This window comes from Vulpes vulpes, chromosome 4 (genome assembly GCF_048418805.1).
Source record: "Vulpes vulpes isolate BD-2025 chromosome 4, VulVul3, whole genome shotgun sequence".
NCBI classification, from domain to species: domain Eukaryota; kingdom Metazoa; phylum Chordata; class Mammalia; order Carnivora; family Canidae; genus Vulpes; species Vulpes vulpes.
In genome coordinates, this window is record NC_132783.1 from 48,463,394 (window position 1) to 48,751,751 (window position 288,358).

The window sequence follows — 288,358 nt, forward strand, 5'->3', positions numbered from 1 at the left end:
GCGGGTGGCTCAGCGGTTTAGTGCCGCCTTCAGCCCAGGGCCTGATCCTGGAGACCTGGGATCGAGTCCCACGTTGGGCTCCCTGCATGGAGCTTGCTTCTCCCTCCGCCTGTGTCTCTGCCTCCCTCTCTTTCTTTCCCTCTCTCTGTCTCTCATGAGTAAATAAATAAAATCTTTAAAAAAAAAAAAAAAAGAAAGAACAAAAAAGAAAGAAGTAGGGCTTGGTAAGACTGACTCACATTGTTCAGTTGAATTTGTATTTCTAAATTTAATTTTGTGCATTTGAAGCTTTAGGGAAAACAATGTTTGAGAGTATATATACTAGCCTCTGGATTTCAAGCTAATCAGTCTAGTTAAACAATGAAGTAATTAGAGAAGTTCTAAGCTTGTAGGGAATGTTCCTTAACACTTCTTTCCTCATCCCGAAGAATCTTCCCTCTGTGTCGAGTGATTATAAACCAAAACTCTGTCAAGCATTTTGGGGTGGTTGTAAAAGTATAGGCTTGTAATTAATCAACAGAATTGAGTTTGAGCACTCATACTGCAACCTAATTGCTGTATGAGGTTGGGTAAACTTACTTAATCACTCTAAACCATAATTTTCTCATCTGTACAGTGTGTCTAATTATATATGCATTACAAACTTGCCATATGCATCGAACAGCTCCCCAACTATCATTATTGTGAAATAAGCATACCAAATATTTGAGTTGACTGTATTTTCACACTTTAAACTTTCATGGAAATTATTTTCAAAACTACACATCTGTAAGAAAGGTATCCGATTTGATATCCCATACTCTACACGGTTTCTGTTTTCCCAAGATTCTCCTCCTTCCTTCTCTTTTTGAGGGGTTGATAGGCGGGAGGAGGTGGGGAGGTTGAGAAGAGGTAGGGCCACCAGGGGTCTAAGACTTTCTCCTCTGACTTTTAGATAATTCCCTTGTTTTCAGTCCTGAATCTCAAGTCCACTTTTATGGGTCTTTTTGCCCTGGTGTCTCCTGGGTTCTTCAGGGTTGTTGAGATGGCGTCTCCTTAGTGTATGTTCTCCTCTCCACCGTTAGAGAAACTTGGTCATAACTTTGACTCCATGGGTTTGATCAAGCATCACCCCTCCATTTGCTCCCTGTCTGCCAAAATGCTTTTTGAAATGTGTCCCATACTCTTTACTTCTCCTCTTTCTCTTTGTCCTTGATGCCTATACCTTTTACATACTTCTACTGTCCTCTCAATGTGGTTTGGCATATTAACACGTGCTGTTAATATGTCATGCTTAACCAGCTGCTTTGGAAACAAGTTGGGAAACTTAAACAATAGGATTTAAAACTAGATATGAATAATAAAAAGGAGCAATTTCTAAAACTTCAAGTATAGGAAGTGTAAGAATTACAACTTTTCAGTTTCTGGAGATCACTCCGTACATATAATTTGAGCACTTCCATGATCTAACTCTGAAGATGATGCAGAAAGAAGATTGAACACTTAAAAAAAAAAAAAAAAGCGGGCAGCCGGGGTGGCTCAGCGGTTTAGGGCCGCCTTCAGCCCAGGGCCTGATCCTGGAGACCTGGGATTGAGTCCCACATCGGGCTCCCTGCATGGAGCCTGCTTCTCCCTCTGCCTGTGTCTCTGCCTCTCTCTCTCCCTCTCTCTCTGTCTCTGTCTCTGATAAGTAAATTTTTAAAAATCTAAAAAAAAAGCACATTTTTCAGGAATTTTGCTCTCCTTACTCTTTGAATTTGTAAACAGGGCTTAATAAACAGGATCCAAAGAATGAGAACTAAATCTAAACACTCAACGGGCCCAAGTTCAAACTTTACTTTTTGAAATTTGAAGGGTGCTAGAAGATGTCTTTGACTTTGATAAAAGATGCCTTTGGTTTTTTTTTGAAAAGAATGTAATACTTTGCATTTGCTAGAACTGAAAAAAATGAACCATGAACAGCAACTTAATCTGGGTGGCTAGCATGTGTCGGAACAGCATTTTGCTTGAACCGTGTAACTGAAGAGGCTTTGCTGTAGTCCAGAGTGTACTTATCTCTCCTCGGCTGTCCTAAAACAGGAAACAAGTAGAAATTTACAGTTGATGGATGACTACCACTACATCCAAAGAAATAAAAGGCAGAGATATGATTTTTTTTTAAAGATCTTATTTATTTGAGAGAGAGAGCATGAGTGAGTATGAGGCGAGGGGGAAGGGAAGGAGAGGGGAGAGGGTGAGGGAGGAGCAGACTACCTGCTCATCTTTATAGCAGACATCTTAGAGTGCTGGTACCAGTGCTCATTCCATGTTGGTTACATGAATGTTAATTGAGTGACAATTCATGTAAAAGGAGTAAGTGCATAATTACCCCTTTATATGCATATTTTTCATTTCTTGATTTAACAGAAATTTTTAGCTGGCTCAGGTTGCTCTCTTTGAAAGAACATAGCACTTTCAGAGGAAATCAAAAGGATTTTGAGGAAGGAAGGGACTAGCCAAATGGTCGAAACACCCTGGCAAGCAATTAGAGAAAGATGCTGTGATCACAGCACTATTGTACCTGACATTTATTACATAAGCCATTGGGACTGTATTAATATTTAGGAAGAAATTATTTTCAGAATCACATGTACACATCTTCTTTCAGTCGGTGTCCACAGATGACAAGCTAAGCATTTATATAAATTCCTTCAACCCCCAGACTGATGCTGATAATTCTGGATCTTTTCCCTAGACTGTGGTGGTTCATTCCTAATTGAGGCTCACAGCTTCACATGAGCTACTGAAACTGCTACCTCAACAAAATGTCCATATTGCCAGAAAACATACCATTCCCAGCCTTCATGGATTAGGTCCCAGCATTTTGAAAACAGCTGATATTTTCTCTCCATATGGCTCAGACTCATGAAGAACCAAAGTAATCATATAGCAAAATTGTATCTTGAAGGCCAGAAAAATATGCCAGCATAACTTTGTTTATTGTTTTTTGGACCTTTCTGTCACTTTGTTGTAGATAAAAACTGCTTCGCCTTGGCTTATAAAAACTGGGAGATTTTTTGTATTCTTGTATAAGTCTGTGCTCTAAGGTTTGAAGCTTCATCAATTTCTGTAGTCATTGCTTAGAATTTTCTTCCCATTAGAGCTCTGCTCCCCTTACAGACACAGGGCCGCCAGTGTTAGTTGTATTAGCAGAACCAAGATTTCTTGATTTTCCTTGTTCTAAGCGATTTCCCCTCTGCATTACAGGCCAGTAGGAAAGAATTCTGCCAGAAATCTTACATGTTTGATATGAAGGCATGCAAAATCAATTTCTAGAATGAAATGGTGAAAAAACCTGCTTAGGAGAAAAAATTTAGATCAGAAATTTACTTGATATGTACAGTCAGGCTAAAGAAGTGGAATAATTCCAAAAAATGATGTCAGCAAATGATAGAAGTTGGATAGACTGAGAAATATATGTAAATAAATATGTATCACTAAAGTTATATACATTTATGAGATAATCTAATGCTGTGATTAATAGCAAAGACTCTGAAAGTATATGAGCTGGCTCAGATATTGGCTCTTCTTCCTGGATCTGAGACTTTGGCAAATTACAAAGTGAGTACCAGGTACATGGTAGGCATAGATATCAGAGTTTGATATTATTATTAGTCCCCTATAGAGTCCTGGAAATTTTCTGACACATTCTTATTCTCCAAAATCTCCTTTTACTAGGAGTACACTCATTGTGATAAGCACTAGGTGACGTATGGAAGTGCTGAATCACTATATTGTATACCTGAAACTAATATTACACTGTATGTTAACTGGAATTTTTTTTTTTTTTTATGATAGTCACAGAGAGAGAGAGAGAGGCAGAGACATAGGCAGAGGGAGAAGCAGGCTCCATGCACCGGGAGCCTGATGTGGGATTCGATCCTGGGTCTCCAGGATCGCGCCCTGGGCCAAAGGCAAGCGCCAAACCACTGCGCCACCCAGGGATCCTGTTAACTGGAATTTTAATTAAAACTTAAACACACCAAAATCTCTTTTTTTCTAGATTTCACGAAGAAAACACACCTCTTTAGTTTAATATATTTTCAGAATATATGAAAAATCCAAATAGACAAATTATTTTAATGAATACATTTTTGTTGCCTGCTTCTTGATAAATTCCAGGAAAATGGTTTAATCTTACTCCCCAAAATTCTCTAAATTACACTTTGGCCTGCATCACTTTAGAACCTGTAAATAGTGAATCCCTGTGAACTGGGATTATCAGGGAAGGTGGCCTTCCTCTGATTTGAGCATTTTTTTCTTTGTTGCTAAATTTGGGGACAGAGATAGTTTGTGTCCCTATAACTTTCAGTCCAAGAACTCTGTGTCCCTTTGGTCCTAGTTTTCATGTAAGAAAAGTGTTCAGGGAGAAAATTATGTCATTGAATAATTAATAGAGCAGAAAGGGACTTCAGAGGTCACTAGGCCAATTCTTTTATTTTCTATGAATTGGGGTTTTGAGAGGAGATGAGATGTTTTTGGGTAACATGACAGGGTAAAGGCAGAGGAGAATGTAAGTCATGCCGTCCTCCCACAGTGTATGTTGTAATGATACAAAGAGGGCAGTAATTGATTCTGGAAAAGTCTTGAAGAGCAAGTCAACTTACTCTGGTCTAATGGTTATTTCCCCCACTCTTGACAGAAGAATAAACACGAAAACTCATGAATGAGATGAAAATATTTGAGGAACTTTCCATCTAGAAATGCTTTCAAGACATGCCCTAGGCAGTTACGTAACCATACTCAAGGATATGAACACCAATTGTGATGTTATTTGAGAGGCATTAAATGAGATAATACATGCCAAGCATTTTGCCTGGCTCACAGGAATCGGTTAAAAAATATTGGTTATTTATATGACTATTATTTACTTATCTCTGGGAATCCTCTTTCAGCCACAAGGCTAGGCAGTAAAATATTTACTGACTATCTTGCAGGTAATTATTGTATTATTCTTCACAGAATCTGAAAAGTCAGGTAAGAATAGTGTTATCCCTGTTGCAATGTGGGAAACACAGACACTAAAGATTTAAAAGCACATTTCAATTACCCAAATAGGTTAGAAGCAGAAAGAGAAACATATTCTTCACTTTTCGACTACTCCATCCCGGGTTTAAATAGTTTCTATTGTTTTTAGTTTCTCAAATAACTTTCTCAAATAACTGTGAAAGAGAAGTCAGGAAGCTGAGTAAAGGAAGCTCTGTGGGCTTCTCCTGGAGACTTCCTTCTTTCTCCATCAACAGAGCAGCTGGAAAAGTAGAAATGGGTGTGTTTGAACACTTCCTCTTTGCTAAAATTTAAAAAAAAAAAAGAGGAACTGATATGTGGGCTATTTCTTAAATATTATATTTATTTTTCCATTTTTTAAAAAGATTTTATTTATTTGAGAGAGAGAGAGCACAGAGAGAGTGAGAAAGAGAAGCTGACTCCCTGCTGAGCAGGGAGTCCAACCTGGGGCTCAATCCCAGGACCAGCTCAATCCCAGGAGCTGAAGGCAGATGCTTCACCAAAGGAGCCCCCAGGCACCTCTATTTTTCCATTATTAAAGAAATATAGAATAATTTGATACTCATCAAGCAGCGACTACATGCCGTGATACACTGAATGATTTAAATTTATTAACTTGTTTAATTCTTTCAATTCTGAGAAATCAGAATTACTTTTATCATTTGCATTTTACAGATGAGGGTGTTGGTCTGCTTAAAGTTCCAGAGCTCAAAGTGGAAGGGTTGAGATTCCAGTGTCAGGGAAGCAGTCAGTCCAGGCTGGAAGTCTTCATCCGGACCTTGAATGACCGCATGACTACTACACTGGTTGCAAAATAAGAAAAAAAAACAAGAACAAATTGGGACTCTGGGAACTGTTTTATCTCGAACAGCAGTGAGGAACTCGCTAATTAAATATCACAGGGTGTAAGAGTGCTCCAAGTCTGGAGCTGCCAGAGAAGATGATATCCAGTTATCATAGTCCTTCACATGCTTGTGGGGACATTATCATACAGATCGTCACATTTATTCAGAGTTCTTTCTCGCACAGTCCAATCTGATGCACAGACTGTCCGTGAAGGGCATGGGGCATGCAGAAGACCGCTAGCCAGGACGGAATTGACAAAATCCATGAGGGGTGTTCACCCTGCGTTTCTTCATTTACCTTCCCCACATTCAAGCAGATCATTGACACAGCTCATTTCCTCAGGAGATGATGAAGCAGGGTAAAAAGTAAAATTTGTTTGGTCACAGCTTCTCTTTATGGCTTTTACTCCAAGGCCTACCACAGAGAGAGCAAGAACTCTTCAGCAGACACTGGTGCAGGGAAACAATCCTCCCCACGGATGGACCGCCAACAGTGTTGACCAACACTAACACTCATCACCTCTGTGTAAGCAGGGAGGTGATGCACACATTTTTTTTTAAATATTTTATTTATTTATTCATGAGAGACACAGAGACAGAGGTAGAGGGACAAGCAGGTTCCCTGCAGAGAGTCTGATGTGGGACTTGATCCCAGGACCTCAGGATCACGACTTGAGCTGAAGGCAGACGCTCAACCATGAGCCCCCCAGGTGCCCCACACACATCTTTTTAAACACACAGCTATGCACTCATCTAATGCTCTCAAAACCTTATAAGGTTTTTGTTACTAATATGGTTAAGAATGCTCCCAGAGAGCAAAGAATTTTATGTGTTTATTTACTGCTTTGCCTCTATTATCCAGAATGGTACCTAGCAAAGATCAAGTAGTCACTAAATATTGATTGTAGAATAAATTCCCATGTAAAGATGGAGGAACTGAGGCACAGAGAAGTTAATAACCTGCCCAAAGTCTGAAAGCTGGTCAGACTTGGAGAGTTCAAGGCCTCCCCACCTGGGCCAGGGATGGGAGAAGCAAGAGGAGGGGTAATGTGTGGTTCCTGAGAACCAAGGGCCCTGGGACCATCCTGTGCTGCCAGGGGAGTGGCAAGACCACTTTGAAGAAATGGCTGTGTTGGGTGGTGTGCAGCATTATAAATGACTAACGTGCCATATTTGGGCAAGAGAGTGGTAGAGAGAGGATACTGCAGAAGGGGCAGAGAGCTGCTGGTATGACGGCCATGCACACAAGGGCAGTGGGCCACCTCCAGGGCACCTAGTGTTGACCAATGACCAAGAATTGAAGGGCCACTCCTCCCCTAATCGATGATTGGTTACTTTGTCTTCCTCCAACCAAGAAAAGTTGGTTGTAAATCAGAGCCTTGTTATAGGAAAGAAGGAAAGTGCTACTTCATGCCTATTTGATTTTTTTTAAACCAAAGCATATTTAATATAGGGAGAGAATATTAAATGTGTCATCAGAAGGCATAAGCATTGATCCTAGCTTGTCTCATCCCAAATTCCTAGGCAATTTATCTAATTTCCCTATGTCTGTTTCCTCATCTATAAAATGAGGATTGAATGTGGTTGAGGTAGGACAAAAGGATTTTTTTCCTTTTAGATTTTATTTATTTGACTGAGAGAGAGAGAGAGAGAGAGAGAAAGCGCATGCATAAGCAGGGGGAGTGGCAGGCAGAGGGAGAGGGAGAACAAGACTCAGGGAGCCTGATGTGGGGCTCGATCCCAAGGTCCCAGGATCGCTACCTGAGCTGAAGGCAGACACTTCACCACTTAACCACTACCCAGGTACTCCCCCCAAAAGATTTTTTTAAGAATTTTTTTAAATTTTTATTTATTTATGATAGGCACACAGTGAGAGAGAGAGAGAGAGGCAGAGACACAGGCAGAGGGAGAAGCAGGCTCCATGCACCGGGAGCCCGACGTGGGATTCGATCCCTGGTCTCCAGGATCGCGCCCTGGGCCAAAGGCAGGTAATAAACCACTGAGCCACCCAGGGATTCCCCCCCCCCCAAAAGATTTTTTTAAATGTAAGTTAAAACTCAGTGAAAGATAATAAATACAATATGCTAATTTTGTATAGTTCCTATTTTTTTTTGCACTTAATTTTGACTTACATACCTTTTTTTTTTGTTTGTTTTGGTGACTAAGGAGCTGTATTTGTAGCCTAATTAAACTTTTCACAGACCAAAAAAATATTTATATAGTTTTTCATTTCTTATGCTTACAATCAATGGATGTAAACATATTTTTGAAAGTTTAAAGCATTTATAAATGGGAACTATTACATGATTGATAGGTTTCTATAACTGCCTGTGAGTGTAATTGTCTGGAAGTTGAAAGCCAGCCTGTCATTAAAATGTTTTAGTGATCTGTAGGTCCAGTAATGCACAAGCAGGTATTTCGCTGGATCGTTTCACTGAACTGTCCCAATATTATAGCTGGAATTAATTGGAGTGAAAAAAAAATAAATTTCTAAAACAATTAGGCATTTGTTACTAATCTATGAAAGAATTATCAACAAGGGATGTTAGAACCTTCCACTCCAGGTTTACTTTATTTTTTTAAAATTTATTTTAAATTTAATTATTTTTTTAATTTAACTTTTTGATTTATTCATTTGATAGAGAACGCGTGTGCACACAAGCAGGGAGGGGGCAGACGGAGAAGAAGAAGCAGACTCCTCACTGAGCACAGTGCCTGACGCACAGTGCCTGATGCCTTCAGCTCAGGATCCCGGACCCTGGGATCACGACCCGAGCCAAAGGTAGACGCTTCACTGACTGAGCCACCCAGGCAACCCTCCTCCCAGGTTTACTTTCAACAGTATGGCTCTTCTGAGAAAAAGAAGGTAAGTGAAATATACTAGCAGCAATGAGAACTTAAGAAGTCCTCGTAAAAATGTGATTTGTGGGGAAATCTAAATTGAGATCATTCATTCAGCAACAATACTATTAGCGCTTACGACGTACCTGGCTGGCATTCCTTCCCATAATGAGGGCACCAGGGTAAACTGAATAATGAAGTACCTGCCCGGACAGAGCTCACCTTCTGCTGGGGGAGGGTGAAAACAAACCAAGAATATACACTATGCTGTCAGACACGATAATGAAGAAACACACAGCAGGTGAAGGAGATTGGAGGAGGGTTCCAGTGAGAACATGGTCAGCCAAACATCCTCCAAGGAGACCTAATGAATTGAGGAAGCCAGCCACGTGCATATCTGAAAACAAGGCTTGTTTGTGTTCAGGCTCTTTCATTCCCCAGGAGCCTATGGTGTAAGGTTTTAAACAGAAATGAGTACGTAGCAATAGGCACACATCAGCACCTGTAACTTTGATTTTACTAACTGAATGCAAATATGTTAGGTTATTTACACACAGAGATCCTATAAAATGTCAAGAATAACCAGAAGTCTCTGCAGGATTGGACTGTTTGGCAGGCATATTTCATCTAAGAAATGAAGAAAGAGCCTTAGGTGGAAGTAAGTCACTTCATCTCTCATTGGCTTGTGGCGGTCACTTACTCATCATATAAACCCAAGATGTAGTCACTTCTGAGAGCATAGAAGATACTAGAGACTCCACGGAGACAGCACAAGTAAGTGAAAAGACTTTACAAAGATAAGAAATGAGATAGTGTTCTTTCTTCATCTTAGTGTTTATTTTTATTACTGTCATATTTTACATGTGACTGAGCAACTGATGACCTAATTTCACCATGCCACTCATTCAGGTCTCATTCAGAGCCTCTTTGTTAGTGGCCAAGTAGAAATCATACAATAGTTTTTCTTTCTTTCTTTCTTTCTTTCTTTCTTTCTTTCTTTCTTTCTTTCTTTTCTTTCTTTCTTTCTTTCTTTCTTTTCTTCTTTCTTTTTCTTTCTTTCTTCTTTCTTTCTTTCTTTCTTTCTTTCTTTCTTTCTTTCTTTCCTTCCTTCCTTCCTTCCTTCCTTCCTTCCTTCCTTCCTTCCTCCCTTCCTTTTCCTCTTTCCTTTCTTTCTCTTTTTCTGCTAAGGAATTTTCTTTGTAATATTTTCTACCACTTTAAGGCTCATTTTGTTGAAGCGTCTCCATGTTTTGCCAAGAATTGTATTCTATCATCATTTGGTTTCAAAGGTAATTGGAGGCATTTACCACAGGCTAAGAATTTGAGCTCACAGCTCCCAAAGGATATTTCTGTTATTCCTCTTTGAGGCAAGCATTTAAAATGATATTTAGTTGGTTTTTGATGGGAAAAGAGAGATCCTGGCTTGCCAATGTAAAATGAAACATTCAGGGTTTGACTGAAATCAATATTTTACTCAGGTAACAAAAATGCTTATGTTTCTTTATTGTCCACAACTTAACTCCAACCTGGCAACTTTTCCAGAACCAAACTAGACATGCTCAGGGACTCTGTGAAGGAGGGAAATCAACATTCTTTACCACCAACTGTTAGCGAGTAATGCAATGCTGTCGTTTAATGTCATAATGTCATAAGAACTTCTTATGTAGACAATAGCATCTTGTGTGATTGCTCTTTAAATCCAATTTTTACATTTCAAAACACTACAGTCTATATAATGGGAGTGTACAAACATTATACTCTGCTGGTACATTTTGTATAGTTTAAATACTGGTTAAGTTGAGATATAGCAAAGTGCTACCAGCAAATTCACAAGTAATCTTTGTTTTTATACTTCAAACCCACAGGTTACTGTATTACTACTAGGCATATATGAAACTGTATCTGAAATTCTCGAGTATGTTTGACGTTCCTTTAATATAAGAGTAAGGGCTCACATAGATGAACATTTTTAGGAGTAAAATAAAGATAGTGTTAGGGTTTTTAAGCAAATTGTAAAATGGTTAATATTTAATTCCTTATTTGAACATTTTTCTATCCATCAAAATTACTCCCAAAATGCAATTCCTTTTTCAGTTATCTGTTGAAATTTTGAAGGTGTATAACATAGTAAATGAATATTAGCCTCCTTTGCCAGGATTGAGTTTGGATGGTTAGCTCCTTTCTGGCATAGACACGAGCATTTTTTTTGACACTAGCATTTTTGATATTATGTTTTACTGTGCTCTTACAGCAACATACAGATTAGAATATTAGCTCAACTAAAATGAAATGGTTTTATTATAGCTTTTTTTTTTATCAATGACTGTATTAAAATTGCCTCTGGGATTGAATGCTCCTGTGTTTTGTGGTTGTTAATCAGTTGAGAAGTACCAGGGTTACATAAAATAAAAAGAGCTACAAATCAGGAGAAAGGAGGCCCCCAAGACAGAACTCTTCAAACCTATTATTTCCCATGTAAAAGATTTACTTTATTTTATTTTTAAGATTTTACTTATTTATTCATGAGAGACACACAGTGAGAGGTAGAGACATAGGCAGAGGGAGAAGCAGGCTCCCTGTGGGGAGCTTGAAGAGGGACTTGATCCCAGGACCCTGAGATCACAACCTGAACCAAAGGCAGATGCTCAACCACTGAGCCACCCAGGCATTCCGAAAGATTTACTTTCTAAATAAGGTTAGCATATAGTAAAAGCTAAATCATCTTTTGTATTTAATGGCTCCATCCATCTGAGTTCAGAGATGAAAGCGTCTATCCAAGGGTTTTATGAATCCTCATTTGTATGTTCTTTGGGAAACTGTGTATCTTATTTTTCAAACACAATTCTCAGCGGGTTTTTTTATTTAGCTGGTGAATCAGGAACCTTATTTTTTTTAAAGATTTTTAATTTATTTGAGAGAGACAGAGAGAGAGACAGAGAGAGAGAGTGCATGATGAGGAGGGAGGGGCAGAGGGAGAAGGAGAAAGGAAGCAGGAAGCAGGAAGGAGCAGGCCCTGGGGTTTGATCCCATAATCCTGAAATCATGACCTGAGCCAAAGGCAGACGCTTTTTTTTTTTTTTTTAAGATTTTATTTATTTTTTTGAGAGAAAGAGAGAGAGTACATACATGAGAGACTCTCCGCTGAGCAGGAGGTGGAAGTGAATCCCGGGACCCTGCCAAAATGACCCAAGCTGAAAGTAGATGTCTAACCGACTGAGCCACCCTGGTGCCCTTTGAATGAGAAACTTTAAATTACTTTCTTCAGAGTGGAAGGAAGCCAGTCCTTAGTTTTCGTTGTAAAGGAAAGCGTTAAGCATGATCAGCTTCCCTTTTGACTTCTTGTTCTGTATCATTTAGGGAAATATTTTGCAGTGTTCCCAAATGGGATTCCTAACACTGAGTGACAGTGGAAGGGCTTAGAAAAGAAGCTCCCAGGGAACAGCATGACACTGGAATTTGCCCAGGCCAGTCGAAGCATACTTAGGTCTATCATGCAGCTGGGTGCTATTTCTTGTATTACGTGGAGTTGGGATCTAATTCTGTATAGTTTTCATCTTTGTCTCACTCTGGTCCCATTATGTCCCCACAGTAATGCTATGTCTGTCCTACATCTGAGGTTCTGTTCTGAGATACCATGCACCCCTGTATGTCTGGTCCTGAACAAAGATCACATTAGCCTAATTACAAGTTTGTTTTTGGTTTTTTGTTTTTAATATAAGTCTTGCAATCTGGTAGGTCAAGTCCTCTCCTTCTGTTTATTAATTTGTCTTGGCTATTTCAGTCCTTAGCATTTCCATTTGAAATTTAGGCTCAGGTTTATCCCCAGACTCTCTTGAATTTTAAATATAAATGATAATTTTGATGGCAAATAAGGACATTTTTGTCTCTTCCTTTCCATTCCTTATGCAGATTGTTTATTGTCTCAAATTACTGAGTTAGCTAGGCCATCCAGGACTATGCTGAATGGTAAGGATAATAGTGGGGTTCTCATTCCTGATGTTAAAGAATGGCTCCCCATTTTGTGTGATGTTTGCTCTAAGTTTCTTTGTAGACTCTATTTTCTTTTGTGCCTTGTATCTTTCATGAATGTAACTAATTACCAATTCAATTTCTTTACTGGTTAGTATTAAAAGCAGGCTTTCAGGGTTTTTTTTTAAATTATTATTTGATTGTGTTAGTTTACATACATACTTCTCAAAATTTTCCCATTTAAAAATGGGTTCAGATCCAAGGACATAAAGTTATTTGCCATGTTAGCTTATGATTTTTAATCATCTGTTTCATCTGCTGTTATGAACCCTTTTGTGTATAATATTAATTTTTGTGACCTTTCATACATTTTCTTTGTTCCCAGTTTTACTAGAGGTTTACAATTTGACCTTTTATAAAAGCCTGCCAGGCCCTAGTTTCAAGCAGTGCATGCCTACACAGCCTCCCATTTGTGTGGGAGATTTTATTCTCTTATCTTTTCTGAAGGAGCTACCCTCTTGAATGGCCACTGGCTCTCAGAATTTGGGGTCCTGCATGCTTACTGCATTTGGTTTCTGTTCACTTTGGTCCTGGCAAAATTTGTCTTGCTTTTAATCCTCACCATTTATTTTTCTTTTTATATTTGATTTTTTTATTTTTATGTGCTTTCAGGAGGATGGGTTTATCAAAGGACACATGCTTGAGAATTTAAGTCCCATCAACTTACAGAGAGCTGGACTTTAACCTTGACTGCAGTGGGAACCGTCTTTCCCTGTCTTTGTCTCTCCTTCTCTCCCTTTTTATTCTTCTTGCATTTCTTTCTGAACATATACTATGTGAAATGCACTGCATTGGTACTTTACATACAATATCTTCATTACCATCTTACAGGTGAGGAAACTAAAGTGAGGGATGGGTAACTTGCCCAAGGCCATTTAGATAGTAAGTGGTAGGAGTGACCCCACAATCACACATTCCTTTCACCACTGACCTGCTTTGCCCTTGAACTTGTTCCTCACTGCATCTCTCAGTGGGAGTGGGATATGTCTTACTTTCATCCTTTTAACTCTTCATCTTCATGAAATAAAAGCTTTAACAAAGTAAGGTTATTGGATCAGAAATACACCATTAATGCATGAAGAAGAAAAAAAAAAGTACTGTCCTCTATAGTTATCATTAGCTTATATTGTAAACTTATCAGTTTTCACCATACAAACATTTACATGGAATTTCTTCTGTTAGTTTTTATACAAAAGCTTTATAAAATATAGAAAAGATTTTAATAATCTGTAAACGTTTCCAATTGAATTTACGTTTACTTATTTTTCACATCACACAAATGTGCACATACACCCTGAAATACAAAAGTCTTTGAATTTAGAATTTTGTAGCCATAAAAATCAAGAAACTAGACTTTTTTGACCAGTAGAAAATATAATTATGCAAGTAACTACAGGAATGTGTGGTGCAAGTACAGCTTCATTAATGAGTTAAGACTGTTGAAAGGATGTTCTAAAAGGAAAGATAAGCATTTGTCAGATGTTCATGGACCTGTGCCAAATCTTAGATTTAAAGACATATTTGCAGAGAACTATAGATAGCTGCCAACTTATGCTAAAGATTTTTTAACGTCTTCTTTACTTGAGTTAAATACAACATAAAATAGCATGTTTTTGCAAATGAACAACAAATAATCCTTGTGTTTTCGTGCAGAATTAGGAGGTGGACATTGATCTTTACATGGCATTTGACCAAATGAGAAAAGGTTATATGTTTAATTTTTAATATTGATCATAATGGATGTATATGACTCTATATAATTCATATAATGTTTGTAAGGAAAATACATATATCTTTGTTGCTGAGGAAAAATTGACCTATGACAGCAAAAATCAATAAAAACAAGCGTATAAAATATTCTCCAAATAAAAACTGCAACCAAGAATGACACTTTTTCCACTCTGAAGGCTTTTTTTGTTCTTTTGAAATTTAAAACAGATAGATCAAGTAATTGTAATAATCATGCTTTTTATTTCCTAGATAAGAACATTCCCTTTATTATTCATATTAAATAATCAAAAAGAATATTTCCTTTTTTCAGAAGGAAGCTTGCTACTTTACATTTTTTATTGACTATTTACGTACTCTCAGATTTTTCTCACTATTTATTTCTAAGTTCAACATTAAGCTTCATGTAGTCCTAACCCCAAATTTGAACTCCTTCTATTCATATTTCTCCCCCAAAGAATTGAGGGCTATAAATCTTGGAATTTTCATTAGTTCCCTCTAGTAAATTCTTCCCTCTACAGAAAGCACTCCCTCACATATTGATGTGTGTGGCATGTGGCATGTTTCATGTGGGTGCAGAGTGGTCTTGCTAACAAGAGTGAAACGGGGCATGGAATGCTTAGGGTGACTCTGTTTCTAGCGAGGAGTCCCACCTCCACCCACAACATCTGGATGCGGGAAAACTAAGGCCCAGAGAAATGGATTCACCAGAAATCACCATCATCATAATTTTCTGGATCTTTAGGGGGTCTAGATAGGCAATCAGAGAGTTCTTTGCGATGATCTATAGAGAGACACTGTGAATGCATGAACTTGGCAATGTAGATATTTATGGTTTGTGCATGACCTTTTTTTATGTTATATGATTTCAGGTAGAATTTTGTTTTGAGACTTCAGCCCAAATTTTCTTTCTGTATAATATTCTATTAATATCCTTGAAAGACTTCCTTAGCAGAGAATGAACTATTTAAGCTTACCACTTAAAATAAATACTATTTATGACTTCTATTCATGTAATTGCTATGATTATTATTTATTTTTAGTGTACTGTATCCACAGTGTTTATTCTTGACCATAGAATGAATTCAAAGTTATTACTGTCAATAGCTAATGATTATTAAGTGCTTAGCATTGTGTTAAATGCTTTACATGTATTACCTCATGAAATCTACAAATCCATATGAGTATTTCTATTTACAAAATGTGGACTTCGAAATTCAGAGAGATATTGTTCACTAGTCCAGAGGTACATAGCAAGTAGAAGAGCTGAATTTCAAATGAATGTGTTTCTTTCTCAGTTGCCTGATCATTATAAAATTACAATATATTCCACTAGTAGTGCTTAAGATCATTGTTTATAAACAATGAAAATGAGAGGATACAAATCACAGAAAACCCAAAAAATTATAAAGACCTGACCTACATCTAGCCAGTAGTCAGAGCAAACTCTCTGAAATGCAAGGAGAGTTGCTTGCTTTCTTCCTTGTTCCTCTACAGAAGGAATGGAGAAAGAGGCTTACCATTGTCGCCTCCCAACTACGGCCACCAAGATGGGGTATGTTTGTATGGTGCTAGCAAACTCATGAAACCCGGCAACATGGAAAAGAAAGCAATGTTTCCCTAAGCCTTTGATTCCTAGAGGGAAATGCCACGGGTGACAGAGGGGAGGGTGTGGCCAGCTCAGGTTGGCAAAGCTGGCTCACATTCCTCTTGCACATACCCTGTTCTTGAAATCCTTATCCAGCTGTCCTCACAAACTCAGCTGTGTCACCAAAGCAAACAACAAACCAAATGTCAAATAACAAGTGAGTAAAGGCAGGACAGAAACAGCTTCAAATGGAAAGTTTTGGACTCTATCCTCTGATGGTTGGTGTATAGATATCCTCTCACTCTGAATTTTTTTATAAATAGAATTTGAGTTTGGTTATTTCATTGGAATGTTCCAGTTCATTCTTAAAGAGAGAGCCATGATCTTATGTCTGTCAAGTCTTTCTCATATATTATTAGGATAGTAATTTATAATTCAGGTTTTGAAATATCCTCTATTTCCAGTTATCTCAAAAGATGCCATAAAGTTTTCAAAAAGTCCCCAAAGAAAAATGTCAAAACATCTCTAGAGGGCTGTTAAAATAATCTTTCAATTTTTCTTTTTCCAGAATCACATCATGCCAAAATATAAACTCATTTATTTTAATATGAGGGGGAGAGCAGAAATTATTCGTTACATATTTGCTTATTTGGACATAAAGTATGAAGACCACAGAATAGAACAAACTGATTGGCCTGAAGTCAAATCAAGTAAGTGGCACAAATAATAGTTTGTGAAAATGTAGGGGAAATACGTCTTTAAAACTTTCTGTCTTTCCTCAGGGAAATGAAAAAAAGAGAAGTTTTTAAATATTTTTTTTTTATTTTTTTTATTTATTTATGATAGTCACACAGAGAGAGAGAGGCAGAGACACAGGCAGAGGGAGAAGCAGGCTCCATGCACCGGGAGCCTGACGTGGGATTCGATCCCGGGTCTCCAGGATCGCGCCCTGGGTCAAAGGCAGGCGCCAAACCGCTGCGCCACCCAGGGATCCCAAAAGAGAAGTTTTTAAATCTCATGTAGCTTTGCATTGAGAAGCAGCAGTTCAGGCAAGTTAAATAAATGCTCCATGGCCCAGAAATGTTCATATCCAAGGCGAAAACACAAACTTCGCAGAAAGAGTATATAAAAGCTATGAAGCTTTGCCAGAAGAGCTGAAATAGGGAATACCGAAGTCTGTATTCTTGACAACTCAAATTGGATGGGCTTACTACAGACACTACAGTCTTCTCACAAGGGGTCAGATATGCTGCTCTAACAGAAAACCAAACTCAAGATGGCTTAAATTACACAGAAATTATATCACATAATATAACATATATAATATAATGAAAATCCAGAAATAGGACAGCTTTTAAGAGATGACTTTATTCATTTTTCTTCCTCTGTTGGCGGTATCATGAGGTTAGTAGCAATAGGTTTGCTGCAGTTCCAGCCCCATAGCCTTGAACAGTCATATCGAGAGGCATATGAGAAAGAAAGGGCACTGCTTCTTTAAGCATTCCCAGAAGAATGAAGAAAAATTTCCAGAAGACCTTGGCAAACTTGGCATGTCTCACTGGCTCAGACTGGGTCGTATGTCCATTTCTGAACCAGTCACTAACCAAGCAGATGGGAAGAACCTTGAACCATCTAGTCTACCTCGGAAGTTGGGGTCAGAATCAATTTTCATGAAGTATGTGACTATTCAAAAGAAGGGCGAATACATGAACAAAACTGTGTTGTTCAATCAGAGAGAAGAGCAAATTGACAAGCTGGGCAGGCAATCCAATGAAAACATGCTAGTTAGCATTCAGGACAAAGGGGAAGAATTAGAAATACTACATTAAAAAGTGTGTGGCTCTCAGTAAGTTGTAAGTCATCATGTAGGTGTTATTAGTTTTTTTACTTTTTTATTTTTTTTAAATCTTTTTTTAAAGATTTATTTATTTATTTATTTATTTATTTATTTATTTATTTATGATAGGCAGAGAGAGAGAGAAAGAGGCAGAGACACAGGAGGAGGGAGAAGCAGGCTCCATGCCGGTAGCCTGACGTGGGACTCGATCCCGGGACTCCAGGATCACGCCCTGGGCCAAAGGCGGGTGCTAAACCGCTGAGCCACCCAGAGATCCCCTTATTATTTTTTTAGAATGAAAAAAGGATAGATGAGCCAATTCTTTTGTCCATCAGGTCTGCCTAGAAAAACTATTAATAATACGTCTAAAATTCACATTTTTGTGTTAGGATTGTTACAAATTTGCATAAAATGAAGTTGAAGCAAACAACTATTGAGTATCTGAAGACTTTTGGACACCTGATAGATTTCATTTAATTTATTTAGCATGCTCTCATGGGATGTGATACTGTTTCTATTTTATAGCTGGGATAACTATTGCACGCGGAATTTATGTAATTTTTCCAGGTTCACAGTCCTAGCAAGGTGGAACTGTTTTTCAAACACAGGTCAATTTCATGTTATTTGCCCTAGATAATGCCAATAACAATAACACCATGATAACTGGTATATTAACAATACATATCTCCAAATGCGTTTTGGAAACATGAGTTCCTTAAAAATCATTACCCCTGTAGCCGCTCTTTTTCTTACTAGAGAACTCTTCCCTGCTGGGGTTGAACATCTTATTTCCTGTTCTCATGGAACTTTCTCAGTAATATCCTAACTTTTCCCTGGCTGTCAGAATTTGTACCTGGGATTTTTAATTCTGTGGACATAAAATAGGTGAAATTTAATTTTATCCATCAATTGTTAAGATGGATAGCAAGCTGCAGAGATATCACATAACAAATTCTGCCTTTTAGTTTTTAGATGTAAGTTCTTTGAGTGCCTCATACCCTATTCTATCTTTGACTTTTCATTATGTTATTGAAAAATGGAATTGCTGTATTTTCTTAATATTTTCAATAGATTTCTAGAGTAGAAAGGGATCTTAAAGTTCATGATAGGAAAACCATCATATAGGAGAAACTATTTGTATATAGTTTTAAGTGCTTTAATAGACACCAACACAAGTGGAATTTAAACAAAATGGATGGACATTTGAGAGGGGAAAAAGAGAGAGAGGGAAGCAAATCATGAGAGACTCTTAACGATAGGGAAGAAACTGAAGGTTGATGAAGGGCCATGGGTAGAGAATGAGCTAGATGAGTGCTAGGTATTAAGGAGGTCACTTGTTGTAATGGGCACTGGTGTTGTATGTAAATGATCAACCACTGAACTCTACTTCTGAACGAATATTGAACTGTATGTCAGCTAAGTAGAATTTAAATTAAAAACAATACAGACACCCAACACAAAAATGGACTAAAGAGGATAGAAATGTATTTCTTTTGCATAAAAGCCCACGCTGATGTGGAGGTTCTGCTCCATGAAGTTGTCAAAGATACGGCTCCTTCTTTTCTGTTGATCTGCCATCCCTAGTTAGTTGTCTTATTTATATAGCATGAGCCAGTCCTGTCTCCCTCTACATTCCAGCTCATCGAAAGTGTGAGAGGAAGGCACATCTCTTTCTTTCAACTGCATGACCAGAAGGTTTTACACTTCACTTCTGCTTATAGCCTTTTGGCAAGAACGTATTCATATGGTCACACATATCCTGCAAGGGAAGCCAGGAAATGCTGACTTTAATGCTTTGAGAAAAAAGGAAAGAATAGAAGTTGAAAAGCAGTTTATTACAGATTTTAGCTGGCTTCATCTCCTATCTGACTTAGAAATGTTCTCTGGTGTTTGAGACCCTCTATGACCTTCCCTCTGTGATAACTTCGAATATCACTGGATATTTCTATTAAAAAGTTCTTCCAGGTCAAACCTGGTAGACCCTGCACAGGTGTGGACATTTTTTTCCCTTTTCAAATAACATTAAATACTTTTTAAAAAGGCAAAGCCCTCTAAGGACAAGGAAATAAAGCTTGAATGAGATAGCACAAAATTTTCAAAGCTGGAAAACAGGTCAAAGAATGGTAAGGTGATTTAGTAGGTCAGTGATGCCCAAATATAAGCCTGGTAGAGGAGAATACAAGCTGAATCACATCAGGCACTTCCCAAAAGACTCAGGAATTGGTAGCAACAGAGAACTCTAAAAGCTGAACTGACAGAAGGTTGACTGGAAGATTGTGAAGCAGCCACATGACCATGAGATCCCATCCCCACCCTGGAAGAAGCATAGAAATTACTCTCAAGGGAGGATGGACCAGAGGACTGTAGGGCAGCAGACATTTCTGCAGACACAATATAGGTAGGATTCAGGGGAAGTCTAGAAACTAAATCGTGAGACCCAAAGCCCTTATCCCCTGCTCCACAATCAGAATACTGCAACCAGACAAGTATACCTCTGGCAGGAAGAGTTCTCTCTGGGGAAGATGATCAGCCCAAGAGAAATGTTTAACAGACACTGAACAGGTGGGAGTCTCAGTGACATGGCCCAGCCCAATCTGTTTGCAGGCCTTTCCCATATACATTGAGATTGCAATTAGCTTTTATTCCTTTCACTTATTTAAAACAGGAATGGCAAACCAGAAATTATTAGATATTTGTGAGAAGGCCTCCAGGGTAAAACAGACATAAACAAAGAAACAGAAGGGGGGAAAAATCACCTGAAGGCATCAGGATGATGTAGCAAGAAAAAATTTCAAAAATATAAAACCTTCAGAGACAAAAATATCTATATATTCTGAACAACTATGATATAAAAAGGAATATTCAGAGACAAAAAGGGTTTTAAAATTAAAAATATGATATAGACAAAATAAATCAATTTTTAAAGAATGATAAAAAAATAAAGAACTCCTCCACAAAGTACAATAGGAAAAAGAAAGAAAAAAATAAGAGAAAAAAGATCAGAAAAATTGAGACTCAGTAAGCTTAGGATATCCAATGTCTCAGTAAAATTCTTGGAAGAAAGGAGGAAAACTTTTAGAAGAATCTTCATTACTTCAAAATTAAAATCTTCAAAATTAAAATCTATCTCCTCATGGCTTTCATACATTGGTCTTGGACTTATTTTAATCTGTAGAAAACAAATTATTCCTTCTTTCACATCCAATTATTTGAAGAAATTCTGTATCTTTAAAATATCATGGAGAAAAAGCCACTGCTGTGTAGACAGTTCAATGATAATACTCTGAGTGAAGATAAAGGTCACTGGCTAAATACAGAACTGAGTTCCGTTAACTCATGCGTCCATCCCTCTAGCTATCAACTTTTGAACTTCCCTGATTGTTTCTCTGATCATCGTTGTGAATATCAGTTCAAACTTCCCAGCCTTGACTCTGCCTTTTGATTTAGATACTGTTTCCCACGGACTATATGGGACCTGCAAGATATAGGTCCAAGGGACAACTCTCTTCTCTTCCTTGAATGATCCATTTATATCCATTGGTTTGGATTTCCTCCCCCCCTGCCCCCAAGAAGGACAAGTTTCTGTTAAGACATATGTCTGTCATTTAATATGTGGTATCTGTGGGGAAACACAATGTCCCAGGCATGGGAATAGTGCAGAGCACAGTGGACCTCCGTTCCCAGCATAGGTCCAGATACTACCTAAAGACATTTTACCAAGATCACAGGGGTTATTTTGGCAGCTGGATCACACAGCCTTGTATTCAGCATCACTAAATTCCTTAAAGGCGTTTGACAGGTGCTCCTGTCCAGTTACATCTCCAATGACCCCGAGGTTATTGATTTTTTTCTGGAACCAAATGAAGGACTTGGCATTTGTCTTCTTAAATTTCTTCTTGTTATATGCAGCCCAATATTCTAACTGTTGGCAATTATCCTAAGCCTGGCTCAAATGCTGCCAGTAAGCTGAAAGCTTACCATCTCACAGGAAAACACATTCAATCGTTCCAATGCTAAAAAATTATTCTTCCTCTTGAATTAATATCTACCCCCTTTAAAAGTACCTTGTAGGGATCCCTGGGTGGCGCAGCGGTTTGGCGCCTGCCTTAGGCCCAGGGCGTGATCCTGGAGACCCGGGATCGAATCCCACGTCAGGCTCCCGGTGCATGGAGCCTGCTTCTCCCTCCGCCTGTGTCTCTGCCTCTCTCTCTCTCTCTCTCTCTGTGACTATCATAAATAAATAAATAAAAAATTAAAAAAATTTTTTTAAAAATAAAATAAAATAAAAGTACCTTGTAGTTGTAGTTCTGCATTTTAGAGATAATCAGAAGAAGTAAAATTGTTCATCCATTTGATAGCTGTACCATATTTGAAGATGGCTATTAGATTTGTTTTGTCTTTGTTTGGTCTCCCCCAGGAAAGAGTGCCAAGTTCTTCAGTGAATCTTCATAAAATGTGGTTTTCAGACCCTTCTCTAACTTGGATACTATCCTCTGGGTTTGCTCTGATTTTTAATGTATTCTCAACACATGGCTCTTAGATCTAGCAAAACAGCTGAGCAAAGATCCCAATTGAACTCAGTTTGAATTTCGCCTCTACCAGCTATGCGACCTGGGCTATTTACATAACTTCTCTTCACCTCACTTCCTCATTTATAAAATGAGATAATAGTTAATACTTACTTCATAGGGTAGTTGTAAGTATTAGAAAACCTAATGGGTATGTTAAATATTCAGTACACTGCCTAGCATAAAGGAGGCATCCCTCAAAATGTTAGGCATGTTAATTCCCAGTCCCATACTTTGCTTCAAATAAAGCATCGTACTTTGTGTCGACTTTATTTGGGACTCTGTTTTGCTCACTGCAGTATCTCCGGTGCATAGAATATCTCTCTTGTGAATAAATAAATAAAATCTTTTTTAAAAAGAAAGAAAACAAAGTAGGATCGACAGATAAAATATTAATACATCTGCTATGAGTCTGCCCTGTATTTGCACAAGTTGCTTGCTGCCTTACCATATACCTCATATAGTCCCTCATCAAAATAAGAATTTGACTAAATTCCTTACATAACTCAATATTTAAATCAAACTTTCCATTTCCTCAGACTATGTTTTTAAGTATTTACTTATTTTTAAAAAATGTTTATTTGAGAATCAGAGAACACAAGCAGGGGAGAGGAGCAGAGGGAGAGGGAGAAGCAAACTCCCTGCTGAGCAGGAAGCCCAATGTGGGGCTTGATTCCAGGACCCAGAGATCATGACCTGAGCTGAAGGCAGATGCTTAACCAACTGAACCACCCAGGTGCCCCAGACTATGGTTTTAAAGAATAATTAATGTTATTGCTGATCAAAGGTACAAAAATTAATGAAGCTTTAAAAGAAAGGTTTTTTAAAAGGTTAAGTAGTAAGTATATGTAAATCTATGATACTAAACACAGTTTAATATGTAGTATCACTATAAGCCTGCGTTTCAGACCTGGTGCTGCCACTAACTCTGTAGCAGGTCTTCTAACACTTTTTAAAAAAATTTATAAAGATTCCACTAGAGGGTGCCTACTGTCCCTTTTAGAACAAATATTCAAGAATTCTGTAACTTTATAATCATGATTTGTTTCCATAATTATCAGTAAAAATGGAAGTAGTATTACTTGATTTTGTTATAGAGGTTGATTTTTTGCTTATTTTATTTTAAGCTCTTCCATTTGGTAAAATCCCCATTTTGGAAGTCGATGGACTTAACCTTCACCAGAGCCTAGCAATAGCAAGATACATGACCAAAAACACAGGTAATATGTTTATTGTGTTAAAGAGTTTTGATAACTGAAGAAAACACATGACATATATTCACTGTTCATTAAACAACTTTATTGCCAAACACTACAGCATAAAGAATGAAACAAAAGACACAAAAGTTTGTTACATGGATTACACACGGATTGTGGCACTTCTACTTACAGGAATCTCATGTAGCTGAACAAGGAGCAACAAAGCCCTTAACAAACTTGCAGGGAAAGATCTGTAGGATATGTGGGGGTGTGTATATTGAGTGGGATATGTAGTTAATAATTTTCATAAAGAAATAATGGAAGAATACAAAAAACCCTAGTAGAATGGTTACTAATATGGTAAAGGAGCACAATGAGATGGGTGGGGGCAGGGATGGAAGTTAGTCTTCATTGGATACAGTTTTACATTGTTTTGAATTTTTGAACCATACGAATATTTGCCTATTAAATAATTAACATTTTAATATAGTCACTTAAATTCAGTGTCTTTCTGGGCATAAAATGGTCTCTATTTTATAGATCTGGCTGGAAAAACAGAATTGGAACAATGTCAAGTTGATGCGATTGTGGACACATTGGATGATTTCATGTCACGTTTTCCTTGGGCAGAGAAAAATCAAGATATAAAAGTAATGTGATCAGTTTGTCATTACTGCTATTAACCGTATCTACTTGCCAGACATTATGTGGGGTGCTTTAAAAAGTTCCTTTTTATATAAGTAAAACAGTTTTAAAATATCAAATTATATTTAAAAATTTATTTTTTTTAATTTATTTATTTATGATAGTCACAGAGAGAGAGAGAGAGGCAGAGACACAGGCAGAGGGAGAAGCAGGCTCCATGCACCGGGAGCCCGACGTGGGATTCGATCCCGGGTCTCCAGGATCACGCCCTGGGCCAAAGGCAGGCGCCAAACCTCTGCGCCACCCAGGGATCCCTATATTTAAAAATTTAAAACAAAATTCCCTGCTCTTCCTCTTCATATTAACCCCTCCTCAGACATAACCCTCTTTTGAACACTTTTAGCTATTCCTTACAACATGTAAACGTGGCTATCTTTGATTCACTAATTTTAGATAGTTTCTCTGGGCTTCTTATTATAGTAATAAGAGATAGTAATAAGAGATAAATATCTCTTCTGTAATCATTGTCTCTGCTTCCCTTCTTCCAAACTCCCAATATAATGATATTACAATGTTTTGGCCAAATCAATATTCACTTGTTACTTTAGTATGCATAGGCAAATCTCGTACAGAACTGTCAATTGTAGTATACTTTGATTTTCATTTCCTTGCTCAATTTACCTCCTCAAAATCAGTAATTCCCTTTCCTTCATTTGCTTACTTGTTTTTACATTTATTGCTGGACCTTCCCACACCACCCAGGAGGCTGCCAATACAATTTTCCATAAGATCAATGATGTCAGATTATCTATCACGTCCACTATTTTCTTGGAGCTCTCTGGCTGAGATCCCTCTCTTGCAGACGTGTCTAGGCCTCCTGCAATCTGCCCTCACTGGACTTCCCTTCACTGCCATCCCAGGGATGCCTTTCTCTTAGGTTGGAGTCCTATTTCCTAGATGCCATCCTCTGTCTTTACTTACTTCTTTGCTTATTTGGGGCACATCCTCCAGGATTCCCAAACTTAAAATGAATGCTGGATGACAAGAGGTGTAATGAAGATAGCATGGGTATGTCTGTCTCATGCGTCACACTGCCTCAGTCTGGTCTGGCTACCCTAAAAATCTAGTGCACAGTTATCATCCTGTAATCTTTATTATCATATTTTTCCTCTTTGTTTTGGTCTCCATCTTTCCCCAAGAGTCCGACCATGCTTTATAATCCACAATAAAGAACAGGAAAATTAAAAAGTTTACTCAGATCTCTGGGCATGTGGACAGGATTTGTGGATTTTGAGCATCACTAGGCCACTTGTGGAGTATTTCCCAATATTACTATCTCTAGGGACTACAAAGAGTCCCTAGACAAGACTTCTGATCTTTTGCCTGGAAATAAAGGTGTGGCTGCCAGTGTTTTGGGAAGTAATCAGTGAGGACAGGGCTAAGAGTCTCAAAAGTTATGCATATATTCATTTAATCACCTATTTTGAAGACATTATGGATGACAGCTCCCAATGCTCAGACCATCTATGTCCCCCTCTGTAGTCTGCCCAAGATGGGGAAGAGGCATGTGTCCAGCAGTGTAAACTGAAGAGGGAACTCTTAGGCTAAAATGACTTCTTTCACAGCTTTCCGGGGGTCCTCACATTATCCTCTCCCTTACCTCCTTACTCCCAATTCTAGATATATCCTGCCTTTTCCTAAACCATCTGAGGGTTTTCTGGGGGTGATGTTGGTTTTCCCTCTGCAGATACCTTATCCCCTTGCTTTTATAGCTTCAAATTTTGCTTTTTCTTGTCTCCTTTCCTGTTTTCCACCTCTTTGTGGGTTCCATCTTTTCCAAAGTATATATTTACTGTGGTTTGGGGATGAAAAAAATTATATATGTGTGTCAAATCCATCTTCTTTATCCAGAATTCTAAATAGACCTTGTTGGTTATGCTCCACTACAGCCCCCTAGTGGTTTTCTGTAGGGCACTCATCACAATCTGTATTTTAAAATATATTTGTCTTCTCCAGTAGAATGGGTCATGAGGGTAGTAATTACGTCCTACTACTCACTCATGTCCCCACACCTACCACTGTGCCTTTCACTTAGCAGGCGCTAAGTACTTGTTGAATGAGAGACAGCAAGAGCTGATTTTCCAAACACCGTGAGCAGGTGCTGCTCCAGCCCCTTTACACAGGTGGTGTCGGCCAGTCCTCCCAATCCTCTCATGAGATAAGTGCTTTCTTCCATCATGCTTGCTTTGCCGATGAAAAAACTGAGAATCGGAGTGGCGATGGAGTTGCCCAGATTCATGACCTCATCGCCAAAGCATACTTTTAAATTAGTGACTAATACACAGAACATCCCTTAGGGAGAGACTCATCATTTTTCCAGATGGAGAAATTGAAGTTTACATAGTATAAGTAACTTTCATAAGGTTATTTAGCTACTAAGTGGTACACAAGGGATTCAAAGCCAAGCCACTCTGACTCAGACTCTGTGTTCTTAACCACTGGTTGTAACACCATAGTACCAGAGGCTGGTTGATTTTTTTTTTTCTTAAGATTTTATTTATTTATTCATGAGAGACAGAGAGAGAGAGAGGGAGAGAGAGAGAGGCAGAGACACAGGCAGAGGGAGAAGCAGGCTCCATGCAGGGAGCCTGACGTGGGACTCGATCCTGGGTCTCCAGGATCACGCCCTGGGCCAAAAGCGGAGCCAAACCGCTGAGCCACCCGGGCTGCCCTGGTTGATATTTGTGTATGTGCTATAGCTTATATAGCAAGTTCCAGCACAGAACAAATGGCAGTCTTATCAATTTACTTAAACATATTTATGCTAAATACTACTTATTTAATTAGGAACTTCTGATGTCAGTAGATATTTGGAACATAAAAGTATCCACATTTACTAATTTCTTGATATAAATGTTAAGATGTGTCACACACACACACACACACACACACACACACACATATAAATGACTAACCGGGACAAGTCTAAAAATAAAAGCTCAGCTGTGCTATAGCATTATATTTGCGCTCTGGAGTCAAGCTACCAGGCTTGAATTTTGATTTCCTTCTTACTAGTTGTCACATGACTATCCATCAACAATTCAAATTCTTTGCAAACTGTGAAGTAGGGATATGATGGAATCTACTTTGAAGTATGTTGGGAGGATTAAATGTTAGAATGAGTCCCTATGATTAGGTAGAAAGTGTTCAATAAATATAATTATATAGTATATTAATAACCATTATAACTATTTTTTTAAATTTATTTTATTTTTTTATTTTATGATAGTCACAGAGAGAGAGAGAGAGAGAGAGAGAGGCAGAGACATAGGCAGAGGGAGAAGCAGGCTCCATGCACCAGGAGCCCGATGTGGGATTCGATCCCGGGTCTCCAGGATCGCGCCCTGGGCCAAAGGCAGGCACCAAACCGCTGCGCCACCCAGGGATCCCCCATTATAACTATTAATATAATAGTTATATAGTTCACTGTTCATTGTTTTTCCTTTTGTCAGACATGGCATCTATGTTTTACACATCGTTATAAAGGCAGAAACAAGTAGATACACAATGTCCAATTTAAAGCCTTTTGTTTCATAAGCCAAACACCCTACTGATTGGCAATCTATCAACTTATGGGCTTCCCCTTCTCTATTTTGTACCTTTCTGTGGCTGAGGCTCCATAATAGAAGCTACTTCCCAGAGGAAAATATTCTTTGAATGTTTATGATATGAGTAACATTCTCCCTTTGTATTAGAATAACAATACTCTTTCATACCACCTACCTCAAAAATTCACAGGACATAATCCAAGCTTATAAATAAATCACATGAAGGGAAGACACGTTGCAGAAATCCTGCGCTTAGCTACATATTGATTAATAAGCAGGACCTGGCTGTTACACAAGGAAAACCCCTCATAGTTCTAGTACATTTCAATGCCCAGGCTCCCCGTCGTAGGTCACCCTACTGCCACCTTGTGGTCTGGTAAAATTTTCAAAAGCAGAATATTGATACAGTGAAGATGGGTGGAGAGTGAAAATAATCCTCTTATTGTATGTGCCCTAAAAATCTATCAAACACATATAATTATAAATGTTTTGGTATTGGTTGCTAAAAATTCTACTTCCAATTAAAAAATAAAGTTTAATTTAGAAGGCAAAATACGTTTGTGGACATTGGTCACCTTGATAATCCTTGAATTTATCACTAGTGTTTTTCTGTTTTTTCAAAGTATCTGTTTCAGTTTCCTCATTTAAAGAATGAGGAGGGGGATCCCTGGGTGGCGCAGCGGTTTGGCGCCTGCCTTTGGCCCAGGGCGCGATCCTGGAGACCCGGGATCGAATCCCACGTCGGGCTCCCGGTGCATGGAGCCTGCTTCTCCCTCTGCCTGTGTCTCTGCCTCTCTCTCTCTCTCTCTCTCTCTGTGACTATCATAAATAAATAAAAATTAAAAAAATAAAAAATAAAAAAAATAAAGAATGAGGAGGGGAGGATAAAGGATGAGCAGGATCGAATAAATGTCATGGCTCATTTCCAATACTAAATGATTTTGGTAGTGTGGATTTAAAAATGGTGCTTTGGAGAAATACAATTCCTCTAAAAGTCATTTGATAGAATACTATAGCAATGATTTCTCAGGTTGAAAAAACCTCTTGACTCATAACTCTCTGGAGGAAAGGGAAGAAAATTTCTGAGTCTACCAAGTATAAGAGTGGCTGCCTAAGATTTATCAGGAAATGCATTTTAAATAGTACACATCTAGGAAAAAGTATATATAATTACATTTCATCATCTTTATGTTATTTTGGTGAGTATTCTTTCCAATGACTCTTACATACTAATACTTATGTTGGTTACTAATTTACATATCATTAGATGAGGTGAATCACTGAGATGGTTCACCAAACATATTGAGAACCTAGGCTAAAGGAGAAATCAATACAGAGAAAATGTTTTTATTTGGCATCGCGTATGCATAAGCATCTGTGTCCTTGTACCTTAAATTGTGAAAAACTGTCTAGCAGCTATATCCTGTTCCATTCAATTCCATTCCACTCCTAGCTATTCTAGGAGAACCAAGTTGGCCATTACCTTTTCAAGGTATGCTGAGCTGGCTTTGGGAAGTGCCACATGATCTGGGCCCATTGACTCTCAGCTCACAAATTATGTCTAAGAGCCAGAAGAACTCACAGTTTTATTTTAGACTATGAGCATATTAACCATAGAGAAAGAACCTTATGAATTTAAGTGGAAAAAATATAAAGTCAAAATAATGACAAGCTTCCCAAATTTCAGTTTGTAAAACCTGACAAATGTATGTAAATATGTAATGATGCTTTTACAAACTGTCCTCTACAAACCTAAGGAATTATGTTGCAGTAATCTCTATTATGTAGCTAAGTTATAGTAATAGCAGAAAGTAAACCAGCAAGTTGGTGAGGCAGTTATCCGCTATCTGACCTGCCCTAATAAAGGCTATATTTTATTACAGGTCATTATCATTATTAATAAATTATATGCACATATTTTCTACTATTTTGGCTTACATTTCATATCGAAGATACACACCAGCCAGAATTTTCACATATAAACAAACACTTCTTACCAAGAAAGAGGCCATGAGTAAATTATTTGGTCTTCAGAGATTCAGGGGAAAACATAGACAATTTTAAAAAATGGACATATCTGTTAATTTTTCTCTTCTAAAGATACTTGGTTTATTGTTACCTTATAATGCATCAAAAGGGGGCACCTAGATGATGGTTTTGTAGATGATCCTCAAGGTAGACAAAGCCCATACTAAGGCACAATGTCAAGCCCATAAGAAAATATCCGTAAGGCCTGAGCGCATAAGGATTCATTACAGATGACTTCTGTTAAGTGTAATGGTGAAGTAAAAGACTGCCAAACTGAAGGAACCCGGCTTACAAAGTAAAAGTAATTTCTTCACCCTCAGTTATTTCACTTCAGACAGAGGATAATTTTTAAATGTAAAAATATAATGGAATCATTTTTTTCTTAATAAAAATTAAGATAAAAATCATAAAAAATTTTGTGGGTGAAATAGTCATTATATACAAAGAAACTGTAAGAAGTGATGACAGAAGTATTTATTTTTTAACCCATGAGTAACAAAGGGATGACTAAGTATAAAGAATCAGACCTCAATCTCCATAATGTCATTTGAAAAACAAACAAACAAACAAACACTAAAAACAAAAGAACAACCAAGAACACATAGCTACTTCTCTTTCTGAATTCATATGGGAGAATAAAGTAGTAAAAATCTTCAAATCATGTAATTAATTTTTTTTCCCCTGTTATCCTTAAAGTGATCTTTTTCTCCCTCTCCTAGGATCAGATGTTTAATGAGCTACTTACATATGATGGACCTCATCTTCTACAAGATTTGGACACATACTTAGGGGAAAAGGAGTGGCTTATTGGTGACTCTGTGAGTATGTTTTACATTATAAAAAAAAATACAAGTATACACACATAGACATAAACACACATAGCCAAAACTCACAAAGACTCATTGAGGAAAAAAAGTTACCCATTGAGAAGGAATAGATTAGATAGCAGGGATAAAAGCTAAACTTCTGTGAATAAACCTGTTTTGGTAGGCTTAACTTTGGAACTATGAATTAAAATATTTTATACGATTATATAAAAACAAAAATATTTATAAAGCTAACACTGCAAAGCAAAAGCAAAGCAAACAAACCTATGTTAAACTGATGCATAAAGTGTGTAGAAAAGTACCTCTGTACTCTTAATTAGTGAGAGGAACCATTTTAAAAAATATCATTTAAAAAAATCATCATTTGTAAAACACAGTAATTTGACTATACATCTTACTATAAATATTCTCTCAAAAAAATAGAAATCTTATACCATTTTTAGTAGAGACATATATTGGAGATATTGTGGGTTCAGTTCCAGGCCACTGCAATATAGTAAATACCACATCAAATGATTTTTTTTTTGTTTCTCAGTATATATAATAGTTATATGCACACTATACTGTAATCTGTTAAGCGCGCAATGGTATTATGTCTAAAAAAACCCAATGTACATATCTTAATTAAAAAATACTTTCTCGCTAAAAATGTTAACCATCATCTGAGCTTTCAGAGGGTTGTAATCACTGATCACAGATCACCATAATAATGAAAAAGTTTGAAATATTGCAAGAATTACAATAATGTGATACAGAGACACAAAGTAAGCAAATGCTGTTGGAAAAATAGTGCAGGTAGATTTGCTCAACAAAGCGTTGCTACAAGCATTTGTAAAAAGTGCGGCATCTGCGATGTGTGATAAAGCAAAACATGACAAAACTAGTGCTTCTGTAATTAGATTGTTGTGGTACTGGGTATAGTCGTATTGTTTTATTAGTATTTCTGATATTAGTATATCTCTACTGTGGGGTAAAGCAATAAGAAAATGTGTAGAGGTCACTGAAGACCAGGATCTTCAGTGTGGGAGAAGGAAGCTAGAAAAAGAAGTTCAGTGAAACTAAGTAAACTTCCTATTCCTGAATGTGCACTATATAAAAGATAAGGTCATGATATACTGTGTCTTAGGATAATGAAAAAAACATGTTGTATCTCTTTTTCTTGAAACATTGACCAACCCCAATGTCCTGGACACCCCTAGGACCCAGATTCTGGTCTCTAAATATTAAAAGTTATCAGGGCTTCTTGGAGAAATGGCTCATTCTCAACTTGGGACATGAAATCTAAGAAATGAGCTGGAAATACGTTGTCATATCAGAAGCAAATAAATTATCAAAGACAACTGAACTGGGATTGTGTCAAAAAGGACTGAAGAGGCTTCCACTGGCCAATTCAAGCTTCACTGAGAATATTAACAGCAGTGGATTGAAACAAATAAAAATGAGTGAATCCATGAGTTTATGATGACCACCACCACCAAACACAAACACATACATGCAAATCCTTAAACCAAATAGAGCTTCATTGGTTACTTTTAGAAGATGATATAGAACCAAATTATTACACTGAAAACTGTTTTTAAAAATGTTGGGAGGTTTGAGTAAAGAATTTACCTTGCCTTTCCTATCTATGCCAATTGTATGTCAAGATAACAAAAAACTGACGTGCAAAGTGTCTTCATAAAAGTACTCCAGTTAGTAAGTAAAAAGGGGAGATTAAAATTAACTATCACCATTTTCCAACACTTAATGGTTGAAATGGATCTAGGCACTAACAATAACTGTTAATATCACCAAAAAAAAAGTGAGACGACCAGATAGTACAGCCCTCCTGATAGAGGAGCACACTGCCACCTATAAAGTACTACTGACAAAAACTCAAATCTAAACATGATTCAATGCTGTGGTAGGTCGGAGTCTGCGCCTTCAAGGAGAGAAGACACAGACTGCTTTTGGCTGCACTCATTCTGTTCATGGTCTGTTGAATCCTTCTGGGTGATACTTGCCACATCTTTATTCTCAATTTACAATCTCACCACATAACCCTGCATTTCTTCCCATTGATTCCCCAATAGACTTTCCTAAAATATTCTTCTCTCTGCCCTATGAAATGAACAATTTCTAAGGACTTAAACTCCCCCCACTCCTTGTTTTCTATTAAGATTCTTCTACAAACTACCTCCTGATGCCATCTCTTAGCACTCTCTTCCTTCCCCAGGGTTCCACACACACTGGTATTTTGTTTGTTCCTCACACACACATCTCACTCCCACTGAAGAGCCTTTATACTTGCTGTTCCCACTGCCTAGAATGCTTCATATGCAGGCCACTGCCTGTCTGGATCCTGTTCTCATTTAAGCCTTGGTTTAAATGTCACCTGTTAAAGGTCTTCCCTCCATGACCATATGAGAGTCCTTCTCCTCACTTAGCTTTTTCTTCATCATCCCTATCCGTTTACAAATGTTTGTCTTCCTGTTTCAAAATTAAAAGCCGTATCCGGAAAAAAATAAAAATAAAAATAAAAGCTGTACCCGGGAAAGGGCTCGTATTACATGTTGCTATCAGTCCATCCCAGCACCCAGACCTGCATGTCGTGCACAGTAGGTACACCGTAAATATCTGTTGACCGAACTCTGAATCCTCTAACCCATAAACCCTCCTGGTTGACAGGCGTTTAGTATGCAGGTTCATATAATGCTAGCACTTAGTATTAAATTCCATACAAAAAGAAAACTAAGAAGAGTCCACATTTAATCTCACTCTCTGATGGATATTCATCTAGAGCCAAAGTAACATTAGGTACATTAGTTTCTAGTCATAAAGGAAAAAAAGTGTACAAAGAAAATGTGTACAAGGGTAGGACAAGGCTGTCATCATCGTTGTGGTTCCACTAATGCTCAGACACCCATATGTCTTCTGAGGTGATGCAATATAATGTGTTAGTCAAAAATATTTAACTGGCAACTATGACCACTCTTTGGATAACTTGCACTCTAACCTTTTATACTCTGCAGAAGAAAGGAACAAGGTAAACAAGATGAAATAATCACACAAATCCTGAAGAGAGGACACTCTTCAGGAGTAGTGTGAAATCTTCAGTAAAAGGGAGTTAAAGGGCATAATGAGATGAGATGCATGCCCTGGAATGGATTCTGCTAAAGATTTTTGGAACTGATGAAAAAGTATTGATTGGGTTATTAGATAAAAATGTATTGTCACAAGAGACGTGGAGATTGAATCAAGTTACAAGAGTATGTACTGTTAAGATCTCATTTTAGAATAAACATACCATTATACACAGAGGTGTTAATGACAGCAACCTCTGGGTGTTGGGAGTATGGTGTTATCTGTACTTTTCTATCATATACTCATTTCACTTCTGTAGTAAGATAAGTTTGAATTAAGAAGAAACTTTTTGATAATAATAACTTATGCCTTCTATATTCAAATGGAAATTTTTGTTTCCTTTAAACTAGGTAACTTGGGCAGATTTCTACTGGGAAATTTGCAGTACCACACTTTTGGTCTTTAAACCTGACTTGCTGGACATCCATCCCAGGTTGGTAACATTACGGAAAAAAGTTCAAGCCATCCCTGCCATTGCTGACTGGATACAACGAAGGCCCCAAACCAAACTCTAAGTAATGCCGGCTTGCAGCTTTATTGTTCTTCACAGCATCGCTTACATCAGATAAGAAGCTACAAAGCCTGCTCTGTAATCCACACACTGCCTTCCCTAGGCTCCATCTAGTGTTTCACTTTTGCCATATTCTGCTTAAAAAAAAAAACAAAAAAATAGGGGGAAAAATGGGAAAAAAAGAGCATTTAGTTTCCAGTATCTTCCCCCCGTCCCCCTTTGCCTTAGAATAATTTCACATCATTTACAACTGAGAAAAAAGTTTACAATATAGGCAGGGCTTACTTTTCATCCATTTCAACATGCACGGATGTCAGTCATAATGGTTAAGGAACACATTTCCCCCCAAAATGCTCTGGACTTCAGCTCTTATTACATAAAATACTGATTTTGCTGCTAGCTCTGCAGTCCACAAATCAGTGTGTAAATAACAGATGCACATCATGACCAACAACCAATCACACCAGTTCTTTCAAAGTCTGTTAGTGATTGGTCACAACACATCTGTTATTCATGCACAGACAGCAAAATGTGTAGTTGCATTGCCTGCTTGTTTCTCAGTGATAAATCCACTCAAGATTTCTAAAAAGTGGATAATTGAAAAGGGGAACTCATCAACAAAGACGAAAGTCCAATAAAGAAATGAAAAGTAACAATGCTGGAGCCCAATTCAAATTGCACATAAATGGTAAGAACGGACTATGGGAACATTAACACGCCTGCAGTTCAAGGGGCTCCAGATAAGTAGCCAGAAGAACTTGGCAAAGACAAACTTACTGACAGAAATGAGGAAAATAGTTGTCACAAAGATGATGTCCCAGAGGAAGCAAGACTGGTAAAAGTCTCAGGTTAAAAGAACAGATATCAAAAGAATGAGAAGACAAGCCATAGACTAGGAGAAGTTATTTGCAAAAGACCTGATACAGGACTATACCCAAAATACACAAAGAACTCTTAAAACCCAACAAAAGGAACCCAATTACAAAATGGACCAAAGACCTGAACAGACACCTCATTGAAGATATACATATGGTAAATAAGCATGTGAAAAAAAAAAAAGCAAAACATGATGTCACTAGGGAAATGCAAATAAAAACAGTGAGATACCATTACGTACCTATTAGAATGGCAAAATTTCAAAACACTGACAATGCCAAATGCTGGTAAGGAAACAAAATGAATTTTTTTTTTCACTGATAGGAATGGTAGCTGGTAGGTAAAGATGCCTTGGGAGAGAGTTTGGCAGTTTCTTACAAAATTAAACCTACTCTTACCATATGTTCCAGCAATTATGCTTTTGGTACTTACCCAAAGTAGTTGAGAACTTAGATCCACACAAAAACCTATACATGGATGTTTGTGGCAGCCTTACTGATAATCACCAAAACTTGGAAGCAACCAAGATGCCCTTCAGTAGCAAGTGGTTAAGTAACTGTGGTACATCTATACAAAGGAATATTACTCAGCACTAAGAAAGAAATGAATTATCAAGCCATGAAAAGACATGGAAGAAACAAGTGCAGATTACTAAATGAAAGAAGGCAACCTGAAAAGGCTTTATACTCTGATTTCAGCTATGGAACATTCTGGAAAAGGCAAAGCTATGGAGACAGTAAGAACAGTGGTTGTGAGGGGTGAAGGGGGAAGGAGTGTTGAACCGGTGGAGTATAGAGAATTTTTAGGCAGTAAAACTATTCCGTATACTACTTTTTAAAAAAGATTTTATTTATTTATTTATTCATGAGAGACAGAGAGAGGCAGAGGCCTAGCAAACTCCATGCAGGGAGCCTGATGTGGGACTCGATCCTGGGACTTTGGAATCACACCCTGCACAGAAGGCAGATGCTCAACCACTGAGCCACCCAGGCGTCCCCCTATTCTGTATAATGGGTTTGTTAAACTCAGAACCTTGGGTGACTATGTGTCAATATAAGTTCACTGATTGTAATAAATAGGTAACTCTGGAATGGGGGTGTTTATAAGTGAGCGAGGGGGGTGTTTATAGTGAGGGAGGCTACACTTGTGTGGTGGCAGGGGTATATGGGAATTCTTTACTTTCTGCTCAATTTTGCTGTGAACTTAAAACTCCTCTAAGAAAGTCTATTAAAAAAGAAAAAAGCAGGGGTATTTCGTGACACTGGAAATGCAAGGAAATGTTGGAAGGTGATCCAAACTTAGAATTATGATAATTTGCCAAGGTATAAAAAGAATGCTTACTTATATATGAAGGCATTATTAAAATTAATACTTTTTTTTTTTACAAAAGTAATATACCCTATCAGTTTCTTTTACTACTAAAATTAGTTTTCCTACTTTTTTCATTTACCTATACATTTATAACCAACAATGTTTTTAATATGTTGAAAAAAATTTACAAGTCATGGAACAATCATTTTCTCCAATGAATAAGATTATTTTCCACAGTTTCAACCTGCAGTCATTTTTAAGGTCCCACACTACCATGGAAAGCAAGCTGCCCGTATAATGGCTTTAAACAGCCATTTAAATAGAAATCGCCCAAATAAGTGTGGGTTATCCCTCAACCCATTTTAAACTATAATTATAGCATTGGAATATATTTTAGTTCAATTTGCATGTTCCTATTATTAATGTCTAATCTTAGTATGTCATGTTCTATATAGAAATAGTATAATGAAATAGATGAATATACTTGAAATGCAGAATAGAGAAAGGAGAACATGGTTGAGAGAAGCTAGAAATGCGGAGAGGATATAGGGGAATAAAGAAAAAGAAAAGTAAAATTCAGCTGTGTATGATTTTAAGGTGCTTCTTTCATCACAACAATGTTCTATAAAATGGAAAAGATGTTAAGTACTTTATACGTTATTAAGGATTATACATAAAAACAGTGTACTTCCCAAATAACTTGCTTCTCTGGTTCACATTTTCTTATCGCTAATGGCTGTTAATAATGATAATAGGTTATAAGTGAATTTCACTGCAACGTACTGTATAATGTTATCAAAGCAATTTAAAGAAAAAAATTATCTTTCATAAAAGAAACTCAAATAAAACTCTAGATAGTGAAGGTAGTAACTTTTCTCTTATGCATGTTCATACTCACAAGCTTTAATGAAAATAGAATTTAGTGAGAACTACAATGCTTACCTAACATGAATATTCACAGTAAGATCAGTCCCACTTGTTTTCATAAATCACAATTCAAATATAAAATGCAACCACAGCAGGTTTCATAAGGAAATACTTCATTTCACTCACAGCATCATCATTAACCTTTAAATCATCTTTTTTTCACTGAAGGGGCAACACATCCCATTATCCCATCCTGTACCCAAGTTAAATGGCTCCTTGCTGAGTGACTGAGTATAAGAGAATTTAAATGAATCAGAGCTGCAGATTGTAATCCGAAAAAAACATATTTGGGGAAGAAAAGACTTAAAAGAATCAGTTCTTTAATTTTTATGGATGTTTAAGTGTCTTGCTTAGGGTCATGCAAATGGAAACCAAATCTCTGAATACTCCTCTCTAACCTCAATACAGTAACACCAAGAATTAGAAACAACAGTAGTTAATGCTGCAATATAAATATCTGTTGGTATAAAATTATCTTTGTGTGCATATATAAATGTATGTATGTATGTATGTATGCGTATGTGTATGTGTATACATGTATATAGTCTATGGGATCAGGAATAGAGCTACAAAAACACATAAAGCATATGTCTTCTGCTGTTGCATTAAAAAATAAAAGTTGTCAGGGCACCGGGTGGCACAGTGGCTGAGCGTCTGCTTCGGCTCAGGGTGTGATCCCGGGACCCTGGGATCGAGTCCCTCATCAAGCTCCCTGGAGGGAGCTTGCTTCTGTCTCTGCCTCTCTCTGTCTCTCGTGATTAAGTAAATAAAAATCTTAAAAAATAAAAAATAAAAAATAAAAGTTGCTTCAGTTGGTCAAGATGATATTCCAACAACTATGGCTTTGCATGTTCTTTACTGGTAATGGATTATAATGTTCACATGGACATCAGTCCAATGAATGAACTAGTAGGAATACATCCTAAGTAATAAATTCCAGTTTATTGAGAAATAGGCAATACTAAGCACAAATAATCTCATTTGTGGTCAATATTATATTTTTAAGGATAAAGGGAAGTGTTAGAAACTATTAAAAAGGGTGTGAGGATACCATTTATGATCACAAATATTTTTATTAAGCCCAAGACATAATAGAGCATTACAGGGAGAACCCAACTACATCTCATCAAAGATATTATGGACTTAATAACAACAAAAGAAATAGCCTACCACCGAAGACATTCACACAGAAAAGTTATGAGAAATCCATTATGAGATTTTAAAAGGTAGTATTTCCAACAACCTAAGTGATTTGGGTCCTGTGACGTAGGAGGAGGTAGTAATATTTGCAGATTCCTTCCAGCCCTGTTATACTAAAATATATCGATTATATTCACTATACCTTCAAGATTGGCTAAATCTACTGAATCATGAGTTTTCAAGTCTATACCTGAAAATTGCTTTGCGAACTTCATTACCCTTCTAACTCCAGAGGATTCTATTACGTTAGCATCTTAGCAAATCAAGATGCCTGGAAAGTACAATCTCCAAAATTAACAAGTCTGTGATTTATAAATAAGTTTATTTATAATGATATTTACATAATAGAAACAAAACACATGAAACTCACAAGTTATACAAAGAAACTGATGTATAATAAAAACAGCAAGATAGACTGACAGGCAAAAATTTAAAGAAAGATTTATAAAGAGTTAAATATCAAATAGACAACTTTACTTCTTCTAAATTTCACTTTGTTACCCACACTGAATTGGAATTGAACAATGGCTCTCTCTTCAGGAGGTCCCATACTGGAAATTCTGGAAACTGATAAATTAGATTTTGAGAAGTGTTTAATGACCTATTTCCATGCAGTATCTAATGCTGCCTTAATATGAAGTCACATTCAGTCAGCTTTGAAGTGAAATAGCCTGTTAATCTCTTCTGCCAGGGTAGACAAATGTCACCCACGCTTTGCTGATATGTGGAGACATGGCAGGAATAAACTACTATTTAAAGAGTAAAGAGAAATGGAGCAGAAGTGACTGGGCAACAGTTTCAAGAGAAGCAAAAGCCAGGAGAGGGAAATCAATGAAAACATGCACAACAATAGGCAGAGTAATAAGCACAATTAGTGCAGTTGGGAAATGAACAGAAGGAATTAACCCATGGAGCAAGATAAGGGCTTCTTTGTTACTATTCACTGGAAAACAACTTAGTGCCTAGCCAAACAAATTTGTTTTAACAGAAATACTTGGAAGGACCTGGGGGTGTTAGTATATGGAATGCCACCTTTAAATTCAGGTTGAGTTCTTGTTGACAGTGGTGAACATCTGCTTCAAATAGCAATAAAATGAAAGCTATATAATCTATACAGCTGCATCCTTTAAACGAACAAAAAAAGAACTTCAAATGAGACAAGGAAAAACAAGACATAAGCATTGTCAAATAAGGCACATGTAAAAATCTACACACATTATCCAGTGAAAGACAATATATATATATTTGGAGGTAGAAATAATTACAAAAATACTGACATTTCTAAAGCATTAGCATATTTGTTACAAACAATCACCAACTAATCCCCATTCAGAAAACTGTTTTGTAAAATGATTATTCAACATCTTCAGGACTACATATTTGTGGATTTTTTTTTTTTTTTTTTTGAAATTTCACATGTAAGCATCTGGAGAATTCAGTTAGTGGCAAAAAAGTTGTCCATACTATGAGAAATGTAATATGGAAATTATAAAAAGTTATAAATGTTCGTAAACCCCATGGTCATCATAATGTAAATGTCCTTGAGTGCACCAAGTTGATATTTCCTCATCAATTAGGAATTCACAATTCTTAATTTCACAGGCCCATTGACGTTTTTAGTAACGTGGCTATATCTGCTGGCATAGTCCCTTCGTCACCTGCAGGTCAGAAAGGGGCATTAAAAGTTTAACACAAATATTTTACGAAATATATTTTCTCTCCCTTTGGCGAATTTCTAATCATCTTTCAAGGCTCAGTTTGCTGCAGTGTCACTCATTGTTAAAAATGTTCAAGGGGCACCTGGGTGGTGCATGGTGCAGTTGGTTAAAGCAGTTGACTCTGGCTGCTGGGTCAGGTCAAATCTCAGGGTCCTGAGATTGAACCCTGAGTGGGACTCCACCACTTAGTGCAGAATCTACTTAAGTCTCTCTCTCCCTCTTCCTCTGCTCCCTCCACCCACCGTGCATGCTCTCTAAAATAAATAAATAAATAAATAAATAAATAAATAAATAAATAAATAAATAAATAAATAAATCCCACCCCAAAACAAATAAAAACCCTTCACAAACCCCTACATATATTTAGGGATACTTCCTCTACTATGTTCATGTTCATATTGACAGCACAGTAATCTAGAGGCTAGGTTTCTGAGCTGACATACATACAGATACCCATATTAATTTGGATCATATTCTATTCATATAGCACACAGTATTTACTACTCAGGTTTACCTGATACGAACAGTTAATGTAACAAACTGAATACTGAAAACAAATCATTCTCTACACCCTTATTTTTAATCCAAAGATGCAAGCACTGATTTAGACTTGATTAGCACATCTAAACAAAACTGGGACAATGGAATACTGGTTGAAGATTAAACTGCCCACTGCAAATAAACTTCTCCAATGCTTCCCTCATATTTCAATTAAATGAGACTCTAGTATCTAGACACTTATGCAGGAAGCATCTGGCTTTTTTTTTTTTTTTAAGATTTGAGAGCAAGAAAGAATGAAAGAAAGAGTGTGTGCATGCCCAAGTAAGGGGAGGTAGAGAGAGAATCTCAAATAGACTCCCCACTGCACATGGAACCTGACATAGGGCTTGATATCACAACCCATGAGATCATGACCTGAGCTAAAATCAAGAGCCAGACACTCAACCAAATGAGCGACCCAGGCACTCCCAGGATTTTCTAAATTGGGAAAACAACTTTTATCAAAGTGATGTAGAATCTAGGTATCCTTGATTAATTCAATTAATCACTTACACGGTTTTTAGACAAACTGATTTATTAGTTTATAGTGACAATGATATAGTTGGCAATTCATAAGTATTTGTACATTGATAGCAATGAATAATTTTATAAGTTAGATGTGGCTAAAATATAGTCAAATTAATCACTTTTCTCTGTCACCCATACATACCCATTATAATCTAAAATTAGGAGTACTTTTATTTACTCTTCTCCTTTCAGTAAAAAGCATATGCACAGAAACAGACTATTCCATAAACTTATAAACTCTCAAGGAGTTTGCTGCCATCTTTGCCTTGAGGTTCATCCATAGACTTAATAGCCAATGAAATCTAAATTGAAACTCGTCCTAAATTAACTGACCGAATAACCAGACAGATCCAGAAGACAACAAGAATGCCAAAGTACAAGACAAAAAAAGACTGTACAAAATTTAGTATTCTGGGAATGAAGGGAGAGGTGGAAAGAAGGAATAGGGATGAGGAGACTCTTCTAAGTTTGAAGATACCAAAGATATAATGCAATAAGATGCAATGTGTGAACTCTGGACCTTGTCTTTTTTTTTTTAAGATATAAAAGACATGGCATAATTGGGAAAAATATATGACAATATTTTGAAATTACTGTTAATTTTCTTGGATATAATAGTGGTATTGTGACAACTTAGAGAGAATGCTGAAATATTCAGAATGACCTGCCATGTCTACAACTCACTGAAATGGTTCATGAGGGAAAAAAGGTAGATGACGCAAAATGTTTGTAACTGCTAAACTCACATTTTCAACATTTTTGCATGAAAATTTCCATATTAAAAGTTTTAAAAGGGGCAGCCCCGGTGGCGCAGCGGTTTAGCGCCGCCTGCAGCCTGGGTTGTGATCTGGAGACCTGGGATCGAGTCCCACATCGGCTTCCTGCATGGAGCCTGCTTCTTCCTCTGCCTGTGTCTCTGCCCCTCTCTCTCTCTCTCTCTGAATAAAGAAATAAATAAATCTTAAAAAAAAAAAAGACAAAAAAAAAGTAAAAGTTTTAAAAGGTAGAAAATTTATTAAGAGATTAAAGAAAAATAACACACCCAAACCAGAATCCTTATTCTAAAGCAATGGTTCTCTGGCTAAATTTAGCATGTATCAGAACGCCAAGCAGATTACTGAAATCCATTCACAATTTCTGACTCAGTAGGGATGGAAGTGGGCTTGGAATTTGCATTTCAAGGCAATTTCCCAGGTGATATTGTTGCTATTGGTCCAGAGACTGCACTCTGAAAACCACTAAGGAAAATTCTAGAGACACAAAAGTCTGACAAGCATTTGAGAGGAATCATGGTATTTATCTTTCATAGTTTCGTGGAAATGGGGGCATACAGATTGTTAACAAGAAAGCACAGAGACACTCAATTACAAATATACTTTTTGTTTACAGTGGTAAAGAACCTCACCATGAGAGATGAAAAGGGTACATGTACTTTCATTAGGTCAGTGTCAAATTATTTAAATGAAACCAGAAGCAAAGATGACAAAATCATTATAGTTAAGAAAATAACAACATCACTGTACCCTTAGCCTACCAAGTAAAACACATACTGGAAAAAACTGATATACAAATAGCTATAACAAGAGGAAAATTTCCTACAGAAAGAGTGATAAATGGGGGAACGATTCTTTATAATTAAACACTTTAAAGGTTACAGCCTAAAAGCATAGTTGAAATAAGCTGCCAATTTAAGAAACACTTGATGTGAACAGGTAAAATTTTAGACTAAACAAATTTATAGAAGTACAAATAATTTACATGAAGTATGACTAGACATGACTGGATATACACCGGTCTCATCTGAAATACCATTAAAATGCCATGGAAAAAAGAAATCAGGGGCACTATACAGAAGAAAAAGAGAACAGAAAGAGAAAAAAGAGAAAAAACAGAAGAAAAAGACAACAGTGAAGAAAGCTGTCAACAAATTTTGGAAGATGAAAAGCAAATGGAAGAATGGAGGCTGACTTTAGCAGAATGGACAAAGCAAAAACTTAAGTGTGCACAGGTAGAAAACGCAAGGTACTTCACACTTAGAATCTCACTATTCTTCCCCCCAGCCTGTGCCCCCACCCCCAAACTCAACACACGGAGGTAATGCATGGTTCCTAAAGGATAGGAAACATACAGAGCTAAAACAGGTTGAAGAATAGAACATCTAAAGCCTGCCCAACAGAGCCAGCCATTTACCCCAGATACACAAATGAAGGTTTATTCTTTGAAAAGTTTGAATCAGAAGAATGCTAGATATGGGGCTAGTAGAAGACAATAAAGCTATACTGGAATAGGAGAATAGGAGAGTTAACTATGTAAATATGGCAACAGCCCTCCCTCCTCTGCTTCTCCTTAGCTCTAAGAATGGAGTCAGTAGTCATATACTGTATCTCCCACAATCCGTATTTCACAGAAGATTGACAAATTTGTTTCGGAGGAAATGAACCAGTCCATGAAAAGCAACCTATATAGTTAAAGATGGGAGGGGGTCCAACAATTAAACTGCTGAAACCCCAATTAACTATGATAGTTCTATCTAAAGACTTACTGTTGGAATAAAATCTATATATCTGGATAGGTGGCAGCTGCTAAATGAGAATAGGTATATAATTGTTTTAACTAAATTTGAAAAGATGCCCTAACAAAACACTGAGGAAAATGTGCTGTGTTGTGGAATAGGCCTTATGCATTCACGCTATTGCTTTTGCTAGATAATGTGAAATTGGCAAGTTGCCACCTCCACACAAAGCCTACTATTTAAGTTATAATCATGCAGTTGCTTCTTACTCAAACCTTCTCTATTGTCTGCCTACCCAACCTGAAGCACTCTGAAATAAATGCTATACAGAAGGACATGTACTAATTTTACCAAACATCTCTCTCTCTCCTCAAAGACATTAAAAATATACCAAACTCTTTATAGTACAGAGTGCCCAGCAAAATACTGGGACATAGTAAATATTCAGTGGAAGTTTGGTGAGTTGAAATGAACCATGACCAACATTAGTAATATCCTTATTAGAATAATGATAAAACAGCTTGTATCCAATTAAATTTAACATTAAATAAGAAAAGCAAGATGTAAAAGACTGCATGATAACTTGTGTAAAAGGGCGAAAGAATACATATACTTATTTACTTCTATCTGCAAAAACTAAATGGTCATATGCTAATAAAAGTCAATGTGTCACCATTTTTATGGGGAAATTGGATGATAGGGTGAGAAGGAGGCTTTTGTTTGCTTTTTATATCTTTTGAATCTTGAATTATGTGAATGTATTATCTTTTTAAAAATATAAAACTTTAAAAATTATACCTTTCAAAAAGATGGAATGAAGAGGGTTCTCTTTAGTACCCAGTCTACTTCAATCTGAAATTACTAAATTTTTTAGTAAGAAAATGCATTTATTGCACTCTAGTGCATTAAGTATTTGCTGGTCAAATGAGATTAATATCAATGTTGCAGTTCTTAATAAATTAATACTATGCCATGTATTTAAATCCTTTGGATTCATATATATTACTTATATACTAAGTAAATCATAACATTGTGTATAAAATTATAGACCTAATTTTATTTGGGGGATGTTTTGGTGTCAAGAGATAAGGGATGGAAGAGACAGAATTTTCCAAAATCAAGTGTTTATATCAATTCTAGCAAAATAATGTTAATTATTATAATACTTATTGGGTACGCTTATCGTCTACCATGACATTCCTATACCGTATGGCAGTAAGGATCTGGCCCATTTTTGCTAAACTTTTGCTACTGCTAATTTGATGCTTTTTCATCAATAAATATTGAAGTTTCTGCTTACAAACAACTTACCTTCATCTACTGTGGTCATATCTTGTTCTAGTTTCAATTTCTGTTGGTTAATTTTTAGCATGGATTCTTCAATTGTCCCTTGGCTTATCAGTTTTATAACTAGTACTTCTCTAAAGAAAAAAGAAGATATGTCTGTTGGTTACTTAATATAAAATTATTTAGATACATATAAACTACATAAAACACCTTAGAGTTCAGTAAGAATAATCTGGATTATATAACAAATATATCCATAACTATAAATTGCTTTTTATTCAAACTACTTAGGATTGACATATTCTGAGCATATGTAACTTTTAAATGACCTTTCTTACTAATCTAAGATACCTATACTCCAAAAATTACTGGTAAAATTTACTACAACAAACAGTCTGGGTTCAGATAGGTATTCCATTTTTAAAAGGAACATGCTAAACAAAAACACTAAAAATAAAAATATAAATAAAAAGGAAGATGCTTTGCTTGCCAGGTTCCACTAAATTAGTACGAGAAGAAAGAAAGTGTGATGAACCACAAAGAATACACAGGAAGTTTTAGTGCCATACTAGGTACAGATAAATCTTTGGTTCTTATTAATTTCTTTTAGAAATACAGTAATATATTCCACAGAGAAGACACTGATTATTGGCTACTTACATGGATAGCAGAGTTGAGTTTATAGGTATTTGCACCTCTTTTTGGTCCAATGTCAAAATGAACCTTCATCTAAAATACCTACAACTCAAATACTGTATTTCCTAAAGGATAATAGGGTAGCAATAGTATACATATTATTAAGTCTATCTGGCACTTAAATGGTCTAACAAACAAGCCTTTTCAACTAATTTTTTCCAAAGGGGCTGAACCATTGATAATATTTTGTTTCCATCAGCTGCAGAACTATTTGGGGGGTGGTGGGTGGTTATTTTGCTTTAACTAAAAGACAGACAATATTCTACTATTCTGTACAAATTAAATTAGCATTTAGTTAAAAATAAATTTCAATTCAAAACACTTACTTAGTCTGGCCTACTCTGTGGCATCTATCTTCTGCTTGTTTGTCATTGTAAGGGTTACAGTCAATATCATGAAGTATAACAACATTTGCTGAAGTTAGGTTTATTCCCAGTCCACCAGCTTTTGTTGACAGTAGAAACACAAAGATATCCATGTCGGTGTTAAACTCGTCAATTAGGTGAATCCTATAAAATGAATATATTAGGTTAAATTTCACTAAAATGTGTATAACTAAAACTAAAAACAATCACACTACTTGGAAAAAACCCCTGATGATGTAAATGGCAATATAGTTACTTTTCCTGCAGTTATTTTATTGATAGACCTTCCCAATTAACAAACTTCTTTTCTATACCATTTCTCTTTCTCCTAATTCTTACTTTAATTCAACTATTCAGGTTTGAGTAGTCCTAAAGAGTTATTTTCTCCTTTGTTGAATGACTTCTAGCTTAATTTAGCATATGGCTTTTCAATCTTCAGCCTTCTGAGAAATCTGTTAGTGGCTGCTCTTGCTACCAGATGAACTAAAGATCTCAAGATCAAACTAGTGCAGTGTATTCTCTTTTAGCATGACTTCTATCTTTAATGTAGGAAAAAAGATTCATTTTGGCTGATAAAAAATAAACTAAAAGATATAATGCAGTTTAAACATACTAGAAAAAGTATTCCCCCCTTTTTTGAAGACAATCTTTTACTCTTTGGGAATTAAAAAAAATAAAAAAACTAAACTCATTCGATTACTATTAAAATATGAAAAGCCCCAAATTTTAAAACAAGTTTCAAGGTAAGGTGCTTCGAGGCTCTGAATGAATTTTAAAGGAGAAAAACATTATAAATTCTAATCAGATATCAAAATAGATTTCTATACAATTCAGATCAGAAATTTAGAAAATTTTCCTTAAAGCAATGATTTGAAATAACCATACAAAAGACTCAAAGCAATAGAATTCAATCAAATTTTTTACATATATTTAAAATTCTAACATTTACTCTTACTCTTTGAAAGGGAGGTGGAGATTTTCTGAAACTAAAGTGAAGTATACCAACCTTTCAGAAATCTGAGTCTTCCCATCTAATCTGAGGTATCTATGCTGATGATGTTTTAAGAGAACCTCTAGAATATCCAGCATCATGGTAAATTGGCTAAATAATACAACTCTATCACCCTGTGAAAAAATATATATGATTAGATACATGGAAAAATAAAATTATAAGTATCTAATGATCAACTGCTTCTTTAATAAAAATCAAATCATCATAGCAAAGGTAAATTTCTTGTTATACATAAGTAACTTCTAACTTCAGACCTAAAATTTAATTCTCAGTTTTGGTTTTTAAAGACAGTTAATGAAAACTACAGAAGTACTATTTAAATTATGATCCTAACAAATTTAAGCGATTTCATATATAAATGGGTAGTAGTACTTAAATAACATGGTATATTCAAAATACTAATTTTAAGGCAATCTTACAGATTGTCACTTATGAAATAATGACATTTAACATTATTTTTTAAAAATCATCAATCCTGGGGAGAGAACCTGAGTGGCTCAGTTAGTTAAGCGTCTGCCTTGCCTAAGGTCATTTCTTCAGGGTCCTGGGATTGAGCCCCTCGTCAGGCTCCTCGCTCAGCAAGGAGTTTCCTTTTCCCCCACCCTCTCCCTCTGCCTCTCTCCCCAGTTTGTGCTCTCTCCCTCTCTCTCTCAAATAAATAAAATTTAAAATAAAATAAAATAAAATAAAATAAAAAATCAATACATATGTATTCTACTAACTTCTATCTTTCTTAATCAGGAAAACATATCCCCAAATATATCCCCTAAATGCTCAAATCACTAATTTCTAGAAACATGCATAACAGACATAGGCTAAAACTTCAAGAAAGTCAAATCATGCCAGAATTATTTTAAAGAAGTTTAACTGCACAAACACAAGAGGAGTGGCATTCTTCATTACCTTCTGTTTCAATTCAGATAAGATGCATCCTAAAACTCGGAATTTTCCAGAATCTAAAATCAAGTCCATATCTAACTGGAAATTATTAATATGTCGATACTGTTTACAAAGTACATGTAATTCAAAGTCTGTCATAACTTCCATATCCTCAAAGATCAAGTCAGGGTTAGCCTCACAATGTGTAGGTTCCTTAAAACAAAACAGAACAGTACACACTTCAAAATGAAGATATAATATTTATTTTCTAGGTACAATAAAGGGGTAAAAGTCTTTATTGTTTTAGGGATAACATCCTAAAATATTTAGAGATGAAATAATGTCTAGAATTTGGGTCACAATAATCCTGGGGAAGAGTCTAGATGTAATGAGAGTAATGCCATTCCAGATAACTGTAAAAAAATGGGTGACTATTAAATGGGCAGAGGATTTCATTATACAATTCTCTCCACTTGCAGCACGTTTGAAAATTTTCCATAATAAATTTAAAATAATATAAAAACATTTAAAAAAGAAAATAGTTGCTTGTAACACAAAGACTATAAAGGAGAACTACAGGTGAGTGCTAAGGGAGAATGAGTTTAACCTTATGTTTAACAGTGTTAATAAAGCTTAGTGTTAATATACTACAAAATCCTTACCTTTAGCATAAGCTGAGACATTTCCTTGAGCTTTTCAGCTGTGTAATATTGGCGATGTAATAAAGGATGATTGGCCATTTTTCTCAACTGCATCATGACATTGCACATTTCTGTGCTTTTTTCTGTGATTCCAAGGGCACACATTAGAAACAAAACACAAACAAAACCCAAATTGACAGCTGTTTGCTGAAATAGATCTCAATGCAAATAGTTTAAAATTATTTCTTCAAATTCTAAGTAATTTTTTAAATTGAGCAAATCCCACTATAACATGATTAAACAAAATGTAGCTCCAGTACAGGATTATTTTTCACATGAAATTGTAAAAATCAGATTATACCCATGTTATTGATAGATTTTTTCAATCTGTTGAAAAGACCCAAATAGAGTTGCTCCTGTTTCTCTGACATTGCACACAATTCAATTTGGTCTTTCTTGGGGGGTAGCTGCTTGAGAACCTGAGAAAGGAAAACAGTTCAAGCAGATCATTTAAATAAAGAAAACAGTTCTTTAAAAAAAAATCATAATAAATATGCAGATAAGTTACCTCTTCTTTTACCCTTCTGAGAATAAATGGTTTTATAATTTGTTTTGCGTGTGCTATTCTCTCCTTTTCATATATACTTTGCTCATCTGCTGATTTCTAAGTAAATAAAAGAACATATCCTTTTAGAAATTACTCATTTAATGATCACAGTAACAATATTATATAACATGAAAGTCATCCTCAATACAATGAGTTATTTTCCACAGAAACTCACTTCATTCTGGATAGAATTTCACATTTCAACTGTGGACTATAATCTACTTCTTCAACCTCCATATATATTTTGAAGTTTCATGTATTCTGCTGAGCTAATAAAGCTGAATGTTCTAGGATGGTGTTCAGAAGTTTAAGTCATAACTAATGAAATATAACTAATTACCAGACAAGCTCTCACGAAAGTGTATGTGTACTTTGTATGTTTAAGGGGGGGGTGGGGGGGAGGAGAAGGGGAAGAGAAAGAAAGTTAAGTAGAAAACTTATTTGTAGAAAATGACCCCAAAAGAAAGCTGGTGCAGGTGATATAAAATATGTGATCTAAAAGACAGGGATAGTTCCTAGTCAAGACTTGTTAACTTTGGAGAATTAAAGACATGAAATTTCATTCTAAGATGTGAAGAAGTCCTCCATATTCTATAATTTACTAGGCCATCAAGTGGGAGTGAATTCATCAGTGGAAGTTTAAAAGGCAGTTAATTTGCAGTGGAAGAATATCATAAAGAATTTTTGCAAAATATACGTGACTTGAAAGAGAGTCACGAATCTATATAAACATTGCTTTACTGGAAAATTTAGAAGTGCCTGAAGGCTATACTGTCCTTTTTCTTTTTAATGCTTATTTTTTAAAAGCCTTATTTATTCATGAGAGAGGAGGGAGTGGCAAGAGAGGGAGAGTGGGAGTCTCGAGTGGACTCCCTGCTGAGCTGGGAGCCCGACATGGGGCTCGATCCCAGGACCCCAAGATCATGACCTGAGCTGAAATCAAGAGTCAGATGCGTAACCACTAAGCCAACCAGGTACCCTGTACTGTACCTTTTCTAAGCAACATGCAGAAAATTACTCAGATTTTCTTCGAAATAGGATTTCTTGAGTGTAACTGTAAGAAACTGTTAGTTTGGGGTACCTGGGGTGGCAGAGTAGGTTGAGGGTCTGCCTCTAGGCTGTGGCTCAGGTACTGGCCTGCAGGTCGAGGGCTCAGCCAGGAGCCTGCCTGAGATTCTCCCTCTCCCCACCACATTTGCACGCTCTCAAATCAATCAATAAAACTTAAAAAATTGTTACCTTTGAATTTATGGATTTTTATTTCAAAACATATTTCCCAGTACAGGAATTTTCTAGATATTCTACCTATGTCCAGTTCTATAGTATACCTATAAAGAAATGCTACTAATTTACCTAATTTTTGTAAGGTAAATGCAATAACCAAACTTTCCCCATTTATTACAGATCTGAGCTCTCCACTAATTTAAAATTGTCATTTCAGAAATTTAGGATATTAAAACCAAAACTTCTGGATACTAATTACAGAAGTCATCAATTTATCTCCCATTGTATTTTAGCTGACTCCCCAGTTCATCCAAGTATAGGGATCTCAATTACTTAAATTTATTTGATAATGCATATACACTATGAAAAGAAAAAAAGACAAAAGGCAAAAGAGAAGAATGGCCTATATAAACCACAAAGTAACATATTTGGAAGAAAATACAAATTTATGCTTACTGTCTTAGAAGAAAACATTCTTCGTATTTCACTGGTGCTACTACTAAACATGTGTGGCATAACAAAATTCAACAGTGACATGAGTTCTAAGAGATTATTCTGTACAGGTGTGCCTGTGAGCAGCAATCGGTTATTTGCCTGTGAAAGTAAAATTTAGATTAGCTTTTTTTTTTTTTTAAAGAGCCAAGTCCTTCTTGTCTATATTCTTCAGTAGGAAAGAAAAAATTAAAACCATTATTAATAATGTAACATTCTGTGATGAAAGACTAGTAATTTAGAAAAATTATCATCTATTTTATTTTAAGGTACAATGTATAAAACTAATTAATGGTTTCATTTTGTAAGTGGGTACCTAGATTGTACTTGATATTCATAAAGTTTATCATATAGAGCAGGGGTTGGTAATTTGAAGCTCATGACCTAATGGTTTTTACACACTTCTTTAAAGGGTTATAAAACAAAACAACAAAAGCAAAAAACAAGTAGCAGAGGATGGCTCATGAAGCATAAAATATTTATTTTCTGGACCTTTACAGAAAAGTCCACTGACCCCAGAAAAAAAGTACTAATACATTAAAACATAACTAAAACTTCATTATAATTGGAAATATTCACAAAGTACTCTCTTACATTAATTGTCATTAGGTGCTGGTAGCGGATGGAGCCCATATTCTTCAGCATATGGCCCTCATCAAAAATCGCGTAATTAAGTTTTAGCCGTCGAAACAGACTACGATCATCAGAACTGCTGATTGCACAATTATACCTGTCACCAAAAAAAGAAAAAAAAAAATTCTCTAAGGCTATCCCTTTAGGAGCCTGGACCACAGTGAGCCTTCATGTTTTGCAAAATTATTTTTATTTATACATTTCTAATAGCCAGTACCTGAAAGATACTAGACATAGTAGGTGTTCAAAAAATTCTGATGCACTTGTATACAATCATTATTTAGTCACATGTAACCAAGTTATAAAAGCTGCAACGGGTAGGTAAAGGAAAATTTTAATGTTATAATTAGACAACTTCTACACAATGAGGAAGAAGCCAATTTGTGTAATCCACAATTGTTAAACACTTTGCTTCATTAACTGTTCTATTTTCAGAACAAAAGCAAGAAAAAGAAGGCATGAAATGAAGATATTTGTTAAAAACATAATTCTACTGTATTAAACTAGCAGAGTACAACATCCAAGAAAAAAAGTTAATAGTAGCTAGCAGTACTACACTATATATGAAAATGAAGTCCATTTTATGTTGAAAAGATGAATTTTGGATTCATCTTTTAATCATAGCCTCCTACAGAAGTCAGCAGAAGGAAATAATAACTAAATACTGTCAGTTAATATGAAGCTTGAAATAACCTACATTTAAAAATGCAACATGAAAGCATTAGATTCTCTGCTAGATATTTACACTAAATGGTTACTACCAAGTAATGACTAACTTATTCAAAGTTTTATTTTCTATCCTATTTTAACTACGTTTTTTTCATTTAGAGTGAGATTCTGCTATATTTAATACTAATTATTAATATTAATAATTAACACTTATGAGTTAAAATATTACAAATCTTTTTGATGGGATATCTTAAATTTTACTTTAATACAAAGAGTCCTCTCTTTGGACTATGCTATTGATAGCATAGTCCAAACTATGCTATCAATCAAGTGGACAAAACCTTTTTATAAGCGCTACCAGCCACCTGTTATACTAATAAAAAACTGAAAAATGCCTGAATTCTTAACCTAAGTCATTCCATTAATTTGTTGCATAGTTCTTAGCACCAACTTCATATTACTAATACATTACAAATATATTTTTTTAATTTGATAACTATGCAATATCTCCCCTCCAACATTTTTTTTCTCAATACTTACGTGGTCACAATTACATTATATTCTTCATATTTACTATGGATGTTATATCTAATTTGTTTACGTTCTTCTTGAGAGCCTACAATTTAAAAACAACACACCCATACTGGTTACATTTACTGTACTTTACTGTATTAGGATTTTAAAAATATTTCCAATTAAAGCAAAATGACATTCTTACCATAGTAACAGAGCACCTTTAAAGTGGGGCACCATAAATTAACTTCCCTTAACCAGTTATCTAGGAAACAAGAGAGGCATTACTTGCATCTTCTGTAAAAGGTTAGATGTATGCAGTGAAATGAGTTCTAAACAGAAATCATTCTTTTGCAAAATAATACAAGATTAAAAAAAAAAATCACATTTTTACTCCTAATGTTTAAAATAATTTTGAAGAGGCAGAAAATGAAAGGTAGAGAACTAACCATTATATTTACAGGTGATGATTAAATTCCAATTTAAAGAGTTTTTTTGGATTATGTCCACACATATATTCACTTACACTAGTCTACATCTAATCAATTAATAAAGGAGCAATTTCAGTGGGAATGAACTGTATAGTTTCTGATTCAATAAATGTTTAATTAACAATTTAAAAGCACTTGTTTCTCTTAAATTACTCAAATTTTTTTTTCATTAAAACAACTGGTTAAAAGTATTAGAAAAACAAATTATCTTATCGATGGTCCTTGATCCATAATAATTTAAAAGCTGAATAACTGACTTGTATTTAAGTTATTTTCTTTTAAAAGATGTCTGGTACAATCAAACACACATACATACACATACTAAAAGGGGGAAAAAGTGTTAAGGACCACAGAATTAATATTCACCTTCACAAACTAAGAAATCACACATAACAGTTTTCCTTCTCCCTATATAAAACACTATACAGTCAAGTATGGTTGTTCACAGTATTACAAACCTATAGTTGATGCGGGAACAACGATCAAATGAGGACCTTTATTACCCTCCTGAAAGAGGTATGCCAGGAATGCAATGGCTTGAATAGTTTTTCCTAGGCCCTAAAATTAAATGTTTAAAAGACAATATATGAAATTTAAAAACAAACAAAAAATACTGGAAAACACAAAAGGAAAAATAGTATTTCTGATTTTATTTTTGATTCCCCATAATGCAATCCTGTAAGAACTCTACTATGTTCTTAGTTCTCAGTGACAGATAAAACAGATCATAACCTCCAAATGATACTATGACTTAGTTTAACGAGCAGGTTGTATTCTAAGTGCTAGTTAAAAAGTGACACACATGAACATGGAAGAGCTTTGCAATGCATTTAAAGGACATAATTTTGGTAGTTTGGTAGTTAAAACAAATTTTAATACATACTGGGTAGATTAAGAACAATGTTCTAGTGACTAATTGGATTTGAACATATGCCCATCCTATTACCCACTAATTTCACTTCTAAGAGTATATTCAAGAGATAGGAGAACATAAGTCCACAAAGAGACCGGAGAAAGAATGTTGACAGTAGTTTTATCATGATAGCCAAACACTGGAATTGACTTAAATGTCCTTCCACAGAAGAATGATAAACAAGTTGTAGCATATTTATACTAGGGACTACTTCATGCCAATAAAACACCAAACTACTGACACATATGATTCTCAGTAACTTTATCATGCACCAAATGAACCAGAAACAAAAGGTATATAGTATATGGCTCTATTTATATAAAATTCAAAATTCAAAAAAAAAAAAAAAAAAGCTATGGTTTAGGCATCCAAATAACGGTGGTGGTAACAACTGAAAAGGAGCATGAGGGAATTTTCTGGGATGATGGGAATGTTGATCTGGGGAGGTAGTCACATGGGTGCACAGATACATTAAAAAAAAAAATCACGAAGCTGAACATTTATGCATTTTACTACAAATAAATTATACATCAATGAAGGTTTTTTTTGTTTTGTTTTGTTTTTTGTTTCTAAAGGCTATTAGGGAGGAGCTAAACATTACCAACTGTTAAGACCTGAATTGCCCTCACTGCCAAATTTATGTGTTGAAAGCCCTATCCCCCCGATGTGACTATATTTGGAGAGAGGGCCTTTAAGGAGGTAATTAAGGTTGTGAGATCACAAGGATGGGAACCCAATCCTCATCTTAAGAAAATGAGACATCAGGGATGGGTGCATACAGAGAAAAAGGACACAGTAAGGACACAATGAAAAGTGTCCACCTGCAAATGAAGGAGAGAGGCCTCAGGAGAAACCAAACTGGCCAACACTTTGATCTTAGGTTTCCAGCCTCCACAGCTTTGAGAAATAAATTTGTTGTTTAAGCCACCCAGTCTTTATTATGGGATACTAACATAAAGATACTAACCAAGCAAGATACTAACATAAATATAGTGCTTTACAGGTCACAAAAAGTTTTACAAATTATACCTCATTTGATGCCAAATAATACCACATTTTTCTAATATTGGCTGAGATTAGATCATTTGGTAAGGATCAGCCCATGAAAGGCAAAGCTGGGGCCCCACACCCAGATTTGATTCTCATGTCCAGCTTTACACAACTGTAATGTTCTATATTTTATATCTAATTCTATAACTATTTTGAAATTCTGCATATATTATTTAATTTTCTATCAGATAAACAGCATCTTTGTTATAAGGATAGTATGATGTACATGTGGGAAGTCTTAAAATACAAAAGATCACTAGAAGCAAACTACAGACTAGGATAACTATGTTAATTTTTATTTTGATAATACATACAATGTATTACATACAATGTAATTTATGTGTACTTAATAAACATTTTCTTCAATGAACACGACCAATTTTTATTAAATCTTTTAAAGGAGGAAGGACATTAAGGTTAGATTAAAGGTTAAGTTTCTATGTGACAATACCTGAACTACTGGCTGTAATGAACTTCCTTAGTTTAGCTTCAAGCAAATGTGATATGGAGAAAAAGAAAAAACACCTCAGGGGCATCTAACAAAAGTAAAATGGCTGAAATGATGTTGCTGATAAATGTGTAGATTTATTTAAAAGTATCTACAAATTTCAAAAGAAGCTATAGAAAAGCACACATAACAAAATCTCATTTAGTATTTTATACATATGTATATATATGTATGTGTACATGTGCACACACACACCTGCAGAAGAAAATAATATGAAAAGAGACACATCAAAATAATACTTATTTGAAGGAGGTAGGTAGTGATCTTGATTTTTATTGTATTTCCTATAGTCTAATTTTTAAAATGCCTATTTATTAACTTGATAATCAAAGAAAGTAAGCCCATTTTTCATTCTGGGAGGCAATGAGGAGGCTAAAGCTAAGAGAAACAATAGAAAATTAGAAGGGGTGATTGGGGTACTAAAATACTGAAATGAGAACAGTAAACTACAGGGGCCAAGGGAAAATTTCTATTTTTAAATGACAGAAAGAACGCCTTTTAACGACAAATCAGAAATAGAGTACCACTTACCATTTCATCTGCCAAAATGCCATTAAGTCCATGTTTATGTACCAATGCCAGCCAATTCAAACCAACCTTCTGATAGGGCTTGAGTGACAAACTGGTAGAGAGAGTGACCAAATATTATGGATTTGTACTTCTTTAGTTTTCTGATGTGACGTTTAAGTTTATAATCACACAAAAGCTGAAATACCTATGCCTAGTCTTTCTTACCTTTAACCTGTTATAGAAGCTATTTATATTTAATTAAGAAATTGAGCCTAAAACACAATACTTTTTTTCTATTTTATCAAATTTTATTTTGTATTTATTTTTCTTCTGGCTATAAGAATTATAAAAAAATTTCCATATTCAGTCATAATGTAATGCCACCAAATTCCATAAATGATCAGAATATTAACTGTAACATGTTACTAACCTAATATTTATACTTGAAAATGGTATTGCATGGATTTGAATTTTAACCACATCGAGGAACCTGAAGTATTAGGACAACTCAAGCTTAATTTGCTTCTTTGCCGGGATGACTGAATAAACACTTTCTGAATAAATGTCAATCACCTCTAGTATCAATAGTATATGTAATTCAGGAAGGTATATGTATGTGTGTATTTGTCTTTGAACTATGTAGGAATGTAAATTTGCTAGACATCAATGAGTGTCCATGAGTGGAAAGTAGCAGGCAAGTGTCAAAATCTCATTTAATTTGTAAACACAAAATTTGGAAATAACTTGTTTGGAAGGTATTATGGAAGGTTATAATGGATGAAAACAGTACTTTTTCCCCTGAAAGTTCAAGTGGTTAAAAACTAATAGCAGTTATTACCAAACACCTATTACATACACACACAAATGTCATTTTCAAGCACCATCTCATTTAATCTTTCAACATCCTATAAAGACTGACTTTTATCATTAAGTAGATGAAAAGCTGAAGGCTAATTTGCCTGAGGCTGCACAGCTACAGTGTTTTATGGAAGGCTAAGACTAAAGTCTATCTCACTTGGAATTTTATTCTCATACTCACTAGGTCAGCATATATCCCATATTAAGATGGGAAGCCAGGATAAGGCCATGCACCTCTTGTTCTCCAGCTTTTATCCCATCCCCTTAATTTCCTATTACTCACATCCTATCTGCACACAGGGAAGGGGTCTGTACATAGATATGATATAATAAAATGGTTAAAGGGCCAAATTCTAAAATCAGTACCTTATTTAGAACAGCTGTAAAAGAGCTGGGTAGAAAGCCATCTTAAATCAGAATCTGTGTTTCAACTATGGGGTAATGCAATCTATACATTTCTCATTACAAATAATTAAAAGTATTGGTAGGAAAAAAGATTAGCACTCTTACTGAAGTCTCTGCAGTTCATTTTAAAAATATCTTTGCCTTCTTGGCCAATGTAATTTCTACTGCTGCTAAAAAAGTAATAATAAATAAAACATATCATATATATTTTAATTTCCAGATCCAAATGAATTCTTTCTACTACAATAATGGTGAAAATAAATGCTAATATTGGAATGTTTACTCTATTCCAGATATAATGCTATGGGCTACATATGGATTATTCACTTAATCTACATTATAAAGTAAATAATACCATTATCCCCATTTTTACAGATGGGATCCTCTCTGAGCCTCAGAGAAGGTAAGTAACTTGCCCAAGGTCATATAATGATTCAAACCCATGTCTGCAGTGGCAGTATTCAAACCAGGTCTGATCCAGATGTTACACAGGAGAAACATGAAAAAGTTCTCTCCCTCTGACCTAACCATTCTATGGTCAAAACGGAGTTATTTTTGAGTCCCTCCCAAACTTAGTCATACCACAGATAAAGTTCCCATTTCATGAAAATAACGTAGACACAGCACATTTACTAATGCATTAAAGAGCCAGCATGCTATCCCAGTGTCAATCACGAATAGCCAAGAAATATTGAGAAACTAGTATAACCGTTAAAATATTCTTCACTATGCATAAAACTTTAAAAAGTGGTTTAGAAATTTTGAGAAGCATCTACTATACAGAATTTTTCAATCAAATAAAATGGTTTCATCCACAATCATAAAGCAGCTCTGGTGGCTGTTTATGATAAGGACATTAAATAGCTTTGTGATATTGAAATATTTTTTTAAAAAATACAAGTATCTCTGTGTGTGTGCTTGTGTGTGTGTGTGTGTGTGTGTGTGTGTGTGTGTACTCTCTACTGGATTTATCTAAGCTACAAGTAACTTTTTGTTGCTTAGTATCCCAAAGGTGCTGCCCATCAACAGATCCTTTCTTCAGAATGCAAAAAGATCAATGAAAATGCAACTTTGACAAAGACGTTTTAAATCCAATTCACTTATTAGAACAAAGTTTTAAAACAGGGCAGCTATATTCTTTCTCTAGCAGGGTCTAATATTTAGATGCTGTACAACCATACCTTCCATTTATTACATTTATTTTGACTTTCTATAATTTTCTAAGAATTTTCATGACCGCATATGCACTCCACCAGTTCACAGATCAGGGTTACCCAAATGACAAGAACTACAGTCCAGGCCTTCTAAATTAGTTAAGTGCTCTCTTCTCATTAGCAGACTATAAATATCTTTAAACTGAAAGGTTTTCTTTCATACTACTAAGGAAAAAAATGATTTTAAGTTTTCTGGGATCATGAAAGAAAATGAGGCTGAACGTTATTTTGGTTGTTTTGTGAGGAAAAAAAAAATCCTTCCAGACAGAGTTCTGGTTTCTTTTCAGAGTGAAAATTAAATTGGGTTTAAATCTCCTGCCAAAGAACCTAGTATCAAAATTATTTTGAAAGGTGAGAAAAGCCTGAGATGGAAACAACAGGAGTCCATAAAATATGCTAACTTTCAGTTTAAAATGCAGAAATAGTCTAGCGAGACTTGCTGCAAGTTGTTCATTAGGGACAGATAGTTGCTGAAAATAGTACCACATTAGCTTGTACTAACAGTAGTATCCAAACCACTAAAATATTTCTTTCCATTATAATACTTTGAGTTGGTCAAATCACATCTGCAGTACTGTTCTGCATTCACATCACTGTCAAATGGCTTCATAGAAACTGTTTAGAGCAGGATAAAAAACTATCAAGTTGAGGACAAACAAAATAAGAATATCCTTGGGCAGAGTTAGCCCAGAAAAGACAGGGCACATATAATGAAATATATTTTATATTGAACACCTGAGAAATCTCTTCAGTTAAAATAATTTAAAGCCAATAAATTTTAGATAAATAGCTAAATTTTAAGAGATAGATATATTAACAGCAGGAATAATTTTTTTCTCTTTTCTCTCACTGTATTATTTTAACTTTGGGCCATCTTTAGTTCTGACATTTTAAAATAAAAATTATGAATGCAATGGCTTTGAGATACATGCAAGACATTTTATTTTCCTCTGCAAATACTTTATTAAGGATTTGGGTATGTCTGTATGTCCTTTATTTCTAAGAGGCAATTTTTGTCTAATTCATATAAATTTGTAAGAAGAAAACAGTTAACAATTTTCCTACAAAGAGTTGGTTCTGTTAAGAAAAGTAGGATAGTTTAGTCATCAGGAGGATAGTTTAACATTTTCCTCTGTGCTAATAAATCCTTTCCCAAGGCAAGGAAACTACTTTGTATGTTTCTATGCTAAGTAGTGATGATGCCTGGCCAGTACACCAAGTGACACTGCTTGTGTAACTCTTACACCTTGGCTAAAAGAAAAAAACCAGACAACAAATTTCACCCCCTAAAAGTGGATTTAAATAAAGTCTAAAGAAACTATCTACACAGATGTTTAATAGTTATATTTTGGGCTAGAGCCAATAAGCACTTTTTAAAAAAAAGTTATTTTTCTCATCTATTAAATATTTCATCAAAAAATTCCTCAGCCTAATGGAAAGGATAGTTTAATACCTGATCATACTATTTACAAGTAACAGGACTCTGGTTGTGGGTTTAAGAGAAATTTTTTAAGTAATGCAATAAAGCACTTGATTTTTTAAAATCCAAATTATGATAAAGTAGACTCAACTGGGTAAGTCTTGTAGAGTGAAGAACTCCCCATATCCAATGCTGTAGAACGAGGAGCAGCTCCAACTACACTTTTAGGAGATGAATTTGCTGACATGGCCATAGTTCTTTCTATGCAACAGAGAAAAGAGCTTCTTTGTGGGAACTGCATCACGTTTCCCTACACCATCCCATAGCACCCTAGAAGGGCACAGAAAAGATTGTAGCTTACTATTAAAGGCCAGTAATTGTATCTTGCTTTTAATTAACCAATGATCAGCAAATATGCTTTGATCATTAACTAGAAAAATACTAGAAATAAATAAAACCAAGGTAATTAATTTTAATAAGACCCTAGTGCTAACCTTATTAAATATCTATCAGAAATATTCTGAACAGATGTAATCATTTTTAATGTTGCATAACACTGCATAGCATGGATATACCATATAATCCATTCTAACTATTCATACCATAATTCATCCTAACTATGCTCTGACTTTGGGAATCAGATTGCTTCCATGTTTTTGTCACTATATTATCACAGTAAACAATTTTATACATTTCTTAAGAAGGAAGTATTCTGAATAGTTCTGAGTCCCCAAACCACTTAAAAATAAACTTTTATAAGAAGTTCAAAATAATCTCCCCATCCCAATATCCCAACACCATGCAAAATGGGGGTGTTCATAATAATAAAATGCCATTTTAATATGCACTGGTTGTTGCAGGAATTTTTTGTTGAAAATAATTTAGTGTCTATTTTTTGTAAGAAGTCTTTTTTTTTTTTTTTTTTTTAATTTTTTGTAAGAATTCCGACAAGACATTTTACTGACAGTAGCAGTTTTGGGGGTAATATACTTACAATCTTTTCTTAATATAATCTATTTAGTAAGTGTCCTTTTCATTTTTGATGTGTTTCTACTCCAAAAAGAGATTTAAAAATATGGGCTTTTTAAAGCATTTAAAACATTAAATCACAGATAAAGGATATTTTAATCATTTCATTTTATTCACAACTAAAAAGAAACTGAGCTAAGACAAATTTTTCATTGATGCAATTAAGCAGCTGACTTTCTGAAGCACCATACTGTCCACCTTTTCAGTTTTTGTGATCATACAGTAACTTGTGTTACCAAATAAGGAAAATATAGGTTATATAAGACCATAACATTTGCTCCCCCTAAATTAAAATGATATAATGGAGTAAGATACCCTTCGTGGGGTAGGGGGGTATGATAAAAAAACAATTCCTATATCACTTATGTGTCATTACAGGAAACCCTGGGCTTCCCTTCTAACCTTAGTTTTCATACAACTTACACACTTAAGTTCCCTAGGCACAATAAGAAAATAAGTTCAGAATTTTTAGACAGCTGAGAAATATAAGAAATAGGTAAATACAACATGTATTACCTCTGGTTTAGAATGGAAGGTTGTTCTATGTTCCATCCACCTCCATTTCCAGTGAGCATGGTAACTTGTTTTGTCAATTTATTTGAAATGTCTTCACATTTGTTCATAAGCCTTATAACTACATCCCTTTCTTGGATCAATGTTTTACAATGCCATATCAAATCTTCTGATAAGCCATTAGTTTTGGACATCTTTGTGAACTATGGCATAAGAAGAAAAATAATTTAATAGTTTAGATCTAGTAAGTAAAAATCCAGTATCAATCTCTTTATGAGGGAAACATTTTTAATTTTTACTAATGACCTTAATCAAGTGCTAACAGAATTTGTTTCTTCATGTCTACATTTGAATTCCCAAGTTTCTCTTTGATGAATCAAACTCACCATATTAAAGTAAGATGTATCCTTCTCCCCAAATGCACAATCTCAAGCTACTTTGCCCCTACTAGCTGTTCTCTTATAGGAGAAACTCTCAAGTAAACATTAATATCTCCTATGAAGTTTTCTTTTTAAAATCTCACATTTGTCTTTATCACCAAAGGAATGGCACCAAATATAATAACTGTATACCTGATTATCTTGCCTCCATTTGTTACTTCCCATAAATATTACCATATGATTAATCTTCCTGAAACATACTTTTTCTCTATTTATTATCAAAGTACCACCTCTTGAGCTTTTAAAACCCCAATTATTATTTGCCACTTAAATTCTGCTCCTAAACTGAGACTATTACTTGGAAAGATACAGCATAAATCAAAAGTTAACTATGCCCAATTCAATAATCTGGTAAAACTTTTTTAAAAACTCAATTTCAATACAACACTTGTATAAATGGTTTTTGTGAAAGCTCAAAGAATTTCTTTCAAAAATGTATTTGTATTTATTTTTCTAAAGGAGACACTGAGGGGCAACTGAGTGGTTCAATTTGTTTAAGCATCCAGCTCTTGGTTTTGGCTTGGGTTATGATCTCAGGGCCCTGTGATGGAGCCGTGCTTTGTTCCACGTTCAGTGGGGAGTCTCATTGAGCTTTTCTCTCCCTCTCTGCCCCTCCCCTGACTCTCACATGTGCTCTCCAAAATAAATAAATCTTCAAAAAAAAAACACTGAATATTTCATCATGTAAAAGCTATTAACAGAATTAGAATTTTAACATATAAGTAGCCGAAAAGATATATCCTGAAGAACATCATAAAAAAATACTTTTAGTGAGTGAAAAGAAGAGAAAGCCCACAGCTATCTGAAAACACCCTTGTTGGACAAAAAAATAATTCCACAATCCAGAAATGAATAAAAGAAACCAGAGTAAAAGCAACTTTTAAAATAAATCTACATGATTTTGATTCATGTCATCTTATTTAACATATTCTTTCAAGTTATAAGAATCACATTAACAACTCTAGTTGTTGTGATCACAGTATATCTAAGTTCCCAGAGAAGCTTCAATTAATACAAATTCCATACAAATTCAACACTTATAGGATATACTAAGATAATTTCATCCAAAATGCAATTATAATAACATACATTTTTTATATATAATCTAGAAAAGTTGGAAAGAAATAAAATTTCCAATCTATTCCAAAGTCATGGTATTATTATATTGCAGGGTTAAAAACAAAACAAAAACTTAACATTTCACAAATGACACCATGAAATACAAAGTTATTTGCACACTACTTTACATTTTCACAAGAACAACAATATTCACAATGTGACCTTCCACCTTGTGCTTTCCAGGGAAGAGATTTATATATAAACAACAGGATATATAAATCAGTAGAGCCTTGAAAATTTTAAGGAGGTTCTATTAGAACTTTTCATTAAAATATTTTTAGGAGCTTCTGGGTAGCCCAGTTGGTCAAGAGCCTGCTCTTGAATTTTGGCTCAGGTCATAATCTCGGGGTCCTGGGATTGAGCCCTGTGTCGGGGTCTGCACTTAGTGGGGAGTCTGCTTGAGGATTCTCTTTCCCTTTCCCTCTTTCCCTCCCAGCCTCCCAGCCTCTTGTGGTCTCGCCAAGAAGAAAAATAAATAGAATTTTATTTTATTTTTTTTTAATAAATAGAATTTTAAATGGAACTCCAAAATTATAGACCAAAAAATTGATCTCATGCCTGTTGTAGTATATGTGTGAGAGAACAATAACCAAAAAATAAAGAAGAAATATATATTGTGTGCCTTATATAACTACTAGATGCCTTTTATTCACTAACTCATTAAATCTTCACAATAACCGCAGATCAATCCACCAATTCTGGATGAATAAACCAAGGTTCAATTTCCAAGGTCACGAAGTAGGCTAAGATTCCAGTCTGTACGGTTTTCTTTTCACTAGTACCTATCCCCACCTTAAAAGTTTAAAAAAAACCAAAAGTTTTTTTCTGTAAACTACCACTTACTATACTCTAATTTTTTGGCATACTACTGTAGCTGGTGAAGACACCTCATAGGAGGACACAGTCCTTGTTCTCATATGGCTTACAGTAATTGGGAAAGACATGCAACAAATAATTTTAAGTGTAACAACTTGTATTACAAGTTTACAAGGGAAAGGACAAAATTTCATGGGCACTTTTCCCAAAGAAACTATTGTAATTTAGGATCTAGAAAGTTCTTTCAGAGTAGTAAGGCCAGAAATAAGAAATACTTTGGCCCCAAGAAGATCAATTCAATCATGTCAGAATCTAGAGAAGAAAGAAACTTACATTACAAAAAAGAAATGAAACCCAACTCTCCTGATGAAAGAACACATCAACAGTCATGTAATGGTACTGGCGGGAGTATTTAACCTTCTAACTGTAATTTTACAGAAGATACTGATCCAGAGGAATGTGTTAAACTATATCAGGGAGGTATAAGCAAAAAAATCCAGATAGGGAAACAGTAGAACAAATGATCCAGTTCCTTCACCAAAGATATTAGAGGAAAGAGAGAGAGAGAGAGAGAGAGAGAGAGATGGGAGAGAGAGAGAGAGAGATGGATGGGGGAACCTACAGTTATAAAAGAGAGTTAAAAGACTGATATAAATTTTAGTATGTGCACCTTATTTAATGGATTCTAATTCAAACCTTAGAAAAAAATGTATGGTATTTATGAGGAACACAATTTGAACACTGAATGGATATTTTCTAATATTAAGGAATTACTGATGATTTTTATTAGGTGTGACAAAGTAGTTATGTTTAGCGAAAATTTTTTTGAGATATGTATTTAAATTTTTATGGATAAAGTGAACTCTAAGATTTGCTTCAAAATATGAGACAGAGGAAGAGGATGAGGATATAGGTGAAACAAGACCAGACATCAGCCAGGATCTGAAGCTGCTGATGAGGACATGGGGGTTTCACCACACTATTCTAATTTTTAGGTTTGAAATTCTTGCAGAGGAAGTAACAAAGAGCACAAAAGATAACTCTTATTTCAAGATAATGCATCATCTGAATTGGTTACTAAGATTTTTTAAATGAACTTAACAGGTGCCTGGGTGGTTTAGTTGGTTAAGTGTCTGCCTTCAACTCAGGTCATGGTCCTAGGGTCTTGGATTGAGCCTCACATTGAGCTCCCTGCTCAGTGGGCAGTCTACTTCTCCCTCTTCCCCCTGCTTGTGCTTTCTCTTGTTATCGCTCATAAATAAATAAATAAATAAATAAATAAATAAATAAATAAATAAATAAATAAATAAATAAAATCTTTTTTTATTTTTTTAAGTGCAGTTGACATTTGGTTATTTTTGAGGTCAAAATTTGACTCCCTGGGGCTTCCTACTGTCCCTACCCTGCTTCCCATATAAGTTCAACCAACATTAGAGATGTTCCAAATTACTGTTTGTAGTTTAGAATTTAAATCTATCTAATACTGATACACTCCCTGAATGTAAAACATCAGATTTTTTGAGGAAAAAGTTTAACTGAAAGATGAAGCTGTTAGGATTAGGTTAGTTATGAGAAACAGTAAACCCAAAACATCAGGGGTTTACATAAAATTTAAGTGTATTTCTCTCCCATGTAAATGATGACTTGTAGAAGCACTTCTGGTACTTGGTATGATAGTTCCCCAGTCAAGGATTTTTCTACTTTGTTGCTTTGTATTCTCATTACATGGGGGTTCCCATCACCATACTGACATCTCAATCAACAGGAAAAAGGAATCCTATTAAGGACATTTTCCAAAAGTCTAATATACTTCTGCTTACATCCCACTGGACAGAAATTTGTCAAATTACCACAAGGCTGCAAAATGTCGTCATAATATGTGGCTAATGTAACTAGCCATAAATCTGTTTAAAGGCCAGAAGGAGTTTTAAAATGAAAAACTGATCCAAAGAAGTTCTATTTAATATGGCTATCACTGATATGGGGGATATGCAGAAAACAAGTTTCTTAGCATTTCACTAGTAATACATAGAACATTTGCAATGCAAAATATTGTGGATATCTGCAGCTAACAGTTTCTAAGAAACAGACAACTGAATGGGCATTTATTTTATTTAACCCTAGAAGTCCCATAGGAGAGTACATAATTATACCCCACTTACAGATGAAAAAATGGAGAATAAGAACCTGCTGAAGGTCAGATAAATTACTGAAAATGTCAGAAATGGGATTCAAAACCAGGCCATCTAGCTCTGCTATATTATCTACCCACCTCTACCCTAGTGTGTACTCACAGAACCAAGGGGATAAAGGGGCATGCATAAAATTCAGGAAGAAGAGATACAACACAAGAGAGACAACAAGCATTACTCAGGATGTCAGGGATATGAGAGCCCCAGGCCACAGCTAAATAGTAGGCCAATAACCCAAACAATGTAAACCAAGAGCAGATCATTAAGATCCCAGAAAAGACTTTCTTAAGGAAGATGAAACTGACGGAATATCTGAAGTGCCTAAAAGCTGAGGGGAAATTTAGACAACTACAGAAAATTTTAGAGTCGAAATAAAAAAAATACATAGAAACTAAGCAAACAGAAAAACCAAAAAAACTAATATGCAGAGAAAACAAAATTCTAAGCATGGGAAAAAAAGTAACCATGCATCATACTACATGGTGAAGCTAAGAAAAGCATTTATATAGTCCTAACAATGTAGATAACTAAAAAGTAATCTTCAAAATTATCATAGTTATCAACTTCTATTAGTAGGACTGGGGAATAGGAAATGGGCATGTAAAGTGAGACTGGCAGTGAGATTTAATCTCACCATAGCGTTATATAATGACGTATCAACAGATAAGACCTAAAACAAAAATAAAAAATAGCAATGTACTTATATTACCTAGAGAAATGGAAGTGGTAAGAATTAGACAATAGAAGTGAGAACAGTTATTTGCAGCATGAGAAACAGGCTGGAGAAGGAGATGGATATGGATTTCTGGAGGGAGTAAGCGTGTAGAATTCTTTACCTTGTTAATCTAAATACATGAATAATAAAAATTAAAACAGACAAATTTCAATATGTAATTCCACAGTATCTTCATTAGTGGTGTGTGTGTTTCTATGTGTGTTTGAGAGAAAGACAGGCCGGCACTTAAGGAAATATGTAAGAACACTCTACTGTTAACGGTTTTCAGAAGACAAAAAGCATGTAATAATCCTATAAATGACTTAGCCCCATCAAAAAAGGATTAAGAAATGCAAATATTCTATAAAATGCTGTATCTACTAGTAAATTTAAAGTTACTGATGAGCATAGAAAACATGGTCCTATTTACATAATATGATATATACATATAAAAATGGATGCCACAAATAGATTTTTTTTTTTTAAAGATATATTTATTTACTCATGAGAGACAGAGAGATAGATAGAGGCAGAAGGAGAAGTAGGCTCCTCACAGGGAGCTCAGACCCCGGGATCACGCACTGAGCCGAAGGCAGATGCTCAACTGCTGAACCACCCAGATATCCCTGTTCAATACAGTCTTAAGTATTGTATCTTTGGTAGAATTTTGGCTAACTTAACATTCTTCTTTGTTCTTGCAGGTACTATTTTATTTTAGACAAAGAAAAATCATTCCTCAAAAAATGATAAAGCTTTTTTTGTCTGAGTGGAAGGAAAAAAAAAAAACAATTCCTACTTGCTGGATAATTACATGGGGGGAAAAAAGAGTATCAATATGGTCTTGATTACTATCACTTTGATTAAAAACTCAAGTATCACTAAGGACTTTTTTCTTTTAAGTCACAAACTGAAGTACCTCTCTCCTGCCACAGTGTGTCACTCTTACAATACAAGTATTTGCGAATTTCTACAGGAAGGGGAGAATTGTTTAAAACCTGACTGAACTCCCCACCTAACAAGTTAACATTTTTGAGGACACAGTCCTAATCTTATTCACAGCTATAAAGACCTGGAAGCAGCTGACAAAGCAAATGCATTTCTAATTTTTTTATAAATGTTTATTAAACTTAAAATAAAGCCTGAATTTACTGAAAATTATCCTATCAGAAAGGAACACACATTGCAAACTTGTGCAGACATCTTACAATAACCTTAAGTGACAAACTTAAGCAGACGTTTTACAATAATCACTGGGAAAACAAAGCAAAAAAGATAATCTTGGTCTGAGTTACTAGTAGACACAATGAGCGTAAGTGTTTTGACATGAACGAAAACCTTGGCTGTGTGGTTAATGATCGAGGAAAACTGTATCTACAATGACCTAAATGTTAAGGAAGGAGATATACATATTGAGAAGTTTTTCGGTTGAGTTATTCATGAGTTACTCATGAATCTTGCTTTGGTCAGTATACATTATTACATCCTGGTAAAAGTATAAAGATGCAACACCGTAAGATTATCACAGATGTAACAGCATCCCTACACTACTTTACACAGGTTAGACAAAAACTCAGTAAGTGGTAGGTGAACTGATGCCATCAAATGTGTGAAATTTGACAATTAAAATCCCAATGATACCACATTAACAGATTTTAAACTGACATTATTGGCTTGCTGTATTTCTAAGGTCTACAGGATTTAATGATGTGGTTTCTTACAATAAACACATACTTTACTATTATTAAGCAGAAAAATAAGATGGAAAAATTGTGAAGAAAACTTGACAAACAATATTTAAATTCTGGTTCAAGGAAAATAGATGTAAAACTACAAATATAAACACTCATATACAATACACTTATTTATTTAAATAAACAAATTTTACTCATGTAAAGTAAGGGTCACAGAATATCTTACAGCATTTAATGTTTAAAAAGTGTAGTTCTCTGACTAGGATGAAATAACGATGTACTTTTCAAATTTTGTTTTATTTATTTATTTTTTCAAATTTTGTTTTAAAAGGCACTACTAACATAATTTTCACATTGTTTTTCTAAGAAAATTAAATACTAGTGATTACATTTAACCTACTAATGTTACAGACTTCAGTTTTAACAAAAACCATAATTAATCCATATTTGTTGGCTTGGTATGCATTTTTAAATGAAATATTAATGACTTAAAGTTCTGACAAATTCCCCAATCCTTAAGACTAAATAAGCTTCAACAATAATGTTAAGATTTTACTAGACATTTACATGCTGTTCTTAATATGCAATTTTCATTAGAGTGTAACTGAGTGTCAATTAAAATTTCAACTAATTCTCATAGGAATTTCTAAAAACAGTAGCTATGAAAACAAAAGTAAATGCTTTTTCTTTTGTTTCTTTCTGAAGTTGTTTCACTAGATACATTATCAAACCTTTCTGAATAGGAAAGGAGTATATCATATATACCTTTTCACTAGAATGCACATATTAACTTTATCGTGATGATTTTGTTATGAAATTGCTCTCTAAATCAAAAAAAAAATCAGTTACACTGAAAATTCTAAAGTGACTGAAAGTAAAAGCTTAAAGTTCTACACAAATGAAAATTCAAAGATTATATTCACAGATGTGCCAATGTTAACTGTTTGTTTCCAAACTCTTCATTTACTTACATTTTTCAGGACAGCAAAGCCCTGTTTTTTGATGAAGTAGCAAGTTTACTTTTTATTACATAAAATACCCAACATTTAAATAAATGGCTAGCAAAAAATATTTTTGTGTTCAATTTTTAGAGAGGGGGCAAGATGCAATAGGAGATTTACGTAGGTTGTGCATAATCCACAAAAAACCCATGTCGAGAACTAATTTAAACTATGCCAGTTAATTAGTAGGGGAAATATGCTTTCTACACATTAAGTTGAAGATTTTAAAGGTATCTGGCACATATAAGTCTGGTATAATTTACTTTTACTATGAGATATTTGGGCAAGTAGTTACAGTTACTAAACACAGTAGTGCAGGTAATTGCATTCCTTATTAAATAAATTAGAATCTCAACAAGCCCGAGCAACTGACTCTACAATAACAGAGGAGACCATTAAAGATTAAAAGAAAGAAGAAAAGGAAGAAAAGAAGAACAAGAAAGCCCTTCAGCAAATACTTTAACAAATAAATCACTCAGGCAAAGCCGAACAAGTTTTGAAAGGACTTGCTTTGACAGATGTTCTCTGGAAAAGTAAAGGCTTTAGGCAAAACGAATGGCTTTATTTATTTTATTTTTTTAAGCTACGAAATACTACTAATGGTGTTTCTTTATTCTTCAAATGTCTTAATTTTTTAAAAAATGCTTTTTAGAACCACTATTCAGGAACCCTCCCATCCTGCTACTTTAAAAATACTTATGAAGGGAACTTACGCTCTCACAGATTTGTCACAAGTATAAAATTAACCATAAAAGCAACTTTATTCCCTAAGGTAGGGAATAAAGCTTCCTTAAAATTTCTAAACCTTCAAGAGGTACTTCATCTTCTAAAGCTGTAAAAAATCATCCATATTGCTTTCACAGCAGGGCCTATATACAATTCATGCTATAAAAGTCCCCATTCTCACAAAAGTCAAGGCAAAAGTTAAAAGACAGAGTTCTTATATCTCTCTGTATGAATAAAATTTGCTGACTGCTGACACTTATAAAACTCAAAATGCAAGTATTTTGGATAACATTTGTTTATAGGAAATGGAATTCCATAAAATGATCATGCAAAGTGTACTTACCAATTGATTATGCCTTCCCTTCACCTAACGCTTAAATTCTAGGCTTCACACACTTTTCTATTTTTTCCAATTAAAAATGCTGCAGCCTGCTACACTCCATAAAATGGCCGTGTTGTTTAACCAAGAAAAACATGTTAGAGACTGAGCTGTCACTTTTAAAAGAAAAAGAAAATAAACACTTGCTTCTTTGTGGTGAAGCATAAAACACTTAGCCTGGCATTTTCAATCATGGAGCTCCCCTGGACGTTGCTATTGCTCTTCAAGTAGTTGTAGTAACATTTCTGCCACATTCTTGCCTTCTGCATGGTTTCTCAGCAGTAACAGATCAGAACAGGCTAGCAAACAACTCCTTCCTAAATGTAAGCTCTAATTTCTTCTTCTGCAGTGAAATGAACCAAGTTTCTATGCAAAAGAATGAGTGACAGTATGCCCAGCCAATCAGCTTGGGTTTTTTCAGGAAAATCACCCCTTAATTCATTCAAAATTAGGTCATATGACACTATTTGAAATACTATTGGCTTACAATGAAAGTAATGTTTGCCTCTACACAGGATAAGGCCACCCATCAATGCTTCCCTGGGCTGAAGGCACCTTGACTATAAACCGTACTGTGAATTAAACAAACACACACACACAGGGGAAAAAAAAAAATAATGTAGCCTTACCAGAGCTTCCCAACTATTAAAGGGCCGGAGTTCTGTTATCTTCTGAGCCTTTTTCTGAGAACACTGAGGAATCAAAGTAAGTTCACCAATTGAAGCATCTTGGAGAAAGTGAAGAATTTTACCCTTATAGCCATCCTCCATCACTTCTTCACCACTACTATAGTCCTCATCTAGTGAACTACCCACATCAGAGCCCGAATCATATTCAGAGTCTTCAATAACTCTTTTAGGATTAAATACATTTTTTTTACGTTTCTTGTTAAAACCATTTTGTGGTTTCATGGAACATTTCTGTTTCAGTTTTGTTTTAGCTGCATTTTTAGAATAATTCTGACTTCTTGAAGAAGCTTCTTTTCCATTTGGAAATTCACTTTGTGAAGCATATTGCATATCTGTGTAGAAAGAAAGACAAAAATAACTAAGTTCGAAAGACATAAATTAAATATAAAGATAAAAGGCTTCAAGTAAGATTTAAAAACTATCTAAATGTGTTATTTTCCTTTGGAATACAAAATTCAACTATAATTTGTTAAATCAATATGTTTTAAGAGAAATACTAAAGTAGAATTTGAAGCTGTACAATGAGTTGAAATAATTAGTTTCAAAAACAGGTGATAACTTTAAAAAACATTGAATAAACCCTCCATTTTCTAACAAACATCCTGAGAATATAAATGGCAGCTACATATCTGTAAGATATCCCAAACGCTACTCAGCAGCCCCATCTCTATGCCAACACTGAGAGGTATAGGAAAAACAATATTCACCCTAAATTAAAATAATTCCTATTAATATTCCATTGCCATCTCCTTCTATTGAAATACACTATTATTATATAACACTGCTACTTTATCACTGATTAATCATATTCCATAGATTTCTAAGATGCCTGTGATTGAAGATACTGTTATTTCTTACAGTCAATCTATAACACAGTAATTTACTGTTTACAATGCTTGTTTTACTTATTCAGAGTGCTTTAGAGTTACACACTATCATACATTCATTATTGTGCATATATAAAAGAGAGAAAAATAAATTGAACAAAGTAGTCCTCAAGTACTTCACATTCACAATCTACTTCTTTTGAATCACTTCTCCAGATTCAGAATTGGCAATATTGGTGGCTTTCTTTTTCCCACACAATATCATTCTGTGTGCCATCAAGAGCACTAGTACTAAGTATTTCGTAAAAGAATTAAAAAACAAAAGCATCTAAAGCCACTGTACTGGGCTTTATAAGCAGGCTTTGCAATTAAACAAGAATCAATTTGATCAGCTCTTCATAAGGATATGTGATTCAATTCTTCTTCAGTACTTTTTTCCTCTACCATTTGGTTCTAAAAGTTAAAAGTGCTCCAATACAGGTTTAGGGACTTTCTTCCAAGCCAGTGATACTCATCTTTTAGGTTTTTGATTCTGGTGCTTTTGATATTCATGTAAGAGCAGGCTAGAACACCTACATTACAGTGATTATAAACCACCAGCAATCATAAGATCTATCCTGTGAACTGCTAAAATATAAAAAAAGTTTCCTTTACATTCAATTAAAACATGGTAATTTAAAAGGAGCCTTAGCTATCAAAAAAAGTTAGCCAAATAGAAAAAGATATTAACTATTTCATTTTACACTGTCATTAAAGAACAGGCCAAAACATTTGAAACTGCTCATTTAAAAAATTTTCACATCATTATTTCCAAGATCTTTTGCAATACTGTTCTCTGTATTAGCTAATAGGTTTACATTTTTCTTATATACCAAAATACAGAACATAATGGGAAGTATGTTTTCTATGACAGAAAAGCTAATTACCTTGGTCTTCTGCAAACACTTTTAAAGATTCTAAAGCTTCTGTGTACATCCATTCATGTTCCTTGAGTACTTCTCTTAGTTCCTAGAAATAAGTCATTGATCCTTTGTTAAAAGTCTAAAATTAACAACTTGAATACTTTTATGCTCTTTTAAAAATAAATCACTTGAAAATTTGTATCAAATATTTCACATTTGTTTATATGCTGCTTTACAAATGCTTTCTGTGTATATAAAATTTCACCTCTGTGAATTTTTAAGTCTTCAAAGGAAAGGAAGCTAGACTTTTTTTGCATTTCAACTCTCCCAATGAAGTGCTCTGAACACCAGAATCAAAAATGTTTGTTCAATTAAATTTCAACATGCAGCTAGGCTTTTACAAAGTGTCAACTTCAAAACATACAGTTTCAACACATGTAAACACACAACATAACAAATTTTGCATTTAGCTCATCAGAATTTGGCTAATGCACTATGTGTGCATATACCTGAATAAATCAATGCAAGTGTAAAATGTATTCTAAATATTAAACAAATAATGGGCTTCAACATACAATCAGGTGATTCAACAGAGGCCCTTTTAGCAATGGCAAGCTTGGCATGAGTTCTCATACGGACTCTGAAAGTACTGCTACTATTTACCAGGTAGAACAAAGCTTATGGAATACTCAAGTACTGAAATGCAGTACTATATTTACAAAAAAAAAATTAAGGTTATCTTTTTTTTTAGTTATCTCTACACCCAGTGTGAGGCTTGAACCCACAATCAAGATTAAGAGTCATGCTTTTCCAATTGAGCCCCTAACACTTTAAAATTCTTTTTTTAAAAAAATTATTTATTTATTCATGAGAGAGAGAGAGAGAGAGGCAGAGATACAGGCAGAGGGAGAAGCAGGCTCCATGCAGGGAGCCCGATGTGGGACTCGATCCTGGGACTCCAGGATCACACCCTGAGCCAAAGGCAGACAGATACTCAACCGCTGAGCCACCCAGGCATCCCACACTTTAAAATTCTTAATGAGAAATTAAAAGGACAAGAATATGAAAAAAGCTAAAACAGCTGAGTTGGCTTACTACATATCCACATTTTATTCATGAGTTCCAATTGTTATGTTTGTTATGATTATGGTTATTATGCTGATACAGTTAGCAATTAAGGCAAATAATGTAAAGAACAAACAGTATAAAAGTATTTTATAATATTGATAAAAAGTATTTTATAATATTGATAAAGGAGTATATTTAATTAGAATAATGGAAAACATACCCTAAGCCTTTATACAGTTTATTTCAAATGCTATTTTGTTTCAAACATTTAGTACACACTGAGTAATTTCTGTTCATGACTACCTACCTGTTTATCAAAATTAGGAAATTCCTTTTGCAATTTCAATACAATACTTTCTTGCTTTTCCCAATTATTACTAGATTCTGCAGACTCATTTGATTCTTCTCCCTATTGGAAAGAAAAAAGAACCAATTAAGGAGATCATCTATAATGTTAAGTCTTAAGACAATTACATTTATATTTGACTTGATTTGGAACTTGCCACATTCAGTTAGAATCCAAAAATGTTTTTCTGTTTCTTGTGAAAAATGGACAAATATATATCTTAAAGGATAAAAAATATTGCTCCTTTAAGATTACAAAAAGACCTTCACCTCCTATTAAATAACTCAAACTTCATAAAGCAGTCAACATGAGATAAATCTGCTAAAAGACTAGAATGTTCCTCAAATTACTCCAAATAATTCAAGTATATTGAAGTCTTTCCAAGCTAACAGCAAATTAAAAAAAAAAAAAAGATTCAGATATCTATTACTCACAATTTAACACCTCCATACAAATTTCAAGTACTGAGAGAAAAAAGTTTACTTTCAGTTTGGTACTGATTCACAGAATGGCTTAAATATTAATTGTTCAGCCACAACATAAAAGTAGCACAATGATAAATTTATGTGAAACAAAAACATTAATCTGGTAATAATTATAGTTATTCATACAATCTCTTTCTTGTCACTTGACTAAAAAAGACTGTTTAAAATTCTACATTTAAAGAGTGCTTGAGTGGCTCAGTCAAGTGTTCTACTCTTGGTTTCAGCTCAGGTAATGATCTCACGGTCATGGGATGGAGCCATGAGACAGGCTCTGTGGGGAGACTGCTTGAGATTCTCTTTCTCCCTCTTTCTGCCCTTCCCTACCACACACTTTCTCTCTCAAAATAAATGAATAAGTCTTTTTTAAAAAATATTGTATTTATTCATGAGAGACACAGAGAGAGAGAGAGGCACAGACCCAGGCAGAGGGAGAAGCAGGCTCCATGCAGGGAGCCCAATGTGGGACTTGACTGCAGGACCCCATGATCACAACCTGAGCCTAAGACAGGCACTCCAACCACTGAGCCACCCAGGCTTCCCAAATGAATAAATCTTAAAAAAAGATTTTTGGGTTTATGCTTCAGAAAAATCCTGCATTTTGGTCAATCAAAAAAACATTTCTCTAACTCTGCTTAGAACTGTACCACATGCCATGTAAGCAAGGTATAGAAAAATACAACCTCATTTTTTTCTCTTCTACCTCCTTTCTTATCCAACAACTAAATGTTATTTTCCTTTCACTACCCATAAATTGTGAGTGGTACTTCTCTCCCGCACAAAGGTAAGATGGAGTTCTACAAGACAGACACAAATAAAATACTGTGGAAGTTTAGAGTAGGAAGAAGAAAACTGCATGAGTTTTTCTAATAGTAAATGGCCCTCTGGGTTGAAGAACAGAAACCATGGATAGGCTACAAGGCTGCAAAATTAAACCAGAGCTAGTACTACATTTGGCCTGGAGTGCTAAATTGAGGTCAGTCTTTATTATGAAAGCAAAGGATTTGGAGCTGGGGAATATAACACTAATGTGGAGAAAGCCTTTCAAAGCTCTCAAAAATTCATACTACTATCCTCACTTAACAGCTAAAGACACTGAAACTTTAAGAACTAACCTTTGAGAGGCCACAGATATAGATAAGAACCATCTGAGGCAGGAATAGAAACTTCGGTATCTAACTCTACACGGGTGTTTTTCCACCATGTAAATGTTTCCTAAACCTTAGTCATTCACACAGCACATTTCCTGGTTTTAATATCCAATGTCCATGAAAGAACAAATGGATAAACAAACTGTGGTATATACATAAAATGCTATATTATTCAGCCTTAAAAAAAAGAAGTACTTAAAAAAAAAGAGGTACTGATACTTGCTACAATGTGGATGAACCTCTGTAAATGCTGTGCTAAGTGAAAGCTAGACACAAAAGGTAACTTATTGTGTGCCTTCTCTACTCACATGAAATATTCAGGATAGATAAATCCATAGACAGAAAGAGGACTGGCTGCCAGGGGCGGGGCAAGGGGGGAAGGGGAGGGAAGAGAGACAGGAGAGCAACTCCTTAAAAGGTAGGACATGCTATTACGGGGTGATAAAAAGATCTTAGAACTAGACAGGGGTGGTAGTTGCATAGCACTGCAAATGTACAAACTGGTAATGAATCGTTCATTTGAAAATGTTAATTTTTTGAATTATTTTTTATTTTTAAAATATTTTATTCATTTATTCATGAGAGACACAGAGAGAGAGGCAGAGACACAGGCAGAGGGAGAAGCTGGCTCCATACAAGGAGCCCGATGTGGGACTTGATCCCAGGTCTCCAGGATCACGCCCTGGGCTAAAGGTGGCGCTAAACCGCCGAGCCACCTGGGCTGCCCTGTAAATGTTAATTTTATGCTATGTGAATTTCACCTCCATAAAAACAGTTTGCTATTTGGAAAACCGTAAATAACTTTTGGGAATCAAGTATATTACAACCCAAATTAAACATTCTCACTTGCTGTCTGGTCTCAGATCTGACACTCTGCCAGCTCTGCTAATCCCTGGTGACTTAAAACACCTCTGCAATCCAGTGGCTACGCTAGAGCTTTACAGATGCCAGGTGACACATGGACTTGGGCCTAAATCTGTCCCAGTGGGCTGCAGGGTTATGAACTGATCCTGTGGCTATTTTTCCCATTCCAGAATGCAGAGCTGGAACAGACAAAGTTAGGACTGGCAGCAATCTCATATTAGCTCATTGGCCCAGGGAGCAATTTGTTTTTAGGAAAAGAACAAATCCAAGTTCATAAAACTGAGGAGGGGACAGAGGGGGGTCAAGGAGGGGGAGAAAGAGAAGTACACACAGCAGCAGCAGCAGCACCATATTCCTGAAGGAACTGAGATGGATATCATATCCTATTCCAATGTCATGTGGTTCCTTGGCCTATACAAAAACTGGATGATGGCCTTTGGGGGATTATTTCAGGTTATCATAGACAAAGAAGTGATGACCCCAAATGTAACTACTATACCAGATGTGGAATTTTTACTAGAGCAAATCAATATAACTGTGCAGTTATAACAATCTGTTAGATTGTTAAGAGTTACTTTATAAACAGATTAAGCAACTCACACCATAGTGAAGTATACCTTGCCTCCAGTATCCACAGAGGCTGCCATTGCCCCTATTGTCCCCATCTCAATTAGAAGTACATGCCAAAGCAATTTGTTTTCATCTGGGTAGGGTCAGTGTCTTCACGGCTATGGTAACTCTCCTGTTCTTTCCTCATACAGCACTCTAGGACTGATAGTTTTGCACAGTCCACAGAATTCACTTTAATCATCTACACTGAAGACCTTACACTGACTGGATGCAGTAGGCAGGTAGTAGTGGGTACCTTAGTAAGATACATGTATGCCAAAGAGTGAGAAGTAACCCTCCTCAAATTCTGGGGACTACCACTTTCATGAATTTTACGGGGAGGGAGTCCAATCAGGAGCATGTTGCAAATGCCATTCAAAAGTAAATGGAAAGAAAGAAAGAAAAAAGAATGGAAAGAAAAAGGGTGCATATTGTTTAAGAAAGAGGCATAATACTTGGTCAGCCTCTGGATACCTGAGGCAAGGTATACTTCACTATGGTGTGTGCTTATTCTATTTACAAAGTAACTTTTATGACTGTGACAGTTATAAGTGGGGCCCACATTAAGAGAAGGCTCTGTAGCAGGTCCAGGATACAGTACAAGGTGCTCTACCACTTGGGCTTCATGAGCAACAAGCAGATGCAATGTTCCTGAAGCTCTGTGACTAATAAGGATGTTCTATGAAGTCTCTAGAAAGCCCTAATAGGAAAATCATAGCAGAGACCCATAAGCTTTTAAAGCAAGGTCAAATATCCTTCTGCTGAAAACTACAGTCTGTTCTGCTACAACATCAGATACACAATTCCAAAATTACTGCATTGTGCAAAATCATGAAAAAAAAAAAAAAACTACAGTTTAAGAAAAATCATGTTAGAGGTACAACATTCAAAAACTTCATCAGTAACACATTAAAAAGAGAAAGGATCCTAAAAACAGGGCAGCACAATTTCACATACATTAAATGGTTAAGAAATATGTAAATACTATAATAAATATGAACTGAGGTCTGTTTGGGGGTGTTAGCACTGGAAGGATTACAGCTTGTGAGTTACTGAGAAGTGGTAGAAGAGTTACTGAAAATGACCACATCTGTTAACACCAGCTATGGAATGCCATGGCTCACTGTTCTTGTGTTATCTCTGCTATAGTAGCTGAAGACATAAATAAGAAATTATAAAATAAATATATTTCTGCTCCTTTGCTAGACTCTCCTTTCATACTAATGCTATCTGTATGGTTCTTTTTGTAAAAATTTATTTGAGAGAGAATGAAGGAGGGAGAGGGAGAGAGATGGAGAGGCACATAATCGTAAGCGGACTCCACACTGAGCAGAGAGCCTAATATAGGGCTTGAACTCACAATCCTGAGATCATGGCCTGAGCCAAAATCTAGAGTCAGATGCTTAACTGACTGAGCCACCCAGGCAGTCTGTATGGTTCTAAATGCAGCTCGATGTAATGCAGGACTCTTACTACATTCAGCATTAAAGCCATGCTCGGGTGGCTCCACTCCAGGCATAGATGGGAGCTCGGAACTGTGTCGTGTTTCTTCAGTATCACGAATTTGAAATGGACTCCTCCTCGCTGTGAGCATCCATCCAGAGTCCCGTGAAGAGTCTGTGACCAGGAACCACTGGCAGCATCACCCCACAACTACAGTCAGCCTTATGCCCTGTCACCTCCAAGTGGAAGTTAAGTTTCAGAACAAGCAAAGAGCTCTATTTTTAGAAGAAATGTGTTACACTCAGAAATGATGAAAACAAATCTTATATTAAAAGGCAAAGATGCTGAATAAAAAAAAAACAAAAAAAAAAAACCAGTACATCTGTTTTCAATAACACTTAAAACCACCTTCTAAAACAGAGAGGAACAATCAAAGTCTGCACAGTTTTGCTGTGCTAAGTTGATGTATTAAGCTGTCATGGTGTAACCTTCTAGTCTTCCCATCAATATCATCATCACCTTCTGCATCCAGTAGCAGCAAATTATTGCAAGAGTTCTGTGATTAGATCACCAGAATAAGACCCTAGCTCTTCAACATTTCCAGTTTCTACTTCCTCAAATCCAACCTGCTTTCCTATATCAACATAGCTTGTTCTGAGTTTTAAGAACTACTCTAAAGAATCAAAAACCTTCAAAATTGCAAATCAAGTCAAGGAGGGCTTTCTATCCCACATAACACAAACTCTTTTATCACTCCAGGCTTTTACAATGGTAGAAATGAACAATCTGATGTTAAGTCCATTCCCAAATTCTATAACCACATCTATATTCTCACTTTCAGTAACAGCAATTAGCAAATTGAATGCTTACGCTAAATAGTAAGATAAATGCTATAATCACACTTTTATCACAGGGCTATCTCAGAGAGGCGGTTTTTTGAAGCAAAAAGAAGAAAAATAATGGGGTTGAGTTCGGTTTTTGTAAATAGGCAGGCCTGATGCATTATAAGAGTTTTTAAGCAATGTTCTCTCTCTCTCTTTTACAATAATGCTCTTACAACAGAGAAAAATTAAGTAAAAATATCAATGTAGATATGCACAACTCATCCACTTTTCCCATCCCTGTAGTGAACTCTAAGGCTGACTTTCTTTTTAAAAGCTCAACTCAGTTTGGTAACTAATGAACTACTATTGGTTTTAGCTCTAAATCTCTACTTGGCACTAGTGCTGAACATCACAGTAATGCTATCTTATAAAGCCTTAATTCCTGTTTTCTGTCTTTCAGATTTGGGATCTTTAAGGCATGCATTTGTCAGAGGTATCTGTTTCATTAAAATTGAGAGTTTAATTCAATGTATGGTTGTTCTTTCAGTTTACTTCTGTAACACAGTTGGAAAATTCTTTTGCAGCTTTCCTATCTGCACTCATCACTTTGTGTGTCAGCTGATGGCTTAGGAATTTGTAGCACTTACTTGAAAATATTAAATCAACCACTACTAGCACCAAAAGAAGCTACTTCTGCAGGATAATTATTTCCTTAAAAAAGCTTTGTATATAAAGATCCATATGGAAGAAGTTGTTCCTAATTTTTTCACTTTTCTAATTCAAACGCTCAACAATTTTTCCTTTTCTTCTATTTCTTTATGCCTATCCATACTGACTTCCCAGCAATTGATAACAGTCCAGCTGAATTATTTTTGGGGCTCTGTCTCTGATGTTCCACATTGTGGATTCCTTTATGCCTGTTGCTTGGGATATAGCACATATTCTTATTTCTTCCCAAACATTTGTTTCAAGTTTTTTTTCCAATACTTAACTTTCTTTTTGTACATACTGCCTGGTATTTTTTAAAATTTATTATTTTTAAAGATTTTATTTATTTATTCATGAGAGACACACGGGGGTGGGGTGGGGTGCAGAGACACAGGCAGAGGGAGAAGCAGGCTCCCTGCAGGGAGCCCAACGTGGGACTTGATCCCGGAACTCCAGGATCAGGCCCTGGGCTGAAGGCGGCGCTAAACTGCTGAGCCACCCAGGCTGCCCACTGCCTGGTATTTTTAAACGAGATTGCTTAAATATGTTTGGGATGTTGAATGGGTGCTTTTTTTTCCATATAGAAAAGTTCACAATGTGAAAGAATAGCTAAAACACAGCCTTGTGGGATAATAAACATGGTAAAATGAGGCAGCCAGTAGATGTCTGGGGTGTGTGTATTTTGTGTATTCCTATGTGGCCCAATGCAGCTGGGTCAGTGTTTTGTGTTCATCTAGTTCTTCTCATAAACAAAACTGTACATAAATAACACAAAATTTAAGTTATTCTAAAATTGTTGTTTAACATATTTATTGCACTGGAACAAATTCACATTTTAAAAAACAGAACAGATTGACGTCTTTTTGTGAAACAATTGCTGGCTTGATAGGGAGTCCTGACAGGAACAGAATGGTTGACCTTGGGACATCAAAGGACCATGAGACTTGAGCTATTATGTGATCTGATTATCTGATCATCAAGCCTAAAACTGAGCATGAACAGCAACAACCGACCAAGTGGAAATGGAAGATTTAAAACTGAACTTGAGGAGGTTCAGGAGGAACAAGCTGCATGTGCAACTGTCCCAGACTCCCATGGTACCTACTTCTGCTATACTGTGCCCCTCCTTCAACTAGTATCTATGGCTCTTTTAGGAATTCTTTATAATCAAATAAAGTGAGGGAAACTCTTGACCTTAGTTTTCAAAGGGCTTACATACCATTAAAAGAAGCCCAAAATGAAGTAAACAACTGCTATGATTTAACCTCATTTAAAAGAGTAGTCCTGTGCACAACTCTGGGCAGTACATCTTACTGTCCATTTTGTATAAAAAGAGATGACCAGGTGTACACAGCTATGATATATTATGGGCAGAGGCCAAAGTGGAGAGTAAAAGACTGGTGACCAGAAGTCTGGGAAAGAGATGCACTGTTGAATTTATCAGGAGTTTTTCTGAGAACAGAATGCAAAGGCAACAATTTTTCTTGAGAATGTTCAGCAAAGGGCATCTACTACAGAGGACATTTTTAGTAATCAGATGGACAAGATGATCTATTCTGTGAATACCAATACCACCACAGGCACTTGGCCTGTTCAATGGGTCTACATACAAATGGCCATGGCAACAGGAATTGAGGCTGTGCTGACAGATCAACAACACAGTCCCATACCAAGATTTATCTGACCATTGCTACCAACAAATACCTGACCTGCCAAGAGCAAAGGCCAACAATGAGTTTCCATAATACCACCACCATTCCTTGGGGGAGTAGTCAACTGTCTGGTGGCAGGCTGATTACACTGGACCCCTTTCCTCATTGAAGGGACAGTAAGAGAAACCTATCCTAAGCTGTCTTTCCTATCTACTTGCTTCTGGAAATACTAGTTATGGGTTGAATTGTGTACCTTCAATATTCATGTTATGAGTATCACCCAGTACCTCAGAATGTGACTGAGATAATCAAATTAAAATTAAGGTGAGCCCTAATCTAATGACTGGTGTCTTTATAAAAAGGAAAATTTGGAGACAGATATGCACGCAAGCAACATGCAATAGGACGATGAAGGCAAGGATCTACAAGCCAAGGAACACTAAAGTTGCCAGCAAACCACCAGAAACAAAGAGAGAATAATGGAAAACCTTCTTCAGAAAAAACCAACCCTTCTGATACACTAGCTTCAGAACTGTAAGACAATACGTTTCTGTTGTTTAAGACACCCAGTTTGTGTTACTTTATCATGGCAGCCCTAGGAAACTAATATATCATATACAGATATGCAGAAGACCTAATTCACATAGTACACTGTGACACCATAATGTTCCTGACCAGGGAGCTAAGAGAAGTGCATCAATGAATTTATGCCCAAGTTCAGTGATTTCATCATGTGCATCAAAACTTAGAAGCAGTGGGCTTAGATAACAGTGGTACCACTTAGTGAAAATTCAGCACATGAACTTACAGAGAACACACAAAACTAATGTATGAAAAAAGTAAATGCTTTGAATCAGCAATCAATATGATGCTTTCCCCAGAGTCATTATACATATATCTGTAAACTAAAATGTGGGCCTAGTCTCTTATACTACAGCTGTTCCTCATACCTAAAAAAAACCCATTCATAGAATTTCAACTTCCCATCAGTATTAGTTCTCAAAAAAAGAATGCTTCCATGTAGGGACATAACAATTGTCTCAGTAAATTAGGGTAGAGATTGCCATCTGGCTACTTTGGGCTTCTTATTCCATTAAATTACAGGTTAAAAAAAAAAAAGTTACTACACAAGTTGGGGTAACTGATTTTGATTACCAAGAAGAAATTGTGTTGTCTTGAATGCAGGCAGGGAGGACTATCTCTGGTCTCACTGGGAGGCCTCTCTGTAGTTCTATTCATAAAGTGAAAGTTAATGGAAAACTATAGAGTAACTCAATAAATGCATAACCATAATTATTTTTAGATAAGACATGAATATCAAAGACATCACCTAGAAGAATTATAAATAGCGATCTCTGAGGAGGAGGAAATGGTGCTGGTGGTGATAATAGCTGTCTTTCGTGAGTGTTAAACTATGGAATAAAAGTATTATTTTCCCAAAGTTACTTTATCATGCCACTAGAATATTCCTAATAATTACTTTTATAACTTAGAGATAAATAATTAATACGAAATAAATTAAAATGAAAGCAAAAAGTCATTGAAGAAATGTAAACTCTGATTTGGCTATGAAAGAGAAGGACTGATTCATTTAGGTCTAATATCCACAGATTCAAGATACTCTGTGCCTAACAGCTAAGTTTGATACTACAATTCAAATGTAACTTACATGATCCAGTCTTTTCTTTTTCATAGACTGATCATCATTAAATTCATCTTCCTCATATGGCTCTGAAGAAGAAGATAATTTTCTTTTCCTGGGTCCACCACCTTCTAAAACAGAGAGGAACAATCAAAGTCTGCACAGTTTTTATAAGTATTAATATAAAATAAAGGCAAAAATGTTATTATAACGTATCCATGTACAGATAGTTCTCTTGACATCAGGCCCAATGTTATTTCTTCTATATATCATGTATACTCAATGTCAACTGAGTTTAAAAGAAAAACAGAGACTCTTATCAGTCTTTCAAAAGTAGAAATGATGTTATTTATAAACCATCACTTTAACAATAATAACAACACTAAAATGACGAGTAATTCTACAGAGCAATATTGAAAGGAAAAGGTTCTCTCCAGTGACTGAGTATTCAGCAGTGAAAAAAAACTGAACCCTATCAGTGTAGCTTATTTGAATACCATCACTGATACCAATAATTGTTTACTATGTACCAGGCTTTGCAAAGGGCTTTTATTAACTGTTGTTTCATTTATCTTCAACAATAAACTTACAAAGTAGGTAATAGTCTCTCTCATTTAACAAATGGGGAGGAAGTGAAATACAGACAGCTCAAGCGATTAATGCTCTTAACCTAAAGCCAAGAGAGTGTAACATAGAGGCTGTAACAGTGATAGAAAATTTACATATTCTGTCATAACTGAAAGAAAAACTCAAACTACATGATCTCAAGAAGCTATATTATAGGGGTGCCTGGCTGGCTCAGTAGGTAGAGCATATGACTTTTGATATTGGGGTTGTGAGCTCAAGACCCACAATGGGTGTAGAAATTACTTAAAACTAAAATCTTAAAAAACAAAAAAAGAAAGCTATATTACATATTTATACTTTGAATACATTTCTCTATTTCTTACTTTTAGAGAGCAAATTCGACATACTGCTCTGCTAATATGACACAATCTGCTAAAGCTTACAAAACTGCAGTATTAAATCAGTACCCTAACTGCGGTTATAAAAAAAAACTGGTAGAAGTACAATATTCAAACTAAATGTAAACATGACAGCTTTTAAGTTCTAAGCCTGAAAATTTTGTAATATAGTTTTAACAAAGTAAATGTTATTAATGTTTTAAAGTATAATATCATGTAAGTGTGATGGTTAGATTTTTGTCTTCCAATTTTTTTCAAAAAGTTAATGTGCATTCTGCGGATACCAACTAATTCCCATTATCCACTTTAAAAAGAGATCATCACTTATATATTTGTTGGGGTACGGTAAGCACTGTTAGTAATATTCTAAGTCTGAAAAAAAGCTTCAAACTAGATGATTTATGCCATGTCACCTAGACATGTTTCTTCCCTAAAAGAACAAGAACTTTGCTTTGTCAATAAAAGATTCTTCAATCTTAATTATGTTTATGTATCATTCCTTTTTGAAAATATTATGACACCAAATATTTACATGTATTTAAAATGGCTAGAGGGAAAACACTTTTGCAAATAAATGTGGAAGAAAATGCAAATTTAAAATTTTAGTACAAAAATGTCACATAACACACAACACTGCCTACATTTAAATCTACTCTATTTATAATTTAAAATTTTGCATATATCTCTATCTATATGCTGTGCTCACCTCAAGTGTAGCTATCATCTGTCACCATACAATGCTATTACATACCACTGATAATATTCCCTATTCTGTGAGATGTGCTCACTTATGGTGAGTGCAGCAAGGTATAGTTGTTCAATCACTGTTATACACTTGAAATTAATGCAACATTGTGTTAGCTATGCTTCAACAAATATTTTTTTCTTGCATATACCTAAAGAAAAGTTCATATCTTACACTAAAGATCACTTCCAAATTGTGTTTCATAATTTCCATATTTTATTGGGAGCACCCATCAATTTCAGAAAAAAAGTTAAAATTGTACCTTATACCCCAGATGAAAATAAATTTCATCTAAGTTCAGTATTTAACAATAAAAAATAAAATGTGAAACTGTAAAAAAGAAAACAAGGAACATATAGGCAGTTCAACAGTAAAAAAATGAAAAGATGCTCAACTTCATTAATAATTAAAAACAGGTTAAATGAAGAAATAAAATACCATTATTTTTCATCCCTTAAAAAAACAGACAATCCTAGCAGACCACAGGCAAAAAGGCACTTTTAAACATTATGCATTGTTATGCCCTTTCTGGAAGGCAATCTAAATAATATATCTCAGAATTTTAGATGTCTTTTAGTCCAACAATTCTTTCTCTAGGAATTTATTCTACAGAATTATACATACAAGAATTCTGGCAAACTATCTAAATGCCCAAGATATTAAACAAATTAGAACATATACATAAATCGCACTGCTATAAATCAAGTAGACTTTTAAAAATAAACTTGGAAAGATGTCTAATAAATGAAAAGGTTACAAAACAGCAAATATAAAAAGATCACAATCACATAAAAATGTTTTGCTTATTTTTATACAAACAGAGAAGTGGAAGAAATAACTAGAGATTCCTAACAATATCAATAAATTCATATTATTACCTTTAAAAACAGTGTAAAAACCTTGGAGGCATTTATTATTGTTTATATAACCTAGTATTCATAAATGAAAACCTTCAGAAAGCAATGCATAATAGGTACCCCTATTGTTTAGTATGTGAAATATTATCTATAAAAGATTATAATCTGTGCTAAAGCCAATATCCAACATCACAATGTGTAGAACTGCCCATAATCTCTTAGTAGGTATTTAAAAAGGCCAGTTTTTGGAAAACTCCCAAAATATCCAAAATAGTTTCCTGTCTTACTGTATATTGAAGGCTATCTTATGTTGGCGAGGCAAAGCTGTCATTCTGTATATCACCACAGAAGTGTAATATACTAAAAAAGATGAAGAGGACTGATACGATGGTTCAATCCATTCCAAGATAAAGCATGGAAGTTTACTTAAAAAACAAAAAAGAACCCTAATTTATTCTTTCCTTATAACTTTCTACTTGAAATTATTTATTTTATTTTTATTATTATTATTACTATTATTATTAAGTAGGCTCCATGCCCAGCCTGGAGCCCAATTAGGCACTTGAACTTACCACTCTGCAATCAAAACTTGAGCTGAGATCAAGAGTCAGACACTTAACCAACTGAGCCATCCAGGCACCCCCAAAATATTTTTTTTTTCCAATAAGAAATAATATCAATGTACTGTGCAAGGAGAAGAAAAAAACTCAAATGAAATTCAAATTTAATGAGGATTGTAAACTCCATGAAGGCAAATGTTTTGTCCATTTTGTTTCCTTCCATATCCTCAATTCCTAAAATAGCATCTGGCACCTATGGTAGATGCTCAAAAATACTTGTTAAATTAATGATTAAGGTGAATGAAACGAGTTACTCAAGAGAAAAAAGATTAGACACTACTATGGAATAAAGCTTTTTTTAAAATTTGGAAAGATTATAGAATACTAAAATATTCTAACAAGAAAGTATATGTAAAATTTCCCAAACCATTCTGCAACTCAACAAATGTTCGTTGAGTCCATCATTTTTCAGGAAGTTTTACAATAAGTGCTAAGGGCTATGTACGGTAATGAGAGAGATACAGTCAACTTTCTCCTATACCATTTTCTATCATCAGATGACCATTAAGAACAAATGATACTAACATTTACTATGTTAACACAGTTACTTATTATGTGCCACACATAACTTTATCACTTCTTCACAACAACCTACGAGTTTGGTACTATTATTATGCTATTTTGCTGCTAAGGAAACAGATATGGAAGAGTTAGGCAACGCTGCCCAAGGTCACACAGCTAGTAAGTGGAAGAAAAGGAAGAATCTTAACATTCTGTGTAGGTAGCACCCACACAACACAATACTATTCCCTTGCTCAAATTGAAGAAAATGAAAGATTTAAAATATTTCATATGGATGAAACAATTTCATCTTTGGAATGCACTCCAATAAAATCTACTGGTTGGAAGTAAAAGTGAGGTAGACATTTGTTGAAGAGGGATGATAGGCCCACGGGAACACACTATGTTATCTTCTATTTTTGCATATGTATTTTAAAGTTCAAAAAAATTTTTAAAGCTAAAAAAATCCACTTAGGGAAATGGGCATTGATTTTCATCAACAATGCTGATGAAAAAATGAATTTTAACAACCCTTAAAAAAGTAACATAGAAGTACATATTAAACTTTTAAATGTGTATATCCTTTGATTCAGCATCCCAGTTTGAAATTTAGCCTACAGAAAGAGTAACATAAAGAATTTCTCTTTAAGGCTATTTAACTTAGTATTATAATAAAATAATGGAAACATAAATGCTAATTAACAGAGAAATAGTTAACAAACCAATGATATGGGTAGGTACAGAGGAATGTTATGGGGCCATATTTAAAAATTGGATAAATCTGATTGTTCTGAAGAGTAAACCATGATAAATCATCAAATGATATTTTTTTAAAAATGCAAACTAGTATTGTCACTGCATTTCCTAACTGAATGTGTGTGCATGTGTTGTAATGGTGGGTACAAGCATAGGAAAAGTTGAAAATGATACAAAGCAAATTTAAGAGTGGTTAACGAGTTTGGGTTTGCTTTCATTCCTTAAATGTTTTTTTGGTAGTGGGATTACAGATTATTTTTACTTGTTTGGAATATACAAGTTAGGAAGCAAAAAAGAAACCAAGACAGTATTTGCTAAGAAAAAAAAAAATTGGAGATGCTTTATATTGCAAGCTCCTTCAAATGCATTTATTTTTGTATCCCAAGCCTGGAACATAGCATAAATATTTACTAAATGAAGGAATGCTGATTACCAGCTAGGACTTTCCACAAGACATTATGTTCCTACTGACTCAGATTTGTAGACCTGTAAATAAAACCACAATGCAATTAGAAAGGATACTTAAGAAAGAAAGAAAATATACCTTCCAAAACTTCACTGTTAGGACATTTGATCTGTAGAAAACAAGCAAAATTACCAATGAAAACCTGCCCCCTCCCTAGGGGAAAAAAAAAAATCACCCTAGAAAATATGGTTCCCAAATAGCTGTATGACCTCAGGTAAGTCACTTAACCTTCTTAAGCTTCAGTTTCTTCATTTAAAAAAACTGAAGCTATTAATAACTCACAAGGTTCCTGTAAGAATTCATGAAGGTGCTTGGTATACTGTAGAGCAATTATTAAAAATGTGAAGATATTTATTACTATAAAACTAATAAATTTACATGGCTAGAAACTAAGTCAGGCATACCTGCATCACCAAACATCAGCAAGGCGGCAGCAATTGCTCCATCCATAGTGCTCGTTGATTCAATCAACTAACAGAGTAAGAAAAGATTGTTTTAATTTATTTCACATTAAAAAAAAAGAATTATTTCACATTAGTCTGTACAATGTGAGCGCATCTTAAAATGTTATTGGACTTACTCATCATCCCTGTGTAGTGAAATATATACAGTGTATTCAAGGTTTTGTTATTTTAATTTTTTAAATGCAAGGTTCTGCACTGACGCCTTAAAAACTCCCTACTTAAATGTCTAAGCAGTGAGAGAGAAGGAGAAGGAGGGAGAGGGAGAGAGGAAGGGACACTGGTAGACATTTGTATTACTCCTTTTTTATTTATGAAAAAAATAAACCACAATTCTGCAATTATTTCTTTTAATCTAAGACTTCTTAAGAATGAGTGGGATGAAAGGTTCTTTTTGATATTTCCTCTATTTCTGAATTGCCTGAATTTATTCAAGAACATATTCATATATTTATATAACTAATATCAATATATAATTTTTGTAGTAATCTACATTCTGTATTTGAGAAGAAACTAAATATCTCATATTTTTCTCTTGCTATAGTTCCCCTAATTTCCAATGAGCTAGTTGTTTTTAAAAAGACCTTACATTTTTTAATAAGCTATTTTTATATTAAACAGTCTCAAATCAAGTAAGAGTACTCTCTTCTACCAGTTTTCCTAATCTTGAATCCTTTAATATCCTGTAAGCCCCTCTTCATTTTCAAAATAGCCAAAGCATATTCTTAACATGTCTAGAACTAAATTTATATTTTTCAACTTCTTGGGTTTAAGAGCCTTTACAGAGTACTTTATAAATGTCACCTTTAAATCATTTCAGATAGAGATCAGTTGAATGCAGAGCAATTCAAGAGTGCTCTGCTTTGGAGTGATACACTAAATTCCCTAAATTTCATATACTAATTAATGAAACATGCATACAAATTCTGTGTATCAATCCTATTTTCCCACTGCAATTATACAATTAGAGATAAATATTCTTACAGATGAAAAATACCCTTCAACTACATGAACAATTAGCAATCAGGCTAAACTATTTTTCACCTGAAATTTACTCCTTTGAATACAGAATACTCCATCATGTTTATTCTGTTGGAAGCTATTTCCAACACTGTTAGCAGCCCCTGCAAGTACTCTTCGCTACATTCACTGTCTTCTTATTCTAGAAAAAAAAATCACACTGGGAGGAAAATAATACTGCTAGCAAGGTGCAGAGTCAAGATACCACCAAAGCTAACAGTAAGAAGGTATCAAAATGATTGGGGAGGGAGACTGTCATGCTAAAAATAACAGAGAATAATAATAATTTATTCTACAGAGTTTAAACTAGTAGGCCCAAGACCAGCTCAATTCAGACATGTTTTTGGCCTAAATAGTATTTATTTCTTTAAATTAGTTACTATAAAAAGTTAACGAAGTACTGATACAATATGGATGAACCTGACACCCTTTTGCTAAATGAAAGAAGCCAGTCACAAAAATAACATCTTAATATATAAATGGGATTATATATAATCCCATTTATATAAAATGTGAATAGACACATCTACAAAGACAGAGATTAGTGGTTGCCTAGAGCTAGAGGAGGGAACTGTGGAAGGACTGTTAATGAATAGTTTCTTTTTTGGAAAGATTAAAAGTCCTTAAGTTAGATTATGATGATAATTACACAAGTTTGTAAATATACTAAAAACCACTAAATTACACACTTTAAGTAGGTGATCTTCATGGCACTTAACTTATATCCTAAGAAAGTTACTAAATTGATCAACAGTAAATAACAGCTTTTTCACTTTATTTGGAAAATCTGAAACCTGATAAAAAAGGGCTATCATTGATGTCACATGGTCATATTCTGTTGGCACTATGGAGTAGCTACCCATTTCAGTAAGAGCATATACTATATGATATGCCAGTGTCCATCACTTCAAAGTTACCTGCCTACCCCATACAGATACGTTATCTCCTAAGGTTCATATTGGAGATGGTGGTGATCATGACAGATACAAAGGTGAAAAACATGTAAACCTGCAATTAAATGATCCCCCTAGGGTCATTCAACTAATAAGTGACAGAGTTAGAAATAACCTATTTACTAGTAATCTTCAGAGATTTATTCTCTACCTGAAATTTAATTGAATGGTCAGTTTTTATGTGCTCTTATAAGGAAGGATAACTATTACAGTCCAAATACAGCCACTTATTTTGTTTCTATATACAATCAATGTTTCTCCACAAGAGTGCTACTGACAGGATAACTCTTTTGTTATGCAGGAGGATCCTGGGTACTGCAGGGCATTTAGTGTCCCTGGCCCTTTGGTATTAAATACCAATAGCAACTCTCTGTCATTATGAAGATGTGGGGGGGCGGGGCTTCCTGACATTTCTGAGACTTTCTAATGGGAGATGAGGAAGGGGGAGTCTTTTACAACTATTTAAGCACACACACATACAAGCACACCGCCCCCCCCAGAAAAAAACCGCATAAGCTATGTGAACTATTCAGGGAAATATTACATACATTATATTATTTATACGTGAATAACATTACCTATTTAAACCTTTAAGACTTCCAACAAGTAAATCTCTGGCACTGACTTTTATTATTATGTAAAATAAAGTTAATTATCTCAAAACTTAAGATATATTTAGAAAAATGACTATCCACTAAATACAGTACTAGATACAAGAGAAATTTTAAACATCATTATAGCTCAATAACCAATTACTATAAAAGGGTATAACCTTAAGTAAATCATTATCACTTCTTTGTGGGAAAAGTTCCTTCAAGGTCTGAAGTTTAGCATCTTTAAGGTCTTCCAATTCCGAAAGGTCTTCCAATTCCGAAATATCATCATTATTTCTACCTGACATGGTAGGAAGGCCCTGGGACTCTTCATCTTCAGATGGCTCAGAACTAAAAATATTTTTAGAGGAAAAAAACCAGTATTTTAATATATTATTATTTCATTAGAATCATATATATATGTATATATTACATATATACATATGTAATACAGCAGTGCTTTTCAATATGAATGCAATCTATCCCTGTCAAAGATTAAAACAACTTTTTTTCATTTCAGCATCAGCATGGTTATATATATAAATCTAAATTCCCAGAGTTAGCATACTTTGAAAATATCTATTATCCAGGCTGGGATGGAAAAGAATAATAAATATCTGGATTAATTTTAAGATACACACCTGTACGGCATGCCCACATTCTCTTTCCTATTCTTTTTTCACCTATACTCTGTATACCAGACAAGCAATGTCAGGATGCTCTTGAGAAATAATAAAGCCTATACTAATACAAAGATAGAATTTTCATGGCCTACCTAGGTGATCCGAATCTATGTTACAATCAGAATGGTTCCATTCAGTACCAGAATCTCTGCCATGAAGAAAACATTTCTTCAGCAGACAAGAGCATTTACTCCATGTGAGGTTTTACTATACAACTAACTTTGATCTCATTCCACCTCAATATATTTGTTAATCCTATATAAAAGACATTTTGGGCCAAATTTTAATCATCTATCTCCCAAACAAAAATCTCATCTTGAAATTTTCTACCATGGTAGCCATTCTGGAGGTCAGAAAGTAGAAGTATAACAAATGGATACAAGTTATAAAGATCAGAGAAAGAAAGTGGGAACTTAATAAATACATTCCTAGTGTCAGAGAATGCAGACTTTGCTAAAAGCTAATTCTATTTTGGGAAACAAGAGTCTGTATTTTAATATCTTCACTATATCTATTCATGTTAGTTCAGTTGTACTGGTCAGGGCACTAGTTTTGCCTGAGAATTCCCCAAAACATTTAAAAGCAGACAGATCCACAAAGACCAGGAATATATATTTTATTAGACATCTAGAACCCTGCTCTGAGAAAATGCTCTAAAGTAATGAGGCAAAATAAATCACTTCCTTTGTCACTACACCTGTCCTTCAATATATATATTTCTTAAGATTTTATTTATTTATTCATGAGAGACACAGAAAGAGAGGCAGAGACACAGGCAGAGGGAGAAGCAGGCTCCCCATGGGGAGACCGATGTGGGACTCGGTCCCAGGACCCCAGGATCATGACTTGAGCCGGACACCCAACTACTGAGCCATCCAGGTGCCCTCGTATCCTTCAATATTTGAAGGTAATTACAAGCATCTACCTTTCCATTACACCCAGACCTCTCATTCTTTATGTACTCAACTCTGAATTCTCATTCTGCCTCACTATGATCACATTCCCTGATTTTGCCACCAAGTTCACTGAGAAAAATGAAAGCATTCAGGTTGAAATCTTCTCACAATTTCTGCCCTAGACAACCACTTTCAAAGGTTCTTACTCTGTTAGCCATCACCTTAACTTACTGATCAGATTCACAATCATTTGGTGGGACAAACTCATGTGCCTCTTGCTGTGCTAAGTATGTGGACTACCAATCTTATCTGGATTTAACATCCAGTTCTCAGGAAATACAAATGAGAGAGGAATAAATTCAATATCAGGAAAACAAGGAAACAATCAGAAACGAGGAAACAATCAGAAAAAACTATTTACACTAAGAAAAGACTCTACTTCCTCAGTAAGTTAAAATCCTTAAAAAAGAGGAGGGGAGAGGACTGTTTAAGATCAAAAGAAAGCCAGGAGTTATAACATGTGAATACAGTGAATGCTCCTTGTTTGGATCCTGGTTTGAAAAAGCAGCTATAAAACATATGAATATAGGGGCATGTGGGTGGCTCAAGTCTGTTAAATGTCTGACTCTTGGTTTCAGCTCAGATCGTGATCTCAGGCTCATGGGACTGAGCCCCAGGTCAGGCTCCCCACTGACTCCTCACTCAGTGTGGAGTCTGCTTGTCCCCCCTACTCCTCCCCTCACTTGTGCCCATTCTTTCTCTCTCTCTCTTAAATAAAAGCTTTATTTAAAAAAAAACACATCAATATAAAATGAGAATTAGATGATATTAGAGAATTGTTCATTGATTGCTATTGGGTTTTTGGCAGGAAGAAGATGCATCACCAAGTACTACGGGTAGAAATGTTGGGAATGTCCGTAATTTAAAATATTCTGGGATGATAAAAATAGTAGATGAAACATGAAACAAAAATTTTAAGTCTAGGTGGTAGGTACATGAATGTTCATTGTCTTATTATTTTATTTTCTTGTATGCCTGAAGATTTAAAAATGAAAAAACCTAAAAAAACAAGAGTTGACTACTCTATTTTCTTTTATCTGGACTCAGATAAAGTACTTCTCTTCTGGTGAAGGTAAAGTCCCTTCTCAGTGCTAAGGGATTTTATTTTGGCCCTTTCTACTTCTATAGGACCCTGTTTCAACTACCTACCATCTTCTCTACCCCAACTCCTCTCTCTCCCTAAGCTCTTCCTCCCAAGTCTACAATGAGCTCAAGACTTCATTAACTAATTCAATGAGCCAGGAGATCTAGGAACTGTGACGTAGCAGTGAAATAAGCAAATTCTCCTTTCCTTCACAAATTTTATCAAACTGATTTTCTACTTGCTCATTTCCTATAGAGTTCTCCTCTCAAGTTTTATTACCTTTTGCCCCACCATTTAGGTGAAATTGTTCTTTACCAGGGCAAGATGTCAAATGTAATAAAAACCTTTTATTGGTTATCTACTCCTCTGTAGTCCTATACACTGTTGACAAATCTCTGAAAATGTGGCCCCACACCCATCCTCGCCCCATGGGTTTTGCAACATTAGTTCTGACTTTCCTTTACCTCTCTACCTGACCTTAATCTCTAAAGAAGGCTTTTCTTCCTTTGTTGACATTTGTGAATTGCTGTATTACCTAGGATTCTATCTTCAGCTCCTTCTCGTCTATTAATTCTTGAGTGATTTCATCAACTGCCAGTTTCTCTTATCAACACCAGTGCTTATCAAAAGCAGGGTGATTTTGCCTCAAGAGAACACTTGGCAATGCCCAGGGACATTTTTGATTGTTTTGAGTAGGGAGGTGGTGGTAGCATCTAGTGAGTAGCATCTAGTGAATAGAGATCAGAGATTCTGCAAAACACTCTGCCAATACACAGGAAAGAAGCTCCTCAAAGAATTATTTGGCCCAAACTGTCAAAATCAAGGTTAAGAAATGCTGATATCTAAAATGGCCCATACACGGGTATTAATTATAACAACTGGAACATTCACACAGTACAGTACTATGGAGTATGAAAAAAGAATACAGATTTCTATAAACTGATATGATTTTTAGAATATACATCTAAGTGAATAAAACAAAGAACAAATGAGTATGTATACATGTATGCATTTATGTAATGTGCTGTCTTTTGTGTAAAAAAACAAGAAAAAAGAGGGGTGCCTGGGCAGCTCTTGGTTAAGCGTCCAATTCAGACTCTTGATTTCAGCTCAGGTCATGACCTCAGGGTCGTGAGATGAGCCCCAAGTCGGGCTCTGCACTGAGCGGGAAGCCTGCTGAGCATGGAGCCTGCTTAAGATTCTTTCTCTCTCCCTCTTCCCTTCCTCCACCCCACATAAATGTGCATTCTCTCTCTCTCAAAAAGAAAAAGAAACAAAGAAAAAAAGACACATGAAAGAAAAGTATGACAAGAAACTAAACTGGTTAGTTCCAAGGTGGGATAACAGTGGATGTTGCAAGAAAAAGGGAGAGGAAATAATACTTTTCTGAGCACATTCCATGTAGTTTTGATCTCTGGAACCTAGTTAATATTTTAAATATTCAAAAGTAAAATTTAAAAGACGGATAAGGCAAAAACCTTAAAAGGAATACAAACAGAAATTAATGAACTGAACTATACTTTAAATGAGTAACAGAGAAAATGTTAAATAATCCAAGTACTTTGACCATATACTTTCAAACTAAAGATCAAATAAAACTTAAAAACAAATTCTGAACACTATTTAGTAGGTTTACTGGTCAAGTGGTATGATTACAGCAATTCTTAAACTATTTTATGTATATTGGATGACTGAACAAGTTAAGAAATAAACTGATACTGCAAGAAGCCAGAATTCTCAATGTCAGAAAAGGAAATCTAGAAGGTGGGGCAAGGAAAGGTCTAATAGTAACAGATTAGAATTAAAGGTTATCATTAAAAATTCATGAATTAAAAACATTAAAACACAAGTCACACATTCCTCACATATTTCCTAATCTGTATAGCTGGAAAGGGCAATAACATAACCCCTTGCCTCGCACAATGGCAAAGAAAGAACACTCCCATTCTCCAGATTTCCAAATGCCATTCTCTATTAAAAGGAACTAGTGCTTTTTAGGGAAATGGCTAATTCTAAATTCAGGCCTAGGATAGGGATAGTATAATTTTGGACCATCTTTTGCCTGAAGGGAAAAGGCTCACAAAATCATAGGAACCTCTTGGGGTGCCTAAGTATCTGCCTTCGGCTCAGGTCATGATCCTGGGGGTCCTGGGAACCAGCCCCAGGTTGGGCTCCCCCTCTCCGTTGCTCATGCTCTCTCTCACTATCTCTCTCTCTCACACACACATAAATAAAATCTTAAAAAAATAAATAAATAAAAATGATAGGAACCTCTCAAAACCAGAGCCTGCCTAAAAGTTCCCTCACCTGACAAAACTTAGCAATTTGAGCACCAAAATGAATGATGGTAAATGAATTACAACCCACTGAACAACAAAAAAAAAATCTATGACTGCATTTTGATATTTATACAACATAAATACTATATAAATGAATGAATAGGGAGAAAATATAAAACCTTCTTTATATTAGAATACCAAATAAAGTATAAGATCTGAAATGCTAAGTTAAAATAGCACCAATTTGCAACCATCATTTAAACAACTGATTCAGTAAAGAATCATCAATGGATATTAAAACTACTGAGTGAATGTCTGCTAAGGAATAAGATCATTATCTGGTCTCAAAGTATCTGCCCATAGATTAATCACTAAAAAGTAGAAAGTGGTAACTTCACAGGAGAAATCTGGCAGGTTTCTGAGCGATCCAAGTGCACTTCACCAGTAAAGAGATAGATAAATTGCTATCAGTGTGCCTTGTGACACGATACACTGAGGACACAAAAATCATTTATGTAGCTTTCCTACCACATAACCTAAATTTAATCATGAAGAAAACCAGGTAAGTACAAATTGAGAAACAACCTTAAAAAAAAAAAAAAAAAAGGCCTCTTAACCTTCAAAGGCCAATGACACGAAAAACAAAAAACAAGGCTGAGAATCTGGGTTCAGATTAAATTAGACTAAAGATACATGATACTGGGACACCTGGGTGGCTCAGCATTTGAGCATCTGTCTTTGTCTCAGGGCATGATCCCGAAGTCCCAGGATCAAGTCCTGCTTCGGGCTCCCTGCATGGAGCCTGCTTCTCCCTCTGTCTGTTTCTGCCTCTGTCTCTCTCTCTCTCATGAATAAATAAATAAAATCTTAAAAAATAAAATAAAATAAAGACACACATGATACTGGGTTAAAAAAAATCCAACATGATACTGGAAAGCTATAAAGCTTATTTAAAATATGGTCCAAGGACTGACTGCTAGTTCTTAAACTCACACTGTTACCCATCAATGACAAGATAAGGAATTTATACAAGAAGGTAAAACAACTACATTACTAAGCATATCACTTAAGTCCAGCTGATTTTTCCTTATAATACTTTCCTAGTAAAGGAACTGGTACACGGATTCACATTTTAGAGCACATTTGTTATATACAAACCAGTACTTTTGAGTAGCACTATTATAAAGGATGTTATCAGAATTAACTGGTAAAATTTAAATATGCACCGTACATTAGATTAACTGTACTGTGCCAAAGTTAACTGGTATTTCTGAATCTGAAATGCTTCTTTTGTAATATAAGAGAATGACATTTTCTTAGCAGGTAAATGTGAATCTAACACATTTAATCATGCAAGATCCTTTTTTTTTTTTCCATGCAAGATCTTTACTATTTTTTATTGTAAAGTGAATTTCAGGAGAAAGGCATGTTCATTAATGAGTATATATAAAAAGTTCATTTAAGAGGAAATTCTCATCTTATCATTAGTGGACAGTCTCGTTCTGTTGGCTCCTTCTAGCAACATTTTCTTCCCTTACTTCTGATCATACAACCCTTTTGACTTTTCCCTTACCTCACAACTATTCCTTCTTACAACCTCTACAGACTTCTTACCTCAGTGACTATTCCTTCTTAGAATCTCTACAGATTCTTTCTCATCTCCCTATTCCTAAAATCCCAAGTTCCCCTAGCCTGAGTCCTTAAACCAGGAAAACCTTCTCTTTTCCAGCAATACCAGTATCTCTCTTGGTGATTTTACCTTATCATATGCCTTTAAATATCAAATCTATATTCTAACAATTCCTAAATTTAGATGTTACCCAGACCTCCCCCCCAGAACTCAAATGTCACAAATCCAATTGCCTAGCCTACTTGACCTCTCCCACCTAGGTATCTACGAGAGTCTTCTCAATCATAGCATGTTCAAGATTAAACTGCCAATCTTTCCTTCAAAAAGAGCTCCCCTACCACACCCAAAATAGTTTTCCTTATCAATTGCTCAGGCCAATCTTAGGGTCATCCTTGACGGCTTTCTCTCCCACCCAAAATTTAACAATAAAACCTCTCTGTTCTTCTAACTTCAAAGTATTTACAGAATCTAACCTCTTCTAATCATCTCCACAAGTAGTAGTCTTGCCTATGTGTCTATCATTTCTTGCCTGGGTTATTACAACAGCATCCATGCTCACCTATAGATCTTTTAAACATGTGAGTGAGATAATTTACTCTTCTGCTCAATACACTCCATTAGCTTCCTATCTCATTCATAGTAATAGGCAAATGGCCTATGGGCTTAACATAATTAAATCCCTTTTTCTACCCTGCTGCTTACTTGTGATCTTAGGTCTTTCTCCCTGTATCATTTGCCCCCGACTTTCCTTAGAAACATCAGGCATAAAAAAAATAATTAAATTATAATAAATTATAATAAAATTAAAAATTAAAAAAACAAAACAAAACATCAAGCATAATACCACTTCAGAGTCATTGAACAAGTTATTTCCAATGACCAGAATACTCTGCTCCTGGCCCCAGTCCTCATATCCATATGGTTCACACTTTCTTACTTTAGGTCCCTACTCAAGCATCATTTTCTCAAACAAGTTTTTTTTTCCAACTGTGCTCTTTAGAAACCATACCCCTACCCCTGAAATTCATTAATGATTTTCCTTCTCTTTTGGCCATAGTATTTATTATTTGTTATACTACATTGTTTATATGTTTATTGTCTTTCTACCTGACCATAATACAAGCTCCATGCTACTCCACAAAATGTGCCCCAAAAATGTTGAAACAATGTGACTCTGGGACTCCAGAACAGATCATAAAGAAATTACAGATGATCAAAGGTACATATTCAAATAATTTCCCTAACTATGGAGACTTAAAAAAGTTAAATTATTGGCTCTCACTAAACTTTTTATTGAGAATCATTGTTATCTGGAAAAGCATGCACACACATACATACACAAAATACCTCTCTAAAGTTCTGAGTTAGGGAAAAATAACGAAGATGCAATAGGGAAAGGCAAAAAAGAAAAAAAGAAAGAAGTCACCAAACGATATTTTCAAATTAAATAACTTTGGCTTGAAAACCCTCTTACATAGGCAAATATAATGAATGAATCTATTAAATTGCTTACACTATAATCACTGTGTCTTTGTTGAATTTCTTCTCTTGAACTGTACTGGAGCAATTTGGGGAAACGATATCTTCACTATCAGAAGACAAATCAATATACTGTATTCCTCTTTGATTCTTGAAATATGATATACTAGCTTTTCTTTCATTTTCTGTAGTTTCTGGAACACTAGAATCTTCTGCAAAAGAAAAAAGGAGAAAGGCATTTTGAGCAATTTGAAAATAAATTTATTTTTGATAATAATAATTGTGGGCTAAAAATTTCTAATTTGTTCACTGCTTCCATTCTAAAACCAAAAATTCCTATCAGTTTTAAAGAAAATGTTAACAGTCAAACCAGGGTTAATGTTAAATGATTTTCCATTTCACAGGTTAATTTACTTGTAGGACACTAATGCAAAATGCAAAAGAGAGGTTTGTGCTTGAGTGTCATCTTCCCTCGGTATTTTTATTTCCTAGTACTCAGTTCTCACCTAAATGAACACAGGCACTACGGCCCAAGACTGTATTTCAATCCTTTCTCTTAGTCAAGTTATGTAATCACTCCAAATCTCAGTGTCCTCACCTGTAAAATAGAAATGCTAATAATCACAGGGCTAATGTGAACAGAATATCAGAAGATACATATTAGGCATTTAGTTCAGTCATTAGCACATAGACAGTATTCACCATACATTACCTCTTACGTAAATGTTGGTGTTATGGGCTGAATTATGGGCCCCCCAAAATTCTTATGTTTAAGTTCCAACCACCAGTACCTCAGAACGTAACATATTTAGAAACAGGGTCTTCAAAGAGGAGATTAAGTTCAAATGAGGCTGTCTGGGTGGGGGCCTAATCCAGGATGAAGTCTTATAAAAAGACAGAGACACAAAAGATTCATACATGAAGGGAAGGCCATGTGAGGGCATAGTGAAAAGGCGGCCACCTGCAAGCCATGGAAAAAGTCCTCAGAAGAAAAAACCTTGATCCTGGGTTTCCAGCCTCCACATATGTAACAAAATAAATGAGTGCTGTTTAAGCCACCCAGTATGGTATTTTGTTATGGTAGACCTCACAAGCTAAAAAAAAGTTGACTCATTCAAAACAGGTGAATAGTAACAGGTGAATAATTTTTAAATATTTTAAAATATTTTACCAGTCTTCTCTTCAATAGCTGAATTCCAAAATTATTCTCCCTTCTCCCAGCAAAACCACCATTCTTCCTTACATATTTGAAAAGGAAAAGGTCAGACTTAAGGAATTCATATTAAAGTAGTCAATGCCTTGGTCTAGTGAATGTGTTTTAAAAAGCAGTGACCAAATGAATCTTTAGTTCAAAGGTGTCGATGTAAAAAACAATCACTGCGGTTAACTATTTTCGAAGTCAGTATCAAATCAAGTGATGCACATTTTTAACCCTTACAATAATCCTGAGGGTACACTTTGTATCGCCATTTTATAGACAAAATGAATTTAGGTAAAGCCACTTGTCCAAAGTCATATAAGAAAAGTAACAAATCTGAAATCCATGCGTAAATGTCCAAATCGTTACACTCTAAAAACTCTTAGGCCATCCCCAATATGTCACAAAATGATAGCAATCATTATACTGAAGCTCATGAGCCATATTTGTAAATAACATTAACCAAGGCCTACATGACTACTATTTACCTGGAGGGCACTAAAATGACATTTCTTTACTTCCTATAATGAAGTTCTATCAACACTACTGAAAAGCATATCACTTCCCCCCCCCCCCAAAGAATAATTTTATAAATGTTGAGCGAAGAACCTGGATGAGGAACACAATCAAACAACTGTGATTTGGAACAAATCACAGCTACATTTACTGCCATAAACATGAAGACACATATTCTGTTAGTTATGTGAATAAGATTGCAGCCCAACTCATATATTTTGCTTTTACAGTGTTCCTGATGCATCACAAATCATACATAAAATTAAAAACTAGATGTTCACTATATCAAAAATCTGACCTAAAGCTAATGCATATCAGCTACACATGTTAAGCAGTGTCCTTTCTTATATTTTCAAAGAGCTAAGACAAAGTGATTTGGATTGCCTGCTTTTCTTCAAAGTCTCTTTATTCAAAGCAAATGATAATCTTTTGAAAATTAGCTACTTAAATACCTAAATGCCTGGGGGGGTGGGGCCCTAAAAAAATCTGTTAATAAGTATTAGGAAAACTTGAGTTTCTTGAACTTGATTAAATATTCATCTTTGATTTTCTCTAATTTCTTTCCTCTTATTTTATAGATTATAATACAAAATATACAATGAAGCCATCAATTTTTAAAGCTAATGTTTAACGTGATTAGTTAATGAGACAGGAAAAAAAATAAAGAAGTTTGACCTACTCTCCATCATGTACTCAATTACTCAGAGCTTTTATTGGTAATGTAATATATACCATAATATACATATTATATATACACTTCATATACAAAATGTATTATATATGATGTACATTGTATAAAATATACATTATACACACCTATCTACCTAAAAATCTACCTTAAAAATGTATACAGCTCTGAACTAAGTGGCATCCCCATAGCCCAACTGGTAAATGACTACCAAGGAAGTAGTTTGATAATATGGAAGATAAGGGAAGATTACAATACAACAGCATTTCTCAAACACAGAACCCTTTTGCACTCTTAAAAACAAAGGGCCCTAAAGAGCTTTCGCTTACATTGGTTATGTTTATATTACCATATTAGAAAGCAGAAACTGAGAAACTTCTTTAAATTGTTTACATAATAACAAATATTTTTATGAAAACTGTATCTTCTCTTCCCATTCCCCTCCTCCCAATTTAATGAGAAGAGTGACACTGTTTTATATTTGCAAAAAATCTCTGGTTTAACAGAAGACAGATTCTATCTGCTTCTGCAATTCATCTCTTGTAATATACTGGTTCTGTTTCAGTTTATGAAGATTATGCCTTACACAGTTAGGAAAGGAATAGCATTTTCATAGTTCCTTTTAACAATACCGTGGATATTATTCTTTGATACAAAACCCAAATTTGACAGGTGGTACTTTTTATAAAAGTTGGTTGCAATGTGGAATCTGAAACCATACGAATAAATTTTTGCATTTTACTACGTTAAAAACCCATTGGTCTATCTTGCATTTTAATGGATCTTTTAAACCATGCATTATTTTGTAACACTGTGTGCAGTGGTCATTTGGAAAATACTGGCCCACTCACTGACTGATGGAGATCTTCCAAATGTTGACACATCTCATAATATTTTATCAAAAGGTTAGATTTATTAATATCACCATTGATCCTGAAATATCTAGAGACCGTCAAACTCCCTGTTCAAAATCCAAACTTTCCTTTGAAAACTGGAATTTTATCTCTAGCAATATATGCCGCCAGTTATTTCCTTAGTATCATTGTCCATTTTTAAATTTTTTTCATTGTCCATTTTTGAGAAAATGTCTGCTAAATATCTAAGTCTGCTTAACTACAGGTTGTCATTCTTTTAAGTAAAAATGGTGTTTGGTGAAAAAACTGGCAAGTTCAAATCAGAACTGAAAGCAATTGTTCAAGTGCTTTCCCTTGAGATAACCACTGTACGTACAAACTTCAGTATGCAGCAAAGGCTGGTTCACATTTTGTTTCATAAAGTATTAAAAAGCAACCCACTGCTTAGTTGAGATTTACCAAAATAAAGATTTTTTTTTTACTGCTTTATCAAAAAACATTCTTAAGTGAAAATGACATTTAAAAAATCTTAGGAATACAATAACTACTACAACAGTTTGAAGTCTTGGCACTGATTCATGCTAAGGCACCAGTAGTTTTACCTACCATTGCTTTTATACCAACAGCATAGTAAAAAGGCAAGTAATATCTTAGTATATTCTTTATTTTTTTTAAAGATTTTATTTATTTATTCATGAGAGAGAGAGAGGCAGAGAGAGAGACAAAGGGAGAAGCAGGCTCCTCACAGGGAGCCCGATGAGGGTGGGACTCGATTCTGGACCCAGGATCACTGGATCATGCTCTGAGCTGAAGGCAGCTCAACTGCTGAGCCACCCAGGCACCCCATATATTAGTATTATTATGAAAGGAGTTTGCCCTTAGGGATCCTAAAGGTTCACATACCACACTTTGAAAACTGATGTGACACAGTAAGAGCTTGTTTAAATAAAAAAATTAACTTTCCGGGCAGCCTCAGTGGCCTAGCGGTTTGGCGCTGCCTTCAGCCTGGGGTATGATCCTGGGGAACTGGGATCGAGTCCCTCATCGGGCTCCCTGCGTGGAGCCTGCTTCCCCCTCTGTCTGTGTCTCTGTCTCTCTCTCTCTGTGTCTGTCATGAATAAATGAATAAAATCTTTATATATACATCAACTCTTCAATATAGTCAATAATTTAGATCTAGATTTAGAATAGTGCTTAATACTTAGATTTGTTTAGACTATTTCCAGAAGTGAGCAACAGCAAAAACAGCTAAAAGGCAAAGGCCAAAATGATGCAGTGGTGGTTTTTGTCCCAAGGCAAACAAGCACTTTTAAGCAGCAGCACAAAAGAGGGAGCAAACAGAAAAATAACAAATTAAAGAATGGTGAAATGCTCAATTATGAAGGCTTTTAATTCTGACATTTGCTGACTGCCTTCTGTGTTTAAGGTACTGAACCAGTAGGTAGATTCGGAATATTAAAGAAAAAAAAAGTTCAACTTGCTCTAAAGAAACAAATATTAAGAACTAACAGACATGTACACAAGTAACTGTTATGAAATATGATTTGTGCCATGAGAAAGGAATAAACAAAATGCTACAGGGACATGAGGGAAAACAGCTTATCCTTTCATACAAAACCCACAAATAAACCTATCATATTTTAGAGACATTACCAAAAAGGTAATGGGAACCTACATCATTAGCATATGCAAGTAGACTCCAAGGTTCCAGGGAGTTTTTCCAAACTAAATATTCCCCATTAACGATATGCACAAGAGAAGACAATCTTATCCCAAATTTTTCCAGTACGCTTGTACCCATTCTCATATCTAAGTCTACCATAAAATAAAAGAAGCATTTAAGTCTGATACTGGTTTCACCTTTCCAAAGGGTCCAAAATCAAGGGCCACTCAAAAACAAAAAAAAAAAATCATTGCTAGGAGATTAATAGTTCACACTAAAGTATTCTAAATTAACTTGATAACCCATAAAGTTATGTCCCAAAGTAGAATGAAAACAGATAAACCTTTATATCTGTCTTGAAGACTTACAAAACTGTGCCATTTCTGCTATTCTAGTTGTGTTGCTCTACATGGCTCAATTTTCTAACATGGGAACTAACTTTCAAGGCAATTCCTTTGAATACTAAGTAACCCAACCCAAAATAGGGGAACCTGGATGGCTCAGGTCATGATCCCAAAGTCCCAGGATCCAGTCCCGCATCAGGCTTCCCCACAGGGAGTCTGCCTCTCCCGCTGAAGCCTGCCTCTCCTGCTGCCTATGTCTCTGCCTCTCTCTCTGTGTGTGTCTCAAATAAACAAACAAACAAATAAATAAATAAATTTTAAATATCTTTTAAAAAATCAAAATTAAAAGGTAACCAAAATAATAGTAAAATCTGGGCAATCTTAATTTGAATGTCACAGTAGAAACAGAAATACCTTTAGTATCTTCTAAAAGATAAATCAAATTCTTTCTCTGATGAAAGCTCTAAAAGACAAGAATACACTGAATACAAGATTAAAGAGTAGTCTCAAACATCACTCAAAGATGAAATGAGAAAGAAGAGACATCTTAGGTTTAAGCCAAAAAAAAAAAGGGGGTGAAAAATGTAAAGAAAAACACAGCCATGCTACTGTTACTGGACAAACTAAAAGTATTAAACTTGAGATACTTTTTAATAACAATCTAGATCTACAACAAAAATATGTATCTTAACTGCATAGTAAAGATAATAGACAAATACTGCAAAGACATGATAGAAACTCAGGAGGCAAATATGAGGCTTTAACTCTCTTCTCCAAGCTCTTAAGAGACGGCACAAAATAATTAAGATATAGAGTAGTGCTTTCCAAACATTTTTGATTGGGACCCACTGTAAAAGACACATTTTAGATTACGATCATAGGAATGGATGCCTGAGTGGCTCAGCGGTTTAGCACCTGCCTGAGTCCCAGGATCAAGTCCCACATTGGGCTTCCTGCATGGAACCTGCTTCTCCCTCTGCCTGTGTCTCTGCTTCTCTCTCTCTCCCTCTCTCTGTCTCTCATGAATAAATAAAATCTTTAAAAAAAAAAAAAGATTATGATCATAAACATATTATTAAACACATATAACTGAAATAAAAGTTTCAGACTATCAATAATACTTTGATAATTTTCTATTCAACCTATTCTATTAAAAAAACAGTTGTATACAATTAGTCAGAATCCAAGAAACTGACTTTATGACACAAGTGATTCAGTCTGAAAAAAATATACAAATAAAATACATCTGCTGTTTTGTATATAATTAAAACTATACATAGATTGTTATCTTTCCAAGCAGTCTTAGAATTTTTACAGAAATTAATGGTAAATTAGGCCACAAAGAAAATTTCAGGGACGCCTGGGTGGTTGAGCGTCTGACTTTGACCCAGGGCGTGATCCCCAAGTCCCTGGGATGGAGTCCTACATTAGGCTTCCTGCATGGAGACTGCTTCTCCCTCTGCCTCTGTCTTTGCCTCTCTCTGTGTCTGTCATGAATAAATAAATAAAATCTTAAAAAAAAAAAAAAAAAGAAAACTTCAGTAAATCAGCCACAGGAGAAACACTGTAGACTACATTCTCTAGTCATAAAACAATAAAATTAGAAGTAAATGTTATAAGAACACTGAAGCAAAATTTTAGCCACTTGGAAATTTAAAAAAGGAAAAAAAAAAGCTATAGAAACCACTTCTTTGAACTTTCAGGTAAAGAGGAAAAAAAAACAATAACACTTCAAAACCTAAGACCCATCATATATACACCTTAACATAACAAAAATTAAAATAATGGGGTAAACAAATATAAAACTAGAGAAATAGATTAATGGCCCATTAGATGCAAATATACATGAGAATTTAGACTATACTGATAATTCATATAGAAGAAAAAAGGTTTATCAAAAAACTATTCTGAAACAAATGACTAGTAAGCAACAACGAGCAAAGGAGAAAACTGTATCATCCTTTCTTTAGTCCTTACAAAGTCTAGGTAAGATTTAACATTAAAATAAAAATCAGGCAGCCCGGGTGGCTCAGCAGTTTAGTGCCACCTTCGGCCCAGGGCCTGATCCTGGAGACCTGGGATCAAGTCCCACGTCGAGCTCCCTGCATGGAGCCTGCTTCTTCTTCTGCCTCTCTCCCTCTCTGTATCTCTCATGAATAAATAAATTATTTTAAAAATATAAAAATTAAAAATAAAAAAATAAAAATCAACACAAAACCTGACTCATATCCATTAGTCTGGTTATCAAAACAAAACAAAAAAACAAAAAAGAAAGTAACAAGTGTTAGCAAGAATGTGGAGAAACCGGAACTCTTGAGTACTGCTGGTGGGAAAGTAAAATGGTGTACGTAATAATGGAAAACATTTCTTATATGATCTATCAACTCCATTTCCTTTTTTTTTTTTCAACTCCATTTCCAAGTAAATAACCTAAAGAAGTGACAGCAGTGTCCCAAAGAGATATTTGTGTATTTCACAGCAACAACAGTCACAATAATCAAAAGGTAAAAGCAACCCAAGTATCCGTCCACAGATGAATGGATAAACAAAATGCACTATGTACATAAAATAGAATGCTTTTCAGACTTAAAAAGAAAATTCTGATACATGCTACAAAATGAATGAACCTTAAAGACTTAATGCAAAGGGAAATAAGCCAGTCACAAAAAGACAAATCCTGTATGATTCCACTTCTAGGTATTATGTACCTAGAGTAGTCAAATTTAGACAGAAAGTACAATGGTGGTTGCCATAGGCTAGAGATAGGAGTTAAGTGTTTAATGGGCACACAGTTTCATTTCTGCAAGACGAAAAGTTCTGAAGATTAACTGAACAATAATGTGAATGCATCTAACACTCCTATGATCTGTATACTTAATAATTAAGATGGTAAATTTTATGTATATTTTACAATTAAAAATAAAATTAACACAGATGTGCTAGAATAAAATACTAATGAAAATATTTATAATGTGATAGTAAGGAATACCTGTCTGATCAGGACCTAACCCCTAGAAGCCATCAAACAAATTGACCTCATTAAAATGTAAAATTTCTCTATGGCAAACATCAAGCAAGGAATCAGAAAAATAAAAAACTTACAAATCATTTATCAGAAAAAAGAGAAAAACAAAGAAACACAGAAAGAAAAAGTCCAGAAGGCTAATATATTTATGACAATAACACTTAACTTCCAAAGTAAAGAATAAAAGTAAAACAATTTAATTCCCTGGTAAAGATAAAAAAGGTGTGCAGTATTTTGGGCTAGTATGAAAAAGCAGACATCTAAAAACCAAGCTGTAGTCTGGTGCAAAGTGGTAAAACTTCTGTGTATGGTAACTTAGCAATTACTAAAATATTACTAATATTTGCTCTAAACTGACAATTCCATTTCCAAGAATTTTTCTTTGGATTGTACACAAGCTAAGATATCCGTGAAAAGGATAGTCACTACAGCCTTCTTTTGATAGCAGGAAAAAAAAAAAAAAAAGGGATCCCTGGATGGCGCAGCGGTTTGGCGCCTGCCTTTGGCCCAGGGCGCGATCCTGGAGACCCGGGATCGAATCCCACGTCGGGCTCCCAGTGCATGGAGCCTGCTTCTCCCTCTGCCTGTGTCTCTGCCTCTCTCTCTCTCTCTCTCTCTGTGTGACTATCATAAATAAATAAAAATTAAAAAAAAAAAGAAGAAAAAACCCAACCAATGTCCATTAATAGGAAATTACATGAATTATTATATAAAAGACATTGTAGTCATTTAAAAAAATTAAGGTATAGCATAAATATAATGTAAATTAAAAAAAAAAACCTGGAATATATACAGACAGGAAAAAAAATGTGAAAACAAACACCAAAAGTAAAAGATTATAGAATATTCTTCATTATACAATATTGCATCTTTTTTTAATATACATTTTGAGAAAAAAAAATAGCTAAGCATGAAGAATAAAAAGGAAACACCGATGAAAGTATACACTTAAAATGTACTTAAGATTTTTACTTAAGTATGAGTACACATTGTACTGTCTTCTATTATAATAATTCAGCACTTAGCCTTCTACCAAGTACTGCATGTCAACTAACACATGCAGACATTAAGAAACCAAAATAACTAACTGAAGATGAAGTTATGATTCCCAATGGGCCACACACATCTTTAAAAAAACCTGGATATCACCCAATGGTTACAGAATCATGATGCTAAAATGATACATTCTGCTCCATTATTCAAAGGATCATACCTTTGATGTTTTTTACCTTTTCCTGCTTGCAGGGACTTCAGAGAACAGCTAGGCAAAGGAAGTCCAGTCCAAAAATGCTGATGTCTTACTCAAGATCATACAACCTGTATAACAGAGCAGCGCTCTCTGGAAATCTTTTGAAATCTTTTTGATTAAATGGAATAATTTTAAAATTTATTCTCACTTATCTAACTTATCTAACTGTTACTCTCAAAATTTATTCTAACTTATCTAACTTACCTAACTTATCTAACTTATCTAACTGTTACTCTCAATATGACCACCACACTGAAACAGCAATCATTTTAGAAGACTGAATCTATTTATTTATTTAAAGATTTTATTTACTTATTCATGAGAGACACAGAGAGAGAGGCAGAGACATAAGGAGAGGGAGACTTTGATGCGGAACTCAATCCCAGGACCCTGGGACCACCACCTGAGCCGAAGGCAGACACCCCATCCAAGCCAACCAGGTGCCCCGAGACTGAATCTATTTCATTCAGGAAAGAAATTAATCAAGCATTACTTTCCTCCATTCCAACCTCAAAATAAACTGATCATTTTTATTTTATCACTTTTTCTCCCCAGGTAAAACATGTCTCTATTCCTTTGCAAAAATCAATAGTCCAGCTTACTCCTGTTCTCACTGGCCTAAATGCCTGTCTTCAGATACCTCCCCTCCCTTCATCCTTTCCCTCTCCACTAGCTTCTTCCCTTTGGCCAAAAAATATGCTCACTTTTCAATAAGCCTGAAACATCATCTTTGATGCTGCTTTACTGTCAAGCTGTTTCTCTCTTTCCCTTCTTGAAAAACTAGTCTTCACTTCCTTATCTTTCTACTGAAACTGTTAAAGGTCAACAATAACGTGTAATTTCAAAGGAAAGTCATCTGGTAAGACTTCTCTATAGTATTTGATACTGTTCCCTATCGATAAAACTGGAACTGTCTTTCTTTAGCTTTCCGGATACTATCGTTTCCTATGACTATTCAAGTTATCCTTTATTATCTTTATTGGTTTGCTTTCATTTGTCCATCACCAAACACTGATATTTTTTTTTTTTTTTTTTTTTTACTATGTCTTTCTTGGGGATATTTGTTAACTGCCACGGTGATAACCCCCACAAAGTTGATTTCTCAGGTTCCAACCATCTCAGCTACAAACCTAATATTCAATCCTCTACTAGACCTCATTTCTGAAACAGAATTGAACTCAACATGTTTAAGTATCTTTCTCCAAAATGTACTTCAGTTGACAGTGCCACCCAGCTGTCTAAGCAATAAACATCTGAGTTATCTTTAAACCCTCCACTCACTAACTGATCACCAAATACCATAAAATACTGAAATATAAAACTTCACTAAAACGCCTCCTTTATTCTACTATGATTTTCCTATATTTAGGCTTCAACTAATTCAACAACTTCATCAACGGTCTTCCCATGCTAAAATTTTCTCTAGTTTGTGCCCCAAAAAAGGCCATCCTTCCTGGCATAGCATATAAAGGTCCATCACAGCCCAGCAGTTTACATTTCTATCTTCTCAGTTTCATCTAGGCTGCTTTAGAGCAGTCCTCTTTCACAGATAACCTCCCCTTCCCACAGACATACCTCTCCTTCAAGGCAATGTATATTTTCATCTCTTGTTCACCAAGTAAGCATTGGTTGTTTAGGGTCCACTCAAAGTCATCTCCTTGTGACTTTTCCTGATCCTTTCCAGGAAGAATAATCATTTCTAAATTGGACTGTGATTCTACACTGCTTAATATTTTCCCCCATGAATTATTACATTGTACTATTTTAACTATATATATTTACATGTCCCTTCTTCCTGGTGTTCCTTGAGAATCAAGCTTTGCTCTTTTTATCCTTTATGCATAAAGCAAATAAGCTCTGTCTTCTCTCACTCATCTGCTATTTTATTCCTTTGAAACCTGCTATGCTTTCAAAAAAGTAAAAAACAAACAAACAAAAAAAATCCATGTAAGCAAGCAATAAGCATTAATAACTCTGGACACCACCAGGGCAAAATAAGCCCAGGAAGGAGAGGTGCCCATAATTTAAATTATGCCCTCACATCCAAAGGCTGGATTAAGGAAGTTCATCCTACATCAAAAGTAGTTTCAAGCAACCATGGCTGAAGAATGCCTGATGGCTGTGAGATGGTTTCAAGATCCTAAAGAGGAAAGATATTTTTAAAAATTTGTACAAAGTTCTAGTATCACCCACTTATCACCCAACACTCCTTCAACACATTTTTACCTACTACATGCCAGTCACTGCTTTGAGCAATGGTGAATAGGAAAAAGTCTCTGTTCATGAGGGTCTTACCTAATAAGGCAGACACAAATATATATAACATCACATTAAATACTAATAAACACTATATAGAAAAATACAGAAAAGTAAAGCTGGTGGCGTGCGGGGGGGGGGGGGGGGGGGGCTGTTGCTATTCCAGAGAGTGTGATCAGGAGAAGGCCCTCTAAAGATAGTAAATATTTCACTAAGCTAAGAGTCATATGCACATGTCAGCAGGAAGGGTCTTGGAGGCAGAAGAAGAAAAGGGAAAGATTGCACTGTGCTTGGCATATTTAAGAAAAAGTGTGGTTGTGGCACAGTAATTGAGAGAGTAGCAGTAAATAAAATCTTAATTCATATTGGTAAAATGAAAAGGGTTAAGCTAAAAGAGTCATTACAAGTAATTTTTACAATTTCCATCCTATTTAAGAAATAGGTGATTTAGACCTGATTTAGACCCTAACACTCTATTGAGTGTTAGAGCATTATTACACAATGGCAGAAGTTGGCATACGATAATAAAGGAAGTAAGGTCAAAATCATATCCCACCAATGATTCCCTAATCTCTGTATCTAGTCTGGATCCTGAACCAGCTTCAGTTTCATACCCTGTATACAGGCCCAAGCTCTAACACTCAATTCAGAATTCCCCATCCCTATGTTAAGTTGCCTTAGGTCCTCTCTAACATGCTAAATTGGAGACAGGTCATTTAATTCTTATTTGAATTTTTAAAGGCATGCCCAATGGGTTAGGATGGGTACTTTATACCTATTCTGATGTACAAAACTACCACTTTTTTCAATTACCTAAATTAAAATTCTTATTTCTCTCATTCCTCCCACATTTCATTGTAAAACTCTGCCCTTTCTTTGAAATTTCTCATCTTTTTTCTCCACCTCTACCATTATTTCTACTTCCTAAGTGAATTCTCTCCCTTCAAAACTTACCCTCTAACAAAGTACAGTACTGAAGACTGCTAGACCGAGGTTTTTTTTTTTTTTAACAAAACTGTTTCATCATTTTACCCTTCTGAGAAGGCTTTAATGGATCTCCAGTAACTAAATGTAAAATCAAAACTTAGTCTTTGTTTTCAAGATTCTCCCAAATTCACAGTATCGTCTACAATCATCTTTTCTTACAGCATAGCTCTCTATTCCTAGTAGGATGAATTCTCACCACTTGTAGTCATATTTCCCAATGTTATTAAGACTAACCATGTGATTCCTAAAGACAATCTCAGTTTATAAGAGAAATTTACATAAAAGGAAAAAAAATCCCAGTAAAGATGAATAAAATCTCCTTAAATAGGAAAAAAAAAAAAAAAGGTACAGCAGGATCTTCTGATTGGAAGAGACAATTAAGAATTTCACATTACTGAGACTCCCTGGGTGGCTCAGCAGTTTAGCGCCTGCCCTGTGCCTTGGGCCCAGGGCGTGATCCTGGAGTCCCAGGATTGAGTCCCATGTCAGGCTCCCTGCATGGAGCCTGCTTTTTTCCCTCTACCTGTGTCTCTGCCTCTCTCTGTGTGTCTTTCATGAATAAATAAAATCTTAAAAAAAAAAAAAAAAAAAGAATTTCACATTACTAAAATTGACAAATATTCCATTGAGTTCCAGTTTACAAAGTGCTTTTTATTCTACATCTGAAAAAAATATTAATCTCAGATTTTAAGTAATGTGTCCAATGTTCCATTTAACTAAAATGATGCAGCAGACTCCTATGGACTTCACATCCCATGCCTACACATTGGCCTTGCCAGCCCTCTTTAACTACATAAGAAACAGATTCTTATATTTACTGTTAAAATATTAAAATACCTGGATGTCTGCACATTAACCACAGCATGTTATGCAAAGTAATCACCTATCAAAAGAATGAACAAAGAGCCATCAGTCCTAAGCTTCAGTGGTTCCCCACAGAATCTGGACAGGTTCAGAACCTTTCATACAAAGCCTTGCAAAATTATGACTCCTCATTACCACATAATTCAACCTATCAAATCAGTCCGTCATGTTCCAATTACCGCCAATGATTTTTTAAATGTTATTCAAATGACAGCATGTAGGGAGTCTGCCATCACTACTGCCGTTACAGTTAAATAGGAGACTAGCTAATAAGATGCCAAGGATAATGACATATGTATTACCAATCCTGTCAGGGCCACATCGATATAAAAGCTGCTTGGGATAAACTGAGTTTTGAAAAAAGAAAAAAGGTACCACTAAAATAAACATTAAAATAAAAGTTGTAATATTCCTTCCACCCTTTATTAGAAACTGCATAATATAAACAATTAAAAGTTTATACTCAGGAACTAGACTGCTTGGATTTGAGTTCCAGTTCTATCAGATTCCTCACAACTTAACCTCTCTGGGTCTCATTCTGCAAAATGTGGATGATAACTTACAGGACTGCTGTGCAAATTAAATGAGAGAACGTGAAGCACTCAAAACAGTGCCTAAAACATAAGAAGAGTTCAAATATATCCTGTTAACTGTTCAAAGAACATAGACTAAAATGGAAATGCTAATTTTTGGCTTCCTCTCAAATCTCATGGTCTGTGACAATCTGATGAAGAGGTAAAAATGGTTCATTCAACCTTGAAGAATACCAATTATTCATTTGCACACCGGTCTCCAGGAAGTCAAGTGCTAGCAAAATCTGAATGTGATCTGCTCTTCATTTGTTCAGAGGTTGTCTTCAGGCACCTTAAGTCTGGTTCATATTAAGTCAGTAATATTTTTTTTGGAAAAATACTGCAATGAATGTAAACACCTGGCCAAATAATAGACTCAAAGTCTACATCATTGGACTGAATCACCCAGTTTTTCTTTCAGTCGCAACTATTCTAACCTAAGGATGACCTAAATTCAGATATCACCTTCCATCACTGGGTCATATTCCAAGGACTCATTTAAAACTGGAGAAGCTGGGGATCCTTGGGTGGCTCAGCGGTTTAGCGCCTGCCTTAGGCCCAGGACCTGATCCTGGAGATCCGGGATCGAGTCCCGCGTCGGGCTCCCTGCATGGAGCCTGCTTCTCTCTCTCTGCCTGTGTCTCTGCCTCTCTGTGTGTGTGTGTGTCTATCATGAACAAATAAATAAGTAAATCTTTAAAAAAAAAAAAAAAACTGAAGAAGCTATAGATGCTCAGTTGATGGTACATGGTGCCTACGGCAGCCACAAAATGATATTTTAAAAGGTAAGGTGGAAGACACTGTATCAAAATGATATCGAGAGCAAATACTAGAATCTCTTCTGCCTTTCATCTTTTAAAAAAAATACCTCTTGGTGTTACATCAATCTGCAACATTGTAACTCACCTGTTTTTTCAGTAATATCTGAATCAGGTGTGCCTGCCCTGCTAACTTCAGCATTCTCCTCTTCGGCACTAAGAGAAATGGGTGAAGAAGGGCCAGGCTGGGAGGGCTGAGGGGCTGCTTCAGGCACTTCCTCAATCTTACTCCTTTTCTCAAAGCGAAAACGGTCCAAGTTGAAAAGATTCATATTGGTAGAAACCACCACCCTGTGGAATTAGGAGCTTTTAAGTGGACTATCTGCAGGAAAGACAAATAAACAAATAAAGAGAGGCCAAGAAGACGATACGAAATACAAAGCCTCAGCAGGTCATTCCCAAGGCAGTGAAGAGCACGCAAACATGCCAGCGGCTCAGAAGGGCTGTTATGGCTGCGCCTCATTGTTAGGCCACAGCAACCAGAAGGTGGACGGGGATATCTTTTTAAAAATTTCCATTGCTCTTCCTACTCCCCTCGGTCGCCCCGCTCCCCGCCCCGCCCCGCCTCCCTCGAACCACACGCTGACCCTCGTGCAACCTCCTCTTACCCCAGCACGCGCAGGCACGTTCCCCGCTCTAACCCCCCTGCGGGCCGCGCGCCCGCCCACAGCGAGAGGCTCCCGGCACTACGGCGCTCCCCGCCTCGCGAAAGGACGTGCCGGGGCCCGCGCCTCGATACTGCGGGGACACAAAGGGGCCAAAGGAGGGGAGCGGCGGAGGCCGAGCTGGCGGGCACCCGCCCGGAAGTTGACGCGGCGCGATCCCAGCTGAGAGGAAGCTGATAGGATCAGGAAAGCACGGGGAGGGCTCGGAGGTGGGGAGTGTGCGGCGGCATCTCTTTCCAAGCTCCCGCGCTCGCCCTCTCTGTCCTCAGTACTTACAGGCTTGCAGGCTCGATGCGATGTAACAAAGGTGGAAACAAAAAAAATAATTCCTGGCGAGGGGCGACGGTAGCCGGGCCGGGACCTCCCAAAACACCACGGAGAGCCCAAACGAGCGCGCGGTGATGACGCAACACGCAGCCTGGGCTTTTTTTTTTTTTTTTTTTTTCCTTCTTCCCCAGCGACGCGCGAGCGGAAGATGTCTCGGCGCGCGCTGTTGCCATGGTTACTCGTACCCGCCTCTACGCCTGGGAAGCGCGCTTAGGGCCTGTGTCTCCAGGTTGCCGAGACAGTGGTAACGTGGAACAATAATACAACGTAATAATAACAAATCGTACAACGTTCGACATACTGTAACATAATATTCTGTGTGATGTATAGAAGTGTGATGGTAACATTGTGCTACATGTTTTACGTGAATAATCTCAACCCTTACAAGAAGCCTGTTTTTTGTTTTTTTTTTTTTTTTTTACATAATTAGGAAACTGGGGCCTGCAGATCTTAAATAGTGAGGTAGATGCAAACTGTTGAGCTTCAGAGCGTATGAACTGCCTCCCCACTGTTGGCTGGATTGTTCTTACAGTGGAATGGGACAATTCACCTATCTTGATGGAAATACTTCCTTAAGAGCATTTTACCCTTTTTTGTCCTAGCATTAGGCTAAACAAGATTCTGTGTTTTGATTCGATTCTCTGGCTGGCGTTTCCTTTAAAGAGAAATGTCTGCAAATCGTCGTTCTACCACAAATACTGGTCACTGTAAACTTGAATTCGCTTTCTATCATATAGATCAGTGTTCTGGACCATATGATTGTATGAACCCACAGTGTTACCAAATGCGGGCACGTTAAAGAATTGAGCGTCTAGACCCATAAAATTCAGGATCAAAGCCTGAACAATTGTGATGTCGTTATACCTTTTTTTGATGTTCCTGTGAAATGCACCAGCTTTATGAATGCTTGTTACCTGATGGGATTAAAGAATGTATCAACATACATAGTAAATTATTTTTGGCGGCAGAGAATATTTGCTCTAAGAGCTGCTCTCGGCAACTTTCAAAGATGCAATACAGTATTCACTATAGTCACCCACCATTCGGTACGTGTAATTTTAAAAAAGAATATTTGCTTTATAGTCAGAGAGATCTAACATTGAAAATGGATTCCACTAGCTGAATGACTTTGGGCAAATTGTATTTAACCTCTATAAGCCTTAGTTTCCTTATCTTTTAAATGTGGTTGATGATACCATTGACCTCTTCAGGTAATTTTCTGCAACCCACTGTTAACCCCTTGACGTTTTACAGCTGGGGCAAGAATGAAAATGGAGACCCATGCATCATATGTATGAATATTGAAATGTAAATAGAGTTAACAAAAATGTAAAAATAAAATATATTTTATTGTACTATTTTGAAAATGACCTGGAAAGCCAGGTTGAATTTAGAATTCCTGTATTAGACAGAATGGGGATGGTTCGAGAAAAATTGGTTGGTGCCTGTATCCTGCCTTCCCTGTATCATGTTCTCCCATTCAGTTTGATACCATTGTGCTTGTGTATATGGACACCAGCTCAAATGCCTAACTATGACCCCACCTAGGGTTTCTATATTGTTAAAAAAAAAAAAGACTGTTTTGTTAAATATGGATTTTATATAAATAATACTTTTTTAGTGTAAATATGTACCATGCAATATTCAGAACCTGCTCATATTAAAATTTATTTATCTGTTTGAAATTCAAATTCAACGTGGTACCCTGTATTTTGTCCACTGCTTTGTCACCTCTTGGGCCTAGGAGCTTTTTTACTACTGTTGGGTCAAAGTATTTAGATACTGGAAGCACTGTTGGCCCTCACCAGAAGCACCTGGGTAAAGCCACTCAGCCTTCTTGGAGCTGTGTGAACAGATTTCAAAGACCAAGTACTCAAATGCATTGTCTAAAATTGAAGACAGATTCAAAATGAACCTGTCTTTTTGGCCCCACAGATTCCTTGCTCTTTGGGGTTTGGTATAGCAGGAAATAAGCCAGATTGTGTTCTGTAAAGCAGTAGGTGCAGTGCATGAACAACTCTTGCCCAGTTCAAAGGGTGGGATGGTTCTGTAGCATTCGCTGACCTGGGAGAATTAGAATTTTCCATGTTTGGGATTTTGTCTGATTGTGGATCAAAAGGTTAAGGGAGTATATAACAAAATATACAGATTGCCTTAACAAAGTACTATAGACTGGATGGGTTACACACAGAAATTTAATTTTCTCATAGCCCCGAAGGCTGGAAGTCTGATATCAAGGGGTTGGCAGCGTTGCCTTCTGAGGACCATGAGGGAAGGATCTGCTTTAAGCCTCTCTCGTTGGCTATATTCTCCCTGTGTCTTTGTGTAATTTTCCCTCTGTACTTGTGACTAAATTTTACAATTTAAAATGACCACATCTAAAAAAAAATAAAAATAAATTTTAAAAAATTACCACATTTTAACTTAATTACATCTTTAAAGCCCCTATTTCTAAGTATAGTCACATTTTGAGATACTGGAGGTTAAGACTTCAACATATGAAAGGGGGGGCATAATTCAGCATGTATCAGGGAATAAGAGGGTGGAAGAATTTTCTATATGAACCTAAAATCTTCTGGAATGATAGCAGGAATTGGGACTAAAACTAGTTCTCTGATTTTTCTTCCTTCTGACCCTCAGTATGGTCATTCTCCAAAAGTCAATCCTTAGTGTCCTGTTTGTCTCACTCTACTCTTTCCTGGAGTGCACTAATTATAGTGGTGACTAAATGTATTTGTCAAATCTTACTCAATTGTAGACTTAAAAAAGCTTAATTTTACTAAGTTATGACTCAATAAACCTAACAAATTTTTTTAAAGTGACTACAAACATTTAATTGTTGATAAGGAAGACATTTTGAAAACTGCTTCTCCCCCTAGAATGAAGAGGAAAAAGATGAAGAGATGCAATCAGTAAGATTTAAAGAAATGGTAAATATAGGATACAGAGGACTGAGGAGCAAACTTTGATGAATTTAGTCAAAGAACAAAATTCACACAAAATGGGCCGAATAAATAATGAAAATATATGATAGATAATGTTCATGAGCTCTCATTAGTCTACAAATGAAAATATTCATGAGATTCAAGACAAAAGCAATTGAAGAAGAGTAGACACTAGAAATGTCCTAAAGAATTTTTTTTTAATTTCAAGAATTAAAAAAAAGTCTTGCAAATATTTTTTCCCCCAGAAAGAACATACAGCCTACAAAGTGACAAAGAAAATCAGTAAAAAACTTGTTCAATAAACTAAATGCCAGAAGATAATGATGATACAACTACAAAGATCTGGAGAGAAAAGGCTATGACTCGGTAACTTTTTAGGTTATGTATGTTATTTATGGATTTTAAAAATTGCAAACTTTTAAATCCTTGAAAATATATCTTCATTAAAGTGTTCCTAAAAACATAAATCTAGGTGATAGGGTCAAGAATGAGAATTTCAAGAATGTGGAATTCATGGTATGAAAGTGTTCTGTTTAGACTAACACAATTAATAATTATAAGTATGATGTATTCATCGACATTTTGTTGCATAACAACCACAAAATTTTAGTTGCATAAAACAATAAACTTGATTGGCTAAGGTGGTTCAACTTTGGGCTACAATGTCTGTCTGAACGTAGTAGATGCTAAATAAATATGTTAATGAAAAAATACTAACAACTATATAAGATGCCTAGGTATACAGATAACCTCAAATTTTAAAATAAGCTTAGTGTCTTCACTAAGCATGGAAAAACAACATAAACTGCAATTAAATTTTTTTAAATTTTTTATGTAAGCTCTATATCCAGCATAATGCTTGAAATCACAAGATCAAGTTGCATGTTCCACCAATTGATTCACCCAGGTACCCCTTAAACCAGAGTTTAAAAAGAAAACCCTCAGGAAAGAGGTGATACAACTCAGGAAGGGAAGTAAAGGAAAGGGAAAAAAAATATTTAAGAGATGAAGATTAAACTAAATGTAACATGTTGATAAATAAACATAACAGATAATGCCTGAAGAAAAAAAGAAGTGAAATGGGAAAAAAATAAAACTTAAAAATAGGAATGTAAACAGATTTCAAGAGAAAATAATAAATGTTGACTATAAGCAAAGAAGATCCAACATAATTATAATAGGAATCACTACAGAAGAAAACCAAAACAAAATAAAAGTGTGGAAGAAATAACTAAAAACTATAATTCAGAAAACATTTCCTGAAAATTATGAAGATTTGAAACCATATATTGGAAGAGCACATCATTTACCTTAGAATATCAACCTAGATGGCCAACACCAAGACCTCTTCTAGTAGAATTTAGACTTAAAAAAACTTTTAATTCCTTGAACATTTAGACAAAAATAAGGGTCTATAAGGGAAAGAATATTATATCACCATCACAGTTTTAACAGCAAGTCTTTATTATGAAAGAAAATGGAATACTGTATATAGGAGGCTCAAAGAAATAAACTGTGATCCAAGGATTTTATATTGAGCAAAACTGCTTTTTCAAATATAAAGGCACAGATAGACTTTTAACATCATACAAGAACTCTGTGGATATTATTCTCATGAGCACTCCTACAGAATTTATTAGAGTATGAATTTAATAAAACCGGAATATCTACGGTACCAATGATGAAAGGATATTGAGCATTAGCTATATGGTTATTTGTAGAACAAAGACAATAAGAGGTTTAAAAGGAAAAGAGTAGCATATAATGGTTATATGACCTATCAGTGCACACCTCTTAAAATTGGAAGTGAATGGTAGGAAAATATGAAAAAGTATTTTTAAAATTTTCAGCAAATGTGTTGGAGTATGTATATTAGTATTGTTATTCTGAAACTTCTGTGTGTACATTTCTGGATAAAGCAAATAACTCTATTATATCCTGTTTCTTTGGAACACAGGATTTTCAAGTAAAAGAAAAGAGATACAGATGTATTAGAAAGAGATTAGAGTGCAAATCCTAGAATGCAGAGTGGTCTTTTATTTGAACTGGTAATATCTGTAGTAACCTATAAGGTTAGATACACACACATACATACACACACTTCTTGGAAAAAGAGCAGATGCTGTCCTAGGACAGGAAATGTACAGGATGAGCCTGGAATATCTTCCTATACCAAAAGCAAGAAAGTTATCAAAGACCACTAATATCATGTCAAAAAGATTCAGAAGCTAATTTAAGAAGTTCCTACTACTGGCCAAAGATGAACTAGTTTGAACTTGCATAATATTAAAAATTATAATTATTTGAAAGCCATCAACTATGTTTAAATACATGAGTTCTTTATGATATTTTTAAAAAAACTAGTTGTTTTTAGAAGGAAAAGATAATTCATTATTATGAAAACTGGTAAGTGTAGGAAAAGAATCAAGCTTTCACATTGCTTTTACTCTGGAGGGTTCTACTAGGTAACCAAACAAATGAAGGAAAGTTTGACTTTATAGAAGTATTCCAACTAATAAATGAAAAATAAATGATAAAACTTGAATCACTCAGCAAGCCTGGCCTAAATTACTGACCTACAAAATAATAAAAACAGCTACTATTTTGAATTAGTAAAATTGGGAATTAGTTGGTTATGCAGTAATAGATAATAATTGGAACATATCCAAATATTTTCCTACATATTTGTCTCAACTATACTGCTTCTTCCAGTTAGAAGTAAAATGTTACTCTTTTCCTGTCCCCAAATACCTAGACTCAGAAACTATCTGGAAATATTAGGCTCATTGCCTGTTCACTTCAAGTTTGGAGTAGCTGAGTCTAGAAATCAACATTTAATACCTTGTTTGTCCTCATACTTTCTCTCTGGCTTCTTTGCCAAAGGAATTATTTCCCACAATAGTATTTAATTTGTCTTTCTCAGTAGCAGAATTGAAATTAAAAGCACCTCTTTTTAGAAATATATGCTTAGTTACAGAAAAGCATTAACATTTCTAATTTGTATAAGGAGATTCAATGGGGTAATTAAGATAAAGTTCTTCGAATAATAGACTATAATGTAGAATTTTGTCAGCAGGACTTCTCAAATGTGACTAAGCTTTCAGAAATAAATGATTACTCCAAGCATCCCTATGAGGGTAGAATTAATCTTTTAAATTAAAATAAATATTGATGTATGAGTACTGTGATGGTTACTTTTATGTTTCGATTTGACTGGACTAAGGGATGCCTATTTAGCTGGTAAAACATATTTCTAAGTTTGTCTCTGAGAGTGTTTTTTGGAAGAGTTTAGCATTTGAATTGGTAGACTAAAGGAGATTGCCCTCACAAATGTGGGCAGACATCACCTAATTCTTTAAAGATGTGAATAGAGGGGAGAAAAAAAGGTAGAAGGGCAAATTCACCCTCTGATTGACCTGGGACATCCACCTTCTCTTGCCTTTGAGCTTATTCTCGAGTCTTGGGACTTAGGTCTCAGACTGGAAGTACACCACCAGCTTTCCTAGACCTCCACCTTGTAGAGAGACTTCTTAGCCTCTAAAGTTGAGTAAGCCAATCCCTCATAATACATCTCTTTCAGTATACGAATATATATCCTACCAATTGTTTCTCCATAGACCCCTGACTGATACAACTGTCAAAATGTTTTTAATTACTTGTTAGCTTTGAAATAGATCCAATGAAAATGTTTTATAGAAAGCCTCAAATTTCTTCATTCAATAGGAGGAAAGACTTTGTGGAAATTTTTTAATTTCTTTGTGTTTTATATTTACTAAAATAAAACCATGGAGCAATTCAAGGAAAGAGAAACTTCCAAATTTGAATTAAGTAAGAAACCGAACAAAATAATAAATAGCAACAGAGATTAAAAATAGGATTTGCAAGCCAGGATCCATTCTTAACTTGATTTTTAAAAAATGTAAACCACACCTAGCTGGTAATGGAAACTTGTGTAAACTAATCTTACCTCCTACACACAAATATGAAATGGAAAACGCAAGATACCAAGTCATAAAAGTAAGGAGATTTTCCTTCCTTGGTAACAATATTAAGATAAATTTTTTTTTCCAGTCTGTAAGAAAATGCTTCTTTTCCCAGAGTAATAATTCTTAATTTGGTGAGGTAGAGGGAGTAGTCATTAAACTCTTTTGAAAAATCTGCCTTTTAAAAAGTGATGGAGGGATGCCTGTGTGGCATAGTTGTTTAAGCATCTGACTCTTGATTTTGACAGGTCATGATCTCAGAGTCTTTAGAACAAGCCCTGTGTGGGGCTTCATACTGGGCAGGGAGCCTGCTTAAGATTCTCTCTCCACCTCTCCTTCTGCCCCAACCCCATCCTTGCACACACATGCTCACCTGGTGCTCGTCACAACAATTGTACTCCTTAATCCCCATCACCTATTTAACCCATTCACCCATCCACTTCCCCTTGTAACCATTAGCTTGTTCTCTATAGTTAAAAGTCTATTTCTTGGTCTTCCTCTCTCTCTTCCCTTTGTTTTGTTTCTTAAATTCCATGTATAAATGAAATCATATGGTATTTTTCTTTCTCTGACTGACTTACTTCACTTAAGATAATACTCTCTAGCTCTATCCATGCTGTTCCAAATGGCAAGATTTTGTTATTGTTTATGGCTGAGTAATATTCCATTGTGTGTGTGTGTGTGTGTGTGTGTGTGTGTAACCACCTCTTCTTTATTCATTCATCAGTCGATGGATACTTGGGCTCTTTCCATAATTTGGTTATTGTAAATAATGCTACCATAAACATTATACTCATCTATCCCTTTGAATTAGAATTTTTTGTATTCTTTGGGTAAATACCTAGTAGTGGATTGTAGGGTAGCTCTATTTTTAACTTTTTAAGGAACCTCCATACCGTTTTCCAGAATGATTGTACCTGTTTGCAATCCCACTAATACTGTAAGAGGGTTCCTTTTTCTCCACATCCTTGCCAATACTTGTTGTTTCTTGTGTTTTTTATTTTAGCTATTCTGACAGATGTGAAGTAATTCTCATTGTAGTTTTGATTTGTATTTCCCTGATGATCAGCGATGTTGAACAACTTTTCATATGCCTGTTGACTATCTGTATGTTTTCTTTGTGAACATGTCTATTCATGTCTTTTGCCATTTCTTAATTGAATTATTTAATTTTTGGTATTGAATTTTATAAGTTCTTTATATATTTTGGATACTAACCATTTATCAGATATGTCATTTGCAAATATCTTCCCCCATTCCAAAGATTACCTTTTAGTTTTGTTGATTGTTTCCTGTGCAGTTTTTTTATTTTGATGAAGTCCCAATGGTTTATTTTTCCTTTTGTTTTCCTTGCCTCAGAAGATATATCTAGAAAGAAGTTGTTATGGCTAATGTCAAAGAGGTTACTACTGTCTGTGTTCTTCCCTAGGATTTAAATTGTTTTGTGTCTCCAATTCACTCTTTAATTGAATTTGAATTTATTTTTGTGTATGTGAATTCACACACATGTGAATGTGTAAGGTGTATGAAAGTCCAGCTTCATTCTTTTGCATATTCTTGTCCAGTTTTCACAACACCATTTGTTGAAGACGTTGTCTTTTTTCCCTTTGGATATTCTTTCCTGCTTTGTTGAAGATTAATTGACCATATACATATGGGTCCATTTCTGGTTTTTCTATTGTTTTATTGATCTGTGTGTCTATTTTTGTGCCAGTACCATACTGCCTTGATCACTAGAGCTGTGTAATATAATTTGAAGTCTGAAATTGTGCTTCCAGCTTTGCTTTTTTTTTTTTTTCAAGACTAATTTGGGTATTCAGGGTTTTTTGTGGTGATAAAATACATAAGCCTTTATCAACAATAGCCAAACTATGGAAAGAGCTCAAGTGCCCATCAACTGATGAATGAATAAAGAAGATGGGATATATATACACACTGGAATATTACTCGGCCATCAATAAGAATGAAATCTTGCCATTTACAGCAATGTGGATGGAGCTGGAGTATATTATGCTAAGTGAAATAAGTCAGTTAGAGAGAGACAATAACCATTTGATTTCACTCATATGTAGAATTTAGGAAACAAAACAGAGAGGTGTATGGAAAGGGGGAAAAAAGAGAGAAAGTGAGGGGGAAGACAAACTAGAAGAGACTCTTAATGATAGAGAATAAACCATAGGTTGATGGAGGATGGTAGATGGGGAATGGGCTAGATGGGTGACGGGAATTAAGGAAGGCATTTGTTAGGATGAGCACTGTGAGTTATATATAAGTGATGAATCACTAAATTTTACTCCTAAAACCAATATTATACTGTATGTTAACTAAGTAGAATTAAAAAAAAATATTTGGAAGGAAAAAAAAGTTTGTGGAAAACTGATTAAACTCCCAAATATTAATTTTAAAATATATTTTTGGAATTAAAAAAGACTCTATTATCCTGAAGTAAATAAATAAATAGCTTTATGAAGTAAAGCTGAAGTAAATAAATAAATAGCTTTATGAAGTAAAGCTATTTCTGGAATAGTTTGGTCAGAAAATTTTTATTCTCCAATTTAGTATAGAGTTTTATTTTACTAAATATTAAAATTACTTTTATTAAAAAGACATAATGCTTGATTTTCAATAATTTCCCATTAAAGAAAAAAATCTTATGTTGTATCTTTTTTCTTGTTTGATTATTTTTATCCTATTTTTTTCTCTTCTTCTTTTTCTGGTTAATTATGTCTTAAAATTGTCAGGATACTCTTAACTAGAAACTTGAGTTCACACACACAAGCATACAACTTTACACAGTTTCCTCATGACATGATGTGGTCATCATTTTATCATTTTCTACACCTACAATATCAGGATGGTGCTTGATACTTTGAATCATTCAATTCAGACATCCAGTCCAAATTAACCAAATTTCTACTTGTGTCATCTCATTTTTTTGTAGTAATGCTTGCTTTGAAATTATTCTTTTATATCTGCCATTCTGCAAATATCATTTTTCACCATATGTTTAATTCAAGCTATATCATTATAATCAGTTCTTTATATAAATCTTTTCTTGAATTGGTCTTTACAAAGATTTTTCAAAAGAAAGTTACTCTTTTTCCTTCAGCCATTACAAATTCCACAAACACTTAACATAATTCAAAATTCCTACTTCCAGATCTACTTAGACTTAGTCAAAACACAATTCTGAGGATAAATTTCATTTTCACATTTTACATTGTTGTGCAATATTTGTTTCTGTGGACTATTCCTACTTAGTTATTTGATAATATTATAAATGCTTTACATTTTACATATCTGTATTCTTTTTTTTTTCATATCTGTATTCATGAAAGTAGAAGCATTACTGAACCAGAGACATAGACTTCAATAAATAATCATGGATGATATATTTATAGTCATCTATAAGTACAATGAATTCTTCATAAGAAAGCAATTTCAAAATTACAAAGTTATTATGAAATTAAAGACACCTGATCCCACCACTTCTGTTGATTAGTGGTGTGAAATTCTTTCAATTTTCTCATCTGTGATGTAGGGAAAATAGTAACCACACTAAAGTGTTTCTGTGAAATAAATTTGAAATAATTTATGCTTCGGCAGGGCCTGGCATATAGCTAATAGCAAGTATATATGGTTTTTAAAGTGAAATTCAACTCGTTTCGGCGTTAGACTTCCAGTAAACAAATTATGTGAAAAATCGTTTTTAATTAAAATTACCCTCATAAATTCAGTAAATCAATAATAAATTACAGAGTACATAGATTTATTATATTATGTAACTCTTATTTATTTAATTAATCATTAGTGTATACCTACATTGTGACAAAGATTATGAGAAGTGATGTGAGATATAAGAATGAACAAGTCTGATGTGATTCCTTTCCTCAGAGGGCTTAATTTCTGTCAGGAAGACAACCATTAATTACAAAATAGTACAAATTATTCTTTGATAGTGAAAGTATAGAGTGCTAGAGGGGCTTTTTATGATTTTGGTGGAGGAAGCCAGGGAGAAAGTGACAGCTAAGTCATGAAGGAGGAGTAGAAGTAAAGCAGCAAAGGAGATAAAGTTATGACAAGGATAGAAATGGCTGAAGTCCTATGAAGGTCATGTAAGGGAGTTTGTTTTTAATCTTCAGGGAAGAGGAAAGGATTAAAGGTTTTTAAGCAGTTATGGACTCTGGCGTTGTATAAAGACTGAATTGGAATACAATAAGACTAAAGTTTTATCTTTACAAAAGAATGACAGCTAAGGAATGCAGAGGAATGATGACATTAGAAAATCACTTCTGTACATTCTTCAAATAATAATTTAGGGAAGAATCATTAATGGATGATGGTAAAGTGAATGGGTGAAAGGACGGCAAGGAACAGGATAATCACAAGATATTCAAGTTTTTGTCCTACAGATGATTTAGTAATTACAAAGCAAAGTATGTAGCCTTACAATGGAGAGATTTTGTGAACTTGACATTATGTGCTTAAGGTAATGCAATAGGAAGTTGTTATGGGCTGAATTATATTTCCCCAAAATTCATATGTTGACATTCTAAGCCTCAGTATTTCAGATTGTGACTGTATTTGGAGATGGGGCCTCTAAAGAAGTAGTTAAGATAAAGTGAGGTCAGATGGGTGGACCTCATCAGTACAATACTTGTCCTTATAAGAAGTAGAGATGAGTGCACAGATTCACTCAGAGGAAAGAGCATGTAAAGACAGGAAAAAGATGGGATAAGCAACTCAAGGAAAGATGCCTGCAGAAGGAACCAACCTTGACGGACTAGGAAAACCCAAGGCCCACCTTGTCCTATGGACACAACTAGGTAACGCTCAAATCAGTGTAAATAACCCAGAAAATGACCAAAAGACTGGCAGAAGAACTAAATGCAAAGAAAAGATCACACTGAAGAGGATAGGAAGGGCAGAGGCATAGTTGGGAACTAAACAGAAAATGAAACTGTATGCTAGATGGAGGGACAAGAGCGTTGTACAGAGGAGAGAGAGAAACAGACCCTTACACCAGAGAGTCCACATGGGGAAGATGAATCCCCCTAACATTTGGCTTTGAAGACCAAAGGGGCTGGGACACCTGGGTGTCTCAGTGATTGAGCAATGGCCTTTGGCTCAGCACATGACCCTGGAGTCCCCGGGGTCAAGTCCCACATTGGGCTCCTTGTGGAGAGCTTGCTTCTCTCTCTGCCTATGTCTCTGTGTATCTCATGAATAAATAAATAAAATCTAAAACAAAAAAACAAAAAAACAAAAAAAACAAAGGGGCTGAATTTTGTGAGTTCACACAACCAGTGGGACTTACAACCTAAAACTTTAAAAAAAAATTTGCCCTGAGAGGCATAAAAAACAAACAAACAAACCAAAAAGAGCAGCAGGAACAACAAAATCAGAGGGCTTAGCTCTGGGAGAGCCAGAAAAGCAAGAGAAAACTGAGTCCTCACCTTTAACGGACAGCACAACTAAAAGCAAGCAGAGATATGGCATAGGAGCAGCAGTTTGAAAAACACCTGAAAAATATCAGAGGAGAATTCTTTATTAATCTCAGAAGATGTCTAAAAGGGCAGAAATTAATGGGAGACTTGTCCAGGAACAAAGGAGCTGGCAGGTGCCATTTCCCTTCCCCACTCCCCACCCCCCAGTGTAAACACACAGCCACCTGTGGGATCCAACAAGATGTTGACACTCACTACCTAACTTCCTTACACTGTACAAGCCACTCCCCACCCTCCACATTTCTGTGAATCTGCGCCTTCCAATCAAGATTGTCACAGTCCCCATGGATACAGATCCCCTCTTGCAGAGGATGGGCATGCAAACCTGGCTAACACTGCATATTCTACCCCTGTGCACTTTGCAGATCTGCTTCCTCCAATACACTTTTGGCCAGAGCCCATCCAAAGCAGTGCTTCAAGTCTGGCAATGTGCAGACAGCCCTGACAGAAGCCTGCACTACTCTAAAGTGACGCCTGTTTCAAGTAGAAGGAAAAATAACCACACTAGTCAGACTGTGCCCGCAGCAGTGGACTGAGGCAAACAGCTGGTTTGACTGCAGGCCCCACCCACTAATGAAAGCTTCTCCAGAGATAACACAGAGAAGTGCCCTGCATTTTGGTGTTATTGCATCTCTGGCAAATGCCTGGTCTAACTTAATTCAAGCCCCAGACTGGTCCATTAATACCACAGGGACCAAATACTGCCCACAACAGACAAAGAAAGCCACTGCAGATGACTAAACTAATGGAAAAAATGGCGAAGACACAACAATAGGGTAAGCAACTCATATAGGAGACACCCCTGAAGTACCAGGTTCTGGTGAAGAGGGGAGGCTGCACTGCATGACGCTAGAGGACCTCTTTTTCATAAGGCCACTACTTTCAAGAGTAGATGTAGCTTACTTTTCTAACACAGAAAACAGATGCAGAGAGTTAGACAAAATGCAGAGACAGAGGGATATGTCCCAATGAACAAACAGGACAAAAATCACAGCAAGAGATCTAAGTGAAACAGAGGTAAATAGTATGCCTGATAGAGAATTTGAAGTAATGATCATAAAAATATTCATTGGACTTTAGAAAAGAGTGGAAGACATCAGTGAGAGACTTCTAACAAATTGATAGAAACATAAAAAAAAAAAAACAGAGATGAAGAACTCAATAAATGAAAATAAATATACACTAAGTGGAATAAATAGTAGACTAGAGGAAGTAGAAGACTGGATCAGTGACCTGGAGGACAGAGCAATGGAAAGCAATCAATCTCAACAGGTGTGAGAAAAAAAATAATGTAAAATGAGAATAGCTTAAAGGAACTCAGTAAACCAGAGCATTATAACCTTCTCATTATAGTGAACTCATAAGGATAAGAAAGAGAAAAGGGGACAGATAATTTATTTGAAGAATTAAACGCTGAAAACATACTGAATCGACGGGATGGAAACAGAAATTTCAGATCTGCGAGGCAGAAGGATTCCTCAACAAAATCAACCTGAAGAGGACTATACCAAAACAGATAGTAACTAAAATGGCAAAAAGTAGTGATAAAAAGAGAATGTTAAAAGCAGCAAGGGAAAAGAATGTATTTACATACAAAGGCACAAACCCCCAAACTCCTGCATAAGACAGCTGATTTTTCAACAGAAACTTTGTAGGCCAAGTAAGAGTGGCACAATATATTCAAAGTGCTTAAAGGAAAAAAATCTGCAAGAATATTCTACCTAGCAGGATTATCATTCAAAATAGAGGGACAGATAAAGAGTTGCCCAAACAGAAGCTAAAGGAGTTCATGACCACTAAGTCAGCCCTATAAGAAATGTTAAAGGGGACTCTTTGAATGGAAAGTAAACACCATAAGTAAGAGTAAAAAAGTAGGAAGCACAAAAGCAGTAAAAGTAGGTATATTTATAAAAATCAGTCAGGGGAGTTATAAAATAAAAAGATATAAAGTATGACACCTTATACCTAAAATGTTGAGGAGCAAAGAATGGGTTCAAACTTACACAACCATCAACTTAACATGTACTGCTGTATGCAGAAGATGTTATATACAAATTGAATGGTAACACAAATCAAAAACCAGTAATAAATATGAAAAAAAGACAGGGAAAGGAATCCAAATATATCACCAAAGAAAGCCAACTAATTGTGACAGAAAAGAGCAAGGGAAGAAAGGAACAGAGATAAACTATAAAAGCAACCATTAAAATAAGCAACAAAATTGCAATGAGTACATACCTATCAATAATTACTTTGAATGTAAGTGGACTAAACACTCCTAACAAAAAACATAAGATGACAAAATAGATTAAAAGGAAAACAAGGCCCATCTAAATGCCACTTACAAGAGACTCATTTCAGACATAAAACTCATGCAGCTTGAAAGTAAAGCATGGAGAAGCATTTAGCATCCACACAAATGGATTTGAAAAAGAAAGCCAGGGCAGCAGTGTTATATTGGACAAAATAGACTTTATTTTACATATTTTTAATTTTTAAAATAATTTTTGAGGGGGTTCAGAAAGGACGAGGGAGAGAGAGAATCATAAGTAGGCTCCATGCCCAGTATGCAGTTGATCTCACAACCCTGAGATCATGACCTGAGCCAAAACCATGAATTAGACGCTTAACTGACTGAGCCCCCCAGGAACCCCAGACAAAATAGACTTTAAAATAAGACTGTCACAAGAGACAAGAAACTATATAAGCATAAAAGTGATAATCCAACAATAAGATATAATACTTATAAATATTTATGTACCTAGCATGGTAGTACCCAACTATATAAAGTGATTAATAACAAACATAAAGGAACTAATTGATAGTACAACAATAGTAGTGGACTTTAACACCCCACTTACATCAATGAACAGATCATCTATTTTTCACAGAACTAAAATAAATGTAAAATTTATACAGAACCACAGAAGACCCTGAATAGCCAAAACAATATTGAAAAAAGTAAAAACTGGAGATATCACTATTCCAAATTTCAAATTATACTATAAAGTTATAGTAATCAAAACAGTACAGTACTGGCACAAAGTAAACACATGGATAAATGGCACAGAATAGAAAGTCCTAGAAGAAACCCATGATTTAATTAATCATGAGGTCAATTAATCCTCATGAAAAGTAGCAAGAATGTGTAGTGTGGGGAAAAGTCTTCAGTAAATGGTGTTGGGAAAACTAGACAGCACGCAAAGGAATGAAACTGGATCACTTTCTTATACCATACAAAAAAATAAACTCAAAGTGGATTAAGAACCAAAATGTGAGACTTGAAACCAAAAAATTCTAGAAGAGAGCATCAGTAGTATGTATCAGTCATAGCAACATTTTTTAAGATATATCTCCTGAGACAAGGAAAACAAAAGCAAAAATCAACTATTGGGACTATATCAAAATAAAAACCTTCTGCAAGGCAAAGGGAACAATAAGAAAGGCAGCAAAAAGCCAAATAATCCAATTAAAAATGGCCAAAAGATAGAACAGACATTTCTCCAAAGAAGATATACAGATATCCAACAGACACATGAAAAGATGCTCAGCATCATTAATCATTGGGGAAATGCAAATCAAAACCATAATCAAAACCACATCACACATCACACTAAATCAAAAATACAAGAAAAAACAAGTGTTGGTAAGGATGTGGAGAAAAAGGAACCCTTGTGCCGATTAGCAGCCACTATGTAAAACAGTATGGAGTTTCCTCAAAAAAATAAAAATAGAAATTACCATATGATCTACTAATCTTAGTACCTTGTATTTACTCAAAGAATATGAAAGCACTAATTCCAAAGGATATATGCACCCCTATGTTTATTGCAGGATTATTGATAATAGCCAAATTTTGGAAGCAGCCCAAGTGTCCATCAACATATGAGCGGATAATGAGGATATATATGTGTGTGTATATGTGTGTATACATATATATATATAATGAAATATTATTCAGCCATAAAAAAGGTTGAAATCTTGCCCTTTGCAACAGCATGGATGAATCTAGGGAGTAAAATGCTAAGCAAAACAAGTCAGTCAAAGAAAGACAAATACCATATGATTTCACCCATACATAGAATTTAAGAAACAAAACAAAGGGAAAAAAGAGACAAAAAACCAGACTCTCAACTATAGAGAACAAACAGATGGAGATGGTTGCCGTGGGGAGGTGGGTGGGGGGATGGGGAACATAGGTGAAGGGGATGAAGAGCATATTTATCTTTATGAGCACTGAGTAATATACAGAATTGTTGAATCACTATATTGTACATGTGGAACTAATACAACACTGTATGTAAATTATACCAGAATTAAAAAAAAAAAAAATAAGCCACCTAGTCTGTGTACTTTGTTATGGCAGCCCTAGAAAACTAATACAGAACTAATTACAAACCTTTGTAAATATGCTTGGCAAAAAACCTTTAAAATAGTCTAGTTAGGTCTCTACCTTGCTTTCAATCTACAGGAAATACAGGAGCCATAAGATTAAGGAAACAATCAGAAAAATCAGGAGCAGGACATTTTATGACAACTGACCTGGACTGTCAAGTAGGCTTGTAAAACAAAACAAAACAATGTTGAGAGGGGGTATTCTAAATGAAAAAAATTAAAGAAATCTAATAACTAAATGCAATATGTAAATATTGATTGGATCCTAAATAGGAGAAGGAAGATATTTTCATATTGTTAACATATTTTTGGAACAATTAAGGGAATTTGAATATGAATTATTATATATTACATTACATAATATCATGGAATTATTAATTTTTTGTGTAATGATGATACTATGCTTATTAGGATAATATTATCAGGAAATTCATGTTGAGGGCAGCCCGGGTGGCTCAGCAGTTTAGCACCGCATTCAGCCCAGGGTGTGGATCCTGGAGACCTGGGATCGAGTCCCACGTCAGGCTCCCTGCATGGAGCCTGCTTCTCCCTCTTCCTGTGTCTGTGCCTCTCTCTCTCTGTGTCTCTCATAAATATATAAATAAAATCTTTTTAAAAAATCTTTAAAAAAAAAGGAAATTCATGCTGAAACATTTGGGGTAAAAATGTCTGCAAATTACTTTCAGAGTTCAGAGAGAAAAATTTACAAATGTGTAGAGAGGAAGAAAGACACAGAACAAATGTAGCAAAAATGTTAACTGGTGAATCTAAGTGAGATATATGTAGGAACTAAGTATATTATTTTTTATACATTTAGAGTAAGAATTTGGGCAGCCTGGGTGGCTCAGTGGTTTAGTGCTGCCTTCAGCCCAGGGCATGATCCTGGAGACCCAGAATCAGGTCCTACGTTGGGCTCCCTGCATGGAGTCTGCTTCTCCCTCTGCCAGTGTCTCTGCCTATCTTTCTCTCTGTGTCTCTCATGAATAAATAAATAAAATCTTTTAAAAAAATAAAAGAATTTGAAGAGAGAAGATAAAAGTCTGAAGGCCTACTGAACTTCAGGTAGGATGTTGTAATATTCCAAATGTGAAGTGACCATGATTTAGACCAGAGTTTTGATAGTGGAGACAGAGAAAAAAGAATAGATTTTGAAACAAAATTATGAAGTTGAATTGCCAGGATTTGTTGATAGCTTCACATGTGGTGAGGGGAGTTGACCAGAAGAGGGGAGAATTCTGGAATGGACAATGATATAAATGTTGGTTCCCTTGAGATAGGGAAGGAGGAGAAGGAGGAGGAGGAGGAAGTGTGGGGGAGAACCAGTCTGAGGAAGATGGTGAAAACAACGTTGGATAATAATAATCACTGGTCAGGATTTCTAGACCTATAAAGTTCTGATGATAACCACAACATAGTGAGGCCTGCATGAAAAGCCACCCATTGTTCCTTGGGTGACATTTCAGTGTAGTTGACAATTGTAAAACAAGAACTATCTTAGACACTCACAAATACATTACACATATAGTCTTTACGCAGTCCAATGAAATAATTATTTGGCATATTTTTTTTATCTGAGTCTTAGTTCCTCATTGTAAAACAGGGATAAGACTTAGTCATATTATAATAAACTTCAGAAAAGCAGGGATTGTATTGTGTCCCAGGTGCCTACTATAATATCTAGCTGTATAGTGAGTTCTTAATAAATGTATGTTTAATTAAATACATCTCTGAAATTTCCCCATGTTCACTTTTCATTCTACCAATAAACAAGCTTGTGCTATGACTAGTCACAAAAACAAAGTTATTGATTTGTCCATGCCCTAAGATAAGAATTCAGGATAAAAATAATAGAACATATTATGTTTATAAAAGACAGATATCATTTCACTTAATCTTAACTATACTCATGAAGATGTTATTTGTACATATTATAAATGAAAAAATTGACTCTTGGAAAGATTAAATGATAATAACTCAGCCCATGTTTTAGCTGATAAGCAGAACTGGAAAACAGACATGGGCCAAACCTGCCCTACAGGTGCTATAGAAAATGCTGACTTTAAAAAAATTGAGCAAGAAGAAATGAAACAACTGTGAACTTTATGTGATCTCAGACATTGCTCCAGGTAATGTACAATGATACTCTATACAGGTTTAAAGTTTCACTTTTAATTTTAGGATTGTGCCTTTTCTGAGCAGAGACTGAAATGCAAGAGGGGTGAGATGGGTGCTGTGTGTTCATACCTGCATAGGTATATATTGTCTTTCACTGGTAATTAGAAGTAGTAAACATTTATATTTATGTCTTAAGAGAAACCCAGTCTTTATGAAGCAAAGGTAAGTTAGTAATCTATCATAACTCTAACTCAACATCAGTTTAATTTATTGTAAGTTTACCATGATGTGGGATACCTGGGTTGCTCAGTGGTTTAGCGCCTGCCTTTGGCCCAGGGCATGATCCTGGGGTCCCAGGATCAAGTCCCACATTGGGCACCCTGCATAGCGCTTGCTTCTCCCTCTGCCTGTATCTCTGCCTCTCTGTGTGTGTGTGTGTCTCTCATGAATAAATGAATAAAATATTTTTTTAAAAAAAGATTACCATGATGTTAAAAGTGTGTAAAGTTAACTCTCTAGACAGATAATCTTAAAACATATGTAAGAAGATCAGAAATCTAATGTGATAAAATACAGTGTAGACAAAATATAAGTTTTACATACGCAGAGTTTGGCTTCATTTGAAATTTCTATAGTACCCTTGCTCTCTTCTCTTAATATCAACATAAGATATTTCCGAGACTGACTGCAAAGTACTTTTGAGTTAGAGTACTAGGAAGGATTACTTGATAGTATGTTAGAATCAATACTAAAGTTGTCACTGAAAAATAGATATTGAGCACTTTTCTACTTAGGTAGATGATAAAGAATAATTTCAGAATTCCTAGAAATATCTTTGTTCTAAAAATCTTACTGGCTTACCTAAAATGCCCAGCAATCAGGTTTTATTTGTGCTAAGCATTGCTTTGGTTTTAGATGGTGCTTAAAAAAACTAAGCATATAAAGAAAATTAAATCTCAGGTAAATATAGCAATGTGTCTTGCATTTATTCATGTCCAATTCCTTATTTTTTAAAAAGATTTTACTTATTTATTCATGACAGAGAGAGAGGCAGAGACAGAGGGAGAAGCAGGCTCCACGCAGGGAGCCTGATATGGGACTTGATCCTGGAACTCCAGGATCTTGGCCTAAGCTAAGGCAGATGCTCAACCGCTGAGCCACCCAGGTGTCCCACCATTTCCTTATTCTTATATAGTTTTTATAATACATGTTTATTTTGAGGTATAATTTATATACAGTATAAAATACCACTTTTAGGTGTATAGTTCAATGACTTTTGACAAATATATGTGGTCATTTTGTTTTGTTTTGTTTTGTTTTGTTTGGGCGGGGCCTGAGTGGGGGGCGGGGCCTGGGAGCGGGGGCATATGTGGTCATTTTAATACCACAACTAGATACAAAACATGTTTATCACCCTAAAAAGTTCCATCTTGTCTATTACCAGTTTTCTCCCCATTTCCCTAGTTCCTGTCAGCCAATGATTTGATTTCTGTCCCAATAATTTTATGTTTTATATGCTAGTTGCAATACTTGATGCTAGGGGTACATCTTATTATCAAATGATGGAGACAAACTTGTCAACAGAATATTACCACAGTGTTATTACAAAGATAAAAATGAACGGGCACTGAGGGGGGCACTTGGCTTGATGAGCACTGGGTGTTATATATTGGCAAATCAAACTCCAATAAAAAATATACCAAAAAAAGGATAAAAATGACATACTTTGGTGGCACAGAAAACATACAACTAACTTTGTGGATATTGGGAGATATCCTACATTAAGATTATGGTAATTGAGTTGGGACCTGAAAGGAGGAGTTGGAAGAAGACAAACAAAGAGATGATATAAGACTTTCAGTTATGAATGTTTCTGTGTCTTCTGAAAAAAGGTGTGAAAATAAGTGTGGATGAAATCTATCTGTTCAAGGTATATGTAATAAAGGTTCAACATTCCAGCTCTCCTGCATTTGCTCCCCAACTTTAGGCTCCCCAACTTTTAGTCCTAGAAGACTAATTTCCTGGGTGTATGAACTAATAATCTAGCACCACTGTCAATGGCTATTTCTGCCATGTATCTTTGCAGTTTAAATTTATCTTTAATTACATAATAAAAGGCTCTGGTTTGAATGACCAAACCAGCAAAGAAGTTAATTGAATTTTAAGTGTCAACAGATAGATGAGGAAACAGTTCTGGAAGTGGAGAACATTTCTTCACCCTATAGAAATCAAACATAGAAGTCTTAATTTGGTATCAGTTTATTCCTTCCTGTCTTCCTTTCCTCAACTAATTTTCTGTTTCAGTTTTCTATTTAGAAATGCTCTTCTGCAAAAAAGTAGAAAAACTAACAGTGGTTTAAACCATAAAACCATTTCTTGTTTTCTTTACAAGAAGACTACCAGCTGTTGGTCTCAGAATTGGTCAGAATAGCAGCAAGGACCTGAACTTCTCCAGTATCCTCCAGCATTTCATCTACATATTTTGGTCTTATATCATTTGCCAGAGGGCTGCACAATTCTAAACATCACATTCACATTCAAGGCAAAAAGAGAGAAGGGGCAGTGCGGGGAGCTCTCTTTTTCCATGCCTCTTATTAGAAAGCCACTCAGAAGATTACCCTATCAGTTCATCAGAACTGGGTCATGTATCTACCCCTGAGATCAAAGAGAGGCCAGGAAAATGAGAACTTGGCCTTCCTAGATTTACTGTGGAAGGTGCCAAAGAGAAAGAAGCATTAAGAATGTTTTTATGAAAAAAAAAAAAGTTTTTATGTGGGATGCCTGGGTGGCTCAGTGGTTAAAGCATCTGCCTTCAGCTCAGTGCGTGATCCTGGAATCCTGGGGTTGAGTCCCACATCGGGCTCCCTGCATGGAGCCTGCTTCTCCTTCTGCCTCTCTCTCTCTGTCTCTTTCTCTCTCTCTCATGAATAGGTAAATAAAATTTTAAAAAAAAAGAATGTTTTTATGTTGCAAATCAACAGTTTGCTACATATCCCAACAGTCTTTTGATTCCTATTTAGTAAAGGAAATTACTATTAGCCTTAAATTCAAGAATTCCACACATTCTCTCTGTCTGAAATATCTCTTCTACTTCCATATCTTCCTACCAAAATCATTAGACTTTTCAACACCATTCCAAATGCCACACATATTCTTCTCAATTGGATAATACCCATTATATATTCAACTCCTTTTTGGGTTTAACCTCCACAGCATGCTCTGCCAATCTCTAATCCATCCTGCAAAGATATCACATCAGCTTTACTCACTTATGTGACTCTCCATGGCTCTAAGATTAGTTTCAAAATCCTTAGCCTTGCTCATAGGATTCTAGGTGTACTGGCCCTTGATCTTTGGGTTCCTCTGCAGTCTCATCTTTAAGTTTGACCCTTCTAACCCTAATCCAGTCACATTGAACTTTCAGTTCCTCCAGTGCACTATTTTCTCTCTCCCTTCCTAGCCTTTACACAAACTGTCCTCTTGCCCTGAAAAATTGTTCCTTGCTTTCTGGTGATGTCTTAACCCACTTCATTTAGCTGACTGTCTTTCATGTCCTACTTCAATTATTCTCAGTGTTCTTAGATCATATAGGGTTTTCCTCTCAGATGTCATTATCACACTGTATTTAATTGTTTATGTAATCCTCTGTCACCCCTCATGGACTCTAAGTTACATGACAGAGCCTATTGAAGTGCTTTTTAAAATAGATGCTCTATAAATATTTTGGGAATGAAGGAATCAATGCCTTGAGCTCAGACTAAGACTCTGAAGTTTAACTGGATTTAAGAAATATATAAATATACTTTAACACTTTGGCATACAAACACTTTTGATATTTAGGGTTGAATTTTAAGATTAAACCATTGGGAAAAATTGATATCAAAATGTAGTTGGTTAAATGTGAGCTTGTAGTGAACACTATGGGAAAGGTGTGTTAACAGCATAATCCCAAATCTTGTTTTGCCATATCAGCCTACCTAAGTTAAACTATTTAAGGATACTTATTCATTTGATGTAGGATTTCAAAATGAGGAGAAAAAAATCATTATTCTAGCACTGATTTGTCATTACAGGTCTGAACTGCCAGAGGCATCAAGCCACCCAATGTCTATACACCGTGAGTCACAAACCAAACAGGTCTTTACTGTGCCTGAATTCCATTTCCTAATCACAAAGTTAACTATAGACGTGACAACATTTCAAGATGAAAGAACTGATACTGCAAGGGACATTTCATTACATACAGTTCTGTATACTTAGGAAAGAGAGTAATAGAATAAAAAATGTATTCAAGTAACAAAATAGTTCACAATATGCATTCATATTCTAAATAAGCTCTCAGACAATGAAAACTTAAAGAGTCACTTCTAAGGCATTTTTCTTCTAAAAAATAGTATATTCCCTATAAAATAAGGAGCAATTGGATTTGTTGGATGAATTCTGTTATGCATGATAGGCTCTTAAGTATTTGTTGACTAGATTGACTCAAATGAATATAAGGAAATCCAGATTTTTTTTTTTTTTTAGATCTTATTTTATTTATTCATGAGACACACACACACACAGAGAGAGAGAGAGAGAGAGGCAGAGACACAGGCAGAGGGAGAAGCAAGCTCCATGCAGGGAGCCTGACGTGGGACTTGATCCCATGTCTCCAGGATCAGGCCTTGGGCTGAAGGTGACACTAAACCGCTGAACCATCCAGGCTGGCCAGAAATCCAGATTCTAATCCCACCTCAAGCTGTATGAAAGTAGGTAAATCACTTAACCTGACACTAATCTAATAAATATGTAAATTATATGGTATATTAGAAAGTGATAATCGCTTTTGTAAAGAAAAGGGTAAAGTAAGATTGAGAAAATTAGAAATAGGGATGGGTGATCAGGTGAGTAGGTATGCTTGATATATATGAGCCTTCAGTAAAATATGATCTACCATTATTATTACTTGGGTTCACATCTGTAAATAAAAACTTTAGACTGAATGATTCCTAGTGTTTGAAAAATATCTGTGTTCCATTTTAGGATTTTTGAGGCTACTGAGCTCTCTTGTAAACCTCTTGTTCTTTGAGTTTCGTAGTTATTGTACTTCTATTTGTAACTCAAGAATTTTTTATGTTCCTTGTGATATCTACATGGTCTTTTAATAATGTAAGAATTACCAAATTAATTTTTAAAATATATTGATTTGTTTAAAACAACATAATCTCAAAATAAAATTTTAGCATATATAAGAAAAATATGTAATAATATGAGAGAGTAGTTTTCTGTCAGGCCAGTTTCCTTTAAATCTTATCTTTTTGGTCATTGATTCATGATTGTTTTAAGTTTTTCAACAAATACTGGCACACAGCCCCATTCTAACACATTCCTGTTTGAAATTGACATAGTTATCATTGTCTTGGAAACAAACATTCACAGCACATGTGCTAGGACCTGTCCCCAAAGATTGTTCAGCATCATTAAAAATAGGTATTCTGTATTGCTATAAATTGTAAACTAGAATCCAGATTGTCAGCCTCAGATGAGTTTCTACATGAATATTAATTTGGAAAAAATAAAAGAAGAAAGAAAAGAAGGTCTGAAATGTTTAAACCAGCATAATTATATTTGTTGAGGACATGAGAAAGGATGTATATAATGCAATGTTTCTAAAGCAATCTTATATTCTTTTGCCTGTACAGGTATCTAGATTCCAACAAAGTAAAACATACAGTATTTCTGAATGTTCTAATATTCTGATAACCTTCCACTCTTCATCTTCTTCTAATTATTGGTACAAATTATATTTTCTAAATCCCAGAAACTTTGGTACTGTAATCATTTTAAAAATGTGTGTATTAGTTATCTACTGCCACATAACAAACTATCCTCCAAAGCATAGTGGGTTAAAACAACAAACATTTATTATTTCACACCATTTATGAGGATTAGGAATCTAGGAGTGACTTAGCTGGGTGATTCTAGCATAGGGTTTCTTGTGAATAGCAATCAAGTTTTAGCTGAGGCTACAATTATCTCAAGACTCAAGTAGGACTGAAGAATCTACTTCCAAATTCACTCATCTGGTTATATACAGGCTTTAGTTCCTCACTGGTGAGCCTGGCCAATGGCAGCTAGCATCCCCCCGAGTAAGTGATCTAAAAGAGAGAGTGGTGGAAGTATCCTTTATAATCTCATCTCATCACTGACATGCCATCACTTCTGCTGTATTCCATTGACACAAACTTATCCTAGTACTATGTGGGAAGGAACTATACATGAATATGTGAACCAGGGGCAGAGATCATTGGAGACCATCTTGGACAATTGGCTACCACAATATATATTTAACTACTAGTCACCAATATTCCTACTGACTACCAGATTTGAGTCTAATGACCTTATACCAAATGATTTTTTGTGTGTTTAGGCAAATAATTATTTCTATTTTTACCAAGAGACTATCTGTGAATTTGCTTCTCCCTTGCAGAAAGATTGTAATACATCTTTGACATGCTCAGCATTACATTTTCTGAAAAAAACTTTTAAAAATAATCCTAAAAGTAAGAAATAAAGCAACTTGATAATCTTATGAAGAAATAAACAAAAAATTTAAACAAACAAAAGGCTGAAATTAAAGAAATAATAGCAAAACATATTTTGATAGGGAAAAAAATCCAAAAGCTTTTCTTTCACAAGAGCATTCAAATAAAATCTGACTAGGGAAAAATGAAAGAAAGCAAAGGTATACAAGGTTTAACATGATCAAGGAGATATTACCACAGATGGAGAGGTAGAAAAGAAATTATGAGACCATTATGTGAAACTTCATGGCTACAAGTTTGAAAACCTAGGAAAAAAAAGTTTCTTTATGGAGACCAATGGTTTTTAAAACGTAGTCCCTCAATCAGCAGTATTAACATCATCAGGAACTTATTAGAAGTAAAATTCTCAGACCCACTAAATCAGAAACTCTGTGATTGGGGCTTATTTGTCTGTGTCTTAATAAGCATGCTAGAGTATGAAAACCACTGAAATAGAACAATTATCATAAAGATGATTGGAAAGGTGATTTAAACTCTAACATTAAAAAAGTCACCTCGGTCAAATGAGTTCACAGCTGTGTTATATCTAACCTTTATAGGATATACCAGTTTTTCTTTTATTTTGAAATTGTCAGGCATTAATTAGAGGCAAGAATATATAATGGGGAAAAGACAATCTCTTCAATAAATGGTGCTGGCAAAACTGAACATCTACATACAAAAGAATAAAAGTGGACCACTTTTTTACACCATACGCAAAACTAAACTCAATAGATTAAAGACCTGGGGATCCCTGGGTGGCTCAGTGGTTTAGCACCTGCCTTTGGCCCAGGGCACGATCCTGGAGTCCTAGGATCGAGTCCCACATCGGGCTCCCGGCATGGAGCCTGCTTCTCCCTCTGCCTGTGTCTCTGCCTCTCTCTCTCTCTCTCTCTCTCTCTCTGTGTCTATCATAAACAAATAAATAAATCTTTAAAAAAATAGATTAAAGACCTAAATGTGAGACCTAAAGCCATAAACTCCTGGAAGAAAATTCCTGCCAGTAATTTCTTTGATTATTGTCTGTGGCAACATTTTCTAGATATGTCTCCTAAAGCAAGGCAAACAAAAGCAAAAAGAAACTATTGGAACTACATCAAAATAAAAAGCTTCTGCACAGCATAGGAAACAATCAATAAAACTAAAAGACAACCTACTGAATGGGAGAAAATATTTGCAAATGACATATCTGATAAAGGGTTAGAGTCCAAAATACATAAAGAACGTATGCAACTAAACACCAAAAAAACCCCCAATAATACTATTAAAAAACGAGCAGAGGATTTATGAATCCTCTCTTCTGAAGAAGACATACAGATAGCCAACAGACACATGAAAAGATGCTCAACATCACTAATCATCAGGAAAATGCAAGTCAAAAGCATAATGAAATATCACCTCACATTAATCAGAATGGCTAGAACTGAAAAGATAAAAAATAACAAGTTTTGGCAAGGCTGTGAAGGAAAAGGACCTCTTTTGCACTGTTGGTAGAAATGTAAATTGGTGCAGCCACTGTGGAAAACAGTATGAAGATCCCTCCAAAAATTAAAAATAGAAATACCATATGATCCTATAAATTCTACTAGTGAATATTTACCCAAGAAAAGGAAAACATTAATTTGAAAGATATAGCCAGATGTTTATTGCAGCGTTATTTACAATAGCTGAATTATGGAAGCAATTCAAGTGTCCATTGATAGATAAATGGACAAAGACATGGCATATATACACAATGGAACATTACTCAACTATAAAAAAGAATGGAATCTTCGCATTTGTAACAACATGGATGGACTTAGAGGATATTATGCTAACTGAAATAAGTCAGAGAAAGACAATATGATTTAACTTGTATGTGGAATAAAAGATAGAAAAAATAAACTCAAAAAGTGGGAACAGACCCATAAATACAGAACAAACTGATAATTACCAGAAGGCAGGTGGGTGAAGGGATGGGCAAAATGCATGAAGGGGACTAGGAGGAAAAGGTTTCCAGTTATGAAATGAGTAAGTCATAGGAACAAAAGGCAGAGAATAGGGAACCTAGTCAATGATATTATAATAGTGTTGTATGGTAACAGATAGTAGCTATACCTGAGATGAGAACAGCATATACTCGTGATGAGCACAGCATAATATATAAACTTGTGTAATCACTATATTGTACACTTGAAACTAATGTAGCATTGTGTGTCAACTATAGTTAATGAAAAAATATATGCATATTATTAATTTCACCTAAAAAAAGGAATGCATTGGAGGAAAATAAAGAATGATGACAGAGGAAAACATTGGGGTGGCCATATAAGGAATTTTTATCAATGCTGGTGATGCCCTATTTCTTGACCTGAGTGGTTTCTAGTTGCTTATTTCTTAATTATTTTTAAACTAAATATATGTATGTAGACAGATAATTAATGCTCTCTTTTGTATGTTTATTCAACCCCTATTTATTTAGTACCTTTCATGGGGCAGACACCATTCCAGGGACTTGGGATACTTTAATAAATAAAACAATGTTCTCTGTCCTCATGGAGCTTACATTATAGTGGAACAAGGTCAATAAAAATAAGTACAATAAATTATGTCATGTATTAGAAAGTGGTAAGTTCATGCCAAAAAATAAGGTAGAGAGTTAAGGGGGACAGGAATGCCAGGATGAAGGTCTCGTTGTAAAAGAATGTTGCAGAATTGAAAATAAGATGACTATATGCAAGAAATACAAAATGTTAGAAATTGGGACGCCTGGGTGGCTCAGCAGTTGGGCGCCTGCCTTCGGCCCAGTGCCTGATCCTGGAGTCCCAGGATCAAGTCCCACATCAGGCTCCACATCAAGACTGCTTCTCTCTCTGCCTGTGTCTCTGCCTCTATCTTTTTAAAAAAATGTTGGAAATTGTCTCCATAATCCCATTTTTGCAAAACCATACATTCCTGTTTATGTATGTATGTATATATATGTATGTACATGTTTATATATATTTGCATATGATGACAGGAGCATGGAGGCAAAAATGGAAGGCTATGTTAATTTAAGTTTGAGGGATAGAATAGTGGTTAGAGCATAGCCTATGGAGCATGGACTATGAGGTTAAGTGTCTCTGTCACCTACCACCTTACCACCTATGTGACCTTGGCCAAGTTACTTTATCTTCTTTTTTTAAAAAAGATTTTATTTATTTATTTATTCATGAGACACACAGAAAGAGGCAGAGACAGATAGGTGGAGCAGGCTCCCTGTAGAGAGCCTGATGTGGGACTCCATCCCAGGACCCCAGGATCACAACCTGAGCCTAAGACAGATGCTCAACCACCAAGCCACTCAGGTGATCCTAGTTACTTTATCTTTCAATGCCTGAGTTTCCTTGTTTATTACATGTGGACAATAATATCTACCATCTGGGATTGTTGTGAAGGTTAAATGCATAAAGCATTCTGAACAGTTCCTGTTAATGGTAAGTTATTTGCAGTTATTTTTCTATTTGTAGTTATTATCCTATAATAACATTCATAGTGCTGTAAAATGGAGGGGAGGAAGGGTGAGGACACAAACACAAAAACAGAGAAGTAAATGGTAGGGAAAAAATACCAGTGACTTTATGATTCAATTAAGGCATTTCTAACCTCTCCTTTCACATACAACACAAGGCATTTCTAAAACATCATACATATGTGTGAATGGATATATACAAAATTCTGGAATGTATGGGCAAACTGAAATACTTTAGATCCCTACTTTCAGTAATTAGGGGACTAGAATTGTGAAGAATGCAATAAGTAGGGTAGTAGAGTCATTTCATAGTTTAAGGAGTATATACATATTTAAAAATTGGGACTAAGTTGTGGTGCCTGGCTGGTTCAGTTGGTTGAGCATTAGACTTTTGATTTCAGCTCAGGTCTGATCTCAGGGTCTTGAGATTGAGCCCTGTGTGGACCTCTATGCTCAGCAGGGAGTCTGCTTCTCTTTCTCTCTCCCTCTCCCTGTGCCCCTCCACCAGCTCCTGTGCATGCGCTCTCTCTCTCTCAAATAAATAGAGAAATCTTTTTCTTTTTAAGATTTTATTTATTTATTTGAGGGAGAAACAGAGATAGTGAGAGAAAGCACAAGTGGGGAGGAGAGGGAGAAGCAAGTTCCCTGCTGAGCAGGGAGCCCCATGGGTATGGGGCTCGATCCCAGGATTCTGGGATCATAACCCAAGCTGAAGGCAGATGCTTAACCAACTAAGCCATTGACTGTCCTAACAAATAAATCTTAAAAAAAAAAAAAAATCAGGACTAATCTGAGATTCTTGGTGGGAGTTGATTGGTAAGGCTCTTTTTACTTGATTCTATTTGTTTTGTGTAGTCAGATATGTACTTATATAAAAATATAACCAAAGGAAATGGCAACTCAGCTTGTGGGAGCAAATTTACTCAGCTCAAATCCTGTGATAAAGACTCATGTCATCATATGCAAACATATATAAAACATATATATTAATATACACAAACATATATGGTGGGATGTCATGGTTTTACACAAATGGCATTATGGAAGCACTTAACTACATTTTGCATTTCTTGTCAGAATTATTCCTGAAATCTTGTCTGTGTCAATAGCTCTAATTCATTATTTTTAATGATTGCATAATATTCCATAGGGCAAATGCACCATTATTTCTTTAAAGGGAAACATTCCACAAAGTGGGAATATTAAAAATGGTTATTCTTAAAAAAAAATTTTTTTTAAATGGTTATTTTTACTCATGGACCTTGACCCAGTATACCTAGAAACTCCCAGCCAGGAGAGCTCCCCATGCAAATTGATTGCTTGATAACAGATGGGACTGATTATTGCACTGGGATAGTTCTTTTTTCAAGTGGAAATAAAGGTCAAATATTTAAAACTAATTGCTGACGTTTATAGGAATCATGATTAGAAGGATTTTGGAGGTTGCCTGGTCTTGAGAAGTACCTTTAAGGGGAAAAAATACCTACTTAATCTTTCTAAAAACACAGGTCTTATCTTGTTGTTTTAAAGCTTAGAACTATTCAAAGATTTCCATTGCCTTTAGAAGATCCAAATTCTGTAGAACAGCTCATTAGGCATTTCAAAACCTGTTTAGTTCTCTCCAGCCGTATCTCCTTTGCACTCAATTCTTTTTTTTTTTTTTTTAAAGATTTTCTTTATTTATTCATGAGAGACCGAGAGAGAGAGGCAGAGACATAGGCAGGGGGAGAATCAGGCTTCATGTAGGGAGCCCGAAGTGGGACTCGATCCTGGGACTCTAGGATCATGCCCTGGGCCGAAGGCAGATGCTTAACCATGAGCCACCCAGGCGTCCCTTTTGCAATCAATTTTTAAACAATTCTGAACTATGTATGGGAAAGTTACCTTTGAAACTTGATGGTGTCACTCATTTCTGAACTTTTTTATATATTTTTTTCCTTTGAACTACTCTAATTGTTGCTTTCCTAATTGCTGTTCATTTTTCAAATCTCTGCTTTGACATCACATTCTTTGAAATGCCTTAGTTTAACACCTATTCCTATTGAGGTCTCACTGCTTTGCGCTCCCCAAATGCCTACACTATTGTAATTACTTATTCAATTATATATTTTTTCTAGACTCTTACCTTCTAGACATAGTATCTATTTGTTGCATATTACCCATACCTGGTAACTAAGAGGTGCTCAATAAAAATTGTTTGAATTAATACATAAAAAGCAAAGGTTTCTATGAAGAAATAAATAAGACTGATTTGGAAACCTGATTTTTAGCCCTGGGGAGATGAGGAGCTGCTCCGTATAAATGACTAACTAGGAGATATCTTGAAGTTAATGTATGGCAATTCTTGTTGAAGAAATATGTTAATCTTTGGGGATGTCATTCAGCAATATTTTGCAATTAAAATAATCATGGCAAATAAATAAATAAATAATAAATAATAAAAATTACAAAAATTAAAAATTAAAATAACCAATGGCTGCAAAATGTTATAATTATGGTCCAAGCAGAAGCCAAAGTGTTAAAATATTAGTATAGAGTAAAATTCAATATAATTTGTTTTAAATCACTTATATTATGGCAGTACCTTATGAAAATTTTAAGGTAGTCCCCACAATAACATGCTTCCGAGAAAAAAAAACCCAGACTGTATTATATCAAAAGATCATAGCATTTTTAAAATAAATAACCTTCCTAAATCAATAAAGTAAATAATTGATTTACTGTTTTCTCAAGGTATGATAAATCATAATTTTTAATGGATGATATAGGTTATGAATTATTTCATTATATATTATTAAATTGTTAACAACTATCATGGTTTTGAATTGTTAGTACATTTTAGTTGTCTTAAATATTGAATGAATAACATTTTTAAAAAGCTTTATTGATATAAATTCACATGCCTTAGAATGTATACATTTAAAATGTGCAATTAAGTATTTTTTAGTATATCACAAGGTTGTGTAACCATTACCAGTCTAATTTTACAATGTTTCTACTCTCACAAAATAAATCCTGTACCCTATCACTTCTCATTCCCCTTTCTCTTTCCTCCAGCTGAAGGCAACCACTAATTTACTTGGTGTAAAAAGATTTACCTATTCTGGATATTTCATATAAATGGAATTATATAATATATTGCTTTTTGTCTGGTTTCTTTCACTTAGCAAACTCTTTTATTTTTTAACATTTATCCACACTCTAGTATATCACCACTTCATCCTTTTTTTATCATGAAATGTTACTTATTGTTTGTTTAGATTGCATTTTATTTATCCATCAATCTGAATAAACTTGTTAAAGTGTTGGAGTAAATTACTCTAATCCTTAAATATGAAAGAGTTTACTATAGGAATAAAATAAAATCAACTGATTACCAAAATACCTTCAGGTCTGTGTTGGTTCAAAAGACTTTGGGTAATAAAAATTTCTAGGAAGAATATTTTCTCTCTAAGATCTGGGATTCTGTGGTTTCTAAAATATGTCATTTTACCTCACAAGCTTGATGTGAGGATTAAGTGATTTGATACAACAACCAATTCTGGATAATAGTTTAGGTTCAGACTGGGGGCTGGAGTAGTCCTATCCTTCCAGCTACTTCAGGCTGTCCCCCAACTCTTAATATTAACTGCACTAAATCCTCTACTGCCTTGATTTCTAACTAGTTTTGTGTTCCTTGAGTCCATGCCAGATTTCACATCTTTCTATACTCTGCCATGATCTGCTTTCTCTACTTGATGCTGTTTGACCTTCTTGAAAAGGTCCCATGTTGTGCTGTTTGATACCTCCAGAAATATTTTATCTTCAATATTAAGGATAGGGAGGCAGTGCCAATGGAAAATCCTTTTACAACCTTTGGACATTCCCTCCTCCTCCTATTTTCTTTGGCAACTATTTCAAACATATTTAACCGTCTTCAAATGCTCTAATTCCTGTATGAATCACAATGAATCACACTTAGCAGAGGACCTCACTATTGAGAAAATGTTACCGATTAAGGAAGAATTTTTCTACCACTGTATCTAAATTTGAATACTCTTATATTTTGGTGTTCTTGATCTCTGCTCTTGATTTTTCTTTAAATGTCTCGTTCCTTCTCTTGTCCATACCTTGTTCCTTCTCTTGTCATCACCTTTTTACCTACTCCATTAAGCTCTTTGCAAAGAAGTCTAAACAGATTCATTTTCTCCCATTTACTCTTCAAACCACTGAATCTAGGCATCATTTCTCTAAAAGCCACATGTAACCCACCTTCATCTCCCTCCCTTTTGTCACTCTCCTTACTCCTCCCAGGCTGGGCACAAAGCAATTAGTCTGTGCTTCTGTAACTCACCTGCAAATTTTCCCCACTGAACTGTAAAACAAGGATATCTGGAGACAGGGACTCTGTTTTGTTCATCTTTGAATCCCCAGAGACTTTATTCCTAGCACATAGTTACTGAATTGAACTTGGGCTGGGGAAGGGAAGTTGCTAAATGAGAAGAAATGCTTCACCTTCTTTAGAATAAATTTGTGTAGTAAAATGTTATTAATACAAATAGTTTAGAAATATTATGCTATATAGGATGTTTGTAGAGAATTGCTAATGCCCTTAATGTCTGAGACATGTTTCTATTTATGAGAGTTCTGGTGCTGTTTTGCCTGATATTAGACAACAATACTGTAGTATTATCAGTCATAATTTCAGTAGTTTTTAAAAATATTGGCCACAACTTAACTTCTTTGATTTGAATCTAGCATCTTCTAGGCAAGTGGTTTTCAACTGAAGATTCATATCACTTACCTATGGAGTTATATGAACATACAGATGATACAGACTTAGAGCATCTTTTTACTTGATATTCTTGTTATGTTCTAACTATATGCTTGGTGTATTCATGTATATTATGTCTCATGATTATTATATGTTATATCCATGGCTTTTTCTTTGTGAAGATTATGCTTAGTCATTTTCATAAATTAAATGTAAAATCCATTCTTCTTTGAAAATTGGTTAATTTTTTTTTAAGATTTTATTTATCTATTCATGAGAGACACAGAGAGAGAGAGAGAGAGAGGCAGAGACACAGGCAGAGGGAGAAGAGGCTCCATGCAGGGAGCCCGATGCAGGACTTGATCCCAGGTCTCCAGGATCACACCCTGGGCTGAAGGCAGCACTAAACCGCTGAGCCACCCGGGCTGCCCAAATTGGTTAATTATTAATTGTGTTTATAGATATTTTGTCTAAAACTTTTTGTTGTTGTTGACTGGATTATCTTGTTTTGCATACAACAGAAACAATCTAATTTCCTTGTCAGTTGTGCTCTTCTTGTTGAGAACTCTCATCAGATCTTTCCCTTTGGAAAATTATCAATAATAACTTTACCATAGTCATTTAAGTCTGTCATCTACAGAGATTTTATTTTTCTCCAATACTTCCCTGAAAACTCTTAAAATCAATGACAGCCCTGAATACTTCATCTTTAACAAAGTACTGTCTCAGTTCTCTGTGGAAAAAGATGATGCCTGGTATTTTTGGGTACAGGCTTCTGATGGCATTACTTAAATAGCATGGAGAGCATATTAGTGGACTCAGTAGGGATTTCCAGAATTCCAGTCAAAAAGCAGGTAGGCTCATGAGCCTGCTAACCCACTGAGCAATACCAGAATAATTACATAGGACTGAATAAACTAATGAGAGATAATTGTGGCTTTTGTTCAGAATATTGGCATTCTATTTTTTGCATATCTAAGGAACTGCTTTCTCATTTCTCATAAGCTATTTATAACTCATAATAATTTTCTGCTTGTAAAAACAGAAATACAGCATTTTTAAATGATCTTTTTGTCTCTGTCTGGCTCCTCTAGGATTGGGAAATTATTACTGAATATTCTTATCTTAATAACAATATAATTATTTGCATAGGTTCAAAAAGAACATTTTTTCCCTATTCCCAGGACATAATTAGAAGAATTGGTAATAAAACTGAGACCTTGCCTGAAATATCATATTTGAAAATGATGTTCATTTGCTCTATATGCCCAGGCATTTTTAAGGAACTAAAATTGACTTTATGGAGCATGCTTACAAAAGCCACTTAGGAAAACTAGCCTGGTGCCTACCTGGCTTATAGTATTCTCTACCTTTCAGATGAGTAAGGAAGATTGCTTCCAGCACACCCAGGAATCATAAGCTATTTTGGGGATATTGGGAAGAGAAGAATTACCCTAAACTTGTAACTACTGCAGGTGAAATTTAATAGCAATTTCTTGGCTTGGCTTCCTAGCCTCAAGAGGCCTTTAAAAGGCTAATTGGAGATTTTTAAGGAAAACTTCCAGCAAAGCAAATTTTAAAAGGCCTAAATAAATTACCATCATTGCTACACCTATGTAAATAAACAAACTAGATGTAATTATACCAGTTTTATTTTGTGACCAAGAATAATCTTTCTTTTGGGCACCTCCTGGCTGGCTCAGTCGTTAGAGCATGCAGCTCTTGATCTCAGGGTTGTGAGTTCAAGCCCCACATTGGGCAGGGAGCCTACTAAAAAAAAGAGTAATCTTTCTTTTTGATTGTTTTTTATTAAAAGGTGGGTACTACAGAGGAAAAAACTTGTATTTTAATGGAAAACTACATCATTTATAGCATACACTTCTGGGTTATCAGATTCTAACCTGGTTAGACTCAGCCTCATGAAGAACTAAAACCTGACAGCCCAAATCCCCAGGACTCTAAACTGCCTTGAAGCTGACCCTTTGCACAGGATAGGTGTGATAAAAATCTTTAAGAACTCACTACTGCAGGGATCCCTGGGTGGCGCAGTGGTTTGGCGCTTGCCTTTGGCCCAGGGCGCGATCCTGGAGACCCGGGATCAAATCCCACATCAGGCTCCTGGTGCATGGAGCCTGCTTCTCCCTCTGCCTGTGTCTCTGCCTCTCTCTCTCTCTCTCTCTCTCTCTCTCTGTGACTATCATAAAATAAATTAAAAAATTAAAAAAAAAAAAAAAAAAAGAACTCACTACTGCAATAGCCTACGCAAAGTCCAGATTTCTCCCTGGACAAGTCATTGTCTGAACCATTAAGGAGGTCCAGAGAGATGCTTCAGTTAAGCATACCTTTATATAAGCTGTAACCAAGACTGCAGACATCACCAAGAGCACTGAGGTTTTAGTTTGATAGCATGAAACTCAGCAAATGGTGCTGTATAACCAAAAGAGTTTTGGAATCCATTGAACTGGTTGCCCTCAGGCTTCAAACTCTTTAATTTAAATACAAACTTTTATACTACTATTTCTTTTTTTTTCTTTTAAGCATTCCCCCTTTTAGGATGCCTAAGTCTTTAAAGCCTCCAGGAGTCCAGAATGATTGACATTTGCCACCACCTCTCAACAGATGGTTTTACTGAGTTTACAGTTAACAGTGCCAACAAGAATCCCTGAGATTATTTTTTAGACCTTGCTTTATCAAGAGCTTTATGATCAACTCTGAGTTGTTCAGGATGAATGATATTCACTTGTCTTAAATAATTGCCACTTCTTGACAGTGTTGAACTTTATTTGAGCCCTATGTTCCTGGAAACCAGCACCATTCAGGACCCTTCCTCTTCATTCTTTTGTGTTCCAAGGATTGGCTGACCATAAAAGACTACCCTACCATCACAGACTCCCTGGTAAGACCAATGTCCATTTTTCCTCAGTGACTCCCTTGTTTGTTTGCTCTTGCTTGTTTTTTAAGTAGGATCCACACCCAGTGCAGAGCTTAAACTCATGACCCTGAGACCAAGACCTCAGCTGAGATCAAGAGTTAGATGCTTTACCAACTGAGCCACCCAGGCATCCCTATGTCTCCCATGTTTATCTGCCTCTATAAAACCCTAGTTCCATTTTTTTCCCTGAGATGTTCCTTATTAATTAATGCTCTCCTTTTTATAGTAGCTTGATTAAAACCATCTCCTTAATTGTCAGGTGCATTTCTCTTTCACACAATATTAATTGTATGGGGTTGAGATGAAAACTGTGGTTGAACTGAAATGAAACATTTTTGGGGTAATAAGATCTGTACCCAACAAGGAGGGGTGGCAATAAAAAAACAATATTATTATTCCTAAGATAAAGTAGACCCTGAGCATCCAAAATGCTGAATATCTGCCCTAAGATTTTAAAATAGAAATGAAATACAAAACCCACTAAAGAACATATATAAAGTGGGTGTCAGTATGTCCTAACCAATTCTATACTATCTTGGTAATTGCCTGCTACAAGATGTTATACTAGAGATTGTAATTAAAGCAGATTAATAGATTTTGAGACATTGAAATTAAATTCCACTTTGAGTTAGAGCATATGAAAAGATACTAATAGGTGGAAAACAAGTATGGCTAGAACCTCCAGATGTATTTGATCACACTGAGAGTTACCACACAGACCTTCTTATCTGTCTCATCACTGTTATCAGTAAGATAATTCATGCTGCTTGCTTTTATTTGGATTTCTGATCATGTGGCCATGAATAGAAAAAAAAAAAACCAAAATCTTGTATGTTTTTAAACTAGATAGTAGCCAACAGATGTGAATCAGAGACAGATGCAGGTGCTGAGTCTGAGTTTCTGTGGAATGGCATTGCTTAATATCTGATTCTTGCAAGGTAAATAACTCTATCCAAGCTCTTTTAGACATCCTCCAAGAACAAAGAAAGAAATTAAAGAGTAATAATAGCTCATCAAGCAGTAGAAAACACAGAAATAGGGTCAGTTTGGTGTTCCTCATGCAAGTGTCCCAGAGGTGGGATATGAAATACTGAAATCTATAAGGCACCAAATCTTTGCTGATAGTAACTACTGCCACTGTCTTCTCAAACAAGATTAAGGAATGATTTGAAAAGCGGGGTGCAGCCTGGAGATTGTAGAGTCAGTGAGGAGGTGCCAGGAAGCATTTCAGCTCTACAGAAACCAAACTGGATCTTTAACTTTGAATGAAAAAATAGGATTATTTGAGAGACCTCTAAAAGGTAAGCAAAAAAATTTAATGTGTCCATTCTTGATCAAAGGCTAGGGGCTGAGTTTATGGGAAAATCATTTCTATTGATTCAACAGAAAATGAAAGAAAATGTAGAGTACAACATGAGAAAAGACAAACCATGATTTCAAAATGAATCAGCACAAGTTCAATAAGTGAAATGGTGTCTAAAGAATAGGGAGAGGTGCAATATTGTTGAGAGGTTGAGGCAGAAAAAAGGAATCAGTCAAGATGACTCCTGAATTTCAAATATTTCTGTCTCTATCTGCTAACTGTAATAATCTGTGTAGAAAGAATTTTCAAAATTGCATTTAATAGGCTAAAAATAATCTCAGATTTTATTTCTAGGGATTAGAAAAATTTTTATCCTTTGATTTGTCCAAACTTATAAAGCAATTCTTAAAACACCATAAAGTAATTGTGACCATTTAAAAACCCATTCCTTTAACAGGAAAATTAGTCTGTTTTGTTCTGTTATATTTGCCCCTAGTTCAATAACGATAAGTAGTATGAACTAGTCTCTAGAATCAATATATGGAAATGTTTATTTTAAATATCCACCTACAAGGCATTTACTGTCATAGAAAATTATTTTTTCCACATCTACTCTTTAAATTCAGTATATCTATTAGGACATAGTTTGGTAAAGTGTATAATTAAAACATACTTAGATCTTTTAAATTAATTAGAAAAGTAAATATCTACTTGTCTTTTGTACTTTGTTAGTCTATTCTAACTTGAGTTCTTTCCTTTTTTTTAAGATTTTATTTATTTATTCATGAGAGACACACACACAGAGAGGGGCAGAGACAGAAGCAGGCTCCATGCAGGGAGACCAATGTGGGACTCGATCCTGGGACTCCAGGATCAAACCCTGAGCCGAAGGCAGACGCTCAACTGCTGAGCCACCCAGGTGTCCCTCTAACTTGAGTCCTATTTAAATTTGGCATGGATATAGACTGTACTTGTACCGCTTGTACTATCCTGGGCTGTATCTTTAGCATCTAACACAGGACTTGGCACTTGAGCACCTGTAAAATATTTGGTGAATGAATATTTCCCAAACTGGGAAGTGTAAAAAGGTAACAATTTGAATGCCTTTGGAAGACAGAAATTTTGCATTTTTCTTTTTCTTTTTCTTCCCTTCCCTTCGCCTTCCTCTCTTTTCTTCCTTGATTTATTTTTTAAGACTATATATTAGGTGATCAGGAATACTATTAAGGGGCACCTGGTTGGCTCAGTCAGTATAGTATGTGATTCTTGCTCTTGGAGTTGTAAGTTTGAGCCCTGTGTTGGGTCTAGAGATTACTTAAAAATAAAATCTTTAAAGAAAAAAAGAGTACAATAAAATAAATTTGTGAATATAATTCCTGTTCATTTAACTATAAACTTTGACTAAATTTGTATATTAATAGAAATCAGAGAAATTTTAGGCATTCCCCCTATGTTACTAGAATTAGAAATGTTAACAAAATATTTATTTATCTATTTGACAGACAGACAGAGAGAGAGAGAGAGAGAGAGAGAGAGGGGAGAGGGAGGCAGAGGGAAAGAATCTCCAGCAGACTCCCTGTGAGCAGGGAGCTCCTCAATGGACTCCATCCCATGATCCCAAGATCATGACCTGAGCCAAAACCAAGAGTGGGATGCTCAACTGACTGAGCCACCTAGGCACCCCTTGATCAAAAACTTTCAAGAAACACCATTCTTTAGAAACAGTAAATTAGATAGATACATTTCCAAAACCAATGCTCAGCCACTTTCTCTTTTTTTTCCTCCCTGATATATTCCCACCCTTGTGCTGGAAGGTAGTCAATTGAAATTTTAATGTCTGGAGGCAGAATACCCATACTACATTTAAAATAACATTCAATATACTAATATACTAAAGTCATAAACTCCAAATATAATCACAAATTTCACATTTTTATTTTCTCAAGAACTTCAAACACCAACCAAAGAGGATTTACAAACCCAACAAATCTTTCTAAGTATATGAATGCTACTTACAAATGTGATAGGTTTAAATGTCGGGGCTTACTATTTTATTTTCTCTTTTTTTATTTTAAAGATTTTTATTTATTTACTTAACAGAGAGAGAGAGAGAGAGAGAGAGAGAGAGAGAAGAAAAAGCAGGCTCCCAGCTGAGCAAGGAGCCTGATGCAGGGATAGATCCCAGGACCTTGAAATCATGACCTAAGGCAGATGCTTAACTAACTGAGCTACCCAGGCACCCCTTGATTTTCTCTTAAAACTTAAAATAATGTTTATAAGCAAATTAAAGTATTTAAAATTTTTCAAGTTAAAATCACAAGTCTAATAATTCACTTATACAGTTCAGATTAAATTAATGAATCTAACACAAATATTTCATATTAAATTGCATATTTAATTTGTTAGATCATCAGGGATGCAATATTGCATCACCACTGTTGCCTATGCTGGAAAACACTGGTTAGAACTTGGTAACAGAAGTGTTGGCTGCCTAACCAGCATCCCCCCTATTTTTAATCCTCCTAATGTCAGTGCACCTAAATACCATTTAAAGAAGACAGAGATCCAGTTACCCAAAGTTGAAAGTCATCATAGACAACATGCCACTGAAAGAGCAGGTGAATATTTTTCAGGCTAAAGAAGACCTTATTTTTAAGAGGTTTCCATCTCTCTATTTCATTTCATTTGAAGGACACAGCATTTAAGTGATCATCATCTACTGAATAATTTGGGGGAATAGAGATTAAATGTTGATCCTTGTATTGTTCTGAAGAGTAAATGGGATAATCCTTGGGTGGGTACTTTATAAATTATAAAGTGGCATAACATTTGTAAGGTGTTATCACTTAAATCCTAACATTTATTGAGCATTTTCATAGGCTACCCATTGTGCTTAAGGTTTATAAAGTTTATAACATTAAACTCTGTGATTGCCAGATTTAGTTGTTCAGTGTAGATCTCAAGGAGATCATACATGCAGATTCATGAGCTCCCTTTTTACAGATTATGAATCAGAAGATGTGGTATCAGATCTGGATATTTACATTATCCTAATCTCTTAAGGAGAGTCCAATATACCATTATGTTTTAGAATCACTGATTTAGTCTTCAGAATGACCCTGTAAGGTAATTACTAATTCCTATTTCCATTTTTTTCTTTCACCAAAGAGCCCTAATGGGCCATAAGAAATTGTTTCTTTCCCTTCTCTGAAAATTTCTATCATTGGTATGTCATAGTAGCAAATTTTTACCAGAAAATGGAATGGATTTTTTTTTGTTGTCCTCAAAGAGTTTATAGGCTAGTGAAATACCAATATAAGGAAATAATTATATTAAAGTGTGATAAAGGGCTCTAAAAGAAGTATGATTCAGACAAAGCAGTAATTGAAAAAAAGGGAATAATCATCTGGAGAGAGTAAAGGTGAGAGAAGGCCTCACAGAAAGGTGAGAGAGGCCTGAGCACATACAGAGGCAAGGACATCTGAACCAGCATAACATGCTGAAAGAATAGCAGTAGTTTAATTTGGCTCTGGGGTAGGGCATTTAGTGGAAAGCATAGACATTTGAATTTGACAAATACATCAGATTCTAGTGCTGCTACTTACTACTTAAACACCATTGGATACAGTTACTGAATGCTGTGGTCTGAATGTTTGTGTTCCCCACAACTTCATGTGTTGAAATCCTGACCACCAAAGGTGGTGGTTATCAGTGGGTGAGAGGAGGATGGTTAGATCACCAGGAGGAGTGCTTACAAATGAGATTCATGCTTCTATTAAAGAAATCCTAGGGGCTCCTGGGTAGTTCAGTTGGTTAAGCATCTGCTTTTGGCTCAGGTCATGATCACCAGGGTCCTGGGATGGAGCCCCACATTGGGCTCTCTGTTCAGTGTAGAGCTTGCTTCTCCTTCTCCCTCCCCTACTTGATCTTTCTTTATCTTTCTTTATCTCTCTCTCTCTCAAATAAACAAAAAAAAAATCTTAAAAAAAAAAAAAAACGGTGCATAGATGGCTCAGTCAGTTCAGTGTCTGCCGTTGGCTTAGGTCATTTTCCCAGGGTTCTGGGATGGAGCCCCACATCCGACTCCCTGATCAGCAGAGAGCCTGCTTCTCACTCTGCCTCTTCATCTCCCCCTGCTTGTGTGCTCTCTCCCTCTGTCAAATAAATAAGTAAATTTTTTCTAAAAAATTAAAACAAAACAAAACAAAAATCCTGCAGCAACCTGGCCCTTTCCACAATGTGAGGATACAACGAGAAGTCTACAGTCTAGAAAAGAGCCCTCACCTGATGGTGTTGGCACCCCCATCTTGAACTTGCGTCCTCCAGAACTGTGAGAAATAAATTCCTGCTTTTTATTAACCGCCCGGTATAAGGTATTTTTTTATAAATATAAACCCCATTTAGGATATGACTCTTAGCTTCCTTAAACCTCCGATTTCTCTGCAAGGGATAACAGGACCTCTCTGTCTTTCAGAGTATCTGTTGAGGTTAATAGAAATATTACAAATTAATATATGTCAATTTATTTTAACTTTAATATTCTACTACTTCTATGACTACTGCTTTAAGTTCCCTTCATGGAAAGCATTTGGATTTATTACCATAGTTAGCTGCTCTTTGACTGCCACTAAAATAGGGGAAGGGTGAGGTGTTAACAGATTTGCCTTCTACTGAGACTACTTTGTAGTGGGAGAAGGATGAATGTGAAGACATGGAAGCAAAGAGATTATCTCCTGGACTATTTCTCACCTAGGTGAGACATGGTGAGTAACGAACAATGGGGATGGGGAAAAAAAGATTCGGAGGTATTTAGGAGATAGTTTAACATAATATCTAATACACAGGGATCCCTGGGTGGCGCAGCGGTTTGGCGCCTGCCTTTGGCCCAGGGCGCGATCCTGGAGACCCGGGATCGAATCCCACATTGGGCTCCCGGTGCATGGAGCCTGCTTCTCCCTCTGCCTGTGTCTCTGCCTCTCTCTCTCTCTCTGTGACTATCATAAATAAATAAAAGTTAAAAAAAAAAAAAAGAACAATTTCCTTAAAAAAAAAAAATCTAATACACAATTATGCTGAAAACAAAACTAGCATGAGACAAAATTAACAAAGGTTATTTATTCATAACTTTGCAGCAAGGGAAGCCTTTGCTATCACTTTAATTTCAGCAGATTTTCAATGGTGTTCGAAAGGCCCAAGTTTATCATGTGAAAAGAGAATTCTGAGACAGAGTCTGATTGGCTACATGAGAATTTTAGAAGAGGAGGAAACTTACTAATTGCTTGTCAGGTACATTTGGCAGTTATTGATTGGCTGTGAGGAAGCAAGCAGTTTGGGGTCATTTCAAAAGAGGAAAGATGGGCTGTTTGTTAAGACTGGAGGGTTTTCTGTGACTGAGCATGTCCTGGAGCAAGTTGGGATTAATGGGGTATTTTTTTGCACTCAAATTGTTGTCTCATTTTGGTCCTTATGGAGAGTGGCCACTATGGCAGGCAGTTTCTCAGTTATTTAATATGAAGATCAGAAAAAGTTTGTTCATTCATTTCATTCTGGAGGAAAAATCCTCAAAAATTTGAATAGATGAAAGCATCCTGTAAGTATTACTGGACATTATAGTATCTCTGTATGTGCTAACTCAGGACTTTTTTTTAGGGAAAAATTTTAAGATAACTACCATTTTCATCTACATGCAGATGTGCATGGGACTTATATATTTCTGCAGAGTTAGTTCTCAAAATCACAAGACCAATATGAATCCTAAATAATTCATCAGCTCTATTATGGGGTTTTATGTAAAGTTCCAAGAACAAAAATATTTTCACATTCAGGTTTGTAGTATGCATGGCAAGCTCCTGGACTAATACATTGTTAAAAGGAATGGAAAAGACTCAGGTAATTTTAAAACATGTTTTGAAAAAAAAAAAAAAAAAAAAGGAACCTCCTTAATCTTACATATGCTTTAAATGCTTTCATGTAAAGAAAAGTTTTCCATAAAAGAATCTTGGCAAGAAAATATGCCTGGTAAATCAGTCTTCTAAAAGCTGCTGGAGATACGGGAAAAAATTAGTAATGTAACTGCCCATCTAATTAATTCTGGGCACTACAAACTTTTTTTCTTTTTTTTGCTTTCTTTGGCAAAAGCTTTTCTCTTTTCACTAATCCTACCTCAACTCATTTCAAGAGGATTCCGATAGTTGGATAGGCAAGAAAATGTTCTTTGCCTCCTTTATGTAACTTAGTGTTTCCACTTAAATAAAATGCCTTAAGGAAGAAGAAATTGCAGAGAAGGTAGGAAGAGAGAGACAAGAACAGGGCTAAAAGGACTTAGTTTTAACAGGCATGTACTTGAGAACCTTTACAGTCTGAGAACTTCTGGAGGGTGGGGTGGGGTCATTCTGGGATTAATGATGAAGGGATCCTGTCACCTTTGAGCACCAGCGGGTGTGTTTTTTGTTTTTTTTTTTTTTTACCTGTGGCTCTGCAACAAAGAAGCTATTGTGCTTCAAAACAGAAGCTATAACAATGTCTGGGAGCCAGGCAAAAGGGGCCAGAGGGGTAGTTGCTTACTGAAAATTTCAGTAGCATTTTCAAGATAATTGGCTTAATTACATGCCAAACTAAATTGTAATTTTAAGGACACTACAAATAACAAAGATTTATTCTAAAGTTCTGTAGGCCTTTGTTCTTTATTCCCTGTAAATGGGTCTCTGATGGAATAACTCGGACCTAAAATATTTGGGTAAAGTCTTTGTGAAACAAAGGCCCTCTAATTGAGGATGGTTAGAGCTATTTGGAATAAGGAATGTATAGTCACTTTGGGTGTGATAGGTAAGAACTAAATAAAATAAATTCTAATATTATTAATTTATATTTTGTATACCACTCTAGCTGAAGGGAGTAGTTAAAAGCAGGACTTCTCTGTGGAGCCAGACTGCTGGGGTTTATTGCTCAACTTTGCCACTAAGTGTGTGATTTCAGGAGAAGAAAGAAAAATTACCTATAATCCCACTCTTTGGATAAATATCCAGAAGAGAATTTCTGGGTCATATGGTAGTTCTGTTTTTGATTTTTTTGAGGAATGTAAATTGGCTGTACCAATTTGTATGAGGTTTCCCTTTCCTGCACATCCTAACCAACACTTATTTCTTGTCTTTTTAATAATAGTCATTCTAATAGATGTGAGGTGATATCTCATTGGAGTTTGGATTTGGATTTCTATAATGCTTAGTGATGTTGAGAAATTTTTCCATATCTATTAGCCATCTGTATGTCTTCTTTGGAGAAATGTCTATTCAGATACTCTGCCCATTTTTTAATTGGATTGTTTGTTTTGTTGCTATTGAATCGTATGAGTTCTTCATATATTTTGGATATTAACCTCTTATCAGATATATGATTTACAAATATTTTCTCCCATTTGGTAGGTTGCCTTTCCATTTTGTTAATGGTTTCCTTTGTTGTGCAGAAGAGTTTAAATTTTAACTGATACTTCCACATTAATTTTTTTTTAAGTAGCCGTGATGCCCAGTGTGGTGCCCAATGCAGGGCTTGAACTCACAACCCTGAGATTAAGACCTCAGCTGAGATCAAAAGATGGACACTTAACTAAGCCACCCTGGCACTCCACATTAATTTTTGAAAGGTTTTGCCAATTTATGCTCTCATTAATAACATGTGAATATCTACTTCCTCAATCCTTGTAAAATGTTTAAGCTTTTTATTAAAAAACAAAATAGAAAATTGTTAAATGAGTGCCCATGGACACAGCATTCAGTTTCAGCAATTTGAATTATTTTGAAGCACTTTCAATCATGACAGTTCTCCATGTGAAGCAGACATTCTAAATCTTCATTTCTAACTGTGCTTTCTTATAACAACATATAAACATGATATTTGTTTTCCCTTCCATTTTCATCTTCTAAAGTGAGACAATAAAAAATAGAACTTTAAGAAGTCTCCTGTGGGACTTGTAAAGATGGAAGATTAAAAACACTTCACCTTTTTATTCTCAGATTTATCTTTGTATTGATTAGCAATCACTGGTCCCCCTAACATGCCAGTTTCTGATGTGGCTCTTTGATGTTGCTATTCTTGGAAACATAGAAACACTTTTTTTTTTTTTTTTAAGATTTATTTATTTATTTATTTATGATAGACACACACACACACACTCACAGAGAGAGAGAGAGAGAGAGAGAGAGAGGCAGAGACACAGGAGGAGGGTGAACCAGGCTCCATGCCGAGAGCCCGATGTGGGACTGGATCCCAGGACCCCAGGATCACCATCTGGGCCAAAGGCAGATGCTCATCCACTGAGCCTCCCAGGTGCCCAGAAACACTTAAAAAAAAAAAAAAAAAAGAAACAAAAAGAATACGTGTATGGTTTTGTAGGACTTCTCAACAGTAGCCATTTGCTCCACACCTAATATGGGGCTTGAATTTAGGATCCTGAGTTAAGAGTCACATGCTCTACCAGGCGAGCCAGCCAGGCACCCCCAGATACATAGAAACATTTTAATGAATGAGAAATGATCTTCCACTCTGGGATGAGATCATCATCGAGGAGCAAATCCTTGTTTTTGACAACAGAAATCAGAAGAACTCCTATTGGAAGACAGTGTCCCGGTATGTTGTTGTGGTCTGCATCCTGCTAGTATATTGACACTCTTCAGCTCTCTTGAGTATACGGCCAAAAGTGGGGCCCTATAGCAGCCAAACCATGATCTGTGATAAAAATCAATTAGTCAATAAACAAAACATTGTTAGCATCATAGCCATTTAGCTGGAGCGCCAGGTGCAAGAGCTCCCAGGCGCCAAGAGGTCCACATAGATCAGGTTTGGCTACTCCCCACTAACAAAATCTAAAGGCAGAGAAAGGAGCAGCGGTAAAATAAGAAAGGAATTTATTTCAGTGAGGCCAACACTGAGAAAATAGTGGACTAGCATCTAAGAGGCTATCTCCAAAGTGCCGGAAGTTATTCCAAGTTTCTGTAGAGAAAAAGTGGGGAAAAGATCAGTGGGTAGTGCGGGTAGGCAGTAAATGTCAAGTAAATCATTGTCACAGGGGTGGGGGCTGGGAGGGGCTTGTTGGCTCAGGGCAGTCCTTATAGTAGTTCCAGTTCCCAGTAGGGGATGCCCTCAGGGTCTTCCTTTCACTTGAGCCAAGAGACAGTTGGAAAGAACTCCTCTAGAAAGTGTAAGGTTCGGGTATCACAGGTCCTATCCATCCTAAGGGAAGTGGTCCAGAAATTACTTCTTTCCACCTAGGGTGAGATATTAGAGGGGACCAGAAATTGGAACAACTAATTCCTTTTTCATCTGCTTTACTCACAAAGAAATTACCCATTTAAATAACCTGGGGGTTAGAGATGCCTGGGTGGCTAAGTGGTTGAGAGTCTGCTTTTGGCTGAGGGCATGATCCCAGATCCAGAGATCCAGTCTCACCCACATTGGGCTCCCAGTGAGGAGCCCGATTCTTCCTCTATCCATATCTCTGCCTCTCCCTCTGTGTCTCTCATGAATAAATAAAATCTTAAAAATAAATAAATAACCTGGAGGTTAACACTCTTAATTTAATTAGCCCAATCCCAAATCCACGCAATACTGAGATCTTTTCAAACGGTAAATTAGATTTTGTTATATACCTGTTTGAAACTGAGTAGAGGCTTTCCATTACCCTTTGGATAAAAACTAATACTCTCAAAAGGGCCTACTAGGCCTGGTCTATCTTTATACTTTCATCTTAAAGCCTTTCTCCATTTTGTTCACTTTACACTAAACATAATGTTTTGTTTTTGTTTTTGGTTTTTTTTTCAGGTCCTCCCAAGCTTTTCAGCTCTTTCCTCATTCGGAATGCTGCTCCTCTGTTCTACCCCTACCCCATCCCGCCACCATTTATTCCTCAGAACTCCGCATAGCAACTTGTCTCTAACATGCACTTGGTTCCTTTTTTTTTTTTTTTAAATAAATAGATGGCTAAATGACTTTAAAATAACTTTAGAACTAAGACCACAAGGATGACTAGAAATTAGGCAAAAGATGTAGGAAGGGGGCACAGAAATGAATTTTATGCATAGAGCATTTGAAAACTTTCAAGGAAGGCCATCTGGAATGAGTGTCATGAGTATTGGATTAGAAATTTGCTTTGCTCTGCTTTGTGAGACATAGGAAAATCCACCCCCCCGCCACTTTTTTGTAAAGGAACTGTTTTTCTGATATATTGCCATATTTTGTTATTAAGTCAGGATCATTAGAGGTGTAGAAAAATGAGCTAGATAAAAATCTTCATGGAATTAGTATTGGGGTGCTCTTGTTGTATGCAGGTGTTGGGTAAAGTGACTCACTCACAGCCTGTGAGGTTCTGGCTCTGAGAAGTGAAAATGTGGAAAGTAGAAATCAGGATGAGTGGGCTGCTGATATGATCTGATACTTTGTTGAATAAAGGAAAACAAATCACTTTTATTTATTTATTTTTTTAAAAAAGATTTTATTTATTTATTCATAAGAGACACACAGAGAGAGGCAGAGACACAGGCAGAGAGAGAAGCAGGCTCCCTGTGGGGACCCCTATGTGGGACTCCGGGATTATGCCCTGAGCTGAAGGCAGATGCTCAACCGCTGAGCCACCCAGGCGTCCCAACAAATCATTTTTAAAAATGTATTGTTTTAAACTCCAAACTTCTTTCTATACCGTTTTGTTGGTAAAGTTGTTAGCAAATTAAGGATAATAACCCAGAAATAATCATGGACTAAATAAATAAATAAATAAATAATAAAAAAATCATGGACTAATCACAATTTTAAAGGTATTTTGGCAAGGAAACGTGGGGGAAAAAAGCCTCATAAGCCAATTGTTATACTGTTTAGCGATATTTGCTAAAATATTTTACTTTGTAGGTACTTCCAAATCCGAAAAGTTTGCTTTCTTAGGGAATTAATTCCTCGTAAAGGAGATATGTGGATGAGAGAACTATGTCACTACTTTGTGAGCTGGTCCCTGAGCTGGGGATTGAGTCCCACCTCCCTGTTTCTTTGGAGGAGAACAGGTGTGATAGCACTGTGTGTCAAGGTGTTCAGACACTGTGGCAAGTTACATCCTATGTATAGAGGGCTAGAAGGGGGATACCCAAGATGAGGAAAATAAAACAAGACACTTTAGTTCTAGATCTTCCTTTGCCTCTAATTTTCTGCAAGTCAGCTTATTTTCTCTGGAAAAGGATGATGACTTGATATTTGTTCTGATCTCCAGGCTGAACTTTTTGGGAATTAAGTCTGAAACATCAGTCCCTGGAGATAATCTCCATTACATTGCTTGTTCTGCTTTGTTCTCTAACTGTAATCAAGATTTGGAGATATTGTGATTATGACTAGGCCAAGGAGGAGAGTTGCATTCCTAGAAGTTGTAGAAGAGGAAAAATAATTTTCTTTTTACCCTTCTAGATTTTTGGCTGAGACATCCCCTGTAATAAGTGACAAATAAACAAGAAAAATTAAAAAAAAAAAAAGTTTACCTCCTGTATATAAGACAGATACCCAGGAAAACTGAGTAAGTCCTCCAGTGGTCCAAGCCACCACCCTAAATAACATCTCCAATTAAAGACAAAAGATCGGGGGTGAGGGGAAAGGCCAGTAATGGGAGGCTGTCAGGAAAACCACAGTAAACAAGGGTAAGGTTGTTATGCAGATTTAAGTCATTGCCTTCAGCATTGATAAGAATTTCTGGAGATTTAGAGTCATTCTGCTCTTCCTGGTTGGCGGGGTGGGGAACCCTTACAAACGGAGATTTGCCTTATAAATGTAACTGTTTCTTTTAAGAGGGTAACTTCTCAGGTTTCAGAGTTTCACTTGTGTCTTCTGTTTCTTAAAAATAACCAGCTAAAGTAAAATGGCTTGGGGCACCTGGGTGGTTCAATGGGTTCAATCTGATTCTTGGTTTTGGCTCAGGTCCTGATCACATGATTTATGGAATTGAGCTCCGAGTCAGGCTCCATGCTCAGCTGGAGTCTGCTTGGATATTCTCTACCTCTGTCCCTTCCCCTCTCTCTTTCAATTTCTCTCTCTCAAATAAATAAATACGTCTTTAAAAAATATATATGCCTTGGGGTGCCTGGGTGACCCAGTCAGTTAAGCATCTGCCTTCAGCAAAGGTCATGATCTCAGGGTCTTGGGATCAAACCCCACATGGAGCCTGCTTCTCCCTGCCTCCCCTCTCATGCTGTCTCTCTCAAATAAATAAATACAATCTTTATTTTTTTAGATTTTATGTATTTATTCATGAGAATACACAGAGAGGAGAGAGACATAGAGAGAGGCAGAGACACAGGCAGAGGGAGAAGCAAGCTCCATGCAGGTAGCCCAACCCGGGACTTGATCCCATGTCTCCAAGATCATGCCCTGGGCTGAAGGCGGCGCCAAACTGCTGAGCCACCTGGGCTGCCCTCAAATAAATAAATACAATCTTTAAAATAAAAAGATTTACAGGCGTATTTTGGGGTGGTATATTTTGCTCTCCTTCTGCCCCACCTTTGAAACTGTAGTTTCATAATCCAGAAGCAAAATTGATAAATTGCTCCATATCTCACTTAACGAGTCTTAATCCTGATAATAGGTCGCTCAGTTAAACAGTTGTGTCTCATTTTAGGAGACAGTGATGGTGGGAATGGGCTCCCAAAGTTAGGCCCATGCTGTGCTAGAAATGAGATATATTTAATAAGAGGTATTTCTATAGAAATGAAAGAAAAACAAAGATTAGTGGTTGGAGCAAATTATAAACCCAATCTAAGTCATGAAGGCAGCCAGTCAGTATTCCTATATATTGAGCTCAATGTACTTTTTGCAGTTTGAAATTCTCTGCTGATATGAAGGGGTTCAGGATAACCCTCCCCTCTCCTAAATATGCCACTTTGGCATGTGGATTATTTTGAGCTAAAGTCACTTGAGATCCTACAGGCTAAAAAGATACTTTTGTCCCTCCCTTTGTTAAAGCAGGCAATAAGTTAGGTTTTAACAGGATACCTGAAGCCAGCAAAGAGGAAGTCATGTCAGCTATCAGGAAAGTCAGAGGCCTCTCTTGGCAGTACTCCACCAGAAATGAGATCAAACCAGACAGGTCCATGATGGTGCCATGGCAGGAAATCCCTGACCAAATAAGGAAGAAAGGGCATGAAGCCCTGCCCCACCAAATAATGAATATTCCCCCCCTAGTTAACAAGTGTCAATAAAGGATAGAAACCTAAACCCCAGGGTGTGCAGGTTATGGCATGCATTCTCTCTCTCTCTCTCTCTCTCTCTCTCTCTCTCTCTCTCTCCCCCCCCCTCCACCCACCCCCCTCCCCTTTTAGCTCACCCACCCTCACATCTCCAGAGTGTACTTTTACCTTAAAAAAACTTACCCACAGGGGCACCTGTGTGACTCAGTGGTTGAGCATCTGCCTTTGGCTCAGGTCATGATTCCAAGGTCCTGGGATCGGGTCCCACATTGAAATCCCTGCGGGGAGCCTCTTCTCCCTCTGCCTATGTCTTTGCCTCTCTCTGTGTGTCTCTCATGAATAAATAAATAAAATCTTAAAAAAAGAAAGAAACTTTCCCACATGTATAGCTCTTCCACTATGCTATGTCTTTTCTTGAATCCTTTCTCATGATGAGACCAAGAAACTTCAGCAACATATTTGGGTATGGGCTGGGTTGAGGCTTCAGGGCCCAGGGTCTCCATAGTTACCCGGCAATACCTTAACCACACAGAAGAATTTAAGTTTGGGGTCTTTCCCAGAATAAGAGTTATTAACAGATAAATTTTATTTGAGTGACCCATCTGTATGGTAGGGCAAATAGCTAATTATTAAACATCTACTTTTTTTTTTTTTTAAGATTTATTTGAGGGGCAGAGAGAAGAAGAGGGAGAGGGGAAGAGACTTTTCAGCAGACTTGGCACTGACTCTGATGTGGGACTCAATCTCATGACCCTTAGATCTCGACCCTGAAATCACAACCTGAGCTGAAACCAAGAATCAGATGCTTAACTGACATTACAATCCAGGTACCCCAACATTTGTTCTTATCACACTGTGACATGCATTACTTTCCACCCAGGCGTCCCCCATATATAGGCTTTTTAAAATTTGTTCTGCTGGTATCATCCTCAATGGGGAAAAACCAAGAGCTTTTCCTCTGTGGTCAGAAACAAGATAGGGATGTCCATTCTCACCATTACTATTTAGCAATCAGACAACAAAAAGAAATAAAAGGCATCCAAATCGGCAAGGAAGAAGTCAAACTTTCACTATTTGCAGACAACATGATACTCTGTGTAGAAAATTCAAAAGACTCCACAAAAAAATTGCTAGAGCTAATACATGAAATCAGCAAAGTTGCAGCATATAAAATCAATGTACAGGGGGCGGCTGGGTGGCTCAGTGGTTGAGTGTCTGCCTTTGCCTAAGGGCATGATCCTGGTTTGGGGATGGAGTTCTGCATTGGGCTCCCTGTAGGGAGCCTACTTCTCTCTCTGCCTATGTCTCTGTTCCTCTCTCTGTGTGTCTCATGAATAAATAAATCAAATCTAAAAATAAAAATATCAGTGTACAGAAATCTATCCCATTTACAATTACACCAAAGACCATAAGACACATAGGAATAAGCCTAACCAAGAGGTAAAAGATCTATACTCTGAAAACTATAGAACACTTATGAAAGAAATTGACGAGCATCCAAAGAAATGGACAAACATTCCATGCTCAAAATTTGGAAGAATAAACATTTTAAAAATGTGCCTACTTCCCAAAGGAATCTATACCTTTAACTCAATCCCTATCAAAATACCAACACCATTTTTCACAGGGCTAGAACAAACAATCCTAAAATTTGTATGAAACCACAAAGATCCCAAATAGCCAAAGCAGTCCTGAAAAAGCAAAGCAAAGTAGGAGACATCATGATTCCAGACTTCAAGCTATACTATGAAGCTATAAGACAGTGTGGTACTGGCACAAAAACAGATCAATGGAACAGAATAGAGAATCAAAATGGACCCATAACTATATGGTCAACTAATCTTTGACAAAGCAGAAAAGAATCCAGTTGAAAAGAGATAGTCTCTTCAACAAATGGTGTTGAAAAACTGGACAGTAACATGCAGAAGAATGACTGGATCACTTTCTTAAACCATACACAAAAATAGGTTCAAAGATTGAAAAACCTAAATGTAAGACAGGAAACCATCAAAATCCTCGAGGAGAATATAGGCAACAACTTCTTTGACCTCGATTGCAGCAACGACTTACTAGGCACATTGCTGGATGCAAGAGAAACAAAAGCAAAAATTAATTACTGAGACTTCAAGATAAAAAGCTTCTGCACAGTGAAGGAAACAACAAAACTAAAAGGCAGCCCACAAAATGGGAGAAGATATTTACAAATGACATATCTAATAAAGGGTTAGCATCCAAAATCTGTAAAGAATTACCAAACTCAACACCCAAAAACAAAAAATCCAACTAAGAAATGGGGAGAAGACATGAATAGACATTTTCCAAAGAAGACATTCAGATGGTTAACAGAAGGATGCTCAGGGGCACATGGATGGCTCAGTTGGGTAAATGTTTGACTCTTGATTTTGGCTCAGGTCATGATCTCAGGGTCCTGAGATAGAGCCTTGTTGTGGCTCCACACTAAACATGGAGTCTGCTTGGGACTCTCTCTCTCCTTCTCCCTCTGTACCTCCCTCTGCTTGTGCTCTGTATCTTCCTCTAAAATATAAGATCTTAAAAAAAAAGATGCTCAATTTCACTCATCATCGGGGAAATACAAATCAAAACCATGATGAGATACCACACATATGTGAGAATGGCTAAAATTAATATCACAAGAAACAACAGGTGTTGGAGAGGATATGGAGTAAGGGGAAACCTCTTGCAGTTTTGGTGGGAATGCAAACTGGTGCAGCCACTCTGGAAGACAATATGGAGATTCCTCAAAAAGTTAAATTACAACTGCCCTATGATCCAGCAATTACACTACTAGGTATTTACTCAAAGGATACAAAAATACTAATTCAAAGGGGTACATGCCCCCCAATGTTTATAGCAACATTATCTACAATAGTTAAACTATGGAAAGAGCCCAAGTGTCCATCAACTGATGAATGGATAAAGACTAGGTGGTATACATAAATAATGGAATATTAGTCAGCCATCAATAGGAATGAAATTTTGACATTTGCATTGACATGGATATGAATAAAGCTATAAATTATTATTCTTTTTTTTTAAAGATTTTATTTATTCATGAGAGATACACACACAGAAAGAGAGGCAGAGACACAGGCAGAGGGAGAAGCAGGCTCCATGCAGGGAGCCCGAGGCGGGACTCCATCCCGGGTCTCCAGGATCACACCCTGGGCCGAAGGCAGGCACCAAACTGCTAGCCATCCAGGCATCCCAGTTTTTAACCTTTAGAAATTTTAATTTCTAATGAACACTAAGAAGTAAGCAATTCTGAATTGTCACACTAGCATTCTTTATATTAGAAGCATATACTTTTTCAGTGTGGCACAAGATATGTTGACTATAGACCCCAAATTTATCTTTAGTTCCTCTGTAATAGGAAGTAAAAAGTAGAACCTATGTTCAGTAATGTTCAATAATTTATCTTATGTGGAAATGATCTAGATATTTGATAAAATTCAATGATTTAATTTTAGTTAGCAAATACTTTTAAGATTTCAAGTTACCAAAAAGATTGGGGAAACTATTTTTAAGTAGACATACCATAAAACATAGTTATGCTGAGAAGTTAACCTAAAAATTCTTATCCCACTTTAGGCTAAATCTTATATCTATGTAAATTACTTGCTCCTAACAATTATGTGTAAGCTATTCACAAAAACTTCATGAGACTTTAGACAAAGTCATTTTCATCCCATGCTATTTCTTTTTGCTGACAAATTTGTAACAAAGATAACATAAATTTATTTGACTGATAAACCAAGGTAGAATAAAAGTTGCATGACTACATTATATTTAATGCTGTAACTCTGAAGACATACTTATTTCAATTATACTGAAAAAATTAAAGTAACTTTTTAAAACAAGATTTTTTTGTTTATTCGTGAGAGACACACAGAGAGAAGCAGAGACATAGGCTCCTTGTGGGGAGCCTCATATGGGACTCGATCCCCAGACCTGGGATCATACCCTGAGCCAAAGGCAGAGACGCCAAACTGCTGAGCCACCCAGGTGTCCCAAAGTAACTTTAGTTAGCAAAGTTTACCTCAGATCACGTGAACTTGAAAAACATTTGAGCTAGTTTCTTCTATATTTCTGATAGTTTAAAAATACTTAATTCATATAAAAGCTTATTTTAAGCCAGTGAAATAGAACTTTTTTTGCAAATTAACTTTGGCAATACATATGGAAGTAGAAAAATATTATGTATTTACAACACATAAACATACAGGTGGATATAGGGAAATTACTGCTATTGTTCTAAAATCTTAGCCATGTGTCAGACACAATAATGTAAACCCTGCTAGTTTATAAAAAACAGTTGGATGCAAATTTTGTTTTGGTATTTGGGATAAGGTAAGTTCACCTGCTCAGATTGCTAAAGCTTTTTACTAGTATTTGTGGAGAATAGACTTAAGCTTTTTCATTAGCCAAATTTCAAAATAGTTGCATGGCTCTTAAGTCATAGAAAAATATGGGGTATAAAATTTACATCACAAACACACATAGAAAATACCCAAGCTTTCTCCAGGGAGATTTAGGAGATATGCCTATTATCAGAGGTCTAGAGTAATCACCATCTAAATTTTTCTTTCTTTTTCTTAAGTGCAAGATAGTTCATTTTCAATGTTCTGATCTTTTATAATATCTGCAAACATTCTGAGATGAGTAGGAAAGGTTTAAGGATTGAGGAAAAGAATAGTTGAACTTTGAATTGTTTCTAGAGCCAAAGCTCTAGTAGAGAGCTGCTAGACAAAGACAGCTGTTTTCATTTCCCCAAAGAGCTAGATTATGACTTGAATATCCAAAGGCTGACTGACCCATTTTACTAAATTTGCTTCCATGTATCGTGGAGATATCCAACTGAGATGAAAATCAAAAGATTTCTACATTTTAGAGCATCAGGATTTAATGCTATATGCCTTTTTAAATGTCTATATGCCATTTAACAAAGGCCTTATTCCTGAGTAATTCAACCTTGAACCAGTTCACCTTAAAGGGGAAAACATTGACTCCTGTTTCTGTCAGTCCCTGAACATTTACCTTCAAGTAATCCAATTTTTTTCTTTCTCTTTTCTTTCTTTTCTTTTCTTTTCTTCTTTTCTTTTCTTTTCTTTTCTTTTCTCTTTTCTTTTCTTTTCTCTTCTTTTCTTCTTTTCTTTTCTTCTTTTTTTTTTTTTTTTGAGAGAAAGAGAGAAATGGGGAGGAGGGACAGAGGAAGATGAAAGAAAGAATCTCAAGCAGGCTCCATGGCTAGTGTGGAGCCTGACTGAGGACTCGATTTCATAGCCCTGAGATCATGACCTGAATCATGAGCTGAAATCGTCAGATGCTTAACCTATTGAGCCACCTAGGCCCCCTGTCTTATAATTTCCTAAGTGGAGTCTTTTGAATGGCAACATTTTAAAATTTGATATTCATTTATTAATTTTTTCTTTTATGGATCATGCTTTTGGTATTTTATCTAAGAAAACTTTGCCTAGCCCGAAGTCATAAAAATTTTTCATAAGAATTTCAGTTTATGTATTTAGTGAGTGAGTCTTATGTTTAGGGCTAAGATCCATTTTGAGTTTATTTTTGTGAATTGTATGAAATAGTGTTCTAAATTCACTGTCTTGCTTGTGGATATTCAATTTTAGAGAAGATTATCTTTCCCCCATTGATTTGTCTTTAACAAATTGAATATAAATTAATAAATTTAATATTTTATTTTTGGAGTCTCAACTTAATCTAAATGATCTATGTGTCTCTCTTTATACCAACCACACTACTTTGATTACTGTAGCTTTATAGAGAATTTTGAAATGGAATAAGCTTTTTTTCTTTTTCAAAATTTTCTTTTGCTACTCTGGATCTTTTTCATTTCTGTATATTTTAGGATCAGCTTGTCAGTGCCTATAAATTAAAGCTCACTGGAATTTTTATCAAGATTATGTTGAATCTGCACATTAATTTGTGGAGAATTGTGTCGCTCCAACAACATTGCTGAAAGTATTAATTAGCTCTTGTAGTTCTGTGGTGGATTCTTTGGAGTTTTCTATATATCATATCGTGTTGCTTGTGAATAGACATTTTTTACTTCTTACTTTCTCATATAAATACTGTTTATTTTTGTTTGTTTATTTACTTATTTATCTTATGTAATGTTTTAGTCTATTCAGATAGCTATAACAAAAATACCGGGATGCCTGGGTGGCTCAGCACTTTAGTGCCTACCTTTGGTCCAGGGTGTGGTCCCCAAATCCCGGGATTGAGTCCCACATCGGGCTCCCTGCAGGGAGCCTGCTTCTCCCTTTGCCTATGTCTCTGCCTCTCTCTCTCTCTCTCTCTCTCTCTCTCTCTGTGTCTCAAATAAATAAATAAATAAATAAATAAATAAATAAATTCTTTTAAACAACAACAAAACACAAAAATACCATAAACTGAATGACTTAAACGACAAATTATTTTTCACAGTTATGGAGGCTATAAAGTCCAAGATCAAGGATGTCAGATTAGGTGTCTAGTGAGACTAATTTCACATACAGCCATCTTCTCTCTGTGTCTTCACATGGAGTAAGAGTGAAATGACTTTCTGGGTCTCTTTTATAAGAACAGTAATCTCCAAAAACCTAAACTTCAAAACACCTCACCTCCAAATATTAGAACATTGAGGATTAGGTTTCAACATTTATTTTGGGGACACATTCAATTGATAGCACCTGATTACCCTGATTAGAATCTCCAATACAATGTTAAATAGAATTTTGGGAATGGATATCCTTGCCTTCTTCTTCTTCTCCTCCTCCTTCTTCTTCTTCTTCTTCTTCTTCTTCTTCTTCTTCTTCTTCTTCTTCTTCTTCTTCTTCTTCTCCTCCTCCTTCTCCTCCTCCTCCTTCTTCTTCTTCTTCTTTTTTGGTTAAAGGTTTTATTTTATTTATTTATTTTTTTAAGATTTTATTTATTTATTCATAAGAGGCACAGAGAGAGAGAGGCAGAGACACAGGCAGAGGGAGAAGCAGGCTCCATGAGGGAGCCCTACCTGGGACTCTATCCGGGGTCACCAGGATCATGCCCTGGGTTGAAGGCAGCACTCAACTACTGGGCCATCAGGGCTGCCCGGTTAAAGATTTTATTTATTTATTTATGAGAGACAGAGAAAATGAGGAAGATACATAGGCAGAGGGAGAAGCAGGGTCCCTGAGAGGATCCTGATGGTAGGACTTGAACCCAGGACCCTGGGATCAAGACCTGAGCCAAAGGCAGACGTTCAATCACTCAATCAGCCAGATGTCTCTCCTTGCGTTCTTCTTAGGAGGAAAGCATTCAGTCTTTTATCATTAAATATGGTGTTAAGTATGAGTTTCATGAATTGCATTTGAGGTTAAGAAAGTTCCCTTTTATTCTTAGTTTTTTTTTTTTTTTTTTTAATTTTTTTTTTATTTATTTATGATAGTCACAGAGAGAGAGAGAGGCAGAGACACAGGCAGAGGGAGAAGCAGGCTCCATGCACCGGGAGCCCGACGTGGGATTCGATCCCGGGTCTCCAGGATCGCGCCCTGGGCCAAAGGCAGGCGCCAAACCGCTGCGCCACCCAGGGATCCCTTATTCTTAGTTTTTTGAGAGGTTTAAAATTTTGTTTGTATTTTGTTTTTATCATGACTGTATTTTGTTAAGTGCTTTTCCTGCAAATATTAAGAGAATCATATGTGCTTTATTCTTTATTCTATTAGTAAGATATCACATTAATAGTTATTTGGATGTTAAACCAACCTTGCATTCCCAGTGTAAATCCCGCTTGGTCATGGTGCATTATTCATTTGTATGTTCCTGAATCTGGTTTGTCAATATATTGTTGAGGGCTTTTGTGTGTAAATTCATGAGGGATATTAGTTTGTACTTAAAAAAAAAATCTTTATCTGGCTTTGCTATCAGGGTACCCTTCTAGAAAGTATGCCTTTGTCTTCTGGAGAAGTTTGGAAAGGATTGTTTTGTTTTTTTTCTTCTTTAAATATTAAATAGAACTTATCAGTGAGGTCATCTGGACTTAAGTTTTTACATTTTGGGATGATTTCAAGTAACTAATTCAGTTTATTTGTTGAAGGTATATTCAGACTTAAAATTTTTCTTGAGTCAAGTTTAGTTACAGTATTTTTGTCTTTTTTAGGAATTTTTCCATTTCATCTTAGTTGTCCAATTTTTAGGGATAGATGGTTTTTGTTTTTGTTTTTTGTAGGGATAGAGTTGTTCACAGTACTCTTTTATGATAATTTTAAGTTCTATGAAATCATTAGTGATATGTTCCCTTTAATTTCTGATTTTGGTAATTTGTGTTTTTTCTTTTTCTTGCTCAGCTTTTCCTCTTTTCTAATATGAAGATAATACTCATTTCATAGAACAAGCCATGCTACTTCCTTTTCTGTTTTCTGAAAGAATTTGTGAAGAGTTGGTATTATTCTTTAAATGTTTGATAGAATATAGGATACCTTGCTGGCTCAGTTGGTAAAGTATGTAATTCTTAATCTCAGGATTGTGAGTTCAAGTATAATATTGGGTGGGGAGCATACTTAAAAAACAAAAACGAAAAAGAACTTAACAGGGAAGTCATTTGGGCCTGGGCTTTTCTTAGCGTGAAGATTTTTAAGAACTAATTCAACTTCCTTACTTATTAGGTCTATCTTGTTTTTCTATTTTCTTTCTAATATACGCATTTACAATGATACATTTGATTACATTTGATTACAATGATACATTTCCCTCTGAACAATGATTTAGCAACACCTCATTAATTGTGATATGTGTGTGTTCATTTTTTGTTTTAAAGATTTTATTTATTGGGGCACCTGGGCTCAGTAGGTTAAGTATCTGCTTTCAGCCCAGATCATGATCTTGGGGTCCTGGGATTGAGCCTCGTGTCAGGCTCCATGCTCAGAATAGAGTGTGCTTCTCCTTCTCCTGCTCCCCCTCCACCCCACCTCTTGTGTTCTCTCTCTCTCTCAAATTGAAACCAAGAGTCAGATGCTTAGCCTACTGCGCACCCAGATGCTACTCCTTTATCTTAAAACACTACTCATCATCTCTAGAAATATTTTTTGTCTTAAAGTGAATTCTGTCTGGTATTAGTATACCTTCTACAGCCTTCTTAGGATTATTAATTGCATAGCATATCTTTTTTTCCATCTTTTTTTGCTTTAAGCCTATTTATGTCTTGGAATCTAAATGTATCCTTTTTAGACAGCACACAGTTGTCTCTTTCTTTCTCTCAAACCATTAAGATATTGTTTAACCTTTGTAAAATATAGAAATTATTAATTTCATAAGGTCATTGTGAGAATTAAATTGGACAATTGGATGGCCCATTAAAACACTGATTACTGGCCTGTATCTTCAGTGTTTCAGATTGAGTGGTTCTGATATGGGCCTGAGAATTTGCATTTTTTATGCACCCTGTTGATGATTATGCTGCTGGGTTAATAGCCACAGTTTGAGAATTGATTTAAAACACTTGAAGCAATTCTGGATATTTTATTATTGTTGCTTCTATTCACTTTCTTTGCCACTCAAAGTCATTCATTCTTTAAATAACCTACTCTGTTAGGATACTTTTGCTGTTGGCTCCAATATATTGGTATTTATGTTTTTGAGGTCTATTAATATTAATTGCAGAAGAGGAAATTTATGAAAGATATTTTTTTAATCTTTTCTGGTATAAAAAATTCATGTAACTTGAGCCCTGCAATTCCTCATATCAGATTGCATCGCTAAAATGAACAATATTACAGAAGATAGAACTAAATCAATTAATTATAAAATAGGAAGACATTTTCATCATGGGAAAAATAATGGTGAATACCACAAAGAGGTGTTAAAGTGTATCAAGGGTACTATTATGTAGGATTTAAAGTTTTGACCCCTTATAACTTCAAGAAATAACTTGAAATTAATATTGTTTAACATGTGATATAACTAATCCACTTCCAAATATCCCTAAAGAATGCTATATTTGTATAAACCTGCACCGTTTATCACCCAGAACCAGGGAACTTCCAGACCTTTGCATGCAAGCTGTTTTTAAAGAAAAAAGTAAATCTCTTCTTTAATCCAAAGCTTTTGAAAGGTTACAAGTGGTTCTTTACTTACACACACACACACACACACACACACACACACTTAAAAAAATAAATGAATGTCTTGGATTAAATACGTTATTTTCTTGCTACATGTTGGTACAGAGCCTTGTCATTTTTCTGTTTCCATTCTAAATATTAATCTATAGCAACAAGCTGATTCTGCTAGAGGACATTTTTTTCTGCTTATTTTCTCAAATGTAAAAATTAATCTAGAGGATAATATCAACATCCATAATGTATGATTTTGTTGCTTGTAATTTTGAAGTAGAATTCACCAAAAATAGAGGTCACAATAATTTAGTTTTAATATATTCACTTAACATAACTGCTTACCAGATTTATTGCCATTCTTATCGCCTTTATTAATATTTCTAATGTTATTTTCAAAAGATTCAGAGGTTAAGCACACAGATTTAAGATCTAAGATTACTGGCTAAAACCTTCCTCTACCATTTTCTAGTTGTATGGCTTCAGGCCATACATACCTCTGTGCCTTATTTTTCTCATATCTAAAGTAAGGATAAAATAGAGCCCACTTTGTAGGGTTGTTGTGAGGACTAATTAACTAATGTACACATACTACTTAAGACTGTGTCTAGCACTTTGTAAGACTATAAGTTTTAGCTGTTATCACTGCTGCTAAAAACAGCAATGCTAATAGTAAAATCCTGTATTTGTGCAAGGGCTTCAGACATTACAGAAAACTTTCATACTTAATACTGGTAGAAACCCTGTTGTAATTGATACCGAAGCCATTTGCAGCTGTGTATGTGGAATGTATTTGTGTTAAGTTGCTGTATTTTGCCATAATTATTTGTACAGTATAGTGCTGAAAGGCACACACCAGACAATCTCTTTCTTTCCCTGAGGTTGTAGAGCAATTGCATTCAGTTCTTTCCTCCTCTCCCTTCGAATCCCCTTCCTTCCCTCTAGTCCCTTTTTTCAAAGTGTTATTAAACATTTTATTAAGAGCAAGTTTTATTAAACATAAATATTACATTAAAAATTCACTGATTCTTTCCATTTTATCTTCTCATTCATTCTTGCATCCCAGAAAGGTGTGGAGGGACTATTATATGCTAAGGAGTATCATTGTGTAGTAAAGAAGAGCTTTCTCTTTAAGAAATACTGTGCACTTTATAAACCATTGCATAATCTTAAGAGTGAGATATCTCTTAGGAAATGTGTTCCCAAATTTATAATTTTGCATACAAAGTATGGGTCATTACTTAACTACCTTAGAAATACAGAAGCAAAAATGTTTCCAAACAAATAAATAAATGACTCATTATAATATTTTTTCAAATCATTAAGATATTAACTTCGGAAGTGTATAATTTTCTTCATGGACTTACAGGTTATTTAAAAGTCTTTGATCCACATTTTGAACAAAGATGGTTAGATACCAGGTTAAATGTAAACTGTAAGATTCAAACATAAAACAGGGATATGACCATTTCATTTCTTTTAGCTGAACTTACAACTAGACTCTATTATTTAACTGACCATTAGATCATTTTGTAAGAATTTTAATTTACAGTGTTACTTGATGTCCACTAGAGGGGACCAAACCATGAACAGAGAGTATACACTTTTATTTTCCCAAGTGATGAAAAATCCTGCCCACCTGAAATTTCAGCCTGCCCATCTGAAATTCACAAATTATCCTTCAATGTTTCCTACTGCTAAAAGGTCAACTCAATTTTATCTGGATACACAAGCAAATCTATGGAAACACTGAAGAATTAATACTAGACAATATTTTAGAGGAGAGCATTTGCCTAGAATCTTTGGTAACTTGAAAGTTTAACCAATTCATAGAAAAGCATAAAACTGTTTTGAAATTGTTCAACTTTTAGTAAATACCAAGTTGTACACTTATAAGTTTTAAAAAAAACACTTTATTGACTTGACAAGAAGGCAAAGGTGAATTTTGAAATATGACTCCATAGTGTATAGTAAATTAATGTATTTTGGGTGACATGAATTTTCAGAAGTAAAGTAGTTTTATTTTTTTTAAACAATATCCAACTGTTTTATTTTATCAGTAAATAAGGTGAACAAAGCCTGAAACTTGTTTGTAATTTAAAATATTTTATTTTGAAAGTAATGTTTTCCAAAATAAAGTCAATGTGTACCTTAGAAATCTATAAATTTCAAGTTCGCTACCTCTTATTTCTTGAAATCTCTGATATGTAAAAGATTTTTATTATATGAGGCAATTCATTTGCACACTAATATTTAGTTCTTTCCTAAGGCATTTCATATTTTGTGAAACTTAATATTCCAAGACAAACAGAAAAGACTTTATTTCATGTAAATATAATTTAAGAGTCTCATATTGCAATATTTTTAAAAATTTAAGCACATTTGGGTGAGATACACTCTATAGAACGATAGATTCTAAACATTTTTTTTCATACAAGCAGTTTGAATTTTATTGCCAAGTTAGTATAAAAAAATCACAATTTTTGAAGATGAAAACATGATTTATTTAAAAGAAAAACTACCAGAACAACAACAACAACAACAACAACAACAACAACAACAACAACAGTTAATCCACAAAGATCAATCATGAATCACGTCTGCTTCTCTGCAGAATACGCTGAGGTATTTGAGGTATTGCAGAAACGAAATGTCCACTAGATGCCACACTTCCTTTGCAGAGTAAAGCAGTACTTTGACTTGGCAAGCTTATGCAGATGCTAGTGTATCTGGTAACAGGAACCCTAACACAAACAGTTGTCTTTTCCTTTACATTTTCTTTCTGCTGCCCTCTCCTATTAATATGTCTGATGATCTAAAATCTGCATAATAGTGTTAGCTTGTAAAGTTCTATCGAGATCCTTTAGCAGGAGGGCAGAGAGCTTATTTTTATTGACTTTAAAAATCAAGTCATTTTGGAGACTTTTTTTTTTTGTCTATGACAGCTAAAGATGGTTTCATTTGGCTTTTCCACTATTTACATTTTTACATTTCATGTTCTTTTTCATGTTTATTCTTTGTTTTTCTTTTCCTGTATACGTTCATTCTGTTTCTTTTTTCAAGAAAAAACAGGTTAAAAGCCAATCTTCTCAAAATGTAATAAAGAGATATAATTTAACTTTTTAGAGAACTATATTGAATAAAACTGTGATTGAATTTCCTCTAGGGGCACTACTATTCCATTTTGTTTTTAGAAATGATTAAAACTGAAAAATGAAGATCTTTCAGTTTTGTTTGACATGTTTGATAGGCTGAATTCAACAATGAAGTGAATAGAATTCAGCAAGTGAAGACGTACAAGGCATTATCTTACAAGTTCCCACCCTACACTATGAGACAACCCTAATAACACTAAATATTTAGAATACTTATTAGCTTGAGTCAGAATATTTGATGTATCTGTGATTTGTCAATTCAGCATTTTCATGGGAATGTAATCTGAGATTAGCATTTTGTGATATAAAATAAACAACATACCTTAATCATGTGACAGTGTGAAGCCAGACCTCTGTCTTCTTCCAGATTATTAGCCTCCTGAGCAATTTTTCCCTAGGACAATTATAACTTTATAGTACTGTGTTTTCCCTATTCTCAAAATCTTTTGAGAATCTTATTACTATATCTGGTCACTAAGGAATATGAAATGAATTTTTACAATCACGCTTAGGTTGACTTTAGCTGCTGGAGTAACTAGTGAATTTACCAGTTGGCCTACAATTTTTTTTTCTAAATTAATGTATTTGGAGGATTAATTTTCAGATAAATCACTTTCAATGTAACTTCTATGAAAGGGTTTTTTCTTTCTCATGATAACTGACATAAGGTTGACTACTGGACAATTTGTTGAATAAATTCTATTGTGGATAAAAAAGCTCAACCAAACAAATCTCCAAACCAAACAACAAAAAAATTAACAAATTAATTAAACTACCAGGAAATCCATATAATAGGAGGTTATCAAAATAAATTCCTATTGTTTCAATTTTTTTCCCAGTAATTTTTTCCAGGTGAATAATATTTATTAAAGTGAATAGAAATTCACTGGGAAATGTACATAATTTGTGATAACTTTCCAAAGGAAACTAGAAGATACAGATTAGCCAAAATACGACTTTGTAAAAAGGCCTCAAGTAAACAAAACAAGACAATGTTTAACACCTCCTAAAAGCTGCTCTAAGAACAGATTGCCATTAATCCTAGTTTCTTTATAATTGCCTTTAGGAGTATATACTGAAAGCCCAAAGTGCTTTTTATAGGTGAAGGAAACTCAGAGACTAAGTCATCAAAAAAGAAAGTTTTTCTCTTCATTTGCATGACGTTACATGGTAAGGATACTGTAATGTGTACTGTAATTTATTTCCATTGAATTCTGAGAATAACAGAAATGACAAACTTTACCTTCAGCCCTCTTATTTTCAAGGAAATTGTGACTTTATCCGATATCACCTGGAAAATAGTTGCCAGGCAATGAGCATGATTAAATATTGATAATATGGTTTGCATAATTCTAGATATGGTAGAGAGCCATAAATGAAGTCCTCAATAATTCCTTTTCTAAGTTATAGCTAAGATAAACTAAAAGCATTTGACAAAGATTGGAATGTGTTTAGATCTCGATCCTGTTAGATCAAAGGTATATGGGGCAGCCTGGTATGTGTTTGAGGTAGAGCGATCTCCTTAAACAATAAGATCTTAAAAGTTCTAACTCTAATAATAGTATATATTCATTGCTAAAAATCCTCAAACAATATAGAAGTATTAGTAAAATATCTAAACAAAGGATCTCAAATTGGAAAATAAGTTTGTGTTAGTACTTTTTCTATAGAGATAAGTGTATATTGTAGAAGGAATTTCTTAGTGATGATTTGAATAATGACAACTGTTAAAAGAATAGTATTTTTTTTAAATTTTTATTTATTTATGATAGTCACAGAGAGAGAGAGAGAGGCAGAGACACAGGCAGAGGGAGAAGCAGGCTCCATGCACCGGGAGCCCGACGTGGGATTCAATCCCAGGTCTCCAGGATCGCACCCTGGGCCAGAGGCAGGCGCCAAACCGCTGCGCCACCCAGGGATCCCAAAAGAATAGTATTTAATGGAGTGATTGGGTGGCTCAGCTGGTTAAGCATCCAACTCTTGATCTCAGCACAGGTTTTCATCATCAGGATCATGAGTTCAAACCCCACATTGAGCGCCAAAAAAAAAAAAAAAAAAAAAAAAAAAAAAAAAGAATAGTATTTAATAACTCTGTTATGTATGCACATTCCCTTTCAGGCCCTTTCAGTACGAAAGGAAAAACTGAGAGACCCTTATCTCCTTCTTGGGATGAGCAAGGCCTAAATGTTGGGTGATCAGAGGCCTTTTGGGTTTCCTGGTCAGGGAATATCTTTCTTTGCCTACTCTTTTCACTGTCCACACCCTTCCTCATCCCCCCAGTCCTGGTCTTTGGTAGGATCAACTAAGGATTTTATATAATCTTCCTACAAAAGTGGTGAAAAAAAACAGAAATTAAAAATTTGGCTAGTCCTCAATGTTACCGTAAAAGAAAAGTTCCTCTTCCTTTCAAGGCCATCACTAAACTCAGGTTTTGCCTTGGTTGCCTTTGAGAGCTAGAATACATTTATCCCAAACAATACCTTGTCATGAAGTGGCATCCTCACCAAATTCTCCAAGAAGTGTGTAGGGGAACCTATATACTGTGTGAAATGCTCACTTTCCTTGTAGGATTACTGTTAATTCTTCCAAGTTTGTTCTCCCCCCATCCGAACTCTAAGGCTCAAGTTTTGGACTTGTTCACCTTCAGGTCCGCCTGGGAGGTATTGGCATTGAGCAAGCTTAACTTCCACAGAAACCTCTACACTGATCAGAACAATAGGAGCTACTGTGTATAAATGGTGCAACTTTGATAAGAGAGTTCTTGGAAGTATATTATCCTTGAATGCATTATCTTTTCTATGTATTATTGATACAATATTTCCATATTTCTGCAGTTATAGGTATTCAACCCTGAGACATTTTATTAAAAAATATATTACAGGGATGCCTGGGTGGCTCAGCGGTTGAGCATCTGCCTTTGGCTCAGGGCATGATCCTGGAGTCCCTGGATCAAGTCCCACATTGAGCTCCCAGCATGGAGCCTGTTTCTCCTCCCTCTGCCTGTGTGTCTCCTTCTCTGTCTGTCTGCCATGAATAAATAAATAAAATCTTTAAAAAATTTAAGAAATATATTACAGAGTATAAATGTAATATATACATGTAAGTAATTTAAACAAGAGATGTGTTACACAGAAATTAAAAATATTTCTATTCAGTATACTTCTTGTTCAAGATAACAAATATTAATAATTTCATGCTTGTAAATATACATATGTAAGATTTATGTTATATATATTTTCCTATAGTATTTTAGCACTACAGTAAACATTTATATATAACATAAAATTTACAACTTTAGCCATTTTTAAGTGTATGGTTCCATGATATTAAGTACATTCACACTGTTGTGCAGGCTCCATTATCCATCTCTAGAACTTTTTAGTCATCCCATACAAAAAATTCATATTCTCTATTAAATTCTATTAGATGATTACTCTGTATTCTCCATGCCACCCCCCACCCCAGGTCCTGGTAACCATCAATCAACTTTCTGTATGAATGTGACAATTCTAGGTACCTCATATAAATGGAAACATACAGTATTTGTCCTTCTGTGTGTGGTTTATTTCACTTAGCATAATATCTTCCTGTCTTCAGCTCAGGTTATGATCCCAATGCCTGGGGATGGAGCCTTGCATTGGGCTCCCTGCTCAGCCTCTCCCTCTCCTTCTGCCTTCTGCACTGCCTAATTATACTCTCTCTTTTTCTAATAAATAAATAAAACCTTTAAAAAATATATCTTCAAGCTTCATGCATATTGTAGTATGTATCAGATATAAATATATTTTAAAGAAACCAAAAAAAGAATATCTGACTCAAAATTTTTTAAGAGCTTGCCCAGAAAGTGACCAGTTAATTATATGACCTCTTCCTCCCTTCTTGAACTATAATCTAATCATTATTGATTATCTTTTACATTCTTTTACAAATTGAATTGCAATGTAAATGTACTCAGTATATAAATTTCTCACTAAACACTGCTTTTAGAAAGCATAATTTTGACAGAGGAAATGCTATATTAGCAGTGAGAAAGGGCGCAAGTTCTGGTTCTAGATTTGCCAATGATTAATTGATCAGTCTTAGATGGAATCATATATATGTGTATATGTGTACATAATTACTCCTGTTATATTCTCCTGTCATTTCCTAAATTGTAATTATGTAGTGATTTGTCTATTTTATTTCTTCTGCTAGACTATGAGTTTCAGGAGGAGAACGTAGATGTCTTTCTCTTTTCTTCACTGCTGGGTCTCTGGGCCCAAGGAAGTGCTTACAGAACTATACAGAATGAATGCTAGTCACTAGGCCAGATGTTCCACATATTTGTCTCACTTGGTCCTCAACATAATTCTGAAGTAGATATTATCATGTCTATTTTCTTTTATAAATGAGGGAATTAAGGATCCAGTAAGATACCTAATTTGTGTGAGATTATTTAGATGATAAGTAGCATAGTCTGATTCAAACCTAGGCTTAACTGACTATAAAGCTCATACGTTTTCATCATACTGCTTTGGCTTTGAATTAAAAACCATGTTGTGAGGGGTGCCTGGGTGGCTCAGTCAGTTGGGCATCCAACTCTTGATTTTGGCTAGGGTTGTGATCTCAGGGTTGTAGGTAGAAGTCCTGTGTCAGCCAGGTGCTCAATGGGGAGTCTACTCAGCAGGGAGTCTGCTCAAGGTTCCCTCTCTGCCCATCCTCCTTTTCTCTGGAATAAATAAATAAATAAATCCTTAAGTTATTTTTTAAAAAAGAGTATTTATTTGCTTACTTGAGAGAGAGAGAGAGAGAGAGAGAGAGAGAGAGAACATGAGCATGAACAGTGGGGAGGAACAGAGGGAGAGCAAGAAGCAGATGTCCCACTGAACAGAAAGCACCAATGCGGGGCTTGATCCCAGAACCCTGAGATCATGATCCAAGCTGAAGGCTGACACGTAACTGACTGAGCCACTTAGACACCCCTAAATAAATCTTTTTTAAAAAACAAAAACTTTGTTGTGAATCTTAATCAAAATTTTAAGTAGTTCAGAATTACACAGAATGAATGTTGATCACTAGGCCAGGTGCTCTACATATTTGCATTTTTTTATACTAGACTTTGGAATATATTTTTGGACCATATTTTGACTACACATGCATATGTTCAGGTAATTTTCAATTTTTCAACAAATTAATATAGCTACAACTCTGAAGGGTATAATTTATTTTCTAGAACAAAATATAATGCTGGGCCCTAAAATACACTTTTGTTGTTGTGTTGCTAACCAATTTATTTTTTAATTTTGAAAATTTTCCAATCCAGAAGAAGTCAAGAGAACAGTTTGATGGGCACCCATGTTCTCCTTCTCTAGTTTCATCACTTAATTATTTTTCTATTATTCCTTCTGTATTTATCCTTTTCCTGTAACAAAGTGTGTTCCAACCCCACTCCCACCTCTGCTTCCATTTTGAGTAACACTATGGACTCAAAATTTTTATCTCCATTTTGTTTGTTATAATTATTTCTGATACTCATACTGTCAAATTATGGCCAACGGGAACCTCTTCAGCTGGCACTAGTGTCCTTTTGACATACTCCATTATTTTTTAAGCACTTCCTTGCTTTCTGGCACAAAATATTTCAGGCCCATAGACCTGAAATAAGCTATATCTGCAAGATGAGAGTGAATATTTGAATTCATTAGGAATATCTCAGAGTCTTAGACTTGTAATGATTTCAATGTACATCTAAATTATTATTAGGAGATTACTATATTGATTTTAGAGAATTGTAAGTCTTGGGGTTTAGTCAGAGTTGAAATATGTATCTTGATAGTATATAATCTTTCATATTTAGATTTTAATATTGTTAATAATTATTCATTATTGTATTTAAAATTTTTAAGAAGGTATAAAAATAAAAAGTAAATTTGGAAACAAAATAAATTATAGTTATCTGAAACTAAACTTGTTTCCCTCTATACTCCTTTCCTTTGCTGAAGTGGTCAGTGTACATGTGGTAAAAAAGATGGAGTCTAATGCTGTAATGAATATGGTTGTATGAATGCAATGTAGAAATATTCTATAAGAGAAATAAGCAGCTATGTAGATTTAAAATTGGTCTACTGCAACTGGGAAAATATGAATGTATGCTAGAATGGGACACCGTCTCTAAAACTTTGGTATGTTAAATTTATAAGGCATCAGACTCAACGTGTTCAAAGAGAGGAGAAAATCAATTGAAAGAAAAAGAAAAATCATTAGTAAGCATTAATGCTTATATTAGCATTAAAGTTATTGATGTTTGTTGATTTTATTACTGATTTTTTGCAAAAGAATTATATCAATGTGAAAACAAGACCCTGATAGACCATAAAATTTGTCATAATGCTGTTAAAACAAAATGGTAAGATATTGGTACAAGAGTAGGCAAATACATTTATGAAATTGAATAGGTAGTCTACAAGATGAGAATATATGATCTTTATTTTGACTATTTCTCTCATTGCTATTTATTTATTCCATTTATTCCATTTACTCTTAAGTCTATTATTTTCTATCCCTTTTCATTTATCTAATCTATGTATTTGTCACATATCTCTTCTTTGATTTCGGATGATCACAACAATAACATTAAATATATAAAATTAACACTTAAAATCAGCAGTGAAAAAAAATGAGTATGAGCCTACAAATGAAGACTCTCCATCCACTAGTTACAGAAAATAAAGGCCCATTTAAATCTGGCAATATGTTTCATGGCAACCAAAAGGAAAAGAAAGATAAGGTCAATTTATATCTCTAGTGGACAAGAGGTTTTATTTCTTCTTCAAAGAAAGCAAAATATCTCCTAGCAAGTATTAGAGGAAATTCCTCATATGGAGCTTCTTAAAGGGATCATAGAGTATAATTTGGACAACGATTTCATGATTTCTGCAAAACAAATTTTCCAAAAGACTGTGTCTTAGATTATTTTTCATTAAAAGCAAACGACACAACAGAAGACTAGAAATATTACATCTTGATAAAACTAGTTCTTAAAGGCACAAAACATGTTCCATGCATGTATTATTAATCTAGAGAATCATAATTCTCTAAACTAATGTTTCCTGTATGTGGTAGGCAGAATTCTAAGATGAGAGATTCCCATCCTCTGGTGTACACTTCCCAAATAATTCTTTCTCCTTGTATGTGGACAGAGTTCGGGAATCTGATAGGATGTTACTCTTGTGATTATGTTTCCTTATGTGGCAGAAGGGATTTTGCAGATGTAATTTAGATTCTTGGTCAATTGACTTTGAGTTAATCAACAGAGAGATTACTTCGGATGAGTCTGCCCTAATCAGGTGAACTCTTACAAGAGATGGAAAGATTTTCCTCCTGGCTTTAAAAAAGCAAACACATGTTGTGGGAGTGGAACATATGCTAAACAACTAGGATGTCCCTAGGAGCTGAGAATGACTCCACTTGACAGCAAGGAAAAAAGTAGGACTTCAGTCCTAGGATTACAAGGAGCTGAATTCTTTTAATTACAAGTGAGCCTGGAAAAGGACCCTGAACCTAGATGAGATTGCAGCTCCAGCCAACGTCTTGATTTCAGCCTAGTGAGACCTTGAGCAAAGAACTAATCACACTATGCCACACCAGTAATTTCTAAACTACCTATCTGAATGTGTTGATGAATGTGTTGTTTTAGGCTGCTAAATTTCTGGTATTATGTAACGTTGCTACAGATACAAATATACCATACCTGGTAAACTCACAGGCCAGTAAATTTCCCTCAAATATTTGTCCTGACTTCATATTTTGGCAAATGAGTAAATAATCCACAGTAGTAACTATTATAAAAGTTGGAGACTGGTGGCTGTGGCGGGAATTTGGCTCTGGATGTATTTGGCTTAGCTTGTATTGAGAACATTCTTTAAAAAAATTCAGTTTTCAACATTTTTAAATTGAGAAATTGTGTATTCTTCACTTCTCATTAAACACAAATAGGAACATTGGACCCCTATTCTACTTGGACGTAATCGGTGAATTCAATGGGACATCTGCTTACATTTCACTATATTCTTCTCCATTCTTTATTTTTTAATGCACCAAGTTACTTCTCTAATTTCACTCATTTGTATTATCTGCCTAATCTCTGTGTTATATATAAGATAAATAAGATATAAGATAAATTATAAGACAAATACAATATAAAAATAAGATATATTTTATATATATAATACACGAGTTTATATATGCATAGATACATGGTACATGTGGACTTACACATTATTTATAAAAATTATCCAGTATATTTTCCTTTATGAAAAATCCACTTCCTTTTGCTTCTTTTTTTGTTTTTAGATTTTATTTATTTATACATGAGAGACACACAAGGAGGGCAGAGACATAGGTAGAGGGAGAAGCAGGCTCCTCAATGGGAGCCTGATGTGGGACTCGATCCCAGGATTCTGGGATCATGCCCTGAGCCAAAGGCAGACACTCAACTTCTGAGCCACCCAGGCGTCCGTCTTTTTTTTTTTTTTTAATGAATTTATTTATTTATTTATTTGAGAGAGAGTCAATCAAGAAAGAGAGAGAGAGAGCACGAGAAGGTCGGGGGTAGGGGGAGAGGGAGAAGGAGAAGCAGAGCCAGATGTAGGGCTCAATCCCAAGACCTTAGGATCAGGATTTGAGCCCAAGGCAGACACTTAAATGACCGAGCCACACAGGCACCTCTCCTTCCTTTTTCCTCCTTCACTTCACAAAGATCTTTCTAAAATGGGAAGCAATTCTTATTAAATTTGCCTCAGTTTAGACAGTCTTACATCACTTGCCCTTTTGGGGCCCTTTTTAATGCACAGCTAAAACTACATTAAACTGCTACATAATCCTAGTTTTAAATATCTTTTCAGACTTAATCTGTTCATGGAAGTTAAGAAAAGAAAAGTGATATAAAGATCATCATTGAGGGGCACCTGGGTGGCTCAGTCGGTTAAGCATCTGACTTCAGCTCATGTCACAATCCTAGGGTCCTGGGATCAAGCCCCACTTCTGGCTCCCTGCTCAGCGGGTTGTCAGTTTCTCCTCCTTCTACCAGTTCTCTACTCTCTTTCTGTCAAATAAATAAAATTTTAAAAAAGGATCATCATTGCAAATTTAATTCTGGTCTTTCATTTAAGAAGTCCAAGTAAACTCACCAAGTGGGATAAGTGGTCAGGGGACAAATTAATAAGCCATATTGTTTACTCAGGGCAGTATAGCCACAATAGGCTATAACTTATGTAACTTAATTTCTATTACTCCCATGAATGCTTTTGGATAGAGGATGTAGATGAACACAGGAATCCTGATTTCAGGGCAGGAAATGCTCTGTAGAAGATTGCAAAAACGGCTACCAATTCTTTCTATCTCTTTTTATACCTTTTTTTTTCTTTTACAGTGTGACTTTATATGGCCTTTCAAAGAGGTGGAATCTGTTCTTTCATTACCTGAATCTGGGCCATAGAACTTACTTTAAACCATGGAATAGTAGCAAATGTAATAGAAATAGAGATTTTGTTTATTAGGGCTTGTGTCTTGTTGCTCTTGGGAATCCTATATTTAATGAATTTGGGTGAGCCTGCCAGAATGGTCATACTTGGGGCTCACTTGCCATGTGCTTCCAGCCAAGCTCCACATCACCTGACCCCAGATATATATAAAGTGACCAACTCATCTTGGCTTACCTGGAACTTTTCCAGTTTTATCAGTAAAGTCCTATGTTTTCAAAACTACCTCAGTCCCAGACGAACTCAGTCTCAGATATATAATTGAACCCAGCCAAGACTACCAGAAGAACCATTATCTGAGCTATTATCCAAAGTTCTTACCTACAAAATCATGAACTAATACACGATTGGTTTTTGTTTAAGTGATTGAGTTTTGGCATGGTCAGTTATGCAGCAGAAGCTAACTAATGCAGACTTTTAAAATTTATCTAGGTCATTTAACTCACTTTTGAGATGAGAAAATTGAGATTCAGAAAGAAAATGACATACCCAAGATCACATATCTGGTAAGTATAAGGTTTGTCAGTAAAAACAAATCAAAGCCAATATTAAGAAAGGCCAGGGGAGATTACACAAAGGATAATATTTGAACAGTAGTTTATTAAAAAATTTACAGTCCATGACTATCCAACTGTGTATATAAATATGGAGAAGTAGTAAAATGCAGCATTTAAAAGCAAAAGTTTTGAAGTCAGGCAGATGTGAGTTGAAATTCTATATCATTACGGACCCTAGGCAATTTATTAGCCTATCCAGTCACTGGTTTCCTCCTTTGTAAAATGGGCATATTTTTACCCACTTCAAAGATTTAATAATCTGAGAATTAATATGAAAATGTAAAGTACTATGGACAGTGCCTGATATATAGTAAGGATACCATACAGGGTAGCTATTGTTATTATAAATATGCAGGTCACAGAGTTATTAAAAATACTCAAGTTTGTAGTGTTTCGATATCTGCTTTGGGTAATCCTAGTGGTGACCCTGGTTTGAATCTTTTCCATTGCTAGTCCTAGATAGAATATAGACTTAAAAGCAGAGAGTCTAATTTTAGTTATTTTATGCCTCATTTTTCCTTATTTCTGTAATTGCCATGAACATTTACAGACACATATGAGAAAACAGTCTGAGGTTAAGCAATTCCATTTTTCATAACCTCTGTTCTGTTGATAGCCTTTTGAAAAGAAGCATACTGTACATACAGACCTTAGTTAAAAACTTTCTTAATCATTTTTATTTGTATTAGTCATTTTATTTTATGAGGGAGTTTTGGATAATTATAGAGGAACACAATTGAGGGCACTGAATAGAAAAATATACAAATATTAGCAAAACTAACTTTAAAATCGAAGGATGAAAGGTAAATCAGAAGCAAAAGACATTAAAATATTCTGATTGAACCTATCATCACAATGAATGGCAAGCTGGTACAGTTAAGAAGCGGAAATCCATTCAGGTAACCAAAAAAAAAAAAAAAAAAAAAAAAAAAGACACCAGCTGTAAACCCCCAGCTGCAGATAGAAGAAAGAAACATTACAGAAGAAGCATCTTAAACTTCTCCGTACTGTAGTTTTTGTGAATGACCATTGTAGTGTCTCTGGTATGGGAGCACATTAAGAAGAAAAGACAAGATCAACACCGTGACCACACCACAAGCCTCAGGAAAGGCATTGTCAGTTTATTGTGGAAGGCACATTGTTTAACATTTCACCGAGGAGAATATCCCTTGGTATTTCAGGGGCAAAGTTGCATCTCCAGAGCTTCCTCTGCTTATAGTTGTCTTCTCACAAATTCTGTGGTAAAGCAACCCAACTCTCAGTAAAGTGATATCTATGTAGATGTCTAATTTAAATAATCAATACGTTAGATTCTACATAAAGTCTTTTTAAAAAAAAATAGAAAAGATGAACTCTGAATTTGATATTAGCATGTTTTCTTACTGTGGATTAAGACAGCATTTAAGAAAATTTTAAATGTGATTACATCTCAATAGATAAAATTTTACTAGAAGACAATTTGACTCATTCAAAGAACAAATTAAGTTCTTTGTAATGTAATTGATATTTTTTAACAAAATAGTGACCAAGTTTAACAAATAAATAAGATTAAAATAAACAAATAAGCTCACTATATTTTTATTTTGAAGGCGGTCATAAAAGAATATTACTTAAACTAAGCATATGCAGAATGAATTATTTCGTGGTTTAAAGGTGACTAAGAGTGTACTCGTACAGAGGAAAGTTCTCTATTTATCTATAGGACAGGTCCAAGACACAATAGCAGCATTACTAGCTTCTCCAAGTAGCCCCACCAGGGAGCCTTCATCTTTCCCTGGTGAGACTAGAATGAGTTGGTAGTTCAAATTCCATTGCCCATTCAGTCTTCTGAAACTTCAAACGAGGGAGCCAATTATGATGGTGGGTGCTGGGTTGTAGACTTGTGTCCACCATTAATCAGACTGGGTCTGCCTCCAGTTTATATTATAAACTCCAGTGAGTGACGCTCAGGTGGCATGGTTTTCAGTCAGGCCTGCATGGACTGAGTTTGAACTGATGAACTGACATTCTGCAAGTGAAAGCTCATTACTAGTCCCCTGAGTTTATCAGAAGCCACCAATTACTTCCTTTGTGGACTACCTTATGCAGTAGCTAGGATTCAATTTTACATCATCTTTTAAAGAGCAGGGCCTAGTATTAGTAAAAAAGATAAGAAAGGTGAGGAATTTAGCATAGATGGCTAAATAATGGCATGTTTCTTCTGTGGGAGATAACTATATTTGATTAGATGAGTGAGTGAAAACTATTCGGGGTTTTAATTTTCAATGATCTTACCTAAAAACATATTTGTTTGACTTAACGGTGTGAAATATGTGTTTGGAAAGAATCCTGCGACACTTGAAATATTTACCCAAGACAAGAAAAATTGTAAATTTAAAGGCTTAAGAGAAATTATATTTTGTTAAAGGACAACTTATGTGGTAAACATTGTAGGATTATTATAATGCTTATTTGCTGTTGCTGAACAAGCAGTCTTTTGTGAGTTAGTAGATTTTATCCAGGGATGGTATGCATATCACAGAGGAGCAGAATTAATATAGCGTCAATGACTTCCCTTTTAAAGGAAATGAGAATAAGAAGAGAATCTCATTCTAAACTCCAATGGTTCATAATAAAACTTTTAAACTTCAAGTTGATTTTTAAATGGGGGAACAAAAAGGAAAAGAAACTGAACTCATAGTCCAAATTAAACTAAAGTAGCAGTATTTTTTCATGTATTATTCTTACAAAGCCTAATCAGTGATCAAAAGGTTGCGATGGTTTGTTTTACGTTTGCCCCCAGAGTATGTATGTGCATTTTATATACTGATGACTCTTTTAATCTTGTAAGAACCACATTCAGCAATGAATCACATTCTTCGAGTGAATAATTCAGTCCTTGACGCCAACCTCTGAGGGGGAATATTGTGGTCATGCTGTCTGAACAGTGTGGTAGCTATGGCTACCTATATAATTCTTCGCAATGAAAAAAAAAGTGACAATGACATTAAATTTAATCAGGTTCCCCTTTTCTGTGGTTCCCACTGGGATGAGCCACTAGTGTCTTGCCTTAAATATTCAAAGGCCTTCCTGAGTAGTTTGCATGTGTTCATATACTGGGACAATGTCCTGCTAATACAGAACAATAGATCTGTCATGTATTTCTCCTGCAAGTAGATGTGAGTCTGAAGTTACTAAGTATAGGGTTTAAGGGCTGTCTTCCCCTCACTGACCATCTTTACTTCAGTCTTAACAAACAGCAGTAAGGAAATGTACGTAGATACTAAAGTGTAATGAAGTTGATGATCTGAGTTGGAAAATCAAACGATTGAAAGAACAGTGTTTGCTAAATAATAAAGCTGCCTCGCATTATATTCAGTCACACTCCATCTGATATGAAAGACACAGTACAGAATATTGCATGGCTGAAAACGTTTGAAACACATAGCTGAAGAAGTATTTAGGAGCAGAAGCCTATTTTTATGCCCCTGTACTTCTGCCGAACACTTAAGAGGATAACATTTTCTTTTAGATCATAGCTGAGAAATTATAAGATCTATTTTACATCTATTGAGCATTCCTGGGAGGATGATAAGCTAACTTTTAATGTTCAAGAAATGAAGAAAACAACAGAATGTTCTCTATAATCATCTGTGAGTGTTTGTGACAGATTTGTGCCATTGGTTTAAAATCTCCCTGATTGCTTATAACTTTAATATTGGAGAAAATGAAGAAAGAGAAATGTACATTTATTTCTTCTTTCTGTCTTTTCCAGGTAGGCAACGCCAAGCAAACAAATAAACAAAAATTAGTCAACAAAACACTATTTCTAGGAAAGAACTGCATTTGAAAGTAATTAACTGTACATGACACTTTCTTTCATCCAAACAGAATAAGCTTGTCCTGGGCACTTAATCTGTTAGTATTTGATATTAAAAGCTGACTCTGACAATCTTTGGGTAGCATTAATTAATATATTTGTGAGGCATGTTATAATTCTAAGGGCAATATTTAAATGGTATACCAAAGCCATAATATAATAAAAGATGAACTTCACCGTTCTATCAGACCTTTGAAGATACTTGCATAATTCTACCTACTAATTTCTTTCTATTCTAAATAAATAAAATAGAGGTAGAAATGAAATCTGTGGTAAATACTAAACATTTCTTTGTTTTTCTTCTACCTTCTTCTCCCTTTTATTGAGTCTTAGATTCTATTGAAATCTTTGGGTTCTTTGTCTTGTAGATATGCATGTATAACTCCTATTAACATCAATTGCATTGCATGAAAATTTTTAGTTCTCTGCACAATTGAAAAGAAGATTGATCCCTTTATAGCTTTTATGTTTTCTTTCACTAGGTAGGTATTTGAAAATAGGCAACTTAAAACTATTTCTAATGGCAAGCTCATAGTCAAAGATGTGAGCTTAGAAATCTATAAGAAATTTCTCCTCTAATGACATATCATTGACCTCAGAGTCATGGAAGAGTTCAAGGTCAACCAGTGAGACACTCACAGTGGTCAACTATTTTTGACTGACTGACACTTGTTTTTTAACCTTTGAAAATGTGATTTCATGTTTATCAAACTTTGACATAAAGCATTGTGTGCAATATAGAAATAGGGACCTTATGTTATGGCTTTCTAATATAAATTGACAGACAATATATTGGCATCCTCTTTAGGACAGATCAGTGTCAACGGGGCAGGAGGTCAGGAATGAACAGTCTTATTGAATAGGTTTCAGTCAGAGAAGACAGGTTCCACAGGAAAACTGCCTTTCCAAATGGTCCCATTTGTAGACCTAAGACATTACAACTCAACTCTCTCTACTCTTCCTATTGTTTGGCAACAGGGAGATAGAACACATCAGTAACCTATGCACATATGCCAAAGATGACATGAGATCATTGTTCAGTGTACAATGAGACAGAATCCAGAGGGAATTTTATGTGGGTGCTAGGGCTGATTCTAGAAACAAAGGTGGTAGGAAAAACTTGCCTTTGTAACTTTTTATGCCTTAGTACTTTATTGTTCCTTCCTCATGGCTACTCTTAACTATTTCTTACATTTTGCTAGTAAGGTATTAGCTGATAAATGCTTGGTGTCTGATCTATTCCAGAATATCTGAAAGTGTCTTGAAATCTATTATTTCGGCATTCTTAAACTGCACAGTATATACCGGGCTTTAACCCTTTCATATATGTCTTTCCTACTTAGTCCTTGGTTTGACTACAGGAACCAGTGTTGGGAGGAATCGTGGGTTTCTTTATCTCATACTTGCCAGTAGCTTTGCTTGCTTGGAATCCTTGAATCTGAAGGGGTTTATTAATGAGCAATTGGTTTACTGCTTCAGAAACTTACTGTGTTTTGCATTAGGTTCTTGATTCATTGGCACTTCTTATATCTCTAAAAAACACATTAAAATTACTTTGTTTTGAAAAATAACCTTTTAGAAAAAAGTCCCTTAGAGCTCCTTATGTTTTGTGAGGGAAAAATAAATGCAAAAATAAGGATATTTTAATATATATAACCTCCTTATACAGAGATTTCAATGTGGATATTTAGGCTACAATCATGCCTTGTATTAGAATCACTTGTTATTAAAAAAAAGATCACTTATTACTGTTGTTGCTAAACCCTTTGAAAGCAAGTTGTAGTCATCATGATATTTTATTAAGTATCTTGTTGGTATGTGTCTCCCCAGAGCAAGGACATTCCTTCAAAATTTCAATACTATTTCCCCAGGAATTTAAAATGAATATAATCATAGTTTCTGAAATACAGTCCACATTCAAATTTCCTCAATTATCCCAAATACTCGGGATCCCTGGGTGGCGCAGTGGTTTGGCGCTTGCCTTTGGCCCAGGGCGCGATCCTGGAGACCCGGGATCGAATCCCACATCAGGCTCCCGGTGCATGGAGCCTGCTTCTCCCTCTGCCTATGTCTCTGCCTCTCTCTCTCTCTCTGTGACTATCATAAAAAAAAAAAATAAAATAAAAAAAATAAAATAAAAAAAAATAAAAAATAAAAAAAAATTATCCCAAATACTCTTAATATAGCCATATATAGCTTTCCTCCTTCCCTTCCTCCCTCTTTCCTTCTCTCCTATCTTACCCACTTCCTTCCATTCTTCAAGTTCAATCCAGAGTCCAATCAAGGATTATAGACTGCATATAGTTATTATTAGATTAAAGGAGCCTAAATAGTCTAAATAGTCTCCTTTAATCTAGAATATTCCTGCTTCCACTGTTTTTGTTTTATTAGGATCTTTGTATTTTTGAAGGTCCAAGCCAAGGCAATTGTCTGGTGGAATGTTCCACAATTGGGATTTTTCTATTTTCTGATGATTAGATTCAGGTTGACCAATTTTGTCAAGAATAAGAAATAGGTTACATTGAGGAGATTCACACTGAAATTTACTTTTTAGTTGTATACAATAGGCACATATCCACTTATTTTGAATTAATACTCAAAATTTTAAAAAGCTGTTTCAATAAGAATGAAATAAAATGTAATTCATATTTCATTGATTACTGATAAAATAAAACATCATTTAATATTTTTATTTTTTCTCTTGTGAATTTGTTCCTTATTTCTTTTATCCATAAAAAAATAGCTTATTAATGTATTTTTACCATTTTAATCAAATTTAGTGCCAAAATTTCTGAAGCCTCTTGTCATTCTTACATGTGAAATTGAAAATAAAAAACAAAATAAAGCCTCTTTCTTTTTGTAGTTAATAGATGGCTTCTAGGTGGTTCCTTAAACTTTTTGTATATATGCAGTATGACATATATATACCTCTTATATGACATCAGCTAGCATTTTGTAGTTTATGCTGGACTTTATTTTAGCTTTAATCATTGGGCACCTACAAAATGTGCTCATTGATAGACAAACATTAAGCATCATCTTAGTAGCCAAGTATGTTTATGATGAAGAATATTGTGAATTAAAAACAGAAAAATTCTTAGAATTTTGCCATACCAACATATGATATAGGTATAGGAAGGTACATTTTCAGAACTTAAAACTGTCTAAAAATTTCTGACGCTAATAGCATGTTGGCAAATTTGATGGGTAAGGAGAAGATGGGATGCGGTCCACTACATGCTTGGTTGATCCTCGATACAATCTAAGTAATTTAGGTTTACTCTAGGATATGAAGAGTAGTCTATAGTCTCCATCTTGAAATGGATACCCCTGCTTCACTGAAGATAAAAAGTTGTATAGCTAGTCTAGTGATGGCTTCAGGGGACCTACAACATTTGACTGTATTTTAATGCCATGTATTTCATAATAGATGTTAATAGATCATTTGTAGTTAGTAGATATTAGGAAGATGTTTCATTGAAATTTGAAAGAGAACAGAGTGAGTACCAGAGTATCCAAGATGTCCCCCCAAATGGCAAATATTTTGGTGAATCTTGTCCTTAGTTTTTCAGGCTCAAACATAAATTTTGTCAACACTTAAAGAGTAAGGACATATCTGTAGTAGATTGTTTCCCAATATTTGTTATTTCTTCCTGAGTAATGATAACGTGAGGCTAGATGAACTTGCCTTGCTGATATTATTTCTGGGTAGAAAATTTTCATATTCTGTTTCTCTAGTGCTACAACAACAATCTACGATGTTCCTGTTAGGAGAAATTCTGTAAGGCTGGGATTCCAGAGTGATGATCATATAGACAAGATCTGTAGATGCCTGTGTTGTAAATCACTGAGATTTGTGGGATGGGTAATTTATCTCAGAATAACTTATCTTGTCCTGATGGATAAAAATCTCTCAAGGATGCACTAATCTTTCCAAGACTGATGTGTACTAAGACAAATTTTCCCATGTAAAGTAAAAATAGAATCTGCATGGGTCAGAATACTTCTGTGTGCGTGACCATTACATTCTCACACTGAGATAGAGAACTTTAGTGAAAGCTGAATTATAGACCCAATATTGTTGGTCACAAATTTTTGTTCTTTGAGAGTGGATTCTGTTTCAGGAAATAGCTCTAATCAAAAGTTTTTTGGAACTAAATATAATAAGTGGCATTTCTCAGAAAAATGGCCTTGAGTGGAGAGCAGTTGTCTACTTTTTACCTTCCTGAAAATAGCAGAAATTCTCATCTTTCCCTTTGCCAAAATATTCAGAGGTTTTAAAAATAACTTTTGTAATATTTGACATTATTTTAATTAGATCTAACACATTCTCATTCTACAATATCCTACATTTCTTTTCCCCTCATGATGTCATCCTTTACCTCAGATGTAATTTCCATTTTGGATAACCAAAGGTTTTTTTTTTTAACTTAAAAAACCTTAAAAAAAAAGTTTTTAAAGTAGGCTCCATGCCTGGCATGAAGCCCAATGAAGGGCTTAAACTCATGACCCTGAGATCAAGACCTGAACTGAGATTAAGGATTGGATGCTTAACTAACTCAGCCAAGCAGGCATCCATGGCTAACCAAGTTTTGACAAAGATGAGGTGATTACTTTAGAATAAGGTGTAAAATGGAGTCTTAGACATTTTCTCTACCATTTTTGAAATTATTTTCATGAAGTTTAAAGCACTGACTGATAAGTAAATAATTCTGGCAAAGTATTTGCCTTATAATCTCTCAAAAAAGGCTAAAAACATCTACAAAATTAAGCCACATTAAAAAAATACAAATAGATTTAGGGATTGGTCTCTTTTGAGCAGATAACTTTGTCATAATGACATAATGTCATAATGATTTTTTGTTTTGTTTTGTTAGCTGAGTCTCAAACATTTGCTTGCAGAATTCATTTAACCAAAGTAGTTTCTTCCCTCAGGAGTATTATTAGGATGGATTTTGTAACCTTTTTTGAGGCCCTTGGGTTCACTAGCAGAATTTATATTTTCAATACCCAATAGAAATTAATATATTAGAAATATAAATTCAAATATCTATTTGCATACTTTTCCTGAAGATAACGAATGTCTGAAATATTTAATAAAAAAATCTACCTACACAGTTTAAAGATACCCAAGACATCACTCTGAAGGAAAATCCACTTAGTATTTTTTATCCAATCTTCAATTATAGACACAAAAAGTTTGTTAGGTTATAAGCATTTTTCCCCCATTTAGTGTACCCTTGCCATTTTGGGGGCAACTCAACATCCCACTTTGTTTTAACTAGTTCTCTCTCTCAGTCGGAGAATCTCCATTGTTTGTTTACTTCATGAGAGATTGAACTCACTTCCCACTGTGGAAACTGAGGGAGTCAGGGCATGATTTAGACGTGGCCAAACACACTTCTTTCTTTCGAGACTTTGGAATTTTGAGTGAAAGATACAAAGGGTAGGGGATCCGTGGGTGGCTCGGCCCTGGGACATGATTCTGGAGTCCCCTGATCAAGTCCCCTGTCAGGCTCCCTGCATGGAGCCTGCCTCTCTCTCTGCCTGTGTCTCTGCCCCTCTCTGTGTGTGTCTCTCATGAATAAATAAAATCTTTAAACAAAAATAAAAAATAAAATAAGATTAAAAAGATACAAAGGGTAGTGGAAGGTTATTCGTTGCATCTGTGGTAATGGGCTGATCATTGCTTAGGGAACATTGCTGCAGTTCTTTTGGCCTTACCCTTAGAATCCACCCACTTACTATTTTAAAAACTAACTCTTCAGCCTCTGTCAATTCTATGACTCTCCTGATTTGCTTCCTGTACATTATCTTCTGCTAAGGTTAGTCAGATTCAGGTTCTTCAACTTGTTTTTTTTTTTTTTTTAATTGGAGTTCAATTTGTCAACATGTAGCATAACACCCAGAGCTCATTCCGCCAAGAGGTTCTGCAACTTGTAACCAAGTAACATTTCCACTGAAGACAATGGGAAAAGTTAGTTAAGTTTACATGATAACGAACATGTACCACTTAGTTTGAAGGTTTAAGTGACTATAGATGAATGTAGTTAGAGCAAGAAGCAAATGTCAAATTTTAGTCCATCATATTAGCAAGGATGAAAAAGATAAAACCACACAAAGGAGAGAAGGGAAAACCCTCACATGCAGTGTTGAATATAAGTTGATAATATTAATCTATAGTGCAGTTTGATATAAATTAACTTTATCTCTTTATTTAGAGAGGAAGAGAGGGGTGGGAAGGGGCAGAGGAAGAGGGAGAGAGAATCTTAAGCAGGCTTCATGCCCAGCACGAGCCCGACATGGGATTCATTCTCACAACCCTGATATCATGACCTGAACTGAAATCAAGAGTCAGACACTCAACTGAGTGAGTCACTCGGTCATCCCTAAATTAACTTGTAAAATGAGCATATCCTTTGATTTAGCACTCTCCCTCCAAGTACTGACATCTTTTTTTTTTTTTTAAGATTTTATTTTTTCATGAGAGAGAGAGAGAGAGAGAGAGACAGAGAGACGCAGAGACACAGGCAGAGGGAGACGCACGCTCCATGCAGGGAGCCTGACGTGGGACTCGATTTCTGGTCCCTAGGATCACACCCCCGTTGGAAGGCGGCACTAATCCGCTGAGCTGCCTGGACTGCTCCCAAGTACTGACCTCTAAAAAATAATATTCCTTCATTCCTTTGCATGTTGCTTTCCAGTTTTTTTAAAAAAATTGTCAAAGAGATGTTCTCTTACCCATTGGATTCCTGCTTTGTTGAAGAATAACTGACCATAGACCATATAGGTGCTGGACTACTTTCTTGCACCATACACAAAAAATATACTCAAAATGGGTCAAAGGCCTAAATATAATACTTGAAACCATAAAAATCCTAGGAAACAACACAGGCAGTGACTTTGAAGCTTTGAAGGCTGTAGCAACTTGTTTTTAGATATGTCTCCTGAAGCAAGGGAAACAAAACAAAACACACTATTAGGAGACATCAAAGTAGGAAGCTTCTGTACAGTGAAGGAAATAATCAACAAAACTAAAAGATAACCTACAGGATGGGAGAAGATATTTGCAAATGACATATCTGATAAAGGATTAATATCCAAAATATACAAAGAACTTGTAAAATTCAACTACTCCAAAATGAATATACAATTGAAAATTGGGCAGAAGACACGAATAGGCATTTTCCTAAAGAGACATACGGCCAATAGACATATAAAAAGATGTTCAACATTACTCATCATTAGGGGAATGCAAATCAAAATTGCAATGAAATATCCCCTCGTACCTGTCAGAATGGCTAAAATTAACAACACATGAAACAGCAGGTGTTGGTCAGGATGTGCAGAAAGGGGAATGCTCTTGCATTGTTGGTAGGATTGCAAACTGGTGCAGCCACTCTGGAAAGCAGTATGGAGGTTCCTCAAAAACTTAAAAATAGAACTACCCTAATCCCCAATGTAATAGTATTAGGAAGGCCTTTGGGAGGCAATTAGGTCTAAATGAGGTCTTGTGGGTAGAGACCCCATGATGGGATTAGTGTCCTTATAAGAAAAGAAAGGCTAATGTTTTCTCTTTCCACCATATGTGGATATAGCAGGAAGTCTGCAAGCCAGAAAAAAGGCTTTCACCAGAACCTGAGTGTGCTGGCACCCTGATTTTCCTATTCTCCAGAACTATGAAAATTAAATGTCTATTGTTTCAGCTACCCAGTCTATGGAATTTTGCTATAGCAGCCTAAGCTGACTTAAGACACAGACACACAGAACAACATGGATGAACTTTGAGAACATTGTGGTAAGTAAAAAAAGCCAGTCACAAAAAGACAAATACTAAAATATTTCACTTACATGAGGTATTTAGAGTAGTCAAAATCACAGAGATGGAAAGGTGAATGGTAGTCTCCAGAGACAGGAGGGAAGTGGAAATGAGGAGCTGTTATTTAATGAGTATAAAGTTTTAGTTTTGCAAAGTGAAAAAGTTCTGATTGTACAACAGTGTGAATTCCATCTGAGCACTACTGAACTTTATGTAAAATTTAGAAATTATTAAGATCATAAATTATTAAGATCATAAATCATTTGTTTTCACCACAATTAAAAACTGGGACCAAAAAAAGAACTGGAACCACATGAATGTGTTCCCAAAAAATAAATAAAATTTAAATTTAAAGTAAAAAGTTGTTCAGGTAGTACAGGGAGTTTCTGTATACTCTTTACCCAGTTTCATATATTGTTAATGTTATATTAGTACGGTTCATTTGTCACAAGCAATGCTAACCTCCGCAGTTTATTCAGATTTCAGTAATTTTTCTCTAATGTTCTTTTTCTCTTCCAGGATTCTATTCAGGATATCAACTTACATTTAGTTGTCATGTTTCCTTAGCAATTTTGGTCTGTGACATTTTTTAGGCTTTCTTTGTTTTTGAGGAATGCTGATCAGATATTTTATAGAATGCCCCTTGACTTATAATTGTCTAATGTTTTTCTCATGGTTAAACTGGGGTTTGGGTGTTTGAGAGTTTGATCCCAGAGATGAAACGTAGTTCTCAACACATCATATTAAGTGTACTTGCTATCAACTTGGCTTATCACTGATGATGTCAACCCTGACCACCTGACAAAGTTATGTTTGTCAGGTTTCTTCACTGTAAATACAATTTCAATTATTTTTATCTTTAAAAAATTTAATTTCAGTTAATTAACATATAGTGTATTATTAGTTTCAGAGGTAGAGTTCAGTGATTCATCAGTGTTGTATTATACCCAGTGCTCATTACATCATGTGTCCTCCTTAATGGCCATCAACCAGCTACCCATCCCCACCCCTCACCCCTCTACTGACCCTCAGTTTGTTTCATATAGTTTAGAGTCTTTTATGGTTTATCTCCCTCTCTAATTTTGTCTTGATTTGTTTTTCCCTCCCTTCCTCTATGTTCTTCTGTTTTATTTCTTAAATTCCACATATGAGTGAAATCATATGGTATTTGTCTTTCTCTGACTGACTTCTTTTGCTTAGCATAATACCCTCTAGTTCCATACACATCATTGCAAATGGCAAGATTTCTTTTTTTCTTTTCTTTTCTTTTCTTTTCTTTTCTTTTCTTTTTCTTTTCTTTTCTTTGCTTTTCTTTTCTTTTCTTTCTTTTCTTTTCTTTTTTTTCTTTCTTTTCTTTTTTTATGGCTGAATATATACCACATCTTCTTTATCCATTCATCTGTTGGACATCTGGGGTCTTTCCAGTTTGCTTGTGGACATTGCTGCTATAGATATTGGGGTGCAGGTGCCCCGTAGGGTCACTACATTTGTATCTTTGGGGTAAATACCTAGGGTAAATACCTACTACTAGGTATTTATTTGACCCAATTACTGGGTCATAGAGTAGTTCTATTTTCAACTTTTTAAGAAACCTCTATATTGTTTTCCAGAATGGCTGTCCCAGCTTGCATTCCCACCAACAGTATAAGAGGATTCCCCTTTCTCCACACCCTTGCCAAAATTTGTTGTCTCCTGAATTGTTGATTTTAGCCATTCTGACCAGTGTGAAGTGGAATCACATTGTGGTTTTGATTTGTATTTCTCTGATGCTGAGTGATATTGAATACTTTTTCATGTGTCTGTTGGCCATTTGTATGTTTTCTTTGGAGAAATGTCTGTTCATATCTTCTGCCCATTTCTTGATTGGATTATTTGCTCTTTGAGTTTGATAAGTTCTTTATAGATTTTGGATGTTAGTCCTTTATCTGATATATCATTTGTAAATATCTTCTCCCATTCTGTCGGTTGTCTTTTGGTTTTGTTGATTCTTTCCTTTGTTGTGCAGAAGCTTTTTATTCTGATGAAGTTCCAGTAGTTAATTTTTGCCTTTGTTTCTCTTGCTTTTGTAGATATGTCTAGCCAGAAGTTGCTGAGGCTGAGGAAACAGTGGTTGCTGCCTGTGTTCTTCTCTCTGAAAATGTGCAAGGAATGATCCCCATCTTTTGTTACTGGTTGAGACCGATTTGTGACCCAGTATGTGATCTATTCTGGAAAATAGACCTGGAAAATGCTTCATGTGCACCTGAGAAGAATATGTATTTTGTTGATTTAGGTTGGAATGCTCTGAATATCTGTGGAGTCCATTTGGTCCAGTGTGTCATTCAAAGCCCTTGTTTCCTTGTTGATCTTCTGCTTAGATGATCTGTACCTTGCAGTGAGTAGGGTGTTAAAGTCCTCAAAATTATCGTATTATTATCTATGTGTTTCTTTAATTTTCTTATTCATTGGTTTATATAACTGTCTTCTCCCCTGTTAGGCACATAAATATTTGTAATTGTTAGATCTTCTTGTTGGATGGACCCTTTAATTATGACATAGTGTCCTTCCTCATCTCTTACTACAGTCTTTGTTTTAAAATTTAATTTATCTGATATAAGGATTGCTACTCCAGCTTTCTTTTGATGTCCATTAGCTGATAAATGGTTTTCCACCCAATCAATTTCAATCTGGAGGTGTCTTTGGGTCTAAAATGAGTCTCTTATAGACAACATATCAAAGGGTCTTGCTTTATTATCTAATCTGATACCTGTATCTTTTGATTGGGGTTTTAGCCCATTTACATTCAGAGTAACTATTGAAAGATAGGAATTCAGTGACATTACATTACCTGTAAGGTCACTGTTTCTGTTGTCTCTGTTCCTTTCTGGTTCATGTTATTTTGGGGCTCTCTCTTTGCTTAAAGGACCCCTTTTAATATTTCTTGTGGGGCTGGCTAAGTGATCACAAATTCTTTTAGTTTCTTTTTGTCTTGGGGGCCTTTTATCTCTCCTTATATTTTGAATGACAGCCTTTCTGGATAAAATATTCTTAGCTGCATATTTTTCTCATTTAGCAGTCTGAATACATCATACCAGTCCTTTCTGGCCTGCCAGGTCTCTGTGGATAGGTCTACTGCAAGTCTAATGTTTCTACAATTTTAAGTTAAGGACCTCTTATTTCAAGCTGCTTTCAGGATTTTCTCTTTGTCTGTAAGATTTGCAAGCTTCACTATTATATGTTGAAATGTTGATCTATTTATATTGATTTTTTAAAGATTTTGTTTATTTATTCATGAAAGACACACAGAGAGAGGCAGAGGCACAGGCAGAGGGAGAAACAGGCTCCATGCAGGAGCCCGACGTGGGACTTGATCCCGGGTCTCCAGGATCATGCCCTGGGCCGAAGGCAGAGGCTAAACCGCTGAGCCACCCGGGCTGCCCTATTTATATTGATTTTGAGGGTCTCTGTGCCTCCTGGACTTGAATGCCTCTTTCCTTCCCCAGATTAGGGAAGTTCTCAGCTAAAATTTGCTGCAATATACATTCTGCCCTCAACTCTGTCTCTTTCCTCTTCTTCTGAGACCCCAATTATTCTAAAATTGTTTTGCTTTAGGGTATCACTTATCTCTTGAATTATCTCCTTGTGATCTAGTAGTTGTTTGTCTCTCTTTTTCTCAGCTTCTTTATTCTTCCTCATTTTGTCTTCTATATCGTTAATTGTTTCTTCTGTGTCATTTATCTTAGCAGTTAGAGTCTCCATTTTTTATTGCATCTCATTACTAGCCTTTTTGATTTTGACTTGATTCAATTTTAGTTTTTTTGTTTATTCAGAAAGAGATTCTCTAATGACTTCTGTGCTTTTTTCAAGCCCAGGTAGTAGCTTTATAATTGTTATTCTGAACTCTAGTTCTGATCTTACTTATATCCATACTTATTAGGTCCCTGGCAGTCAGTACTGCCTCTTGTTCTGTTTTTTTGTAGTGAGTTTTTCTGTCTTGTCATTCTTGTAGAAAGAGGTCACTTTTTTATTTGTAGAATTGCAGCAATTCTTTTCTTAGTTCTCCATTTAAGTTCATAGGTGTCCAGAGTGATTTAATGGCAATCTAGCTGAATTTCTGGGACCAGACAAATCTAAGATGTCCTACTTCTCTCCCATCTTTGTTTCCCCTCTACACTTTTTTTTTTTTTTATGATAGTCACACACAGAGAGAGAGAGAAGCAGAGACACAGGCAGAGGGAGAAGCAGGCTCCATGCACCGGGAGCCCGACGTGGGATTCGATCCCGGGTCTCCAGGATCGCGCCCTGGGCCAAAGGCAGGCGCCAAACCGCTGCACCACCCAGGGATCCCTCCCCCCTACACTTTTATTTCTCTTTCTCTTTCTCTCTCTCTCTTTTTTACTTTCTATACTCTACTCTTTATAAACAGGTCAGTAAGTGCCACCCCAAATCAAGGGGAGGTGAGAGTTAAGCCTCACCTTCTTGAGGAGGAAAGTACTCACATAAACTATTTTGGAATTCTATTGTGTGGGAGATTCATCTCTTTCCCTTTAACTTATTTATTCAATCATTTATTTGTATCAGTACCGACATAGATATTAGTTTTATACTTTGGGTTATAATTCAATATTATGGTATTTATTTTGCTGCTTAAATTGTTCTAGTTTTAGCTATTGGGACTTTTTTTTTTTTTTTTGGTTGACTTCTGTGTCCCATTATTTAGGTTTCAGATGTTTTTTTTACTTTCTGGCACTAAAAGATGCTTCAGAATCATTTTGTGTTTTCCCTAACTTGGTCCTAGAACTTGTCATTCTACCAAGGATCCCTGATTTCTTTTATTGGAGAATGGTATTAGAAACCAAGTTCCAGGTACTGAATATGTTTGTTGCCACTGGGGTGTCATTGCCTCTAAGTCCTCTCAGTGGACCAGAGGACATTTTCTCAGTGGACAGAATGTCTACTCCCACCATCAGCCATACATGTACTTATTTATTCAATCCTAGTATATGTGTATAGCAGTTTCAGTGTTATTAACCTGTATTCCTGTGTGAAGACAATATTTAAGAAGTTCCTTTTTTGCTGTAATCTTACAGTGTTCAGTCAAAAGTATAAATTATTAAAAGGAGATTTTCAAGAAAGTGGTTAAACTTGACTTTAAAAATGTTTTGAAAATTATACAAAATATATACAACTACATTATTATTATTATCATTATTGTTATTATTATTTAAAGGGTTTATTCTTAAGTAATCTCTACACCTAATATGGGGCTCAAACCCACAATCCCAAGATCAGGAGTCACATGTTCCACCAACTGCAGCACCCCATTACATTATTATTATTAAAGCTTGAGGGAATATAGAAGATGTAACACAAACCATAGCTAAGACTTTTGTTTATATCCTTCTAATCCATTCATAGTGATGTGTATGTATGCATACACATGTGCATGTGTGTATGCACACTAAATCTATGAAGCAACTTATTGTCTCATAGTTTGGAGGCTATAAGTCTGAAGTCAAGGTATCCAGTGGGCCATACACTTTCTGACAGCTGTAGGAGAGAATAATTCCTTCCTTTTTTAAACTTCTAGTGTTTGCTGGTGATACTTGGTGTTCTTTGGCTGGTAGATGCAGTACTCCAGGCATGTGACCATTTTTTACTGTGTATCTTCAAAATGTCTTCCCTCTCTGGGTGCCCGTGTTTACAAAGTGTTGTCTCTCTTGTAGGGATACCACTCATATTGGATTCGGCTCCATTCTACTTGAGTATGACCTCATCTTAAGTAATCTGCAATAAATCTTTTTTAGGGGCACCTGGGTGGCTCAGTGGTTGAGTGTCTGCCTTTAGCTCAGGTCATGATCCTGGAGTCCTGGGATCGAGTCCCACATTAGGCTCCCTATGGGGAGCCTGCTCCTCCCTCTGCCTATGTCTCTGCCACTCTCTGTGTCTCTCATGAATAAATAAATTAAATATTTAAAAAACAAACAAACAAAAAATGCTTTTTTAAAAAATAAGGTCACATTCTGAGGTACTGCGGGTCAGGGCTTTAACTCACCTTTTATCAGGGACAAAATTCAACCTGTAGTAGGGCTTTTTTTTTTTTTTTTTTGCTTTCAAAGGCATTAAAACACTGAAAATAATCTTGTGCACAATTTTGTGTATGTGTATGATAGTCTTCAGACAGAGTTTCAGAAGAGGAATTGTTGGGTCAAATGATGTATACCTTATATGTTTTGCAACATTCTGCTAAATTGTCTTTCTAAAAAGATTCATTCATTTGCCATCTTCCCAGCACTGGATGGGAGAACTTGTTTCCTCAAATCCCTGTGAATACTTACTGTTATTTTAAAAAATTGCTTTCTATTGGGACAAAACCCTATCTTAAAATAAAATGGAAGATAGAATATTTCCCTTTTTGGCCCTCAAGTAGCTTTGATTGTGTCCTAAATCTTTCAAAGTCTTTTTTTTTTTTTTTAACCTTTTCCCCAGAACCAACAGGGGCAAGAAAGCTAACTCTTGGGTCTCAGTAGCAGATAGACCCATCCTTTCTTCTGTCTTCTCTGCCACCTGAGTCCTGCTCCAATCTCAAGTTCTTCTTCTTCTTTTTTTAAAATATTTTATTTTTTATTAATGACACACAAAGAGAGGCAGAGATGTAGGCAGAGGGGGAAGCAGGCTCCTCAAGGGGATCCCAATGTGGGACTGTGGGATCATGCCCTGAGCCAAAGGCAGGCACTTAACCTCTGAGCCACCCAGGCATCCCTCAAGTTCTTTATTTCTTTTCCTATCTAAAAACAAAACCAAAAAAAAAAAAAAAAAAAAATCTCCCGGACACATCAGTGGATGCGAAAAAGTGTTAGGGATGAGGTTGAAAGTGCTATTTATACTAACAGTTTTTGATCTTCAGTTAAACTGGTTAAAAGGTCCATAAACCATCCCTTATTTCCTAGTTAGACTTTTGTAGACTATTGCAAAAGGGTCCATTGTAATGCAAGAATACATCCTCAGAGTTTGGGGAGGGGTACTGTGGCATTTTTTCAAGGGGCAGTGACTCCCATGTGTGATTTACCATCTCTGAGGCTTCCTAATACCTGTACCTGTGCTTGATACCTAAAGCTCCAAGCAGAATTGATGGAAACATGAATAAGAGGAACTTTTTACATTGCAGCCACAAATATTAACCTGCTCTCTCCCTCTACTAGGTGAAAATCTCCTATTTTAAAAGTAGAACATCCCTATCCTACCCCGGGAGGCTCAACCTTTACAATGATTAACAAATGTCCAGTAGATCTGCAGATGGTTGCCCTAGAGAACTGAGTATTAAATAGTATGTGAAAGAACTGCCTAAAGTCAGGAGAAGGACCCACCAAAAAATTAGGACAACAGTAACCAGGGCTCATATAGGGTCGTAGGTCACAGTGGAAAACTTCATAATTCACAGGGTATTGGATATAATAGTTTAATCCTAGATTAAACACAACATTGGTCCCACCTAACCAATGTTAAAAAGCAAGACCCAAAAAGATTAAATAAAACTCAAAAATCCTTATGGGGGGGGGGCACCTGGGTGGCTCAGTTGGTTAAGTAGCTGCTTTTGGTTTAGGTTGTAATCCCAGAATCCTGGGATTGAGCCTTGTGTGTGGCTCCCAGCTCAGTAGGCAGTCTACTTCTCCCTCTGCCCCTCCCCCTGCTTGTGTGTTCTCTCTCTCAATTAAATAAATAAAATCTTTTAAAAAATGTTTATAGGAGTAGAAAAATATTCAGCAACCAAGCTAACGTTCATGATTTCAGGGATCATTAAAAATTGCCAGACATGCAAAGAAGCAGGAAAATATGATGCATAATGAGGACAAAAATCACTTAATTAAAACTGACCCAGAGTGGTATAGATATTAGTGCCAGCAGATGAGGATATTGAAATAGTTTTATTGCAATATGCCATAGTTTAAAAAGCTAAAGGAAATATTAAATGTGCTGAGACACAAAATATTAAAAAACAAAGCCAAATCAAATTTCCAGAGATGAAAACTATAATATCTGAGACAAAAAATACACTGTAGGAAATAATGACAAACTACATATTGCAGAAGAAAAGATTCATGAACCTAAAGGTAGATATAGAAACTGTCCAAAATGAGGGGCCCTTGAGTGGCTTTGGTGGTTGAGTATCTGCCTTTGGCTCAGGTCAAGATGCTAGGGTCCTGAGATCAAGTCTTGCATCAGGGTTTCTGTGGGGAGACTGCTTCTCCCTTTGCCTGTGTCTCTGCCTCTCTCTCTGTATCTCACATAATAAATAAATAAAATCTTTTTAAAAAAAGAAAAAACCCCAAAATGGAACACAGAGTAAAAAACTTTGAGAAGGGAACAGAATATTAGTTATGAGACAAACATCAAGAAACTTAATATACATGTAATTTAAATCCTTGAAGGAAAGGGATTTAGAAAGAATATTTGAAGAAATAATGGCTGAACATTTCCATATTTGATGAGAACCATAGATCTATAATCCAAAAAGCTCAACAATTTCTAATTCACTGAAACATGAAGAAAATGATATCATGACACATAATGAGTTGCTCAAAACCAGTGATTTTCAAAAGAAAATTTTGAAAGCAGCCAAAATGAAAAAACATGTGATATATAGAGGAACAAAGATAACAATGATGTCAAATTTCTTTTTAAGAAACTATTGACATTGGGCAGCCCGGATGGCTCAGCAGTTTAACACCGCCTTCGGCCCAGGGTGTGATCCTGGAGACCTGGGATCAAATCCCTCATCAGCCTTCTGCATGGAGCCTGCTGCTCCCTCTGCCTTGGTCTCTGCCTCTCTCTCTCTCTCTCTCTCTCTCTGTCTCTCCTGAATAAATAAATAAAATCTTTTTTTTTTTTTTAAAGAAACCATTCACATAAGAATACAGTGAAGTACAACTCTAAGATACCAGAAGAAAAAACTAGAATTCTATACCCAACAAAAATATTTTTCAAAAATGAAAGTGAGATACTTTTTCAGAGATACAAAGCTGAAAGAATGCATTATCAGATTTGTGGCACAAGAAATGTTAAAGGAAGTCCTTCAAGAAGAAGGAAAATGATACCAGATAGAAATGCAGATCTACAGAAAGGAATGAAAGGCACAGAATTGCCAATCGCACAGGTAAATGTATGACTTTTTTTCTTATTATTTAAAAATTTTAAAAGATAATTGAACAAAATTAATAATAATGTATTGTGGGAATAATACATAGGTAGAATTAAAACATCTGACAAAAATAGCACAGAGGTTGCAAGGGGAGAAATGGAAGTATACTATTTTTTTAATTTAAATTCAATTTGCCAACATATAGTGTAACACCCAGTGCTCATCCCATCAAGAGCCTTCCTTAATGCCTGTCATCCAGTTACCCCATCCCCCTACCCTCCTTCCCTAGAAGTATACTCTTGAAAGGTTCTGATGCTATGTGTGAAGTTGCATATTATTACTTTAAGAGAGACAGGGATAAGTTAAAGATGAATGTTTTGTGGTGGCCCTTAAGTTACCTTTGAAATAATAAGACAAATTTTATAGCAAATAAGTTGGAAAAAGAGAAAGGAAAAAAAGGAATTGTAAAAAAAATAATTTGAAGGAAGTCTGAGAAAGAGGAAGAGAGAATCAAGAACAGATGGGACAAATAGAAAATAAATATCAAGATGGCAGACTGAAACCTAACCCTACCAATAATCACATTAAATACAATTGGTTTAAGGTAACATTATAAAGTTGCAGGTATTTGTTTGCCGCAAATATTGTCTCCCCCTTACTTAAACAGTAGAACTCCTGAGTGTTACCTGTGTACGTGATTGCCCAATAGTCATCCTTGTGGCCAAATGTAGCCATATTACTAAGTCCTGACCAAAGATCCATGAACACAAATATGTACAGTTCAAAGATGTGTCCCTAAAAGAACTGGCTTGTGCACTCTGATTTTTTCCCCCTTTCCACAGGGTGGCAGATGGTGAGAGTTGGAACAACCAACTGAGACCATCCTGTAACTGGATAAAGAAGCAACATGTCAAGGACGGCAGGGTTACACTACCAGCCCTTGACTGTACACCTCGGGACTAGTTCAGGAAAGAGTGATAAGCTTCTATCACATACACGCTGCTTCCTTAATTTGGGTTACCCCACAGCATACTCTGAGACAAGGACTTGTTTGCAGTTAATTTATTTGAGAAGTCATCCTAGGAAACAAAGGCAGGAGAGAAAAGACAACACAGGGTGCAGGAATCCGTGGGGGAACTGCTGTAGGCAAATCCTATGGGGGATGCTCCAGGAAACTCAGAATCACCCACAATAAGTAGGGATTCTGGGACATTTCCTGACTGACTTCCTTTCCCACTGGATGAAGGCATTTTCTCCCTGGGGTATTTACTCTCCAGCGCTGTCACTGTTCCAGAAGGCACGTTCATGTGCCACTGTGGGTGAAGCGGTCAGCAATGTGAGGTGCCATCCTGTCTGAATAATACAGTATTATTCCTGTGTGTTTTCTTTTTTTTTTTTTTCTGTGTGTTTTCTTATGTAAAAGTAGTCCAGCTATCACAATGAAAATGGAGCATTCCTAATAAGAAAGGTATAGTTATTTATTGTTTTGCTTCTGAGATATAGGACTCTATACTTTGAAAAATAGTGTAGAATCACTACTTTTTTTCCATATTTGCTTTATGGAATAAGAATAACTATTATACACTCCACTTTGGTAGTATCAACTATCCTTCACAAATTTGGTGTAAAAACATTGACCTACAGCCTTTGTAATTTTAATAATTATCAATTTTCCATTATTTGGTTAAAATTTTCAAAGTCTAGTTGATCTCATTTCTTTTACTATTTATTATGGATATTCTGGCATCATGGGTTAGCTAACTATACCATAAATACTCAGTTTCCTTACTTGTTTGTCACATTGCAAATTCCTAGACATCATACCTTAAATATTTTTCCTAGTAAATGTAATATCTGTTTTATATTGGGGTAATAAGTTATGTGCCCAGTACGTGGCCTTTGGCTTCTCATTTAATGCACAGTAGGTGTAAATTAATATATCACAGCACAGCTTTTCAGAGGGCTATAACTAGACTGTGCCTACAGCTGGTTTGCAGTAGAGAAAATTCTCTTCTAAGAGCTACAGCTTTGTGCTTGTGTCCAAAATTTAAAGATTTCCTTCTTGGATGTGCTATGTGTTTCAAAGATTCTACTCTGTAGAACATTTAAGAAAACTCTTGCAGAATCAAGGATTTCAGGTAAGAAATGGTTTATTTTTACATTGCTAATAAGTAGGAAGTAAATTTCTCATTACTAAGGTTTGAAAAATATGTATTTTGAGGAGATAAACGTTTCAAAGTTATTCTGGGGGACATGAAGAATGCTAACATTTTTAAAGTTATATTTTGGAGAAAATACAAATGGAGATCAGGATATCATTCAAAAACAAAATGACTATCTTTTAATTTTTTAAAAAACATTTCTTTAATGCCCACATTCGGATGTACCATTTGAGCCAGTTTTAACACATTTAAGAGTTTAAAAATAAGATTATACAGTTACTCCCTCCATTAAAATGAAGTTTTCAGAATCCAGTACTGCTAGATTCCATTGTTAATGCCCAAACCAGAACCCCAACAACTATACGACTAGGATTAACATTTCTAATGGCAAGAATAATATGAAAGAATTCATGATCAAAGTCTTCGGATGACTAATGGTGGATGAAATGGAACTTATTTTTCAGGGTGTATGTTTTACAGTTATAGAATAATGCTGCAAGACAAAATTGTGGGAAAAATAGTTATTTACTATGCCAATTATAGGAGTATCAGTGTAAAATTATATATAGGGTACTTTGGTAATATCTCTCAATAATTAGATATGCCTTTGGTCTAGCGATTCCATTATCAAGAATTTATCCCACTTAAACTAACATACAGAAATATATATACATAAATGCCCATTTTTGCAAATTGTAGTGTAAGAACTGGAAGCAACTTAAACATATGTCAATAGGAAATTAAGTATATTATGGAACAATCATACATGTAATGACATTTAACTATTAAAAAGAATGAAGTTTATTTTCATGTACCAACATGGAAAATTTCCAATATACACATTTTTAAGGGAGAAAAGATAATGCAGAACAGTAGGCATATTATATTTCTCACACACACGAAATAAATATGTGTATGTATGTATTTGTAATCTTGTATATATATGCAAATTTTCTATGATGAGGCCCAAGAAACTTAATTTTATCACTGGATTGTGAGACTTAGGTTTGGAGTACAGAGAGCTTTGTTTTTGTTTTTTTTTTTCCCCTTTTACTGCCTTCAGCCTTTTTGAATTTATAAAGAAAGTCGTGTGCATATGTAGTTTTTATAGTAAACAATTACATTACAAATAGAATTGAGTGATTTTTAAAGACTTCCAACTTATTGATAATAAACTATGGAGAAACAAAGTAATATAGGTTCATTGACATCTAACTTTTTCAAATATACTACTTCTAAGAAATGACTTGGGTAAATTGATATTTGATGATTTTTAGTTGTCTCTGATTTTGTTCCTTTCATTTCATTTGTTTGGTTTTGATTATTTAATTCTGGCTGTTTAGGAGGGTACTCAATTGTCCTGAGCTTTTTTTAAATTAAATAATAGTAAAGAAGTTGTTTTGTGTGTATTTCTTAAAGACTTATTATTTATTCATGAGAGACACAGAAAGAGAGGCAGAGACATAGGCAGTGGGAGAAGCAGGCTCCCTGCGGGGAGCCCCATGCTTGATTCAATCCTGGACCCTGGAATCATGCTCTGAGCGAAAGGTAGACGCTCAACTGCTGAGCCACCCAGGCATTCCCTAAAGAAGTCTTATAGAAGCTCCAACCCAATTCAGCAGTCATGGTTTATTTTTCCATCATGTTAAGTTGTTACAAAATAGCCACAGGCAAATTCCATTCTGGCAAATTCTCCATTATGAGTGCAAGGAGGTGGGGAATTAGAATGGGATCTGGGGAGAGTTGCCGCAGGATTTGGCAGCTTTTCTTGGTCGGGATCATGGGCTCCTACCTTTCCTTACTGAACTTTGTCTCTGAAAATGGGGCCTGAATATGATGTAAAAAAATTTCTCCCCAAGAAGAGTCTTTGCTTTGTTGCTCAAACTGTATGGGTATTTTGAGAACCACTTCTAGTCTGGAAGGGGAGGCTTATGCAATTGTTATATACAATTTTTATTAGTGAAGTTTTTTCAAATACTTTTATTGTCATTTATATTTTGGAAAGTATTGAAAAGTATAAAGACGTAAATATCAATCCTTCCTATTTATCAGGCAAACATTCACAATTTCACCCTCCCGGGAAAGTTGTTAATATATTACCATTTGATGTTTTAGTGCATTGTGAAATACATAGCTGCATTGGATGTATCTCTTTACACTCTTTTTGTTTAAATTATATGCATTTCCTCCTCTCATTGTTAAAAAACTTTCCTAAACATAAATTTTCACAGATGCTTAATATTCCATTCTGAATATATCATATTTTGCATAATCATTCATCTAAATTTGGATATTTAAGTCAATTCCATTTAAAAATTTTTAGCCTTGGGGTGCCTAAGTGGCTCAGTTAGGTTGAGGGTCTGTTTTCGGCTCAGGCAGTGATCTTGGAGTCCAGGGATTGAGTCTGGCATTGGGCTCCTTCCTCAGTGGGGAACCTGCTTCTCTCTCTCCCTCTGCTGCTCCCCCTGCTTGTGCTCTCTTTCTATCAAATAAATAAATAAGATCTTAAAAAAGAAAACCCCATAGGATAAAATTGGATTAAAATGGTTGAAATGACTGCAGCTGTTATGTATAGTCATTAGTTCATCATAATTCTCATTTGCTTTATAAACAAAATAAATTTATTTGTAATTGTAAGCCGATGTTTAATAAGTTGTTTCACTTCAGATTTCATTTAAAGTAGGAGTTTTATTACTTAAAATCTATGCAGGACCATTAAAAAGAGGATTTGGCTATCAAATGACAGCACACCGGGTTAGTAGAGAAGCACAAGTAAGTCCTGTTTGTGTTTTTTACCTCCTAAGTCATGTAGAAAATATATCCCCCCCATTTTTTTCTTAAAGATTTTATTTTTAAGTAATCTCCACACCCAATGCAGGGCTTGAACCTGCAACCCTGAGAACAAGAGTCACATGCTCTACTGACTGAGCCAGCCAGGTGCCCTGAAAATATATTTTCCTCAAGGGGAGTGGAGTCATTATTCAATTTATGCATAGGTAGATTATCCCTTTCATATATAGGCAGTCCTCACTTTGCACAGTAGTGTGGGTCAGTAATTGTGCAAATGATCTTAAAATCATGGGAAAAAAAATCATGATTGTTCTGTGATCTTTAAATATTTTTTTGTCAAAACACTAAAAATATCTTTACTGTTTATGGTTATATGTATATAAGGACACACAAAAAATATTATAACTAATGTTCAATACACTGTAATATAAAACATATATTAATATGCTTTGTTTGTAAAAACTTCAACGTAGTTTGAATAAACCTTGTTTTCTTGTCCTATAACTTAAAATAAGTAGTAAGAATCCTTTCTACATGTTGGTTAATTGCCATACTCCTTTTTAAGTTTGGATCAACTTCCAATATTTTATCCTATGTACTGCAAAGTTGGAAAATATCTTTGAGAATTCCTTTTATGTGAAGCTTTTTGCTGGTGTGACTTCCTCTGGGACATTTTTATACTTTTCATTACAACCGTTTTCTCTATTTATGTATGCCTTCACTACGTTCCCCTTGCTGGAGACTCTATTGGCACCAGTGTGTACATTCACATGATCAATGATTCCCTCAATAACTGCATTTATGTCTAATTGTGACTTTCAGCATTTCCTCCTTTCCTTTCTTTGCTCTGCTTTCATGTTTATTGGCCAGTTTTCTCTTTTGATTATCCATTTTTTGCAAAACGTTGCCTGAGTTTGTCGCTGGGAAACAGACACAGCACAACTACATACTTCACGGTCTGTGTGGGAACTAACAGATGCTCAGTGATCGACCACCACCAGAGTTTGAAAAGAAGTGATGCAGTTGTTTTCTGATCATGATGCACACCTTTTACTTATGTAGTGATGTGTGGAATGAACTTTGTCTAATTGCTCATGCTGAATATACTGTGGTAACTGAAACTGGAATTGTTGGAGGGCAGATGTTATTTAACTGATCCACAGTAATCAAAATTCGTGTATATGGGAATCATGCAAAGTCAGGACTGCTTGTATTCTCTGCTTAAAATGCAATATTATAATTCTATCTGAGCTTCTGAGACTGGCTAAATGAATTAATATTTATCACAGAACAAAGAGAATGTCTAAGTGTTTTGTTTAGTTTGCCTGTGCATGCTATTTTCTGACATGATTCCTGGGTCAACATTTTTATTTGTTTGTAAGATATTATAATTCTTATCTTCTGCATCATTGCTGTTATTTTGTAAACATTAAGTATTAAGCATGTGGCATTCAGAAAAATTCAAACAATACTGAGATGTTTTTATGCATTTGCTATCTACATATTTAGTTAAAAGTAAGGTATAGTATTTTTAAAACCTTATTTTGAAATCATCATACATTCATAGAAAATTGCAAAGGATAGTACAGGGAGGTCTTATGTCCCTCCTCCATCCAGTTTTTTTCCCAGTGGTTATGTCTTTTTTCTTTCTTTTTAAAAGATTTTGTTTATTTATTTGAGAGAGAGAGCAGGGGGAGGGGCAGGGAGAGAGAGGGAGAGAGAGAAGCAGACTCCCTCCTGAGCAAGGAGCCTGATGTGGGGCTCAACCCCAGGACTCTGAGATCATGACCTGAGCAGAAGGCAGATGCTTAACCAACTGAGCCCTCCTCCTGCCCAGGTGCCCCTAGAATTTTTAAACTAGTGATTAAAATCTATTTACACTTATAGCCATAACTGGAGTACTTTTATTGATTTATAGTATCTTATATGTAACTTTTCATTTATTTTTCTCTTGTTTCTTTTCTTGCTTTCTTTTGGAGTGACTTGATTCATAGTTTTATTTCTTTCATTCTTTTTTTGTTCTGTGTTATTTGCAAGTGACAAAAAATACCTAGAGTCTGAATGGGAGTGTATTTACACATCCTTCCTCTATTAACTGTTTTATTATGAAATTTTCAAACATATAGAAAAGTAAAAAAAAAAAAAACAACTATGCACACCCTTATGCCTACCTAGACTAAAAATTTTTAAACTTTTTGCCATGTGTGCACTCTCTATCTGCACACACATGCATGAACTTTAGCTAAAGAAAAATAAATTTACAGAGATCATGCTACTTTACCTTTAAATGCAAATAGCTTAGTATGTTTCTCTAAAGATAGTTCTAAGACGTAAAGTTTCATTAATATGTGTAAAAATATTAGCAACAATTCTCTAGTACAACTAATATACTCAGTATATATTTGGATTTTGTCAATTATTCCAAATTTTTAATCTCTGTTTTCAAACCAGATCCAACCAAAAACAACACATTGCATTTATTTGTTGTATCTCTTAAATCTTAATCTAGCATAGGGCCTATGCCTTCACTATTTTCATGACATTGATTTAATAATAAAGTATTAACAGGGATCCCTGGGTGGCGCAGCGGTTTGGCGCCTGCCTTTGGCCCAGGGCGCGATCCTGGAGACCCGGGATCGAATCCCACGTCGGGCTCCCGGTGCATGGAGCCTGCTTCTCCCTCTGCCTGTGTCTCTGCCTCTCTCTCTCTCTCTGTGTGACTATCATAAATAAATAAAAATTAAAAAAATAATAATAATAAAGTATTAACAAACATCATCTCATTGAACATGTTTTGAATATATTCTTTCTATTCTCTTTTCCTGGAACTCCTGTATCTTGTATGTGAGACATTTTTGTTTTATTTTCCATATTTCTTCTGTTTGCTTTCTTTCTTTTTTTTTTTTTTTAAGATTTTATTTATTTATGAGAGACACACAGAGAGAGGCAGAGACACAGGCAGAGGGAGAAGCAGGCTCCATCCTGGGCCTCCAGGATCACACCCTGGGCCAAAGGTGGCGCTAAACCGCTGCGCCACCCAGGCTGCCCTCTTCTGTTTGCTTTCATATTTTCTCTTCCTTCTCTTTTTTTACTCTGTTACCCTGGGTCATGTCCTCAGAGCTACCCTCTAGTTCTCTAATCTAAACATCAGCAGCACTATGCACTGTTATTAATTCATCCTTTATGTAATTAATTTTAATCTTTAATTCCAAAATTTTCCTTCTTCTTTTTTTCCCAAAAGTTCTATCAATTTTCCAATATCTTGATTTTTTAAATAATGTTATTTCCCTAGAGTTTTTGTTCTTCTTCTTATCTCCTTAATAATTTTAAAATATACTTATTTTATAGTTTCTTTCATATTATTTTTTAAAAAAGATTTTGTTTTCTTTAAGTAATCTTTACATTCAACTTGGGGTTCAAACTCACAAGTCTGAGATCAAGAGTCACATGCTCCACTGACTGAACCAGCCAGGTGGCCTTCTTTCATATTATATTATTGCCTGAAGCTCTTAGGTTCTGATCTCCTTGTTTGTTGCACTGCTTACTGTATTTATGTTGGAGTATTTCTTCTTAGGATTTGTAATTTGGGGTTCTAGGTCAGGTATATCGATGATTGTGGGCATATTTGTCCAAGACAGAAAATAATGCTGAAGGAAAATAACCATCAATCTAGATTTCTACAATGTTGATACAGAGTAACTTTGCATTTTCCTCTGTCAGGTATTTCAAATTTAAGAGTTGGGAATAATCTTCATGCTGTTTTTTGGCTTAAGGTTAATGACATAAGATAACATAAACTGAATCTTCATTTTCTCAAATGAATTTTTACTTTTTAAATCCTTATAGAGCCTTTGGAAGAGACTGTCTTTTTTTGTCTCTGGAACTTTTGGGTGGAATGATTGTCTTATACTGGAGGGGTCCTAACTCTATTAAAGGTCTAATTTCTACTTCTTTATATTATATATATTTAAGGCCACGTCTTTTGTCCCTGTATGGAAATTGAAACCTTAGCCTCTGGCCCCTAGGTCATATAACTCCACCACTTTTGTCTGACTGATTTCTTATAAGTTGCCTGTGTGGGCTCCTTCCCGGCACCTGGCTCTTTCTCTTTCTTTCATTGGATGTCAGCTATGTATTTTTGTCCTTCTGTTATAGTTGTACTTAGCATTTTAATATTTTTAATACTTTTAAATTATATTTTATTTTAAGGCCACCATGTTCAAAGTCAGCCAGGTATTAGTTCTAAATATATAGAAACAAAAATTTTGCTTTTCTTTGATATGCTTGACATTTCAGAATAAAAAGTTCAAGAGATGACACAAACTTATTTTCATAAATAGTATAAACTGGTAAAATATGGGAATATGAAATAAATTAGAAAAACAAGGGCCATGGATTTTAAAACTGGGATGTTGAATTCACCAAAATAAGGTCTTGCCATTCAAGTTTCAATAAATTAAAGTGATTAAATTATATTTTCAACTGTAAATCAATCTAATTTCTTCTAATCAAGGGCTGGGAGAGGCAGTTAAAAATAGAGAGGAATATAGTAAAAGGTAGCTTATCATAATTTTGAGTTTCAGTTATTTCTTTCTTTGACAATTAAGGCAATACTTTATTTTTGGTGTCAGAATTCTATCTCCAGTGGAAAAAAATTCCTGAAGAGACATGAAGAAAGAGCAAGAATACAATACATGTGAACAATATCATTCTAAAGAAACATGAATTCAGAATAAATAACAAAGTTGCTTCTTCAAATAGAATAATATGTTGGCCTCTGCTATTACCCAGTAGGATGGTCAAGAGGGATAAATAATTCAATCTCTTAAGGATCTTTTTGAGGAGTGGGGGCACGTGGATGGCTCAATTGGTTAAGCATTTGACTCAGAGTTAAAAGATGCAGCCCCATGCCAGCCTCCATGTGACATCCAGCCAGATGGAGACCCCTGTTGGCTCTGTGCTCAGCAGGGAGTCTGCTTGAGATTCTCTTTCTCCCTCTCTCTCTGCTCCTCCCTCCTTCTGAAATAAATAAATAAATAAATAAATAAATAAATAAATAAATAGTCTTTAAAAAAAAAAAAAAAGCTTGTTGAGGGGTGCCTGGCTGGCTCAGTTGGTGGAGGGAGCGTGTGACTCTTGATCTTGGGATTGTGAGTTTGAGCCACATGTTAAATGTAGAAGTTATTTAAAAAAACAAACATTTTTTTAAAAGATTTTATTTATTTATTCATGAGAGACACACACAGAGAGAGAGGCAGAGACACAGGCAGAGGGAGAAGCAGGCTCCATGCAGGGAGCCCGACATGGGACTCGATCCTGGGTCTCCAGGATCACACCCTGGGTGGAAGGCAGGTGCTCAACTGCTGAGCCACCCAGGAATCCCCCCCAAAAAAATTTCTTAAAAAAGGAATCTTGTTGAAAAAATTAGACATTTTTCAAATAGGACACAATATGGAAATATTTATACTGAGAAAAGATCTCCAAACTTTTAACTTTGAGGGATTAGTGTAGCTGAGAATTTAACAGCATCTATTTTAAACTTTTTTTTTAAAGTAAAATCTATCCTCAACATGGGGCTTGAATTCACCACCTCAACCAAGATCAAGAGTCACATTCTCTACTGAGCTAGCCAGGTGCCCCCAAATGAGGGTAATTTAATTTTTTTATTTTATTGACACACACACAGAGACGCAGAGACGCAGGCAGAGGGAGAAGCAGGCCCCATGCAGGGAGCCTGACGTGGGACTCGATCCCGGGTCCAGGATCAGGCCTTGGGCTGAAGGCGGCGCTAAACCGCTGAGCCACCTGGGCTGCCCTTATTTTATTTTTTAAGTAAACTCTATACCCAACTGGGGCTCAAACCCATGACCCAAGACCAAGAGATGCATGCTCTACTGACTGAACAAACTAGGCACCCTTAACAGCATCTACTTTAAAATTAGAATCACTCTGTTTGAATCTAAGCCCTGCTACTAGTCCTGTTGCTTTTAGGAAAATAACCAAAATTCTAGAATTAGAATTTGGTTATAGGTAAGAAGAGAGTAATACCAAACTTCCATGTTTCTAATGGGAATTAAAATGACACATTCATGGGCAGCCCCGGTGGCTCAGTGGTTTAGCGCCGCCTTCAGCCCAGGGCGAGATCCTGGGGATCCGGGATCCAGTCCCACGTTGGGTTCCCTGCATGGAAGCTGCTTCTCCCTCTGCCTGTGTCTCTGCCTCTCTCTGTGGGTCTCTCATGAATAAATAAATAAAATCTTAAAAAAAATGACACATTCATAAAAAAAATAAAACGAAATACTCATAAAATATACTGTGTAGACTACGTAGCACAGTGTCTGCATGCAATGATTACTAGCACAATAGCTACTACTATGAAATCAACTCTAGGTTCCAGAATCAGTAGAGGTGAAAAAGGCTCCAGAAGACTAGAAATGTGAGGAGCTTATCTTAACTAGTTAGCTTAAATTCTAGGATTTCTAGAGGCAAAATAAATAGAGGAAATAATATTATCTTCAGAGCTTGAAAAATTTCCTATTGGAAATCTTTCTATTGGTGGAAATTTTTCTATTATGTGAGTTGCAATTTTCCAGAAAACTATGCCCTGCTTGAGAAGGAAAGAGAAACACTACTTTTTATAAATGAGCCTCTGTGGGTGCTCTATGTCAATGTGTTTGTTCTGGTAGGAATAGTTTTATTGTCTGTTACCTACTTCTGATCAAGATTCAAATAGGAAAAGTTTTCAGGTGACCATGAATCTCCCTTTTTTCCCTTTTGGTCAAAAAGTTTCAAATCCAGATAATTTTTATAATGATTATTAAGCGGTTTCCCTATGAATAAAGAATTCTATTTCTTGCTTTTAATTTGCCTATCCATTTCTCTAAGCAAATTTGCATCTTCTCTTCTAGACCTGAAAAAACTTATAATTATCTTATTCTTTTGAAAAGGCAGTGGTGACATTGAGTCACCTGAATCCCCTCTCTGGGCAACAGTGACAAATGGTCACTTGCAGTGCAAAGATCAAGTGCTGAGAGTGTGAGGTCAGCTGCTTTACACGACACCTAATGGGACTGTCATTTCTCAGGGTCCCCAGCCAAAGGCAGGGTGGCGACATGGTGTACCCATCACTAAGGTGCCATGTCTGGCATCTAAATGGAGCCCAGTAATTCCAGCGGAGCCAAGTTATTAGAGATCTAATTGCCATTGTCTAATAAATTCTTTTGAGGTCTTTGTGTTGGTTCACTTAAATATTCAATGTATCTTGCTTGAAGCAGTTATCAAAAATGTAATTGTTTTGTAAATTTTTATCTTTCAATTCCAAAACACCCTCATGAATTAATAAACAGTGTTCAGATAAAATAAGAATATTCATCAATAATGCAAGATTTTCTGTGTCATTGGGGGGTGTAAACTTACTACACTGTTGATCCGAAACTCTGGGGAAATAACATATCTCCTGTAATACACTTCCATCTTGGCTATTCTAGATCATGTTTAGCTGGAGAGTTTTTACTTTGAACGAAAATGTTTTTATTCATATCTGATTTCCAGTAGAGTTTATTTGAACTCATCATCATCCTAAGTTTATTTCCAGTTATTACTTTCTGGCTTGCCTTTCCAAAGCTAGCTATGAATACACAGTGGACTTTAAAATAGCAAGGTGATTTTTGTTTAAAATGAGCAATGGTAGTCTTGTCCCCAGCTAGGGAAATGGAACATAACCTTCCCAAGGCATTTAGATGCTTCTCAAAAGATTGTCTTAGTCAACAAATGGGGAAATATAAAAACTTCTCCAAAGGGATCAGGGCTTCCTTACGTGAACTGATTGACAGCTCTAGGCTTGCCCAGTGACACTGTCATCTGAGGGACCCTACACTTTCTTTCCCAGGTTTTCTGAAGTCTCTCGGGTATCATGAGGGGACGAACCCCTGTGGTACTGCCAGGCCCCTCTCTGTCAGAGGGCTAAGACCTGGACTAATTCATTGCAGTGCAGTTTAATTAAACTGCACCAGAGTTGTTTCCCTGGTAAAATAAGTGTGGGAAGAGAATGTGTGTCAAAAGGGACATGCCCCTTACTGTGTGTGCTTTATTGTTACACCACAGCTAATATATTGTGGGAATTCCCATGGAGTCAATGATAAACTGTATTATCGAGCTCCATAAAATAGGCATTCTACTAGTGCAGGTTACTGTAGCTCACAATTCTATTAATCCTTCTAATTTATTATATTATAGCTGTATGTGAGGTCTCATAAATTTATTATACCCCTTTCATCTAAAAAAAAAAAAGCACCATGCTTGTTTCTCCTCTCAAATAAAACCTTTTATTATTTGTTGTGTCTGTCTCTAAAAATGTAATAGCCACTTGTAAGAAAATATAATTACTGACTGAGAAATGTAAACTGCATTTGACATGTCTTCTACTCTAAAATTAAAAAATCCTATTAAACCTTGCTGTATGGGTACAAATACTGGTGCATGAAGACCCATTGGTTTTTTTGTTTGTTTGTTTGTTTGTTTGTTTGTTTCTAGTTTTCTGGCAATAAGTTCACATAAATGCCATCTTTATAGTTTTCAGTGTTTTTGTCATTTTGTACATGATAAAGGAATTTACTTATAGTATTCTTTCCTCTTTATCATTTATACCAGGGGTCAGTAGAAGGGCAGACATACCATCTGCTTTGTTCATTTCTGTACATCCAATGCCAAGTACAATGCCTGGCATGTATTAGAAGTACAACAAATAGATGTTAAATAAATGAGAGGTGAATGAAACAGAACATTCCGTGAGTACTTGTGTAAATCTTCATAGGACTTTTACCTGTATATTCATTAACATGTTTACTGATAATAGCTTAGTTTTATCAGTTGCTATTACACAAAAATTTGGCTTACTGCTTAAGAGGATCTCTAAAATATGCAGGAAAAAAATAAAACATGCAGGAATAAGTTCACTAAGTTATGAAATTTCAGGTACTGCTTTAGGATTATATTTCCACTTAGTTTCAAAAATCTTGATGCCTCAGAAGAAGCTACACGTTGAGCAGTGAAAATAAGCTAAAGATTATGTGGGCTGGCCCTGATGCGATAAGAAAAAATGTAACTGAGTGACACTTCATATCCATTGCTGATCAGATTCATACTTCTCCTATTTGTAAATGAGCTGAGATGAGCTTAGAAATAGGTGATTTTAATTAGGCAGCCTCACTCTGTCATCCTGAAGTAAAAACATAACTGCTGATCAACACAGAAAGACTGAGCATAGAACAGGTCTCTATCTGCCCTAAGTTACTATCTCAGATCCTATAGGTGAACAGTGAAAATGTCCAAAAGTCTTTAGCAAGCCTTGCTTTAGAGCAATGCACATGAAGAGAGATGATGAGTAGTTGCAGTGCAGGTGGTTGGAAATTAGAAAAGGAATGAAGACAATTGGTACTGTGAGCATATTATTAGAAACTTGAGAGACCAAATCAAGCTTGGAATTGGAATTGCTGTTTCACTGAAATGCATTTCTGGGGATGTCAGTGGTTGAGCATCTGCCTCTGGCTCAGGGCATAACCCTGGGGTTCTGGGATTGAGTCCCGCATCGGGCTCCTTGCTCAGTGGGGAGCCTGCTTCTCCTTCTACCTCTGCTGCTACCCCTGCTTATGTGCTCTCCTGCTCTCAGATAAATAAACAAAATCTTAAAAAAAAAAGCATTTCTGTTGCAACATAATTTGGGTAACAATAATGAAGTTGGCTGATTTTCTGGTGTTGGCTAAATTTCCCATGTTTCTGTTTTGCAAATGAAGACAAATCTTCTGCTTAATACCATTGTTTTTCCCATCATAAGAAGAAAAAAAGTCTTAAAATAAGTGCAATAAATGTGCTCTGAACTGACAGCATGGGTGGTCCCCGGGACACCATTATGTAACCTTGGTCCTGGGAGCCAGGGTGAATGTATAGGCAGTGTCTTGTTATGGGTGAGATCAAACTTGTTCAGTGATTACTGAGTTATGTAGCATAGTGAAAGGACAGGATTTTTGGAATACATTACTCCTGGATTTGAATCTTAGTTCTACCTCTTCATAACTGTGCAAATGCAAGAAAATTACTTAATTTTTCTGAGCCTTCATATAGAATTTTAGTGAAAAGTATACTAGATAGTATATACCATGGGCTTAGCATAGTTCCCAGCACACACCTTCTCAATAAGTAATTGTAATTATTTACCATTATTGTCTTTGCCTCCAAGGCAGGGATTGTATAGAATAATATGGCAAATCCTTCCACAGAGATTTCCATAGAACAAGTTTCCTACTATTGGATTAGTAAGTATCTTTTACAGTTGAATTTGCATATTATATCTCCAAAGAACAGTGAATTAAATTGTAGATTATAAGGGGAGCAATTCTGCTATTAATCTTCTTTGAGGTTTTTTTTTTTTCTTTGAGGTTTTAACTAGTTTCTCTCTTCATTTGCTATGTTTTCAAAATAGACCAACTGTATTTCTCCGTAAAGCAAAGTAGAGGTACATGTTTAGGTCACTACTCCGCTTTTAACTTGCATATAGATATTCAGATATTGTACTAAGGAAAACATGCTCTACTCATTTTCTAACTACAGAATTAATGTTCTCTGGGAGATGAAACTGAGCTTTTAGAACTTTCTAGCCAGAAGGGATTTTTGGGTCTTATGCCTTTTGTTTGATTAGCATCTCCCTTACTTGACCTAATTATATTTTGTGCCAAGCACTATATCAAGTGTGATGTGTGGATTATTTTATTGAGTCTTCACATTAAACCCAAGAGGAAGGTATAGGTATTACTTCTGAATGATGGATTAGGACACTGAAGATTAGAAAAGTTATGTGACTTGTTCCAGATCATACATACAGCAAATGGTAAGGCAGGTATTCAGGAGGTAGTAATCACTCCAGGTCTATGCTCCTGACTGCTTTGCAATATCAGCATCCCCTAACCTGCACTTCCCTCCATGTAGGCCCTTTCTAGTTTTCTGGACAGTGTCCAGTCAATACAAGCTTTTGATCAATTCATGGAGGTTATAAAGCTTAGGAGAGGTTGATTGGCCTAGGGAATAGCATAGGAGGATCAATTTCTTAAGAATCACTGTCTTTTTTTTTTTTTTTTAAGATTTTATTTATTTACTCATGAGAGACAGAGAGAGAGAGAGGGAGAGACACAGGCAGAGGGAGAAGCAGGGTCCCCATCCAGCCTGATGTGGGACTCGATCCTAAATCTGGGATCACACCCTGAGCCAAAGGCAGATGCTCAACCGCTGAACCACCCAGGCATCCCTAGAATCCTGTCCTAATGGTTACTTGAAGATGAGATTTCTTACTCTTGGAAGCACAAGCACATTTAAGTTCTTGGCTGTCATATAACATGCTGTAAATCAAATATTTAATATGAGTGATTTCTTACACATTTTGAAGTGATGCTTTTATTGTTTTTCTTTAAATGAATGAAGTGGAGGCTAGTAATACATAAATAAAATAAGCAAACACTTTGATGACTTTATAGAGTCATTGTAATAAAAAAATTAAAAATGACATTTAATCTGTAATTTGAAAGCACAGGTTGTTTCATTTGGGCAAAATAACAGTCTTTTTAAAATATCTAATGTTTTCAATTCTGGCATAAAAATATTATAAAGATATGAAATTAAAGTCTTTTCTAATGCTGTTTCATTTTGATGATAGAAAAATAGAATTAGTTTAAATATCTATTTAAAGATGTTAACTCATTCTTATTAACATAATGCAAATTATCATTCTGGTTGCTTAGGAATATAGGTAGGAACTTATTTCTTCCTGCATTGAGATAAAAAAGCAATTTTGACAGCAATTGATAACAGCAATTTACATACTGTGTCACTTAGAAGTGAACAAAAATTTTTTCCTATTTCCCATTTTGTGAGATTAAGTAGATTTACATAAGGTATTATGTGGATTAATTCAAGAGTCTAAAAAATTTATTGTGTACAACTACCAGCTGCTATTAAAATTAGTATATTGAAGATTTGCCAAAACAGTTTCAAAATGTGACATTTTCCTAGCTTTGAAGTGAAATGAGATTAATAAGTGTCAAATTAGTACTTTTTACTTTAAAGAATCATTTCTATATTACATTAAGGCATAAAATTTGATATGGAAGAGCTTTAAATCATATGAAATTGTTAGGAGGGAGAGATCATGCCATGTCACAATAAAGCAGTACACCACAGAAAGCACAATAATTCTTAGAAATGAAAGAAACATTGTTTTAGCACTATTTCTTCATTTGCCAAAATAACCATTGTGCTTTCTGTACATAATAAGTCAAATTGAAGGCAGTCTGCACATTTTGCTGAAGAGACCCACCTCATTTAATATTTGCCGTTCTGCTAACTTATATCTTAGCCTGCTTTTGATTTGATGTGTGTTTGCTAGGTTCTTAGGCAATATTACAGTTGTAATTTAGGTGCCTGTATTCTTAGGACTTTTCATGTGACTTACTAAACCTCTGTAAAATCTCTTGCCTTCTTCTGGTACATAGCCCAGAGTAAGAGTGAGCATCTGGAGATAGAGGGCCCAGTAGAATGACTTTTGACCTGCTTGTGACATACTGTATAAAGATTTTGGGAACTGCTGTCTAGGATAATCCATCATCATGCAATTTGGTATAACCTTGATGACCCTGTTCTTCCAGCACAAGTGTAATCCTGGTGCAGCAAGTGTTTGAAAACATTTGTGTTTATTGAACAAAGATATACATCCTACAAAGCAATAAAAATGCAATATATGAGTTTTCCAAGTAAGGTAAGGAGTAGTTAGTTATGTGAAAACGTTGCTTGGTGTAAAAGTTGCTCGGTAGCTGTTGAAGTCTACACACCTTGGGAACAACTTTTCCAAGCCAATCAATTAGACCCTGCAAGTGAGAACAAATGCTATTTTTCTCTTGGTTGTCATCACAAGGGTGACACTCATTTACATCTCTGAATATTTTTGTAGCTTCACAATACTGCAATAATTTCCCATGTTGGTATAAAAAATATTCAGAACAAATTTAAAAAATGAATCTAGGTTGAATTAAGTAAAAGCAAGAAACAGGAACCAGGTCAAAGAATAGAAACCTTTGCAATGTGAAAAGTAAACAATGAGAAGAGGTGGCCATAACTAAGATCCCTGGGAAAAAGGCAAAAGATGTGATCTGAAGAAAAACCAGAGTATTCATTCCACTTCTACTGCTTTAGGTCAACCCACCTTCACGTCTCATCTGATTGACTGAGACTACTCTCTTGGTATGTTGGCATCCAGCTTGACTGTCCTCTGATTAATTCCCCAACCTGCAGCACAATGCATCTTTCTAAAGGGCTAATCTGATCCAGTTACTTCTCAGCTTTAAAATCAAGGCAAAAATAGAGCCCAGCAAAACATAAAGAAACAAAAAAAATCTTTGTTACTTCATCCCTAGCCCATCCACTGAAATTCCAGCTCATGGTTTTCCATGATCATACCCCTACAGGCTTAATTTCACTATTCATGTTCCAGCTGTATAAAACTTGTACTTGTTCAAAGTGCCATCTTTCACACCCAAACCTCACCTTGTATCAGCCTGGACCTTTTATCTCACCTTCTCATCCTTTAGGTCTTAATGTCACACTTCACTTCCCCAAAAGGCACTACTCCCCCAGATTGGGTTGGGTATCCTATGTGGACTTCTAGTGTTTGCATGGACGCTATTGTCTCTACTTTACAGAAGAGGAAATGGAAAACCTGAGAGGCCTACTTGCTTGTCGAGTTTTACGCACTTACAAAATGTCAAGGCCAGAACTTAAATTCAAGACCTCTGGTTTCCTTCTAGAACTCATTCCGTTATTCCACAGTAGCCTGTCATATGCTTAATTTTATCTGGTCAAATATGGGCTCAGGTAGAATTATTTTCTGTTCTCTGAAAGTTCTATGTGGCTTCATTCTTCTATTCCTTTACACATTTCTCACCTGTAGGTTAGTTTTGTGTTTGTGTCCACCTGGGAAATCAGCCTCACTTGTCCAGACCCAGCTGCAGAATATGAAGACTGTTTTCAGATCCATCCTCGTTTTCAGGCTCACTGTATTACTTAGTCCTCACCACTGTTGTGGGGCTTAAGGATCTTGATTGAAATGTCCTATTATATGTTTATCACTTCTGTTAGACAGTGAGCTTCTTGTAGCAAAGATTTATTTCAATCAGTTCTATTCCTGCGGGTACCCTCTACACTGCCCAACACAGTAAGTTTTCAGTATTCTAAATTGAATCATGGAAACACATGTTAGTAATACCTGTACTTTCATTTCTCATTCTTTTCCTCCAAGATATCATATAAATCATCTGGCTTGTAATTATAAATTGTCATTAGGTTGTAAGGGGTGACCAAGATCCTACATGACTTCTCATGGCTTCCAGTTCCAAGATCTTGCCCCAGGAGCTAGGTTCTTAAACAAGTTCTTCCTGCTAGATGAGAGTTTGATTTCCAATGTTTCTGTCTTCATACACTGGTAATATGAGATTTCAGAGATTAATGGAGGTCTCTCATGTCTCTATTACACACACACACACACACACACACACACACACACACTCACTGTCATGGTGTCTCCAAACTCTGCTTCAATCTGAGGATGTGAGAGCTATATGTCTAGAGGAAGAGGGTAGGGAATGAGGAAGAGCCTTTACTTGCCTAACATAGAGTAGAGTGAGTTAACCAGAGTAATCTGGGTATTGCATTTGAGCTATGGGATGTAAGAATCTTCCTTTCTTCTATATTGGTCTTCCCAATTTCCCATGTCTGTTTTTTGAGATTGCCCTCCAGTTAGGCAATGGAGTCAGAGGGAGCTGCACTGATGGAGAAGCCACTGCAGTGGGTTTAGTGTCATGTGAGGGACACTTTCCCTCCATCTGGACATAGACACACACAATGGCTCTCAACCCCAAGCTTTGCAATGTGTTTTAGTAGTTTACTTTTTGCATTATTGCAAATCAAGTTGTCATTGTGTATGGTGGCAAGAAAATTCTATGGCTTTAAGTCCTAAATAACCACAAAACTTCAACTGAAGTATTCTTTCAAATCTCCATTTCCAGGACTCCTGGGGGGCTCAGCAGCTGAGCATTTGCTTTTGGCTCAGGGTGTGATCCGGGATTTCTGGGGTCAAGTCCCACATCAGGCTCCTTGCATGGAGCCTGCTTCTCCTCCCTCTGCCTCTCTTTCTGTGTCTCTCATGAATAAATAAATAAAAATCTTTAAAGAAACCCCTCCCTTTCCTCTCTTTTTCTTTATCCATCTACTATTGCCAATGAAGAATAACAAAATAAGTCTTTGATGTTTCCTTGGAATTGGTGGAAATTGCATGAATTAGAAGCCAGAGAATCTTGGGTTAGAATCCTTCCTCCAACATTTATTAGTGATGTATCCTTGGATAAAGTGCATCCTCATTCTGAAGCACTTTTCTCATCCATAAGATGGACTTAATACCGTCCATAAAATGGACTTTTAATGGTGGTTAATGAAAAGAAGCAAAAAAAAAAAAAAATGACTGCTGACTCCTGGTGGGTCAAAGTTTAACAAGTGTTGGTTCCCTTCTCTTTCTCCTCCTTGTTTTCTCCTCTTTCTTCCCTACCTTTTGATTTAGTAGTTAATGGGTTGTGAAAGTCCCAAAATTTAGGACATAAAGGGCAGAAGAAATATAAGTTAGCTACATAATAGCTCTATTACTCATGAGGAGCAGGAAGCAGATACTTCAAAGGGTGGGGAATATGTTTTGATATGTTCTCTATATGTTCTTTATATGTTCTATGTGTTCTCTCTATTGAAACAAGATTTTTAAAAAATAAATTTTTTGAAATAGTTTGTGAAGCTTCACAAACAGTCCACTCAGTTTTTTAGAAATCACTAACCCAGCGGCATCTGGGTGGCTCAGTTGGTCCAGTGTCTAACTCTTGATTTCAGCTAAGGTCATGACCTCAAGGTCATGAGATCAAGTCCTGTGTCAGACACCACACTGGGTGTGGAGTCTGCTAGAAATTCTCTCTCTCTCTCTCTCCCTCTCTCTCTCTCTCTCCGGTCCCTCCCACTACCTCTTTCTCCCTCTCAAGAAAAAAAAAATCACTAATCCAAAGGAAGGCATGCAAATTCCTTTTTAGGCCCTAAACCAGTGATTCTCAACCTTGGCTGCACATTAGAATTCCCTGGAGCATTTGCACCAATGCTTTTTAAATAAGGAGATTATTTTAAAGTTTCTAAAAACATTGAGATGCTGGGGTCCCAATCTGGACTTATTAAGTTAGGGCTTCTGGCGCTGAGGTCTTGGCATCAGTATTCAAAATTCTCTCAGTTATTACAGTAATGGTTATAAACCTTGGCCTAAATCATAATGTCACTGTGATGTTCATGCATATTTGATTGGGATCATAAAATATAATAATAGTTGTGTAAAAAGACTTTTTAAAAAGGACATCAACCAGAGGGAAGTTAAATAGACAAAATGCAGAAAGGATAACATTACTTAAAAACATCATCTGACTTAAAAACATCATCTATGACTATGACAAAATAAGATTTCCAAGGCTCCCAAAATGCTATATATATGATCAATTCCAAAGGGAAGAACCATTCTTTTTCTGATGAACCCAGATGGAATGGCATTGGAAGGTTGTTAATTAGATTCAATGAAGGGTTGAAAATGTGCATTTTCTTTTTTAATTAGGGAAATCAATTATAGAATCCACATTTCTGAGAATAAGAAACTAAAAATTAAAATATGACATGCTATATTCAAGGAAAGCTAAAAGAGTATATTTATTGGTCTAAATTGAAATATTAACCCCTTGGAAACTCTTGACATCTATTTAGTTAGAAATGGAAAAGAACTATCAGATAACAGAGCCTATCCTCCCGGGAGCCGCCTGGATTGTGTCTAGTGCCCAGATAGAGGATAACGTGCTCCTCCCAGCCTACAGGCCATCCTCCTAAGTACTCACTTGGCAGACATCCTGGAAAATTGTAGTGTGGTAAGGGCTAAGTTTCTCTTCTCAGACATCTCTATTGGACATGATAAAGAAAAAAAAAAAAGCCTCAAAGCACAAACTGTATACAACCCAATGTACATTTTAAAAGATGTACAAGTGAGTATTTACATAGTGGGTCAGATTTGCATTCTGTGAGATTCAAAAGAAGAAAAGAACTTTTGAGTTGAGAATCTAGCTTATTGTTTTTAGTGATGGCGTTTAGAGACAAGTGATCCAATAGCCACTACTTTTGAAGATCGTGATTTTATAAGCAATGGAAGTTTCAAATGTCAGTAACCCATGTAGTACTGGTTTAAGGTGATTGCCGCAGTTATTTCAAAGTCCTCTAATGCTGTTGTTTGTAGAAAACAGATTCAAAATAGTAAGACTGATGGAAACAGAGACCTCTCTTTTCTACTTGATATCTATTGTCAATGAATTGACAATAAAAGTCAAAACATAAAAAGAACTTAGCCTTTTTCCTAGGACTCAGCTGATAGACATATTTTCAGGGTAAGACTTGTCAAATAAATATAATTATTAATTAATGTTAGTTATTGCATTTTCTCAAGGAAGAGTCCAAATTGTGTCAACAATATAAGCCTTGATAGATCACACTTTCATCAATTTAGCCCAAATTCTTTTCTTTTTTTTTATAGATACCTCATCATGAATACTAATTATTATTTTTTATGAATACTAATTATTTTTTAAAAAAGCATATTTCCTTACAGACTTACTTTTATGCCAAACTGGTATTGTCAGGAAGATTTCAACAACCTTCAACTTGTGTACGAAATAAATTCTACCTTTTCTATGACTACCTGTTTCTGAAACAAGGTCTTTATATTTTTGTTTTAGAAAGATGCGGATCCTCAGTTAAACATTTTTATTTATAGATAAGTAAATTTAAAAATCTCCCTATGAAACATGTGGCATGCTTAAAAGGTTTGGTAACTTTTGAATATTTTCTCTTCTTCACTTGTGCTCAGGATATATCTTTTATTTGATGGCCAAATGCTATTGTCAGCTCAAAAGGGCTTGGCTGCTGCTTGTTCTTGGTAGCTCTATTGATTCTTCTGAGCCATGACTCAGAGGTCATTTGGTCATTTGGCGGAGACTGCTGTCCTCCACCAAGGAGAGAGAAAAGCATACCCTCTGCAGAGTGGGTTTCTTGCCTGCTTGCTTGCCATGGCAGGATTCAGAAATAGAGTGTCTATAACTTATGTTTCACCTGAGGAGAGCTGGAATGGAATATTGTATGCAGTTAGTATTGGGTCAAGCTTCCTTGTCACAATCCTGGATTTTAGTTTCGGTGAAGGTTGTCACTGCATGGCCAGAGCCTGGACAATTCGCGCTCTCTAAAGGAAAGCACTTCGGGCAGCCCCGGTGGCGCAACGGTTTAGTGCCGCCTGCAGCCTGGGGTGTGATCTTGGAGACCCGGGATCGAGTCCCACATCGGGCTCCCTGCATGGAGCCTGCTTCTCCCTCTGCCTGTGTCTCTGCCTCTCTCTTCGCTCTCTCTGAATAAATAAATAAATCTTTAAAAATAAATAAAGGAAAGCACTTCAACTTATAAAATATATGCATAAATTCCTACTAAAATGGTGACTAATTTTATTGCGTACATTGTTCTATAGTTCATAAGTTTATTACAATATTACTTTACAGCTAATAACTTTATTACTTTTCTATGGGAAAAGTGATTATTTATGCAAAATGTACTTTAATGAACTGATTCATACTATCCTTCATTTCAGAAAGGATTCCAGGTGGCTTAAAGGAAATGTCACAAGGAGATAAATAAAATACAGATATAAATGGAAAAGAGGAAGGAAAAGAACATGAAATATAAGGAGAAAAGGTTATACATAGAATAAACTACATATAAATTTAATACTTTAACACTTTATTCAAATCTAAATAAAATTAGAAAATCGTATAACATTTTGCTTATGAAATGAAACTGATTCAGAACTATTTTTATTTTAATATCCCAAATTTTAAATTAGATGATATAATTGCTGTATGTTTGATAAAAGTATATAAAATTAGTGTGATCCTTAGTTTGTCATGCTTATCTAGGATGTGGAGAAAGTCACAGCATAGAGGAGGATCATATCGGCTTAAGGTTATCAGAATTTTCTTAAGGAATATGCTAACTACAGTCATGGCCAAAGTATTTGAGAACATGGAACCATTTTGTACTATAAATACTTTCAATGTTGCAATGCATTTTTCATGTTGGAATGAAATACATGCACTCAATATGTATTGTTATATGTTTCATATTGACTATTTTATATGTGCAGATATTTTGAATAACAAAATTCTTTCAGGAGCAAAGTATTTAGAACAAAATGTGACACTGCTACCATAATAAGTGTCTTTGGGAACACTTTGCAAATTTGAATGTTGCTCACAAATAAAGATAAAAAACAAAAGTAAAAATAAAATTATAACCAAATGACATAAATGCTATGTTTATAGGCTATACACATTACTTTTATTTATTTTTTAAAAAATATTTTATTTATTTATTCATGAGAGACACGAAGAGAGAGAGGCAGAGACACAGGCAGAGGGAGAAGCAGGCTCCATGCAGGGAGCCCGATGTGGGACTCAATCCCAGGTCTCCATGATCACGCCCTGGGCTGAAGGCAGGCACTAAACCGCTGAGCCACCCAGGATCCCCCACACATTACTTTTAGGTTTTAAAATTTATTTGATAAAAATAAACAATTCTGTTTCTCACTAATGCCAAGAAATAAGAATAAAACTCGCCCCCAATGGAAAATTTCATTGGAAAGAAATTTTAAAAGAAAGAATGAGGTTTAATTTTTTTGCAAGATAGTTAATCTACTTATTTTCTCAATGTAGTATTTTTGACATCACACATTTTGTTCTTTTAAATAAAACATACTTAAAAAGTAGATCTAGTAGATCTTGTATTGAGTTCCACCAGGTAGAGTTATTTTTTTGTTTCTGGGTACAATAAGTAACAATAAATTCTTAGGGCAGGAATCTTGCACCCATGTATGAGGTCTGTAAAATCTAAAGTATTTAAGTATTGCAGTGGATGACTGCCTGTAACCTATATAGGTTAGAGAACTACTAATGAAAAACCAAACCCACAGTATATATTTTTGTAAGAATAATCCTTCTGGGGAGAAAAACTGTTTCAAGTCTCAAAAGAAACCATGCAAAATCTGTGCATAATTGCGGGGGAAAGAAAGCCTGGTGTCTACATGAACTAAGCATGTAAGGGAGAATATAAAACATAATGGCAGTGGCTCTAGCTACCACAGGGACCTCTGAAATCAGCACGGGGCCTGTCGCTGCCTGTATGACTGTCCAAGGAGAAGAAAGGGCTAACTTTAAGGGGCCACCTTCAGCTTCCAGCATTTTATTCCTAGAGTTTATATAGAAAAAGATATCCTATGAAAAAGAAATAAACAGGTTTCTGGTAGGAACATGGGAATCAGTATAAAATAAATACCCTCAAGTAAGTTAGTGGCTGAACAACTTGGAATTCTGTTTCACAGAAGGCTCTGATCAGAAGTCGTGTGTGCGTGTTTTAAACCAACCATCACTAAGCACAGACATTATGATATCAAAAGTAATTCTCTATAAAATGTTGAATAAAGAATAGAAGAGTGGAAAAAGTGCAAGATTCCCAGGAGGATTTGACTTATGACTGAGAGGAAAATGAATTCATTTATTTTTTGTAAGCAAATATCTTTCAGAAGTCTAATCACAGTTGTATTCAGGAGGTAAAATGAGAAAATGTTGATTTCACCAGTATAAAAAAAGAACAGTGGGATCACTAGCTACTTATTTCATGAAGAAGACTAAATCTAAATGATAGGCATTTGAGAAGATGGCTTCTGAACATTACATTGTGCCGTGAATATTGTATGGCAGAAGAACCTGATTTCACTAGATGTATTAATTTTAAGCACAGATGAAAAACATCAGTCAATTCAGCATAAGCACACAAAACCTGTCTATAATCATTTTTATGTTACAGAATATTAGCTTGACAATCTAAGTGTTAGGACAAACAAAACACTTCAGGTAATGTTTTACTACTGATTAAATGCATGGTTTACTTGAACTATAGAAAACCCACTGAGTCATGAGTTAGCATTTAAAAATATCTCCAAAGGTGTTGATTTCAGTTCACTGTTTCATTATGTAATAAACACTTCCTGTTGAAGATAGAGGAAAAGGATATGTGACATTCAAAAATGCTCTCTGCGTATCTGGTGAATTTGGGAAATCAGAAAAAAGCACAGAAGGCTTAGCATTCAGGAATGTTTTGAGCCTCTGTACTTTCACTTGAAAGATATAATTTGGTCTACCTAGCCATCATACACCCATAGGAACACAAATAAATACAAACCAGTACAAAAAACTACTAGACCTAGGATTCTCATGTGTTGCCGCCCTGTTGCCTGTGCTGGCAAGAGCCTTCTGGGAGGGTGGGGCTGATAGTTGCTCCACCTGTGGTGGGAAATAGCCACCTATGAGAGGGGTGCATGGCAGGGAGTTGTGTCTGACACAGTGCTTAGTAGTGTGGGATGATGGTTTTATGGGATGTTTGAAGTGGAGAATACAGCTAGATTACTAGGACAGGCCACATTAATTCTCACCAGTAGACAGCCTTCCACTGTAAGTGTGAATAAAATCTAAATATGGGATATATATTTAATTATCAGGGTGCAAGGAATTAAGGGGCAAAAGCACCTAGTAGTAATTCAGTTAAAATGAGGTAGCCTGGTGAAGCAAGAGGGAAAATGACTATTTCACTTGATTCTAACACATTTAATTTGTCTTTCAACTACTACACAAAGATAATTATTTCAGACAATAGAACATTCTGTTTCAGTCTCTGATTAGGCCTTGCCTTTGGATTTTTTTTCTCCCTAGGGTTAACAAGAATCAGTCATAGCAGTAATTTCCTATGAAAAAGAAATCCTATCAGGCCCATGTCTGGGTCTGTGGAGCTGATGGATTGCTTCTTTTTTTATAGAGCCAAATCATTTTTGTAGGAATCAGCTTTCAAGTGTATAAATTTCAGTTTAGAAATCATTTCTTGCAATATTTGCTTTCAGTAATTCTTTTTAAAACATTAATTAGCTGAATAAATCCGCCAAGGAACACAAAGTGTTTCTGCAAAATAATACGATAATTTGTATTGAAAATGTGATTGAATACTGGGAAGAAATAAAAGAAACCAAAGGATCACAAAGGGAATAAGTCTGTTATAGCCATTCAAAATATGGAATAAAATATACCTTCTTCTGTTTGATCTAATATATCTAATTTTTCATCCCATTTCTATCCCTCTATCCTCTCTCAATTTAGACAGTGTCTCCTCTATTTATTTGTTACAAAGATTTCAGTTGTGACTCACAGTTAGAATAAATGCTGACAGCTTACAGAAAAACTTTCAATTACTGAGATAAATTTCAACATAACAAAAAGTAAGCCTTTTCCTGCTAGTATGTTTTTGATCAATGTAAGGGTACAGTCAAGCCTCTTGAGGTTTTTTTAAGATTTTATTTATTTATTTATTTATTTATTTATTTATTTATTTATTTATAAGATTTAATTTATTTATTCATGAGACACACAGAGAGAGGCAGAGACATAGGCAGAGGGAGAAGCAGGCTCCCCATAGGGAGCCCGATGTGGGACTCAATCCCAGGACCCCGGGACCATGACCTGAGCCAAAGACTGATGCTCAACCACTGAGCCACCCAGGTGTCCCTAAGATTTTATTTATTTGAGAGGCAGAGAGAAAGAGAGAGAATGAGTAGGAGGAGAGGCAGAGGAGGAGGGAGAACAGACTCCCTACTGAGAAGGAAGCCCAATGCAAGACTCATTTCCAGAACCCCAAGATTATGATCCGAGACGAAAGTAGACGCTCAACCTACTGAGCCACCCTGGTGCCCCATCAGGCCTCTTTCCTATAAGACAACAGATTTTTATTGCCATGATATTTATATTTTGATAATTTGTATTTATATTACACATTCATAAATACAAAAATCCAATCAAATAGACCCATGGAACATGTTAAGATAAATGCCAATACTCTTGATGAGGCTATGAAAAATGGTCATTGCCTTATTGAGGGGAGGTTTAACAACATTTTATACCCAGAATGAAATTTACTCAATTATCAATAAGGGGCACTCTTTGAGTTATTTTATGGTAAAAGATTTTAATAGTGCAAATACATTAGCTATTACATTCCATGATCTGATGCACTGATAATGCACAAAAAGCATGATCAAGTGGAGAAAGTGCTGACAGTGGAATTCCATGATCTTGGTTTGGATCCTAGTGTGCCATTTGACTACTGCTAAAGTCTTGCTGGAGTAAGCCAGTTTATCTATTTTGGCTCCATTTTTCTTATCTGTTTAGTGGGGATAATAACTCATACTGCATAGGTGTTTTGTGTGTGGATTAGGTATCACATTGCACACTATAGGATCTCTATAAATTTTACCACTTGGGAGCTGAGTCTGTGCCTTGGCGCCCCCAAAGAACTCTTCCCAAGTCAAATAAGAACACAGTGGGATTGTGAGTAAACTCCAGTGTTGAAAGTGGATTATCAAAATGGAAATGTAAAGTTTTAAAATGTAGCTTTTGGAGATTTGCCTCTAAGTTTAGCAGCAATGACTGATGTGATAGTAATAGTAATGAAGACCGAAAAATTATAGGAACTAGTAATATCCATGTTTAAAATAAATTACTACTGCCTTTGCTTATGAGAAAGTAGAAAGAAGACAGAAAGTCTAACTTTGTTCTATATACATCTACAAGCAAAAGCTGGTAAGGAACATCTTCTGATTTGAACTGATTTCTTCCTAAGTTTCCTCTTGTAGGAAATTATGTTGAAAGTTCTTTTAAAAAAGGAAAGCTCAGTTCTAAGTTTTACATAGAAAACATGTCAATAACTTCTATAAAACTACCAATTCCTCCTCTTTTAGCACTTATTAAGTTGATTTATAATTATTTTCACATGCCTGGCACTTTTATCAGACTATGAATTGTCCTCCATAGTAGGAATGGAAGAAAGAAGGAAAGAAAGGGAGATCCCTTTCCTCATTAATTTAATAAACATGTATAGGGAACCCTTTAGGTGTCAGGTTTTGGGTGTATAAAGTAAGAGCAAAAAATGGCCCCGATTTCAGAGAATCTAGTCTAGCAGGACATATTGGTAAATAAAACAGAAAGCAGCTAGTTCAAGTGCTGGCAGATGAAGATATATATAAGGGTGTTTGGAGACTGGCACTTAAAAAGAATTTCCCTGAGAGGTAAAATCTAAGATAACTGGGACGCCTGGTGGCTCAGTGGTTGTGTCTGTCTTTGGCTCAGGGCGTGATCCTGTGGTCCCAGGATTGAGTCCTGCATTGGGGTCCCTGCATGGAGTTTGCTTGGTCTCTGCCTCTCTCATGAATAAATAAATAAAATCTTCAAAAAACCCCCACAAAATCCTGAGATGATAATAAGCGAGCTAAAATAAAATTGGGGAGTTACAATCCAGCCAAGGTAAAAAGCAGTCTAAAAGCACAGAAGCAAGAAACAGGATGATAAGGTCTATCTAGGTCAAGCTATGGAGTCTGAATTTATTTTAGAGTTTCAAAGAAGCTAGAAGCTAGAAGGAATTTGAGTTAGAGAGTTACATGATTGAAACTGAATTGTCTAAAAATTAGTCTGCCAGCAGAGTGAATAATAATAGACTGAGGGGGTGTGGGAATTGGGGAAAGATGGGAGAAGGTAAAGGGGCTAGGTTAGGATGATGCAGTGATAGGAGTACACAATGAAATAAAGAGATGGTAGTAAAAATAGAGAATGGTGTACAGATTTGAGAGTAATTAAGAAGGTAAAAAAATATGGGATGATTGGGATGATTGATGAGTGATTTAAAGTAGTGGAAGATGACTAGTAAGATTTTTTGCTTGAACAGAGTGTCATGGTGCCAGTAATCAAGGAAAAATACCATAAAGGGGTTTTAGGGAAAAGACAGTGAGTCGAATTTGGGATATTTTGCCATACTGGATCAAATTGAGGTTGAGATGCTCATAGGACACCCAAGAGATGCATAGCAGGCAGTTGAATATGTAAGTCTATAGTTGCACCATTCAGTAGCAATATAATGCAAACATGTATATTATTTAAGGTTTTTTTTTTAAAAGATTTTATTTATTTATTCATGAGAAACACACACACACACACACACAGAGAGAGAGAGAGAGAGAGAGAGAGAGAGAGAGGGGCAGAGACACAGGCAGAGGGAGAAGCAGGCTCCATGCAGGGAACCTGACATGGGACTCCATCCTGGGTCTCCAGGATCACGCCCTGGGCCGAAGGCAGGCACTAAACCACTGAGCCACCCAGGGATCCCCTATTTAAGGTTTTTTAGTATTTCATTAGGGATATTTATGTCTAGGTTTTTGTGTGGGTATGTTTTCATTCCTCTGGGATAAATGCCCAGGAGTGTAATTTCTGTATATCTTGTTTTTAAGACACTGCCAAACTGTTTTTCAGAGTGGTTGTACCATTTTGCCTTGCCATGGGCAACGTATGAGAGTTTCAATTAATCAGCATTATTGTCTATACTTGGTTTGGTCATTTTTTTAAAAGTCATTCTGGTATGTGTGTAGTGATATTACAGATTTACTTTGCATTTCCTTAATGACTAATGGTGTTGAACATCTTCTTGCACACTTCTTTGCCATCACGCAACTATTTGGCAAAATGTTCACATTTTTGCATATTTTGGGGGTGGGATGTTGTTTTTATTCTTGAGTTTTGAGAGTATTTGTGAATTCTAGATGCAAATCCTTTATTATATATGTGATTTGCAAATATTTTTGTTCCAGTTAGTAGCTTTTCATTGTCCTAGTAGTATGTTTCAGAGAGTTGAAGTTTTACATTTTGATGAGGTCCATTAATTTACTTTTGTGTATTGCGCTTTTGGTGTAATATCTAATACCTCCTTACCTAATCTTAGGTCATGAAGGTTGTCTCCTGTGTTTCTTCTAATTTTTATGGTTTTATGTTTTATATTTAGATATATGACCTCTTTTGAGCTAATTTTTGAGGTTTAGATTGAGTTTCATTTTTCTGTGTTGGCACGTTCAATGGCTTCAGAACATTGCTTTGAAAATATTCTTTCTCTCCGAATTTCCTTTGTGCCATTATAAAAAAAATCAGTTAGGTATATTTGATGTTGTTCTCTTACTGGACTCTATATTTTCTATTGAAAATGTCTGTCCCTTCACCAATACCACACTACCTTGATAACTGTAGCATGATAGTAAGTCTTAAAATTGGGTTGTGTGACTCTTTCAGCTATATTCTTAAAACAATAATTTAGGGGGCACCTAGGTGGCTCAGTCGATTAAGTATCTGCCTTTGGCTCAGGTAATGATCCCAGGGTCCTGGGATTGAGTCCTGCTTGGGGGGCTCCTTGCTCAGCGAGGAGTCTGCTTCTCTTTTTCCACCCTGCCTGTGCTCTCTCTCACTATCTCTGTCACTATCTCTATCTCTCTCTCAAATAAATAAATGTAATCTTAAAAAAAAACCCACAATTATTTAGATTTTCCTCAGTACTAGTTATAATTGTCTTTTCATATCTACAAAAAGTCCTAATGGGATAGATATTGACTAGAATTCTGTTAAACATATACATCAATTAAGGAAGAACATATAAATTGATGTCTTATATATAATAAATATTCTAATCCATAAGCAAAATATATATCTTATTTGTTTTGACCTTGGGTTTTTTTTTGTAGCATTTGTAGTGCTCGCTTTGGCAGAACATATACTAAAATTGTAGCATTTGTAGTTTTAAGCATACAGATTCTAAATATGCTTTATTAGACTTATGCATAAATGTTTTATGGAGCTACCATGAATGATATTGTTTTAAAATTTTTAATTTTTAATTATCCATTCCTGATACATAGAAATGGCTTATTTAATGTAATAATTTATTTTAATATAATTGTTTAATTTAATAATTTATTTTAATATAATTGTAGACACACATGCAAAGGCAGGAAATAATACAGAGAGATTATGTATCCTTACCTAATTTCACTGTGTACACATCTATCACCTATTTGTCCATTCACCAGTTGATAAACTTGTGGATGAGTTATATTTCTTTAAGCATGGTGAATAATACTGCTGATTACCATTTGTTTACAAGTTTTATGGGAACATGTTTTTATTTTTCCTAGGTATATACACCTAGGATTGAAATCTCTGGGTCATATGGTTACTATATATTTAACTTTTGAAAAACTGACAGTTTTCCACAGATGGCTAAAACATTTTATCTTCCCATCAACAAAAAACAAGACTTCTAATTTTTTCATATCTTTGCCAACAATTGTTATTTTCTGCTTTTTTGATTCTAGCCATCCATCATAGTGGATGTGAAGCGGTATCTTATTGTGGCTCTGATTTAAATTTCCATGATGACTAATGATGTTGAGGTTTTTTTTTTTTATTTGTTGCCAGTTGTATGTATTCTTTGAAGAAATCTCATCCAAGTCCTTTGCCTATTTTTAAAACAATGTTATTCTTTTATTTGAGAGAGAAAGAGTGCATGAGTGGGGGGAGTGCAAAGGGAGAGGGAGAAGCAGACTCCATGCTGGGTAAGGAGCCCAGTGTGGGGCTCAATCCCAGGACCCTGAGATCATGAGCTGAGCTGAATGCAGATGCTTAACTGACTGAGCCACATAGGCACCCAAGCCTATTTTTTAATTATCTTTTTGTTGTTGAGTTGTAACATATTTATGCTTTTGGTGTCAGATCTAAGAATTTAGATTTACTGCTAAATCTCAAGTCATAAAGATTTACTCTTATATTTTCTTGTAAAAGAGACTCATGCTTCATTGGCCTATTTTGACTTAATTTTTGCTTATGGAGTGAGATTCAAGTCCAATTTCATTCTTTTCCATGTAGTTAGACAATTATCCCCAGCACAATTTGTTGACAAGACTATTTTCTCCCTGTTGAATGGTCTTGGAACTCTTGTCAAAAATCAACTGGCCATAGATTTTGGGTTTATTCTGGACTCTCAGTTTTATTCCATTGGTTTATAGGTTTACCTTATGCCAGTACCACAATGTTTTGATAACTGTAACTTTGTAGTAAGTTTTGAAATAAGGAAGTTTGTCTTGCAACTTTGCATTTCTTTTTCACTACTATTTTGGTTGGTTGGGGCCCCTTATATTTCTATATGAATCTGAGGATCAGCTTTTCCATTTCTTTTTTAAAAAAAAAGTTATTGGGATTTTAAAAGATTACACCAAAATTTTTTAAATGATTTATTTATTTATTCATGACAGACACACAGAGAGAGGCAGAGACATAGGCAGAGGGAGAAGCAGGCTCCTAGCAGGGAGCCCAATGTAGGACTTGATCCTGGATCCTAGGATCACACCCTGAGCCAAAGGCAGATGCTCAACCACTGAGCCACCCAGGCATCCCAATTACACCAAATCTGTAGATCAATTTGAGGTGTATTGCTGTATCAAAAATATTAAGTCTTCCAATCTATGAACACAGATGTCTTCCATATATTTATTTTTTAAATTAATTCAATAATATTTTGTTGGTTTAGTATACAAGACTTATGCTCCTCTTCCATTCTCTTGATAAAATTTCTTCCTAAGTATTATATTTATTTTGATGATACTGTGAGTGGAGTTGTTTTCATAATTTCATTTTTGGATTGCTCATGGCTAGTGTACAGAGATACAACTGATTTGTGTATCTTGAATCCTGAAACTTTACTGACATCATTTATGAGCTCCAATGGTTATTTGGTAATTTTTTTTTTTTAATTCCCAGGATAGGGGTATCTGAGTGGCTCAGTCAACTAGGTATTGGATTCTTTGTTTCAGCTCTGGTCATGATTTTATGGGTCCTGGGATTTAGTGCCATGTTGAGTTCCATGCTCAATGGGGAGTCTGCTTGAGGATTTTCTTCCTCTGCTTCTCCCCCTCACTCACTCTCTCCCAAATAAATAAATCTTTAAAAAAAAATCCCAGATGGTTAACATACAATGTTATGTCAGTTTCTGGTGTACCATATAATGATTCAACAATGCTATACATTACTCGGTGCTCATCATTCATAAATGTACCCTTAACCCCCTTCACCTATTTCACTCATTTCCAACCCACCTCCCCTCTGGGAATCATCTATTTTGTAGATTTTTAAACTGATTGTGTGTAAAATCATGTTATCTTTGAATAAAAGTAGACACTTTTTAAAATTGCCAAATGGTGCTGGCTAAAACCTTTCATACGATGTTTACAGAAGTAGTGAGAATGGATATCCTTTTCTTGTTCCTGATATTAGGGAGAAAACATACAGTGTTTCACCATCAGTATGTATAAAGATAGTTGTGTAATTTTTTTTGTAGATGAACTTTATAAGGTTGAAGAATTTCCTTTTAATTTCTATTTGTGCTTTTTATTATGAAGAATTTTGCCAAATGCTTTTACTACATCTATTGAGATGTTCAGGTGCTTTTATTCCTTCATTCTATTAATATGGTGTGTATTATAAATTGATTTTCACATGTTAAACCAACTTTATATTCCTGAGCTTAATCCTACTTCTCCTGGTGTGTAATCCTTTTAATGTGCTACTGGATTCAGTTTGTTAGTATTTTGTTGAGAATTTTTGGATCCATATGCATAAAGGATATTGATCTGTAGTTTTCTTATGATGTCTTTGTCTGGTTTGGGGGTCAGAGTACTACAGTCTTCATATAATAAATCAGCTAGGCTTTTCCTCCTCTATGTTATTGTGGATGTGTTTAAGAAGGATTGGTATTAATTCTTTGAATGTTTGATAAAGTTTCCCAGTAAAACCTTCTGTTGTTCCTGGGCTTTCCCTTGGTGGAAATTTTTGATTAATGATTTAATCTCTTTGCTCATAATAGGTGTGTTTATATTTTCTATTTGTTCTGGTCTCTGTTGATAGTTTGTATGTTTTTAAGAATTTATTCATTCATCCAGATTATCTTATTTATTAGCATATAATCATTCATAGTATTTAGTTTCAATCCTTTTTATTCTGTAAGTTCAACGGTAATGTCGTCACTTTCCATTTCTAATTTTAATTTGAGTCTTGTCTCTTTTTTTATTAGTCAGTCTAGCTGAAGGTTTGTCAGTTTTGCTAAGCTACTTATAGAGCAACTTTTTCATTGCTTTTCTATGTTATTTTTCTGTTCTCTATTTTTTCATGAAGGAAATGGATCTGAAGTGTTCTTTCTTTATAGTCTCTTTGATTCTCATATCGGGTAGTTCTGGCTCACTAAATTAGTTAGGAAAGAGAGGCAGCCCAAGAAACAGACTCTTAACCATAGAAAACAAACTGATGGTTACCAGAGGGGAGGTGGATGGGGGGATAGTAGATATAGGTGTTGGGGATTAAGGAGGGCACTTGTGATGAGCACTGGGTGTTATATGGAAGTGTTGAATCAGTCTATTGTTCACCTGGAAGTTACACTGTGTGTTAACTAACTAGAATTTAAATAAAAACTTAAAAAAATTTTAAGATATCTCTATACCCGTTGTAGGGCTCAAACTCACATCCCCTAGACCAAGAGTTGTAGGCTCTACTGACTGAGCCAGCCATGTACTCCTTAGATAAAACTTTAAAAAAATCAGTTAGGAAATGCTACCCCTTCTGTTTCCAATAACAGTCTGTAATGTGGGCAGTTGTTTACCCTGTGGTTCATTTCTCAAAGCCTAGTATTCTGCTAATGGTCAGATCCATGCATGTGCAGCTCCAGATAAAGTCTAGGAGTTCATGCACAAATCTATTAGGTTCCTTTCTTGAACTCCTTCTCATTCTCCAGCTCTGCAACACATCCAGTTTCTAGAGTCTACCTTTCTTGGTACCTTTACTAGAACACTGGGTTTTAGTTACATGCATTGCTGCATATTTCCACACCTTTCTTGCCCTCATGGCCAAGGGAGAGAATGGGAAAAAAAATACCAGAGCATTTCTCCTACTCTTTTACCAGTGAAGATTCTCTTTTTATTTCCTTGGATGAGGAATTAAGATCTTCCCTTGAAACTCTTTGTTGGGCTCCAATGTGCAGTTCTCTCTTTTCTTTTTTTTTTTTTTTTTAAGTTTTATTTATGACATAGGGCTCGAATTCACTATCCAGAGATAAAGAGTCACTGGGTTCTTCCAACTGAGCCAGCCAGATGCCCCATCCCCGAGTGTGAAACTCTGGGGTTTCTGGATACATATCCAAGACAGGAGACATCAGAAGAAAAAAGAAATAGAAAACTCAAATACAATTCAGTGGTACTCTCATCTAGATAGTTCAGTGGTACTATCATCTAGAATGGAACTGGACTCCTCATTTATTCTGATTATTTTGTTTCTGTTAATTCTTTAAGGTGGTGATGATGAAGAGGATGGCAGGTTAAGGAGAAGCAACTATGGGAAGGGAAAACAAAGAACATTTGCCTCCTTTTCCTCTTACTCCCAATACCATTGATTTTTATTCTACATTAATAGAAGGTCTTGCAGGGATATCTGGGTGGCTCAGTCCATTAAAATGTCTTGGTTTCAGCTCAGGTCCTGATCTCAGTGTGGTGAGATCGGGCCCCATATCAGGCTCTGCACTTACAGTGGAGTCTGCTTGAGATTCCCTCCCTCTGCCCTCCACTTGTATGTTCTCTTTTTAAAATAAATAAATAAATCTTTTAAAAAAAAAGTCCTTTAAAGCAAGCATGGAAATAAAACAACCAAATTTATTTTAGAAATATCTTTTCCTTATCAGAAAGGGAGACAGAACATGAAGACTCCTAACTCTGGGAAACGAACTAGGGGTGGTGGAAGGGGAGGAGGCGGGGGGTGGGGGTGAATGGGTGATGGGCACTGAGGGGGGCACTTGACGGGATGAGCACTGGGTGTTATTCTGTATGTTGGCAAATTGAACACCAATAAAAAATAAATTTATTATTAACAAAAAAAATTCCTTATGAAAAAAAAAGAAATATCTTTTCTTTTGCTGTATTAGAAAGTATAGCTAAGAGGAAGAAAACTTGAGTGAAACGGGAGTGAGATCTTTTTGTTTCTTGCCTGAGGGATAAGTTACATTTGGGTATAGGATAATTTGTTTTGATCTTATCATTCTGATCCTAAGAATATTTGACTGTGTTTAGTCAAAAACAAAGGCATAAAAAAATTAGCAATATAAGTATTTTATGAAGCAAACTCAAGTAAGCCAAATTAATTATTCATTTTTAAAAATGAAGTTGTTAAGTATGTCCTCTGTTTTACATTTCAACTTTATTATGCTGAAATTGTTTTACAGATAAAAATCTTTTCCACGTGAAGTTTACAGAGGAGATTTCTGTCGTCTTCTTTTTAGGTTCTGATATCAATTTTTTGAAAACCATTTTTATTAAGAATGAAAGCAGAAAACTAGTTAATTTAAGCATTTCTCCACAATTTTATACTATTTTCATAAAGATTTTATTTATTTATTCATGAGAGACACAGAAAGAGAGGCAGAGACATAGGCAGAGGGAGAAGTAGGCTCCCTGTGGGGAGCCTGATGCAGGACTCAATTCCAGTACCCCAGGATCATGACCTGAGCTGAAGGCAGATGCTCAATCACTAAGCCACCCAGGTGCCCTGATTTTGTACTATTTACTTTGTTTTACTTAATATAGTACTTAAAATTGTGGTGAAATTTGTTAACTTTTAACAATTGTTAAAAGTACGGTTTAGTGGAATTTAGTACATTCACAATTTTGCAAACCATTCCAAATGATAACCAATTTTAATAATAAACTTTCTCTACTCAATAATTTTATCAGATTAAATTTTTAAATATTTGTAGATCAAATTTTTCTTTTGTACAGATTAAATCATTATTAGCTTAACTTTGTTTATTATCATTACTATCTAAAGTATAATAGTTTAAAACTAATTAAAGATAGTTTGTGATTATTTCTTAACTAATCCTTGAAAAATTGTGAGCAATTCCCTCCAGATTTTTTTTGTTTTTTTATTTCTGGTATCTGGATTATTACAATATTACGTTAATTCTTTACTATACTTGTGACTATTGAATGCAGAGACTACTACAGTGGCCGTGTTGTTAATGAAACAGACACCAGATACTAGGGCTAACACAGTACAATTAAAATATTTTTGAAGTGAACTTGGCAGACAAAAACTCTAAGCAAAAATGATGGCTTCAAAGGATCTTGCTTTAGTTTCAGCACCGTCTTGGAAGGATATTATGAGTCTTGGGGCTTATTTCCTATGAAAACTCTGGCATTGGGATCCCTGGGTGGCGCAGCGGTTTGGCGCCTGCCTTTGGCCCAGGGCGCGATCCTGGAGACCCGGGATCGAATCCCACGTCGGGCTTCCGGTGCATGGAGCCTGCTTCTCCCTCTGCCTGTGTCTCTGCCTCTCTCTCTCTCTGTGACTATCATAAAAAAAAAAAAAAAAAAAAAAAAAATTAAAAAAAAGAAAACTGGCATTTTATAGCTTTGGAGTCTATCTGCAAACTCTGATAACTCTAGAGAATTTATAGTAGTTGGGATAAAGATAACAGAAAGGCTACCAAGTACTGAGTCTTAGCTTTTATTATTTTGTAGATTATTGCATGCATAATGTCAGATTTTAATATATGTGAAAAAATAGTGTACATATTTATTTTAATGTAAAAAATAATTTATGATGTATGTTTTTGTTGTAGTGAATCTTCTCAGGATTCCTGAAGTATGGTCCTTTTTTTTCTTTTTAAGATTTTATTTATTTATTTATTTATTTATTTATTTATTTATTTATTCATGAGAGACAAAGAGACATATGCAGAAGGAGAAGCAGGCTCCCCGCAGGGAGTCTTATGTGGGACTCAATCCCCGGACTAGGATCATGCCCTGAGTCGAAGACAGACCCTTAACCACTGATCTACCCAAACACTGGATTTCACAACAAATTTATCAAGATATAAATATAGTCTTATGTCACAACCCAAACACTGGATTTCAAGCCTTAATCCTAAGACAAAAAGAACAACATGATCTAATGATTTTGATATTTAATACTTATGTCTTAGTTAGCAATAAAAACTGAGAACCAATGTCCAGTTAATTCATTCAACAAATAATTCTGACCACATTTTAGTAGGATATCTGCTTAAAATAAGTTGAACAGGAGAGTGAATGAGACAGCATTCAAGATCCATGTTGTTATAGGCTTATATTCTGAAGGGAGGAGGACAGACAGTAAATTAAAGCTATCATATAATTTTAGATAATAATAAATGCTATGAGAGAAGTAAACCAATCATTTGATAATAGTGCCTGGCGAGGAGATTCATGTTAGATAAGACGTTTAGTAATGACATTTCTTGATATAGAGCTGAAACCTGATGAGAACGCTGGGCAGAGGGAAAGCAATTTCAAAAGCTTTGAATTGGGAAGGAGTTTGGTGAATGTGAAGAATGCAAAGAAGGCCAGCCTGTGTGGCTGGATTATAGAGAGAAATAGACTGAGATGTGCTGAGGTTGGAGAAATAGATGGGGATAGATTATATGGGATCATTTAGGTGAGAAAAAGAAGTTTGTGAATGGTTCTAAATGCAAAGGAAAGCCACTGGTGAGTTTTAAGGGACTTAACTTGATCTGTTTTACATTATAGAAGGATTACTTGGATTGCTGTGTGGAGAATAGATTTTAAGGGTTCTTGAGAAAAAAAGAATATTGCTATCAGCCAAAGCTGACAATGACATGGGCACAGGTGGTAGCAGAGCTGGAGAGAAGAGGACAGATAAAGAGGGTCTTTTTAAGGGGGTAGAGATGGCCAGATGAGGAAGTAAGTGTACAGGTGATGTAAGAGGGATGAGGGATAGAAGGAAGTCAAGGATGTCTTCCAGGAATTTTGCTTGAATAAATGGTTGGAAGGGATGGCCATTATTAGTTAGGGAAGACAAGGAGAGAAACAAGTTTAGGAGCTCAGAGGAAGAGCTCAGAATTAGAGATTCAAAATCGGGCATCAAAAGCAGCACAACACACAGAAAGAGAGTCATGGGACTGGATGGCATCTCAGCAGAGAGTCTAGATAAAAAAGTGAAGCAGGCCCAGTCTGAGCCAGCAAAAGAGGCTGAAAAGAGAGTCCATTTCCATGGAGAAAAACATGGACAATGTCTTTCAATGTTGTGACAAGGAATTGAAGAAAATAAGGCGTTTGGGGAAGGAAGGAAATTGCTGCAAGGTCAAGTCAGATGAGGACAGAGAAATGACCATTAGTTTCACATCATAGACATTATTCTTACTTGACAAGTACAATTTCAGTGGTTGGAAAGGAGATAAACTTGACTGGGGTGGGTTGAGGATACAAGTGAGATGATAAAAAGAAGTCGGTAAGTCTGACTGGTCATCTCTCGAGAAGTTTGTTGTGAAGGGGTCAGAAAAATGAGGTAATAATGTAAGTTCAAAGAAGGGTTTTTTTTTCTAATGGTTTGTGTGCTTGGTGGAATTATCTAGTAGACAGAAAGAGTCTAATGGTTTGTGGGGAATCACAGGGTAATTGCAGGCTTGAATTTCTTGAACATGGGAAGGGGGCATGAAATTCAGAAAGTAAGGGGAGGGGTTGGCATTTTTAGGCACTAGGGGACTTTTTTTTTCCATTGTAATAAGAGGAAGGCAGAGAATGTGACTGTTGATGTAGATAAGTTAATAAACTTGGTGGTGGGAAGTTGAGGGAGTTCCCATCTGATTGCTGCTCTTTTCTCAGAAAAGAATGAGGTGAGTTCATGAGCTGTGGAGGGGAGGGGGCCTTGGGGAGAAAGAAGATCTGAATTTTGTCTCCAATGGGAAATGCAGTAGGATTCCTGAGCACTGGTGAGTGCTCTTCATAAATTTAGAGAAAGATCGATCTACATGATTGTTGATTTTCTCCAGGAACATCCAGCTTCTGCAGCAGAGGTGCAAAGAAGTGGACAATTGAGTTTAACCAGTGTTTGCATGTAATTAAATGGGAAAGAGGGAGAGAGAGGAAAAAGAGTTAAAGGCAGGTTGATGGTGATAATCATCCATGGAATCTAGACTGGCAGAGGTAAGAATTGAGGATGTGAGATGATGGGAATGGAAAACCCTTTGCTTTTCTCTACTCAGTTGAATAATTACTGGCACTGGAAGTGGGAAAGGGAGGAGCAGGGAAAGGATGCATGCCTAAAAGGTGGGAACTTGACATTGAGACGTTTTTACTGTGTATATTTGTTAGTGATGTCAAGGTCCAGAGTTATGGCATTGGACATGATAAATGGAGTTAGAGGAAAAAGATTGGCAAGAAGATCTAAGAACTGAGAAGGCAAGGGATGAAGAAAGACAGTGCTTTCCATAAAGTGCTCCCCAGGGAAAAAATACTCTGGGCAGTTCTGTCCAAAACTGAAACTGTCACTCTGGCCACATAACAGAATTATCTCTTTGTCATTTCTCCCAGTGACTCTCATCACTGATATCAGGGCCTGGGGCTTTAGTTGTGGCTTGATACGGTGCTATTTGAATCACGTTCCACACTGTAGTGTTCAGAGCATGTTGCTTCCTCGTACCCACTCCTTCAAGATAGCATTCCCAGTGGAAAGTTCACGAGGTATAGCCTTCAAGAGATAATTTTAAAATTTCAAACCCTGAAGATCACAAGATGTACTGTATAAAAATAAAGAATTGGGTGTTGATCTCCAGTTTTTCTTCAGGGTAATTATTTGAGTATTTAATTAAACACATTCTCATTTGAGTAACTACCAGGTATTTATCAGAGCACAACTTCATAGCACTGGAAAAAAGTTTTGTCAAAATTACAGTATGAGAAGTTCAAAGTTATTTGACATTTTTGAAAACTCTTGAGATTCTTTTTTCTGTCTCCCCATATAATGTAGAAAAATAAAATATATTCAAATCTGGGCAATTAGAGTATTAGAATCTGGGGAATTACAGTGGATTTAGTAGCAGTGGTTGGAAAAATATAAATTAGGATTAGAATATTCCCCTGTTTACCAGTAAGAGTTAATACATCCTTTTACGGTGCTTTATCCCAACAGGAAGGATTGCAGGCATGAATAAAACTGATTTGTGTATTCCTTCACTCAGCAATGTTTATTGCAGGCCTACTGTGGGCTAGGAATTAGCAAAGCTAAAGTCCCAGCTCTGAGGCTGTACATTTTGGTGGGAGGGGGCAGACAATAGAAAATATGTATTCAGTATATTAAAGTGGGTAATTGCTATGAGAAAAGGAAGGAGGGTAAGGAGAAAGGATATGAGGTAGGAAGAGGGTGGTGTCTTTTTTCTAGGGTCTTTTGGATAAACCTCTAGAGAGGTGACATGAAAGAAGTGAGAGAGAATACAAGCTCTAGATGGGACCTCAGAAATTAGCATTTTCATGTCCAAATCTATCAGCTTCTGCCTGGGTTTCTTGCGAATGTTTCTTGGAACATGTCCTGATGTACCACCCACCACTTTGCAGCTTGGTTCCCAGGACTTTGCCTGGCTTTTACCAGTCCTGTGGCAACTCTAAATCCTGTAGGGAATCAATCCTGACTCTCTGTTCCACAGGTGAAATTGGATTCTCCCCACTTTGCTCCTTTTTCAGACCCCAAGGAGTTCTATTATGACACCTATAAAATGCTATTATTTTTTATGTTCCCTAATGGTAGGCAGCAAGGTCCTTGAGAGTAGGAGTTGTGTGCTATTCGTCTCTATATCCTTAGTGCCCATTACAGGGTCTGATGTGTTACAGATGCCACAATTTTGTGTTGAAAGAATTGATATTTAGATAATAAAAAGGAATGTGCTATCAAGCCATGAAAAGACTTGGAGGAACCTTAAAAGTATATTGCTTAGTGGAAGAAGCCACTTTGAAAAGGCCATATGATTCCAACTGTATAGCATTTTGGAAAAGACCAACTGTAGAGACAGTGAAACCATCAGTGGTTGCTGGGGGATGAGAATAGGGGACCCAGGGGAGGAAGGAATGAGTAGATGAAGCACAGGAAACTTCTACTGTGGTGACACTATTCTGTATGGTATTGTAATGATGGATACATGTTATTATTCACTTGTTAAAACCTGAAGAACTGCAAGACATCAAGAGAAAACTCCTATGTAAATTATGGACTATAGAAAATAACAGTAATAGTAATGTACTAGTATTGGCTCATCAGTTTTAACAAATCAACCCCATTAATGCAAGATGTTAAAAGTAAAGGAGGTTGTGTGTGTGTGGAGGGGGGTTTGGAGGATGGGGAATTGCTCTAAAGAATGTTCTGTATTATCTACCCAATTATTCTATAAATCTACAACTGTACCTTAAAAAGTCTATACATTATTAAAAAATAAAATTAGTCAGTAAAAGTAAGGATTGATATAGGATAGTAGATTGATTACTTCTTAAGGATTGCTTTTCAAAAAGGAATGCTCGAACCTGTGTTAAGTATAATGATGTGAAATACTTGATGCAATTCACAACAGCTACCTTCCTTTCTGACTCCTTTCCTGTCCCATGTATAATGGTAGGCACCAGATAGGCAGAGTGTCAGTGTGCTAGAGAGAGAACACGACATTCAGACACACATGGGTTCAAGACCTACCTAGCTGGGAGATCTTGCTGAGCTTCTATGTCCCCCATTGCATGAATATCATAGCACTGGCCTCAGAAAGTGTGATGAGGATTGAATGAGACACATTATTACATGGTAGCACAGAAACTGATGTCAAGAGTATGACCGCAACATGCTTGCTTACTTTATTTCCTCTTTCAAGAGAATCTAAAAATAAAGTAAGAGTCTGAATAAGTGATGAGAAAAATTAAAAAGAACCCAAAAGACTGATCTCATGTTGGTGTAGCATCAAATTCAAGCTTTAACTTTAAAACTGAGGACTTGCCCGAATCTCCATTAGGTTCTGTTAGTTTTTTTCTTTCTTTTTTTTAATTGTATTGCTTTATTTAGAGAGAGAGAGAGAGAGAGAGAGAGAGAGAATAAGTGGTGGGGATGGGCAGAGGGAGAAAGAGAAGCAGATTCCCTGCTGAGGGAGCCTGACACAGGACTTGATCCCAGGACCCCAGGATCAGGACCTGAGCCAAAGGCAGACGGCTAACCAACTGAGCCACCCAGGTGCTCCTATTAGATCCTTTTGAACAGGTACCTATGCTGCTTCTTTGACACATTTTTAGCTTTTTTAAAAACAACTTCTAGGGATGCATGGGTGGCTCAGTGGTTGAGTGTCTGCCTTTGGCTCAGGGTGTGATCCCGAGATTCTGGCCTTTGAGTCCCACATTAGGCTCCTGCGGGAAGCCTGCTTCTCCCTCTGCCTATGTCTCTGCCTCCCTCTCTGTGTCTTTCATGAATAAATTTAAAAAATCTTAATAAAAATAAAGCAACTTCTATATAATGACAGGTGAAGTGACTTTTCTCATGTTGGATTTTCTCAGGTAACAGGTAATGTCATATGTAAGAAGCAAGAAGATGAGAAGTAGAATTAGCCAGTTAAGAAGTATGGGAAAAGTTTGGAAGTGCCTTAATAGGAAACATGGCATTGTTAACAATGTATTATGCCTTATAATTATTTTGCTATGTTTGTCGGTTTCCTTACAGAGGGCAAATTACCACACCATATATTGGTTATCTTTGCATTTGTTTCTTCCATCAAGAGGCAGTATAATATTGAGTGGTAGGTGTTCAATAAAGATTTATTGAATTGAGAATATATACAGCTCTTCATGAAAAATCAGTCCTTTTTTTGCTTTTTTTCTTTTTTTAAGTAGGCTCCACACCCAGCTTGGAGTCCAGTGTGGGACTCCAACTCACAACTGTAAGATCAAGAAATGAGAGTCAAGATCAAGAGTCGGATTCTCAACCAACTGAACCACCCAACCCCCCTGAAAAAGCAATCCTTTTTATAAGAAAAAAAGGAAGTTTATCTATTATACTCTTATTTATCTGTATATCAGAGAATGGTCTGCAGGGCATATTTAACACACACACACACACACACACACACAAACACAGATGTACTCCACATGTGTAAAAACAAAACATTAATCTGGGAACATAATTTCCATGTTTCTTTTCCTCAACTTTTTAGTTTGGGCAGCTCTGCCAAACATCTGTAGGTTTAAAAGCAGTTGAAAGCAGGCTACAGAGAAAAGAAATCCACTTAAAATCTCTCAGCTTGACTCTCATCACTCTGTACAAGGTTCAAATGTGATTTGGACACCAACACACCAAGCTGAGCTTTGTGTGAGGAACTAAATGTCAGACTGAAATGGGAGACTGAAGGAGGTCATTCTCCTTTTGTTGAGCTTCTCCTTCTTGTCGAACCACTGTGCTGCACGTTGTCGTTCTTGTTTGTCACTGATAGCCTATCACAAAGCCCCTTCTGTTAGGATGCCGTACCTGAGACTTCCACTGGCCAGCAGAGCATAAACACCAAGGTGGAGCCACCTTCCCCAAACTTCGCACACAATAGCTACTGCTGTCACAGCAGGACAATTGAGTGGATCTTATGGTGGGATATTTTTTTCCATCATATGCATGACAGAAAGTCTAATGGACCTTGTTCATTTCTTGAGTAGCTTTTAAGTCCCTAGAAAATGGCCTGTTATCAGTTCTATCAGTGTTTCCAAGATGTCTACCTGGAGGTAGGGAGCCCTGACAGTAGCTATATTTTCACTCCGCCAATCAGCAAGAAGACAGTCATTAGCTGAAAAGTTAGAGAGGAAGACTTTGTACCCCAGAAGGGACAGCTAAATATGGATGGCATTTTGTGGTAAAGAAAATTCAATGCCTTTAAAAATGGAAAGATTAAATGGACTATATTATTTTGTGCAAGGATTAACCATCACCCTGACAAAGAATTTGGATCCCTGCCCCTAATAATAAAAACGTTAAAAACTTGATATGACTTTATAGTCAATCTTGGGATATATTATTCTCTACATGTAGTGCTAATTACACCCTGGTATTATCCTGGTAGCAAATATAAGAAAAATGGAGACAAGTAGTAAATAACATCAGAGAGACACTATTTTTAAAATTACCACTCAGAATGTCTCTGTCATTTTCTAAGATTTAAATGTTGATGTAAATGGGAAAGACTTTTTGACATGCAGAAGGAAAACCTGTATCTGATACTGCTATTGCCATTCATCTAGTAGAGTTTCCTCTAGAGTTTAAACTATTTTTGGCTTCTAGTAATATGCTGGCTCCTTGAAATATTTTCTGAAATTCCTAACTGCTCCCCCTCCCCCAGGTGGTAAATACTACCTGGGGTTCCTTATTAAGTAAAAGGGCTTAGACTTTTCCCTTCAAGTTGTTATTGGACTTAATTTTCAGTTCCCAGATGCAATTGTGCAAATTAATTTCTATGGCTCTGGGAAATTAATCTTGGTCAGCCTGTTGTGCCCTGTTGCCTTGAGGGGGATGCGCTTAAGTTGGATGGGATCACAGAGTGCAGGGCATTGGAGTAGTGTGCATCTAACCAAGGAATCATCTGTGTTGAAGGTATCCTCTCATTCCCCTATATAGGTTGCTAACCACTTAGACATTCCTTGTTTCTCATGTTACAGCCCCTGTCAAACTGGGTGATGTTCTCCATCACTTTCCATTATGCTTTGTAATGTGCAAATGCTTCTGGTACTTTAAACTGCATGAGCGTGAACATCTATGAAGCTCTTTGTGGCCTATCTTCTTAAATGTTTTGTGCAGCATTTCTTCTCTGGCTTCACAGGGATCTAGCCAGGCAAAGAGTGCAGGGTGCTTCACTCCACCACCCGCAGACCACTGCCCTCATAATCTCCATCCCTCCCCCCCCTCTTTTAAGTTGAAGTATAGTTCCCAGACGATGTTGCATTAGTTTCAGGTGTACAACATAGGGATTGATTCAACAAGTCTTATGCTCCCCTCTGTCACCATACAACGCTATACAACAATACCGTTGACTACATTCTCTGCACTCATAACTTTCTCTTATGCTTCATCCTCTCATGGGAAATCTTAAAGTCTTGGGAGAAAGTCTACTCTATTTTGCCTTGGAGGGATCTTACATTGTCTCAAGGGATTTGATTTTAGGCGATCAAAGCAGTAAGATGGATTAGTAACTATTTTATCATCACGACCCAATATCTCCTTAGAAACAGAAGGGAATTGAGAGCACACCATTTGCCTGGACAGAGAAAGGGAACAGCGGACAAAAGTAAGTGGGGCTAAAAGTCATTTACAGCTCAAAAATATTTTTTTCTGCCATAAGTGCTTCATTGCTTTTATTCAAAATAATGCTCAGCCATGTAATGTATAATCCATATAATGTTCATGGTGCAATTTTATCTATTTTCTCACGAAATCCGGGAATTCAAGAGGACAAACTCGTGTATGCCTATCAGACTTTATTCTCCTTGATGTCAGGGAGAACTTTAATCATTCTATCATATTGATGGACACATGGAAAATGCTTCTGTCGTACAGCTGGAGATGATGCTGAAATGTCATTTCTTAAATTTGCGAATGGAATTATAGTTAGGTATCTGTGACACAGAGATGCATCACTGTGTGTAAAAAAACATTTACAAATGTTGTATGACTTCAGGTAACAAGCCAAAGAATTATGGAGGCACTAATATACAACTATAAATTGAGCTTTGACTAGATTCTCAGTGTGGTCTCTAGACCGAGATTATGAGGAACTTAGTAGAAATGCAGATATTCTAGATATACTGAATAAGAAACTCTGAGAACGAGGTTTCCACATTTGTGTTTTAACAAGCCCTCTTTGTAATTCCGTTGCATGTAAGAGTTTTGAGAATCCCTGGACCAGGGGATGCTTAACTTGAATCAGTGAGTGATCTTAGGGAGGTAGCTTCATCCTTGGGTTTCAATTTTCTCTTTTATAATTAAGAATTACTCCATACTAAATCTAATGAGAAGAGCATCCTTTTGCTTTACTCTTCTTAGAACAAGGTACAAACATATGCCCCAGCTGGTTTCACTTGGTTTATTGGATATAACATACATCCTTTTTTTTAAAAAAAAAATAGGGATCCCTGGGTGGCGCAGCGGTTTGGCGCCTGCCTTTGGCCTGGGGCGCAATCCTGGAGACCCGGGATCGAATCCCACGTCGGGCTCCCGGTGCATGGAGCCTGCTTCTCCCTCTGCCTATGTCTCTGCTTCTCTCTCTCTTACTGTGTGCCTATCATAAATAAATAAAAAAAAATTAAAAAAAAATAAAAAAAAATAAAAAAAAAAATAAAGATTTTAGGGCAGCCCAGGTGGCTTAGCAGTTTAGCGCCGACTTCAGCCCAGGGTGTAATCCTGGAGTCCCAGGATCAAGGCCCACGTCGGGCTCCCTGCATGGAGCCTGCTTCTCCCTCTGCCTGTGTACACTCTGCCTCAATCTGTGACTCTCATGAATAAATAAATAAGGCTCCCTGCAGGAAGCCCGAAACGGGACTTAATCCCAGGACCCCAGGATCATGCAAAGGCAGAAGCTCAACCACTGAGCCACCCAGGAGCTCCAGCATATGTCCATGATCTTACCATTTACCTAAGAAGAATAGGAATATGTCTGCGTGTTATTATATATAATGCACATTCCCTAAGATAGATAGTGGTGTAGTTTCTCTGGGAAGACAGCCTGGTGTCAAATCACAGGCTCTAACTATTACTGGGTGACTTTCATGAAGTTTTCAACTTCTCAATTTCCTCATCTGTAAAATTAAGATCATGCTGTAATCTCTGCCCTAGAGAAGTAGAATTAGATAACATCATGTGTGAAAGAGACAATACAAGTTAGGTGCTTACAGCAGGGCCTGGCACTGGTTAGTGCCTAATAAGTGTTAGCAAGTTCTGGGTTTAGTGCAGGCTGGGCTCTGTTGTACTGTCCAGAGTTGAAACAGATGTTATCCTGGTAGGAAGAACTAGACACGTAAATTTATAATCCCCCAATAGCAACTGGAGAAAATGAGGACATAATAATGGGACAATGGGTCTTGAAAGGACAATTCAAGTAGAGTGAGAAGATCCATAACCCTGACTGATGGGCAGTCCACAGAATGATCTTCATATAATTATAATTGAAAATGCCAATACTAATATCAGTTAACACTTAGTATTTATCAGGCCCTACGTCATTAGTCTTTTCAGAAACATATGAAGCAGGTATTTGTATTATCATTATTCTACAAACTAAGAAACTGGGACTTCATGAAGCAACAAAATGTAACTACAAAGGTGGGGGTTCTGGGTGCCTGCATGGCTCTGGGTTAAGCATCTGCCTATGGCTCTGGGCATGATCTCAGGGTCCTGGGATTTATCTCTGCTGCTGGCTCCCTGCTCAGTGGGAGTCTGCTTTTCCCTCTCCCTCTGTTGTTTCCCCGAGCTCATGCTCTCTCTCTCTCTCAAATAAAAAAAATAAAATCTTAAAAAAAAAGGTGGGAGTTCTGAGATCCATTTTTCTCAGGATTTACCTATTATTAAAACTTATTAACGGTAAACTTATTAAATCATTAATTATACAACAATTATGTATAATACAATTATTATTTATTATTTGTTAATTAAATTATTATTAATAAACTTATTAAAACATATGTAAAAATTTTCAACTCTTCCAACAATTTAATTCTTTATATTTCACAAGTTTTAAATAAGAGGTAACAATCCTAAAGAAATGAAATGATTTGCCCTAGGGCATGCCCCCCTTCCCTCCGTTATAATAGAGGATTGCAATTTAAGACTTTGGCTTTCCTTTTTTTTTTTTTTTCTTTTTTTAAGATTTTATTCATTTATTCATGAGAGACACACAGACAGAGGCAGAGACACAGGCAGAGGGAGGAGAAGCAGGCTCCATGCAGGGAGCCTGAGTGGGACTCGATCCAAGGACTCCAGGATCACACCCTGATCAGAGGCAGCCACTCAACCACTGAGCCACCCAAGCATCCCAAGACCTTGGCTTTTCTGGCATCTTCCTTCCATCTCTGTTTCACTGAACTAACCAAACTGCCATCTTCTTACTCATAACAAAACGTAACAAATATCAAAAGATGGTACAGAAAGAACCTGTCATTTTGAACAAAGCTCTTTATAACGTGAGGGAGTGCTTCAGAAATGGTAACAGAGGGCCCCCTCTGATTGTGTGGCGGTGCCGAGCTGCCCCATGCAAGCGAGCCAGAGAACTCCCCTCCGCTAAGTGCCAGCATTCTTTGTCCTCTTTCTTGTACTTGGTCATTCACAATTTTTCCTTGCTAATTCCACTGCGGTTTGAACAGCTGCTCAATCTCATCCAGTCTCAGTTTCTTGAGAAAATTTAAAGGATCAATTCTTCATCACTGTGTAATAAATAATCAACTTACTTGACCTATAATTTTAGCTAAATAATTCCATCTGAACAGGAAATATACTTTTAAAAGATGAAATAAAAAATAAAGAGAAAAAAATCATCTTGTCAGGGCACAAAACCCACCACCACCACCACCATAACCAAAACAAACCAAAACTTTATTTGTCATGTCTTTTAGGTGAAACAAATCTTTTACCAGGCTTTCCTAAAAGCCTTTAGTGGAGAGCACATAGGGCAAAAGAATCTGTCAAGATTTATAGCTCTTAGTGATGTACTAAAATGTATTAGAAAGTAGATGCCCCCCTTTACAAGTGAAGACAAAAACTGATTGGCTCCCTTATTTTGCCCCCAGATGAGAAATAGGTAAACACTTTGTATATTTTCCCTTGGTTTTGAGACTGCTACAATGCATAGGTCAGTAAAGTCAACAACATTTAAATTGTTAAAAGATTTTTTTCTAAGTCTTCTGGGAATGGTAAAACAGGATACAGTCTTTTATTCTCATTTCCCTTCGTGAAATGTACTCTCTTCTTTTTGGAACACATGATAGTTTCTGTGCATACAAATAGGTCCTAACAATGCTTCTCTGACATTTAAGCATTTCACCTTCTATGCAGTACAGCCTGTTTGTCCTTTTAAACTTGGCTACTGGGCCAAATGCAAAGGAACCACTGTGTGACTTTTTGCTTATCTTCTGTACCCAAGCCTACAAAGTTAGTGCTTGAGTGTGTCAGGTATCACCTAGGGACTTAAGAACGAGGCTTTTTACAGTTAACTCAATCCCATGACCTGTACTACACTGCCTTTGATTGGAAGGCAGTTTAGTTAACTACCAAGACTGCCTACTACATGAATCAGAGTCAAGTTCACCTGAGATGTGAACACACAATAATTCCTAGTTTTCTGCATAATGGCTTTGGGCATACTCCATTACATGCTGGGGTGTCTGCCAGTGGGAAACAGCAATGTTTTTCTTCTTGTTACATGCTGCTTCATTCACAGAGCTGCTTTTTTATTTTTAATGTTTTATTTGGAAATAATTTCAGAATTTTAGAAAAGTTGTATGAATAAGTATAATTCGGGGTGCCTGGGTGGCTTAGATAATTAAGCATCTGCCTTTGGCTCAAGTGTTAATCGTCGGGTCCTGGGATGGTCTCCCAGTCCTGGGATAGAGCCCCACGTCAGGCTCCTGGCTCAGTGGAGAGTCTGCTTCTCCTCCCTTTCCCTCTCCCTCTGCTCATGCTCTTTGTATCCCTCTGTCTCTAATGAATAAATATTTTTTTTTAAATAATAAGTGCAGTTCAAATAACGTCCTGATATTCACTACACAGATTCACTTACTATCTGTTTTACCTCACTTGACTTATCATTGGCTCAATTCTTTCTCTCTCTCTCTCTCACTGCATATGCATACATATATTTTTTTGAATCACTTCAGGGTAGCTACATATATCATGGTCCTTTACCCCTTAATATTTCAGTGGATAGTTCTTTTTTTTTTGAAGATTAATTTATTTGGGGGGAGGGGCAAAGGGGAGGGAGAAGGACAACCAGATTCCACACTGAGGGTAGAGCCCTACATGAGGCTTGATCCCATGACCCCGAGATCATGATCCTAGCTGAAATCAAGAGTTGGACACTCAACCAACCAAGCTACCCAGGTGCCCCAGATATTTCTTAATAGGATATTCTCTTATATAACTGCAGTTCAGTTAACAACTTTAGTAATTTAAGATTGATAGAATACCTTTGTCAAATCTATTATCCTTATAATTTCAATTTTAAGAGCTGCTCTAATACATTTTTCCACTCTAGGTAAGGGTCCACTCTAGAAGGTGGTATTGTATTTAGCTGTCATGTCTTTGTAGTATTTTTAAATACAGAACATTTCTATACTCTGTCTTTTACACCTTGAACATTTTTGAAGATTACAATAGCCCATCTTTTTTTCCTTAGGAAAATTTGTTCCTCATTTAGCATGTATCTGATATCATTTTATGTTTAGATTTTCATTATATATTTTTGTTCAGAATACTACATAGGTGATATTATGGCTTTCTCAGGATATCTCATCTGAATGCACACAATGTCCATATACTCCTCTTGATGTTAATTTAGATCACCCAGTCAATGTGTTATTTGGTTTCTCCACTGTAAAATATCACTTTTTACCTTGAAGCTAATAAGCAATCTATGGAGAGACACTTTAAGAGCATGCAAATGATGTGCTTTTCACCAAAACTTTTCCCTGGATACATTGTCCATTGATGATTCTTGTCTGATCCAGTCTTTAGTATGATGATTACAAATACTGACTTTCCAACTCTATTCCCTCCTTATTTGTCAATTGGCATTTAACATTTTAATATAACCTAGACTATTACTTTCTTTTTTTAAAAAAAAGATTTTATTTATTTATTCATGAGAGACACAGAGAAAGAGGCAGAGACACAGGGAGAAGCAGGCTCCATGTGGGGAACTGGATGTGGGATTCGATCCCAGGACCCGGGGATCATGACCTGAGCTGAAAGCAGACGCTCAACCACTGAGCAGCAGAGGCATCCCTAGAGTACTTCTTTCCCTCCTATTTGTTTATCTACTTCTTATTGATATGAACTCACAAATTCCAATTTTTTAGAATGGTTTATCATGTTTGTGTACTTATTTTGTACTCAGGTTGTCCTTGATGTGACCAGTGGATACCTTCAAGCTGTCTCCTGAGTCTTGTAACATGCTCCATTATTTGTTTATTTATTTTGAGCACCTCCTCACTTCTGCCCTGACAAAATGTTCTGGGCTTGTCTTGTATATTTTCTGTCCCATTTCTGGACTCAGCCATTTCTCCAAGGAGTACTGATTCCTTTTAGTGGGAAATGGTTTTAGGGACCGGGATTTGGACACTAAGTCTACCAAAAGGGTGATTTTTAAAAGACTCACAAGATGGAAGATATTGTGAAATTTCACTTCATTGAGCTGTGATATTAAATGATTTCAACTTGATTGTTCTAAATGTTCAAAAAAGACTTAAAGCTTAGATTTTAAAATACTGAGGTGGAAATAAATATTTGGCTAATTTAGAATGCTTTTTGATTATTTTGTTTAATGCTTTATAGTTATCTTTTTTTTTTAAGATTTTATTTATCCATTTATTCGTGAAAGACACAGAGAGAGAGAGAGAGAATGGCAGAGATGCAGGCAGAGGGAGAAACAGACTCCATGCAAGTTGCCCTTGATCCCCGGACCCCAGGATCACACCCTGGGCCAAAGGCAGGCGCTCAACTGCTGAGCCACTCAGGTGTCCCTCATTTAGCATTTTAAAATAAAATTTTTGTTATAAGAAAACGGATTTTTTTGTTTAATAAGAATTTAAATTTTACTTCAGTGCTGATCTGCTTCCCCTAAACACATTATGGCTGATTGGACATATTAGATAGCTATCACAAATTATGGCATTTTCCAAAGATGGCCACAAAAATGTCATTCATTCAACTGCCCTTCTGTACTACGTACCATTCCACTCTCAAGAGATGGTATCTGAAATATCTCCTTAAATCTGGGTAGTCTTTATGGCTGCTTTGGCCGTTAGAAAGAACATGGTAAAATGATACAGTTCCAGTTCCTGGTGTAGCCCTAACCTGCCTGCCTGTTTCTGCTTTCTGCCTCTTAGAAACCATATATCATAAAGAAGATGTGGTATATATATACAATGGACTACTACTCAATCATTAAAAACAAACAAACAAAAAAGAAATCTTGCTATTTGCAATGATGTGAATGGAACTAGAGGGTATTATGGTAAGTGAAAGAAGTCAATCAGAGAAAGACAATTATCACAGGATCTCAGTCATATGCGGAATTTAAGAAACAAAACAGAGGATCATGGATGAAGAGAGGAAAAAATGAGATAAAGAGAGGAAAAATGAGATAAAAAATGAGATAAAATCAGAGAGGGAGACAAACCATAACAGACTCTTAATCATCGGAAATGAACTGAGGGTTGCTGGAAGGGAAGAGGGTGGGAGAATGAGGTAACTGGGTGATGGGCATTACGGAAGGCATGTGATGTAATAAGCACTGGGTGTTATATAAGACTGAAGAATCACTGAGCTCTACCTCTGAAACCAATAATACACTATGTGTTAATTAATTGAATTTAAATAAATTTTTTAAAAAAAGAAACCATATATTATGTAAGAAGTGTGACACCGAGACACCATGGTGTGGAAATCCATATCTCATGGAGTGGACCTGAAGGATGAGAACTTATGTGGAGATAGACAAAGAGAGACAGAAAGAGAAAGAAGAGAAAGAAATAAAAAAGGGAAGGAAGGAAGGAAGGAAAGAAGGAAGGAAGCAAGTCGCTGCAAAGTACCAAAAATACGAATTAAGAAGGTATTCTGGAAGAGGATCCTCTAGCCTCAGCCACCATAACTATAGCTGAAGCCATGTGAAGCAGAGCTAAACTACCTTGCTGAGTCTTTCCCAAATTTCTGACCTACAAAATTGTGAGCAAAGCAAAAACATTGCTTTAAATGACTAAGTTTTCAGTTAACTTCCTAAACAACAATAGATAACCAAAACAGAAATACTGTTTAAATTTATATTGATTAGGGAGCCTCCAAGCTATAAAGTTTGTTTTGCCTTTTCTCTTATGTGGCAAGGTAATGTTTTGGGTGCTGGTGATAAGATAAATGTTATCTGGCCCTTGCTATCCAGTAAGAGATACACAAAAATAATTACCTAAAATAAATGTGACAAATGCAATAATAAAGTAATAAGAGAATATAGAAGGAATAATTAGTCTTTCATCAGAAGTTAGGCACTATAATGGCAAGAATTTTTATCTGCTTGGCTCAGACGAAATATAAAGGTGTCTAGTGCATAACAGATTCTCAAAAAATATTTGTTGAATAAACAAATGGGTGAACTCATGAAGGAAGTGATGGGCATATGAATGGTCAGGTTTGGAAATGACTCCTGAAAGAACTGAGAAAAGAGATAATATTTTAGCCATATCCTGAAGGATGCCTAGAATTTTGTTAAGAGGTGTAGTAAAAGATAGTAGATAGGATATAGGTGGTAACTGGAATAGGCTACCATGTACCATCGTGTACCACTGTGTGGCTGGCAACTTAGTCTGTGGGAGCAGTGATAACGGTCTAGTATGCGTAGTCACACCCTAATTTGAAGAATCTTAGCATCCCACCCCATATTATACCAAGAGATTGGTCTAATCTTAAGGAATATTGGGGATTTCGGTGGGATTAATTCCCAGATTGAGGTAATTCTCTAACACATCAGGAATCCCATATGTTTCTCAGACCCAAGGTTTCTAGATGCAGAATTGGTTCTTTTAAGCAACTGACTACATTTCACTTGAAGTATAAGGTCCTTGGACTTGTTTTTTGATCAGCATAGTCTATAGGTTGGGAATAAGTAGAAACTTAAACTTGCTGATCAACTTCCACTGAGAGATAAGGTAATGTAATACTTAAATTTCATTTTGTATTTGAGAAGGCCAAGAAGCTTTAATGACTAGAAATTCTTAGTTGGCATTAATTAGCTATGATTTTCAGAAACTGGAACTCTCCTAAATGTCCTCTGCATTAATTCATTACTTATTCATATTTGCTTACTTATTCACATATTTCAGTATCTGAAAACATGGCGAAGTATTATCAATTCTTTAAGGCTTCAATCTCTATAGTAACAATAACAATAATAAATAAAGTAGGAAATGAAGTAGGCCATTAAAAACCTCTTGCTCTTTTTTTTAAGAGAGTGAGAAGGGGTGAGGGGGAGGGGCAGAAGGAGACAGAGAGAGAGTATTGCAAGCAGGCTCCACACCCAGCACAGAGCCCCACACCGGGCACAATCTCATGACCTTAAAATCATGATCTGAGCCAGAATCAATAGTTGGATGCTTAACTGACTGAGCCACCCAGGTGTCCCAAAGACCTCTTGATCTTTTAATGGATCATAGACAAGTTATGACAATCCACCTGGAAATAGTGAAAGGATTGTCTACTGCTGCTATTTTATAGGAAGCAATTAAGGACAAAAAGAGATATACAAGTCCAGAAGCACCAATATTTCCAAATAAAACTCAAGCACAATGTTGGCCAATTAATACCAAATGTTGAAAGAAAGTTAATAAAATTTTAATAAGAGATTTATTATACATTTTTGTTTGAAGCTTCACTGTTGAAAGAGAATGATCTTCCTATTTAAAAAAAATTCTGGCAAGCTATCTTTGCTATGAATTGTCTCTTTCTGACAATAGTCATATTCTCTCTGCCACCTTATTTAAAAGTACTGATGACCTAGATACCACTGAATTGTAGCTTTTTTTTTTTACAGGCCAAGATTTAGTGAAAATTGATGGTACTTAACCTCTAATATTGAAAAAATACTCTGAAATATTATTTCTAAAATGTCCTTCAAGCCAGACTGGGAAGGCAATATGCACATGATGTCATATCACAACAGATAATCACTAACATTAAATTTTATATCACTCCTATGAATGGCTATTATAGTCAGCAGGTGACTTTGTTCAATTCTTAAGCAGGTCTAGACCGTAGAACCAACTGTCTTATGACTCTGATAGCTGTTGAGGGTGGTTACTCATTCATTGATTTCTGGTATAAGTCCCACTACTGTTAGGCAACAGGTGTTGGTTCTCTAATCTCTGCACAAAAGTAAACATTCTTATTTGGTTTTATCACAACCAGTGGGTTCCTTGGTTGGGTAAAACTTTATAATATTCATGATACTAATTGAAAGGCATTAGAGCATTTCTGGACATATTTTTTCCAATATAAATAGCTAACATTTCTTGGGTGCATGCTGCATGTCATGGTGCTAGGAATTTATAAGTGGTATCTGATTTAATTTTTATAGCAATCTATAAACAATTATTATTATCTCTGTTTTACAGAAGAGAAACTGAGGCACAGTCACACAACTATTAACCAGATGAGCAGAATTTCAAAGTCAGGTTTGACTCCAGATTACCTATTCTTTTAGCCACTTTGCTGACATCAACCAGTGGTCAAACATCAGTGTGGTATTTTTTATGACATTAGAACTACTTCTTGTTGGACATTGCATCTTAGTGATACAATTAATGTAGGTTGAATGGATAGGAGAAAAAATGAGAATTCCTAGTCGCTATTTGAATCTTATAATTATAAACAAGCTAACCTTGATAGATCTGCAAACACATATTGGGATCACCTATTCTAATCACATTGATATAAATACGAAAAAAAATTCTGTCACATTCACACCAACTATTTCAAATAATGAATTCCAAAAATATTTACCAAGAGTAGGTAATAACTAATGAATCAGAATTTTGCCTTTAAGTTAACAATATTAGTATGAAGAAGTTGGTGGACTTGAAAAAGAACATGCTACAAAAAAGAAAAACAGCAGTCTAATTCAAATATCTGAAAAAGATTATCTGGTAATGGACAATTTCAAATGAAATAATCTTGACATAAAGGTTAACTGTAAAGAAATTTAGGAAGCAGGTTGTAAAATTAAAAGCATTATAAACATGAATTAAATATTTTCTAACGCCAGATACATAAGGATAAATCCATATATGATCTGATTTATTGTAAAAGCTTACAGTATGACACCAATAAAACCATTCTATATCAAAAGGGACAAACCCTAGTACTTTCCCCATATGGCATGTGTTACAGGCAGTTTCATGCACCTGTTATGGGTGTGTTTTCAGCACTAAAAAATTAATGTATTGAAAAGTCATTTTAGATACAAATTATCCAGAATTTAAAGCCTTTTTGAATACATATGTCTGGTATAAATCAAGATAACTTAAATTGAAACAAGAGTGCTAAACAAAAGGCAAAAAAGGTTATAACTTTTGAAAGAATCAAAGGAACAGGTCTATTAGCATCATATAGAAATTTATGATTTTATGTATGCAAATCTCAGACATTAAAAGATGATGAAAAGTTTTGGCAATACCCAATAGTTCCACTTACCTTCCTGGGAAACATAAATGCATGGCTTTAGATGAAAATTTGTAACAATAAGCCTTGCAATGCATGTAGAAAAGTAATATCTTTTTATATGTAAAAAAGTAATATAACAGGTCTTCATTAAACTAAGCACTCTATTATATAAATTAAAAATAGAAACCTATGCAGAAATAGTAAAATGCTAAAAAAAATCTAAGATCTGCCAACAATGAACAGTACTACTCCACAATAAATAAATTCTACCCCCTTTCTGACATGACCTGGACAAGAAATTCAACTTCTCCAATGTTCCTTTCAGCCATAAGAAGGTGGAGTAAAATTGCTTTGTTCTCTGTGGGAGATGTTAAAAAGAATTTCTTACCATTCTTCTAAAATGTTATGGTGAATATTGCTGTTCTTAACGGAATTTGAATATTGATTAGTTTTATAAATATAAATAATAGAACTTTTCTATTATTTCTCTAGGTCCGGATTTGAAGAATCTCCCTGAAATTGGGAAAGGACAGATCCAATGCTGACTTTCCAACTATGGAAGAATTATTTGAAAGGTTAACCCTCCTCTCCGGAAGAAAACTATTGTCATTTTTTTCTTCCAGTCTTTTGCTCTTTGGGGACCATTTCTCTTTTAATTTATTGCTCTGTGTTCTAAAAAGTGGAGAGAGATTACAAACCACGTTTAGAAAGTGTATTAAATATAACTTATGGTAAATTAGTAATACCTCTTGAAAAACCCTGCTATGATCTCTCCCATGGTGCTTCCTTTGGGGGAAGATAACTCAATTGTGTTGATTTAAAGGTTCTGTCCAGTTCTTTTAAACATTCCTTTGATGTTGTATTGCTCTGCTTGTAATCGACTGTTATTGCCCTATATTAAGTTTGCAGAGTGAAGGTAAATCTTTTGTGATGTGATTGTGCCACCGCAAACTCAATATTGTTCAGGGGGCCTTTATAACTCTCAGCTACATGGTAGCAGGGCAGCACACATTTTCATTTTTACCTTTTTAGACTTTTATTCTTTGTGCTGAAGCTGAAACTATGTGTGCTTACGTACACGCTGTAGTGCTTGCTCTGTGAAGCGGTAACTCATAAGCAAGGAGAACATTGTCAGGTGGGTTTTTTTTTTCTTTTTCTGAAATTGTCAATTTTATTGTTGATCTTTTTCATTATGTTCCATTAGGTACTCTACTGTGTTATTGAAAAAGCACCACTATTGGGAAAAGCTCCGTTCAAATATCTATCCAAGTTTCTAGTTTGAAATGTTTTCTAAGGGTACGAAATCGTCCTATTAAAGGAGATTCTCCGGAGGACCCCAGTCCTACCTTGAAATGGATAAATGTGATTTCCCCTGGTGGCAGATCACATGTAGAAGAACTATGTGATCAGAGGTATTAACATAGATAATTCAATATTCACATTGGCCTGTTTCATTGAAAGTAGAAACTTCATGTAGTGGCTTGTGTTATTATTTGCTTTTTTTTTTGTTAATTTCTTGCAAAAAATAGATCCAATATTTTTCACTGGTTCAGCATTGAGCTCAGTTTAAAACTGTTTGTAAAGCAAGACAGCACTAAGGCTATTTTTTAGGCATTGATTTTACTAGTTGATATGTGCCCTGTTATCATTATCCTTTTTCCTGTCTTGTTAAAAGATATGATCACAGTTTTTGAGAAATAATTAGTGATTTTGAAAAAATAAAAAAATATCCACAAATGTAAGAGGATATTTTGTACATTATAGTAGACTGGATTTTAAATAACTATACGTACTGAGTGTATTATTCGCTAAGGTAGCTCTGACTCCTGTCAACATTTCCTCTACTACAAATATTTTTCATTATCATTTCCTTGCTAGTAAAGAGAAATGACAGCAGTAGTCTTCAGTCTCGGAGATGGATAAAGGCTGGTTACACTGGTAAATGTCTATAGCTTTGACATTTTCTAATGGTCTTCTTTCTGTTTTCCCCTTCTTGTCATTCTCTTCACTGTAGGCCTCTTGCAAGTCAAAGTCTTAAGAACTCTACAGTTCTTTATGAAGAGCATTAAGAACACACAATTCACAGGAAGAAAATTTCTGAGGCAATGCTTAATATGCATATTAAAAGATGAATATATATTATTCAGTGAGAATGAGGTTCACAATTGAAACCAGAATTGCTTGGATGGAACCTTAGAAAGCATCTCCTAGAGGTTGCAAATAGATGACCACTGGTGCATATGTGGGCCAGAGTTTTCTTCAATTTACACATGGCTTTAGTTTTGTTTTTATTCAATTTTTTAAATTAGGTGCTAATATTCTAAAATAGGAATTTTACCTTATAATATGGATTTTCACCTTCTTTTGAACAACTGGAAGCTCTGATAGCACTGGGCCAACAGTCTCACCAGGAATGTCGCCTGAGGTGGCTGGTATATCATTCTTTTGCTGCTGAAGTCCTCACATGGGCTGCTTCATTTGCAATACTGCTGGCCCCTATATGCCCCTGAGTTTGTGGTATCTGTTTCTAGTCTAATTCCAGCAAGTTCTTCAGCCTCTTCACTTTACTCACTCTGGCCCCTCAGGTCGCCACACCCCTCACTCCATTTCCATCTGTCAAGAATGGTTACACCTCAGAGAGCATTTCCTTCCCATGGTTCTCTTCAGTCACTCCTTATCACCTCCTACAGGTCTCTCTGGCTTTAATTCTTTCTCTGCCCTTTATTAATTGTACACACAACACAATTGAGCTATATTGATTGTATTTTCCTTTTGCCTCCCAATAATTGTGAACATTTGAAAGTCAGGGACCATCTTTGCACCCCACAGAGTGACTTCCTATACAATGTCTGGTACCTAGTATGCTCTTCACAGGTATATAGTGATGCAGATCAGATATGTCAAGATTTCATATGTATTCTTTTTATTTGTTAAATCATTGAAATTTAAGAAATTAAAATTTCCTATCCAAGTGGTCAAGGAAATAAAAGTGGGAGGAACAAAAAGCAAAATTTTCTTAAAGGGTAACCAAGAGTGGATTATAACTATCATTCACCTCAGTAGTTGTAAGCATGAGCTGTTCAATTACAGCTCAAACCTCTTGAGATGGTATCAATGGGACAGAATTTACCTCAATCCCACCCCCTACCTATACATTATCTGTTAGCACATTAGCATCAGTTCCCTCCTTCTATGTTCTCCTTTGGTGGGGGTGGCAGGACACTTGGGAACTACATTCCCAGAATCTCTGACACCACTTTCTGGGTTAGGTTCCGCTAGGAGATGTGTTCATGTGGAATCTGCAAGGTGGCAGAGAAGTGGAAACCATGTTTTCTTTTCTCTAGCAGCAGCAGGCAGACTTACGGGCTTTTGTAGAGGTGAGATTTTGCAGCAGTCTCCTCTGAGCCTTTTTTCTAAGAATGACCTGTTTCCTGATTGAAACACCTAGAGCTGTTTCGGACTTCCAAACTATTTTCCTGATGAAACTCCTGCTGACACATTTTGAGAAGGAAATAGGCAGCAGGGTACCATTTAGTACATTTATTTCTGATTTTGACATGATCAAGTGTTTAAAATCAGAGCTTCACAATCTAGAAAATGATATAAATCAATATCTCCAAAATAGAAGTAGATCCTCCCCATAAAAAGGGGAGAAAGTGAAAATATCACAGGTTGCCATTAGATCACTTATAAGAAGAATATATTTTCTTTTTATGCAAGAGATTATTTGCAAGATAAATGTTCTGAAAAGATAACCTAGGCCATGTTGAACTGCCAAAAATACTCCTGATAAAAATATTTGAAAGGTACAGTGAAAAACCATAAATATTTTTACCCTCAACTTAAATACAATGGTTAGCAGAGTGTTTTGTAAACCATAGATACTTAGTAAATGTTTACTGATTTAACTATAAAGAAGAAAGTAAAAGTACCTTGCTTCTTTTCAGTGAAATCTGGTGTGTGAGAGCAATATTCTTAGTCTGAAATAATTTAAAAATGTTTATTATTTGTCTTTGTGGAGCATAATCAATGTTCTGAGCACTATAACATATCTAGAAATGGCTTTGGTTCCTGTTTATTAGGTAAGAAAATGGTATATTATGATTTCCTTTTGCTTTAGATTAGCTAAAATTTCAGTAAAATTGCTGTTGCAAACTTATTTTAATTAGCTTGAAACACAAATAACTTTACTATGGCTTAGTCAGAGTCTTATAGTATAGAAGGCTAGTCTATTGAGATCCACTACGGTGAGTTAGAGGGTTAGTAATACCCTCTAAATGAGCCCACCCCTCAAAATCACCCCCAGTCTATATATAAGACAGAGCTTCTTGATTGTAATTCAAAGTAACTCTTCTTTGAAAAGATGGTTAGTTACAGTGGATTGCATGCTTTTTCTCTGGTATATTTCTAATTGTGCTTGGTTCTTGTTGCCTGCTAGATTTCTTGCATCAGACACGTTGACTCTTCTCACAGGTGAATGGATGCAAGTTGACTTTGTGCAAGCTAAAGATTTTCTGTGAGATGCTGCTTTGTCCTGGTTAATATGAACTGTTAGCCATTTCACCTTGCTTTTTACACAAGGTTTTTTTCAAGGTCACCTAAAAAAGTTGAGAAAACAGTTTCTTTCTTATATAGGATAGTAAAGATGGGTGTTGTTTCAAAAAAAGAACAAACCAGAATACACAATAAATATATTTGGATGTATGGTGAAAGTAATCTGTAATTTGAAGTATTTTATATGTATTTGTGACAATTAGGTTGCTTTTTTAGAACAAAGTGTCACTAGACATAAAGTCTTTCTTTCCTCATCATTCCTATGGCAACACGTTGGGAAATGAACATGTAGAACTAAAAAAGCCATGAAGCAAAATCCTGATTTACTTCAATCCAGCTAATAAATTTGGAAAATGCAATGGAATAAAAAACCTTATAAAACTTAAATTGTTGCAACTAGATTTTCTTTTAATTTTCACAGAACAGCAGAGTATTATTACATAATAGAATTTTATGTTAAGAGAAATATGCAGACTGTCTCTAGTGATCAGTCTTGATTCATAGTCTTGTGGCTTTTGCACATAAGCCACTGTAATCATTTAAAAATCCAGAGAATCAAAGACCTAAAATTGGATTCTAATTTGTTAAAAATAAAATCTTCTTCTTACTAAGAGTATTTACTAATATATCTCCTAATATGTAAAAATTATATATAGTTTAATTTATAACATGTATATACTAATATAAATACTTTGACAAAGTAAAAGCAGAAACTATTTATTATAATTAAATGTATTTTTTTAAAATATAAGAGTATTTATTAGTGGCAAATCCCAAATAATTAGAAGTGTGTAAAACACAATCCCTTTTTTAATCCCTTAGACTATAAATGTCAATAATTTGACACATATTTTCTCCCATGTATTTATAAATATACATATAGATAGATTTTTTAAAGCTCTGAGTGGAATAATTATATTATTATTATTATTATTATTATTATTATTATTAATTATACTGTTCTATAACCTGCTTTTTTCCCCCTCAGTAATATACTATGGGCATATTTTTATGTAAATATATAAGGGCTATAAAATTTTTATTTTATTATTTTTTTAAGTTATCTGTATGCCCAACTTGGAGCTTGAATTCATTACCCTAAGATTAAGAGTGGCGTGCTCTACTAACTGAGCTAGCCAGAAACCCTGGAACCGTGAAATAATTTTATAAATAAAATAATTAAGAAGTTAAAAGAATTGCATGCAATTATATATTGTATTTCATAAACTTGATGAGCTTTATATATTGTATTTCACAAACTTGATGAGCTTTAAATCATTTTTAACTTATTGGTAATTTGGATGCTTTATTAATAAATTGTTGAAAACAGGGATGCCTGGGTGGCTCAGTGGTTGAGCATCTGTCTTTGGCTCAGGGCGTGATCCTGGGGTCCTGAGATTGAGTCCTACATTGGGGTCCCTGCAGGGAGTCTGCTTCTTCCTCTGCCTATGTCTCTGCCTCTCTCTTTGTCTCTCATGAATAAATAAATAAAATCTTTTAAAAAATTGTTGAAAACATTTTCTTAAGAGTATTTTCATGATAATGAAAGTGGGTTAAAAATTTTTCTTATTTCTGCTTACTTAAAAAATTATATATCAATTGAGTACTTAAAGTAATTATTTGTAGAAGTATCTTGTTATTCAACAAATGTAAGTTTAATGTAATTTTTAATTATGTTTTATGATGATCCATAGAAAAATCATTCATAAGGTTGCATAACGTAAAAGTAAGTCAAAAGTCCATTCATCTTCATGCCTAAGCAAAAAACGGGATTGCACTATTAGTTATATGTAGGGAAAAAGGAACTAATATTTTAGGAATATACTCGCTAGGAGAGTTGTGCAAGAATAGGAGTAATGTTATAAGAAATATAGAACCATCTCGATGTTTGGTAATTAGATGGCTTATGACTTCTTTTTCTCTTAATGTTTCTTTATGAGATAAAATAGAAGTGAGGACAGATCTCAAGATTATTATGGTATTGGATTCTGTTGGATTAAAGCATCTCCTGTATTTCTGATCTGCCTAACTGAAAATTTAATTGCTTGGGAGAGAGGAGTTGAGGAATTATGAGTGTGATCCAGAATCACGTTGCTAAACTCAATGGTCAATACTTATTCCTAATTTTGCTTGACCTGTATCATGGTTTGAAACAGCTGTTTTTTTTTTTAACATTAGTGACTTTTTTTTTGTTTTGTTTTGTTTTCCCCAGGTTTATTGAGATATAATTGACATATAACATTGTACAAGCTTAAGATGTATTGATTTGATACTTACATATTGCAAAATGATTACCACCAAAATTTAGCTAATAACCCCCCTCATGACACATAATTACCATTTCTTTTTATAGCAAAAATATTTATGATCTGCTTTTTTGGCAACTTTCAAGTATGTAATACAATATTATTAACTACAATCACTATGCTGTACATTAGATCACCAGACTTATTAGTCTTATAACTTGAAGTTTCTACTCTTTGACCAACATCTCCCATTTCCCCTTACTTTCAAGCACCTCATAACCACTAGGCTTGTCTCTTGAGACAGATGTGTCTTATTTTTAAAATTTTAAATATGTAAATCAATGCTACTGTTCTCACTATTTTGTTGTTTGGAAAATATAACTCATTTAAAAAATATTTGAGAGAGAAAGAGCAAGAGAGCACAAGCAGTGGGAGGGTCAGAGGGAGATGGAGAGGAAAGAGAAACTCAAGCATATAATACAATATTGTAGGTATTGTAATACACTAAGCAGGGCTCAATTGCATGACCATGAGATTATGACCTGAGCTGAAATCAAGAGTCAGATGCTTAATCCACTGAGTCACCCAGGCACCCCAAATATAACTCATTTTCTGTTAAAATAATGATATATGTTAACATATAAGGAGTTTATTGTTATGTTTAAATGAATGAATAAATACTTTAAATGTTTCTCAGTTTTAATTTCTAGTATCATAAATATGGATAGCTATAGCTCATATAGTCAAAAGATCTTTGGGATCATCAATGCTTTTTAAGTATAAAGAGGTCCTAAGGCCAAAAATATTGTGGAATGCTGGACTAAATTAAAGGAGAAAATAGATTAAAATAACAGACAGATAAAACAATAACTTTACCATTAAACCTGCAGGGAAACCCCAAGAATAATAAAGATCAGAACACTTTTACTTCAAAGGCATAGTTTTTGACATGCCATTCAAAGTTAAGGATTTTGATTTAATATGTAAATTAAACGGTTAAAAAGATAACTTCAAACAGAAAATGTAAATTAAATGTGGGGAAACCAATTAAAATAAGGTTAAAATAAAAAAGAGAGCCAGCCTTGAAAATTCCCTGAGCAGACAAAACTAGTTTAGTCATAGAAACAAAGCTTAATTTAGTTTATTTTGCAAGGCTAACTTTGATATGGGTCATTTCTTGCCTATGCTTCTGAAAATCATAAACATAATGGTTTTCTAAGGTTGATATGAAGCAACCACTGAGCATTCCCTATCATTTAAGAAATTCTGTCAATAGCTGTGAAGCATGAACAGTTGCTGCTTTTTCACTGTAAGCTGCTTTACAACCAATATCCCTGAGTCTCATTCCATGCTTTGGCTTGAGTACTACCACTTTGTAAACTGCCTTTTCAGTGTGTGCATAATCAATTTCTACTAATTACTACTTTGGTGATTCACTGGTTTTATGTCTGTTATTTCTGAGTTTTTGACAATAGTATACTCTTTTTAAATAGTGTTCTACTCTACCCATGTTTTAAAAGTCTCCTGAGACAATTATAGAAAACTTATATTTGTCTTTAGACTTAATTATAATTATTATTAATACATTTTATTTATTTACTTATTTATTTGAGAGACAGAGATAGCATGAGCAGGGGGAGGGGCAGAGGGCGAAGCACACTCTACTGATCAGGGAGCCCTGAGATCATGACCTGAGCTGAAGGCAGACACTTAACCACCTGAGCCACCCAGGCACACCTATATTTTATTGAGAGAGAGAGAGAGTTTGCATGAGCAAGAGGAGGGGCAGAAGTAGAGGCTGAGTCTGGAGGCTGACACGGGGCTTGATCTCAAAACCTTGAGATCATGACCTGAGCAGAAATCAGGAGTCCAACACTCAACTGACTGAGCCACCCAGGCATCCCAGGGCTTAATTATAATTAAATCCTTCAAAAGATAAAAATGAAACAGAAATCAAAGCTTAATAACTCAGAAATAAAAGCAAGCAAAAATAAAAAAAGATTAGAGATGGCCGTATTCTTTTTTTAAAGTTTTATTTATTTATTTATTTTAGAGAGAGTGTGTGTGTGCAGCAGGGAGGGGCAGAGGGAGAGGGGGAGAGAGTCCCAAGTAGACTCTGTGCTGAGCCTGGAGTTAGAGGTGGGGCTCAATCCCACCACCCTGAGATGATAACTTGAGTAGAAGTAGATGATAGATGATAGATTGAGTAGAAATCTAGAGTTGAATGCTTAACTGATGAAGCCACCCAGACAGCTCTGGTTGCATTCTTTAAAAAGGTCTTATAATGAAAATAAATCTCAAAATATAAATAAAGGTCAAGTTAACTATGTTTCTCAGTGAAAATAAATGAGGAAGAGAAATCAGACAGATGGCTAGTTTCATTAGAAGGAACAAAATATCTGAATTTAGAGAAGCTGAATTAATGCATTGCAAATTAATGCCATATATAATAATTTCTATTATGTATGAGACCCTGTGTTACGATCTTCAAGGAAGTCTTAAATGAATTATAGAGTACTGTGTTCAAGATATTTACCCAAAGTGATTTCAACGGTAAAATTAAGTGTAATTTTTTAAATGATACAATTTGTCATAGGATATAAAATAATGAGAGAAATTTTAAATTCTTTTGAAGTTTTTAATTACATTGATAACTATATATGTTTCAAATATAGACAAACATAAGCCTTGGCAGCAATATCTATTAACATAGTCTATTCAATTCATCTCAATTCAGATTATTCATTTGTTTTTATAGTTACTTAATCATATAGTTATATAAGGAATATCTGCTGAATACCTACTATGTCAGGTAACTTGCAGGTGCTGAGAAGAAAGGGATGAACAAAATAGATCTAACTGCCCTCATGGAACTTAGAGTCTATGGTAGAGAAAAGATAATAATCAATTATCAGGGATAAATAGATACATTTTGTCACTGAGCTTTGAATGAACAGATTAGACGCTATTGTTACTGGAATCGGTTTCTCTGGCCCAAGACTAGAAAAGAGACCAGATCCAAAAGTGAAAGGCATAGGCAAGGCTTTACTGGGGCTAGAGCTCCAGCTTAGGTTCCCACACCAGTATGCTAATATGGGAAAGGGGATATAAGTGCCTCATTCTGATTGATTGGAAGGGCCTTGTCCTTATTGGTTGATATTCAGGCAATTCAGGCAGCGCACAGGTGCTTTTCGGAGACCTAGAGTCTTCTGTCTTCAGTCTGGCTTGTATATGGGGCCACAGCCAGGCTGCATTCTGATTGTGCCCTGTAGGAAAATGGTTTAACAATAACAGCCAACAAAAAGCTCCCCAGATATGTAATGTTTTTCACTTGGGGCTAGTTCCCATGGCCCCTAACTGTGCTAGTATGAAGTTGATCACTTATAGTTGGGATTCTAAGAAGGTTTCTGTGAGAATGTGCTATTTGAGCAAATCTTTGAAGGGAGTGTAGAAGAGGGGAAAAGGAGAACATCGTGGATGATAGAGAAAATGAGGAACTGAGAACCCCAGGGATTGAATTTAACTGACCTATTGGCAAGGATTAGAGTGAAGAAGATCATAGGAGATAGCAAAGTTCAGTGACTGGGGGGAGTGCTCAGAAGATGGACTAGCTGAAGGGTGGGAGCCTGAGAACTGCTGGCCTTTGTCTTGGGTTTTATTTTGTTCTTAAAAAGAAAGCAGAGGGAGGAATGGTCCAAAAGTTTTCTCAGAGGAGGAAGGGATATCAGTCCTAATTCTCAAGTATAAGAGGTGTGAAAGATTAAAAAGCCACAAGTTGTTGTGGTGGCCAGGAGAATGTGCCTTGCAGACCTCGGACTCCAAGGAAGTTAATTTACCAAAGGCCCCAGCTGCTGCTCTGGCACCATGGCCATGCTTCCCACATGCTACCCCCAGCACTTCCCGAGTGAGGCAGGAATACTAAGGCAACACTGCTCTTGGGAGACGTGAGTCCACTTTGATGGCTGCTTTTGCCTCAAAGACTCCTGGATGGTGCTCACCCATCCTTAGACTGCACAACAACAGTCTAGAATGCTTCCCTCATGCCCCCCTTCATTCGTGTCAGACCTGCATCGCAGTCCTGTGACTCTCCTAGCCTTTTCTGGCTCCTTCCTCATTTTCTCTTACCCAGGTATTATCCCTAAGAAAGTCTTCTTTCCTTTAATCCCATTGTAGGTCTACTTCTCAGAAGAAGACAGATAAGAACAGACTCCTGGACTTCATTACCAGACTTCAGTTCAGGCAAATATCTGCAGAGCCTGCACAGGGATGAAGGCCAAAGAGGGTTTGCTAATGATGGTGGTTCAAAAGTCCTTAATGGCAGAGAGGATGGAGTTGAAGAAGACACATTTAAAAAAAATGTTATCTTTTGCATCATTTTAAAAGAGGTTGTTGCTTACCTAGCAACAATTATTAAGACTATAAAGAAAAGATGTTTTAAGAAAAGGTATTGTGAAACATGCCTGAAAGGTATGAAAAGTGTGTCACTTCTTTTTATAGTCCCCTCATTGACAAGTGGGGGAAATTCTTTCATTCTTCACCAGTCAGCATCCCTAAATTCATTCTTCTTTTCTTTTCAGGTATGGCAGAGAGAAATCTCACACCCTACTCCTACCCCATGCTGCTGTTTGGGGGTTTTGCTGTCAGATCTCAAGTCCATTAGTGTGTGGTCTGATGCCCAGGACTGGGATGAGGCATACCTGGAGGGCTAAGCTAAAGGGGGCAGGCTCAGAGCAGACACCCCCAAACCTGCAGGGGCTTAACAGTTAGTTTCTTCTCATTAGTGTCAACCTGGCCCTGGCACTGTGCAGGCTATCCAAGGATTCAGAGGGGGTAGAGAAGTTACTTGTAGGAGCTTTTAGCCCAAAGAATTAAGGCAATCCAAAGCTTTTACTTCTCTGTTCAGGCCTCAGGAGACAGACACTCAGGGCCTGAATCATGCCTGGAGCTACTTACTCTTCTTTTCTACCATCAATAATTTTATACAAATAAATTTCTGTGTGAAAATGCTCAAGGGTATTTTGTCCCAGCACAGTAGGGAAACTGGAGATAATTCTTTACACATAAGCCTTAGTACTTCCCCCCGCCCAATGATTAGTAAAGCTACTTTCTTTTTTTTTTTTTAAAAAAAGATTTTATTTATTTACTCATGAGATACACACACACACACACACACACACACACACACAGAGGCAGAGACACAGGCAGAGGGGAGAAGCAGACTCCATGAAGGGAGCCCAATGTGGGACTGGATCCCGGAACTTCAGGATCACGCCCTGGGTCGAAGGCAGGCGCCAAACCGCTGAGCCACCCAGGGATCCCTAAAGCTAATTTCTTAATCTCATACCACCAGCTTTCTTGAGTTGTTAGCCTTTCAATTCTCCAGTGCAATAGGTTTGGAGATGATTGCTCACAATTTTTGAGGATTGGTCTGTTAGGTAATATAAATAAAAACAGTGTGTGTTGATTTGGAATCATTTGGAAAGTTCCAATGTCAATATTTGACAGAAAAGACAGCTGAGAAGGCATGTTGAGTAGTAAGGAGAAAGTTAATAAAGGTAATGAGATCAGAGTGAGAACAATAATGAAAATCCAACTAGGCATGAGTATTTTTTTTAACAAGATCAAAAATTTCTAATTCACTTTCAGATTTGTAGAGACTGATAATGTTGTAGTTGTCTGCGGCTTTTAGAATTGGCAACAAAATTGTGATGAATCAGAATAATAGTTCAGCCAAATTTGATCAGCACTTTCGGAGAACCAGGTTCAGCAACCTAAGACTTCTTAAGAACCTTCCTAGATGCCTACATTTTACAAATCAGTAAAGAGTTTTCAATTTAAAAAAAGGAAGTGGAGAAGAATATGGACATGGTTTTGCTGAGTATTTTCTGTTAAGTAAGGAAACATTTTTTTAAAAGATTTTATTTATTCATTCATTCATTCGAGACAGAGAGAGAGAGAGGCAGAGACACAGGCAGAGAGAGAAGCAGGCTCCACACAGGGAGCCCGATACGAGATTCGATCCTGGGACTTCAGGATCATGCCCTGGGCCAAAGGCAGCACTAAACCGCTGAGCCACCCAGGCTCCCCAGGAAACATTTTAAAACTCAGCTACCATCTATTACCATAGTGGTTTAACTCTCCTGGAGTAGGAATGGCAAAATCCCAGAGGAAAGCTGGGTCTTTCCGTAAGAACGGAAGGCTGGCATTTTACAAACATTTCTTTCTCTTTCTCTCACTCACTCACACACTCTTTAGTTTGTACTTAATATTATTTTCTCTTTTCAAGATTGACTCTTTTTCAGAGATTAGCCCTAGTACACAGATAAACAGTTGAGAACTACAGATTTTCCAATCTACTTTTAAAAAAGCAAGAAGTTTAAGATATTCTAGAAAGATAGAGATCTATTTCACTCCTTAAAATCTATGATGGTATTTTTAAAAAGTGTAATACTATTCTTTTTTTTAAAGATTTTATTTATTTAAGAGAGAGAGAGAGAGAGAGAGATCACAAGCAGGGGGAGGGGCAGAGGAACAAGCAGACCCCTTGCTGAGTGCAGAGCCTGATGGGGAGAGGCTCCATCCCAGGACCCTGAGATCATGTCCTAAGCTATAGGCTGATGCTTAACTGACTGAACTACTCAGGAGCTCCCCAAAATGTAATAATATTCTGACTACAGAGATTTTTTAAATTCATGTCAAATACTGCCTGCCTTGATACATACTAAATTATTTTACTTTTATAATCTCTCATAGTAAAAGACTAAAACTTTCCTAAGCTTTTATTGTCAGAGGCCATTTAACATAAATTCCTATATTCCTTGAATAATTATTTATAAAATTTTCAAATCTTTATGTTGAGAGAAATGGAAGCGGGACACTTGGTGATCTTCTTGTCCTACAAAGTCTAATGCCCCATCTAGTGCAACATCAGACAAGAGATTTCCATGACCATTTTTTTTGTGGGGTTCAGATGTCAAGAATATGACCCATGAGGTGAACTGCAAGATTAAGCAGAGGAGCATCAACAGCCATCATTCGAACCAAGTCATTTATAGTTCTCCTCTACAACACACCTGCTACTCCAGATGAACTTCTGCTACTCTGTGAAGTACCCTAATTTGCATGGACTTTCAGTGACCTATCTGTAAGCACACAGCAAGCACACACCTGCCTGAAAGGCTGGGCCCTCTTTTTAACTCACCACAGGGAAGTATAATAAAGCAAGACACCATAGATTAAAAATTATAGACATTAAAGAGGAAATAGGAGTAGCAAATGATCAGATTAAGTAATAATAGTGTGATAGAGAAAGGATAAGGCAGAACCAAAGTTCAAATAAATTGATTTATATCCAGGAAATTCTCTGTGGGCTCTGACAGTTTCTTTCATGAAGCTGAAATGCAGCAAGGTAAAATTCTTTCATTTTCAGGTCTTGCAAAATGATGAACTCAATTTGTTGGAGAAAATTTGAGGGAATGGAGCTTGAGCCTCTGAATGCACAGTTGGCTAATAGGGTTATGATAGAACTAAGGTCCACAGAGAGACAATGGGTGCAGGCAGCTCCCAGAGCTTCTGGTAATCCACAAGGACACCCCTCCTTACTGTGTATGGTGTCTTCAAGTCTTGGTTGAGAAATACTAAGGTGGTAGGTGCATCTTTTCAGTGCATTTTTGTACAGGCAGTTTTAGGAAGTAATTTATATTTCCTTGAAACAAGATTGGTTCTATTACAGAATAGGAGGATAAATAGGAACTACACCATGGGGAGGTAGGTAAAGGAATCTGTGGGAGAGGAAGTCAGGAAGACTGGTTCATTTTGACTTTGCTGAAAATAAGAATTGTGTTGCTAAGGGGAGACTACAGCTATGTCTAGACTTTGTCCTTACCCGTAAAATAAAAGTTTTAGATTTGATCTTTAAAAGTTCATTTCAGCTCTAAAATGTTCTAATGCATGATGTGTTTTCTATCTCCTGAGGAATCTCTCTCATAAATGTTCATTTCATTGTGGTGTTTGTCCCGTTAGAGATTTCAGACTAAAATCAATGTACAACACTGCTCATTGTTAAAACATTCTGAGGAGTCAAAATGCTCTTGAAGAAAATACATCATGCTACTTCATACAGATATGCTAAAATGAAGACACTACAATATAGATATACCAAAATGAAAATAAGGATTAGTATGGTTAACTAGAATAAAATGGATTATACCTGTCATTGTTGCAAATAAAGTCATCCTAAAAAATCTTCTCATACAACCTGTTTGGGTTTTGTTTTTGTTTTTGTTTTTTACATTTTCTTTCTAAAACATCTTTCCTAAAGGTGAATTGCATTAATTCTGTCGTCTATTACAGCTGAAAGATCATTACTAAAGCTACAGTCATGAATAAAGTCATAGCCACAGGAAATTGACTTCTCATACTTCGAAGACTGCAATTCAGGCTCTCTTGGCTTTCTTGCCCCTCCTACAGTGATTTTTCTTTCAATACTTCAGTTGGTCATGCATCTGCCAACCCCACCATCAATTTTCTTTTTGTTTTTGCTTTGATCTGTGCCCTAAGCCAGTGAAAGAGGAGGTTCTTATTCTCGAAGACGGGGGCACTAAGCTCATTCTGGCTTCTGGAGGGGTTTGGCTATCAGAGGCACAGCAGGAAATAAATAGACAGGAGGAGAAGGTAAGATTTCTTCTCTCCCCTTTGGCTTTGGCTCTGGGGCTGTGTCCCTCTCACATAGATGAATTCTCAGTTGGTCTGGAAACACTGCTTCTTCCATTTGCCCAAATAGCCTTAGGGCGGTAATGGGTTCCTGCTGTTGCTACTTCCTGGCTGACTCACCATCTTTTACTGGTTCCTTTAATCCTGCAGGTGACTCTGAAAATAGTACCTTTATTCAATTCTCTTCATGCTCCCGATGAGAATGTCTCCTGCTGACTGGTATGCCATCTTTCAAGAGTTTATAAAGTCTTCTTGTTACAGAATCAGCAAAAGTACATTTATCCCCCAGAAGGTGTACTTTGATTTTGAAGTTTAATAGTTCTGTGAATTTTTTAAAATAAAGATATTACATAAAAAGGAGACTGATTTCTTTGTAGTTGTAGTAAGCTTTTTAATTACTTTTGTCAGTAATCACGCCAACCTGCTTATGGCCAGTACTTAAAGAGTTGACAATGCAACAGTCTCCATTATGCCTTTTTCTTTCTTTTAGGCCTTCCTTCTCACCCTATTGAAAAAGAAGTCAATCTGTTTTGCACCTCCCCCCTCCAAAAAAAGAAAAAAGAAACTTACCCAAATCTTTTTGGATACATTAATTCTTATCAGTGCCACTTTATACCTGAGAGAGCAACTATTTCTATTTTGTGATTTTTTTTTCAGACTCCTTAATGTTTATGTGGCAATCACTGGTATAAGATTGACTTTCCAGTGTCACCACAAAACACATCATAAGGCATCCACAAAAGACTAAAGATACTAGAATAAGCCAACTGATAACTGAGCTTTGATATACTGAGCTGCCATCATCTCTCTTTTCACTTAACGAATTCTTTGAAAGGAAGTTGGAAATAAAAGGCAAGGAGCAAAATGCCCAGTTGCCCAACAGAGATTTCTTTAAACTAAAGATCACCTAACACATTTGTTTCTCCTTCCTTTTTTCTTGTTAACTATGTCTGATCCTGCTGTACAGGTGCTGGTTGATACATTTTCCCTGTGCTGCTTCTCTTTTTTCTTCTACCTTTAACTCTTCCTGGATTCAGAGTATTTATGAAAAGATTTTATCAAAGAACTACATTCTTGAATTGAGACTTAGAATCTCCGATCACAGAACAAAACTAAAAGGCAATTAAATTTTGTAAACTCTTTATTAAATGATAGCATTGTGACATTTGCCATGGGTTAGTATATGTAGCAAGAAAACTGTTCTACTTTTGATGGACAAATTTTGGTCACTTGTACATACTCCAAACTGTGGAACTTGCTACTGGGATAACAGAACATCTCAAAAATCAATGAAATCGATGCCTGTGGTATGCTACCTGAGTTTTTCCCCTCCCTTGTCCCACTCCTTTTGCTTTCTCCTTTTTTTAAGGGTTAAACTGGGTGGTTTTCAGAGTTTTACAAGAGAACTATTAGTGAAAAACAATCTGATACATTCAACTTACTAAGGCCCTACTCTTTCCCTCTAATCTTTCAGCAAGACCCAAGGGAGGCTAAAGTTTAGATCAGTCTATTCTCCACAAGAACTTTGATTCACTATTAAATTCCGTCTAATGAAGATGACTTTGCCATCCCACGGCCATCAGCAGGCTATGTGTGGGACAATGCAAAACCCACCTTGTATAGAGGAACATTGTTCTTTCTTCTTAGTTACTCCAGTTGAATAGAATTTCATGGAAATTCACATGCACAGGAGACCTGTGAAATCACTAAGAGTATTAATCTCTAGGGTGCCTTGGTGAGTCAAGTTAAGGAAATAACTATTTTGCTTAGGTACACACTTGTTCATGTCTTACAGCATGTCATGTTTATGATAAGAGCAAACAGCTGAGATAGAGACTCAGGGTGGGGAAGGAGGCAGAAAAAGGGATTTTTCTTTTCAGTGATAAAAGTTAAGGTTATAACTTAAAGAATGATGTAACTATTTGCAGAGTATGCACTAATCAGATTGAATCTAATTTCTTGTCTTGCAGATAAGAAACAAAAAAAAGAGAATGTACAAGTTCTTTAAGCATTAAAGAATTTTAAAAAAATTTTTTTTCATTAAAGATTTTCTGATATGTCAACCATACACACTGAAAAGATCACAAATTGTGAAATAAACTTTGATTCTGAAATAAGCTATTCTAGTTAATAAAATTCTGTAATTACAATGTTTACTTCTACTTACTAATAACTTCACACAGCACGTTAAAAATTAGGCAAAATAAGACAAATGTAACTATGTAAATAACACTTTTTCTGTGGTAAAGATCCAAGTTAACGCCTGAGGCAAAGATTTGTATTTTTAAGAAGCAGTACAGCAGGGGCACCTGGGTGGCTCAGTCAGCTAATCATCTGCCTTTGGCTCAGGTCATGATCTCAGGGTCCTGGGATCAAACCCCATGTGGGGCTCCCTCAGTATGGAGTCAGCTTTTTCTTCTCCCTCTATGCTTCTCCCCCTTCCCTGGCTTGTAGTGGCTGTCATAAGTAAATAAATAAATAAATAAATAAATAAATAAATAAATAAATAAAATTATTAAATAAAAGAAGCAATACAGCATTATATTTATATATATGGGCTTTTAAATTCCACCATATTCAACCTGTGTCACTTGTATACATATATTACTTAACGTCCTTGGGTCTCAGTTTACTCCTTTATAAAATGAGAATTACTTGTCTATGAAACTACTGCCTAAGTTGTATGTTAATGTGAAAATTCACTGAGATAATATATATAAAGCACTTAGAAGAGTATTTTAAACATTAAGTAATAAATGTGTTACTATGATTAATATTTTGTTCATTCAGATACCACACATGCAACAACTTTGAATCAGTGAAGTAGAGA

At 35.8% G+C, this 288,358-nt stretch overlaps 2 protein-coding genes across 9 annotated transcripts; one reads left to right on the top strand and one right to left on the bottom strand.

The window, feature by feature from the left end:
- Positions 1-9,451: 9,451 nt before the first annotated feature.
- Positions 9,452-37,437, top strand: HPGDS (hematopoietic prostaglandin D synthase). The gene is made up of 6 exons (XM_026015647.2): positions 9,452-9,485; positions 16,625-16,766; positions 23,589-23,681; positions 24,201-24,310; positions 30,661-30,759; positions 34,242-37,437. The coding sequence occupies exons 2-6, from the start codon at positions 16,634-16,636 to the stop codon at positions 34,404-34,406; spliced, it is 600 nt and encodes a 199-aa protein (XP_025871432.1). The 5' UTR covers positions 9,452-9,485; positions 16,625-16,633; the 3' UTR covers positions 34,407-37,437.
- Positions 37,438-39,019: 1,582 nt separating this feature from the next.
- SMARCAD1 (SNF2 related chromatin remodeling ATPase with DExD box 1) lies at positions 39,020-116,404 on the bottom strand. Of its 8 annotated transcripts, none has more exons than XM_026015598.2 (24): positions 116,253-116,404; positions 115,400-115,633; positions 100,312-100,489; positions 92,346-92,517; positions 89,544-89,610; positions 84,257-84,360; positions 74,816-74,917; positions 73,465-73,546; positions 71,652-72,043; positions 61,947-62,146; positions 56,526-56,616; positions 53,982-54,081; positions 53,238-53,297; positions 53,060-53,135; positions 51,812-51,947; positions 51,182-51,319; positions 49,463-49,558; positions 49,256-49,373; positions 48,916-49,037; positions 48,278-48,466; positions 47,369-47,487; positions 46,324-46,506; positions 45,326-45,435; positions 39,020-40,374 (listed from the first exon to the last, which is right to left on the bottom strand). In XM_026015598.2, exons 2-24 carry the CDS (start codon positions 115,581-115,583, stop codon positions 40,313-40,315), a joined length of 3,081 nt encoding a protein of 1,026 aa, XP_025871383.1. In that variant the 5' UTR covers positions 115,584-115,633; positions 116,253-116,404; the 3' UTR covers positions 39,020-40,312. The 8 variants fall into 8 exon arrangements, with proteins under 8 accessions (XP_025871383.1, XP_072611749.1, XP_072611750.1 ...); XM_072755648.1 differs by having other exon boundaries at positions 84,257-84,357; positions 116,253-116,400; XM_072755649.1 differs by having other exon boundaries at positions 84,257-84,357; positions 115,400-115,602; positions 116,253-116,378.
- Between the last annotated feature and the right edge of the window lie 171,954 nt (positions 116,405-288,358).

Excerpts from the sequence above, each read along its gene's own strand:
- HPGDS (XM_026015647.2), top strand. The coding sequence starts at position 16,634 with ATGCCAAAATATAAACTCATTTATTTTAATATGAGGGGGAGAGCAGAA. Across the intron at positions 24,311-30,660 it reads AGAAAAATCAAGATATAAAA|GATCAGATGTTTAATGAGCT; the intron begins GTAATGTGATCA and ends TCCCTCTCCTAG. Across the intron at positions 30,760-34,241 it reads AGTGGCTTATTGGTGACTCT|GTAACTTGGGCAGATTTCTA; the intron begins GTGAGTATGTTT and ends CCTTTAAACTAG.
- SMARCAD1 (XM_026015598.2), bottom strand. The coding sequence starts at position 115,583 with ATGAATCTTTTCAACTTGGACCGTTTTCGCTTTGAGAAAAGGAGTAAG. Across the intron at positions 74,918-84,256 it reads AAAAGAAAAGACTGGATCAT|GGAGAAGAATCAAATGAGTC; the intron begins GTAAGTTACATT and ends TCTTTCCAATAG. Across the intron at positions 56,617-61,946 it reads CCTTCCATTCTAAACCAGAG|TTTGTCACTCAAGCCCTATC; the intron begins GTAATACATGTT and ends TCTCTCTACCAG.